The 268949-nt window shown below is 52.5% G+C and overlaps 8 protein-coding genes and 2 long non-coding RNA genes across 32 annotated transcripts in view; 7 read left to right on the forward strand and 3 right to left on the reverse strand.

The window, feature by feature from the left end:
• Positions 1 to 781: 781 nt before the first annotated feature.
• Positions 782 to 47600, forward strand: PCNX3 (pecanex 3). Of its 3 annotated transcripts, XM_053278247.1 has the most exons (36): positions 3636 to 3768; positions 4356 to 4702; positions 9836 to 10029; positions 11006 to 11108; positions 12302 to 12341; positions 12582 to 12677; positions 13349 to 14611; positions 16034 to 16163; positions 16257 to 16426; positions 18717 to 18813; positions 18971 to 19106; positions 20660 to 20820; positions 21818 to 21971; positions 23658 to 23690; positions 24201 to 24372; positions 24505 to 24615; positions 25297 to 25388; positions 25870 to 25979; positions 26109 to 26214; positions 26713 to 26805; positions 27234 to 27384; positions 28421 to 28562; positions 31042 to 31219; positions 32230 to 32338; positions 32853 to 32982; positions 33111 to 33169; positions 33502 to 33717; positions 34615 to 34868; positions 36583 to 36813; positions 38344 to 38447; positions 38560 to 38707; positions 39869 to 40099; positions 41346 to 41620; positions 42283 to 42479; positions 43063 to 43475; positions 46923 to 47600. In XM_053278247.1, the coding sequence occupies exons 2-36, from the start codon at positions 4550 to 4552 to the stop codon at positions 47112 to 47114; spliced, it is 6444 nt and encodes a 2147-aa protein (XP_053134222.1). In that variant the 5' UTR covers positions 3636 to 3768; positions 4356 to 4549; the 3' UTR covers positions 47115 to 47600. The 3 variants fall into 3 exon arrangements, with proteins under 3 accessions (XP_053134223.1, XP_053134221.1, XP_053134222.1); XM_053278248.1 differs by lacking the exons at positions 3636 to 3768; positions 4356 to 4702 and adding an exon at positions 782 to 885; XM_053278246.1 differs by having other exon boundaries at positions 3626 to 4702.
• Positions 47601 to 48961: 1361 nt separating this feature from the next.
• SIPA1 (signal-induced proliferation-associated 1) lies at positions 48962 to 95970 on the forward strand. 8 transcript variants are annotated; one of them, XM_053278258.1, is made up of 18 exons: positions 48962 to 49107; positions 53656 to 53743; positions 61348 to 62635; positions 63323 to 63447; positions 63640 to 63828; positions 71425 to 71599; positions 72539 to 72642; positions 73782 to 73939; positions 76433 to 77033; positions 79451 to 79725; positions 81043 to 81270; positions 83020 to 83107; positions 84139 to 84310; positions 85493 to 85591; positions 86425 to 86503; positions 87087 to 87168; positions 88605 to 88709; positions 95609 to 95970. In XM_053278258.1, the coding sequence occupies exons 3-18, from the start codon at positions 61726 to 61728 to the stop codon at positions 95615 to 95617; spliced, it is 3399 nt and encodes a 1132-aa protein (XP_053134233.1). In that variant the 5' UTR covers positions 48962 to 49107; positions 53656 to 53743; positions 61348 to 61725; the 3' UTR covers positions 95618 to 95970. The 8 variants fall into 8 exon arrangements, with proteins under 8 accessions (XP_053134233.1, XP_053134230.1, XP_053134227.1 ...); XM_053278255.1 differs by lacking the exon at positions 95609 to 95970 and adding an exon at positions 59799 to 59946 and having other exon boundaries at positions 88605 to 90237; XM_053278252.1 differs by lacking the exon at positions 95609 to 95970 and having other exon boundaries at positions 88605 to 90237.
• LOC128337234 (insulinoma-associated protein 1a-like) lies at positions 93805 to 94835 on the reverse strand. The gene has a single exon (XM_053277996.1). The coding sequence runs from the start codon at positions 94833 to 94835 to the stop codon at positions 94020 to 94022; it is 816 nt and encodes a 271-aa protein (XP_053133971.1). The 3' UTR covers positions 93805 to 94019.
• Positions 95609 to 145371, forward strand: LTBP3 (latent transforming growth factor beta binding protein 3). 3 transcript variants are annotated; one of them, XM_053278251.1, is made up of 29 exons: positions 95609 to 95707; positions 97693 to 97809; positions 117202 to 117498; positions 118225 to 118439; positions 120236 to 120341; positions 123401 to 123493; positions 124082 to 124204; positions 124631 to 124795; positions 125939 to 126142; positions 127095 to 127111; positions 127905 to 127980; positions 128086 to 128181; positions 129183 to 129308; positions 130058 to 130189; positions 130289 to 130417; positions 131386 to 131505; positions 132502 to 132621; positions 133343 to 133465; positions 134396 to 134515; positions 134791 to 134919; positions 135732 to 135893; positions 137081 to 137164; positions 137933 to 138061; positions 139115 to 139252; positions 139776 to 139916; positions 140744 to 140905; positions 141843 to 141920; positions 142656 to 142787; positions 143796 to 145371. In XM_053278251.1, the coding sequence occupies exons 3-29, from the start codon at positions 117222 to 117224 to the stop codon at positions 143945 to 143947; spliced, it is 3549 nt and encodes a 1182-aa protein (XP_053134226.1). In that variant the 5' UTR covers positions 95609 to 95707; positions 97693 to 97809; positions 117202 to 117221; the 3' UTR covers positions 143948 to 145371. The 3 variants fall into 3 exon arrangements, with proteins under 3 accessions (XP_053134226.1, XP_053134224.1, XP_053134225.1); XM_053278249.1 differs by lacking the exons at positions 95609 to 95707; positions 97693 to 97809 and adding an exon at positions 103164 to 103809; XM_053278250.1 differs by lacking the exons at positions 95609 to 95707; positions 97693 to 97809 and adding an exon at positions 103165 to 103809 and having other exon boundaries at positions 124637 to 124795.
• LOC128337355 (uncharacterized) lies at positions 95946 to 105534 on the reverse strand. The gene is made up of 2 exons (XR_008312242.1): positions 105464 to 105534; positions 95946 to 96528 (listed from the first exon to the last, which is right to left on the reverse strand). It is a non-coding gene; the product is annotated as an uncharacterized LOC128337355 (long non-coding RNA).
• Positions 145372 to 145499: 128 nt separating the features above from the next.
• Positions 145500 to 161817, forward strand: MEN1 (menin 1). 3 transcript variants are annotated; one of them, XM_053278267.1, is made up of 10 exons: positions 145500 to 146793; positions 147682 to 148131; positions 148749 to 148957; positions 154077 to 154205; positions 154641 to 154681; positions 155523 to 155610; positions 156134 to 156270; positions 158743 to 158881; positions 160271 to 160441; positions 160851 to 161817. In XM_053278267.1, the coding sequence occupies exons 2-10, from the start codon at positions 147696 to 147698 to the stop codon at positions 161280 to 161282; spliced, it is 1782 nt and encodes a 593-aa protein (XP_053134242.1). In that variant the 5' UTR covers positions 145500 to 146793; positions 147682 to 147695; the 3' UTR covers positions 161283 to 161817. The 3 variants fall into 3 exon arrangements, with proteins under 3 accessions (XP_053134242.1, XP_053134241.1, XP_053134240.1); XM_053278266.1 differs by lacking the exon at positions 145500 to 146793 and adding an exon at positions 146839 to 147074 and having other exon boundaries at positions 148749 to 148888; XM_053278265.1 differs by lacking the exon at positions 145500 to 146793 and adding an exon at positions 146841 to 147074.
• Positions 161818 to 165615: 3798 nt separating this feature from the next.
• LOC128337696 (uncharacterized) lies at positions 165616 to 169736 on the reverse strand. The gene is made up of 3 exons (XR_008312401.1): positions 169680 to 169736; positions 166850 to 167120; positions 165616 to 166146 (listed from the first exon to the last, which is right to left on the reverse strand). It is a non-coding gene; the product is annotated as an uncharacterized LOC128337696 (long non-coding RNA).
• Positions 169737 to 178774: 9038 nt separating this feature from the next.
• On the forward strand, positions 178775 to 214533 carry MAP4K2 (mitogen-activated protein kinase kinase kinase kinase 2). 4 transcript variants are annotated; one of them, XM_053278494.1, is made up of 32 exons: positions 178777 to 178978; positions 187532 to 187589; positions 187871 to 187961; positions 188760 to 188824; positions 190345 to 190400; positions 194302 to 194349; positions 194629 to 194671; positions 195254 to 195326; positions 195657 to 195788; positions 196840 to 196902; positions 198328 to 198409; positions 198978 to 199085; positions 199272 to 199350; positions 201472 to 201530; positions 202098 to 202141; positions 202505 to 202543; positions 203814 to 203850; positions 203936 to 204107; positions 205289 to 205401; positions 206075 to 206116; positions 206268 to 206352; positions 206469 to 206548; positions 207023 to 207083; positions 207817 to 207940; positions 208533 to 208591; positions 209549 to 209652; positions 209773 to 209944; positions 210183 to 210251; positions 210688 to 210774; positions 211088 to 211158; positions 211794 to 211849; positions 212885 to 214533. In XM_053278494.1, the coding sequence occupies exons 1-32, from the start codon at positions 178883 to 178885 to the stop codon at positions 212970 to 212972; spliced, it is 2556 nt and encodes an 851-aa protein (XP_053134469.1). In that variant the 5' UTR covers positions 178777 to 178882; the 3' UTR covers positions 212973 to 214533. The 4 variants fall into 4 exon arrangements, 3 of the variants coding, with proteins under 3 accessions (XP_053134469.1, XP_053134470.1, XP_053134471.1); XM_053278495.1 differs by lacking the exon at positions 178777 to 178978 and adding an exon at positions 179163 to 179464; XR_008312284.1 differs by lacking the exons at positions 211794 to 211849; positions 212885 to 214533 and having other exon boundaries at positions 178775 to 178978; positions 207817 to 207950; positions 211088 to 211140.
• Positions 214534 to 216843: 2310 nt separating this feature from the next.
• Positions 216844 to 235506, forward strand: SF1 (splicing factor 1). Of its 7 annotated transcripts, none has more exons than XM_053278030.1 (13): positions 216844 to 217396; positions 221625 to 221753; positions 225160 to 225235; positions 227812 to 227964; positions 228400 to 228489; positions 229418 to 229601; positions 231631 to 231746; positions 231833 to 231940; positions 232345 to 232525; positions 232899 to 233148; positions 233308 to 233364; positions 233479 to 233640; positions 234226 to 235506. In XM_053278030.1, the coding sequence occupies exons 1-13, from the start codon at positions 216946 to 216948 to the stop codon at positions 234564 to 234566; spliced, it is 2298 nt and encodes a 765-aa protein (XP_053134005.1). In that variant the 5' UTR covers positions 216844 to 216945; the 3' UTR covers positions 234567 to 235506. The 7 variants fall into 7 exon arrangements, with proteins under 7 accessions (XP_053134005.1, XP_053134009.1, XP_053134006.1 ...); XM_053278031.1 differs by having other exon boundaries at positions 216845 to 217396; positions 233479 to 233644; XM_053278032.1 differs by having other exon boundaries at positions 216845 to 217396; positions 233313 to 233364.
• Positions 235507 to 249839: 14333 nt separating this feature from the next.
• The window catches only part of PYGM (glycogen phosphorylase, muscle associated), a 24842-nt gene continuing 5732 nt past the window's right edge, over positions 249840 to 268949 (forward strand). Inside the window, exons 1-16 of the mRNA XM_053278186.1 lie at positions 249840 to 250205; positions 254299 to 254400; positions 254752 to 254830; positions 256755 to 256990; positions 258318 to 258429; positions 260048 to 260130; positions 260699 to 260842; positions 261381 to 261473; positions 261644 to 261790; positions 262160 to 262323; positions 264231 to 264345; positions 265255 to 265356; positions 266197 to 266344; positions 267073 to 267131; positions 267246 to 267387; positions 267685 to 267892. Coding sequence (XP_053134161.1) covers positions 249963 to 250205; positions 254299 to 254400; positions 254752 to 254830; positions 256755 to 256990; positions 258318 to 258429; positions 260048 to 260130; positions 260699 to 260842; positions 261381 to 261473; positions 261644 to 261790; positions 262160 to 262323; positions 264231 to 264345; positions 265255 to 265356; positions 266197 to 266344; positions 267073 to 267131; positions 267246 to 267387; positions 267685 to 267892 — 2177 coding nt within the window. The 5' untranslated portion in view covers positions 249840 to 249962. The remainder of the gene's footprint in view (positions 250206 to 254298; positions 254401 to 254751; positions 254831 to 256754; positions 256991 to 258317; positions 258430 to 260047; positions 260131 to 260698; positions 260843 to 261380; positions 261474 to 261643; positions 261791 to 262159; positions 262324 to 264230; positions 264346 to 265254; positions 265357 to 266196; positions 266345 to 267072; positions 267132 to 267245; positions 267388 to 267684; positions 267893 to 268949) is intronic.

Here is a 268949-nt window from a genome sequence, read left to right on the forward strand (position 1 = left end):
TCAGGTTTTTTGCTTTTAAAATAACCTTTAATTTGAACCTAATAATGTAATCATGGTTGTGGTTTTTAATCTGACAACATTTTTGTTTAATTTAGTTAATTTTATTAAATTTATTATATCTTGTATCTATCTTATTGTTGTGAACCACCCCGAGCAATAGTGCACTGGAGGGACGGGGTATAAATATGTTAAATAAATAAATAATACAAAACAGCAGCAATAGCAGCAGAACAGCAGAAACCCCTGCTAACTGAGAACCTTTTGAAGTGGTGATTCCCTTATATTTAGCAGGGGGAGAGCAACTGGCCCTGTCCAACCCCAGCACAGCATCCCTTCAGTGGCTGTTGCTGGTGTCAACCTTATGTTCCTTTTTAGATTGTGACCTCTTTGGGGACAGGGGGCCATCTTATTGCTGTCTTGTTTATTTTTCTATGTAAACCGCTTTGAGAACTTTGGTTGAAGATTATATTTTGGTATATTAAAAGCCATAGTAATAGTAATGGGGACAATCATATCAAAGCCCGAGTAAAAAGCCAAGATTTCACACGCTTTCTAAAAACTGTGATTTACATTTACAGAGCAGATGGCCACCGGGAGAGCATTCCAGAGTCTGGGGCCACAACTGAGAAGGCCCTGTCCTGCATGCATGATAGCTGAGCCCCGCTCATTGTCAGCACTCAGAGCATAGCCCCCCATCCCCCGGTTCCTCATCGGGCTTGGTTCCCCATCTTGGCCACCCTCCTCTGAACCAGTTAATCATTATGTCCTTCTGAAAATGCAGTGCCTGGAACCGGATACACTGAAGAAGGAGCGGGGCTGCTGCTCTTGAGGGCAGGACAAGAAGAACCCAGGGATTGAAATGACTGTACCAGGAAGCAAATATAGGTGAGACATTAAGCAGAATGTCCTAACTGTAAGATCTGTCTGTCAGAAAGAACTGAACACAGGATTCCAAGTGAGGTCTGGGCAGAGTCTGGAGGAGAACGGATCTTGTATTAGCAAGCAAGACTTGTCCCCTTAGCTAAGCAGGGTCCACCCTAGTTTGCATTTGGGAGACTACAAGGCGTTTCACACTAAATGTGCGAGGCACCAGGAGGATTTGTGCTTAGCCCGCTCTCTTAGGTTAGCCTGTTCTCCTTGCACACAAGCAGCCTCGAAGCCCTGGGTGGCCAGATCAGCCGCCCACATAACTGCTGGCTCCGTCACGAAGCCGGTGGGTGGGGGCCGCCCAGCCCCCAGAAGTTCCAGGATGTCCCACGTGAGTGTGCAGTGCATTCTGGAGAGACCCCCGAGGCCAGGAGGCTGGCTGCAGCCTCTTGGTTGGGAGTCTACTTGTGTGTTGCCGTGCATCGCTGTGGCACACGATAAAAAAACCGAGGTTAACGAAGCACTCATCGTTTAAAGGTGGGGGGAATTAGGTGGGCTAGCCGCTTTGGAACCACCGGGCTTGTAGTTCCCACGATCAGTAGAAAGCAGGCTAGGCTCCCTTAGCCCACTTTCTACTGGTTGTGGGAATAGCTCCTACAGGTGAGCACGGTAAGACATTCCCTTGAGGGGATGGGGCCACTCTGGGAAGAGGATCTGCCTGCTTGCACGCAGAAGGTTCCAAGTTCCCTCCCTGTCAGCATCTCCAAGATAGGGCTGAGAGAGCCTCCTGTCTGTAACCCTAGAGAAGCTACTGCCAGTCTGTGTAGACAGTACTGAGCTGGATGGACCAAGGATCTGTCTCAATATACGGCAGCTTCCTATGTTCCAGAGTAGGGTGGAATTATCTCTTCTCATGATCTGGACGCTAGGCTTCTGTTCATGTGTAGTCTGAGACTGCATTAGAAATCTGGTTAATATATAATAAATAAATAAATAATAAGCTATTTTAGCAGATACATCACACTGCTTTCCCTCTCTACCTCTCCATCAAATCTTCTAGCAAAGATGGATTGCTCTCCTTAGGAACATCAGAAGCTGCCATATACTGAGTCAGACCCTTGGTCTATCTAGCTCAGTATTGTCTTCACAGACTGGCAACAGCTTCTCCAAGCCTCACTGGAGGCTTTAAAACATGGGCTGGATGGATCCCTATCAGGGATGCTGTAACCATTTCCTGCAGGGAGCAGGGGTTTGGATTAGAAGACCTCCAGTTTGACCACTCCATGATTCTATAGACCTCAAATTAATGCCGCCTAAGAGTGTGTTTGCCTTTTTAGCTGCTGCATCACACAGTGCTGGCTCATGTTCAACTTGTGGTCCATTGAGACTCTTAGGACCCTTGTGGTCCATTCAGACCCTCAGTCCCTCTCCCATGTAGCTTCACGTGTACTGACTTCAGAGTAAGAGGCTAGGATTTCACTGACATTTGGGTTGTCTCATAGTTCTATAAAGGGCCATTCTGTTTGCCCCCTGGCTCCCCTTCCATGAGCCAAGTGGGACACATGATCAGGAATCTCCTCTCTCGGACTCCGCCCCACAGAAGAGCAAGGTACTCTCTAGGCCTAACTTATAGTGTGCAAAGTGCTCGTTTGATCTGGTTTCTCTGTTTGAAATAGGGCTGGAAACCCAGTAATGGATATTCTCTGGCCATTGTCAAACTGAATGTGTATGTTTCTTGGGGGTGGAGAGAGGACCTTATCCCCCCCCCCCAAGTGGGTGCAGTGTTGTGTAGCAGCCAAGAGCCCGAGGAGAGCTGAGATCTTAATTCATTAATGAATTAACTTTTTCGGTATTAATATTATTATTATTATTATTTTACACAGTCAGACAGGTGTTATTGACTGGTTTGTTTTATCCATACATCGAGTCCTTCCCAAGGACCTGGGATGCCAGAATTTTATTGTCAGTGTTGTTGCTGTTATAGATATTGTCGCAGAATATAGGCTGTTCCCAGTAAAGCTGCTTTTTGTAATTGGCTGATGGTGATTTCTGTGGCCCCGATGGTGTTGACTGCTCTTCAAGGTCTTTTGGAACTGCACCCAGGGCGCCAGTTACCACTGGGATTACTTTGGTCTTTTTCTGCCACAGCCTTTCAATTTCAATCCCCTGGTATTGCTATGTCGATTATTTTGACTTGTTTTTCTTTCTTCTCGACTACAGTTGTTGTTATTATTATTATTTAGAATAAGTAGTACTCCGCACTCGCTGCTCCTTTGATGTATTTTCAAAATGTTCAAAGGAGGAAGGATTAAGGAACTTGGAGCGGGCTTTATCATTAGAAAAATGAAAATACGAGTGACGTAGTCACAGAGGTTCCCTCTACCTTTTTCAGTGGGAAAAGGGGCTGCTTCTCAACGTGAGTCTACCAATAGAAATGAGGTCTGGCACTTAAGAGACGCCTTAAAAAAAAGAGAACCACCAGGAAGTGAGCGCATGCGTATTGATCCTCTAGTTCTCACGATCCGCCCTTCCTTTGCCCACCGTTTCAGAAACGCATGCGTTTTGGCGAGTTTCGGGAGGAGGGGGCAGTAACTAACCACAGGCGCGTGCGCAAAGCGTGCGCTTCATTTTGCTGGGACGGGGAGCGTGCGCATGCGTGGAATTCCCGCCCGCGGCAAGGCGACGGTCGCGCTAGGCGCATGCGCGCAGAACTCTGGCCCGCCAACAGCGAGCGTCGCACTCTTTGACCCTTCTTGCTTCTGCTTCCTGTCTGGAAGGGAGAGGGTTGGCGCATGCGCGTTGCCTAGGCTGTCCCTGCTGCTTCTCGGGCTCCTCTTCCGGCCTCCCCGAGTCCCTGGTTAGGCGGGGGCGCCTGGAGTCCCTTCGCTGCTCTCAGGCCAAGTAGGGTTGACCTTTGACCTCGGAAGTGAACAGGGCTTGGGCTCTCTCCACCTTGGGGGGGAACTGGGGGGCGGCCTTGCCCTGGGTCAACTCGGGTCCCCACTTCCCCAGGGGATCCCAAGGAGCTTAGGGCTGCCTCTCCTGCCCACCCCCTGCCTGGACCTGTGCCCCCACTTAACCCCCCAGGGTCACATCTGTGCAGGTCTCCCACTGGCATGTCCCTGAGTGCCAGCCCACTAGCTGTAGGGGGGAGGGGGCCCTTCTGACACCCTGCCCTGCTGCACCTTGTGTGCCCCCACCCTTTTGCCCTTTGGACCTCCCTTGCTGGCAGGCCTGCTCCAGACACCCAAGCCCCCAGTTCCTTAGGCTGGTGGTGGGACCCATCTCTTTAAGTCGAGATGGCGTGAGGTGTGAGTGTGTGTGGAGGGGGTGTTGTTGGGGAGAGGGAACCACAAGAAGAAAGAGGAGGTTGGGGGGAGGGGGTGGCTGTTTCTGAGGGGAGGGTGAATAGGGCCGATACTACGGATGACTGCTGCCAGGTAGTGCGGTCCTGTGGTGAGTCACCCCCTCCCCCCCACACTTGCTAGGGCGTGGTTTGTAGGGGTGGCACAGCTGGGCCCAAAAAGGAGAGAAGAGGGTTCTGGATTCCCCCCAGCCCTGTGGATCATGGGCCTCCAGCTGCCTTGATGAAGGACATTGTGAGCGCCAGCTGGGAAGTGGTGTTCCTTGAGGAGGAGGAGGAGGAGGACGAAGAAGAGGAAGAGGCGGCCCCACCGTGGACATGGGGTCGCAGGTCCTGCAGATCCTACGCCAGGGCGTCTGGGCCTCTCTGACCGGTGGCTGGTTCTTTGACCCACACCAGAGCACCTTCTCCAACTGTTTCCACCTCTACACCTGGATATTCCTGCTCACCTTTCCCTTCCTGCTCTATATGGTAAGTCTGGGAGAAGTAGGCAATGTCTCTGGGGGACCTTTGGGTCGGAGAAAAGGTGTGTGTGTACAGGTGGGATTAACTTTTATAGCAGTCCTCAGTGTCGAAAGGGCTTATGTTCCTTATGGCTTTTTACTCCTAGAATGGCTGTCCTGTTTCAAGACAGGCTAATATTTTTTCTAGGAATCCTTATCCGTTGTCTATTTCTGCTAGGTCTCAGCTGCCTGAAGCCTTAACTTTCCCTCCGCTTCACCTAACAGACTAAAAGGAGATTCAGATAGTAACTGGAGAGTTGGGAGGGTGTGGGGTTAGAGTGGTGGAATAGGGTGGGGGTGGGTAATCTGAGTTCAAATCCCCGCTTAGTAATGAAACTCCCTGAATGATCTTGGGCTAGTAACTTTCTCTCAGCCTAACCCACTTTGCAGGGTTGTTGTGAAAGGAAACTTGCACACTCCTCTGAACTCCTTGGAGAAACAATGGGATAACAGTCTAATGTACCATAATACTATTATATACTCCAGAGATGTAGATGCAGGGTCAGTTATTTAAAAAGACTCTTGTGAACACTTATTGAATGGTGAATAGACATCATCATCATAAATAAGATGCTATTATTACATGGTATACATGCTAACACCTTGCTGTTGATTCTTAGACTACTAAATAACTGAATGATCTCACCCCTCTTTCACTTTCTCAGCTGCCTCAAAATCTTTGCCCCTTCCCTCGAAATCTGGGCTCCGTTCAAATTCCAGCTACCTTGTTGGTTTACACAGGGATGCTAGCTTTTAAAATGGGTTATATAGGAACATAGGAAGCTGCCATATACCGAGTCAGACCATTGGTCCATCTAGCTCAATACTATCTACCCAGAATGGCAGCGGCGTCTCCATAATAGATAGGTTGCAGCCCTATCTTGGAGATGCCAGAGAGGGAACTTGGAAGCTAGATGCTCTAACCCTAAGGGGAATATCTTACAGTGCTCACACATGTCGTCTCCCATTCAAATGCAACCAGTGCAGACCCTGCTTAGCTAAGGGGACAAGTCATGCTTGCTACCACAAGACCAGCTCTCCTGTCTTTTGGATGCACACCGAAAAGTGCATCATGGCTAAAGTTAATAGTGTATGAAACCCCCAGCACATTAAGGAATCAAGGAGGACAGTGGGAGTTCTTGAAAATTCAGAAGAACTGAGTTCTTCCTCAGTTCCAGTGGCTGTCCATCTTTTGCCATGTAATTCGCAAAACGCTTGTGATAGTTGCAGAGCTGGGGTGCAAAAACGACAGCTTGAGTTTCAGGGCCAGAGAAGCGGCTTAGAAGAACTGGCATGTCGGTTCCAGGCTGGGAGAGTGAAATGCCTGGCTGAACATTTGTGACTTGCTGAAGACATTGCTTGGAAGATCCCCTTTCTCCAGCTCTCTCTTTCTCTCTCTTTGGACTGTAAACTCTGGTTCTCCTGACTTCTGAGTGATGCCTTCCCAGCGCTTGCCTGAAGAATGCTGAGAGCACTCGTCTCAGTTACCAGAGAAAGGGTTGGGCTGTTGGCTTTGCTATCTGATGTGACAAAGGAGAAGCAAGACCTTGCAGCTAGTAGCTAGGAGGGAAGTGAGCGGATATTCTGAGGAGAAGAAGGCAAGGCTGCAAAAGGAGGCATTTCCTGTGCTATGTCTCCATGAAAGTAATGGCCTGAAAAAAGAAAATGCATCAGGGTTTAGTTACCATGGCACATGGAGCCTTCCTTCACTTTATGTGACTACTTGTTATCCGGGGCTTGAGAAGAAACGGGTTCTGTAACTGCAGGAGAACTGGAAGCTAGAGAAGTTGTCTGGGCATCTCTAAATGTGAATTTGTGTCATGCCCAGATATTCTGAATACCCTCCCCGCCCTTGCCCCCCACATAAGAATGTAAGAGCAGCACTGCTGGATCAGGCCCACGGCCTGCTTAGCAGTGTTTCCTGTAACAGGGATTCCCAGATGTTGTTGACTACAACTCCCATCATTCGCAGCTGCAGTGGCCTTTGGCCACTAATAGCAGGGGACACTGCTATCTAGTCCAACATGCCTCTGGGAAGTCCCCAAGCAGAAGATGAAGGTATGCACCCTCTCTTCTGCTGTTGCTCCCCTGCAACTGGTATCCTGCGGCATCCTGCCTCTAAGCCTGGAAGTGGCCTCTGGCCATCCAGACCAGTAGCCACTGATAGTCCTGTCCTCCAAGAATTAGTCCAAGCCTCCTCTTAAAAGCCATCCAAGCTGGTAGCCATCACAGAGGATTCCACAAATTGGAATTGAAACCCACGGCCGAGAATTCCACAAGTTGATTTGCACGCTGTGTGAAGAAGTACTTCATTTGGTCCGTGCTAAATTTCCTGACTGTCGATTTTATGGGATGACCCCTGGTTCTAGTGCTGGGAGAGAGGCAGAAGAACTTCTCTCTCTCCACTTTATCCACACCTGTGGGACGCTCAGTGCTGAAAACCTGACTCTGATGCTCAGGAATTTTAAAAAAATATTGTTTCTCAAGCTGTGTTTAGAGAGAGTTGATGCACCATTTTCTTTTTTCTTAAAAAAAAAAAAATCTGCTTCCCTGACAGTCTTGAAACAAGGGACCACCCACACCTTGGTCTATTAATGATCATAGTTTGGTTGTGTTTAGAAGGGGCTGCAGACTGAACAAACTGGACGAAGAGGTTTCTGCCTGTGGCTTCCCCACAACCTCTGAGTTTGTAGGACTCTTGCCTTCTCTTGGCCCTTCCCATCGTCACTTTGCTAGGGAAGTAGCAGTGATACCTCCAGAGACTCGGGCCTCTGCTGGAAGCTGCCTTATTCTGAGTCAGGCCTCTGGGCCATCTAGCTCAGTACTGTCTACTCAGACTGGCAGCAGCTCTCTCCGGCAGGCATCTCTCCCAGCTTTACCTGGAGATGCTGCCAGTCTGGGATCTTCTGCCGTGGCCCCTCTCCCAGAGGGACAACGCCATCAGCCAGTCCCCCATTCGTCTGTTACGGAGCAACATACTGAGAACACCCCCGTGGGCCAGGCATAGGCCCATAAGAAGCTGTCTTATAGTGAGTCGAGCCAAACCCTTGGTGCATCCAGCTTAGCTTGGTCTGCACTGACTGGCAGCAGCTCTCCATGGTTTCAGGCAGGAGTCTTTCCCAGATGTTGCCAGTGGTTGAACCTGGGACCTCTTGCATGCAGAGCAGCTGCACTTCCCTTGAGCTACAGCCCCATCCCCTGTCCACACTGCTCCTGTGCCTGGCAATGGAGGTACGTCTTCAGGTCTAGGGGACACGGCAGGAAGAATGCTGAGTAACCGCCTGTTTTCTCTGAGTCACTTTGGAAGTGGTGCTTGGGGGTGGGGTGAGGAGCCCACCCGCCAGCGCAGGAGGCGACGATGTATTTTCTGCTCACTCTTTGCAGCTCAGGGACTAAAATAAGCTCGTTAGCAAAGTGTCGCTACCGAAAGCACATGGCTCACCGGGGTCCTGTCTGGGTTCCAGCAGCACAAGTCTGACGGCTTGCAAGGCAACATATCCTCAGGAGGGAGAGAATTTAAGAAAACAGCAACAAATATTTGTATACCGCTTTTCAATCAAAGTTTCCAAAGCACTTTACGTGGAGAAATAATAAATAAAGAAGATGGATCCCCCGTCCCCAAAGGGCTCACATTCGAAAAAGAATCCTAAGATAGACACCAGCAACAGTCACTGGAGAGATGCTGTGCTCGGGGTGGAGAGGGCCAGTTACTCTCCCCCCCTGTGAAATAAAAGAGAATTGCCACATTTAAAAGGTGCCTCTTTGCCCAGTTAGCAGGGGAGAAAAAACATCTTTGTGCTGATGTTGAGGTTTAGGAATGACAAATGGTACCAGATACCAAATCTTAAAGAGAGGTCTGGTCAGGGGCTGCCTCTGGCTTCTGTAGGACCCTAGGTGGGAGTAGTTTGTTGTGGGGGCTATAATGCATGAACGATGTTCTGTCCCTGCCTGAACTAAAAGAGCTCCTGCTTCTGGGTTACAGCGTGGGGCCCCATAAGTGCTGGGCCCTGGGTGATCCCCCACCCTCACTTCAAACAGCCCTAGATTGACTGCAAACAGATAATAGGGAGAGGAGAGGTACTCCATAATCCAGGGGGTTCTCAGACCCGGGCCCCTAGATGTTGTTGCACTACAGCTCCCATCATCCCCAGCCACAATGGCCAGAGAATGATGGAAGTTGTAGTCCAATCACATCTGGGGACCCAAGTTTGAAAACCCCTGCCCAAGCCGATTAGATATCTAAGATTTGGCATTTGGTGGAGAATTCAGCATCTTGAAGCTCCCGGCTTTCCTAAAAACAAACATTCCCCACCCCTCCCACCAAACAAAATCCAGTAGGTTTGTTTCCCTGTCCCATAAGATGGCTTCAAAGCATGCTGAGTGAGAGTCTTTGAGTTATATGCTTGTTGCTCTTTGGTCAGATGTAGGAGTCCAAAGCAAGAACTAAAAAATTGCCTCATGATGTCAGCATGAGCTCAAAGATGTAAAAAATGTCTTCTAAGGTTTCCCCAGTTTCTCCTTTGAACATCTGTAGCTGAAGAAGAGTCCTGTGGAACTTGAAAGTTTGCTTCCAGCATTTCGAATTCGAGCTTGGAGGAAAGCTGGTCTGGTAGTAGCGAGCATGAATTGCCCACTTTGCTAAGCAGGGCTTGCCCTGGTTTGCATTTGAATGGGAGACTACATATGAGTGCTGTAAGATATTCCCCTTAGGGGATGGGGCCGTCGCTCAGTGGTAAAGCATCTGCTTGCATGCAGAAGGTCCCAGGTTCAATCCCTGGCAGCATCTCCAGGTCGGGCTGGGAGAGACTCCTGCTCGAAACCGTGGGGAGCCGCTGCCGGTCAGTGTAGACAACCCTGAGTGAGATGGACCAGTGGTCTGACTCAGTATAAGGCAGCTCCCTAGGTTCCTCTTCCACTCAAGCAGTGCTGCTTCTCCTCCTCCTGTATTAGTCTGGGAGTTTACAAAGGTGCAGGTGTGCCTCTTGTCCTGTTCCTCCGATGCAGAGAGAACAGGTGCCCCTTGCAGGGTGGGGCTTCCGAACCCCCATCTGCAACCCCGTCCCCGTCCCCCCTTTCAGTATGCGGTCTTCTTCTGTGGCAGGTGATGCCTCCCAGCATTGTGGTGGCGGGCGTGTACTGCGCGGTCGTGGCCGTGTTCTTCACCACCATCAAGACCATCAACTACCGCCTGCACACCATGTTTGACCAGGGCGAGATTGTGGAGAAGAACTCCGCGCTGGCGGAGGGAGCCAAGTCCGAAGAGGGGGCTGCGGCCGATGAGGGGAACCTGACCAGGTGAGCAGAGTTGGCGCTTCCCTTGTTGCGTTTGGAATGTCAGGACAGGAATCTTCGTCTGTTTGGGGAGGGAGGAGTGCAAGCGTGACGGGTCCCCTTTGCTAAGCAGGGCCCACTTTGGCTTGCATTTGGATGGGAGACTGCCGGTGAGGGCTGTCTTATGGGATGGGGCTCTAACTCAAGGGTGGAGCATCTGCTTTGCATTCAGAAAGTCCCCGGTTCGATCCCCGGCAGCACGTTCAGGGAACGGTGCAAGGTCCCATTTCCTCGGCTGGTGGAAAATACTGACCTGTAGGAGAAATGGAGTCTTATATCTCTTTCTGAAAGAGCTGGAAGGGTTATGATCCATATGGACGCATAACTGGAGCACCTGTGAACAAGAGGGAGATACCCGCAGACTCAGGGTAACCCAGAGATAACATCAGTTTCACAAACATTGGAAGAAGAAGAAACCTAAGAAGGTCCACCCCCACCCGAGTGCCCCAATGTAACTCGATGGAGTGGAATGTTTGTGGACTTGATGGGGGGTGCAGTTAACAGGCAACCAGGTGCGCGGAGCTAATGGAATTCAGTGGTGAGGAGTTGTGAGGACTTCTTGGCTTAAAAAATGCTCCCTCAAGACAGTCACGACCCCTTCTGCTTCTGAGGGCCTAAAACCTTGACCATGCTCGGACACAGGTTCAGGCAACACGTGCAGACCAGGGATACACGGCAGCATTTTGTTGTGGCTCCAAACTTGTGTTCTCTGAATGGCAGAATCACATTTGGGCAGAGCATGGTGCAGTTAGTGTGTGTGTGTGTGTGTGTGTGTGTACACAAACACATACATTTCTCTTTGCCTACCTATCTGCATGTGTACTTCCAAACAGGACAATGCAGCCTAATGGTGTGGTGAACCCCAACATAGTTTTAAAACACATTTTAAAAACAACAACCACCCAGCCCTGGCTTCATTCCTCTCCGTCTTTCCCTGCAGGGATCCTGGCGGGGTGGAGATGACGGTGTTCCGGAAGGTCAGCTCCACGCCTCCCGTCAGGTGCAGCTCCCAGCATTCCGTGTTCGGCTTCAACCAGGTCATGGTAAGGAGGAGGAAGCGGTTCTGGGGTGGGAGACGGGGGGCTCAGGGCTTCAGTCCTCCCTTTTCCAGGGACTCCGCCAAAGAGCGGGGACACCGGAGCAGTGCTTAATTTAGGACAGCAACCAAAGGAGGCGTTGAGAGCCGTGTTCCCTGTAACGGGAATGCCCGGCTGATATTGACTACAACTCCCACAATGCCCAGCCAAAGGCTGGAGGATGCTGGGAGTTGCAGTCAGCACTTTCTGGGACTCCTCACTGCAGGGGACACTGGTGTTGAGAGGACTCAGGGGAGGCCCTTCTGTGGGGCAAGGTGGGGGAGGGTTGCTTCAGGCACCAGATTATTGAGGTCCCAGCGAGATGGCAAGATGCCCGTCTGCCCCCCACTTTAAAAATGCGGGAGCGAGAAGGGTGCACCCAAGTGGGGAGGAAACCCTCCCTGCAGAGGCTTTGGGCAGATGGCTGCTGCAGATGCTTCTGGCATAATAGCAATAGCAATAGCACTTACATTTATATACCGCTCTATAGCTGGAAGCTCTCTAAGCGGTTTACAATGATTTAGCATATTGCCCCCAACTTTCTGGGTACTCATTTTACCGACCTCGGAAGGATGGAAGGCTGAGTCAACCTTGAGCCCCAGGTCAGGATTGAACTTGCAACCTTCTGGTTACAGGGCGGCAGTTTTACCACTGCGCCACCAGGGACTCATAAGTGAGCTATTTAATTTTAATTTAATTTAATAGATTTAATAGATTTTTATACCACCTCACCCAGATGGCTCTAGGTGGTTCACAAATATTAGCTCCCTTCTTGTTCGAAGGCTTTTTATAATTTAACTTAAAGTTGTTGTTTTTTTAAAGAGAGAGATTCTGGGGTTCACGCCTGCCTTGGGCATTGCTTACTTACAAGGATGTACCGTATTTACTCTAACAAGGCGACTCTGAATGTAAGACAATGCCTTAAAAGACAGAGGCCAAATACAGGTTATGCCTGTACTTACCCAAAAGAAAGACGACTCTGTATTAGACCCCACCCCCAATCTCTGCTCAAGATAGGGCCGAAAGCGGTTCCTGCCTGGAGAAGCTGCTGCCAGTCTGGGTAGACAATGCTAACCTAGGTAGACCAAGGGCCTGACTCTGTATATGGCAGCTCCCTCTGTCCCTAATTAAAATGTCTCCTCCTCTGTGTACTTTTCTAGGATCTGCTGCCCCACTTGGAGGACGGAGGGCCTGTGAGAGGTGAGCAGTGCCCTGTGGCTCAGGGTGTGGCGGAGGGTTGGAGGCAGGGTTGCCTGGAATAGAGACCCCCACATTTGGTATACCGCAATCTCCAGCATCCCCAACTCCAGTGGCTTCTGGCTGGGGATGATGGGAGCTGTAATCGACCCCTGGGAATCCCTGTGGCAGGCAACGCTGGACGGGTGGCGGGTGGTTTGTGTGGGGCTAAGGCAGACCCGCGGCTGTCGCTTCTCCCCACAGACATCAGGGAGCTTGTTCGGGAGCAGGGCAGCAACAACGTCATCGTGACGGCAGCCGACCGGGACATGCTTCAGCGCTGCTCCCCGGAGAACGGCGGTAGGTCCCCCCTCCTTGGCTCCTTTTCTGTGAGGGGAGTGGCACTGAGCAGAGAAGGCAGGAAGCCAGGGACTGTCAGGAGCTGACCGGCGTCTTGGGCGTAGAGAGGCTGCATCCCCACGTGCCGGATAAGAACCTAGGAAGCTGCCTCCTACTGAGTCAGACCCTTGGTCCCTCTGGCTCAGCATTGCTCACCCTGACTGGCAGTGGCTTCTCCAAGGTTGCAGGCAGGGGCCTTTCCCAGCCCTACTTAGAGATGCTGCCAGGGAACTTCTACATGGCATCGTAGGAGGCTGCCTTCTACTGAGTCAGACCCTTGGTCCGTCTAGCTCAGTACGGTCCGCACTGACTGGCAACAGCTCTGCAAAGTTTCAGGCAGGAGTCTCTCTCAGCCCTGCCTGGAGGTGCTGCCAGGGATTGAACCCAGGACCTTCTGCATGCAAAGCAGACGCTCTTCCACTGAGCTACGGCCTGATCCCCTTTTGTTGCCAGGCTACACTAGTCGCAGCCTTTAGTACAGGAATTCACCGTGAAATTGGTCTGCACGTAAGCCTATATCTGTAGATTTGAGGCTTTTTCAGATGCAAAATACCTGCTTCAAATGCCCAAAGTGCCTTTTCATGGCCTTGCGGTGGGGTTTTGACCACACTCCCCTCTTGCCTCCTCTGCAGCGGGCGAAGTCGTAATGGTGCCCTCCGAGCCGCCAGGCGCGGCTAGCAGCCTGCTGCCCGTCCCCAAGCCAGAGCCCCCGCCCGGCGGGAGGAAGCAGCCCCCTCCTCTCCCCGTCCAGACGTCCCTGCAGAGCACGGACTCCTCGGAGCAGTCGCCCCCAGCCGGGCCGGGCTTGCGGGCGCCCCGCTGGGCGGCCAGCGAGTCGGAGAGCGTGGGCGACACACCGCTGAGCCCCCTCCTCAAGAGCAGCCTGAGCGAGGAGCTGAGCCAGAGCTTCCTGAGCCTGGCGCTGCCCGAGGCCGGGGGCCCCGGCCGGCGAGAGAAGCGCCCCTCGGGGGCCGACTACCAGCCGCTGGAGCCCCGGCCGGAGCGGCCCCTCCAGGCCGGCTCCTCGGACAGCTGCTTCAGCGGCACCGACAAGGAGACACCCAGCACCCTGAGCAGCTACCGCAGCGAGAAGACCAACTCCACCCACCTGGACAGCCCCTCGCTGGGGCCGGGCCCCGGGGAGGGGCCGCTGGGCGGGGGGGCGGGGCCTGGCGCCTCCCCGCCCCCGGAGGGGGGCAGCGACACGGACGCCCTGTCGGACAGCGAGCTGCTGCGCTCCCCGGAGCTGGGCCTGCTGGGGGAGCTCAGCTTCGACACCCAGCACACCCTCCACTCCCTGGAGACGGTCAAGGGGGAGGCCGAGCTGTGGGGCGGCCCCGAACCGGAGCAGGTGGTGCGGCCCAAGGAGCTGGGCCTCAAGGGCCGCCGGCGCCTCTCCCGCAAGCCCGGCGGCAGCAGCTACCTGCCCATGCGCACCCTCCTGGACAGCAAGGCCTACGCCGAGGGCTTCTTCGCCGACGAGGACTCCAGCGACTGCAGTGACCTGAGCCGGGCCTCCAGCCTCCACTCCCAGCACAACTACAGCACCGACACCTCCTCCAGCACCTCCTGCTACTCCCCCGAGCGCCGCCCCCCCGGGGGCCCCGAGGCCCCGCCCCCCGAAGGCCTGGCCCTCCCACCCCAGCTGGCCCACTACACCCAGCGCAGCGGCAGCACAGCCAGCGCCAAGACCCACGCCCGGGTGCTCAGCATGGATGGCAGTGGAGGGGCGGAGGGGAAGCCCCCCGGCGCCCTCACGGTCTCCAAGTCGGACCTGGAGTCTCACGCCGGGAAGCTGGCGGCGGAGCAGGAGCTGGGGGGCACCGTGCGCAGCCAGTCGGCCAACCAGCCCGGCTGGAGGGGGGAGCTGCAGGCCGAGGGGGCCATTGGAGGAGGTGAGTACGTGGCTGCCCAGGTGTGCCCTGCTAACTGAGCCAAGGGGGGATTCTCACAATCTAAAAAGAGATTGTTTTCTGTTTAGCGAGGGAGAGCGCCTGTCCCTATCCAGCCCCAGCCCAGCATTCCTCCAGTGGCTGTGGCTGTGGCTGGTTCCTACCTTGTGGTTGTTGTTTTTTAGGTGGTTAGATTTTGAGCCCTTTGGCGACAGGGAGTTGCCTTTTTATTTATTATTTTTCTATGTAAGCCGCTTCGAGAACTTTGGCTGAAAAACAGTATATAAATATTTGTTGTAGTAGTAGGAAGCTGGACTTTCCCCAGCCCCCGAAAGGAGCTTGTGTCTCCAAGGCTGTGCATGATGTGGGGAGGGCCTGGGGGTTGCTGTCGTTCTCTCTCCCTCCTTTTTAAGGATTTGGCCAGTGGTGCGGGCGGGGGGTGATGTACTCCCTGTGCCAGTAGTTCGGCAGGAGAACCAACTTCTGAAGGAGATTGCAAGATCTCTTCCTTTGGAGTTTTTGGAAGAGGCCAGGGGGTCACCAGGCGGTCCCTGTCGCTGGGTCCTGGAACATAAGAAAGAGGACCAGAACATTGTCTATAGAACCCTCTCTTCACTTCATACACATGTGCCTCGTGCATGGCCCTTGAGTTCAAACCCCTGCTAGCTGAGCAAAGAGGCACCTTTAAAGAGGTGATTCTCTTGTATTTAGCAGGGGGAGAGCAACCGGCCCTGCCCATCCCCAGCACAGCCTCCCTCTGGTAGCTGTTGCTAGAGTCTCTCTTATGTTTCTTTTTTAGATGGTGAGCCCCTTGTGGTACAGGGAGCCTTTTTATTTACATCTGTGTAAACCGCTTTGGGGACTTCTGTTGAAAAGTGGTATATAAATATTCGTCGTCTTTGTATTCGTAGAATCCACATGCAAACTAAAGCAGTCCAATCTCCTTCCACCCAAGTTGTTGTTGTTAAGAATATCCAATCAAATTGAACTTATTTCTATTGACCATAAATGAGTACTTAAATTGAACATCATCAAACCCAGGAATTTTAAAAAAAAAATGAAAAATCACCAATCCAATTGGGATTTCAGAGAAGACATACAATTCCAGAAAAGACATGCAATAGAAAATTGAATTAAAATTTATCTATCTATCTATTTATTTATTTATTTAACTCTTGTATCCTGCTCTTCCTCCGAGGAGCTCAGAGCGGTGTACATGGTTATTTTTATCCTCACAACCACCCTGTGAGGTAGGTTACGCTGAGAGGATACAAGGCTGGGCCAGAGTCACTCAGTGGGTTTCATGGCTGAATGGGGACTTGAACTCGGGTCTTCCCGCTCCTACGACTTGAACTTGGGTCTCCCTGGTCCTAGTCCAGCGCTCTGACCCTGCCGCCCTGCTGGCGCTCTGATGCCTCTTTCCAGCTCCCACGGGGGAAGAAGGGCCCAAGTCGGACCGCTCGAGCAGCGTCAAGCGCATGGCGGCCATGCGGCGGCGCCACAACGCCGGCAGCAACCCCACCCCGCCCTCCTCGGTGATGGGCTCCCCGCCCAGGTAAGGCCTCCCCCCCCCCGCTCCGTCCTGGTCTTTCCTCCCCCTCTGCCTCGGCCTTGCCAGGCTCCCGCTCACCCCTCGCCCTTGGTGCAGTTTGCAGGACCTGCAGCGGGGCCGGGCCTCCTCGCACTCGCGCGCCCTGACCCTGCCCTCGGCCCTGCAGTTCGCCAGCTCCCTCTTGCTGCCCCGCGGGGCCATCCACGAGGCCTGCAACTTCGACGACACCTCCGAAGGGGCCGTCCACTACTTCTTCGACGAGAGCGGTGAGTAGAGCGGCGGGGAGAAATCCGTGGAGGACGGGTCTGTCGGTGGCGACGGGTCTGAGGGGGCGGCAGGCCACCTCCAGGCAAGATGCCCCTAAAGATAAGTTGCATGGGGTCCGCAGGAGAGAGGGCATGCCTTCATCGCTCGCCTGGGGGCTGCCCAGAGGCATCTGGTGGGCCACTGGGTGGAACAGGAGGCTGGACTGGCTGGACTTCCTTGGGCCTGATCCAGCAGGGCTGTTCTGACGTTTCCGTCAGCCTTAGCAGAGGAGAGCTGGCCTTGCAGTAGCGGGTGCAAATTGTCCTTTGCTAGGCAGGGTATGCCTTGGTTTGCATTTGGATGGGAGACTACGTGTGAATACTGTCTGCTGGAAGATACTCTTCGGGCAGGGCTGAGCAACGTGGACTCTCTAGCTGTTCCTGAACTACAACTCCCATCATTCCCAACCACAATACATGGCAACCGCAGAAGAGCCAGGAACTGTTCCCTCTAACAGGGATTCCCAGATGGTGTTCACTACAACTCCCAGCATCCCCAGCTGCATTGGCCTTTGGCTGGGAATTGTGGGAGTTATAGTCAACAACATCTGGGGATCCCCTATTGGAGGGAACAGTGGAGCCAAGGTTGCCTGCCCCTGCCTCAGGGGATGGGGTTGTAGCTCAGTGGAAGGTCACCTGCTTTGCATGCGGAAGGTCGCAGGTTCAATCCCTGGCGGCATCTCCAGCTAGGGCCGGGAAAGACCCTTGACTGAAATCTTGGAGAGCCACTGCCAGTCAGTGCAGACAATGCTGAGCTGGATGGAACAAGGGTCAGACTCAGTATAAGGCAGTTCCCTACATTCCGAAGTTCTTCGGGGGACATATTATAAGCATTTGGTTTCTTCTTGGGATTTGACCATGTAGTAAATATTGTGTGGAATCTGTGGGCTGCGTGCCTTTGTGCCATTATCAAGGTATGTATAAGCAACTCGATTGCTCCCTTTAATCTCCTGGTAGATCAGCTGAGTTATGTCTCAGCTGCCTGTCAGCAGACAAGTCTTTGGAAATTTCTTCTGCAGTTGCCAGATTTTATTATTAGTATAGTTGTCAAAACCAGTGCCAGCTGACCATTTCAGGGCTGGGGTGGGTGAGGTTTTTTGTTATTCCACATTTCAGCTTTGTTTGACAGCTTTAGCTTGTGTGTCCTTTATAAACGTGTGTAAATATTTATACTGCATATTTTTGGACTTCCTTTGTATTGACTTCTGGCTTCATTCAACAGTTGGCCACCATAAGTCTTGGCTTCTAGGTCACACCTTTGGCCCTCCAGCGGTGGTTGGACTGCTACTCACCTCGCCCCTGACTCTTGGCCCCTGTTGCTGGGGCTGATGGGAGTTGTAGTCCAACCACTCCTGGAGGGCCGAAGCTGTGCAGCCCTTTTGGATGCAAACGAAGGGAAATGGTGCAAGGCGAGCCTGCCGGTGCCTTTCAGGAGTTCACATATGCTTTGAAGACAGGGCTAGGTGATGCTGCCAAGGATTTGAACCCGGGACCTTCTGCCTGCAAAGCTGGTGCCCTTCCTCTCAAGGCCCCATCCCTGCTCCTCTCTGGAGTTTTTTGTTCGGGGGGCAGGGGCACGTCCTTGCACGCTCCGGAGGGTTTTAGCCTGAAAGTGTGTTTCTCAGAAAAGCTGTAATTGTGGCACTGGAGATCATTCACGCTGAATAGCCCAGAGATTAGTAATCAGAATAAGAGGTGGTATCTGGGGAGGTCATCTGGAGGGGTCCGTCTCCAGTTACCACCGGTATGCCTGGTGGCAACTCGGAGCCGGGCCTTCTCTGTTGCTGCTCCTGGCCTGTGGAACGCCCTCCCGGCAGGTATCTGCAATTTAGGCTCGTCGTTGACTCCTAAGAGAGCCCTAAAGACTTACTTGTTTGGCTTGGCCTTCCAAGGATTTTAAATGGTTTTAAAGTATTTTGATTGGCTTTGAATTGTTTACAGATGGTTTTTATGTTGTTTTAAGCAGTGTGTTTTTAATGGCGTTTGTTTTTATGTCTCTTTAAATTTGTTGTGCACTTGCACCACCCAGAGCCTTTGGAGGGGTGGTCTAGAAATGTAATAAATATCTCTGCGAGTCGCAAGTTTAAACAGAGTGGGGCGGAGGTCGTTGGACCTCTGCGTTGCCCTTCAGATGTACCTTCCATGTCTCCTGTGGAAGCACGCAGGGCCGTTGTGTCTGGGATCGGGCCCTGGCAGAAGAGCCCCAGCACCAGTGTGGCTCACAGGATCCTCCTCTCCCTTCTCCCCCCAGGTGTCCGGCGCTCCTACACGTTCGGGCTGGCAGGGGGTGGCTATGAGAACCCCGTGGGACAGCAGGTCAGCGTGGACCACGCCAGCAACAGCGGCTGGTGAGACCTCCGTCCCGAGCAGCCGGTTCTGGCCCTCGCCCGCCTCTCTCCGCAGAATGGTCACCGGCTGGACCTTTTGTGTTTCATGTGCGGGGGGTGGCTGGGTGTGTGTCCCCTCTCCGCCCCAGCCTCTAAATTGCTTTCTCTGCCTTGGCAGGGACCGGCATTCACATTCCTCCAGCTTCAACTCGGCAGAGGTGCCCGAAGGGACTCCGGCCCTCACGCTGCTGCAGTCGCGGCCGGTCGTCCTTCAGGGCATGCAAGTCCGGAGGGTCCCGCTGGAGATCCCCGAGGTGAGGCCCCCGCGTGGCTACTCAGAGGATTTAGAGACCCCCTTTTCCAGTGAGGGAGGTCCCAAAGCAGTTTACGTGGCAGCAGGAATCGAGGTGGGGGGGGAGGTTCCCTGCCCTCAAAGGCCTCACAATCTAAAAAGAAGCACCAGGGAGGGATGCTATGCTGGGGTGACTTGAGATGCGGCCAGAGCTCAGGGGTAGCGCATCTGCTCTGCTTGCAGAAGGCCCCGGGTTTCCTCCCCGGCAGCATCTCCGGGTGGAGCCGGGAAAGGCCCCTGCCTGGAACCTTGGAGAAGCCGCTGCCAGTCAGAGCAGACAGTCCTGAGCTAGAAGGACCAATGGTCTGGCTCAATATAAAACAGCTTCCTGCTGCATGCAAGAGCCCCTGGTGGTGCAGTGGTAAAACTGCCGCCCTGTAACCAGAAGGTTACAAGTTCGATCCTGACCAGGGGCTCAAGGTTGACTCAGCCTTCCATCCTTCCGAGGTCGGTAAAATGAGGACCCAGAATGTTGGGGGCAATATGCTAAATCATTGTAAACCGCTTAGAGAGCTCCGGCTATAAAGCGGTATATAAATGTAAGTGCTATTGCTATTGCTATGTTCCTATGGTAGTTGCTTCCCCCCTCCTGAATGCAAGAGAGCCGTCATTTCCCAAGGTACCTCTTACCTCCCCTGCCGCATTTCCCCCTCCGGTGCTGCTTTGAAAAATGCTGGCGCAGGGCAGCTGTAAAACTGCGAGTGGTGTGTGTGTATGCGCCTGCCACACACGTACACACCCCTAGCTGAAGTTGGGCAGCTGTGATCTAAAGTAGGGATTCTCAACGTTGGGTCCCCCCAGATGTTATTAGACTTCAGCTCCCATAATACCCAATCAAAGGCTACTGGGGCTAGGGATTATGGGAGCTGAAGTCCAATACCATCTGGGGACTCAAAGTTGAGAATCCTTGATCTGAAGGATCCTGAGCATCCATTAATAGGTAGGTGTGTGTGTGTGGAGGGTGGAGGGGAGAGAGAATGAGAATATGTAGATAATTCTACATGTAGATAAAAATGCTTGTTCTGCTCCCCAACTCTTACTAATTGGATTTGTGAAAAATTGAGGTTTGCCAGAATTGGATCTCCCTTGTCACCTTAAGTGGCGCAGCAGGGCAATGTTTGACTAACAAGCAGAAGGTTGCTGGTTCAGATCCCTGCTGCTGCTGTATCGGGCAGCAGAGATATAGGAAGATGCTAAAAGGCATCATCTCATACTGCGTGGGAGGAGGCAATGGTCAACCCCTCCTGCATTCTACCAAAGACAACCACAGGGCTCTGTGGGTGCCAGGAGTTGATATTGACTTGACGGCACACTTTGCCACTTTACCCCTTTTAGACAAAAACTGGAATGGACAGAGACACACTGACCATGATGACTACTCCGAGTCTTTTCTTTAAACTTCTAGATTTCCAGTCACAGGGACTAGAGGATTGCACTATCTCTCCCCCCCCACCCCTTCAAATTAAATGGTGCGCGAATGAGCCCGTGACCCCGGCCGTTTTCCTGTCTCCCCAGTTTGACCTTCTGGACCAGGAGTCGCTGCACGAGTCCCAGGAGAACACGCTGATGATCGAGGACAAGCGCCACCCGCGCCAGTACTACAAGTTCTGGGTGCTGCCTGGGCACTGGATGCGGGTGCGATACGACCGCCTGGCCCTGCTGGCTTTGCTGGACCGGTGAGTATCGGACTCGAGCGCTGCTCCGGCTGAGGCACAGGTCGACTCCTTGCAAGCCCACTCCGCCCCGTTCGCCAGAGGGCCTCTCTGGGCATGTCGTCTCTCAAGGCGGAGAAGGGTCTGGAAGCCAATCCTTGTGGGGAATGGAAGTCGGCTGTGGGGTGACTTAGTGGTGAAGGAAAGGAACTCTGTATATGCGCATGAGCATTCCAGCGAGGGGCAGCTAAAGCAGCTGGGTATGTTTAGCCAGGAGAAGAGAGGACTTCAAATATCCGAAGGGTGCCCGCCTAGGAGCCAGCGTGGTGTAGTGGTTAGAGTGCTGGACTAGGACCGGGGAGACCCGAGTTCAAATCCCCATTCAGCCATGAGACTTGCTGGGTGACTCTGGGCCAGTCACTTCTCTCTCAGCCTAACCTACTTCACAGGGTTGTTGTGAGGAGAAACTCAAGTATGTAGTCCACTGCTCTGGGCTCCTTGGAGGAAGAGCGGGGTATAAAATGTGAAATAATAATAATTATTATTAATAATGGGAGGAGGGGCGGACTTGGTGGCTCCTGAGGGCAGAACTAGAACCAATGGGCTGAAATGACTAGGAAGCAGACGCAGGCTAGACATCGGGGAGAATTTCCTAGCTGCAGGAGACAGTGGAACAGCCTGCCTCTTGTAGTGGTGGGCTTTCCGAATAGAGACTGGACGCCTGCCTGCCAGGGATGCTGTAGGAGCTTCCTGCACTGAGCAGGGGTTTGGGCTAGTAGACCTCCCAGGTCCCTTGCCTCTCTGACCTTCTGCCATGCAGTGAGCAAGGGAAAGGCGCTCTGCACGTGCTCCGGGGCACCTGCATTGCTGCTTAGCCCTTCCATCCCAACGCTGCTTTTTACCTGCTGTCTCGAAGACCAAGCCAGGTCGTCAGGCTCTGGCTGTGGCAGCAACGACAACCCTCCGTGCCGTCCAGCTCAAGGCGTTCTCTCCCTGCTTCCTTCTCCTCCGCTCCCTCCAGGAACTGGCGGGTGGCCGAAAATGTCTTTGTGGTGTCGCTAGTGAGCCTGGTGGCCTTCCTGGGCTATCTCCTCCTCCTCCAGGGCTTCTTCCGGGACATCTGGGTGTTCCAGTTCTGCGTGGTCATTGCCAGCTGCCAATACTCGCTGCTGAAGGTATGGCCGCCTTTCTGCCCTGGCCCTCTTGGGGGGCTCAGCAAGACTCCACTATCAACCCCCCCCGCCATTTCTGTGTGTGGTTCAGGAGGGCGGGACTTCCTCTCTTCCCCCCCACTGCTTCATGTACGGGGTACACGCCTCACCCTTCTCCTCTGGTTTTCACGTTGCACTCTTCTCTGCTTCTGAGAGAGAGAGAGAGGAGGGTAGAGCAGGTCTGCGCCAGGCCCAGCCTGTGGGTGCCTTTTGTTGCTTGCCCGTAGGAAGGAGTATCCTGTAGCAATAGCAGGAGCCGTGAAGAGCTCTTGGCTTGGCTGACTGATGAGCCGCCAAGCCTCCGTGCCGTTGGCGGCTTGAGACCAGGTGTCTCCCACCCCTGGCCCAGAGCGTTCCCCACACTCCCCCCCCCCCCGCCAACTCCAGCCATTTGGCCCCTCACTTCCATTAATATCAGGAACATAGGATGAACCGAGTCCAGCCCTTGGTCCATCTGGCTCAGGATTGTCTACCCAGACTGGCAGCAGCTTCTCTAAGATTTCTCTCAGCCCTAGCTTGGAGATGCCAAAGTGGGACCTTCTGCCTGCAAGCCTGGCGGTGCTCTTCCCAGAGTGGCTCCATCCCCTGAAGGGAATACGTTACAGCAGGGTTTTTTAACCTTGGGCCCCCAGATGTTGTTGGACTACAACTCCCGTCACCCCCAGACATGGCCTTTGTGGCTGAGGATGATGGGAGTTGTAGTCCAACAACATCTGGGGGCCCAAGGCTAAGAAACTCTGCCTTACAGTGCTCACACATGCCTCCCATCCACATGCAAAGCAGGGTGGACCCTGCTTAGCAAAGGGAACAAATGTCATGCTTTCTCCCACAAGACCAGCTCTCCTCCCTTTTTCATAATCAATTTTAATGCCATGTGCTCAAAGTTGACCCCCCCCACACACACACACCAAACCATGGTTGGTTCTGGCCTACCAGACACTCGGGCACCCCTGAAGCAGAGCAAGGCATGCTGGGAAGGCTTAGAGCAGGCCTTATTCATGGGCGCACCGCTCTGGCCTTGCTTCTCCCTTGTTCGGTCCCAGTTCTTCCCTCACAATGGTGATACGGATCTTTTTGAGGGCACGCCGGACTCACCGTGGTGTTTGCACGACTCGCCCCTGCCCAGGGCCCTCCCGTTGCCTTGGGCCCTGCTCTCGCCCCTGCTGCTGGCGTAGTTCTGGTCGGTGGAAGCCAGGGACGGGGTCTCCCCCATCGTGCCCCATCACCTTTAGAAGACGCTCCCGGGGTGCTGCTTCATCAGTCTCCCTCTTCTAAAAGAATTTGAAAATGGGAGGCACTACAGCAGTAACCGTTTTTCAAAAGCACATTGCCCAAGTCATAACAGCCCCCTCCGGCAGCAGAGATTTCTGCCACAAACGACTGCAAATATTCCTGGGTATGTTGGCCGGCAATGCGGAGAAAAACAGGCCTGAGGCGGAAAAGCAGCTGGTGGGAGATTCCGTTTTTTGCTTATGGGTGACATGGAGAAGGCCAGAGATCCCCATTGACTGCTGAAGACGCCGTCCCATCCATAAGTGTGCACGCAATACTGTGTGTATGTGTATGTGTATGTTTGTAGATTTTTGTGTGAAGGGCAGGAGGTCTGACGTATACCCACCCCCTTTCCCGACTTATTTCCCCCCACCGCAGAGCGTTCAACCCGATGCTGCTTCTCCAATGCATGTGAGTACCACTGGTTGTGGGGCGGGAGTGCAGGTGGTGTGGGCAATTGTGGGGCGGTCACAGCTTCCTCCCTGTGCATTTTGGGCCCCTCCACCCCCCCGCCCCCCAGAGCTGTCCTGTGGGAGGGACGGGCAGGGAATCGCGCCCACCAGGGCGTATTCCTCAGAGAGGGTAGTGGGAATAGCTGCCACTGGGGGGCGCCAGAGAGACGACCTCAGAAGGCAGGCATGGGGTCATCTTGTTCAAGGCAGCACAGCTTCAGCCTTCCTGTGGATGTTGGACTACAAGTCTGGGGGTTGATGGGAGTTGTAGTCCACAATCAGCTGCTGGGGCGTGGGACAGTTGTGCAGCCCTGGTCTTGGCTCAGGAGGGGGCGGGCCTTGCGCTCCGGATGGCCCCGCCCCAGCCAAAAGCCGACGGGGGGGGGGGCCTGTCGCTCCGGAAGGGGCTTTTTCTTTCTTCAAGTGGCCTTCTAAAAAAAAAATCCACAGGCTCCCTCTCTGTTTGCAGGGGCACAACTGGATCATTGCCTACAGCCGCCCGGTGTACTTCTGCGTGGCGTGCCTGCTGATCTGGGCGCTGGACCTCTGCGCCCACGCCACGCCCTTCCCGCCCGTGGCCTTCTACGGCCTCACGCTCTTCTCCGCCAACTTCTTCTGCTGCGCCCGCGACGTGGCTGCTGGTGAGCGGCTGTGGGAGGGGTGGGAGCAGGAGCTTTTTGTGCCGCGGGGAGCGTGTCTTCGGGACTCTCCTGGGCAGCTCGGAGGGGTTTCCCCTCCAAGGTTTTAACCCCGTTCTTCTCCCCTCTGCCCAGTCTTCACCCTCTGCTTCCCAGCCATCTTCCTCTTCGGACTCCTCCCTCAAGTCAACACGTTCTTCATGTACATTTTGGAGCAGGTGGACATGCACATCTTTGGTGGAACAGGTGCAGAAGGAGGGGCCGAGAGGCGGGGTGGGGGGAGAGGGCTGGAGGATTTGGGGTGTCTGAGGTGCTGCTTGAGGCACCACGGAGAAGGATTCCCTTCCTGTTTCCCCCCATGAGTAAAAAGCATATGGCTCTGGCTGTTTGAACTGGAATGGGAAGGGAACCTCAAAGGCCATTTAGTCCAGCCCCGCACCAAAGGTGGGGCCATCACTTCGCACGATTCAAGAAACAGGGTAAAAAAATAGAGGAGAGATGGTCTTGCGGCAGCGAGCATGAATCACCCCCTTTGCTAAGCAGGGCCTGCCCTGGTTTGCATTTGAATGGGAGGCGATGTGTGAGAGCACTGTTAAGATATTTCCCCTAAGGGGATGGGGCCGTAGTTCAGGGGAAAAGCACCTGCCTGCTTTCACACAGAAGGTCCCAGGTTCCCTCCCTGCTAGCAGCATCCCCAAGAGAGGGCTGAGAGAGACTCCTGCCTGAAGCCTTGGAGAAGCCGCTGCCAGTCCGTGTAGACAATCCTGAGCTTAACAGATCTGACTCAGTAGAAGGTCGTTTCTTATGTCCCTAATTGCTGGTGCACAGCAGCAAGTGGTCGTCCCCCACCCCCACCCCAGTCTTGTGTCTACAGAAGTGATCTGGAGAGGAGGGGTGTTGATGGAGTCCCCGTCTTTCTTTCCTCAGCTGCCACCAGCCCCTTCACCGCCCTCTTCGGCCTCCTCCGCAGCATCCTCGTGGCTGCCCTTCTGTACGGGTTCTGCCTTGGAGCCATCAAGGTACTGGGCCTTTGTGGGGAGGGTTGTGGAGGAGGGGGAGGATCTGGCCAGACCGGCCTTTGGCGGGGTTGAGATGGGTGTGAAGGTGCAGGTGTGTCAGGGGTGTAGGTGCAGGGAATCTTTTGCTTTCCTTGGATATATGAATGGACCCACTTCCTGATCCTTCTCTTTCTTGCCTTCTTCCCACACCTGCCAATAGCTCTTTTCCTTTCTGGTTTCCTCTCTTGTCTTCTACACCTTTCCTCCCCCCACCCCACCCCGTCTGCTTCACCGAGGAAGCCTTCTCCGTTCATTACACAGGACTCTTAACGTAGGAGTTGTTGACCTTGAGTCCCCAGATGTTGCTGGACTACAACTCCCATCATCCCCAGCCACAATGGCCAATTCATGTGCCGAGTGAGACTTTGAGGAGAGGTGGGATCTGAGCCCGACTGACGTCCTTTGCGCTCTCTCTCTCTCTCTCTGTCTGCCCCGCCCCCAGGCTCCCTGGGATGATCAGCACGTGCCTGTCCTCTTCTCGGTCTTCTGTGGACTCCTCATGGCTCTCTCCTATCACCTGAGCCGGCAGAGCAGCGATCCCACTGTCCTCTGGTCTGTATCCCACCTTGAACTCGTCTCTGAGCCAGCTGCTAGTGGCCGGTTCCATCTGGGGGGACGAATGCAAGGCGGAGGGAGGAGAAACGGAACGGCCAGAGGGTCACCGCGTGTGTCCTTTCCTAGGTCCCTGATCCGGACCAAGCTCTTCCCGGAGTTCGAGAACGGCAGCGTGGAGACCCCTCCCGTCGGGATTAAGGACCCCCTGCCCGAGAAACTGCGCAGTTCGCTGGTGAGAAGGTGGGGGAGCCGTGGCGGGTTGCTGGGAAGGAGAGGCGTCTGTCTGCAGGCACAGGGACGTTGGAGGCTGCCGTAGGCTGAGCTAGACCCTTGGTCTGTCTGCTCAGTCTTGTCTACCCTGGCTGGCAGCAGCTCTCCAAGGTTTCAGGCAGGAGTCGATTTCTCTGCCCTGTCAGGAGTTCGCTGCCAGGGATTGGCACCCTGAGACCTTCTGCATGCAAAGCAGATGCTCTTCCGCTGAGCTGTGTGGCCACGTTCTGTTTAGGCCATGCCCTAAACAGAAGGATTTTGCTCCCCATAGTGTGTGGGCTTAGTGGTGGGGTGATCCTCAGCGAGGGCCAAGAGGGCTTTGAGGAGCGGTTGCTGTCGAACGGGAGGGACCGGGAGGGCCAAGATACAAAGGGGCTGGTTGTCTGGGGCAGAGGGAACGTGCTCCCCCAAAGTTCCAACCTCTCTCTCCTCCTCTTCCTCCTTCCTCGCCCCAACCCAGCGGGAGATCCTTCATTCCGACCTGGTCATGTGTCTGGTCATCGCAGTCCTGACCTTTGCCATCAGCGCCAGCACGGTCTTCATCGCCCTTAAGGTAGGAAGGTTGTGGGGAGGGAGTGGCCCCAAGGGCTGCAGGCTACTGCTGCTTCCAAAGGAGCTTGGGTGTTGACTCTGCATGTCTGAACGGGCCCCGGGTGGAGCGGCCTCGTGAGATCCAGGGGCGTCCTGCGCGAGATGCAGGACGCTGCCTTGGCCCTGGGGCGGGGGGTTCAGCCCACTTCTAAAACCGAAAGAGGTCGGATCTATCCCACAGAGCTGCTCCCGCAGTGATGGTGGCGGGAGTCACACTGCTGGTGTCTGTCCCTTGAGGCCGCTGCCTCACCTGGCCCCATGGAAGGGCCGCCCCTGTCAGAGGCCTGTGTCTCTAGGTTGGGAGAACCGAACCCGTTTGTGACTGAGCCTGTGGTCGCATGAGTTGTGTCTCTGTGCAATGTCTCCCATCTCTCCTTCCACCCTGTTCAGTCTGCACTCGAATACGTGCTCTATGCCCTGGCGGGCCTGGTCGGCTTCCTCGCTCATTACCTGCTGCCCCAGCTCCGGAAGCAGCAGCCCTGGTTCTGCCTCTCGCAGCCGATGCTCAAGCCGCGGGAGTACAGCCAGTTTGAAGTGCGCAGTAAGTGTGCGGGCCGGTGCACCAAGGAGGGGGTGGCACTCCCTGGCTTCCCGGGGGCAGAGCCAAGCCGTGTTTCAAGGGTCATAACCGTGGTTCCCAACCAGGGTCCCTCCAGCTGTTGCTGAACTACAACTCCCATCACCCCCCGCTACAATAGCGGGAGGTGATGGGGGTTGTAGTTCAGCAACATCTGGAGGAACCCTGGTTGGGAGCCCCTGGATCCTAAGAACAGCCCTGCCGGGTCAGGCCCAAGGCCCGTCTTGTCCAGCATCCCATATCACACAGTGACCCATCAGATACCTCGGAAAAGCCCACAGGCAAGAGGTTTGGGTGTGCCCTCTCTCCTGCTGTGGCTCCCCTGCAACTGGTCTTGAGAGGCATCCTGCCTCTGAGGCTGGTGGTGGCCTATAGCCGCCAGACTAGTAGCCCTTGATAGACCTGTCTATTATGACTTTGTCTAAGCTCCTTTTAAAGCCACCCAGGCTGGTGGCCATCGCCGCATCCTGTGGCAGAGAATTCCACAGATTAATTACATGCTGTGTGTGGGGGGGGTCTCTTTCTCCCAGCTCAGCCCTGGGATGTGGGGAGAAGAGCAGGCCTCTGAGGAAATGCACCCTGCCTGTGTGCACCATGGCTTCCGCGTTGCAGGCCAGGAGCTTGAAAACCAGCACGATGTCCTTAGTGCAAGGTTGGCCAAGTGAGGCCTCCAGCTCTTGTTGAACTTCAGTTCCCATCAGCTGTAGCTATCGGCCTGTAGCTCCGTAAGTGGGCGCAAGCTTCTTGTGCCGAAAGCCCCAGGTTCAGCTCCCGGCATCTCCAGCTTAAAGGCTCTTGGAAGCGACCTTTGCTTCAGGCGTCTAGCCTGGCGCTGCTGACTCTGACCGGCAGCAGTTTTCTAACTGCTGCCGGTCAGAGTCAGCAGCGCCAGGCTAGACGGACCTCTGGTCTTACTTGGCGCGAGACAGCTGCGCCTGTCCCTCGATCCTTTGACGCGGCAGCAGGGGCCCCTCTTTCCCTTCCCACCCTGTTTCCCCAGGTGCTGCCCAGATGATGTGGTTCGAGAAACTCTACGCCTGGCTCCAGTGCGTGGAGAAGTATTTCATCTACCCGGCCGTGGTGCTCTACGCCCTCACCACGGATGCCCACTCTGCCAGCGCTACCCAGCAGGACTGCATCTAGTAGGTGCCTCTGTGTTTGGGGCGCAATCCCCATTCTGTGGCAGTGGGCCGCCATGGGCTGGTCGCTCTCTTCAAGTGGCCCCTCTGCATTGCTGTCTAAGGCTGCCTGTGGGGCGCAGTGTCCTCCCTCGCTCAGTATTGTGGTTTCGGGAAAAGCCAGGCTCTGGTAATCAGTGTTCCTGTAACAGGCGTTGTTGGCTGCAGCTCCCATAATCCCCAGTGGAAGGCCATTGCAGGGAGGGATGCTGGGAGTTGTAGTCAGTAGCATCTGGGAATCCCTGTTCCAGCAAACGCTGATTCTGAGTGGGCTGTGTCATTCCCCCACCACCACCCCACGTTCATTAGTCATGAGGAAAGAGGAACAGGGTGCCGAAGTCCTAGACGATGACTGTTGGAAATCCTCCTTGGCCCCCTTACTGACCTCTAGCCTCCACTTCAGCTCCGGAGATTCACCAAGCAGTGCCCACACACACTGAAACCCATTTTTGCCCCCATGAGGGCTAGGAACTTGCTTTGCTTAAGAAGCGGCATTGTGTGCCCAATACCAAATCCTCTGCGTGTCTGCTGCACTCCACCCTGGCTATACATGTGTGGGGCGCTGGGATCAAGCCTGATCCTGGCGTTGCCCCGCCAGGTTGCCTGGGTTTTTGCCCTGGGCTACTAGTGAGGTAGAAAGTCACGAGAGCAGCCTTCAACCTTGGATCCCGGTTGTGTGTCTGGGCAGTACCTGATGACCCTCAGAGGAGGGGCTGAGTAGGGCTTTGGGACCCTGCAATTTATCTCTGTGACTTGCCCGGGGAAAAAACTTTGCAAAACTTTTGACTGATTTATCTGAATCCAGAAATCCAATCAGAAATCCAATCCACACCCATCGTGGTGGTGTGGTTAGAGCAGGGCTGCCTAACTTTTTTTTTTTTTAAACCACATTTTATATCCCGCTCTTCCTCCAAGGAGCCCAGAGCAGTGTACTACATACTTAGGTTTCTCCTCACAACAACCCTGTGAAGTAGGTTAGGCTGAGAGGGAAGGGACTGGCCCAGAGTCACCCAGCAAGTCTCATGGCTGAATGGGGATTTGAACTCGGGTCTCCTCGGTCCTAGTCCAGCACTACTACCACTACACCACAACCCATAATTCCTGGTTATTTGCCACTGTGGCTGGGGACGATGACAGCTGTAGTCCAAAAACAACGGCACAGCCCAACTGTCGCAGCCCTGGGTTGGAGTTTAGGACCCCGCAGGACCCAAATTCAAATCCCCCTTCAGCCATGAAAACTTACTAGGTGACACTGGGCACCAGAGTTTTTGTGAGGATAAACCTAACTGTGTACTATTACTACTACTATTATTACTACTACTACTACTACTACTACTACTACGGATATTTGTATACCGCTTTTCAACCCAAATTATCAAAGTGGTTCATGTAGAAAAATAAATATTGCATAAATAAGATATGGATAAATGAGATATCCTTTGGGGGGCCCCTGTCCCCAAAGGGTTCACGACCGAAAAAGAAACATAAGGCAGATATCAGCAACAGCCACTGGAGGGAGGCTGTGCTGGGGGTGGATAGGGCCAGTTGCTCTCCCCCTGCTAAATATAAGAGAATTGTCACTTCTAAAAGGGGTCTCTTTGCTCACTCATCAGTGTACAGTGCTCTGGGCTCCCTGGAAATGTAAAAGTGTGTGTGTGTGTGTTTGTTCGATTTCTATACTGCCCTACCAAAAATGGCTCAGGGCAAGTTACACAGAGAAATAACATACAAATAAGATGGCTCCCTTTCCCCAAAGGGCTCACAACAAAGGGTATCGCTTTCTTTGTGGCTTTGTGGCTTCCTTGCTGTGGTGACTTGTGCCCTTCTTAGCACCCCACATCCTGCATTCATCATCATCATCATCATCATCATCAACATCAACATCATCATCAATTTGATTTACAAAAACGGCTCAGGGCGGTTTACACAGGGAAATAACAAACAAATAAGATGGCTCTCTGTCCCCAAAGGGCTCACAATCTAAAAAAGAAAGATAAGATAGACATCAGCAAAAGCCACTGGAGGGATGCTGTGCTGGGGATGGAGAGGGCCAGTTGCTCTCTCCCTGCTCAATACAAGAGAATCACCATGTTAAAAGGTGCCTCTTGGCCAAGTTAGCAGGGGTCGTGACATCACGGGATGTGACACTCCATACTCCTATTGCGCATGCGCGACACCCCAGCAGTGAAGAGGAGGAAATAGCAGTGGTGAGGGGGAAATAGCGACGACACACACGCACACTGGTGGCCAGGCAGCAGCGGTGGGGCATCGGCTGGACGGGGGCACCCCCAGGAGGCCCCCGCCCCACATATGTGAAAAGTAATGCCTCCGATGTTGCCTGCAAGAAACATCCAGGGGTTTGGAAGGCCTCTTTCTCCCCCCGCCCCCCCCACTTCAGTCTGAATGCATCACTGACACAGTCTTCTCCCCCCCCGCCCCCCAGCTGCCGTGCCCTCTTTGTCACCATCGCAGGCCTGAAGCTTCTGCGCTGCTCCTTTTGCTGTTCCTCCCAGCAGTACGTCACGCTGGGCTTCACTGTTCTCTTCTTCCGGTTCGACTACAAGCACTTCTCCAAGGGCTTCCTCGCGGACTACTTCGTCATGTCCGTCCTCTTCAGCAAGGTGCGTGCCAGCCTGGACCTCGCCCCGATGCCCACGGAAGCGGCCCTCAGGGGCTGGAGATCCAGGGCAGGGCCCCAGATCTTGTGGGGCTGCAGCTCCCACCGGCCCCGCGACAGTGGCTTGGGTTCCTCCTGGGCACTGTTCCCTCTAAAAGGGATTCCCAGAGGTTGTTGACTATAACTCCCAGCATCCCCAGCTGCAGTGGCTGCTGGCTGGGGATTATGGGAGTTGTAGTCAGCAATGTCTGGGAATCCCTGAGGGAGCACGGCTGGATTGGGGACGGTGGGTGTTGCATTCCCACCAACTTTTTATTTATTTCTCTTTTTATTGGTATTAAAAATATATAAATTGCTTTTTACTTAAAACATTTATGGCACAAATGTATGCCACACCCCTCTAATACACGGCAGTTGGGGGGGGGCTCACAAAACCAGTAAAACAGATATTCCGTTTCTGGGTGTGAACACAGTATAACGCTAATAAAATGGATAAAAATCAATTGTAAACGACTCTGTTGAAATCACATTTAAAATGACAAGTTAAAAGGTAAGACCAGCAGATATAAAACGCAGATACAACGTTTAAAGCACCTCTCTAAAGGGATGGGTCTTGAGCTGCTCTGTAAGGACCCTGAGGGAGGAAGCCTGGTGGAGCTCTTTCGGCAGGCTGTTCCAGAGCTGAGGGGCCACAACCGAAAAGGCCCCATTCCTAGTCCCCGACTCAGTGTTGGAGGAACCTCTGCGCTGGGCCGTCTTCCCTCCCTCTGTGCTTTCTGGAAGAGGTTCTCTGAGCCCTGTTCCTTGAGACCAGGAAGGCAAGAAGTAGCAGTCTTCATTCCAGAAGCAACTCCAGAGGCTGTGGACAGAAACAGTCTGGGTCACGATTGGCCAATGGAGCCTCCATGTTCAAGAGCATGTTATCTCTGTTCTCCAATGCTATGGACAACAGCTCTGACCTGTGGGGCCGCATGTGTATACCTTTCTTCTTTCTCCTCCTGCTCTCCACTCCAGCTGTGGGATCTCTTGTACAAGCTGCGGTTCGTGCTCACCTACATCGCCCCCTGGCAGATCACGTGGGGCTCGGCTTTCCACGCCTTCGCTCAGCCTTTCGCCGTGCCTCGTATCCTTTTGCCGCTGCCAGGACTTTTCGGGGCGGAGAGGCTTCTCAGCCGCTGCGTGGTGTGAAGACAACGTTCCCTCTTTCCCCTCTGTACTCGCAAGACCCCCCCAGGGTCATCGGGTGCTCAGGGGTTCCCAGCCGGTGGTTCTCCAGAGGTTGCTGAACTACCACTCCCATCACCCCCAGCCACAGTACATTGTTGCTGTGGGTGATGGGAGTTGTGATCCACCGGCCCCTGAAGCACCACCGCTGGGGATCCGTCGGCACAGCTCCCGCAGGGCGTAGAGCCCAGCTTTCCTGGCTGTGGAGCCTGGAGGTGGATCCGGAACGAGATTCCAGGCCCAGAGCCGACCCAGCCCCCTCTGGCTCATCAGCCTCCCTGGAACCAGACAGTAGAGGCCTGTCTGGCAGTGTTGGGACCCTGGATCTCTGGGCAGTGGCAGTGCCCCCTCTCCCACCCCCCAGTCCCAGCTGGAGTGTTTTGCCGGTGCCCCCTTAACCCCCGCCTGCCCAGACTCGGCCATCCTCTTCGTCCAGGCCGTCCTCTCCGCTCTCTTCTCCACCCCTCTCAACCCGCTGCTGGGCAGTGCCGTCTTCATCATGTCCTACGCCCGCCCGGTCAAGTTCTGGGAACGGGACTACAAGTGAGTGGAGAGCCAAGGAGGGGCTTCCGAGGTGGGGAGGGAGTCCCCGGGGCGGGCGCTCTCTGGCCCCCAGAGCGCTTGGGGGGTGTATGAGGGCTAAGATCTGGTGTCTCTTTGCCGCTCTTCAGCACCAAGAGGGTCGACCACTCCAACACCCGGCTGGCCACGCAACTCGATCGCAACCCAGGTAGGTTTCCAGAAGGTGCGGCGGTGCCTGCGATGGTAGAGATGCCGTAAAGTCCCTGCTCACTGGCCAAGGAGGCACCTTCTCAAAGTGTTGATTGTCTCTCCTGAGCAGGGGGGGAGCAACTGGCCCTATCCGTCCCCAGCACAGCATTCCTCCAGTGGCTGTTGCCGGGGATCTGTCTGACATTTTGTGTTGAAAAACAGCATCTAGCTATTCTTAATGGTAGAAGTAGTCTACCAGGGAAGGACGTGCTGCATGCAAGGGACCCTGGAGGGCTTCTGGTCCCCGCTCAGTGCAAGGGTCTGCTCAATGCACATGCACCTTATGTGCAGGAGCTGACGACAACAACTTGAACTCCATCTTCTACGAACACCTGACGCGCTCCCTGCAGCACACGCTCTGCGGGGACCTGCTGCTGGGCCGGTGGGGCAACTACGCCACGGGCGACTGCTTCATCCTGGCCTCGGACTACTTGAACGCCCTGGTGCACCTCATCGAGATCGGGAACGGCCTGGTCACCTTCCAGCTGCGAGGCCTCGAGTTCCGCGGTGAGTTTCCGCTGGTGGCGGCGAAGGGGAGGCCCACGCGAGGGGAGGGAGGGCGGGCAGCGGAAGCGTCCCGGGATTCCTCGCTCGTGTCGGAGGAAGTTTCCTTGTACCGCGTCGGACCCTCGATCCGTCTTGCTCAGTATTGTCTATGCTGACTGGCAGTGACTTAATAAACTGGCCGCAGCTTCTCCAAGGCTTCAGGCAGGGAAAACCGCCTTATACTGAGTTGGGCCGTTGGTCCTCCAGCATAGCCCACGCTGACTGTCGGTGGCTTTCCGAGGTTTCGGGCTGGAGAGTCCTCCAGCTCTCGCTGAAGAAGCTAGAAACGGAACCTGGGGGCCTTCTGCCTTTCCGAGCCAAAGTCCTGCCACTGATCTACGGCCCCAGCGGACTGTTCTCCCAGGTCAAGGCTCCTCCAAATGCAAGCCAGGGCACACCCTGCTTAGCAGAGGGGAGAGTCTGTGCTTGCTGCCTCAAGCCCAGCTCTCCTCCCTGGCCTGGATGGAGAAGCTCAGAAGCACAGCCCTGCCGGATCAGGCCCCAAAAGGCCCATCTAGTCCACTCTCCTGTTTCACACAGCGGCCCACCAGATGCCCCTGAGAAGCCCACAGGCAAGAGGTTTGGGTGTGCCCTCCCTCCTGCTGTGGCTCCCCTGCAACTGGGATTGAGAGGCATCCTGCCTCCGAGGCTGGAGGCCACTAGCCACCCGGCTAGTAGCCCTTGACAGGCCTGTCCTCCGTGGATTTCTCGAAGCCCCCTTTCAAGCCATGCCAGCTTTTCTCGGGGCCATCGCCACATCCCATGGCAGGCTCGTTCACAGGTGAACTTGCATTTGGGGGTCCACTAGCCCCTGCCTGCCTCTCAGTCTGTGGACTGCCCTCTCCCTGCCCCCCCCAGGGACCTACTGCCAGCAGCGCGAGGTGGAGGCCATCACGGAGGGCGTGGAGGAAGACGAGGGCTGCTGCTGCTGCGAGCCGGGCCACCTGCCCCGCATGCTGAGCTTCAACGCGGCCTTCGGGCAGCGCTGGCTGGCCTGGGAGGTGGCGGCCACCAAGTACGTCCTGGAGGGCTACAGCATCAGCGACAACAACGCGGCCTCCATGCTCCAGGTCTTTGACCTGCGGAAGATCCTCATCACGTACTACGTTAAGGTGAGGCCCGGAGGGTATTGGCCCATCGGAACCCTTGGATGGTCTTGGTTGTTGCAAGGGCCCCAGGTGTGTGTGTGGGGGGGGTCAGGGGTGGGCCCCCATCCACCTGTCGCCTGTGGCCAAGGCCGAGTACTCTGCACAGGCCCCCTGGCACCAATCGGAGATGACCCACTGCCCGGTGGTGCATTTTGCCCAGCTCCAGGGGGCTCCTTGAAGGGAGGCGGAGCCCTTTTGAGCCACCTCGCAAGGTGGGCGCAGAGTACTGGGAAGTGTAGCCCTCCCCAGGGCTTTTCTGCTCGAGGAGGGGAGGGCTCTGGCTCTCTGACAGCCCTGAGAGTTGCACAGGACAGGTCAGCGCACGGCAGGCTTTTCGCCAAAATCTTTTCACGCCCGCTTGGAAGATCGTTGCCTCGTCATGTCCTTCCACTCAGACCGGGGTCCCCCACCTGTGGTGCTCCCGATGTTGCTGAACTACAACTCCCATCATCCCCAGCTACAGTTTATTGCGGCGGGATCATGGGAATTGAGCAGCATCGGGAGGTGGCACAGGTTGGGAACCCCTGCTCCGAGGAGCTTGTGGTGGCGATGGAGGTGTGTGTTTCTTGTGTTTCTTGCTTGATCCACACAACCTGTGAAGTAGGCAGCTTAGGCTGGGAGGGAAGGGCTGGCCCAGGGTGGGTGGGTGGCTACCTCCGGGCTCTGGGTCTCTGATGTGGACGGTCCCAATCGGCAACGACTCCACCCACGGCGTTGAACTGACGGATTGAAATCCATGCTCTGCAGAAAGATACAAAGGGAATAAAATGACCTTGAAATGATCCAGCTTATACTGGTCTGGAAATCCAGCTAGCTTGTGTGCAGGCTACCTCTCCCCCCCCCCCCTTTTTAAAGCTTTATGTCCTAGACCAGGGGTTCTCAAGCTCGGATCCCCAGATGCTGTGAGACTACAACTCCCATCATCCCCAGCTGCAATGGCTGAAAGGATTGCAGCTGGGGATAATGGGACGTAGTCCCAATGTGTCTGGGGATGGCGGGAGTTGTCCAGCAACATTTGAGGACCCACGTTTGAGAACTTATTATTTATTTGTTTATTTATTAGATTTTTATACCGCCCTTCCCAAAATGGCCCAGGGTGGTTCACAGCATGATAAAAACAATTAAAACAAGTTAACAATTAAAACTGAACTATTAAAACTCAATAAAACCAATTAAACTGGAAATCAGGGCAACAATTTAAAACAATTAGTCAATCATTTAAAACCCTGGAAGGCCAGGTCAAACAGATAGGTTTTAAGGGCTCTCCTGAAGGACAGCAGTGATCTCAAATTACAAATTTCTGCCTTGGCCCCACTTTCCCCTCGAATCCTCAGCCTCCAAATCTCTTTCCTTCCAGCTGCCTTGCGCTCCCCTGTCCCTGTGCCAAAGCCCTTCTCCCCGCATCCCCAACCTTTTCCTTCCCTCACAGAAAATGTGCTGTTTGTCAGCATTCCATGGCTGACCTTTTTGTCTCAAAAGGTTAAAATTGTTTGAACTCTAGAGCAGTGGAGCAGAGGTTTGTGCACTTGGAGTCTAGAAAACAGCGAAATGTTGTGTGATGCCAAGTCTAACCTTCTCTTCTCTTCTCTTCTCTTCTCTTCTCTTCTCTTCTCTTCTCTTCTCTTCTCTTCTCTTCTCTTCTCTTCTCTTCCCACCACCACCACCACCACACGGACAGAGCATCATTTACTACGTGACTTGCTCCCCCAAGCTGGAGGAGTGGTTGGGCAGCGAGGGCATCCAGGAGGCCCTGAGACCGTGCACCTCTCTCAACTACGCCGACAGCGACCCCACCTTCAACCTCAACATCGATGAGGACTACGACCACCGCATGGCGGGGATCACCCTGGCTTCCTTCTGCAACATCTACCTCGACTGGATCCAGTACTGTGCTGGGCGGAGGGAAAAGGTGGGCCCCGGGCAGGAGGGGGCGACAGGACTGGAGAAGAGAGCAGGGTTAGTTAGGGTCTCTCAGACACACAAGGCGGTGCCTGACGCCAGCCCAGAGATGTGGATTTTCTGGGGAAGTTTAAATAGGGGGGAAAAATTCCTGGAAAACCCCCATGAGGTTTTCCCTTGTCGTTTTATCCTGCAGTATTTTATTTTATTTATCCTCAGTTCTTAGCTTTTTAAATAACTCTTAATATGAAACTTGCTTCTGATGGTGGTTTTAGTCTGGGCTTTTCACTTGTTTACTTAATTCGGTTAATTCTATTAGTTCTGTTTTACATTGTATCTATTTTATTGTTGTGAGCAGCCCCGCGCAGTAGTGTACTGGAGGGGTGGGGTATAAATATTTTAAATGTATTGATTTTATTATATTTCTTTACTGCCCTATCCATCCAAAGGCTCCGGGCGGTGTACAAAAAACAATAACAAACAACCATTTAAAGCTGCCAGCCTAAAACAATATAAAAACAAATTTAAAACCCGTTTGAAAACGTTTAAGAACAATTCGACAACCTTGGAAGGCCAGGCCAAACAAGTTCTTAAGGCTCTTTTGAAGCCCAACAGTAAGCCCAAACTACACATTTATGCCAAGAGTGCATGCCACAGCCCTGAAGCAGCTGCAGAGAAGTCCCAGTTCTGAGTGGCCACCAGATGTGCCAGTGGTCTTGCTGGCAGCGTCTCTCCGAGGTTTCAGCCAGGGGTCTCTCCCAGCCCTACCTGGAGATGCTGCCGGAGATTGAACCTGAGACCTTCTGCATGCAAAGCAGATGCTCTGCCCCTGAGCAACGGCCTTAACCCCTCTATTTAGGAATCTAGGAAGCGGCCATATACTGAGTCAGACCCTTGGTCCATCTAGCTCAGTATTGTCTGCACAGACTGGCAGCGGCTTCTCCGAAGTTACAGGCAGGAGCCTCGGCCTTACCTGGAGATGCTGCCAGGGACTGCACCTGGGTCAAGGAGATGCTCTGCTCCTGAGCTGCAGCCACATCCTCTTTATCTGAGCCCTGGCTTAGATAAAGCCTGAGGACTAGCTACATGGCTTTCCTCTGAAGTTGTCCTCTTGGTTCTGAGCTCTTTGCCTTTCCTCGGAGATGGGTGCAAGCAGCTCCACACAAGGGAGGTAGAGACTGAGGTGGTGGTTGGGTCTCCGGGGAAGACCTCTCAGCTGCCCATGGCGCTTTTGGAATAGCCTCCCTCGGAGGCTCTAGAGAAGGCCAGGTGCGCATCTGTTTATTGATCTCCTGCCCTTCCTCCCAGGAGCTCAGGGGACACACGTGCTGCTTCTGCCCTCCTCGCACCCTCACAACAGCCCCGTGAGGTAGGCTAGGCTGAGAGGGTGGCTGGCCGCCGCTCACCCCAGTGAGCTGAGGTGGGGATTCGGACCCAAGTCTCCCCAGTCCTAAGTCCCGCACCTGAGCAGAGGGGCGTGCAGGCTTGCTCCCACTCCTTTCCCTTCACGCGTCCCGTCTCTCTTTTCCCCTCCCTGCAGCCATTGGACCGGGACTGGAACTCCCCTCTGGTCACCCTGTGCTTCGGCCTCTGCATCTTGGGGCGCCGGGCGCTGGGCACCGCCTCCCACAGCATGTCGGCCAGGTGAGATCCCCCCGCCCATCTGCCAAGCTCCCGGCTCCCACCCCTGCATGAAGAGCAGGCCACCTGCTAACCCCGGCCTCCTCCCGCACGACCCGCCTGTCTCTCTCTACAGCCTGGAGCCCTTCCTGTACGGCTTGCATGCGCTCTTCAAGGGCGACTTCCGGATCACCTCGCCTCGTGACGAGTGGGTCTTCGCCGACATGGATCTGCTGCACCATGTGGTGGCGCCCGGGGTGCGCATGTCCCTCAAGCTACACCAGGTAGGGGTGTGTGTGTGTGTCTCCCCCCCACCCCCGCGATAGCGGAAGTACGGTCGGAAGATTGGGGTGCGGCACCAGCAAAAACGGATACAAACTTCCCTGTGAAAGTAGGTTAGGCAGGAGGGGTGTTTCTCTCCTAGAAGCACGGAAGAAGTCGTGGCTGCCAACGGAGTCTGATCCTTGGTCCATCCAGCTCAGTCTTGCCTGCTTGGACTGGTAGCAGCTCTGCAGGGCGACCGGCAAAGGTCTTTCCCAGCCCTGCCTGGGGATTCAGGGGTTGGACTTTCACGTGGGGCAAATGTGGGAGCAGCTTCCTTTTGAGCATCGGGGGCTCTTTACTTTGGAAAAGAGGCGACTGCGGGGAGACATGGTCAAGGGGTCTGCAGTTATGCATGGAGTGGAGAGAGTGGGCAGGGAGAGCTTGTTCCTCCCTCTCTCACAACACCAGAACCAGGGGTCATCCCATCGAACGGAAGGTCGGGAAATTTAGGACCGACAAGAGGAAGTACTTTTTCACACAGCGCAGAATTAATCTATGGAATTCTCTGCCACAAGATGTGGTGATGACCACTAGCTTGGATAGCTTTAAAAGGGGCTTAGATTCATGGCGGAGAGGCCTATCAATGGCTACTAGTCTGATGGCTACAGGCCACCTCTAGCCTCAGAGGCAGGCTGCCTCTCATTCCCAGTTGCAGGGGAGCCACAGCAGGAGAGAGGGCATGCCCCTTCACCTCTTGCCTGTGGGCTTCTCAGGGGCATCTGGTGGGCCACTGTGTGAAACAGGATGCTGGACTAGATGGGCCTTCTTGGGCCTGATCCAGCAGGGCTGCTCTCATGTTCTTATATAAATGCTGTACCACTGAGCCTCCTAAGACTGACCCATAGGATGCTGCCTTTTACTGAGTCAGACCTTTGGTCCGTCTAGTTCAGACTTGTCCACACTGACCAGCAGCAGCTCTTCAGGCTGGAGCCTCTCTCAGCCCTACCCAGAGAGGCTGCCAGGAACTGAACTCAGGACCTTCTGCTCTCAAAGCCGCAGGAGTTCTGCCCCTGAGCTGCAGCCCCTGAGCTCTTGCTGACGCCTTCCCCAGGAGTGCAGGATGGGCTCTCCTTCCCGTCCCACTTTGCATCCACCGTGACGCTTTCACTTCTCCTCTCCAGGACCACTTCACCTCCCCGGACGAATACGACGACCCGGCGGTGCTGTACGACGCCATCACCTCCAACGAGGAGAAGATGGTGATCTCGCACGAAGGGGACCCGGCCTGGCGCAGCGCCATCCTCACCAACACCCCCGCCCTGCTGGCTCTGCGCCACGTGATGGACGATGCCAGCGACGAGTACAAAATCATCATGCTCAACAAGCGCTACCTCGGATTCCGGGTCATCAAGGTGGGCAAAGCCTCCGGGTCTTTGAAGGCCGTGGCGGCTTCCTTCTTGTAGGAACCTAGGAGACTGCCTTGCGCCAAACCAGACCCTTGGTGCCTCTCGCTCGGTATTTCCGACACTGACTGGCAGCAGCATTCTCCAGGGCTTCCGGCAGGAGTCTCTCTCCCAGCCCTACCTGGAGATGCTGCCAGGGACTGAACCTGGGACCTTCCCCATGCAAAGCAGGGGCTCTACCGCTAAGTTGCGGCTGCATCTCCAAGGAAGCTGCCTTATACCGCGTCAGAGCATTGGTCCCTCTAGCTCAGTATTGTCTGCACTGACTGGCAGCAGTTCTCTGAGGTTGCAGGAAGGCGTCTCTCCCAGCCCTACCTGGAGATGCTGCCCCGGGGAGTGAATCTGGGACCTTCCCCATGCAAAGCCTTGGGGAAGTCCTTTTGGTGTGTATGTGTGTCTCTCTCTCTCTCTCTCTCACATCAATGAATTTTTGCAGGCGCCCATGTGTTCCTTTTATGCACAGCAGCACCCAGAACGTGCCGCATTGGCGCAGGTGTCACATGCCCTTGGCTATCGGTGTGTTCTCTTCCAAGGTCCAATTGGAGGAGAGCTGCCCTTGTGGTAGCGAGCATGAATGGGCCCCTTTTGCTAAGCAGGGCCCATCTGGGTTTTTGCACTTGGCCAGGTGCCTGCATGTATTATTATTACATTTATATCCCGCTCTTCCTCCAAGGAGCCCAGAGTGGTGGGCTACATACTTAAGTTTCTCTTTCACAACAACCCTGTGAAATAGGTTAGGCTGAGAGAGAAGTGACTGGCCCAGAGTCACCCAGCAAGTCTCATGGCTGAATGGGGATTTGAACTCGGGTCTCCCTGGTCCTAGTCCGGCACTCTAGCGCTGTAAGTTCTTCGTCGTGTCTTCTGTGCCTTACACCTATGGGCTTACACTTCCCATCAACAGCTGGAGCCCCAAGGTGGCCTACCTGTGTCTTAAGGGATAAGCCCCGTAGCTCAGTGGAAGAGCATCTGCACGCTTGATGTTCAATCCCTGGCATCCTCTCGGTGGGAGAAACTGCTGCCTGCGGCCGTGGAGAGCTGCTGCCAGTCAGTGTAGAACAGCACTGAGCCAGGTGGACCAAGGGTCTGACTCAGTAAGAGGCGTCCGCAGCAACGTAACCAGGCGCTCGTGTTTTGAGCTTTTGGGCAGATGCCCCTCTGCCTGCCTCAGAGCCTGTGCCGCTGTCTCCCACCCCAGGTGAACCGGGAGTGCGTGCGGGGCCTGTGGGCCGGGCAGCAGCAGGAGCTGGTCTTCCTCCGGAACCGGAACCCCGAGCGGGGCAGCATCCAGAACGCCAAGCAGGCCCTGCGCAACATGATCAACTCCTCCTGCGACCAGCCCATCGGCTACCCCATCTACGTCTCGCCCCTCACCACCTCCTACGCCAGCAGCCACCCCCAGCTGCACTCGCTCTGGGGGGGCCCCGTCAGCCTGCACAACATCTCGGCTTGGTTCATCCGGAGCTGGGAGAGGTGAGCTGCTCGGGGCGTGGAGCAGGCAGGAGGGGAGATCGCCAGCCTCCCGGGCACCCAGACCGTGTTGGATCGCCACTCCCCGTCCCCTGCATCACTGGGCAAAGAGGCACCTTTTTAATGTGGTGATGCTCTTGTATTTCGCAGGGGGAGAGCAACTGGCCCTATCCACCCCCAGCACAGGACCTCCAGTGGCTGTTGCTGGTGTCTATCTGATTTTTCTTTTTAGATTGTGAGCCCTTTGGGGACAGGGAGCCATCTTATTTATTTGTTTGTTTCTCTATGTAAACTGCCCTGAGCCATTTTTGGAAGGGCAGTATAGAAATCGAATAAATGATAATAATAATAACCCTCCCTGCTTTCCAGGGGATGGTGGGAGTTGTAGTCCCACCAGATCTGGGACCCACGGTGGCTCAGAATACTGGAGCGCCAGGGACAGGACCTGGAGGGCGATCCCCAGAAACTGCTGAAGGCCATTTTGGCGGCGGGGGGTGATGGGAGTGGTCGTCCAACCTCTGGGACTCAAGCCTGGGAGCCCCAAGGCCGGGGATGGGAGTGGGGGGGAGGAGTTTCTTGGCAACCAGCCCAAGAAATCGGCAAGTTGTGGGGCAGGAGGTGCGTCCCCGCCCCACTCAGAATCTGCCCGCTCCTGTGCCCTCCAGGTTGCAGAAAGGCTGCGGGGCTGGCTGCAACAGCGGAGGGAACATCGAGGATTCGGACTGCGGCGGCGGCTCTTCCTCCCTCAGCAATAATCCCGCTGGGCACGGCTCTCAGGTTCCAGGCAGCACCGCCCACACAGCTTTGCCAGCGGTTGCAAACCCCGCGGAGCCTGGAGTCACGACCGCCCAGCCTCAGGCAGGTATGGAGGCCGGCTGCGCTCGGGGGCGGTTTCGGGGAGTGGCTGTGAGGCCGTTGCCAGGGTCCGAGGGAGGGAGGGAGGCGTCCTGGGAAGCAGGTGAGGACTCCCTCGGGACAGTCCCGTTCTTAAACCAGGGTGGAGAAAACCTGATGGGTCTGATTCTCTCAGTCGTGGTGGCGGCGTGGCAAGTGGGGCTCCCCACCTAGCCAAACCACGGAGAGGCAGGGCTTCACTCCTCAACTGGGAGCCAGTCCGGACAGGTCTCCTTCTGACCCTTAGAAGCCTTTTATTTCCCTTTATTATCCTCACTGTGTCAGCTACAGGGGGGAGGCACTCTGCGCATGCTCGATGTGACTTGGGGCTGGCCCCATCGGCACTACTCAGTGGTGGCACCCCGTCTGTGGAGTAGCCTCCCCAGGAATTTTTCTTTTCTTTTCAAGTTCCTGGAATTTTGCGTTGTCATTTGTTTACTGTGTTTTCTGTCTTTTTGATATTGTGTTGTGAAGTGCCCAGAGAACCACTTGTCATGGGACAGCTCACAAAGTTTCCTCCGACACATGGTGGTGCTTTGCTCTCTCCTCAGGTCTCGAGTCGGGCCTCCCTCCTCCGAGCCAGAGCTGGCTGGTCCAGCCCCAACCGGCCCCCTTGCTGAGCCAGGGTGACGGACGGCCCCTGCCCACCCCGGCTGCCTCCTGGCCTCCGGGCCCGCATTTCCTGGGCGGCCAGCTCTCCTGCGCCAGTTCCTTGGCGTCTGTGGCCGAGGGGACGGGACGTGCCCCTCTGCCTCTGCGCCCGGGCCTGGGCAACCCCTCGGCCTTCGCCTACGAGGGCCTCTGCGGCAAGTGGAGCCTGCCCAGCCGCAAGGGACTGAACGGGCTGGGAGCGGGCGACGGCGAGGCCCCTCCTGGAACGCCCCCCGCCGCCGGCACAAAAGAGAACTCTTCCTTATCATCTCCGCTGGGGACGACGGGCGTGGCGGGGAGCCCGAAGCCTCAGGTGCGTCCCTCTCCTTGGCCCTTTCTCTTTCAGTTTGTCAGCCGGCTCCAAAGTGTAGGCGCCCAACAACAAGCTCTCGACACAGGGTTTAAAAAACAAACAAACCAGACTTCGTGGCGGAAGCTGTGTGGGGTGTGGTGGGGTTTATAAGCGAGCTTCTCTTTATCCTCTTTGGAAGGAGCCTACTTTGAAAAGAAAGAGGGTTGCGTGGGGAAAGTTACTAGATAAGCTGGCCTCTGACTATCCTAGGCTAGGTGCCATGGTTACATTTCTAGGCGCCATGGCTCCCTGGCGCCTGGGATTGGTCAAGCCCTGATATAGCTTGCTTTCTCCTTCCAGCCCCACAGATCCACTGCACTGTCCTGCCCTCCCTCCGGCTCAGAACAGTCCCCTTCTTCCGCCTCCCCACACTCTGCCCCATTGTTCCTGCCCTCTTTGTCCTATTTTGTCTCCTTCCTACCTCAAAAGCACAGGTGGGGAATCATTCTTCTGCTCCTACACTCTTCCGGGTTTCTAAACAAGCCACCTTCTTCCCATGTATGCATCTCATAATTACAAAGTGTGCCATCGGGTCGGTATTGACTCCTGGCAACCACAAACTTATGTGGTTGTCTTTGGTAGAATACAGGAGGGGTTGACCATTGCCATATCTCGCCCAGTATGAGATGATGCCTTTCAGCATCTTCCTATATCCCTGCTGCCTGATAGAAGTGTTCCCCATAGTCTGGGAAACATACCAGTGGGGATTCAAACCGGAACTTCTGGCTTGCTAGTCAAGTCATTTCCCTGCTTTGCCTTTAGGTGGCATGTTTTCATAATTGTATCCCCTCTTTATTTATTGATCCAGTAATGTCAACCACCTTTTAATACTGTAATTCGCTTTGGGGCTACCACAAAAAGTGGCTTATATGTTTTAAAAGCAATACATACCCCAGCTTAAATGTTAAAAAGGGTTTTCAAGGCCAGAGGTTCTCACACTGGCCCCTCCAGAGGTTGGACTACCATGCCCATCATCCCCCTTGGCCATTGTACTGGGGAATGATGGGAGTTGTAGCCCTCCAACAGCCATGGGCCTGAGTGTGAGAGCCCCTGTTCCAGGTGATGCACACAAATGAAGATGAAGAATATTATATAGCACAGCCCCAATAAGACTGAGAGTTTTAAAAGTGCTGTGAATAAAGACAGCCTCAAACAATTTTTTTTTTAACTGAATGTGGTCAAAGCCTAACGTCCTGTGTCACCCTAAAGGCTGGCACATTTGTAGCAGAAGCCTTGTGTCCAAATCACAGGAAGTAATTGTTCCATCCTATTCCACACTGGCCAGACCCCTCTTGGGGTCCTGTGTTCTTGGCCCTGAGTTCTAAAAAGGATGCCGATAAACTGGAACGGTTGAAGGAGCCAAATAGGTTTAGCCTGGAGAAGAGGCGACACGGCAGCCGTCTTCAAATATCTGAATGGTTGTCACGGTGGTGGTGGTCAGCGGGGGTGGTGGATTAGTCGTCCATTGCTCCTGAGGGCAGGACTAGAACCCAGGGGTTGAAATTGCATGGAGGCAGACTTGGCGTAGCCATTGGGGGGTGGGAATCCCTAACTGTACGAGCTGTTAGACAGTGGAACTCTCTGCCACATGCAGTGGCAGGCTCTCCTTTACTGGAGATTATTTATTTATTTATTTATTTTATTTTATTTCTATGCCGCCCTTCCAAAAATGGCTCAAGGCAGTTTACACAGAGAAAATAATAATAATAATAATAATAATAATAATAATAATAATAATAATAATAGATTCCCAAACAGTGGTTGGACAGGTGTCGGTCAGAAATGCTGTAGCACTGCAGCGTCTTGGACTAACCGATCTCCAAGCTCCCTTCCAGCACTGAAATTGTGTCATTCTTAAGCTTTCATGGACTAGAGCCCACTTCATCAGATGCACAGTCTTGGCAACTACATGACTGTGCATGAGATTGTGTATTTTCTTACATGCGCGCGCGCGCGCACACACACACACACACACACACACACTCCCCTTTTCTAGCTTTGCTTGCTTAATTCCCACCTGTGGTGGAAAAGGGAACTTGCCGTGATAAATTAGTCCTGACGAAGATAACTGGGTCATTACTAGGTCTTTGTGGCCTGACCCCCAGCACAGGTTGCCCCGCCCCTCGCCAGGTGGTTCTCCCAGCATGGCTGTCCTCTTTAGCTCACTGATCCAATTAGTGCTGAACGGGGAGCCATTAAGCCGTCTCCTCCCTCCACCCCCCCCACTTGTAACAGCAGGGAAGGGGGAGTTGGGAGGGGGCTGTGCTGGTTATTAGTGCTGTGTTACTTTTCAAGAGGTGTGTGGGGGGGAGATTCCTGCTCTCTGCCCCCCCCCCCCCAATGATTCCCTTTCCAGGCTCCTTTTTGAGATCTAGGTTTATGGGCCTCTCCTTATGCCTCAGCCCCAGCTTTCTTTTGTGTTGTGTGTGTCCCCCCCACCCCCCAAATAGAAACATGATGCTGCACTATATATTCTGCTGGGTGGGGCGATGGAGTCCTCGCACCGTGGGGGCGCCCCCTGCCTTGCATGTAGAAAGGTCTCAGATTCAATCCCATGCAGCCTTTCCAGTAAAGGCTGGGGAAGACTCCTGCTGGAAAACTGGGGAGTGCTGCTACCGGTCTGTGCAGACAATCCTGAGCCAGATGGACCAAGGGTCTGACTCAGCAGAAAGCAGCTGCCTGTGTTCATCAGCAGCACCTGCGGCTTAGTGGTAGAGCATTTGCCTGGCATGCAAAAGGTCCCAGATCCAAGCCCTGCAGCTCCTGCCTTAAACCTTAGAGGGCTGCTGCCAATCAGTGCTGACAACATGGGAGCTGTGTGGACTGACTTGGTATAAGGCAGCTTCCTACTTGACCTAGAAGGAAGGCCCAACTCCCTTCTCACCCTAAAATGGCATGATACGGTCTGAATTTCTGCACCCCCATAATTTATAGATCAATCAATCGCTCCAGCAGCTAGAACCTGGATTTTTTTTACAAGGGCCAAGGTCAGTGCTAGAGGCCGCCGTCCCCACCTCTGGCCGTAATAACATTTGTGCAGGCAGACCTTGGATGCAAGCAGGTGAACATACATAGGGACATAGGAAGCTGCCATATACTGAGTCAGACCATTGGTCTATCTAGCTCAGTATTGTCTTCACAGACTGGCAGCGGCTTCTCCGAGGTTGCAGGCAGGCGTCTCTCTCAGCCAGGGAGGGAACTTGGGACCTTCTGCTCTTCCCAGAGCGGCTCCATCCCTAAGGGGAAGATCTTCCAGTGCTCACACATCAAGTCTCCAGGGCGGACTCTGCTTAGCTAAGGGGACAAGGCGTGCTTGCTACCCCCAGACCAGTTCTCCCACCTCTCCATAACCCAGCCTCTCCCTCCCCTTGCGAGAGACTAACGCGGAGATCTTTTTCTCCCTGGCAGCAGCAGCAGCCGCCGCCACCCACCCCGGAAGGCGCCAGCGACTCGACCCCGTTGCCTGCAGAGACGCCAGCGCTGCCCCGAGGCGCCTGCCCCCTTCCTGAGCCGGCTCCCGTGGTGGCCGAGTGGGGGCGCCAGCGGGAGGAAGAGGAGAGCCCCGTGGCTGTGCAGCCACTCCTGGACCATCAATACTGAGCGGGTGGGGAGCACTTCATGGCCTACCAAATCACGGGCTGGTCCCGTCCTGACTCTTCCTTCCACCTTCCCTTGGCCCCCTTTCAGAAGCAAAAAGACACTTTCCAGCCCCTCTCTCCCTCCTTCAGGACCATGGACAGCAATAAGGGGAGTGGGGGCTCCTCCTCCGTGCCCGCTGCAGCCTTCTGGGTTTCTGGGGACCTTGCAGGGGGGAGGAGAACCCCATGCACTGCCCCCTCTCCCCACCCCTGCTTCCCCAGACCCAGCTTGGACACCACTCAAGGAGATTTCTTTTTCTGCCGCCGCCGCCGCCGTCCCGGGCGGGGGCTTAAGGACCTCTTTTTATTTTATTTTAATTTTTTTTCCCCTTGCCCTTCCCATTCTCCTGGTTCCTGGATTTCAGTTGGTATAAAAAATAAAAATGCAGGGAACAAAAAAAAAACAACAAAAAAAACCAACCACAAAGAACCCAAAAGGTGTCCACAACTCGCTCTGTGCTGTGTTTTGAAAATGGGAGGGAAGGTGGTTGGGGCTCACACAAGTGTCGATGGGAGAGACGGGTGGTTTGGGTGCTCCCCTCACCCCTTCTGTTCGGAGCAAAGTTGCTCGGCTTCCTTGGCCGAGCCAAATAATCTGTGGTCACATAAGCCAGGCGTGGATTTCTTCTAGGGCCAGCCAACCAGAGGCTGGCCTGTGGTTCTTCGACAACAACTCCACTCATTCCCCATCCCCAACTGATTGCAGCATGAGGTGAAGGGAGTTGGGAGTCTAGCAAGAGCTGGCGAGGACCCTTTTCCCAAGAGGGCTAATTTGGGGGGAAAGGGCCCACGTTCTCTTCCTGCCGGGTGTGGCGCTTAGAGAGGGGAGAGGTTGAGGTAAAACTCTGTGGGAGCTGCGCCTTGGAATCCTGCTCGCCAGGAGCACCGGAAGGCTTCGGGGCCCGAGGCCTGGAATGTGTAACTGCTGCTTGGGTGGGAGAAAGAGCCAGAGAGCTGCCCCCCGGAAGGCCTTTGGTGGAATGGTTGCTGAGGAGTGGGGTAGAAGGGTAGTGAATGCTTCAGCTCCCGTCTCTGTGGGTTTGGGGAGGGGAGAGGGGCCTGGCTTCCCTCCCTGCTGCTTATCCTCTCTTGCTCTTAGTGGTTGGTGCTCTCTATGAAGGGCTGGAGGGAGGGTGTCCTAGGCCCTGCCTTGCTGTGTAGTGGCTAGAGTGCTGGACTAGGACCAGGGAGACCCGAGTTCAAATCCCCATTCAGCCATGAAACTAGCTGGCTGGCTCTGGGCTGCCAGTCACTTCTCTCTCAGCCCAACCTACTTCACAGGGTTGTTGTGAGGAGAAACTCAAGTATGTAGTACACTGCTCTGGGCTCCTTGGAGGAAGAGTGGGATATAAATATTATTATTAATAATAATAATAGGCTGGAATGGGAGGAAAGAAAGGTGCAGGGGTGGGCAAACTGGGACCTCCAGTTGCTGTTGAACTACAACTCCCAGCATCCCCAGCCTCTGTGCTGGGAGTCGTGATTCAACAAGAGTTGGAGGGCCCACTTTGCCCATCCCTGGATTAGAGGCTGTGAGGGTTGCCTCTTGGGGGCCTGAAGAATGCAATAATGCGGGTGTGTCTTTAATCGCGGAAGGGCTGGGGGTAAGCGCTTGGACACCGTCCCCTCACGCAGAGGGGAGGGGAGGGTCCTTTGACTTGCGGCACTCTGCACGTGCTAAGAGGCGCACTCGCCGCCTGCCGGGGAATTGAGGCGGCTCACGAGGTCCGCGGAAGGGCCGCTTCCCTTCCTCCCGCTTTGTGCGTCCTCCTCTCCGGCCGTGTGACGCCTCCGAGCGACCCCTCCCTCTTCCCACCCCCCCAATCTGGGTCTCTCTCCGCCCTCCATCGCGAGGAGGGTGGAGCCAGGGCGGTAGGGAGCGGGCGGGCGCCCGGCCCGGGAGGGGACACGCGGGGTGCGCGGCGGCGTCCGAGCGGCCGGCCGGCCTTGCAGAGGTAGGAATTGGGGCGGGCTGGCGAGCCGAGCGCCGTCATGCGCTGCGCGGCACGTGGATCGGGGCTCCAGGCGGGATGTGTGGGGGGCGGTCATCGGTCTGGTGGTGGGGAGGGTGCTGAGACACCTCTCGCCGCCGCCGTTTCTAGGCTGGGGGGGGGGGCTGCAGCGGGCAGAGAGGGGGTGCCGGGATGGGGAGAGGCGCTGGAGCCTCTCCAAAGCTGGGGCTGGAAAACCTGAGGAGGAGGAGGAGGGAGGGCTGGGCAGGGATTGCCGGGCTGGAAAGAAGAGGTCCTCGCCGGGAGAAGCCTTTGCAGGACATCCTTCCTCCCCCGCGGGGTGGGCGCGCGCGCGCGCGCACAACCCCCACCCCAAACGCGTGCGCGCCAAAGCGCGCAGCGGAGAGGGGCTCTCTGGAGGCGCGGCGGCGGTGCGCGCTGCAAGGTGACAGCCGCCTCGCCCTCCCGCTTCGAGCGACCCGCTTAATCAGTGCCTGGCCACGCGCGCTCCCTCCGCGCACAACCTGCCGCAAGAACAGCGCGCGGGCACGCGCGGCGCAGGGGCTGGCGCTCGCGCGCGAAGGTGCCCACGGCCCCCCACGGCTATTGTGTGACAAAAGGGCCTCTGCCCGGGCTGAGGTGAGACACCCAGGCGGGGCCCGAGCCCCAGAACCTATCAGTGGTGGTGGCTGTGGCTGCCGGGCGCATGGGAGGACGTGAGGAGGGAAGGGTTTCTGAGCATGTGCAGAGTGCCTTTCTTTGAGGGAGTGGTTCTCGGGCAGTTTGGCGCGGGCACCCCAGCACCGCTCTAGATAGGCACCATTCACGCGCGCACGCCCACACAAGCTCTGCTTTAAATTACTTCTGAGAGAAAACATAATATAATATAATAGCCTCTCCTGTAATACTGTCTTTCAAAGCTACTTATCATAAACCTAAAAATGTGGATCAGTGAAGCTCGGTGTCTAGTATTGGGGGAAAGCGGGGGGAGGGGGGGCTGAAGAGAGAGCCCGCCAGAACAGGGGTTCCCACCTCTCCAAGGCCCCTAGCTGTTGTACTACAACTCCCATCATCCCTAGCTGCAGTGGCTGAAGGTGGGCAATGGTGGGAGTTGTAGCCCAACATCTGGGGACCCAAGGTTGTGATCTAACCCCTGGTGTGGATGACTTGTTTTTAGGGGTGGGGGTCTTATCTTGAATATGAGGGTAGCAGGTACAACTCTGCATTCTCCTCAAGCCCTGATTTCTATTCTGTGCTTCCATTCACAAGATTGCCTGACACAGACTGTGTGCCCTGCTTTTTTTTTATTTTTTAAGTAATTGTTTCATTGGATGAAAAGGAGGGAAAAGAAATGTTATCTTATACCGAAACCTTGTTCTGTTGGTAGCCATGTATTCTATATGTTTTTTGATTAGCTGTCCTTAACCCTATGGGAGGAGAGCTGGTCTTGTGGTAGCAAGCATGAATTGTTCCCTTTGCTAAGCAGGGCCCACCCTGGTTTGCATTTGGATGGGAGACTCCATGTGTGAGCTCTGTAAGATCTTCCCCCTCAAGGGATGGGGCCGCTCTGGGCACCTGCATGCAGAAGGTTCCAAGTTCCCTCCCTGGCATCTCCAAAACAGGGCCCGAAAGAGCCTCCTGCCTGCAACCTTGGAGAAGCCGCTGCCAGTCTGTGTAGACAATACTGAGCTCGATCCACCAGTGACTCGGTAGAAGACAGCTTCGTAGGTTCCTAACCCTCTTCCGTTTCTGGGAAAGTTTTATTATTTGCTTATTTATTTATTTTAAAAATTTATACCCCGCCCATCCAGTGCACTACTGCTCGGGGCAGTTCACAACAATAAGATAGGCACAAGATACATTAATTAACTAAATTAAACAAACAAAGTTGTCAGGTTAAGAACCACAATCGTTATTAGGTTCAAATTAAAACTGAGAATTATAAAAAGCTAAAGTATCTGCCAGATAAACAACAACAACAAAAAATCCCGCCCGGTTCCCTATATCCAAGAGCCGATTGTCAAATACCAAAGGTGCCCAGAAGAGTGTTCTCTCCAACCGCTTCTCACTCTTTCCCCCTTTCCGAAGGTTCGCCAAAGTCCTAGCCTGAGCACTAGTGTGGAAAGGGCGTATAGCTGTTCTTTGTGGGCTGGGCTAGGGTTATGCTAAGAAGAGGGATGAAGTTAAAAGCTCTTATACGATGCAGGGATGGCAATGATTTAATTATTGATTTAATAACTGTTGGTCGGCCTCAGCAGAGTTCTGGGGAAGGGTGAGATACTCTGAACGTCGTGGCTGAAGTCCCGGCTAAATTGACTCAAGGAAGGCCAATTGAAATTTTAACAAACAGTCAGAAAGACAGGGAGCTGCCATATACTGAGTCAGACCATTGGTCCATCTAGTTCAGTCTTGTCTATGGACTGGCAGCAGCTCTCCAAGGTTTCAGGCAGGGGTCTTTCCCAGCCCTACTTGGAGATGCTGCCAGGGATCGAACTCAGGACCTTCTGCATGCCAAGCAGGGGGTCTGCCACTGAGCTACGGCCCCATCTTCATCAAGCATGCCTAACCTGCCCTTTTAATTTCCGTGGGACTTCTTGGAGTAAACTTAGTCAGGGCATCAGCCAGAGTTCTCACTCTCCCAGGGCAGGACCCACCAGAAAGTTCTCCTGCATGTGCTCTGTTGGGATCCGTTCTGATGCGCAGAAGCAGAAATCGCCTTGGTGGGTGATGCCCGCCATGACTTTGGCAAAAGCACATGTGTTGTGTGTGCTGCTTTTCCAAAGGTCATTTAAAGAGCGGAGTGCTGGTTTTAATCCGTGTTGGTGAACGGCCTTGGAGTCACCCTGGTATGAATGAATCCCGGCTGGAGTGAGCAGGCGGGTTTGCGGCGATGAAACTGAATCATCCCGGAAAAGGGTAGCAGGGCAGCCACCTTCTCGACAGATGTTGAGAAAGCACCCTGAGCAAAAAAAAAAGATCTTTAGAGTTGCAAAGGGCTGCTGAGCATTCTTGTGAACAGAGAGGCTGAAGCCAGGGGTTCTCAACGTTTGGTGCCCAGATATTGTTGGACTACAACTCCCATCATCCCTGCCACAGTGGGGGGGATGATGGGAGTTGTAGTCCAACAATTTCTGGGCATTCAGCATTGAGAAGCTGTGCTGTCAGTGACTCCACTGATAGTCAGAGGATGTTTTATTTATTTTTTAAATTCAAAATTAATTAGTCTGGTGTAGGAGGATGTGGTCTGAATGAAATGCTTCCTCATTCCTCCCTACAGATGGAGGAAGCCTCTGAGGATTTATGGAGTGGATCCACCCACTGCTTCCAGCTCATGCCTTCCTGGCAGGCACATTCCTCTCCTTCCAGATATCGGCAGATGTTGGCTGGCTAGCTTCCTTGTTACCAGGAGGAAAGAAAATGTCCTCTGCACAGGCTCAGAGTCGCTCTCGTCCTTAGTATTCCTTCAGACATTCAAGGGCTGACCCCTTGATGTTCAGAGTGTGCTCCACGGCTAGCTGTTCCCAGCATTAAAAGTATTAGCGTTAACAATCCTAGTACTACTACTAATATTATTAACATTTGGTATTGGTGTTCAGCACACTTCCCAGATATTAGCATAAGAACAACCCTGTAAGGTAGATCACTTTGCAGAGAGGAAGCCAAGCCTGAGGCAGAGGGACAGCTTGCCACTAGGTTAAGTAAAGTTGGACTTCCCAATTCAGTCTTCCACATCACAATCCTGTGCATGCTTATTGAGTAATTCCTGCCATGTCTGTCGGGATTTACTTCCTAGTCGGCATCTCTAGGACTGCAGCCTGTGTCGCTACGTTACACACATTAGAGGTGAATTACAAGTCTCCAGTAATTCAGAGACCTGTCTTTGTTTTAACAGCTTGATGGTCCTCTGTAGATGCGTCTGTTCTTCAAACCCAGACTTCCTGTGGCAGTCAGTTCCAGGGGACAACTGCATGTTGATGTTTTTTATTTTGGTGGACACAGCTTCTTCAGGCTGGTTATAAACTTTGCGGCTTCTGCGGTCTCCATTGTGTACTGAGCAATACAGTTTTGTGAAGGCACCGGAGATAACCAAGGGACAGCTCATGAGAGGATGGTGCTTATAACCCAGGCGGATGACGTAAAAGCCCCTCAGGTGGTGACTTGCATGTGCAAATGACCAGAGAGCGTTGGAATTCCTCCAGACAAAACACTTCCTAGTAGAGGCCAGTCACACGTTCAGCTGCAAGGCAGGGGCTGCCGTTGGTTGGTGTGAAGCCGGTGTGAGAATCAAATCGGGCAGGGCAGGGCAAGACCCGAGTCTCCGCTGAATTTCTAAAATGGGTAGCCAACCTGAGCTGCTGTTGGACTACAATGCCCATCACCCATAGCTGTGATTTGTCGCAGCAGAGGGTGATGGGAGTTGTAGTCCGTCAACAGCCGGGGAGCCTCAGATTCACCACCCCGATCGGAAAAGTGGATAGAAAAAGTGGCATGCTTGAGTGTGATCTGGAGGGATGCTTGACCCTTCACCTGCTTGCTTCTCCCTTGCAATAGGGCCGTTTCTTCTCCATGGAACTGGTGTCAGACGACGTGCCCTGCTTGAGGCTCACACAGCACTCTTCATCAGACCGCACGGAAAAAGGTATGGAGCAGAATCTATACGGAGAGGGTGCAAGAGAGACTGACAGCAGGTGCCTGTGGAGCGTGTGGGGCTTGGCTTAATCCGGAGTAGAGGTGGGGATTATGGATTAGGACGGCCTCCTTCTGGGAGTCCTGGGAACTCCCCCCCCCCCCGGGCTGCACACAGGCCTCATGAAGGACAGTGTTGCCAGCTCTTTCTGAATGCCTCCCTGTCCACCCCACGCGGCCGCTGGGGGCTGACGCAGCCCGAATGGCACTCCGTGGCCTTTCCCTCCCCGCCACTCCACTGCTGCCTCAGCCAAAAGAGAAAGCCCTTCATTCATTCATCGCTTCTGGAAATGCAGCTGCCAAGGGATCTGTGTGTGCACGAGGGCTGCACTGGGTGTAGGACAGGGACCCCGGAGCAATCTTTTTCTACCCTCCAGCTCTCATTTGCTGTGACGGGTAGTGCCCCCCCCCCTGTACAGCACGCAAGAAAGGAAGCTAGCTGTGAATTGGGCGGGGGAGTGCCGAATCGTTAGATTGGAGGAAGCAGAACTGGACTCGTGTCGCTGGTTGACGTCGGCGAAGTCCGGCTGAACAAGAACCCGGTGAGCGGGGTGTGTGTGTGTGTGTGCGTGCGTTGGGGGGGCGGTGAGGTTGTCGTCAAGGCCCAGCTCTTTCCTGAGGATGTCGCATGCCATGGCGGTGGGGAGAGGAAGAGAAGAGGAAGCAACACACAAATGCAGCTGTAGACAAGTGTGTTTGTGTGTGTGTGTGTAGGGGGTTAGCCTCGCTTGCGTCACTTCCTGCGTTACAGGAAGCGAGACACTGCTTCGGCGCTCTATGGCTCTTCCAGACCTCTGCCTTCCCCCAAAGATACCGATTCTCGGACGGTTTCGGGTTAGTGGACTTGAACCCGGAGTTTTGGGTTTGTGCGTGTGTGTGTATGTATCTCAGGGGGGGGCTTGTTTTAGACTGGGTGGGGCGGAGACGCTGCTTTGTGGGTGAAACCGCCAAGGCCTGAGAGCTGCCCATCTTTCAGGAGCATCCGAATCGGGGACACTGCCCGGCAGGCCCTTTCCTTGCACCGGCTCCGCTGTGTCCCTTCATACATACTTCCGCACCCTGCCTCAGTCTCCATTTTCTGTCAGCATCTTTGTCCTCTCTTCTGCCGGCACCTCTGCCCCCACAGCCGTCGCCACTGAATGGATTTTATGCGCCTCTGGCTGAGGGCCGCTTCCTTCCTCGGAGGACAAGCCTTCCGTTCTCTGGGCACGGACAGAAGACCTAACTTCCCTTCGCTTGTGGGGCAGCCAGGAAGGGCCCTAGGCTAGTCAGAGGTCAAGCTGCCTAGCCTGTTTTGGAGCCACGCACTGCCCCCTTGAGTGTTTCCTTGGGGGGGGGATTTGTTGGAGGTTAAGGGGCACCTTGCACTGTCCGTGGTTTGACTAGCTGGCTTTATTTTTTTAGATTAATTGATGTTTATCTACTTCCCTTCATCCCAAGACCCCAGGGCTTTAAGCCCAGGATCTCAAACTGTGACCTTTCCTCAGGTGCTGGCTTATAATTCTGGCTGCTGGTATATTTCTGGGCAAAACACAAAGTGGGCTATACTCTAATGCACAACAAAAAAACCCAAATTGTGTGTGAAGTTCTCCCCGATAGCTCACAGGGACTTCAGAGTAAATCTGGCCGATATGTGAATGTACACCCTCCATTCCGGAGGAGATGCAAGCTAAAAACCCTGTGTGAAACATGCCCAGAACGGTGCCACCAATTCGTCTGGTGGCAGCTTGGGATCAGGCCTTCTCCATCATCCCAAAGTTGTGGAAGGCGTTTCCTCGTGAGTAGAAGAGGTTTATCAACCCTGGAGGCCTTCAAGAGAGCCATAAAGGCCCACCTTTTCAGCTTGGCTTTTAATCATATTGAACAGTTTGGATGGCTTCAAATGAGTTCTACGTCAATATTTGAAATGGTTTTGTTTTATGTTCATACTTTAAGTGGCTTTTTTAAAAAAAAGTCAACTTCCCTGAGCTGTTTTTGGATGGGCCTTATATAAATGAAATGAATGAATATGAATATGATGAATATTTATATACCGCTTTTCAACAAAAAGTTCCCAAAGCACTTTACATAGCAATAAATAAATAGGCTCCCTGTCCTCAAAGGTTTCACAATCTAAAACAACAACAACATAAGATAGCTACCCGCAACAGTCACTGGAGGGATGCTGTGCTGGGGTCGGATAGGGCCAGTTGCTCTCCCCTGCTCAATAAAGAGAATCACCATTTTAAAAAGGTGCCTCTTTGCTCAGCAGGGGCTGTGAATGAATGAAATGGATAGATAAATTCCCATTATCTCTGACTCCTGGCCATGGTGCTGGGCATGATGGGAGTTGTAGTCTGATAACGGGTAAAGGGTTGCCGTTGGAGACTCTTGCTTGAATGCCTCTGGAGTGATTTGGCCCGTTTCCTGCAAGGGTACCGTGGGGCTCTGCTTCAGTTCCGGGATGCCTGGTTGGATTTTGGAGACAGGGTAAGTAGGACATTGTTCTTGATTGTAGGGGCCGGGGGGCAGCCCCCATCAACCCTAAGGGAGCTGCCCCCCCTGCGAAAAGATGGCTTATTGGACTGGTGCAAAGCGTCACCGTCTGGTCTGCGGCAGCATGCAGAGGTGACCATTCTCCCTGTGGGGTACTTTGCTTTCCCCAGCACCAGGGGAGTGGGTCTCTGTTAAGAGGAATGGTGCTCGCTTGAGCCTCTCCACCCTCGGGGTGTGTGTGTGTGTGCCAACGCTTTCCCCATAGAGCTCGTAAGAGAGGGCCCCATCATTCTTACAGAGCTTTCCCGACACTGAGAAACGTGCAGTCCTGTGCGGAGGGCAGCACCACGAGAAATGGCTCTCGCGCTGAAGGCTTCTTTGCCAAAGTGGCCTCCACTTGAAATATAGTGAAGATCCCTGGTGTAGAGAAGGTCCTGCTTTGGGCAAGGGGCTGAGCTTCCTCTGGGTCTGTAGACTGTGTGTGTTTGTGTGTCCACAGTTACTTTGTGGTGTGGCCTGTCTTGCTTGTCACTTGGGAGCCAGTGTTTTGTAGAGGTTAGTGTGTCGGACTTGGAGCGGGGAGACCCAGGTTTGAACCCCTGCTCAGCTATGAAGCTTGCAAGAGGACTGTGGGCCAGCTGCTCGCTCTCGCTCTCTCAGCACTTCCTTGCCGAGTGGTTGTGAGGAGCAAGGAAAAGGATGGGACCTTTCATGGGACTCGGGAGAGCAGAACTGGTCTTGTGGGAACAAGCATGAATTGTCCCCTTTGCTAAGCAGGGCCTGCTCTGGTTTGCATTTGGATGGGTGACTACAAGTGAGCGCTGCGAGCTCTTCCCCTGAGGGGATGGGGCTGCTCTGGGAAGAGCACCTGCCTGCTTGTATGCAGAATGTTTCAAGTTCCTTCCCTGGCAGCATCTCCAAGACAGGGCTAGGAGAGATTCCTGCCTGCAACCTTGGAGAAGCCGCTGCCAGTCTGGGTAGACAATACTGAGCTAGATGGACCCATAGTCTCACTCGATATAAGGCAGCTTCCTATGTTCCTGTGACCTCGGATGCTATCCTGAGCTCCTTGGAGGATAGAAATGGTAGGCCTTGACTAATTTTCTTTGGATCTGGAAGCCAGCCCCAAAATCTAGGAGCCAGGCAATAGAGACTGGATAGAATTACCAGATTTTGTGACGAATGTTATGTGGAGAGGGCAAATAAGCTTCTCTTTATCCCCTCTTCAAGTAATATACTTAGTTCAGGGCTGCCCAGATCCAAGATTTGATTAAATAATTCTGCCTCTGAATATCTAAATTTCTGGTTAAGTGGTTAAATTTCTGGGCGCCATGGCTCCCTGGCACCTGGGTTTTTTCAAGCTCTGTGTTAATGTGAAATAAGAAGCGGGGCGGTGGGGGGGGGCGGGGAGAAGCACCATGCAGGTACAGACCGCTGGCTTAGGAAGCTACCTTCTACTGGGCCAGACCCTTGGTCCGTCCAGAGGGAGACTCTTCCCAGCCCTACCTGGAGATCCTGCCAGGGACCGAAGTTCTTGGACTTCCCGCAAGCTGAGCAGGGGCTCTACCACTAAGATCCCACCCCATCCCCCAGACATGTGCCTCTTTGAGCCAGAGTCACTTTTTCGCTCTGCTCTCAGGGGTGAGAAACTCTCCGGAAGGACCGGGGCGCTTGTGAGAACACCTTGTGATGCTTTCTCTTCGCACCCACGCTGAAGCATGATGCCAGGTCGGCATCTCTCTCTCCCTCTTGCTCCTCACTCGCTCGTTTTTGCTGTGTGCAGATTTTCGGTGTGACGTTTCCATCGTGCATCAGAGCTTCCTTTGCGCTTTCTCCCCACCACTACCTTTTGCGGGTTTGAAATGACCAGAAGAAGTACAGCAGACATCTCCCTTCCTCCCCAAGAAGACTCTGTGTGTGTTGTGTGGCTAAAGACATTGTGACCTCAGAGAGCAAAATACCATTTTGCATCAGCGACATAGGAAACGAAAGTTCCGCTTTCTTGAAACTGGCAATAATAGGTTGCAACCTATTTGTCACTGTGTCGTGGGAAATGCCCCTCTCTTTAAAGCAGGGGTTCTCCATCTTGGGGCCCCAGATATCCCCCTGCCGTAGTGGCAGGGCATGGTGGGAGTTGTAGTCTGCCATCTGGGGGGACCCAAGGTCTAGCACCCTTGCTTGAAAACAAACTCCTTCCCTTCCTCCTAAGCAAGTGCCCCTGTCTTTTCCTCTGTCGGCAAATGCAGTTTGCTCAGACTGTGGGCCGCTCTTGAGTTCCTCTTCAGTTCTGCCTTGATGACAGGAATTTGCGCCGACTCTTTTGATGATTTGCAGAAGTCTGGTCTTGAACTTCCCCCTCTTGTTCCAAGGTACGGCACTCGGAGATCTCTTAGCATCGCCACAAAGTGCTTTCCTGCTGTCTGTCAAGGTCATAAGAGGATGATTCCTCCGCTTCCCGTGGATGCATAGTTCTTGGGAGGGTGGATAGGGGATTCTCAACTGCACTGGACAAACCAGACCCACGTCAGAGCTCTATGCAAGATTTGGCATTCCAAGGAGCCACACCAGGTTCTGTCCGTTGCTGAGTCAGTATTCAAATTCCAGCGAGCAAGTGCCGGATTTTTAAAAAGGGGTGGTGGTAATTCCAGGTTTGTGAAACAGAATATTTCTTTAAGGTATCTGAAAATTGCTTTTCTGTTTTGGAAAGAACAAACATTTGCAGAGTAACATACAATAAGAACAATGACAGTAATAAAAACTAGTGGGTCAAAACAGTCATTGACCGGGCAATCATTTTGTGTAGATTGCGCTTATAGGAAACTCCAAGTAATTAAATATATGTAATAGAATATTTGATAAATATACTTGCAAGAGAGGAGTAAAAGAACAGTTTGAGATTTGCAGGATTTCAACTTCAAACATGATTCATTTCATTGGGTAATTACCATACGGTAAATTTGAATCGTAGTAAATTTGAATTGGAGAAATATCTGCTTCTCTTGGGTATGGTGTCATTTTTGAATTACAGAGCTGATTCTTTAGTGTTAGAATTCTGCTGAGAACAGCAGTTAAAATGTGATTATTATATTGAGAATGTCTTCTTTTAAAAGTATTAAAAAATTATTTAAACTTTCCCACCAGCATATTCTGGTGCAAAAAGTAGTGCTTTCAGCTCATTTCAGTGGCAGGATTGTGTATGCCCAATTTGGTATCTGTAGATAATTGGGGAAGTATGACTTTATTTTGCATCATACAAACAAACTCTTCAGAATATATACTGTAATAGAAAGTTGATCACAAATGCAGAGTTATAACTAAAGTAGCAGTTAAAACAGCTCTAAAGTCACTGTTTTCTGCAAGATGTGGGAACATAATAAGGTCTTTATCTGGATCCCAGACTAGGTTTTCCCCCAAGTTCTTTCGTGTTAGAAATCAGGAGGGTCATCTTAAATTCAGAGTCCTTTTCTGTTTGAGTAAATAAGGTATAACTTGTCTTTAACCCTCGATTTTTAAGGGGCCCGTCTTAAATTCAGGGTTGTAGGTGCCAGTGGAGATAATTCCTCAGCCTGGGGGCCACCACCGAGAAGGCCCTTCTCCCCACTCGTCACCCACCTCATCTCTGAAGGAACACCACCTCTGAAGGTACTCTTGGAGGATGGGGAGGAGCAAGTTTTCCTTCAGGTATGAAGGTGTGATCAGTTCGGTCTCTTCCCTGGCACAGCAGTCTCATTCCATCCACAGGCTTGCAGAGAGCTCTGCTACCTTCCAGATTCACCCCCCCACAAATCCTGCCCCCATCTCAAGATGTGCCATCTGTACAGCATGGGGGGGGAACTGTGTTCCAATTCCTTTGGACAGTGATCAGCAATGACAGGCTGGGGGAGGAGAGAACATGTGGGATAATGCCCTGTTGGACAACTAGGGTAATTAGCTCTCAGCATCAGCAGGGATATTTTTTTATTTTGTTGTTGGTATGGGCTGCACCAGATCCTGTTTTCCACGGCTGGGGCTATGCTAGCCTGTGGCCACAGGAAAGGCAAGAATGCTTCTGAGCACGTGCAGAGCGAAGGGAGGCAGGGCTCTCGAAGTGAACTCTCATCGGAGGCAGGGCTCTCAAAGTGAACTCTGAGTGGAACCCATTTTCTTCCAGGTGGTGTACAAAGCACCTCGTCCAGGCTGAATTTTGGGGTGGGTGGGTGGGGATGGGGAAGAGAGCCTGCACAGAAGACACTTCTTGTGTCCCCCCTCCGGCAAATTCCAGATGTTTTAGTTGATAGGTTTGATGTAATCCATGATAACGGAAATGCACTCTGTGCATGCTCGAGGACACTCCCTCCTACCCTCTATTGTTCTGTGGTTTGACTGTAGGTGTTCAAAAATAGCTCATCAGGACCTTGAAATAAGTAGAAACTGAGTAACCCCCAATTTAGTTGATCTCCAGTTCTTTCCTATCCACTTCGCAGTCCTCCACAAACTAGCACAGGAAGGAAAGTATAATTCACACCTGAATTTAAACGTTCTCCCTTCCCCAGATGAAGAACAACTTTCAGCAGGGTTCTTAACCTTGGGTCCTCAGACGTCCCAACATCTCCACCACAATTTCCTTTCAGAAACCCTGACCTACAGCGTTCAAACAGGAGCACTTCTGTAAATTGACTCTGGTTTAGTTCAGTTCGAAAATAAAATAAAACAAACTGAGCCTTGATGTAATAATTCACATTGTGAAATGCGCACCTTCTAAGTGAATTCCTCTGTACTAGGTCTGGGGTTTGTTTGTTTATTTATTTATTTTTACACTTATATCCTGCTCTTCCTCTAAGGAGCCCAGAGTGGGGGACTTGAGTTTCTCCTCACAACAACCCTGTGAGGTAGGGTTCCATTTCCCCTTTCTCAGCTGTAGGAAATGAGGGTGCACACGCTACCTGGCAAAGGTAAACGTTACCTGGCAGAGGTAAGCGAAGGCTATGGATTTCAGGCAGGGTCAAGCTCTGGCCCCTCTCTCCTTCATACATCCCCCCCCCCAGTTTATTTCAAGTTGAGTCCTTTTGATTCACACCTCCCACTTGTCTTTTTCCTTGGCAGGAAACTTCCTTTCTGATGACTACATGCTTTTCCCCGTCCTGGGACTTGCCCGTGTTTCCAGATGCCTGGTTGCTGTGTGCTAGCACCCACCTCTGCGCGGAGTCATCCTGCCCTGGTGCTGGAGGCCACCTAGACACCCACCTGGAGTATCTGCTTTTAAAGAAATTCGGAAGCTCCTCCCTATGGGTGGGGCACTGACCTCTCCCGCCCGCAAAACCGCAAGCCTCAGGTGCTGACGACTGGGTTGGTGGGAAGCACAGAAGGCGGAGCTTATTTTCCCTGCAAGCAGCCAACCGGAGACCTGGGTGGGATCCGGACTCCCGTGTGGTCCTTTGGGTTGCCAGGGCAGCCTCGGAGAGGGATCCGTGCCTGGGGGCGATGCAGTCGGACGACCTTTTTGTCCGCAAGATCCGACGGCACTCGAACCGCCCGCCTCTCACCTCGCTCTCTTTCGAAGCCTTCCGGGCTACCAAGGCCCCGGCGGGTGAAGGCCCCCTTGTGGGGCACTGTGCCCCTCCATTGAGGTCCCCGCGGTGCAGCTATCTCATGCATCGGAGCAACAGCGACGTGACGCTGAGCGAAGGGGAGCTGGATGCGGCCACCCCCGGCTCCCCTATGCCGCCGGCTCCGGGAACTACTGCGGGGCCTCACCGTAATGTCAGTGGGCCAAGTTCATCCGTGAAGGGCGTGGTGCCTCCCCGGGCCCGGGCCCACAGCCACGAAGAGCCACGGGCTGGCAGCCCCACGGCACGCCGCTTCCGTGACCCCCTGCTCCTTCTCGGACTGGCGGACAAAGAAGTGTGGGAGTCTGAGGCAGACGGCAGCCTTGCCACGGATGGGGGCAGCCCCCGGCCTGGGGCCGCTGAAGCACCCACGCCAGTGTGGGGCCGCCATTTGGCCCACTACGACGTACAGAGCATCCTCTTTGAGCCCGGGGAGGTAGCCAGAGACTCTGAGAAGCAGGGCAACGTCAGCACAGGAGCCTCCGCTGCCTCACAGCCCCGCCTGGCGGGCACGGGACCCCCCTTCGAGGGCGAGGCGGGCGAGGACAAGGACGGGCCCCTGGTGCTCAGCTGCCCCTACTTTCGGGTGGAAGCCGGAGGCGAGGCGGAGTGGGGGCTGGGCCAGCACCGGAGGTCCCTGGGGGGCTTCCACTGCCCCAACATGGCTGTTTCCGTGCTGGAGGAACCCCGCGAGAGCTACGGGCAGAGGATGAGCCGGGCGGGCCACGCCATCGAATACGCCGACCTGGGAGCCTGCTACTATCGGAAGCATTTCTACGGCAAGGGTGAGTGGTGGGTGGGGCAGGAGACAAGCCCCATCTGGACCAGGCTGGAGGGGAGCTGGTCTGACGGTGGCGGGCGTGATGGGCCGCCTTGGCTCAGCAGGGCTTGCCTTGGTTTTCGTTTGGACGGGGGACTACATGTCAGCCCTGTTGAGAGATTCCAGACAGACAGCAGGAAGCTGCCACTGGATGTGGTGACGGCCACCAATTGGAACGGGTTTAAAAATGGGATTAGACACGTTCGGGGAGGATAGGACTATCAATAGCTACCGGCTGGGAGAGCTCTCTGTTTCCATTCAGGTGGCAAGCCCCTGAACACCAGGTTCTAGCGAGCAGCAGCAGGAGGGGGCGCTTGCCCGCTTCGCCCCCCATTTATGAGCTTCCCAGATGCATCTGGTTGGCCGCTGCATAAAGCAGGAGGCTGGACAAGATGGGCTGCTTGGGCTCGATCCAGCAGGGCTTTTCCTTCTATCCTCCTTACCATATTTACTCAAAATCCAAGGTGGGGTCCCATCCCCCAAGTCCTTTCCTGTTAAATAAATTTGGAGCCTTCAATTTGGGGTCCTCTTTCTTTGGGGTCAATTCGGGTGTAGCCTGTCTTTTACGGTGCCTCTGCCTTTTAACGGTGCCGTTGGGGTCAGGGGCTCGAGGTGTGGTCCTTCAGGCGTCCCCTCCCTTCTCTCCCCACAGAGCACCAGAATTTCTTCGGGGTGGACGACCAGCTGGGCGCCGTGGCGGTGTCCCTGCGGCGTGAGGAGAAGGAGGGCAGCACTGGGCCCCAGTACAACTACCGCCTGATCATACGCACAAGCCAGGTGGGTGGAACGGCTGCCGCGGGCCCCGGACGTCCCTCCGCACCCGGCGGCCTAAGGCGTTGCTCTTCTTGGCTAGGCCCGGGGGCCACCGGCAGCCCTCATCCAGCTCCAAGAGTGGCTCACTGTTTGCTGAGACCCCCTTGGGCAATGCTGCCCTGGCCCCTCAGTGGCTGTTACGTCTTTCGCCCCCAGCTCCGGACTCTGCGGGGATCCATCCTGGAGGAGGTGCTTCCCCTGGCCACCCGCCACTCCGCCCCCCGGGGAGTGCCTCCCAAGAAGCTGCTGGAGCACGTGATGCCGGAGCTGAGCCTGCAGTGTCTCCGCTTGGCCTCCAATTCCCCAAAGGTGCCGGAGACCCTCCTCAAGTTGGATGAACAGGGCGTAAGTGTCGGTGTGGGTGCGTATTCGAAACCTTGGCACCCCGCCTTTCTGTCTTTGGGAGATAAACACAATATCGATATCGGGCTGCAACAAAATGTTTGTGAACATCCCTAGTGTGCATGTGTTGCCAGTGAGTGGGCACGGTAAAAGTTCAGGCACCTTTCCTCCTCCTCCTCCTCAGAAGCGGTGCGTGATTGTCCTAAGGTAGTATTCTTCAAGCTAAGAAATGACCCCATCATTTTGTTGTAGCACTCCTTGCCCCCCTCCCTACCAATGGGTTCTATTAGCTCCACCCACCTGGCTGTCTGTTAACTGCCCTCTGTGTCTGCGAACATTCCGCTCAATGGAATGTTACATTGGAGGAAGCTGGGTTTGTGTTTTGTTTTTGTTTTTTGCCTACTAGGGGTCCCCCCCCCTGCTTCAGGTGATTCTGAAACTGACCTATCTGTAGGGTACCCAGAGTCTGCTGGCAACTCCTTCTCGGCTGGTGTAGGAGGTCACCCAACGTGGGATTACATCCCTCCACATGCTCCAGAAGGCAGGAAGTAGAAAAAAACCTGAAGACTCAACCCAGTGCATGTGGGCGTATACCTCCAGTTCTACTTCCTGCCTTCGCTCCAGGAGGTTCTATCACTCAGCTCGCTTCGTGTATTTTCCTATTATCCACTGTTTTCTGCTATTCTTTGTCTACTGTTCTGATCTAGATATTTTTCTTATATTCTCTATTGCCTAATTCTACCTATTTTTTAAAAAAAACAAAAACACCTTTTATTCTCTCTCTTGCTGCATCTTTATCTCCTTTCGGCTGCTTATTACTCTGTCTCCCTCGTTCTCATCACCTTCCGACGGCCTCCGTCCGATGGCCGCGAAGGGAGGCCTTGGAATCCTGGCTTTAAGGGAGCAAAAGGCCCGCAAACGGTCTTTCCCGCCAAAGGCCCGAACAGCCGAAAGGGACGTTTTCAACATGTCGGCCACTAGGGGGAGCCTTGCTGGCGCCAGCAGGCCACAGCGGCTTTCCCCTCAGTATGAAGGCCAGGGTGTGGATGCCAGGTCTAACACCAGGCACGATCGCCTCCGCTCGGCGTCCCCGCCACAAAAAAGGCAGAAGAGGAAGAAGAAGAGTCACGCCGAGCGGGAAACTTTGCCAAGAGCGCAACCTCGCCTACGCGGCTGCCCGGGCGCATTTTGGAGGAGGCGTGCTTACTCTCCCCGCCCCCCTTGTCTCCAGCGGCCGGCCGCCCAGCGAGGGAGTCGGCGGGCGGTTCCGCGGAGGACCGGCAGTCCGCTCAGCGGCAGCCCCCCAGCCCTGAACGATCGGAGCACGGGGGAGAGTCGGAGCAGCCCGACAGGCAGCAGGATGATGGCGGCAGCCCTACCCAGCAGTTACCGGTGAGACCGGGGCCTTCGCGGGGGAGCGGGGAGGCGGACCTGCAATCTGTAGGCAGGGGCTCCCCTGGCATTGAACCACCGGATGGTGACAACCTAGCAGGTAGCCCCGGGAGATCCATGGATCCTGCAGCCCTAAGGAGCTGGATCGAGGAGGCGGTTCAGCGCTCGCTGGCAGCAGCGCTGAAGGGGCGGTCCAGGGACAGAGCACCTAGGCGGCGGGCAGAGGCATTGTCACCTTCGGATTCCCAGGATGAGTCCCCAGTCAGGAAGCGACTTAGGCGCACCAGGAGGGTGACCTCTTTCGCTCGTTCCCAGGAGCTCCGCTCTTCAGAGGATTCAGGGGAGGAGTCTCCCGACATTATGCAGCACAAAGGGGAGATGGCTGGAGTAGAGAGCGGGGACCAGGTTCCCGATACGTCCTCTGAGGAGGATGGCGAGACTCCCGAGGAACAGGGACCGGGGGCGCAAAGCCAAAGACTCTCCCTGAAAGAGGATGCCCAGGCTATCATTAACCGATCCCTGCTTGCCTTGGGTCTGAAGCCAGTGGCACCTGAGGAGGAGACCCCTGTATCCAAGGGCTCCCTTGTTCTCCCCAATTCGAAGCCATTCCAGTCTAAGGCAGTGATGCCTGAAGGGTTCACTACCACTATTAAAGAGGAGTGGTCCGCCATCGCCTCTGCTAAGCGTGCGCCAGCGTCTGCTTCTAAGTTATATGACTTTGATGACGAGACCTTAAAGCTGTTAAAAGTACCTCTTACGGATGCCCCTTTTGGAGCCCTACTTAGCGGGGTGGTGGTCCCCAAGGATGGGGATTCCACTTTTAAGGATCCTGCAGACAAAAAAGCGGAAGCAGCCCTACGTAGGGTCCATGATTTATCGGCTATGGCTATCAGGGCCGACACTACAGCCTCATTGGTGTCGAGAGCTTCAGTGTTATGGATCGATGAGCTGCTTAATGACCCGCCGGCAGGCGAATCTCAGATGCGCCGCAAACTAATACGTCTTCAAAAAGCGGCTGCCCTGGCAGCAGATGCTACTTTCGATAGTGTGCGCTTCTCGGCTCGAGCGTTGGGCGCAGGTGTGCTAGCCAGGCGCAATATTTGGCTCAAATATTGGAAAGTTGACAACACCTCTAAGTCGAACCTGGCAGCTGTTCCTTATGCAGGAGGCAAGCTCTTTGGGGATGAAGCACTCAAGGAGGTGCTCATTGAGACCCAGGACAAGCGTAAGGCATTGCCATCGGTCACGCGCAAGGAAGATAAGGTTTTTCCTCGCAGGAATACTCAAACCTATAGATCCTTCAGACCACAATTCAGGCAGAGGGACTCCTTCCGCCCTTTTTGGCCCCAGTGGAATAGATCTAGGGGTCAGGGCAGGCAATCGTTTCATACCCAGAACCGTCAATCCTTCAGCCCCCAGTCCCGGGGCCCCAAGCAGCATTCCTGACTCTCTGGCCGGCAGGGTGGGGGCTCGACTATTGGACTTCTGGCACATCTGGAAAGAGTCGGTTTCAGACAATTGGGTTCTTTCTATTGTAAAGCACGGTTACAGGGTGGAACTCTCCAGTCGCCCTGGCAACAAAGATCAAAGAACATCGCAAAGCACAAGGGCCTCCTGCTAGCCATACAACATCTGATGGAAATAGGAGCCATAGAGGAGGTGCCATTGGACCAGAGGGGCCGGGGCATGTACTCTGTAATCTTCACTGTGCCAAAGAAGGACGGGTCAGCAAGGGCGGTACTGAACTTGCGCCCCGTCAACAAATTCGTGATAAAGAAGCACTTCTCAGAGGCTCTGCAGGCAGGCGACTTCTTGGTATCCATAGACCTTCAGGATGCCTATCTCCATATACCTATTCACCCCCTCAGTCGACCTCTGCTGCGTTTCTGTTACAAGGGAAGGCATTTTCAGTACCGAGCACTGCCATTCGGACTTTCATCGGCCCCCAGGGTCTTCACAAAGATCCTGAGCCCCCTAGTAGCCATCCTTCGCATGGAGGGCATTCATCTTTATTTTTATTTAGACGACTTGTTGATTCGAGCAAGCTCAGCCGAGGCCGTGAGCTCTGCCTTGTCCAGGACACTCTCTCTACTGAGACAGCACGGCTTCCTGGTGAACCTGGCCAAAAGCCACCTGACACCGTTCCGGCGCCTTCGTCATCTGGGAGTCATCATGGACACTGCGGTCTGCAGACTGTTCCTTCCAGAGGACAGGTTGGAGGTCCTGTCATCCCTGGCCAGCAGAGTGTTGAGGAAAGACCAAGCCAGCCTCCTCAAGTTAACAAGACTTCTCGGTCTCATGGTAGCTGCCATGGACTCGGTTCCCTGGGCAAGGCTCCACCTTCGCAGATTGCAGTGGGCTCTTCTTCCCCATCAAAGCAGAATTGCGCTGCGGCGAGACAAGAAGATTCTCCTACCCAGGGATTTGAGGGAGGCGATCAAGTGGTGGACAGTTCGAAAAAACCTCGTCCAGGGGAGACCGTTTCTGGAACCAGAAAGGATTCTAGTCACAACAGACGCCAGCCTGTGGGGCTGGGGGGCGCACTGCCGGAACGAATCTGCTCAGGGCCAGTGGTCCAGAGAGGAATCCCGTCACAGCATCAATTGGCTCGAGCTGCGGGCAGTGTTCCTGGCCCTAAGGTCCTTCCGGCCGCTGGTGCAGGGTCGGAACGTTTTGGTGCGCACGGACAACACCGCGACCAAGGCACACACCAACAGGCAAGGGGGGACGAGGTCGAGGTCCCTCCATCTACAGGCAGTGACCCTGCTGGATTGGGCAGAGCGGAACTTGTTATCTATCCTGGCACATCATGTGAGCGGGGCCTCCAATGTACGGGCGGATTGGCTCAGTCGACAGCCGATTCAGACGGCGGAGTGGGGCCTCCACCCCTCGGTATTCCAGTGGGTGACGGAGAGGCTAGGCAACCCGTGCGTAGACCTTTTTGCGTCCAGGGAGAACACCAAGCTGCGGAGGTTCTATACACGCTTCCCGTCGGAGGGGGTGGAAGCAGTGGACGCTCTGTCGACACCGTGGCCTCGTTCGCTGCTGTACGCCTTTCCTCCAGTTCCTTTACTATCTCGGTGCCTGAGGAAGCTTCGAGGGTCCCAGTCCTCCATGATTTTGATCGCGCCCTACTGGCCCAGGAGACCCTGGTTCTCCGAAATCGTGGCGCTGGCCGTGGAAAGGCCCCTCAGACTTCCTTGTCGTCCAGACCTGCTACAGCAAGGCCCAATTCTCCACCCAGAACCAGAATGGTTGCAACTGACCGCGTGGAAGCTGAGCGGGCTATCCTAGGCCGGGAAAGATTGTCGGAGCAGGTTATTGAGACCATCCTCGCCTCCAGGAAGGATTCTACCAATAGGATCTATCAGTCAACTTGGAGAAGTTTTCTTCGTTGGGCGGCTCGGCGTGGTCTGCAGCCTGACAATTGTAAGTTGCGGGAGCTACTGGATTTCCTCCAGGATGGTCTCTCCATGGGCCTAAAACCTAACACCCTCAAGCGGCAAGCGGCGTGTTTGGTCCAGATGCTGTTCCCACGACAGCGTGCCTCCCAAGCTAAACACCCTCTTTTACAGAAATTCTTGAGAGGGGCAGCACACTTATCGCCGCCAGTCTGTCACCGTTTCCCATCCTGGGACTTGCATGTGGTGCTGCGAGGGCTTCAATTTCACCCGTTCGAGCCGCTGCGTTCCACCTCTCTTCAGCTACTTTCATGGAAGGTGGCCTTTCTAGTGGCTATAACATCGGCCAGAAGGGTCTCGGAGCTGCAGGCCTTATCCGTTAAGAGTGGCCTGTGTGTCTTCTCTAAGGATGCAGTTCGACTCATTCCCGATCCGTCCTTCGCTCCCAAGGTGAACTCAATCTTCCATAGGGCTGCAGACATCTTTCTTCCCTCATTCTGCCCAGAACCTAGACACCCTGCTGAGAAGGAATGGCACCGTTTGGATGTCCGTCGGGCGCTAAAGGTCTACCTACATAGGACGGAATCATTTAGGAAATCTGACGCCCTGTTTGTAGCATTCAAGTCGGCCAAGTTGGGTCTGAAGGTTTCAGCAGCAATCATCGCCAGATGGGTGAAGTCCTGTATCGTGGAGTCGTATAGGTTGCAGGACCTGCCAGTTCCTGATCAGGTTACGGCCCACTCGACAAGATCAGCGGCCACGTCGGCGGCACTGTCCTCCGCGGCATCGCTGGAGGAGATCTGCAAGGCAGCTACGTGGTCGTCTCCATTCACGTTTTCAAGACATTATAAGTTGGACGAGCACGCCTCGGCAAGGGCGGCCTTTGGTCGGAGGGTCCTTCAGAGGGTCCTTCCGGCTCAGTAGATCCAGTGTTTGGGGACTCTGTTTCCCTCCCGTGGTTGGTGCTGTGGTATCTCCCACGTTGGGTGACCTCCTACACCAGCCGAGAAAGGTACATTGGTACTCACCGTGAAGGTGTCTTCTGGCTGGTGTAGAAGAGGTCACCCAAGGCCCACCCGGGGTTTGTTTCTTTTCCTTGGCTAGATCTCTGACCCGGGAGGGAGGGCTACTCTGTTCTGCTCTTCCTCTTCTTGTCCTGGGTTATGTTATGCTATTTTCCTGTTCATGTTGTGGTTATGTTATTTCTTCTGGAGCTTGAGCTGTTTTAGGTACTGAAGGTATACGCCCACATGCACTGGGTTGAGTCTTCAGGTTTTTTTCTACTTCCTGCCTTCTGGAGCATGTGGAGGGATGTAATCCCACGTTGGGTGACCTCTTCTACACCAGCCAGAAGACACCTTCACGGTGAGTACCAATGTACCTTTCTCACCTGCAGATGCTCTGGTTATAAGGATGCTAACATTTCCAACTCTTTTGGAAATAGATATGAGATATTTAAGAACAAAATATAATAGCAGCAACTGGGCTAGCCTCAGATTAATTTGGGGATTATGCGAAGTCTCCTGAAAGAATTCAGCAGGTTCCGGATCCTTTCTAAGCCTATCAAAGGCCTGAGATGGGGCTGTAGCTCAGTGGAAGAGCATCTGCTTTGCATGCAGAAGGTCCCCGGTTCAATCCCAGGCAGCATCTCCGGGTAGGGCTGGGAAAGATTCCCTCCCGATACCCTGGAGAGTTGCTGCCAATCAGAGTAGACAATATTGAACTAGCTGTACCAGTGGTCTGACTCAGTATAAGGCAGCTCCCTATGTGCCTGAAAAAAGTTTCCATCTTCACCAGTTCAGTATAACGGGGTGCACTTGCTCCATTACCTTGAATAGAGACAATTCAATGGGGCAGAGCTGGTCTCGTAGTAAAGGTAAAGTGTGCCGTCAAGTGGATGTCGACTCCTGGCACCCACAGAATCCTGTTGTTGTCTTTGGTAGGATACAGGAGGGGTTTCCCATTGCCTCCTCCTGCGCAGTATGAGATGATGCCTTTCAGCATCTTCCCATATTGTAGTAGTCAGCATGAATTGTCTCCTTTGCTAAGCAGGGTCTGCCTTGGTTTTCATTTGGATGGGGGAATTGCATGTGAGTTATTCCCCTTATGGGATTGGGCCACAGTTCAGTGCCAGAGCATCTGCTTTGCAGGCAGAAGGTCCTAGGTTCAATCCCTGGCAGCCTTTCCAGGTAGGGCTGGGAGGGACTCCTGCCGGAAACCTTGGAGAGCTGCTGCCAGTCAGAGTCTAACATACTGAGCTAGATGGACCAAGGTTCTGACTCAGTATATGGCAGTTTCCTCTGTTCCTAACCCAGATGCTAGAGGGAAAAACCAAGTTGGTCAGGGGAGGCTCTTGCCCTATTATTATTATTATTATTATTATTATTATTATTATTATTATTTATTAATTCGATTTCTATACCGCCCTCCAAAAATGGCTTAGGGCGGTTTACACAGAGAAATAACAAATAAATAAGATGGATCCCTGTCCCCAAAGGGCTCACAGTCTAAAAGAAACATAAGACAGACACCAGCAACAGTCACTGGATGTGGGTGGATAGGGCCAGTTACTCTCCCCCTGCTAAATAAAGAGAATCGCCCCTTTAAAAGGTGCCTCTTTGCCCAGTTAGCAGGGGTAATTAACACAATAGAGCAAATGAGCTGCGCTGGTCTAAAAATCTAGAGCCTGGTTCGTAAGGCCAAGGTCCGTGGCGAGTCGGTGCCCGGCTCCCGCATCTTGGCTTTGACGCTGCAGCTCTGGTCGTCTTCTCCCCCTACCCCAACCCACACCGCTTCTGCCCCACAGCTCAGCTTCCAGCGGAAAGTCGGGGTGCTGTACTGCCTGGCTGGGCAGGGTTCGGAAGAGGAGATGTACAACAACGAGGCCGCCGGGCCTGCCTTCCAAGAGTTCCTGCAGCTGCTGGGGGACTGCGTTCGCCTGCGGGGCTTCGACAAGTACCGTGCCCAGCTGGACACCAAGAGTGAGTGGTGCCGGGGAGCTCTTAGACGCAGCCCCTTTCGTAACAGACGGCAATCTTTTTCAGCTGTAAGGTGGATCCTGTGCCCCGCTGGAGGCGTGAGAGATCCAGCGGAGCGGACCGTCCAGTTCCTACCTCTCCATCCTTTTCATTTTATGACTTTTGAAAAGCATTCCTCAAGAAAGCAGCCACAGAGTCTGCCTTTGGAATTAGAGTTGCCATGCCCCACCCTGGAATTTCGGCTTTCACCTGGATTTTAAGCATCTCACCCAGATTGCTTAGCCCACCCAGATTTGCCTGGATTTCAGCTTTCATTAATAATAATTAAAAAAGCTAAGCTCCAGCCCTTGTAGAAGCGGAGTTAGGGAGCAAAACGTGCAGTGCAGTCGGTATTCTGCTCAGAAATTATTTTCAAGCCAATTTACATAATATGCAAATTAGGCACCCAGATTTGGAAAGCTGGAATATGGCAACCCTATGTGGGATGGATGGGAGCAGTGTTCCCTCTAACAGGGATTCCCAGATGTTGCTGACTACACCTCCCAGAATCCCCAAGCAGAAGCCATGGCAGCTAGGGATTCTGGGAGTTGTAGTCCACAACTGTTGGGAATCCCTGTTGGAAGGAACACTGGAGGGGAGGAATAGTCCTGGAGAAAGCGGCTGAGACCCTGGCTAAATCCCCTACAGCAGAGGTTCCCAACTCTTGGTCTCCAAACGTTGCTGGACTACAACTCCCATCATCCACAGCGGTCTCCAGCCTTTGTGGCAGGAGGTGATGAGAGTTGTTGCCCAGGAACGCCTGGAGGCCCAGGTTTGAGAAGCCCTGTGCTAGAGGAGGACCTACCGAAATTTAATCATCCTTTGGAGTCGCTCCTGAGCAGTACTGTTGGGAAGCTTCGTCGGGATGTCAGAGGGTGATTTCTCTGACTCTTACCTTTCCAGCTGATTCCACGGGGACCCACTCTCTCTACACCACATATCAGGACTATGAGATCATGTTCCATGTCTCCACCATGCTGCCGTACACCCCCAACAATCGCCAGCAGGTGAGTGGTCTTTCCACTTAGATCACACTTTCCCAGCAGGGGGTTCTAGGCCCCAAAGGGTACTTGGAGGACTCCCAGGCTGAACTCGGACCCCTCCTGCCTCCCCTCGCTGCTGCTCTGCTATTTGTTCCCCATCTGAGGATCACCAGTTTGAAGCCTCAGAAATATCCTCAGCAATATGTCTGCTGCAGAAGGAGAAAGAGCAAAGTATAGATCCTCCTCCTCTGCTCCTGATTGTCTGGCTATGAGCTGAAGCTCAGCAGATCCATCCCCTCAGCCTGACGGCCAGGCTTCAGAAAATTAGCAACAAGGACTCCCATTGAAATTAATGGGACAAGTAAACTTGTCCCATTCATTTCAGTAAGACTGCTTCTGAGTAGTGTAGTGTGGATGCGAGCCCGTGACTGGAGTAGCCTGTTTCTCTAACTGTAACACATGTGTTTCTGTGTATGTGTGTACACACACGCACACACACAAATTCCAGTGTTACAGTTCTGAGACGGGCTACTCCAGTCATTGGTTTACATCCAGATTAAGTCACGCAGAAGCAGTCTTATTGAAATGAATGGGCCAAGTTTACTTGTCCCATTCATTTCAATGGGAATACTCATGAGTCACTTAGTCTGGATGTAAGCTGGTGGACTGGAGTAGCTCGTCTCATAACTGTAACATGTAAATCTGTGTGTACATTCTCTCTCTCAAAAAAAATCTATGGAGTTCCTGAGCTGAAAGTTTTTGATAGTTTTCGGTACACTTGTTAAAAAGGTTGGGAACCACTGGTTCTTTAGATAACAGCTGACCGGGGTGAGGTGGAGGTGGGGGTGAGTGACACCCACATGTGCTTGTGTGCCCACACACAAGGGAGAGCAGGAAAATGCTATTCACCACCAGTGTTCCCTCTAACAGGGATTCCCAGATGTTGACTACAACTCCCAGCATCCCCAGCTGCAGTGGCCTTTGGCTGGGGATTATGAGAGTTGTAGTCAACAACACCTGGGAATTCCTGTTAGAGGGAACACGGTTCACTGCTCTCTGAAACGGCGCCATTTTTGCCAAAAGCAGAGATTTGAACTCGGCTCCCCAGCTTGCAGTCTGCCAGCCCGCCCACAGCTTCTGCAGTCACCCTTTCCTTATTGCAGCTGCTGCGGAAACGCCACATCGGGAACGACATCGTGACCATCGTCTTCCAGGAGCTGGGGGCCCTCCCTTTCACCCCCCGGGTGATCCGCTCACACTTCCAGCACGTCTTCATTGTGGTGCGGGCTCAGGAGCCTTGCACAGAGCATACCACCTACAGGTGAGGGGGAGGGGGAAAGTTGGTTGCAAAATGCGACGGCAGGGGGGGCTGGGGCCTAGGTGAGAAACTAGTGGAATGGCCCTCACCCTTCTTAGGAACATAAGAACAGCCCGGCTGGATCAGGCCCGTCTAGTCACACAGCATCCTGTTTCACAAAGCCTGATTGCACCCATCGTGATTTGAATCTGTTCTTAGGAACCCGTCCCGCAGGGAAGGCTCTTAAGAATTCTTACTCTGGCGGGGTTTCAGCTCTTTTCAGCCACCTGCAGGTTGGCCACCATATCTCAAAAGGAACACTACAGAACTGGGAAAGGGGCAGTCTGGCCTGCTTTACTTTCAAATTGTGCAGTGTTCAGAGCTCACTGCCTCGAGCTGGCCTTGGGGTAGTGAGCACGACTTGTCCCCTTAGCTAAGCAGGGTCTACCCTGGTTGCATATGAATGGGAGACCAAAAGTGTGAGCACTGCAAGATCTTCCCCTCAGGGGATGGAGCCGCTCGAGCATCTAGGCTCCAAGCTCCCTCCCTGGCAGCATCTCCAAGATCGGGCTGAGAGAGACTCCTGCCTGCAACCTCGGAGAAGCCGCTGCCAGTCAGTGAAGACAATACTGAGCTAGATAGACCATTAGCCTGGCTTGGTATATGGCAGCTTCCTATGTTCCCTAAAGCACCAAGGAATGGGGACATGCCAACGTGAAGGCACCGAAAGAGAAGCAGCAGCAATCTCCTAAAACCACATTAGATCTAGAGCCACTCTCTGCCAGAAGGGGGCGCCCCAGGACTGCTCTCTGCTGCGCTTGGCTGGCACCAAGACAGCTTCCGGACTAAGTGCTGCTTCCCTCTATGTTTTGGCCTTCCTCTCTCAGCCCCAGCAACTGTATAATCTCTGTGGAGAAGTACAAACTGCTGTCAGATCAAACGCCTTACCCTGGAGTTCATTGCACTTTGGCTTGGACAGGCTGCTTTCTGCTACCCTAGCAGTCCTACCTGCTTTGCATGTCGACCTTTATGCACTTCCATCCCGGCCTGCCACTATGGTTGGTACCACCTTCCTTCTTGCTGGGCTCGGCCTTGACGGTGCCTCTGGCCACAGACACCCCACCCTGATGCTGTGGCATGCCACGTTTGAAATAGAAAATTTAGCATTGCACAAAGTTGCTCTTGCTCTCTCTCTCTTTCCCAGTGGTTTTAGAATCAAGGCTTTCTGAGACATAGTGATCTCTGTACAGTGTTGCCCAGTGGTTAGAGCGTTGGGTGTTTGTTGCAGAGACCTAGGTTTGAATCCAAAGACTTGGTTTATGAAAGGGAAGGGAGGATTTTTTCCATTTCTGGGCCCGGCACTTTAAAGATGACATTGATGAGCTAGCATGGGTTCAGAAGAGGCCAGCCAAGATGGGGAAAGGTCTGGAAACCAAGTTCTATGAGCTGGGTATTCAATAGCCAGGGGTGAAGAAATGTAGGCTCAGTTTATCAGCCAGACGAAATACTTTACTCATCAAGCTATGTTGGTACATTGCTCATCAGGTCTTTTTTTCACTCGACGGGTATCATTTTTCACTTGTCATAGACTAGTGGATTTCTGCAGCCCTAACAATAGCCATCTTCAAATATCTGAAGGGCTGTTGTACAGAGACGCAAGTTTTGGGTGGTATAGAAATATTTTAAATTAAATAAATAAATACAGGAGGAGGAGGAGCAGGTTTATTCACTGCTGCTCCTGAAGGCAGGACTAGAACCCCGGGGTTGAAACTGCAAAGCAGCAGGTTTAGGCTGAACACCAGGAAGAACATCATAGGATCATAGGAAGCTGCCTCATACTGAGTCTGACCATTGGTCCATCTAGCTCAGTATTGTCTTCACAGACTGGCAGCGGCTTCTCCAAGGTTGTGGGCAGGAGTCTCTCTCAGCCCTATCTTGAAGATGCTGCCAGGGAGGGAACTTGGAACCTTCTGCTCTTCCTAGAGCGGCTCCATTCCCTTAGGGGAATATCTTATAGTACTCACACTTATTTTGTTTTTGTTTGTTTATTGAATGCCTGACTTCCTTAGACTTGAGGTGGTTTATATAAATTAAAACAACGAAGACAAGAGAAGAAGAGTGGAAGAGGGGGAGAAAGAAAAGGGGTGGACACACAACACACACACACGTTAAAAACTAAAAAGCTGGCAAAATAGATAGGTTTTCTGGCTGTTTTTGGCTGTTTCTGGCTGTTTTTTAAGCGACTTCCGGACGCACGCCTGTTCTATCAGGCTTTTCGTTTATAATGTGTTAAAGCTGTCTTGGTGAATGTTTTAATTTCTCTTGTTTAATTTTAGGTTTTAATGGTTGTTGGGTTTTAATTGCAAACCGCCCAGGGATTTTTATATGGGGCGGTGTAGAGATAGGATAAAATGGAATGGGAGGAATACTCACCTGCCATGCCATGACGCTTTCCAAAGTGGGTGACCTCAGTGACCCCCCTTCCTTTCTCTCTGTGCCCCCTGTGGCTCCCTCCAGCGTGGCCGTCAGCTGCACCAAAGACATCCCGCCTTTCGGGCCCTTCATCCCGGCCGAGAACTCCTTTGCCAAGGGCCCGACCTTCCGAGACTTCCTCCTCGCCAAAGCCATCAACGCCGAAAACGCCGCCGAGCGCTCGGGCAAGTTCCACGCCATGGCCACCCGCACGCGGCAGGAATACCTGCGGGACCTGGCCCTCCACTACTCCTCCACCAGCACCCTGGAGGCCTCTTCCTCCCGCCTGGCCCTCATCGCCCTGGCCGCCAAGAAGCGCGAGAAGGTCAAGGCCGCCAAGGGGGCCGAGGCGCACAGCGCCGGGGCGTTGGTGTGGGGTGTGTGGGCGCGGGATGGCAGCAAAGGGTCCGAGAGCAAGGGCACTGGTGAGCTCCGGTGCCTGCTGGGCATCTCGGCGGAGTTTCTAGTCCTCATTGAGGCCCGGGAGAAGAGGGTGGTCTTCAGCTGCTCCTGCCGGGACATCCTGGCTTGGACTTTCTCGGAGAGCTGCACTCTGGACCTCTACTACGAGACGGGGGACTACATTTGCATGCGCGTGGACGAGGGGCAGGCCTCGGACATCCGGGATATCGTCCACCGGCTGCAGGTAGGCATTGGTTCTGCTTGCTAAAGGGGCCCTGTGCTATCTGGATGGGAGGTGTTGCAGTGCCTGGCTAGGTGCCTGGAGTTGCACTCTTCACATGCTCAGAGGCGCTCCCCCATGTTGGCTGTTACTCTCTATGCCTTGGATCCTAGAAAGACTCTGGAGCTTAGCCACTAGTTGGATGAGTCCCCGGTTTAGGGATTTTTAATTTAATTTTAATTTTTATGAATCGGTTCTACATATCTTTTTAAAGAAAAGCAGGGCGGGGGGTGGGGGGAACCACCAACAAAGCAGTTTTACAAACAAAAAGTAGCAATAATGCAACAAGATATCAACATTACAGGGAATACCTATCAGATACAAGACAATTCGGAAAAGACAAATAGAGTAAAAGGGACTGTTCTTATTTTGGAGAAGGAGAGAGAGAACGAACACATCCTTCCAAAATGTAAATTGTCTTCTAGAACCATAAAAGAGATCTGGATGTTTGTTTGTCTGTCTGTGATATAAGGGGATACCAGCAGTTAATAAAACCATCGGAGGTGGAAGTGAGTTAATTCATGCCTAACTTCCAGGGGGCATGAATTCATTCCTGACCAACATGGTGCTGTTGTGCTGGTTGATTCTGTGCAATGTGAACAGAGGAAGCCAGGTGCCCCTACATAGGAACACAAGAAGCTGCTTCTTGCTGAGTCAGACCCTTGATCTGTCTAGCTCAAGGTTGTCGGCACTGACTGGCAGCAGCTCCCCAAGATTTCAGGCAGGCGTCTCTCCCAGCCCTAGCAGGGCACTTTCCAGATTAGACCCTGCGATGGGGTCATGACAGATCTCTGAAGTGTGCTTCCACACTTCCTGTGTTGTGACTCCACAGTCCCTATGCTGACAGCAGGGTGCTGTTCAGATTTCCAATGCTTTGTTTCGAATTCAATCACTGCGATAGAGTGCTAGGATGTTGTGTATCCAGCGTAAAAAATTTGCTGTTTTCCCCGAGTTGTTCGTTTCCACGAGACTGCTCCCCCTGCTGGGCGCTTGGCTACTTACGTTTTGAATGCGGTTTGCCTGAACAGAAGCATTTTGCCGCTGTTGAGCGGCTAATCTGGAAAGCGCCCAGGTTGGCGACCCCTGGCCTACACGGACTGGCAGTGGCTCTCCAAGGTTTCAGGCTTGGGGTTTCCCCCCCCAGCCCTACCTGGAGATGCTGCCAGGGATTGAACCTGGGACCTTCTGCCTGCAAAGCAGATGCTCTTCCACTGAGCTTCAGGCCCATCGCCTAAGACAGGCAACGTGCAGCTCTCCAGATGTTGACAAACAACAATTTATTGCAGCTGGGGATGATGGGAATGGTCATCCAGCAACATCCAGAGAGCTGCGCGTTGCCTACCTCTGCCCTAAGGGGAATCTCTTACAGGGCTCACCTGGAGTCACCCATCCAGATGCAAACCAGGGCAGACTCTGCTTAGCAAAGGAGACATGTCATGCTTGCTACTGCAGGGCCAGCTCTGCTCCCCAGTGCAGCTCAAGCCAACAGAAAGATCCCGGATGGCTCTCCTGATCAAATATCCAATAAATGCCTGATCAAGCGCCCTGAGCCATTTTTGGAAGGGTAGTATATAAATCCAATAAATAAATAAATACTAGCTGAACTGGGCACAAACCATCTGTGCCTCTAGTTTGCTGCCGCCATCCCCCACCATCCTGTCCCCTGCTGCTGCTGTCACAGTCTTTTTCAGTTTCCACTCCCCCCGCCAGCCCACACCACCTTTTCCCCCTCGGTGCTTCCCCTGCCTGCTGGCCGGCTGCTACTTCCCCCACCCACCTGTCCACTGCCGCCGCCATTTTCTTCCCAGCCACCCAACCTCTTCCCTGCCGGCTGGTCGGCCTCTGCCACTGTTTTGTTTCCCAGCTGGTCGCCACCACCGTTTTCTTCCCTCCCACCCGTCCCCGTCTCTATCCGGCAGTTGCTCGAATTCTCGCGGGAGCTGCCACACATTGGATTAGCGACAAGTATGCCTAAGGGAATTATATATATATACTGTATAAAGAAGATGGCCTGTACAGCACTTCATACATCGTTCATTTAGAAGCGATTGTGTTTTCATTCCATAGAACGGGTGGGCAGACCCAGCCCTACAGTTGTTGGACTACAGTTCCCATCGCCCCCAGCCACAATGTATTGGCTGGGGAACATGGGAGTTGTAGTTCAACAGCGGCTGGAGGGCCAGGTTTTTAAAAATTTTTATTTAACATGTTTTTATTCCTCCCAGAACTTAACTTACATTAAGTTGTGCCCAGCCCTGCCGTAGTAGGTAGTAATTCAAAATTCAGGTTGGGTGGACATGGGCAGCTTGACCGTCTGGGATCCTGTCGGCCTGTAATGCCTCCTTAGCTGTGTGTCTTTTCCTTCTCTCCCTCCCCGGCAGTTGGTGACTCGGGGGTGCGAGACACGGGAGCTGACGCTCTTGCGGAACGGCGTGGGGCAGCTGGGCTTCCAGATGGACCCCGAGGGCTTCGTGACGGAGGTGGAGCGCTTTACCTTCGCCGAGAAGGCCGGCCTTCAGCCGGGGGCCCGCCTGGTGCGTGTCTGCGAGAGGCCCCTGCCCAGCCTCACCCACGCCCAGACCACAGAATTGCTGCGCACGGCCAAGAAAGTCACCATCACGGTCGTCCCCCCGGATGAGAACGGGAAGCCCAGGAGGTAAGTCTGCTGTGTCCTGTGGTGGGGGAAGAGAGAGGTCCACATCTGGATGTTTGTTTCTGTGCCGTTTCCTTTGGGCTTGCTCCTTCTTGGTAGTGATCTCCTTTGCGTAAGGCACTGGAGCGTGTGTGTGTGTGTTGATTTGAGAACTAGCAGGGGGATCCAGAGCAACAGTTTGCCAAAGGAGGGACTTCCGGACGGTGCTCTACAGCGCCACCACTCCACATGGCCAGGAGAGGGTTCTGCAGCTTCCAGACAACAAAGGGGACCAATAGGACTCGATCTGCTCCAGTAAAGCTGCAGTCCGAGCAACTCCTTGCATAGCGACAGACTGAGCTTTCAGGGTGTCTGTCAGAATGATATTAAAGGAAGGTCAGGATTCTCAGGATGCCAAATCTTTCATCTGGTATCGGCTTCTTCATGTGTGCAGGAAACCTCACCGGTTTCCACAATACAGCAGAAAGGGGATAGGTTTTGGCTCCTTCGTCCCCCACGTGAGATGCAAGTCCGGGGAGGGTTGAAGCATAAGCAGGTCCCTTCCCAGTGCCAGATTTGACCACTGAAAAGAGACTGCAGGGCTGGAGAAAGAAGAGAGCTCTCCTGAGCATGTGCAGAGCTCTGTCTGCCTTTTTAATTGTTTATCATGTGTTTTAAAATTTTGGATAATTTGTTGTTTTGTTACATGTTTTGATGTGAGCTGCCTTGGCTGCCCTGTGGAAAGGCAGAATAGAATATGGGTGTGCACGAAACAGATTTTGCGCTTTGCTTCGAGCTCGAAATGGAACGCAGAACAGCCGAAACGTTTCGTCGAAACAGCAGCTTTCAACAAAACAAACTTGAAACATTTTGGGAGTTTCGGCCATAGGGAACAATGGGGAAACTTGAAACACCCCAGTGTTGCCCATGGAGAGCTCCTAGGGACCACAAAGTGGGTTGGGTGGTGGGACATGATGGGTGCTATCTGCCACCCAACCCACAAAAGAAATGGGCAAGCTGGCGATTTTAACCTTTAAAATGTTTAACTTTCCCCCAAAACCACCATAGGATCCAGGGGGAAATTTGGAGAGCATCTGCCAATTAGTGTAGCCAGTACGAAGCTAGATGGAGCAAGGGTCTGACTTGGTATATGCTCGTTTCCTATCCTCCTTAGCCCCAGCACCTCTTTAGAAACTAACGTGTGAGTTGGAAACCCTGCTGGACGGGACTCCAACCACCCGGAGTCATTTTTAAAACCACCCTGAGCCATTTTTGGAAGGGCGGTAGATCCTTCAAATGAATCCATAACTCGTATCGGGCCCGTGTCTTTCCCCTCGGCAGGAGTTTCTCGGAGCTGTACCAGAAGTCTTTGCAAGAGAAGCGGAGGAGTGAGCCACCAGCCGGAGACTCGGAGCTGACCAGGACGGGGAGCGAAATTGTGCTGAAACCGGCCACGCTCCAGCTGCTGCACTCACTGTCCCTGCCGGAGGGGCCCCCTCACAGCCTGGCAGAGGAGAGGACGGAGTTTCTGCGGAGTCACGACGACAGAGAGCCCACAGCGCCAACCTCGTGAGTACCCCCAGAATCCTCGGTCCTTCCCCTGCATCTCCCACAGTTCTCCTCCTCTCCATTAAGCAGATCTTGCCTTGCAGGCTCAGTGCAGGGGCATCCCATTTTCCTTCCTCTAAGCCTGCAGGCCAGCTCAACTTGGGCCCCCAGCTATTTTTGGACTACAATTCCCATAATACCCAGGCACAGTGGCCAGTAGCCAAGAGTTATGGGAGTTGTAGGCCAACATCTGTAGGAGGGCCCAAGTTGGGCAGCCCTGCAGGCAAGGATTGTTAAGTTTTTTACACCTATGGGCCTGTAACAGGGATTCCCAGATGTTGTTGACTCCAGTGCCCATCATCTCCAGCCATAGCCCACTGCAGCAGGGGGCGATAGAAGCTAGTGATTTATTGATTTTTTTTTTTCTTGGAGAACTTTGTTGAAAAGAGGCATATATATATTCTTTGTCATGCTGGTCGTCATTGCCAGCATCTGGGAATTCCTGTTACTGGGAACACTGCTATCTCTCTCTCTCTCTCTCTCTCTCTCTCTCTCTCTCTCTCTCTCTCTCTCTCTCTCTCTCTCACACACACACACACACACACACACACACACACACACACACACACACACACACACACTCACTCCCCAAATCCTCAGGTATTTCTCATGGAGCCTCACCTCATTTAGATAATATCTTTTCTTAAAAGTTCCCAGACAAAAAAATAGAGGGGGAGAGGCGGGGAATACGTACTCAGGGCAGCTATTTTCAGGAACTTTATCCTAGAGATCAGTTTGTTACGGGGCGGCTAAAACATAAAGTTTATTCTTATTAGCTCACCAGGAAGCCAATTAAATTCAGTGCAGAGAAAGATTTCCCACCGACCTCCTGGACACGTCCCCTGGACCCCGAGTTAAGAACCCCGGCTCTAAGGGTCAAGCTAGACATGTCTTGAAGTTGTCTTATCAAGAGGGGTGCTTGGGAGTGGAGACACCTCTTTATGGACTGAAAGCAGCCGTAGGTTTCAGGAGCAAATTCAAACGGGGCCTACAGTGCAGGGGTGCAGCAAAGTTAGCTCTTTCCTCATCATGCTGTTTTCCTGCTGGAAATCCTGCAACTAACCGATTCGGGGGCAAACCACAGTATCGGGCGGGGGTGATTTTCCTCCTCTTCCCCACATTCCATGGTAAGGTTGCAACTCTGAATCCATTCAGAGGCACAACAGCTTGGCAACCCGCTTAGCAGCGTGTCCTAAAGAGCTCTGGGATCCCAGGCTCCAGCTCCAGGTGATAGGTTGGTTGGTTTGATAAAATCCCTAACCCACTCCAAGGGTGGATAGGTTTGGAAACTGCCAGACAGCCGTGAGCCAGGTTTTGCCCTGGGGTTGTCAGGTGCTGACCTTCATCTGACCTTCCTGTGGCTCCATCTTTCGGGTCTAGGGAGGGGAGCTGGCCTTGTGGTAGCAAGCATGAATTGTCCCCTTTGCTAAGCAGGGTGTGCCCTGGTTTGCATTTGAATGGGAGGTGTGTGTGTGAGCACTGTTAAGATATTCCACCTTAGGGGATGGGGCAGTTCTGGGAAGAGCACCTGCATGTTTGCATGAAGAAGGTTCCAAGCTCCCTCCCTGGCATCTCCAGATAGGGCTTAGAGAGATTCTTGCCTGTAACCTTGGAGAAGCTGCTGCCAGTCTGTGTTACTGAGCTTGATGGACCAGTGGTCTGACTCAGTATATGGCAGCTTCCTATGTTCCGATGTCTTGTTCTCCACAGGGTCCCATCTCAGGACATCCCTGCCCTGCCTAATCCTCCTGATCTCATCTTGGCTGCCACGCCCAAGGTCCCTCCTGACCACGGTCCGGTGAGTGTCCTCATCTCCTCCTCCTGCATTTACACAACAGAGCAGGGGTTGTGGGGGTCGACTTTGAGATCTGTCGGTGGCGAGGGTTTATTCTTTTGTGTTGTTGCTTGTTATAGTGGTTTCAGGAAAGCATCCGTCGTCTTGCGGAAAGGCAGAGAATAAATGTCTCAAGGATGATAGGAAGTTGCCTTCTGCTGAGTCAGACACTTGGTCCATCTAACTCAGTGCTGTCTACACTGACTGGCAGCAGCTCTCCAAGGTTCCAGGCAGGCGTCTCTCCCAGCCCTACCTGGAGATGCAGCCCGGACCTTCTGCATGCAAAGCAGATGCTCGACCACTAAACTACGGACAATAATTCCATCAAGACCCATCAATAACACGTTTTCAAGATTATTTCTCTTTGTCACATTCTTAAAAGCCCCAAATTGCATCCCATCAAGAGATCAGGGCAGGAATGTTCTTGATGTCTTTAAGGAAAGATCCGTCTTGGCTTTCCAGTCCCAAGTCATCAGTTTACAATCCGGATTAAGACCCAGAAGGTATATCCTACCTGGAGATGCTGCCCAGGATAAAGCAGATGTTCCCCTGCAGTCTACCATAATGCACTTCTTACTTTTCGCCATCTAAATCAGGCCTGCTCAACTCCGGCCCTCCTGCAGATGTTGGCCTGCAACTCCCATCATCCATGGCTATTGGCCACTGTGTCTGGGGATTGTGGGAGTTGTAGTCCGGAACACCTGGGGGGCCAGAGTTGAGCAGGCCTGGTCTAAATGGATGGACTTGAGGATGCTGTCTTCCCAGCATCTGAGACTTCTACTGAAAAGGACCCTGCCTTGGACCCCTTTCCCCTGAGTCCTTGTAGTATGTGGGGACCTCTCTCCCCTGCACACCCATTACAAAGCCAGATAACAGAATTAAAAGCCACGGTTCTCTGGCGGCCGGGAATGCTGCTCTCGGGACTAAATTCTGCACTTGCTCAAGACGGCAGGATACACAGAGTCACGCTCTGATGGCTGTGTGTCTTCTTCCAGGACTACGTTGGAGATCCTGTGGGGATCAAGAAGGGTCCCATTGTGGGCCAAGAGGTCAAGGGGCCTTCCCTTCAGCCTTCTGGGGAGAGGACCCCTCTGCCCCCCGCAGAGTCCAGTGAAAGTGAGAAGTTCCTGCCCCGGACCCTTTCTCTACGCAACTCCATCACCAAAAGTAAGGCTTTCTTCTTCTCCCCCTCCTCTGAAGAAAACCAGAAAAGGGAAAATGCTTGCCAGCTGCTACAATGGTTTTATTGTTTGTTTCAGTGGACTCCTGCATTGGAAGCTGTTTGGATATCTCAGAAACCCTGCCAGAATCTTGGAGCTATATTCTCTAGAACAGGCCTGTTCAGCTTATGCTGTTTGGGGACTACGATTCCCATAGTCCCCAGCCACTGTGGCCAATAGCCAGGGATTATGGGAGTTGTAGGCCAACATCTGCAGGAGGGCCGAAGTTGAGCAGCCCTGATCTAGAATATTGTTTGGCTTTAAAAAAAGAAGAAGAAGAATACAAAGGACTGTTGGATATTGCGGCGGGGGTGGGTGGGGGGTTACGTTCCATGAAATAACTGTGAAAATGAAAATCGTGCTATAACAGAACTTAAACCCAACCTGAAAAATAGCCTCTTGGGAGCTCCCAAGAAAGCAGCATAGGCTCCTAATTTGCCAGGCTGGGGATTGAACATTTAAAGGGCTTTAAGTTACTTTTAAATCCAACCCCACTTTAGATTAAGTTGTAAATTCTCAAACTTTTCTCAAGCTTGAGAAGTGTCACTGGCTGCCTATTCGTGGTGCACAAATTTAGTTACCGGGTAGCTTTGGTCGTTTGTGGGGTTGGGGATTTAAATGTTAAAAGGCAGCTCCTTTTTACTTTTGAATCCCAGCCATAAAACCCCAGAGAAGAGCAAAACTAGTCCCGTGATCACGAAATGTGTGTACCAGAATGTTGCCTGCGAAAGGTGAAAACCACAGAGGCTAAGCCCGTGAAGGGTCTCTTGCAGTGTTCCCTGTAACAGGAATTCCCAGATATTGTAGACTTCCTCTCTGCTCATCCCCAGCCAAAAGCCCTTGCAGCTGGGGATGATGGGAGTTGTAGTCAACGACTTCTGTGAATCCCTGTTACAGGGAATGCTAGTATAGCTATAAGATTCCCGCAAAGTGTCTGAGACACCCAGCCAAATGAAAGAGCCTTCCAAAACGCGTTGGGCATAACAACGAAAGCATGCTGGCCGTTGAAGAAAGCATTTCTCCCCTTTGGTTCTCTCCCCCAAGTCCAGCGTCCCCGAAATAGCTACCGCCAGCTGTGCTCAGCGTTTGCTTGAGGGCTGAGGATTTGCCCCCCTCTTCTTTTCCGCAGTCCTCTCTGAAGCCAGCGAGTCCCTGGAGGACGAGTGGGAGTCCATTGCCAACTTGGCTTCTGCTTGCAACAGCATCCTGGAAGCCCTCTCCAGGGAAGGTGCGTGCAAGGAAGCAACCCAGGAAGGTGCAATCCACCATCCGGGAGCTGGGGGTCGGGGCAAAGGGCTTCCAGGATCAGGGCCTGGGGCTGGTGGGCAGGGGGTCATTTCGGCGTCGGTTCTAAGGAGCAAGTGAGGGCGTGTGGAGGGAGATTCTGCCTCTTCAGGATCCAGGGAAGGTGCTGATTTGGCCCTGGAGGGCCCTATATGGCAAGGGTTCTCAGATCTGGGCCCCCAGATGTTGCTGGACTACAACTCCCATCACTCTCAACCACAATGGCCAAATTTATTTATTTGAAATATTTATACCCCGCCCCTCCAGTGCACTGTGGCTCGGGGCGGCTCACAACAATAAAGCAGATACAATATACAATCAAAGCAATATAATTAACCAAGTTCAGTGAACAAGTGAAAAGTCCGGTTAAAAAACCACAGTCAGTATTAAATTGCAGATTCAAAATTTTAAAAGCTAAAAATTGAGAACTATAAAAACGCAGAACTAAAGAAACTACCAGACACAACCACAGAAGGGGCATTAAAAAGCCTCTTTTAAAAGATGTGTTTTTAGTTGTTTTATAGAAACACTGAGGGAGGGAGCATGGCGAAGCTCTTCAGCGAGGGTGTTCCAAAGCTGAGGGACCACAACCGAAAAGGCCCTGTCTCTAATCCCCACCAATCAGATCTCTGTTAGTGGCGGGGCCATGAGCAGACCAAAGGGATGATGGGAGTTGTAATCCAATAACACAGAGAGAGAGAGAGAGCACGTATGCTCAGAAGCACTCTTCTTGTTCCATCTAGGTCTCTGACCTTCTGCCTCTTTTCCTCTCCCCAGGTCAGCATGTGGTGGAGAGCAGAGAATCCTTGTGCGCTGCCGCCCAGAGGGGCCCGAGTCCACCGCAGCCCACTGAGGAGTAAGCAGCCACTCTGTGTGTGTGTGTGTGTGTGTGTGTGTGTGTGTGTGTGTGTGCGCGCGCGCGCACGCGCATGCATCCGTCCGTCTGTGCCTGTCGGGGAGGAGGGGAGAGGTCTCATCCACCCCTCTGCCCCCATACGTTCCCCGGAAGAAAACAAACTTGGAAGAAAAACCCAAAATGTGAAAAGAGAGAGAAAGTGTTCCTAGAGCACGTACAAGATTTACTGAATTCTGCTCCCGTGTTCTCTGCTGCTCTGCGGGGAAGAGCTAGAACCCACGGCTTGAAATTCCAAAGAAGCCGGTTCAGGATAGACATTAGGAAGCATTTCCTAACTTGTTAGACAGCGGAACAGCCTGCCTCATGGAGTGGCAGACTCTCCTTTGCCGGAGGTTTTCAAGCAGAGGCCAGACAAGCCTCTGTCAGGGATGCTGTGGTAGTTCTCCAAACTAAGAAGGGGTTGGACTAGAAGCCCTCCCAGGTTCCTTTGCAGCTTTAAAAATCTAGGAGTGTGTCTGTCTCCCCACAATAATTTAACAATGCCTTTTTGCCTGCTCCCCACCAACCCTTTTGCCTCGCTCAGGTCCCAGCGTGCGCTCAGCCTCGCAGACAAGGTCTTGCATTTGGAATCCACACTCAAGCAGCTACAGGAAGACCTTCAAAGGGTGAGGCCGCCAACGGAGGCAAGGGACTGGGCAGAAGAGGAGACCACTCAGGACGATCCGATCAACACTTTCTTGCTCAGAGGATGCACGGGGGCTGCCCAGAGGAGCAGGATCCGTGCATGCCTTAGGGCAGTGCTCGTGTTGGAAGGAGGAAATTCTCCAAAGGAGATTTTGGAGGAGCTGTGTCCCCTGCAGCAAACGTTGTGCTGCCTTTGAGGCAAACGTCATGCATAGAAATGTGAAGACCTGGCGGGGCGGGGAATGGAAAATCACAGTGGGGGGCGGGGGTGTCATTTTTTTTCTGGGACAAAATGGGTTTCCTCCCCATTTTTCCAGGCCTTCTATCTCTAGCCCTGCGTGCTAGCCTTATGTTTTAGCCAGTTAATGCAGGAGCTGGCTGGTCCATACTGTCTGTCTGTCTGTTTGTTTATTTTATTTGATTTCTATACTGCCCTTCCAAAAATGGCTCAGGGCGGTTCACACAGAGAAATAACAAATAAATAAGATGGCTCCTTGTCCCCGAAGGGCTCACAATCTAAAAAGAAACCTAAGAGAGACACCAGCAACAGCCACGGGAGGGATGCTGTGCTGGGGGTGGAGAGGGCCAGTTACTCTCCCCCTGCTAAATAAAGAGAATCACCACATTAAAAGGTGCCTCTTTGCCAAGTTAGCAGGGGCATGAATGCTACGTGTGATGTTGGTCTCCATCCCTAGGGATGGAAAAGAGGTGACAAATTCAGTGTGTTATCGTGCTTTTCTTGTCCCTGAGCGTTGGGTCTGCAGCAGTGGCCAAATCTACGGTGGCATTTCAAAAGCCATTTTTGTGTGTTTTTAAAAAAACACAAAAACGACGACAAAGTTTTAGTTTTGTCGGTGCTCTCAGAGAGATGGAAATGAAAATAGGCTGGCAGGTCCTCCAGAGACGACTCGGGGGAGCAGGGCTGCTCAACTTTGGCCCTCCTGCAGATGTTGGCCTACAACTCACATAATCCTTGGCCACTGTGGCTGGGGATTATGGGTGTTGTAGTCCAAAAGCAGCTAGGAGGGGAGCAAAGTTGAGCAGGCCTGCTGTGGAAAGAGCATTTGGTCATCCTGATCCTGCAAACCCTTCCCTGCAGTTTGATCTTAATGGTTTGGGACCAGGGATAAAGAGGTTGCAAGGATGCAGCTGTAAATGTAAGACTGCTGTTAACTCTTTTCCATCTCTAGCAGGGGGGCAGATGCTGCCCAAAATCACGGTGAGCCTTCATCCCCTGAGAGGGTCCTGGTGGCCAAAATTTGTGGGCCCGCCTCATGGCCCGAGTTTCCAATATTGGGCCTTGCTCTCAGGGTGCCGGGCAAGTTAGAATTCTGAGAAGGGGGTCTAGGGGTTTGTCGGGGGCTTCTCGGCACCCTCCATAAGCGAGGCCTCTGACCTAGTTTTCCTCCCGCTCCAGGAAAAGGCCGAGAAGGCGGCTTTGCAGGCAGAAGTCCAGAGTCTTCAGCAGAACACACTGCGCCTGAAAGAGGCCTCGGAGACCGCCGCGGCCCAACTCAACCAGGTCACGCAGATGCTGGGGGGGCCCCCGACACCCCCCCACTGCTCCTGAGGCCTGAAGACCCGCCCGCCCCTTTTCTCCCGAGGAGGGGGTGCCTGGCTCTCTCTCTCCCCGAATTTAGTTGGGGCCCAACAGAGACTTGGAGAGACTGTACAGCTCCTAACACCTGACCTCTTTGTTGTTGCCATTCCCCACCGTCCGTCCCCCCCAGTGCTCAGGACAGCCCCCCCACATTGGCCTGGTCAGCTCTTGCTGGGGCATCTGATCAGCTCTTGCCAGTGTTTGTGGGGTGGGTCTGTCTCTCCACAAGCTTCGGGTCCAGAAGGGTTAGGGGCAACCTGGCCTTCCTTGGGGAAGACGAGCTCTTTCTCCCCGTCTCGGCCAACAGGCTCCGACCACTTAGCAAGACTGTCCGCCCACCCCCTTCTTTTAGGGGACTCCTCCCACCCCCCACAACCTGTTTGTGCACCAGACTTGTAACGTTAGTTTGCAGCCGTACAATCCGCCAGCCCATCGGGGTTGGCTCAGGGTTGCTTTCTAATTTTGTAATTTTTTTATTTTAATTTTTTTTTTAATGGAATTATGATGTGGGACTTCTCATGGCGATTGCCGCCAGGTCCACGGGGCCCTCGTGGCCAGTCAGAGAACAATTAATTCACCAGGCAATAACTGCAGATCATCTCTGAAGTCAAGGGGGGTGGAACGTGAGGTTGAGGAGGAGGTCTTTTCTCGTGGTGGCATTTGGGGGGGTGGGAGGGGTTAGGGTTGAATAAGCACTGATCTAGGCTGCAACGGTGCCTCTCGCCTGACGGGGGCGCACCAGCCAGCACAATGGTTAACTGTGAACTTTCTGAAAGCTGTGACACAACCCCAACCCAGACCTCGTCCTGCCCCCCCAGAACCCTGCCTGGTCCTCTCTTCCAACTCTCTCGTTCTCTTTGGCCTCTTCCTGGGTGACTCGCTCCCAGCGGTGCTATCCATCTCTCATTTTCTGTTCCCACTGCCCTCCTTCCAGACCTTGAGCTAAGCCTGCTCCGTATCCGGAAGCTGGAAAGGGCTGTGGAGTGGGGTGGGGTCCTTCTCTCCTGCTGTCTCTAGATATCCCTTATTCGGACATTCCGTTGTTCGCACCTGTCTGTGCACAGGTGCGTGTTTTTGTGTGAACGGCTGTGTGGGCGTCCGTTCTCAAGAGCAAACCCAGGCCCAGCTCTTCACTAGTGCAACTTATGATTTGGAAATGCTTCCGATCCGGACAGAGTGTCTGGATCGTACATGCAAACGGAGCACAGATGGTGTGCACATTGACCATAATGTATGAATAGGGGTGTCGGTCCTGTAAATATTTTCCAGAACCTGCCTCCTTTTTCCTCCTCCTTCTGGGACCAATGTTAAGGGAGGGGAAAGGGGGCATCAGTTGTCCACCCGTCTGTCTGTCCGTCCATCCCCCGAGCCTCCTGCCCGTATCGGAACTGAATGTACAGACAAGCGCGAAGTTTCCCCTTGTGCAATAAAACCTTGATCTGCAGCCACAGCCGTGGGTTTTCCTGTCGTCTTTGCAGACCCCGTCTAGAAACTGAGGCCTGGAAAGAAAACCGGTGGTTAGGAGCCAGGGCAGCAGGGGACAGCTGTGTGTGGGGAGGAGGCTGAGGGAGGAAGTTGAAACTCTGTGGGAGTCCCTGCGTTTCTCTCGGGAAGAGCCTCCCCTCCCTCCCCAGCAGATCTCGCAGAGTTCACGGCCTGCATAATTCCGGGCGGTTTGCCTCCTGGGGCGGAAGCTGTTTCCATGCTTGTCCGGACTCGTTCATATGAGACTTGTATTTAGCGGTTTGCTGCTTCCGACCAGGCTGTGTAATTATCCAGTGGGCTGAATCCTAGATCTTGCGGAGGGCATTTTGTCATCAGTATAATGGACCCTGGGGCGAGGCTTTTCCTCCCCCACAATCCCCCCCCGCCTGACTTTCCTGTTCACTTTTTCCTTGCCGCCTCCGCCCATTCGCTCTTGAATTTCCTGCCGCCCAGCCCTCTGCCTGCCCCCCTACCTTGCCTCGCTGTCTCCGTGTCTTTTCACTTGTGTGTTTTCTGGGCTTTTTCTACTCGGGTTTCTCATTGTCAGACCCCCCGTCTGCCAACACTATGCAACCTCCCTGCTCTCCTTGGACTCTGTCTGTATCTGTATTTCCCCTTGCAAAATTAGATTTGCACTGATGCGACGCTGTTTGTCAATGTTTCTGTTGCTGACAACTTCCTTTGAGCATTTAGTTGGTGAACATCTCATGTCGTCCCAGCCACACAGCTAAGGTATGGGTAGGAAGCAGACCTATAGTCAAGAGCAGGGAGGTTAGGGGCAGCTTGCCCCCCTAAAATTGTCTCTGCCCCCCTAAATTTGTTGTTGTTATTTTTAATAACGGAATGTTGCTTGTACTTAAGGCTGATGGGGGCAAGATAAACTCCCTCCACCCACCGCACTTGTTTTTGGTGGTCCTTCCTGGACATTTAGACTGGCTACCGGCCTGGCAGGCAGGCAGAAGGATAGCAGATGCTAGGCAATTTTTTTGACTTCTGGATTGCTTCTGTATATATAAAAAAATAAAGTGCACAGATGCTGCTACTTTGAGCCTAGATGGCCCGCAGAGCCTTCTAAAATTCTGTCGGTAGAAAGGCATGCAGGCTTCTGGGCCACACAGGGCTTTTGTTTGCCTGCTGAAGACGTCTGTGACCATCAAACGTGGTTTGCATATCCTTTTGCCCAGGCAGCTGTGAACTGGCCAACAAAAAATTTAGCCTGGCATGTATTGCCTCTGATAGTAACCAGGCCGTTAGTGGAAGATTTAGCACAGCTCAAAGAAGAGGCAACCTGCTTCTAAGGTCTGGGATTCACGTCAGTCCCTTCAGCGTCTGATGTGGTCAGCTTCTCAAAATGTTGGGAATGTGTTTTGACCAAAATTCCATCCCTGCCCATAACAGGCTGTTCCAGAATGTGGCACACCTTGATGGCTGGTACTTGCTCTTTTAGGGGTATGCATTTTAGAGCAGGGGATGGACTACAACTGCCATCAACCCCAGCTAGGATATTGAAATACAGGAGCTCCTAACTTTTTATGTGTGTGAAAATAACAAGCACCTCTGAGCGTACATGGAGTGTCTTGCCCATTTCCCTTCCCCATGGCCACACCACCTGAGTCTGGAGACAGACCTTTTGAGGCAAAGGTGGCAGATGTGATTTTCAGGAATGCTAGAGCTCTCCGGCCCCTCTCCCAGTAGGAATCACCCCCACTGGTAGGATCTATCAGCCAAGCAGCTTCAAGAATATTTAAATGATGAGATAAATTGGCAAGTAATATATTTTTGTGTGCTTTTCACGGCACAACCCAGCTTTCTGGAAAACAGGAGATAGGATTTTGTGGCAAGGCAGCAGAATTCCAGTGAAGAGGATTCAGTTGGAGGAAGAGCAATTCCACACCTGTCTATGTATACATACTAGTAGTCCACTTAACAGTGTTAATTACCCCTTCAAGCCATTATTGGACACTGACTGAAAGGTTGGCTAAAGAGAGAAAAGGCTGGACTCTAGACACTGACAGCAAGTAAAAAGTTACTCAAATGCAGAGATCGGACCATTCACTATTTTTCAGTTCAGGTTCATCAATTTTATTTTATTTTTAACTCTCTGGCTCAGCTCCATAACCAGCTCAGTCCTTTTGAATTGGTTCCGCTTCATGCAGAACAATATCAAAGTTATTAGCTTGCAATGATACTTTAACATGCAGAACAATGTATTTCTCATGGTTTATTTTTTAATTTTTAAAGTATTATTTACAGATAAAATATACACAGCAGGATAAAAAGCAGAAAAATGGAACTTCAGTTTTATTTTGCAGAGGCTATCACTCTTTTTTGTTGAACTGTGCCAGTTTAGGTTGGAGGCAACCAAGAGATTTTAGAAGAGGACCTGGGATTGCAATCTTGCGTCCCCAGACATTGGACTACAACTCCCATTGTCCACAGCCACAATGCTACAACTCCCATCATCCACAGCCACAATGTCCTTCAGCCATTTTGTTTCAGTTCACTGAAGCAGGGCGGGGGAACAACTCTGAACCAACTTTTTGATTTGGCTACAAGTTTTGATTAGACTCCCTGCAATGTGGGGAAATGGAATGGACTTTTAAATAATATTTCTTGGGCCTGGTTTACATACATAGCAGGATTATGTGGTAGAGTCCTGCAATGGGAGGATGGGCTGGACCATTTCAGAGTGCAGGGTGGTGGTGGAAATCACATCTCCATGGTTTTTTTGTTTTGCTTTGTTTTAAAAATCTTAACTCCCTGCAAATCGGGCAAAGAACAGCAGGGCTTATGCGTTGGTTTTGTAATTTTTGCTCTCTCGTTCTTCTTTCTTATGGGGCATGCATTAAAAAATGGCATCTCCTACCTGCAGCCTTAAAGTGGTGCAGTCTCTTCTAAGGATACCAGGCCTGAGATAATGGCCCTGAAGTTACAAATAGGAATTTTCATCCATGTCCAGAAATTGTGGATTTGAAATCAACACGTCAAATTAAATTATTCCAAAGGAATTTGGGGAGATATATATAAATTTTGTGGAGCATGTCTGCCTCCCTCCCTCTCAAAGATGTCCAGTGATACAAACTCTCTTCTGCACAAATGGTTAGAAAAGACACAAGATTGACTCTGCCCCTCCAAAACACTTCCATTCATTACCATCACACAACTGCAGTTACCAATCCCACCTGTCAACATCCTCAAGCCCCCACTTTGCACCCCCACCTGGAAAATGAAACCTGAAAAGTTTGCTTCTCAGATGGCTGCAAAAGCCTCTTGCATCGCAGCCTGTGGATCTCTTGTCTCCAGGTGGCTTGGGAGAGGATGAGCACGTCTGAAACTCCCATTCTGACCCTAGCAACGCACCCCAGTGTTTCAGGCAGAAGCGACGGATGATGACAAGGCCAAGGCTTTCTTTGTTGCCTGAGCACAGATTCACGCTAGGTCCTGGCAACGTTCAAGATTTGTGTAAAGCTCCGTTGGTCCGTTAGATGGGGAAGGGATTTCCCCCACCCACCCACCCACCCTCAGCCCCACTGGAAAAGAGGATCTACTTGGGCTCTGCTTTGGTCAGCTGTGCCTGCTTCTGAGTCACACAGAAGTCATTTTCAGTTGTGCATACTGAGCCATGGAGGAAGGCCAGTGGGGGTTTGCGGCTGGCCCCATAGTGGGGGCATCGGGAAAGAGCCTGGCTGGGAGTAGCAGTTGTCTTCTCGGCACTGACTGGAAACCACCTGTCCAAGCGGCTGGACTCTAAAAGGGCTTCTTGGGCCAGGAAGCACAAGGTGGGAGGAGGTTGCCATGGAGACGCTGGCTTTCGGAGAGGACCGGGCCCGTGGCGGAGTGGAGGGCCAAGTGCTTGCAGAGATAGGCCCGGCGCCGGAACCGCTTGGGGCAGTGAGAGCAGCAGTAGCTGCCCTCCGTGGGGCCGGGGTGCGGCGCGCTGGGCCCATTGGCCGGCTCGGGGCTCTCGTTCTCCTTGGTGCCGCCCACGTGCCCTCCGCCCCGAGGCTTGTGCCAGCGGCGGTGGGAAGCCAGGTTGGCCGGGCAGCTGAAGGCCTTGCTGCATTCGTGGCAGCGGTACTCGACGCGGGCGATGCGGGAGCAGCAGTGCTGAGCCAGGGCCAGCGGGCCCGGATAGGACTCCTGGCACAGCTGGCAGACGAAGGCGCCCAACAGGACCATGGCCGCTGGGGCGCCCTCCCTGGGGGCCCCCGAGCTGGCTTTCCTAGTCAAGGGGTTCGCTGGCTTCGTGGCGATACAGGCGGAACTGGAACCAGGGACCTGTGAGGCGCAGGCGGGGGCGGATTCGCCGGGGGCCGGGGAGCCCGAGTTGAGGCCCCGCTCGAGGCAGCCGGCCAGCGGAACGGTGCTCCCCAGGCGCAGGGGGCCCGGGACTGGGGCCCAGGGCTCCGGCAGCGCCCCCACTCTGGCCAGTCTTCTCTGGGTGGAAGGCAGGGCCGCCCCACCAGGGAGCGATGCAGGGAGCGTGTCGTCCCGGGGCGGTCTGATCCTGTAAGAAACAGGGCCCTCTCGGCACGTCCGCTTCACCAGGAACCCCCGGGGCATCTTGGAGGGGCCACAAAGGCGGGCACGCTTCGGCCGGGCTAGACCTTGGCCCAGACTCCGGGTGCCCTTTGGGGGTCTTGGTGCTTGGCTGGCTCTTCTGACCGGCCTAGGGTTGGCCGCGCCGATGTGGAGGCTCTCTTTGCGCAGCCCGCTGCTTCTCTGTGCTGCCTTCCGGGCGGCTGCTGCTGCTGCTGCTGGTGGCTGGAGCGTCTTCCCGCCAGGCCTGGAGCTGCTTTCCGCGAGAGACGGGTCTGGCCTGGCTTCCTCCAGCCTTCACAGCTCGTGGGTCCGCTCAGCGCTTTTTGCAGCCAGGGCTGGTGGGCCTTCCGTTCCCTGCCTGTGCCTTCCGCGTGCCGTAGCCAGCTGGCTTCTGAGCCAGCCTGCCCCCCTCTATAAAGGCCTGGGCTCCTATTGTGTGGGCTGGAGGCTACAGATGGCAGGTGTGGGTCAGCCAATGGGCGTTGGGCTGGCTGCGTGGCTGAGGGTCCCGTGGGGGGCAGGCAGCAGATGGGAGCTCTGGGCCTGGCACGTGGGCCCTGCCATTATGCAGATTGGGGGCAAAGGGTGGCACACGCCCGCCAGCCACAAAAGAGGGGTGTGCTGCTGAGCGGATACCCCAGGGAGGCTGACAGCATCTCCTAGGCCAGGCAGGTGGGGAGGGGAGGGGAGGGGGGCCCGCTGGTGGGAGGTTAACCCTTTGCTGAGCCCTTTGGCAAGAAGAGGGTGGAGGTGGACAGCTTCCAATAATATAGCCTGCCATTCCTGCTTTTCAGGGTGCATAAAGCCAGTCTGGCAAAGGATGCCTGCTTTAATCTTGTATTAACTGTCCGAGTCGGAAGTCTAGCCTATCTCCTCTCTGTGGCTTACACCAGGTAACAACGATTGTTCTAAAATGGCTGTCCAGCCATGATTCTGTCTCTGAGTTCAAACAAACAAACAAAAAACCCTTTCCTGTTTCCCCTGAACCACTGAAAGCCATTTAGTCAGGTTTGCACCTTAAGAACGTGTTCGAACTTTCCTTTTACTTATTTAGCTGCTGGTTTGTTTAGACCCCCATCTTTTGGCCCTACCGAGGGCCTTGGAGGCAACAAATGAGAAACAAACAAGGTGCAGATTTAAATTTTAAATGAAGCTTCAGTGATAACAAATTCACAATTAACGGACCAGAAATTAGCATGGGTGTATACATTACAGGAGGAGGAAAATATTTTGCCCGTCCACTTGATTTTGTCCCCTTTCTTTCCCTGTCAATAACAAAAACAATAACTTTTGTTAGTATGAGTCTCTCAAATGAGTGACACCGTCTGTCCCGCTTCTATTTCTTGTGAGGGCTACTTTGGAGTTCTTTGTGATGGAGGCAAAAGTACTCTGTCCATGCTCAAAAAACGAGCCTTTCTTGGCTGAGATGTCTGAGGGCAACCTCTTGTTACTGAAGACAGATTCTTGGGGGAAATATCTTGGTGATGAGTCCCAACAGCTTTGGGGTGGAGTAGGGTGGAGGAGCTACCATTTATAACACCAGATCTGTGAGGCAAGAGGGTAGAGCCAGTATTGGTGGGATATATGAACAGCCTCTCTTGCCAGAGCCCTGATGCTTGGAGAAGATGTGTGAGTGACGTTTACGGTTTGGTTTCCATGCTCAGGAGAGTGACTCTTCCTCTTGAATTCACCTCGCTTCCCAACTTTTGGCATCCTGGAAGGAGAAACCACATCAGCCATCGCGTGGACGCTGAATGCATAGGAAGCTGCTGTCTGCTGAGTCAAACCCATTAGTCCCTCTAACTTACTCTTGCCTGCTCTGACTGGCAGTGGCTCTCCCCAGGCAGTCAATTTTCTCAGCTATGCCTGAAGATGTCAGGGATTGGACCGGAGAGCTTCTACATGCTTGGCAGATGCTACGGTCCCATTTCCTAGATGCAAAAACACCACCCCATTGCCACCTCCATGATCAAGTGACCCAATTGGGAACTATTCATGCCAGTTGTAGGTTGGTGCTCCTGGTCTTCTAGAGGAGAGGTTCTCAAGCTTGGGCACCCAAATGTTGTGGGACTACAACTTCCATCATCCCCATGTTGTAGGCCATCTACATCTGGGGATGCTAGCTGGGGAACCCTGGTCTTAGACCCTGCAGGAGGTTGGATTCACACACATATGGCCTTCATCAATTGGATTCACACTGATATTGACTCCATTTTCTTGCTCAATACATGGCGGTGGGTCTGACCACATGGAGAGCTGGTTATGGGAAGCTAGCTTCTGCCCGTGACCACACTGTCATGGCAGGTCGGGAACCCATAGAAGCAGGACGTCTCCACTGTGCTGTGGATTTTGGAGAGGCCACCCCAGTGAAAGTGTGTGTGTCAATCCACTGGATGCATCCGTCGGTCCCATCATAGATAGCTGCACCCGCTTTGAGCCTCATTATTCCAGACCCAGCAAGCCTACTTTGGGCCAGAACTCCATCACGCCTTAAACCTAGCACCCAACTTTAGTGTCTAATCACAACTTGACCAAGGACAAGAGTGCCTCTGAGCATTCATAGAGTGTCTTTTCTCACGTCAGAATGACCACCTAGCCTGGGAGGGGTTCCAGGTCATAGAGCTGGGCTGCTAGATAGTCTCCAGCCCCAGTAGCTCCTCTTTTAGACATGTAGAAATGTGGTGTTTGTTCTTCTCGGTACAATTCGAAACGACAATCCATTCTCTGTCGGGAGGTATGTCTAAGTTGGCCATGTTATTTAGCTGTGTTGCAAATGCGGGCAATACGTAGCTTTCTAAACGGATGAGGAAAGTTTTTGCTTATCTGCTTACTGTTTGTCATTTCTACTCACCCCCACCCCTCTTCATTTTTCATGCAGGGGGTGTTCTCAAAAATGCATGGATAGATTATGTAAAACAGTCAAGCTGTTGCTTTGAGTGGTCAAGCATCTGATTTGCATCCAGAAGGTCCTGGATTCAGTCGGCAGCATCTCCAGGTAGGGCTTAGAGCAGGAGTGCACAACTCAAATGCCACAAGGGGCCAGAAACAACCATGACATGCTGATTGGGGTGGGTGGGTAGGTCAATTTCCAGTGCGTCGATTATTCCAGTAAAATTACTAAGTATTAATTAAAGCAATTACTAGTTACTTGTGGGTGGGTGTCCCCCCCCCGCCGCTGGGGCCCACAATTTTAACCAAGAATAAGCAGGCAGAAAATAAGCCCTGTCCCGGGGGCTCAGTCAGTGGGGCACCTGACTATTCCAGCCCCACACAAATGCCAAGCTTTGTGGGCCAGCAAAAATGTCCCTGTTGGGCCAAATCCGGTCTCCCCCGGGCCATAGGTTGTGCAGGGCTGGCTTAGAGAGACCTCTGCCTGAAACCCTGGAGAGCTGCTGCCAGTCAGTGTAGCCGACAGTGCTGAGCTCGATGGACCAGGGGCCTGACTCGGTACCAGGCTGCTTCTGTAGGTTGGCACCCATGGCCACAAACATCTCTACATGAAGATGGTGATGGTGATCATTCATAAAGAGGCTGCCCTCTTAAAGAGACGGTTTTCCCCCCTGCAGATTAAGTGGGCTACTCTGTTTGGAATGCCGGCGTTTTTTCCAAGCGGGTTTTTCCGAAGGCAGTTTTGAAATGGCCCCCAGGTACTCCCGTTGCCAAAGGTGGAAAGAAACACCAGGGCAGAAATGGGCAGCCGCCAGGCCGGGGAGGCCTTTTCCAATTGTCCTCCCCAGCTTTTCAGCTGCGCCTTGCTCATTGTATGCGAGAGGCGCAGTTGGCCTCAGATCTCCGAGCACACACACACAGGGGGGATAAACACCCCCCCCCAGCCTCCACCCCCTGCACCCTTGCCCCCTGCTCCCTGGAGAGGGAGGCAGGCCCAGCCAGCAGCTTCTTGCCCCATTGAAATGGGCTGCGCCCCCCTCCCCCCAGGAAAGCCAAGGAGTGTGTCTGAAAAGCACAGACACGCGCCTGCCCTGACCCTCTGACCCCCATCTCCATAAAGCTGCGAGGCCCCCTTGCAGATGCCAGACAATAGACCCCTCCCCGTCATCACCATTCCCCCCCCTTTTCTGGGCTGCCTGCGGTTAACCCCTTAGGCCCAGGCCTGAAATAGCCAGGCTGGGAGAACAAGGGGGAAGACCCAGGGACTCATGGCATTATAGATCCACAGAGCGGGAGGAAAGCTTGCAGGCCATCCTCCAACCCCCTGCTCTGACTAAAGACCTCCAGCGAGGGGGAGCCCACCTACTCTCGGGAAATGGGTTCAGCTGTTGAAATGCTCTTAATCCTTGAGGAATTCCTCCTAATGTTCAACCAGATTCTACCCTCCTGTAACTTAAGCAGGCACTGGAACAAATCTTGCCTTTTTGACTGGATAAGTCGTCATAGTCGTAGGGTTTTAAAGTTGGGAGGGCCTGGGAGGTCTTCTAGTCCACCCCCCTGCTTGGTGTAGGAATCTGTCACAGCATCTCTGGTAGATGGCTGTCCCGTCTCAGTTTGAAAACTTCCAGCAAAGGAGAGCCCACCACTTCATGAGGCTGGCTGACTGTTCCACTGCCTCCTCCTACAGTCAATAAATTGCTCTGCATCCCTAGCCTAAATGCCTAGCCACCCACTTCATGAGGCCGACTGTTCCACTGTCTCCTACAGTCAAGAAATTGCTCCGAATGCCTAGCCTAAATCTGCTTCCTTTCCATTTCAAGCTTCCATTTCAAGTTCTAATCCTGCCCTCGGGAGCAACAGAAAATAAGCCCACTCCACCCTCTACATGACATCTTTTCGGATATTTGGAGACCATTCTGGTATCTCCACTTCCACTTCTCTCTTGCAAGTTAAACATCCCCAGCTCCTTCAACTGGTGTGAGTGGAGAGCTGGTCTGGTGGTAGCAAGCAGAACTGGTCCCTTAGCTAAGCAGGGTCTGCCCTGGTTGCATATGAATGGGAGACTGGATGTGTGAGCACTGGAAGAGATTCCCCTTCTTAGGGAATAGGGCTGCTCTGGGAAGAGCAGAAAGTTTCAAGTTCCCTCCCTGGCAGCATCTCCAAGCTAGGGCTGAGAGAGACTCCTGCCTGCAACCTCGGAAAAACCGCTGCCAGTCTGTGTAGACAATACTGAACTAGATAGACCAATGCTCTGACTCAGTATATGGCAGCTTTCTATGTTCCTATGTTTCTCACAGGTCTTTGTTTCCAGACCCCATACCATCCTGGTTGCCCTTTTCTGAACCCCTTTCAGTCTATCAACATCCCTCTTAAAAGGTGGGGCCCAGCACACTGGACACAGTGCTTCAGATGAGGTCAGGCAAATGCAGTATGAAGTGGAACTCCTGCTTCTCCTGACCTGGAAACCATGGTTTGATTAGAGTACACAGAACCACATGCTTATAGAAATAAATGAAGGGGTTCATTTATTTTATGAGAGGATTGCTGGTCTTGTGGTAGCGAGCATGAATTGTCCCCTTTGCTATACAGGATCCACCTTGGTTTACATTTGGATGGGAGACTACATGTGAGCGCTGTAAGATAATTCCTTTAGGGGATGGGGCCGCTCTGGGAAGAACACCTGCCTGCTTGCGTGCAAAAGGTTCCATGTTCCCTCCCTGGCTGCATCTCCAGATAAGGCCGAGAGAGAATCCTGCCTGCAACCTTGGAGAAGCCGCTGCCAATCTGTGTAGACAATACTGAGTTAGATGGACCAAGGGTTGGACTCGGTACGGTGGAAGGCAGCTCCCTATGAATACAATGGCACTGCTTCTCTGGAGCACCCTATATGGTAGTGTGGGAGGCAGACAAAGACTCAAAGCCAGTTTCTGACCCATAACCAGACGTCGTCCCACATGGCTGCCATTCAGTGAGGCTTGTGCAGGAGATCTTCCTTCTGGCTTCTGCCCTGGGTTAATTAGAGGAAGTGAGATGCTCTTTGACAGTTCTGGCTCCAACAGCAAAATGGCTTTAGTTGGCCTTGGTTGCCATACTGAAAGAAATTCTCCCCATAACCCACTAAACCATGATTGATTTCTCAACTCTGTTTTTGGTCCTGCTCTCCTTCAGGGCTGGTTGACTTCGCTGTGTGTGTCATTGACCACTTAGTCATTCCACAGCCATGATTTTAGTCGCTTTTATTTTAAAACCCACGTAGACTGCCTCGCCTGACAAAGGCAGCCCAAAGCAGCTTCAAATTGAAATAAAGTCCAAAAGCGTATAGTTGCAGCCACTGTGGTCTTTACCGCAACCATACTATAAATCAAAACAAAATAAACATTTTAAAAACCAGTTTTTAAAAAAGAAATGTTTCTAAAACCACTGTATTTTTTTTTAAACAGACATTAAAATAACACACATTTTAAAAAACATTGTTGAGGCAGTTCCTTTTTTTGTTTTTTTTCTTCATTTGGTGCAGAAAAAACAGGATCTCGCCCTGGATAGCAAGGGTGTCATTGCCCCCATTTGGACATGGTTCAAATTAGGTACATTGTACAGAGGGATTGAAGCACATTTGGGGAACATAGGAAGGTGCCATATACTGAGTCAGACCATTGGTCCATCTAGCTCAGTATTGTCTTCACAGACTGGCAGCAGCTTCTCCAAGGTTGCAGGCAGCAATCTCTCTCAGCCAGGGAGGGAACATTGAACCTTCTGCTCTTCCCAGAGCGGCTCCATCCCATAAGGGGGTATATCTTACAGTGTTCACACTTCTAGTCTCCCTTTCATATACAACCAGGGCAGACCCTGCTTAGCTAAGGGGACAGGTCATGCTTGCTACCACAAGACCAGGGGAGAAGAGCTGGTCTTGTGATCATGAGCATGAATTGTCCCCTGTGCTAAGCAAGATCCACCTTGGTTTGAATTTGGATGGGTGACTGTGAGCGCTGTAAGATATTCCCCTTAGGGAATGGAGCCCTAGCTCAGTGGAAGAGCATCTGCTTGTGAAAGGTCCTGGCAGCATCTCCAGCCTCAGGTAGGACTGGGGGAGACTCCTGCCTGAAACCCTGGAGAGCCACTGCCAGTCAGTGTAGACAGTGCTCAGCTAGATTGTCCAAGGATGGGGCCGGGGCCATAACTCAGTGGCGGAGGAGCCCCTGCTTTGCATGCAGAAGGTCCCAGGTTCACTCCACGGCAGCATCTCCAGGTAGAGCTAGGAAAGACTCCTGCCTGAAGCCTAGGAGAAGCTGAGCTAGGAGTAGAATACTAAGAGAAGGCAGCTTCCCAAGTTCCTTTGTTACACTCGGCTTGTTTATAAAGCAGGCCTGCTCAACTTCGGCCCTCCTGCAGAAGTTGGCCTACAACTCCCACAATCCCTGGCTATTGGCCACTGTGGCTGGGGATTATGGGAGTTGTAGTCCAAAAACAGCTGGCGGGGGGGGCAAAGTTGAGCAGGCCTGTTGTAAAGACATAGTAGCAGAGGCAGCTGCATTGTACTAAGACAGATGATGAGCCTCCGTCCATCTAGCTCAGTATTGTTGACACCGACTGGCAGCGGCTTCTCCAAGGCTTTGTGGTCTTACCCAGCCAGGGATTGAACCTGGGACCTTTTGCGTGCAAAGCCGGTGCTCGGCCACTGATCTACGGACCCATCCCCAAGGTGAGATAGAAACATGTCAGATAAAATGCTACACTCTACCCAGAAGACTTATGAGACAGACTGATTCATGCCACTGGTGCAGCTCAAGCTGCAGTCTTAAGAACAGATCCCCGCGTCTATCAGCGGCCCAGAGCCAGGAGAGTTTAATGGAAGGAACTTCCATGTCAAGCAGTAGTCTACCTCTGAATACCAGCCCACAGGGGAGGACAGGTCTCCTTTATGCCCTCTCACTGTGGTGCAACATTTTCCGGCCACAGATAGGACGCTGCTGCAGGAGGTGGCCCCAACCAGGCCCGATCCAGACACCTTCTGCGAGTAGATGACTGCAGCCAGACGGGCCAACTAGCTCAGAGCAACGGTCACGTGAAGGGCCATCGCTCAGAGTTAGAGCACCTGCTTGGCTTTTAGAAGGTCCCCCATCAGGTTTAGTCCCTGGCAGCAGCACCTCCAGGTAGGGCTGCTGGGATGGGAAAGGCCCCTCCTTGTCTGAAACCCTGGAGTGGTGGGGCCGCTGCCAGTCCGTGCAGACAGTACTGCCCTGGGTGGACTGGTGGCCATCCTCGGTAGAAGACCCATCATGTAGGGGAAGGAGGCGCGAAGTGGTAGTGGTGGTGGCCGCCGGAGCCACCCAGCCGTCGAGGGCGCAGCTCCCTCGTTGCCCCCCCGCCCGGGTGTTGATCTTCTTTCTCCTCTTCGCTCCCCCCACTTCGCTCGCTCTTCCCTCTCCGCCGCGCCCCCTGGCGGCCCGCCCCGTCCATCCGCGGCTCCCCTCGGCGGCCGGGAGCCGCCTCTCCTCCCCTGGCTGGCTGCTCCTGCCGCCGGCGCGGCGTCTCTTGGCCGCGCGCCCAGATTCCTGCCCCCGGCTGGAGATTGGCTGCGCGGCGAGCGAGCCAGCGGCCCCGGCGGAGCGAGCGAGAGCTCTCCAGCCTGGCAGAGGAGGCGCCTGCTGCTGCCCCGTCCCCCCTCCTCCGCCGCCTCCTCCTCCCAGTCCCCGCGCCTGCCCCTCTCCCTCCCCGGCGGCGGCGGCGGCCCCGTCCTTGCCTTGCGCGCAAACTTTTCCTCGGGGCGCCCCGGCGAGGCGCGCCGCTCGCCTGCGCTCCTTGGCGCCCGGGCCGGCCCTCGGCGATGCTAAGATGCCCTCGCGGGGGCTGGCCGTGCTGTGGGTGCTGGCGCTGGGCTGGACGGGCGCCGCTGCCGCCGCCGCTGCCGCCTCCTCCTCCGCCGGCCCCTCGGAGCGGACGGCGCTGGCGCGGGAGCGCTTCAAGGTGGTCTTCTCGCCACTCATCTGCAGGCGGACGTGCCTGAAGGGCCAGTGCCGGGACAGCTGCAAGCCGGGCAGCAACATGACCCTCATCGGCGAGAACGGGCACTCCATGGACACCCTCACCGGCTCGGGCTTCCGCGTGGGTGAGCAGCGGCCGCCGCCGCCGTCGGGCGGGACGGGCAAGCGGTTCTCCGGGTTGGGGACGGGGAAGGAGCCAACTTACTTCGGGCTCGTAGAGGAGTTATTTCGGGGCATCTGGCTTACTTTTCTATTTCTATTCTGCTGGTCCTCCAAGAAGGCTGGAGTAGTGCCAATAGTCATGCTTCTCCTCACAACAACCCTGCGAGGCAGGTTAGGCTGGGAGAGAAGTGGCTAGCCAGGGTCACCCACTGAGTGTCATGGCCGCACTGAACTCGGGTCTCTCTGGTCCTGCGCAAAGAGGCACCTTTTTAAAGGAGTGATTATCTTCCTTGAGCAGGGGGAGAGCAACTGGCCCTATCCGTCCCCAGCACAGCATCCCTCCGGTGGCTGTTGCCGGTTTCTTTTTGAGAGTGTAAGCCCTTTGCAGACAGGGAGCCCTTTTATTAATTTATTTATATCTCTGTAAACAGCTCTGGGCACTTTTGTTGAAAAGCAGTATATAAATAAATATCCGCTGTTGTATTCGTCCTAGGCTAGCCCAACACACTCTAACCACTACATCACACTGTCTGTCTGTCTCTCTCTCTCTCTCTCTCTCTCATATGAAGATGTGAAGCATAGCTGGTTTGTCAGGAGATCTGCTTCCGTCTGAACTTCCTTACCCTCAGGAAACTGTGGGCAACCCTTATTTATTTTTACATGTGAAGCCCACTCTTCCTCCAAGAAGCCCAGAGCGGTGTTGATAATTATGGTTTTTCCTCACAACAACCCTGTGAGGCAGGTTAGACTGAGCGAGCAGTGGCTAGCCCAGAGTCCTCCAGTGAGTTTCATGGCTGAAGGGAGATTTAGATTCAGGTCTCCCAGGTCCTGGTCCAATACTCTGGCCACTACACCTCTCTCTGGCTAGGTCGTTGCCTCACCTCTGCCCTTGTCACCGACAGAGGCGTGTGGTGTTGCTGCTTTTTAAATCAGTATTTTTTGGGGGGATTGAGGGGGCCCACAGCGGAGACAAAGTGCATTTATGGGGGGTCGAGTTGTGCCCCCACATATTAGATTTCTGAAACAGAAGTGGGGGGGGTGGAAAGCCGTTGTCTAGAGGGGGGCCTTGCCCACACTGCCACCTCTGCCTCCCCTCTGGCGTCTCCCTTGCAAACCCTGAGGCGAATTTAACCCGAGGCGAACTCCTGCTTGTCTCGGAGGTGCTTTCCGTTCAGACCGAGCTGTGTGTTTACTCTGGCGATGACGTCACTCCCAGCACATGGGGAGCCCATTCTGGCATGTGGGCATGCCAGCCCCACAACTCCAGGGGGTTATTCAGAGGTCGTTACTTTGGGTCGAATGTTCACCAAGGGTTGCACTATTTACTCCAGGGGTGGGCAAACTGGGCCCTCCAGCTGTCGCCGAACTACAACTCCCATCATCCCCCGGCGGGGGATGATGGGAGTTGTAGTTCGACGACAGCTGGAGGACCCAGTTTGCCCACCCCGATTTGCACTCCCTGTTTTGGAGGCTGATGCTGTGGGCCTCCCTCACTCCAGAGCACTTAACTTGACACACTGTTTTCAGATAACACGCACGCTGCCAGCGCCCCTCCCTCCCGCCCCCACCGCCCGTCTTTCCCTCTCTCAACTGCTCTTGGCTGGCGGAAAACCTTACCTCATGTCCCGGCCCGTCTCCTGGGGCCTCAGAGCTGCGGCTGCTCCACTCAGAACCGTTAGCCAACCAAGCATACGCACCGATCCACGCTGAGACGGGAGCCAAAGAGACTTAGATGGGACTTAATTCCACCAGAGCTTGCCAACAGCTTACCCGCCCAGAAACCTGTTGTTTTCCGTGCCAAGAGGTCTGCTTTCAGTGTGAGCTACAGTCCCCGCTTTCGAATGTAAGTTGGAGTTCCTGGGATCCCTTTTGGCTGTGCAGGTGGGACAACCGGCTTCCGAGCTTCACAGAACGCTGCCACTGCAGGCGAGAATGAGAAGGTAGAAGACCAGTTACTCAGTCTACTCTACAGGATGGCTAAATTTCAGTAGGACCGTCTTCTAGTAAACTTAGCCAGGTTGTCGACCACTGGGTATAGATGCAAGAAAGGAGGCTGACGGGGTACCATAACGGATACGTCACACAGAATTATTTTTGGGGTCTTTAGTCAATTGTAGTCCAAGACTGATTATTTTTTATGGGGAGGTCACACAAAATTTTCATCCATCAGTGGTCGACCAGTTCTTTCCCACACTTAATTCCCGCACCATTTGTGGTGGAGGATGATGGAAGTTGTAGTCCAATAACATCTGGGGAGGAACCCTTGTCCTAAGGCATGGGAATAAAGTATGATGATGAGGAAGAGGAAGAAATTATTATAATATGCCTCTTTTCGTCAAAGTTCTCAAAGCAGTGTACTTAGCAAAGATCAAAAAATGGTTCCCTGTCCCCATGGGGCTTACAGGCTAAAAAGAAACTCAAGGTAGACACCAGCAACTCAACCACTGGAGGAATTCTTCATTGGGGTTGGAAAGGGCCAGTTGCTCACCCCCTGCTAAATACAGTTTAAGAGAACTACTACTTCCAAAGGTGCTTCTTGTCCTGGTTAGCAAGGATGTACCCCTGAGGATGTGCAGAGTACGCCATAATGGATTAAAAGGTGTCCAAATCTGCAGTTGACACTAAACTACTGAGGGTGGTGAAATCGAAAATGGGTTGCCAGGAGCTCCAAAACGATCTGTCCCAACTGGGAGAGCGGGCGACCGAATGGCAAATGTGGTTCAATGTTAGCAAGTGTACATACTGGGGCAAAAAACCCCAATTTCACATATACACTGATGGGGTCTGAAAAGGTGCAGAAGAGGGCAACCCAGATGATCAGGGGCCTGGAGCACCTTCCTTATGAGGCAAGGCTGCAACACCTGGGGCTATTTAGTTTAGAAAAAAGACGATCGTGGGGAGACATGATAGAGGTCTATAAAATCATGCATGGTGTGGAGAAAGTGGATAGAGAAACATTTCTCTCTTTCTCATACAACACCAGAATCAGGGGCTGTCTCAGGAAACTGAAGGCCGGGAGATTTAGGACGGATAAAAGGCAGTACTATTTCACACAGTGTATAAATTAGTCTTTGGAATTCTCTGCCACAGGATGTGGTGATGTCCACTAGTGTGGGTGGCTTGAAAAGGGGCTTAGACAAATGCATGGAGGACAGGCCTATCAGTGGCTACTAGTCTGGTGGCTATAGGCCACCTCCAGCCTCAGAGGCATGATTCCTCTAAATGCCAATTGCAGGGGAGCAGCACCAGGAGAGAGGGCATGGCCTCAACTCCTGCCTGTGGGCTTCTCAGGGGCATCTGGTGGGCCACTGTGTGAAACAGAATGCTGGACTAGATGGGCTTCCTTGGGCCTGATGCAGCAGGGCTGCTCTGATGTTCTTAAGGACATTCAGATTTAACAAACTAGTAATGGCCCAGAACATATCGCGGACGCTGTACATGCCGCAGCCGCGTCAAATTGGGTAGGGTAGGCATATTGCTTTGCTGTGCGGCCAGATGCCAGTACTGCACACAGAAAGGAAAAAGGTTGTGTTAATGTGCAGTAGCAAGCGTTGGATTTGCCATATCCAGATGGCTGTTTCTTCAACATTTTTATTCTTTTTGATAAGAATTTTTATTGAGAAATAGACCAAAGAGGACAAAGACAAATCACCGTAAAAACAATTAAAAACCAATCATTTTTCATGATGAAAAACCATTTTTCTAATTAATTATATCAGTAGAGAAAAAGTATCTCAAACAAGATAAAGCAAAAGAAATTCAGACTCTTAGAATTGTAAAATCTAATCTGATCAGCTTCTTGTAAATTACATATCAAAAACACTATCTTCAACATTTTTAAATGTTCAAAAATCCCCTCCCTCAAAGGGGAAAAATCCCTCCAAAAATCCCCTTCCTCAAAGGGTCCAGTGTTAACTTTGGCAAATTAAAACGATGGCAAATGCCGCAGTCCAGAACTCTAGAATTGTGGTGCAGTGGTTAGAATATTGGACTAGCACCTGGGAGACCCAAGTTCAAATCCTCATTCAACTATGAAACTCACTGAATGACTCTGGACCAGTTCTCTTTTGGTCTAATCTACCTCACACTGCTCTGGGCTCCATTATAAATATATAAATGTAGTAAGTGAATAAGCAAGCAAATGAATAAATAAATAAGCCACAACTGGATTGCTGTGTGATGGAAGATGAGTTGACCTGGGGACGGAGGGAGGGAGAGAGAGAGAGATATAGGAAGCAGCTGCTGCCTACTGAGTCAGACTCTTGGTCCAGCTATCCCAGTATTGTCTACACACTGACTGGCAGTCTCTCTCCAAAGTTTCGGGGAGGAGTGTTTTCCAGCCATACTTGGAGATGCCAGGGGTTGAGCTTGGGACCTTCTGTGTGCAAAGCAGATGCTCTACTGCTTTAGAGATGGTAGAGATGCTCTACCACTGAGCTACAGCCCGATTCCCTGAGAACTTGCATAAAGTAGCAGCTAGGCCCCATGAAACCAGAAAACCATGCCACGCACCAGAAAACCCCTGGTTCAAGTGTCACTTTGGACATGGACTTGCCTACCTTGCAGGGTTGTTGTGAAGGTTGATGAAATAGCCTAGGCCACAGGCACGCTTTGAACATTTTGAGCTGGAATCCTAACCTCATTTACTGGAGAGTAAGTCCTACTACTCGGTTACTACTGAGTAAATATGCTGCCAAATGTTAATTAACTCCTACTTAGTTATGTGCTAAGGTAGTCGTCGTCATCTGTGGGATAAAAAATTAAGAACTAGACTCATGGTGCTGGTTGGGGTTAAAAGCCTGCAAAAAGAGAAGGTTTGTGGTAAAGAAAATGTGGTTTCAGGTTTAGAAAGAGGCCCTGAAGGGCTGACTTGGGGGAACTCTGAAATGCTTCGTTTGGGTCGATCGAACCGTGCACCCGCTGCCGTGTGTCTGGAGTGCACCAGTGTTGGTGCAGAGACCCACACCCGTGGGTCGATGGGCCTCCTCCTCCCTCCCCCCCCCCGCCAGCAGCCTCCTCCTCTGCACGCTGCTGCTCCTCTGCTGCCTAGATGTCTTTACCAGCTGGACTGGAATGCAGCTGCCAGATGGATTCTCATTTTGAAACAGACTGGTGGTGGCTCGGGGCGAATCGGAGGGCCTGGGATGGAGAGGTTTTCCTGGCTGGCGCGGCTCGTGTTTGTGAGGGGAAGGGGGGGCATGTGTGGGAGTGAATGTCCCTTCGGTTAATGGAATCCAGAGGCGGATCTCTGGCCTGGAAGGCCATTTTGCTAGCCAGGAGCTGGAGAGGTGGGGCCTCTGGGAACGTGCAGAGAGCCAAGACTCCGGATCAGTCCAGTCTGGCCCTGGCTCCGGGCCAGGAAGACACACACCCCCTCCCCGACTCCCACATATTCTATGCCCCGCTCTCTCCTGAATCCAGGGTTTCGTTTTGCCCCCCTCTGTGGTTCCGCATTCGCTTTCTTCACGCCAACGTGTTCGGGATGCTGAGGGGGCCAGGAGAATCGCAGAGTTTGTTTTGCAGCTTGGGAGAGAGGTGGGCGGCGGAAGTGATGGAGGCCAGAGAGTGATTCCCCCCACCCCACCTCTCAGGCCTGGCCCATATTTCCCTGATATCCAGTTACCTTGGTGGAATCGCCTTCTCGAGGGAAAGGAAGAAAAATGCATTTGATTGTACACATATTTACGATCCACCATCTAGCCTTCGTGACGATCTGTACGTTGTGTGTGTCGTGCTTGAGGACTCTCATGGCTGTATGTGTCAACTGTTCCCCTCGAATTAGGTCGTGTGAAGTTGAGACTGGGTTCTGAGGAAGCCCTGCCCGTGGTAGGAATTCCCAACCTTGGGTCCCCAGGTGCTGGACTACAACTCCCATCACCCCCTGCCACATGGTGGCAGGGGGTGATGGGAGTTGTAGTCCAACACCCGGGTGACCCAACGCTGGGAAGCCCCTGGTCTATGGCATTCGAACTGGGACAGCTTGCTCATTCACATGTGCAGGTCCTTGTCCTTTTTGATGGCATTGAGGGAGAAACTAGGTCTGAGTGTAGTCATCTCCCCACCTAATGACTGCTACAACAGCCCAACGCCAGGGCCGCAGATGCGACCGCTGCTGTGCCTGGTTTAGCTCTGCCTGAACTCACTTTATCGGGGCTTATTTTCTGGCCCGTGCTGTGAATACCTGTATACCAAAAGGGCTTGTAAAGGCAATACAGTCTGGATCGGAAACACGTCTGGAATGCTGGGGGTGTGTGTGTGTTTGTGGCGGGGTAGTGATGGAGCAGCCGCTGATCCTTCTGTGACAAGACTGAACAGCTCCAGCCCTCCCGCTGTGTTTGGACTACAACTCCCATCATCCCCAGCCACAGTGGCCAGAAGCTGGGTGGCAGCAGCTCATGGGAGTTGTAGTCCAGCATCTGAAGCTGGGCAGCCCTGTTCTGTGGCATCCTCTTTCTTTGTGGTTAGGGTTGTCTTTTAGTGTGAGCTCCAGATGCCAATAAATAGGCTGCTATAGCCCTCCCTTTCTGCCTGTTCCCAGGAAAGGCTTGCCGTATCGCCCTTCCTGCTCATTTGGAAGCCAACGCGAAACCCTGCCCTTTGCTGGAACATTGCGGGCAGAGACCGGCCAGAGGCCCTTTTCTCTGTGGCCAGCGGGCGTCTGCCTCGCTTGGCTTCCCACTCGTCGTCCTCACCCCATTTTGGACCATCCTTTGTGCCACCCAGTTCCCACTTCCGCTCTGCGGCTGCCATTTCTCTTTGGGTGCCTTCACGTTGGCATCTCTCCATTCCTTGGTGCTTTAGGGAACATAGGAAGCTGCCTTCTACTGAGTCAGACCCTTGGTCCATCTCGCTCAGTACTGTCTGCCCAGACTGGCAGCGGCTTCTCCAAGGCTGCAGGCAGGAATCTCTCTCAGGCCTCTCTTGGAGATGCTGCCAGGGAAGGAATCTGGGACCTTCTGCATGCAAACACACAGGTGCTCTTCCCAGAGTGGCCCCAGCCCCTAAGGCAGGCCTGCTCAACTTAGCCCCCCCCCAGCTGCGTTTGAACTACAACTTCCATAATCCCCAGCCACAGTGGCCGATAGCTGGGGTTTATGGGACTTGTAGGCCAACAGCTGCAGGAGGGCCGAAGTTCAGCAGCCCTGCAGGGGAATATCTTCAGTGCTCACACATGTAGTCTCCCATTCAAATGGAAACCAGGGTGGAGCCTGCTTAGCAAAGGGAACAGTTCATGCTTGCTGCCACAAGGCCAGCTTTCCTGATTCCCTCTGCTCAATCCTTGACCCTCTAGTTCATTTTAGTTGCTTGACTGCATTTCTATATTCTCTCTAGGAACCTAGGCAGCTGCCTTATACCGAGTCAGACCCTTGATCCGCCTAGCTCAGTATTGTCTGCTCTGACTGGCAGCGGCCCCCCACGGCTACAGGCAGGGGTTTTTCTCAGCCCTACCTGGAGAGGCTGCCAGGGATTGAACCTGGGACCTTCTGCCTTCTGAGGAGATGCTCTCCCACTGAATTACAGCCCCGTCCTCATCTCTGGCCACTCTGAGGATGTTTAACCCTTGGTGTGCCTAGTTTTGAGCCACCAACTTGCGTAGGGAGCAAGAGGTTGCTGGTTCGAATGCCCGCTGGTATGTTCCCCAGACTATGGGAAACACCTATATAATGGCAGTGATATAGGAAGATGCTGAAAGGCATCATCTCATACTGCGTGGGAGATGGCAGTGGTCAACCCCGCCTGTATTCTGCCGAAGACAACCACAGGGCTCTGTGGTCGCCAGGAGTCAACACCGACTCGACAGCACCACTGTATGCCTGGTTTAGGATATGTAGCCAAGTCTTCCTCGCTCCACTCCCTGACAAGAGATCTGTTTTATAACATCTTAGCGGTTTCTGAAAAATTTCCTCAAGTTTGTCTTTTGCATCCACCGTTTAACAGGCAGTCCAACTTCTGAGTCAGGCACCTGTCCCACAAGCGTCTGCACCCTTTTGTAGGTCTTCTTCCTTTCGGTGGGGCTTGCTGCTGGATTGAGCTTCACAAGATTTATCGCGGGGTGGGGTGTGCAGGAGGAAGGGGCTTGGGATGATTCTGCCTCAGACACCGACCTGGCTTGGGACCATCTTGCTGGGATCAAGGTGATAAATTCAGAAGTCACAATCTGAAAGTTCCTTTATTCCAGGCCTGCTCAATTTTAGCCCCCCAGCTGTTTTTGGACTAAGGTAAAGTTATGCCGTCAAGCTGGTGTCAACTCCTGGCGACCACAGAGCCCTGTGGTTTTCTTTGGTAGAATACAGGAGGGGCTTACCAGTATGAGATGATGCCTTTCAGCATCTTCCTATATTGCTGCTTCCCAGTTTAGGCGTTACCCATAGTCTGGGAAACATACCAACTGGGATTCAAACCGGCAACCTCTTGCTCCCTAGGCAAGTTACTTCCAGGGGATGGAGCTGCTCTGGGAAGAGCATCTAGGTTCCAAGTTCCCTCCCTGGCAGCATCTCCAAGATAGGGCTGAGAGAGACTCCTGCCTGCCACCTTGGAAAAGCTGCTGCCAGTCTGGGTCGACAATGCTGAGCTAGCTGGACCAAGGGTCTGACTCAGTATATGGCAGCTTCCTATGTTCCTAACTGGGGGGCAGCCCTTTGTGGGAGTGAAGTGAGGAGTGTCCCGTCCCAAATTGCAGTTAATAAGAGTCCTGCACTCATGGGCGTCTGGATAGGGGAGCAAGAGGGGGCTGTCCCCCCCGCCCCCAAGATTGAGCCAGTCCCATTTAGTGCTCAGGGTGGTGGGCACCATCTCAGGGGGACAAATACTCATTGGGATTCCTGACCAGGTCTGCACCCCTAGAGATGCAAAAAGCCTGTCCTCATGCTTTCGTTGTCCTGACCATCGGGCCTGCCACGGCCCAACTTGCGAAGGTGTTTAGAAGTCTTTAAAAAACAAAACCGACAATCACGTTTTATCAGTGTTGTCGGAGGAATGGAAATGGGCAGGAATATTCTCCATAGTCAGAGGACAACCCTTTGTTCATTGTGACCCTAACCAGGGCTGCTCCACTTCGGCCCTCCTGCAGATGTTGGCCTACAACTCCCATAATCCCTGGCTATTGGGCCACTGTGGCTGGGGATTGTGGGAGTTGTAGTCCAAAAACAGCTGGGGCCCCCAAAGTTGAGCAGGGCTTGCCCTAAGCTTTTCCTCTGTGCAACCCTAATGGTTTGGGGATCGGGGTGAAGAAGGGGGATACCACACAGAAAACTGGAAGTGCAACAGTGCAATCACCTGCTTTCCCTCTCTAGGGAGGCAGACGTTGCCAGAGATCACGCTGAGCCTTCATTCCTCCTCCCTTTCAGCCTTCAAAACCTTATTGGAGAAATTTCTTTTCCGTCAGGCGTTTGCCCTTTAATTTTTGTGGTTTTTGTTGTTGTTGTTGTTTTAAAGCTCAGATGCTGTTCTTGTTTGTATGCTGCCCTGCGTCATGTGGATTGGGTGGTATATTGAATCTCTAAATTAATTAATTGATTGATTGATTGATTGATTGATTGATTGATTCCCTAAGATAGTACTGACACAGCCAACATTTTGCGGGCCCGGCGCATTCAATGGGGCTTACTCCCAGCTCAGGGGTTATAGCAGGGCAGCTCAACTTTGGCCCTCCTGCAGATGTTGGCCTACAACTCCCATAATCCCTGGCTATGGGGCACTGTGGCTGGGGATTATGGGAATTGTAGTCCAAAAACAGCTGGGGGGGGCCTGGGTTATAGGATGGCAGCCAATGGGGAAGGTCCTGCAGACACCCACGGATACAGCTGAGTGTATTGGATACGTTCGTAAGATCGAATGTAAGAGTCTTATCTTACCTGCCGACTTTGGAGCTGTGCCACTGGGGCAGGTGTTTTTCTCCTAACTTCCACTCCCTTTGTTGGGCTTTGCTATCTAGCCTAAAGGAGAGTTCCGGATATGTGTCTTTTCGCTTGGTCCCAATAATACAGCTGTCACCAGACTGAGGATTGGGGATTTCCTCCCTGTTCCACCGGCCAATGGATCAACGTGGCTACCGTTTTATTTATTGATTGCGTTTTTAAACCACCCGGAGTTGGAAAACAAAACAGGACGGTGTACAATAAAACAAGAAACAGGAAAATCTCACGGAGCGGTGTGTTAAAAACTGTAACCAGGATGGAGCTGCAGAACGGGATTCTAGAACTCCTGGCTGAACCAAACAGGCTGTAGCTGTTTCCGTGCTAGATTGTGAAGAATGTTGATGAGATCAGTGTAACCTAACGAAGGGGTTGTCAATCTTTGCCTCTGCCCATAACATGCTTGCCTGACAGCCCGCCTTGGGTGTGCAGACTGGGGAGCCAAGGAATTTCCGCCCGCCCTCCAGGGAGAAAAATCCCCTGCCTCGCTGGGCTGGGTGCCCTCTTCTTGTTTGCATTTTGTGAATGGAGGCGTTTGGGCAGGACTCACCTGCCGCAGTGGATGATGCCCAGGGAAGAGCCTGGGTGTTGGAGGGGGTGGAATTGCCGGCTTCCTGGCTGCTGACTCAGTGTCGGGAATCTTTGAACAGGCCCGTGTTGTTGTAAGTGGGGCCTCTTTCCCTCCAAAGTGGCCAGCCAGGGCTCTGAGTAAGCGCTCTCCAAAGCCTCGGTCCCCTCTCCGCCTGGGGCTTGTTTATCCAACGGGCTGGCTCTTTGGAGAGGGGACGCTGCAGGGTCACCTAAAAGTCCGCTTCTGCCAGACGCTTGTCCAGCTTCTTAGGAACGTCAGGAGCTGCCTTATGGACCATGTCAGAAGACCCTTGGTCCATCCAGCTCAGTCTTGTCTGCACTGGCTGGCAGCATCTCTCCGAGGTTTCAGGCAGGAATCTTCCCAAGCCCGACCCGGAGATGCTGCCAGGGAGTAAACCTGGAACCCACCTTGTGCATGCAGGCAAAGCAGGTGCTCTACTCAGCTACGGTTCTGTGGATGCTCCTAATGAGCATATGACGCCGCCACCTGTTGAGTCAGACCCTCTGGCTCAGTCTTGTCTATACTGACTGGCAGCGGCTCTCCAAGGTTCCAGCCAGGGGCCTCTCCCAGCCCTTGCTGGAAATACCAGGGAGTGGATCTGGGGCCTTCTGCAAGCTCTTCCACTGAGCTACGACCCTGCCCCCTAAGAGGAATATCTTCCCAGCGCTCCCATGTAGTCGCCCATCCAAATGCAAATCAAGGTGAACCCTGCTTAGCCAAGGGAAGCGACGGATTTATGCTCACTGCCACAAGACCAGCTCTCCTCCCCGAGACCCTTCTTGAAGCTCCTCCAGAAGTTTCACAGCGTCTCTGGGCCGCACGCTGACCACAGCGTTTGGTTGGCAGGTGGTGCTCAGGTCCATACTGGATTAGCCCTTCGATAAAACAAACTCCCCCCCCCCCCCGTTTCATTGGTTGGTGGTTTTTAATTGTTGCTGGGTTGTTTTTTTTAAAAAAAATGTGCAGTGAACCCTTTTGGGATTATGAAAGGAGGTATATACATTTAAATGAATAAATATGCCACAGGGAAAAGGACGAGGAAGTCGTTGCCTACATGCCTCCCTGAAACCATCACCCCATTGATGTAGGTGAGGGAGGGGTGCCCCTATGCCAGTCCTTGTGCCTATACCTGAGGCCACTTCTCCCCCCGCCTAATGGCAGGGTCGCCCCAGCTGGCTTTTGTAATCCACAATTTCAGAAACGCACACCCACAGCATAAAAGTAATTGCCGGTCAAATAACAAGACAGTGGCTGCCACCCAGATTAACGAAACATTGGTGCTCTGGGAGACACGTTGGTGCTTATTTTTATGCTGTGGGTGTTTTTTTGTGCCTTGTTTTGAGTAACTCAGCTCAACGGCTTGTGTATGTCTGTGTAACTGTGTGTCTGTCTGTCTGTAAGATGAATTTCGACAAACTCCCCTTCTCCACCCCCCCCACCAAAAAAAAAGCTTGGCGCCACATGAAAATATGTCTCCTGGGTCACACAGCCCAGCCCCGGGGGACGTATTTTTGAGTGGCACCGAGTGATTTTCGAGAAAGAGTTGCAACTGGTCCCTCGCCCTCCAGGATCAGCTCTTGCACAGCCGAGAATTCTTTGGGATGCCGGCCAAAAAACAGTTACCCAGCCGAAAGAAAGGCCAGCCAGAGAGAGTTAAAACTGCTGTAAGAAGCGTTTCTCAGACAGCACCGCGGTAGGGGAGAACACTTGCCAGAAGCGTTTATGTTTTAAGCAGACACTGGAAAGTCATCGGGGAGGGAACAACCCGGATTTCCCCGGGAGAGGAAGTTCCACAGAGAGGGAGACACCATAGAGGTTTGGTTTGGTTTGATGTGATCTTGATAATGCGCTCCTCCCACAAAACAAGTTGGTGCTTGGCCCAAAACCGTATCAAATAGGAATGTGCAGAGTAAAAGGAAGGATCAGCGTTGTGCGGTCACAATTCACAGCCTGCCATTCACAATTTGGGGGGTTGAAATGGGTTGGGAAGACCGGGTCATTCAACCGGCCTGCAGCGCTGAATTGAGACCCAGGGCTCAGCTCTGGGCACCTGCGATGAGCTGTGAACCGCTGAGCATGTACAAAGTCCTTTTCCATCACTAGTCTCAGTGCTTGATTTCTCAGCGTCCAGGTGTCCAGGTCTGTACCCTCTGACCTCGAAGCCCTTTCCTCCAAATTCCAGATGGGCAGGGCTGGTTCCAGAACTCTGGAAGTGCTCAGGAGCCCTTTGGTCTTGGTGGTAGGTCCCAAGCCCTGTGGGCCACTCAGCAGGACAAAACCAAGAAGGTCGGGGATTTGAATATCGCCTTTGACAGCAGCAGCCTCCAAACCCAGCTGGGTTGCATAGGAAGCTTTCTGTCTGCCTTGCACAGTGGAGGGCCGCCCTTCACTGAAGGTTTCCAATCAGGTCCTGGATGGCTTCCTGCCAGCGATACACAAGCTCAGTGGTTTCCAGCCGGGGGGGTTGGGTCTAGATCTTGCTGGACTACAACTCCCATCATCCCCAGCCACAATAAATTGTAGCTGGGGCTGATGGGAGTTGTAGTTCAGCACCATCGGGAGGCCCCCAGGTTGGGAATCACTCCTGTCACAGATTCCTGCACTGAGAGGGGGTTGGTCTAGTGCAGGGATTCTCAACATTGGGTCCCTAGATGTTATCGGACTTCAACTCCCATAATCCCCAACTCCCATAATCCCCAACCAAAGGTCACTGGGGCTAAGGATTATGGGAGTTGAAGTCCAATAACATCTGGAGACCCAATGTTGAGAATCCCTGGTCTAGAAGAGGACTGCCCGGTCCCCCTTTCAGCTCTGAAATGGATCCTCTCTCTCCGTTTCCCCCCCTGCAGTGGTCTGCCCCCTGCCCTGCATGAACGGAGGCCAGTGTACATCCGGGAACCATTGCCGGTGCCCGCCGGAGTTCACAGGGCGCTTCTGCGAGATCCCGGCAGGGCGGCAGAGCCAGCAGGCCCGGGTCCTCAGTGAGGGGCTCCCCACGGAGACCGGCTCCAGCAAGCACGCCATCTACGCAGTCCAGCTCATCTCAGACAGCCACGGCGACTCGCCCTCCGGGCCCGGCTCCAAAGGCACCGTCAGCCACTCCACATTCATGGTTCCTCTGGGTCCTGGGCAGCACTCTTCAGAAGGTACCGAAGTAGGGAAATTGGTGTGTGTGCGGGGGGTGGCAGCCCATGTGGCTTGAGACAGGGCCATCAACCTGCCTGTAGGGCTTAATCGGGACCCAGGGCTCTGCTCTGGGAACCCTGTGATGAGATTTGGACCTCTGAGCATGGACAAAGTGCTTTTCCATGACATGGGCAGGGCCGGTTGTAGCTAGTGACAAGGGAGAAGCACTCTGAACGTGCTCAGAGGCCCTTTGGTCTTGGTAGTAGGTTTCAATATTGAGCGCTGTGGAAGCGGCACCACCTGGAAGCAATCAATTGAAATATAAATGGATAAGAAAGGAGACAGGACCTCTACCCAATCCCCATAGCTCTGGAGAGTTGGAAGAACGGTCCGCCAGCTCAGCTGGCAGAGTACCCTGGAAGGCCCAAATGCCAAATCCCCCCTTGTAGGAAATAGCCACAGATCCAGGGAAATTGCTGGGGCCACCACATCCATATGATTTTGCCCAGGGGTTGCCCAAACGGATGTGCCTATAGCTGCAAATTAACCATTAATGGATTTGAGGCAAGGTTCAGCCCTAGGACCCAGCCATGAGAAGCAAAGAAGAGCGCCTCTGGGTGTGTGCAGAGTGCACTTGGGTCCTTGCTTAGCAACTGCAGGCCCGCCTTTCAAGACACTTGGGGTTAGGGGGCGCTACATGCAAGGGGGCTGGAGGGGCCGGGGTCAGCTCACCTCTTGCTCTCCAGTTCAGGTCTACCAGCCGCTGGTCAACGTCCGTGTGCACCACCCTCCGGACGCCTCCGTGCAGGTCCACCGGATCGACAGCCTCAGCTCGGAGGGGAGTGGCCCGGGGAGCCAGCAGCACCTGATCCATCACCCCGCCCCCAAGCCCGCCTATACCAGGCCCACCACCCAGAAGCCCCTGGGGCGCTGCTTCCAGGAGACGATGCCCAAGCAGTCGGTGAGTGGAGATCGTGGTGGAGCGCAAGAAAGTGCAGGGAAAGAGAGGGCTGCTAAGCCTATCACAGAGTCGGGGTGTCTTCCCTGCGGAAGAAGGCTTAGATTTGGGGTGGCCATCCTGAGGCTCTCTGGTTGCTGCCAGACTACAAATCCCATCACCCCAATGCAGCAGGGAGTGATGAGAGTTGTAGTCCAACAGCAGCTAGAGACGGTCAGGATGGCCATCCTGGCTTAAAGGATAGGAACCTTTTTTGGCTCAGAAAAATGGAACACGCAGTTTACGAATGCAACGAATATTTATATACCGCTTTTCAAAAAAAGAAAAAAAGGTCCACAAAGCGGTATGGATGGATAGATAGACGGATAAAGCTAAAGTGTGCTGTCAAGTTGGTGGCATATAGATTAGATAGATAGATAGATAGATAGATAGATAGGCTAATTATAATTATCTATCTATCTATCTAAGTACGTAGCTAGTGCCATAGGATGTGGTGGTGTCCGTTGGCCTACACAGCTTAAAGGAAGGGGATCATTAGGTAGGGGATTTAAAATAAAACTGCTAATATTATAATAGCACTTACACTTACAATGCCCTTATACAAAATGATGGTGCAGCCACACCTGGAGTACTGCGTACAATTCTGGTCACCACATCTAAAGAAGGACATTGTTGAATGGAAAAGGTGCAGAAGAGGGCAACCGAGATGATCGGGGGCCTGGAGCACCTTCCTTATGAGGCAAGGCTACAACACCTGGGGCTTTTTAGTTTAGAAAAAAGACTGCAGGGAGACATGATAAAGGACTACAAAATCATGCATGGTGTGGAGGAAGTGGATAGAGAGAAATTCTTCTCCCTCTCACATAACACTAGAAGCAGGGGTCCATCCCATGAAACTGATATCCAGGGAATTTAGGACCAACCAATGGAAGTACTTTTTCGCAAAACACATAATCAACTTGTGGAATTCTCTGCCACAAGATGTGGTGACCGCCAACAACCTGGAAGGCTTTAAGAAGGGTTTGGATAACTTCATGGAGGAGAGGTCTATCAACGGCTACTAGTCAGAGGGCTATAGGCCACCTCCAACCTCAAAGGCAGGATGCCTCTGAGTACCAGTTGTAGGGGAGTCACAGCAGGAGAGAGGGCATGCCCTCAACTCCTGCCTGTAGACTCCCAGAGGCATCTGGTGAGCCACTGTGTGAAACAGGATGCTGGACTAGATGGGCCTTGGACCTGATGCAGCAGAGCTGTTCTTATGAAGAGTTAGCTCTCTATATCTGTATCTCAATGGCTATTGGCCATAATCGCCGTTAAATGGAACCTCCATGGTCAGAAATTGGATGCCTGAGAACCTGATGCTTGCAATAAGTGACAGAAGGTGACGATCTCCATCAAGCTGGTGAGCTTCATGGCTGGGGTACCTAACTGCCCACTGCCAGAGACATACCGGTAGCACAAGGCTAGATGAACCTTTTGTCCACTCCAGCATGGCAATTTTTATGTTGCAGAAGAAACAGCGGTGTGTTCTGGGGAGGAGGGGGAGGTAGCAGAAATATGACTATCATTGCTCCCCTTGTTGAAATTGCCAGCACGCATGTTAAAATGCTGACCATTTTGACCTTTCATCAATGAGGACTAGATGCTTGAAAATGCAAACATTAAACCAGTGCCTTGAGTGCCTGTTGGGTGTTCTGGTGTGGAGGCTGGTTAAAGTGGGCCTGGGGGTGCTTAAGGGCTGTGGGATTTGTGCAGTCTCTCCCTGATCTCTGTCATTGTCCTTCCTTTCGGGGACTCAGTGCGGGAGCAACCCCCTTCCAGGCCTCACCAAGCAAGAAGACTGTTGTGGAAGCATTGGCACCTCCTGGGGGCAGAATAAATGCCACAAATGCCCCCATCTGCAATGTAAGTTCCATCTCCTACCTCTGTACATCCTCCCCCCCTACATTTTTGCACCCCGTCCTTCTCACCTTGTGCGGGGAAGAATGTATACCTGGCTAGCTCCTTGCATTTTCCCACTTCTTCCTGTCAGCTCCCTACACATATGTATGTTGACACAACCACGGTGCATTTCTGCCCCTTCATCCCTTGAAGCACGGCTTTGCATGAAGTTGAACTTCCACTGAGAAAACCTTATTTCAGATGAAAGCCTGGACTCCCTGACCATGGTTCTTGTGTTTTTGTTTAAACATATGAAGCTGCTGTATACAGAGTCAGACCTTCGGTCTGTCCACCTCAGTATTGTCAACCACAATTGGCAGCAGCTCTGCGTGGTTTCAGCACGGGGGGGGGGAGGCCTTGCCTGCCTGGGGACACCAGAGACTGAACCTGGGGCCTTCTGCAGCCACGTGAATGGTGGCTGGGGATGATGGGAGTTGTAGTTTGACCACAGCTGGAGAGCCAACGTTTCCCCGTCCTACCCTTGCACTCTAGAACTGCCCACGCTCCCCGGCAATTTTTAACAATTAACGACGGCTGTAAACAGAAGAATGCCGGTTTCCCGTGTCCCTGTGCCAAGAAGCTGCTCCGCCTGTTGGATTTCTGCCTGTTGCACACCTGTTAAAGGAAGCTGAGCCAAGGAAGGAGTGCCACCTCTAGTTTAGGGGGTGAAGCTTAGGCCTTGGTGCTTCCCGTTTGGCACAGAAAGCATGGGGGCAGGATGGGGGGAGAGAAGAAGGGGGCTGCCTTTGCCCCGAACGTTGTGTTTGCCAGCAGAGGAGTCGTGGTGAGACCAATGTTGGCAGTGCAGAGCCGTGTCTTGCCCCCCCCCCAACCTGGGCCGGGCGTAATGGATTTTCCAGTTCAGGCGATGGCCTCGCAAGGGGCCGGGTGTGTTTGTGTTGGACGTGGTCTGGAATGCGCACAGCCTCTCTGCGCTTCCTCCCAGCCCGAGGCGGCAGCAGCAGGCTGGCCTCCACCTCACTTTTCCTGGCTGGCTCCTTTGCAAGTGCCCCTTGGCAGCCCCCCAGCTCTGGCGCCCCTCCCCACAAAGAATTCCGGGACACCGAGGGGATGTCGGGAACAGGAGAGGTGACGGAGACATGTCACATCTTGCCGGAGCTGTGGGGTCGCTCGCCACCTGGGTGGTGCCCCTGGGTAGATCACCCTTCTGAGTCTGGGCTGCTGCTTATGTTGTCAGATGGAGCTGGATGTCTGTAGATTCCAGGGTGGGGTGTTTGTTTTTTTGGTGGGGGGTAAACTTGAAGTTGTGCACCCCTTGCTCTAGGCGGCCCCTAACATTTGTCAGCATCTAGGTGTACAGAGAGCCTGTTCTGGAACAGGAAATGTGCAACTTCCTCCACCAACAACCCTTTGTAAGGGTCAGGAGTTGAATGAGGGGCTGCAGGTTGCTAGTCCCTGTTGTGTACCACTTCTCTGGACGATCCTGAGCTGGATGGGCCTTGATCTCCCCCTGAGGTTCAACAGGAGAGCTCTGGCTTTGCATGCAGGAGGTCCCATGTTCAGTTCCTGGCAGTGTCTTTATTTATTTATTCATTCATTCATTCATTCAATTTCTATACCGCTCTTCAAAAAATGGCTCTGGGCGGTTTACACAGAGAAATAATAAATAAATAAGATGGATCCTTGTCCCCAAAGGGCTCGCAATCTAAAAAGAAATGCAAGATAGACACCAGCAACAGTCACTGGAGGTCCTGTGCTGGGGGTGGAGAGGGCCAGTTACTCTCCCCCTGCTCAATAAAGAGAATCACCACGTTAAAAAGGTGCCTCTTTGCCAAGTTTTTTTTAGGTAAAAGCCCTGCTCAGAGAGCAGCTTCCGGTCTGGGTTGGCAGCAGTGAGCTATATGGACCAGTTGTCTGACTCAGTAAAAGGCAGCTTCCTATGTTTCTGTATTCAGACGAGTTGCCGAAAAAGTAATAGGGCAAGCAAGAATGTGGGTCTGTTCTCTCTCTCTTTGACCTTTTTCGTTTTTAAGCAGTACGCCTTTGGGCTGCTTTTGTCCTGGACTCTGTCTCTGGACACCCTCCCAAGCGGCATGACTTTGTCCTGGCCCCATCCTCAGACCCACTGGGGGCTCCCACCCTCAGGTTCTGCACAGACCTCGAAACATTTGGTTTAAAGAGCTTGTGGGCAGTCCAAGGGCTCCCCACTGGCTTTTGCTCGCCAGCCAGGTTTTTGGCCGTTGGGGAAGTAGATGAAAACCCAGCCGAATCTCTGGTCAGTCCAATGTTGGGGGCAGGGAATACCTCCCCAGGACCCCAAATGGCAGTCTGTCCGAAATGGGGGCATAAGCAATATTTATCTACTTCACTCTGACCCTCCTTGCCAGGGGAATGCGAAGGTCTCTGTTTTGTGCAGCTGGCTCACGAGTACTGACTTGGGCAAAGGTGGCCTAATTCTGTTCTTGGATGGGCACAGGACCTTTCTTCACTGAGCAGGGACGGCTGGGGGCTACTGAGCTTGGGTAAACCCCAAGGGTGCCCTGGCAGGGCAGAGATGGCTTGCAGCAGGCTTCAGTCCTCTGGGGACTCCGAAGGGGATTCTGTTGGCTTCTGGAGACCTGAGGCCCCTGTCGACTACCCCTCTCAGGTGTGTGTGCGCTACCGTGGTTATGGAGGCTCTTGATGTGAACATATGAAATTGCTTCCTACTGAGTCTGACCCTTGGTCCATCTAACTCCGTATTGCCATCACTGACTGGCAGCAGCTCTCCTGGGCCTTGGCCTTCCCACCTGCTACCTGACCTTCTATGCTCAGCGCACATCTTTATAGATGCACTTCCCGTGCTTGCCCCTTACAAGGAGACAGAACTGTAGTAGAAGCAGAACTCGAACTTGGGTCCCCAGATGTCCGACTACTACAGCTCCCATTGGCGCCCGAGGACCCAAGTTTGAGAACCCCTGCCGTAGTGGGTACTTCTGGCGTCTCCTACCACCCGGGGAAGTGGGGAGCCTGTACGTCTGTGTAATACCTGCTAAGCGTGTGTCTTTTTCTCCCTCTCTCAGATGTGGGGGTGCAGAAGACGGGGCCGATCCGGGGGGAGCTGGGCAGCGACTGTCCGCAGGGATACAAGCGACTGAACAGCAGCCACTGCCAGGGTGAGAGAGCCGGTGCATGTCTGAGGATGGCTGAGAGAAGCTGCCTGCTCTCCTGGGGGTGCTTTGCTTCCAGCTGGAGAACTGTGAGCCGCTTGGCTTCGTGCCGCGGAAAGACCTGGGTTCGAATGCTGTGCCGAGCCATGGATGCTTGGGTTCCGTCATCTGTGCAAGGGTCGTCGTTCTGGGCTGCCGGCTGTTTGGGGACTACAACTCCCATCGACCCCAGCCCCAGTGGCCGATCATCAGGGATGATGGGCATTGTAGTCCGACATCGGGAGGAGAGCCCAGGCTGTGCGTAGTGGCCCGGCTTCTGGCCGCAGGTAGCCAGAGGGCACCCTGGTTGGCTGAGCAAGGGAAAGCATTCACCTCTCCCCCTGCCAGCGCTCCAGGTCCGCTCAGGATTGGACCCCCGGGCCTGTTCTTTTGTGACATAAAAGGTGCTTCTGGGTAGGGTCCTGTAAAGTGCATCCCCACAGATTCCTGGACACGTTTCCCTGTCCCCCAGAAGGAACGGACAGCCGCCGGGCACCCGGAGGTGGGTGGGGCTTGGCGCCCGCTGCAACCGAGACCCCTCTCTTCCCCCTGCAGACATCAACGAGTGCGCGATGCAGGGCGTCTGCCAGGGAGGCGAGTGCCTGAACACCCAAGGGAGCTTCCGCTGCGCTTGCAAGCCAGGTCACGTCTTGGGGCCTTCGCGTACCCACTGTGTGCGTATGTATCTCGACTGGGGCGGGAAATCCCGTCGCCCACCCTTGGTACTCTTCCATCAGACTCTAACCCAGGCATTCTCAAACTTGGCTGCCCAGGTGGTTAGACTACAACTCCCATCATCCCCGGCTGCTGTGTCAGGGGACGATGGGAGTTGTAGTCTGGCACGATCGGTGGGGGGGGGGGCAGTTTGCTTTTTATTACATTTTTGTACCACCCCATCCAAAGGCTGTGGGCGGTGAGAATCTCTGCCCTACTCACTCCCCTCTTCCGTCCCTTTGGCATGGACTGTAAGCTCTCTGGGGCAGGGGCCACGTCATTCCTTTATTCTGCGCCGTGCCTTGCTGTTCAAGGTTCCTATCCTCGGGTCGCATGACATGATCTGGGGACCTGAGGCTCTGACCGCCCTCTTGTTTTTCTCTGGGGGAGGGACAGCGGAGAAGGCCGGGGAGAAGAGTCTGTGTTTCCGGCTGGTGAGCTCCGAGCACCACTGCCAGCACCCACTGCCTACCAAACTCACCCGCCAGACCTGCTGCTGCAGCGTGGGGAAGGCGTGGGGGGCCCGCTGTGAGCGCTGCCCGGCCGACGGAACCGGTAAGGGGGTGGGGAGCAGCAGACACCCAGCCTGCGTCCTGTCCCGTCCTGGCTCTTTTTGTCAACTTTGCCCCCCACTTCACCATTGCCACCTGCTCAAGACCTGTTTGGGCTGCAAAGCCTCTCCTAAACCTCACCTACTCCTCTGGGCTGCATCCTCCAACTATAGCTCTGCTTAGAGAGCCGGTGTGGTGTAGTGGTTAGAGTGCTGGACTAGGACCGGGGAGACCCGAGTTCAAATCCCCATTCAGCCATGTGACACGCTGGGTGACTCTGGGCCAGTCACGTCCCTCTCAGCCTAGCCTACTTCACAGGGTTGTTGTGAAAGAGAAACTTAAGTATGTAGTACACCGCTCTGGGCTCCTTGGAGGAAGAGCGGGGTATAAATGTAATAATAATAATAATAATAATAAATAATAGAGTTGCCATGTCCCCCAAAAGTCTTGGTTTCACCCGGATTTTAAGCATCTCACCAAGATTGCTAAGCCCACCCGGATTTCAGATTTCTCTCTCTCTCTCTCTTTCTCTCAGCTAAGCTCTAGCCCTCGTAGAAGCAGAATCATGGAGTAAAACGTGCAGTCACTATTCTGCTCAGAAATTATTTTCAAGCCTATTTACATAATATGCAAACTAGGCACCTAGATTTGGAAGCCAGAAGATGGCAACCCCTAGGCCTGCTGCTAATTTTGTAGCCCAAATTCTAAAGGGAAGGAAGCTTGTGCATTCATGGTGCCTGTGCGTGTGTCTGTGCGTCCGCCTCTCATCCCATGTGCATTTACAGTCCAAGGCACACCCAATTCACAGCACATGGGAGGGCTTCTTTTTGGGCCAGTCTGCCATCTTGTTTCAAGATGGCCACCCCAAGAATTGGCAACATCCTTTGCAACCCACGTGCTGAAAGATAACTAAATTTACAGCACACAGGGTGGTGGGGTAGGGGTGGTCTGGACTGTTAGGAGACCCAATGGGGTGTGTGTGTCTGTGTGGTTTTTTGGCAGTCGAACTTAATGGCTAATTTAAGCCCCGTTTACTTCAATGGGACTTAGTTGTGACTAATTTAGCCTGGCTCCGGCCTGCTGCATCCCAGGCGGGCACTAGCGCCCTGCTTGCAGTGCGGGCTCATGCTTCCCTCTTCTTTGGCAGCTGCTTTTCGGGAGATCTGCCCTGCTGGGAAAGGCTACCACATCCTCACCTCGCACCAGACCCTCACCATCCAGGGCGAGAGCGAATTCACACTCCAGATCCACCCCGACGGCACCACCGACTTCCAGCAGCAGCAGCAGCTTCAGCAGCGTGTGGAGCTGCCCACCCATCGGCCCGGCGGGAGTGACTCTCAGGAGCAGGAAGGTCAGTCCCTGCTGAGTGTGGAGGGAAGGCACAGACAGCCCTTTGTGTATGTACAGTTATTCACAATGGCGTTAAGTGCACATAGGAAGCTGCCTTATACTGAGTCTGACCCTTGGTCCATCTAGCTCAGCATTGTCAGCACTGACTGGCAGCAGCTCTCCGAGGTTTGAGGCCTGGGTCTTTCCCAGCCTGACCTGGGGATGCTGCCGGGGATTGAACCTGGGGCCCTCTGCATGCAAAGCAGATGCTCTATCACTGAGCTCTGTCCGCCTCCCCAAATTGGCACTGCTGGGTCTCCCATCCAAGCCCTGGCCCACACCCAGACCTGCTTAGCTTCAGCAAGACGGCTGTATTGTGTGCCCTTAGACCAGGGCTGCTCAACTTGGGCCCTCCTGCAGATGTTGGCCTACAACTGCCATAATCCCTGGCGATTGGCCACTGTGTCTGGGGATTATGGGAGTTGTAGTCCAGAAACAGTGGGTGGGGGGGCTAAGTTGAGCAGACCTGTGTTGGACCATGCTCTGGGACCTAACCCACCTCGCAGGGTTGTTGTGAAGATAATGGCGTGGGGCAAGGACTTTCTATCCGGCCTCGAGCTCCTTGGAGGAAGGGCAGAATAGAAATGTAGCTAGCTCATAGCGGGCAAGACTAGGCCTCCGTGGAGTCTGCAGTAAACCCCACACTGGGGTTCTCAGCCTTGATCCCCTTGAGCAGGGTTTCTTAACCTTGGGCCCCCAGATGTTGTTGGACTACAACTCCCAGAACCCCAGCCATAAAGGCCATGTCTGGGGATTCTGGGAGTTGTAGTCCAGCAACATCTGGGGACCAGGGTTCAGAGCTGCTCCTACGCGATCCTGCACCCTGTCCAGCTGCAGGGAGTGTCTCTCTCCATGTCCCGGATTTCTAATTCTCTCCCCCCTCCCCCTTTTCCTTCTCGGTTTGTGTCTTGCAGCTGTGACTCCAGCCCTGGTAAGTGCCTGGCGTGCAGCAGCAGCAGCGGAGAAGAGGAGATCTGTAGTAGGGATGAGACGGGGAAGAGGTCCATGGCCACTGAGAGCGTAACGTCCCACCCACTGGCTGCTGCTTCTGGGGGAGTCCTTCCAGGGGCCGAGGCCCATTCAGAGCTGGTTTCGGCAGCTGCTGCCCAGAGAGAGTGGGGATTGTCTTAACGCTGGTGCCTGCTGTGGTTGATCAGCAGCCACATCATGCCAGGGATGTTGCCGGAGCTTCCCACACTGTGCACGGGGTTTGGACTAGAAGACCTCCAGGGTCCCATTCCACTCCGGCTGGGGTTGGACTAGAGGACCTCTGGGGTCCCTTTCCCCTCTAGCATTCCAGGATTCTGTGGACGGGGTGGGGGGCCCCACAGTGAAGTGTGTCCACCTCCCAGCTGCAGGTTTTGGATGCTGTTAAGGAAGGGGAAATGAGAAGCAGGCACATAAGCCGCCCTGATGGCCATCCGCACAGCCCCCACTGGAGTGAAGCGAGGCTAGGGATGAGCCCTCTTCGGCCTTCCAGTGGGGCTTGCCACCATCGCCCCCCTGGAGAAATTCCTGGGAATTGTGGCCTGTGTTTAATTCAGATTTCCAGGACCCCAGGGCCCAGAATGACGCAGGCTTTTCTCAACTAGCACCTCCAGCTGTCCCCCCCCCCCGCCCCACTTTAGCCGGGCTAGGACTAGAGTGGAGATCTCCCCAAGCGAGCAATTTAGAACTCCCGCTTTGCCCCATAATTCTGAGCCCCTGCCCCACTCCGTCCCCAGTTGCCGGCCTACGTGACTGCCTCGGAGGAGCAGCCTGTCTTCGTCAACACGCCTGCCTTCGGGCCCCGCTACCCTGGTGAGCGAGCAAGGCTTTCTGTGGGGCTGGGGCGTGGGAGGGAGACATCCCCCCTTACACCCAGTTCCCAGACGGTAACTGTGTGTCCCTCGTATTGGCTCCTAGCCATCGCCCCCATGCCCACGACGGCAGCAGTGGTGAAGATCCATGAAGAGGAGAAGAACGTGAGCGCCTTTGACATGCCACCCACACAGGTGACAGGTGAGGCCCCCGGCTGGGTCCCCACCCACGGTCCCTTTCAGAAGTCAGTAGCCATCTCCCCATGTCTGCATCTCTGCAGCCTCTTTTCAGAGCACAGTAGTGCAGGCCGCTGCCTGTCTGGTACAGTTCTGGACACTCCGCTTGAAATGGGGTGGGGTGGTGCTGGGTTAGACACAGCGTCTGTGAGTTTCCCTGCTAACCGAGCAAAGAGGCACCTTTTCCAAGTGGCAATTCTCTTTATTGAGCAGAGGGAGAGCAACTGGCCCTATCCATCCCTGGCACAGCATCCCTCCAGTGGCCGTTGCTGGTGTCTCGCTTATGTTTCTTTTTAGAGTGATCCCTTTGGGGACAGGGAGCCATCATTTAATTTTTTAATTATTTCTCTATGTAAACGGCTTTGGAAACTTTTGTTGAAAAACAATATATAAATATTTGTAGTAGTAGTAGTAGTGGCCAGAGCTGAAGCAGAATCCTTCATCGGGTTTCAAATTCCACTGATTTTTTTTTTTAACATTTGACTCCAAACTATGGAGTGTTTTAGATTTTCCTCTCGATAGGTGTCTGTGCTCCCAAATATTTCCATGCCTCCAAGGCCTCTTTTCAACTTCAGCTTGTTTGAAAATTAAACGTTTGCCGATATCTCTCTCTCTCTCACACACACACACACACACACACACACACGATAAGCAATCAGCAATATTATTATCCCAGTCTAAGAAAACACCTACAAGACAAGATAACATACAATTTTTCCAAGAGAAAATACGATTCCAGCTTCCAAGTAGTAAAAATAGATAACTTATTTAAAAAATGATCTCTGATTCTGTAGGGATTAGAGGCTCCGAGGCCCCTTCCAGCTGGAAAACTTTGATTCTTTTAGTTTAAATTTTGGGTTTTAGACACGTTTCAGGCCTTCGAGGCTGCGATTGACTATTTAAGGTGCATTCTGGACTCTCGGCACACATGCATCCGTTTCTCTGTCTCGCTGCCTCTTTCTGCAGAGATGGACATCTGCAAAGTGAACCGTGACTTCTGCGGCCATGGTGAATGCATCCCGGGAAGCTTCGGGTTCACGTGCCACTGCCATCAGGGCTACCGCCGGCATCCTCAGCACAGGCACTGCGTAGGTAAGGGGCACCTTCCTTCAGACTGCTTCTCCCTTCACAACAGGTTTCCACTTTGCACGTCCCTCTTCCAGGGGTTGGACTCGAAGACCACCAGGGTTCCCTTCCAGCTCTAAAAAAGAAATCGATGATTCTAAGTCTCCGTAATGTCTCTCTTGTCCAAGGATTAATTTTGAGCCCCTGAACCTGTTCACCTGGAAATCAGACTGGATTTCCAAATTATGGTTTGTTTTTTCAAATTCATCGACCGCCCCAAACTTGCATCACTGGGCAGCTTACAGCAACATCAAACAGATTAAAAATTGAAGACCTTAAAACCATTTAAAACCATAACCCAGTTAAAAAGCTTGGGTGAAAGAAATACGTCTTTAGAGAATTTTAAGAAGTTGTCAGAGATGGAGAGCCTCTTATTTTTTGATTGCTAAATTAACGGCAGCAACCAAAGGGTTAGTAGACTGGGGAACTCTTTCCCACTTTATCCTCGAACCTAGTCATTGGCTGGCCATCCACACAGGCTGGCCATTTGACCTTGTGAATGAACAGCCTGCACAGTGAAAGCTGGGGGCCCCACACTTCCCGATTGGCGGTGAGAGGAGGGGAAGGGCATCAAAATCCAACTTTGCCTAATTGTTAGGGAAATGGGGCGGGTGTGTGTGTGTCCATCAACTGGTCAATCTGGCCCTGAAGCTCACGGTTTTGTGCTGAGCCACATACCCACTTGGATGTCCTCTTCTGCCCTCCCCACCGGCCAGATGTGAACGAGTGCGAGACGGATCCGTGCGGCAGCGGGAAGGGGGTGTGCATGAACACCGGTGGATCCTACAACTGCCATTGCAACCGGGGCTATCAGCTGAAGGTCCTGAAGGGCGTGCGGTCCTGCGTGGGTGAGACGTCCGTGGGGGCTGAGGGTTGGGAGTACTGTGGGGGACGGTGACTTCTTCCTACTGCTCCGTTCACTGCTTTCTTCCCCCCACCAAACCCAGATATCGACGAGTGCGCCAAGCCCAACGTCTGCGGGGACGGAGGCTCCTGCATCAATTTCCCGGGGTCCTACGAGTGTGATTGCCACCCGGGCTACCGGCTGAAGCCCAACCGCCAGCCCCTCTGCGAAGGTACAAGATTTGGGGGTTGTGGGACTAGAAGGCATCATCGTGCTGAACCATGCTGCAGTCCCGATACTTTTTCAGGGTCTCAGCAGGGACACAAAGCTTTCTACTGTGCTGCTCTTGCTTTGCCACCCATTTATTACCATGCTTCCCGTCTTGGGAACAGAGGAAGCTGCCTTCTACTGAGTCAGACCCTTGGTCCATCTAGCTCAGTCTTGTCTCCACTGACTGGCAGCAGCTTCTCCAAGGTTTCAGCAGTAGCCTTTTCCAGAGCTACCGGGAGATTCTGCCAGGGATTGAACCTGGGACCATCAGCACGCGAGTTCTATGGTGCAGAGATGCTCAGCACTGGGTCCCCAGATGTTATTGGACTCCAGTTCCCATAATCCCCTACCCCAGTGGCCTTTGGTTGGGGATGATGGGAGTTGAAGTCCAGTAACATCTGGGGACCCACACGCTGAGAATCCCTGCTATGGTGGACTAGTGTCAGGACATCCTAAAACGGATGGCAAGGAATGCCCACTGAAATGCACTGGTTCCTTCCAAAGGGCCATGGAGTGCATAGAATTTTCGAATGGCCGTTGTTTCCGAAAGAGTTTCTGAAATGCAAATCCTGTGCATTCTATGCATTCCTATGGCCATCTGGGAAGAACCAGAGCATTTCAGTGAGCATTCCCTGTTGTTCATTCTTGTAACAAAACCCCCCAAATTATGGCATCTATCAAATGGTTACAAGACGTCCTCTGTGACTGCCATTTTTCAGTGTTCTGAGACACTTCATGGACTGTGAAAGCGTCCTGTGTTGCTTGGAAGCTTGCATCCTGCATTTTACAAACTAGATGGTCCAAGAACAGTTGCTGGTGGAGCCAGGGCAACCACCGAAACCTAGTTTTACTGCCTTTTTAATCACCTCTTAACATTGCTAGTTTCCCTTGGGGTGGTTTTTGGCATTGTTCTTTAAATTCCCATTCTAGATATTGACGAATGTCTTGACCCCGGGACGTGCCCTGACGGAAGGTGTGAGAACAAACCGGGTAGCTACAAATGCAGTCCCTGCCAGCCAGGCTTCCGCGGCCAAAACGGCGTGTGTGATGGTAAGTTGTGGGGCACAGATTCTGCCCTGGGGCTCCCTCTGAGCCAGGTGTTCTTCCGGCCTATGTTCTCTGCTGGGAGGTTGCCCTGAAAAAGTGATTTTGAAAATGGGTCGAGTTCTTTTTCCAAACCTGATGCAAGGCCTTCCAGAACAGAAATACGCAACAGATATCTCTTATTTTTGGAACTTAATTACTGCTCTAACCATTATACACACTGTCCCCCCTCCCCCCCCCCCCGAGCAGAACTTAAGATCCTGGCTGGCTGTCAGATCTTCTGCGTGTTTGCCACACAATTGCAAAGTCCCTCTGTCACGGCAATCAGCATTTTGAGAAAACCAGTTTTCGTTTAGAAAAATGATGCCACAAGATTCTAGTCCTCAAGGCCGGGGGAGAGAGAACCCTCTTTGTTCCCCTTGCTCTCCATGTCACCCATTCTTTGCAACAAAAACGCTGAATGGCTTGAAAACCTGCATAACAGAAGCTTGGTTGGATTCTGCAGAAATGAACAAAATGTGTTTGAGATGCATATTTTTATTTTGCCAGTGTGGAAAGGACTCTTTCTGTGTCTCATAATAATCTTGGCAGTTGTATTGCATTTTTGAGTGTCTAAAGTGATCCAAGAGTATTCCTGTAATGTTCACAACAGCCCTATAAAGTAGTCTAAAACTACATTAATTGTCTTATGCCAGGAGAATTTGGGTTTCCTTGTAGCAGAATATTGTCATCTGGCCTCTTGTTGGGGAACCTCCTCTCTGCTTGGGGCACTTGGTGGTCCAGGTTGCCCAGCAGGTGCAACCTGGGGGTGCTGGTTGCTCTTTTGGGGCAGGGGCTGGACTAGATGACCTTGTGGGTCACCTCTGACGCTATGATTTGGTGAACTGTATTTTTCCCCCAGGGCTACCAAGGATTCACAGCTCTGCCTGGCTGTAACCCTCTTCTCCTGTTGATGTGTTGGGACAGAGGAGAGGGGAGCTAACTGGCTTCTTCTCCCCACAGATGTGAATGAGTGCGAGGAAGCTGTCTGCAAGCATGGGTGGTGCGAGAACGTGGTCGGATCCTTCCGCTGCACCTGTGGAGACGGGTTTGTGCCTGCCTCTGACTCCCGCAGCTGCCTGGGTAACTGCCTCTCCTTCACCTGTAGAAGCTCTGCCTGGTGGGAGGAGTCCTGTGCAGCCCTGGTGTCTGTGACATCACAGCAGCACAGCGAATGGCAAGAAGGCTGTTAATTCAGGGATCTCTTGAATTTACCCAGGGAGAAGCAACTGTTCCTATCCAACCCCAGCAGAGCATCCTTCTAGCGGGTGTTGCTTGTGTTTACTTTATGTATTTGTTTTGTTGTGAGCCCTCCTCCTCCTCCTAAGTAAATTAAACCACTTTTGCCACAGTTTAAAAGCGGTTTATTCAGTGACAACTTCAGTGAATAATCTCAACCAGTCCTCACACAACGAGACACCTTTGCTTTCTTACTTTCTCATTTTAGCTTTCTCACTTTCTCCCTCTCTCTCTCCCTTTCTTCCTTACTTTCTCTCATTCTCTCGCTTACTCGCTTTCTCTCTCTTTCTTTTTCTTTTTCTCTCCCTCCCTTTCTTTCTCCTTCTCTTTCTCCCCCTTTCTTTCTCTCGCGTTCCCTCCCTCCGCTCCCCTCTCTCAGAAGACGGATGCCCTTGACTGCCCCTTCCTAGGACGGCTCTCCTCTTGTCAAGCAGCCGGGTGCTCGGTGCTGTGCAAACCCCAGAGCCAGGCCCTGCCGGGCAAGAGGGCTCCTTCCAGCCGGCTCCCAAAGAGGCCCGGCCCAGACGGAGGCTGAGCTGTGTTTCTCTCCCCCTCCCCTCCGCAGATGTCAACGAGTGTGAGAACGGGTCCCTCTGTGCCAACGGGGTGTGTGTGAACACGCTGGGCTCCTTCAAGTGCCAGTGCCCAGTGGGCTTCCAGGCCGTGAAGGAAGGGCCCCTCTGTGAAGGTGAGAGCGGTGTGGGGCTGCGGAGAGGCCGGAGGGGGCTGCCCGTGTGGGTCTGGTGTCTGGGAAGGGGCCAGACGGAGGCTCTGCTTGATCTGAGGGAGCCTTAGAAAGCAGTTTTGCATTCCTATGGTCAGTCATGGAGAAGGAAGAGAAGGTGTCCTGCCTGGGTGCTCCTGAGCATGTGCAGAGGGCAAAGTACCTATGTGTCCTGAGCAACCAAAGCCATGAATGCCATGTCAGAGGTGTGGGCCCCAACACCCCTTTTATAAAAAGGAACTGGAACATCTGGATATTGGAGAAGTGACTTTTCACCGGTGCTTTCCATGAATCCTAGAACTAGAGTTGGAGGGGGTCTATGAAGGTTATCTAGTCTGACCCCCCTGCTCGATGCAGCAACTCCAGAGCTGGAGCATCTCCAGCAGGTGGTCACCCAGCCTCTGCTTGAAGACCTCCTCCTACCCACCCCACTAGGTCGCTGGTTTTCATTGTCCAGCTATGCTTCTTGTTAAGAAGTTTCTCCTAATGTTCAACCAAAATCTACCCTCCTGTAACCCAACCCCATTAGATCTAGTCCTCTGGGGCAGCAGAGGACAAGTCTTTGCCCTTTGCATGACTGCTCTTCGGATCGAGAATGAGACTAGGGTGGGCGAGATCCTGTTTGTGCGCCTTACGCCCTCCCGGACAGGGTTTAGGCGAGCTCGGCCCCAGAAAGTGTGTGGGCAGCTGCGCAACCCAGCCCAAGAACTGGAGCATGAAGATGACCGTGCCATCAAGCACGCACAGAGTGTCTTTTTCCTTCCATCGCCGACTAGCCACACGAAAGCCTCCTTCCGGCATCTGAGATTCCCCAGGCCAGAAGCGGGGTCATCGCGAACACCTTTCACTTGAGAAACGGCCCAGTTCATCCCCTCCTCTTTTCCTTTGCCACAGATGTGAACGAGTGCGAATTCCCAGCAGCCTGCGTGGGGGGCGAGTGTCTGAACACTGTGGGCTCCTACCAGTGCCTGTGCCGGCCGGGCTACCAGCTGGAGAGCGGCCGGAAGTGCAAAGGTCTGCAATCCCGGCGGTAGCCGGCCGGAGGTTTGATGGGGGTGGTGTTGGGGGAACTGGCGGCACCCCCTGACCCCAAGAAGCCCCCTTTCGAAGCCCTGGGAGACCCCGCCCTTGGAAGGAGGGCACCGTGCCCACAGAAGTCCCCCCTGTCCTGAGCAGGCCTGCGAAATGACATGAGAGGGCCGCTTTTCTGCCCAAGAGGCCAGATCTGGGCGTAGCCCTTTGCTCCCCGCTCAGACCCGTTTTTCCAGCATGCCTTTGTTTCCCTCCAGATATCAACGAGTGTGCGAGAGACCCCGAGCTCTGCCAGCCGCACGGGGCGTGCGAGAACACGGAGGGCTCCTTCGTGTGCGTCTGCGACGAGGGCTACGCGCCTTCCGAGGACGGGCAGAGCTGCGAAGGTGATGGGCGCTGGGGGCAGAGAACCGAGGGGCCCCAGTCGGGCTGGGTGGGTTGCTGGCAGGCCTGGCAGGGGAACTCTTGGTCAGAGGGACCCTTGGAAGCAGTCTTGGTCCAGCCAGCTCAGGCCTGGCAGCAGCTCTCCAAGGTTTCCGGCAGGAGTCTTTGCCAGGGATTGAACCCGGGACCTTCTGCATGCCCACCCCCTAAGGGGAATATCTTACAGCAGAGGGCACTCACGCGGAGTCACCTGTGCAAATGCAAGACGAACTTTGAACACTTATTGTATTTGATGGTTATTAAAACAAAAATAACACATATAAAATTATACTTTGAACACTGTTGAAAAGGCAGCATATAAATATCCCATAGTAGTAGTGTACAGGGGTCTCATGGCAAACTGTTTGATATGATCCTGCGAGTATCTGCAGAAGAGAATGAATAGGGCCAACCATGATAATGGATATATAAGGATGCTGCCCCCTGAGTCAGGCCATTGTTCCATCTAAGCCAGTCTTGTCTGCTCTGACTGGCAGCAGCTTTCCAGAGTTTCAGGCAGGGGTCTTCCCCAGTCCTCCCTGGAGACGCTGCCAGGGATTGAACCCGGGACCTTCTGAATGCAAAGCAGATTCTCTGCCACTGAGCTGTGGCCCCTGTCCCCTATATTTAGGAAAACAGGAAGCTGCCTTGTACTGAGTCAGTCGCCTTGGTCCGCTAGCTAAGTATTGCCTGCACTGACTGGCAGCAGAACTTGGGACCTTCTGCCTGCAAAGCAGTTGTTCTCCCCCTGAGCTACGGCTTCTTCTGTCCCCAGAGCTGCCCCACAACAAGAAGGAGTGCTACCTGAACTTCGACGACACAGTCTTCTGCGACAGCGTCCTCGCCACCAACATCACCCGCCAGGAGTGCTGTTGCTCCCTTGGGGCTGGCTGGGGGGACCACTGCGAAATCTACCCTTGTCCTGTCCTCAACTCGGGTAGGTTCGAGGGGACAGCTGTGGGTGGGGAGATAATAGGCAGAAGAGGACACCTCCTCATGGTGAAAGTGGCAATTCTGCCGGTCGTCAAAACCTCCTGGGCCTTCCCTACCCCGGCTGGTGATGGTGGGTGACGGGGCCTTCTTTGTGGTGGCCCCTGAAGTGTGGAACTCCCTGCCCTGGGAGATCCGTTGTGGTCCCCACTTTCCGACACTTATTAAGGTCCCAGCGTTTCCTGTGGGCGTTTGACTAGTCATTCTGGCTTTTTATTTGCCAGCCATCTTGCTTGGGTTTGTTGTGCTGTGCTGTAAGTTTATTGTAGCATTGTCTGTATTATATGAACGTGCCGTAAAGTAGTTTTAAATCATGCTTGATTGGGGGGGGGGGTTGGCATCCTGTTTGAAAGTCACCTTGAGCTTTCCGATGGTTGGAAAGGCAGAATGTAAGTTCTCCAAATCAAAGAAAGAAGCAAGGGATCTGTGTGTGCCCCAAGAATCTTGGACTCCCTAGCAGTGGACAGGGAACCATCTTGTTTATCTTATTGATTCATTTGTTTTTCTAAGAAAACCACTTTGAACATTTGGTTGAAAAGTGGCATATAAATATCCATAGTAGTAGCATGGTGTAATGGTTAGAGTGCTGGACTAGAACCAGGGAGACCCGAGTTCAACTCCCCATTCAGCCATGAGACTTGCTGGGTGACTCTGGGCCAGTCACTTCTCTCTCAGCCCTAGCCTACTCCACAGGGTTGTTGTGAGGAGAAACTTAACTATGTACACTGCTCTGGGCTCCTTGGAGGAAGAGCAGGATATAAAATGTAAGTAAGTAAATAAATAAGTGGCAGACTGTTCCATGTCAAAAAGGGCTTCCTGAAGAAGGGGTTTCTGCATAAGAGAATGAAAAGGGCCAACGGTGATGATAGATCTGTAGGATGCTGCCGACTGAGTCAGACCATTGTTCCATCAAGCTCTGCCTTGTCTGTTCTGACTGGCAGCAGCTCTCCCAGGTTTTGGTTAAGGAACTTTCCCAGTCCTCCCTGGAGATGTTGCCAGGGGTTAAAACTGGGACCTTCTGCATGCAAAGCAAGATACTCTGTCACAGAGTTATGGGCCTGTCCCCATGAGGCAGGTGATGGCCCTGGAGTCTCTGGCTTCTTGACCTTCTCCCTCCCTCCCTCTCTCTTCTAGCTGAGTTCCACACTCTCTGCCCAGATGGCAAAGGCTTCATTTTAGATGACACCATCCTCAACTACGGCATCCCAGCACACCGCGGTGAGTCTCAGAGACGTGGTGGCCAGCTGGCTCATCTGCTAGTCCCCAGTGGCTCATGGAAGGAAGGCACCCACAAACCTACCTCCAGAGGCTGCAGGACTTCTTTCTGCATTGCCCCCCGATGGGGATGCATGGTTGCCAGGGCAAAGGCAGGAGTTCCCCTGAGAAAGTGCAGAATGCCTTCCCTCCATCCCTGCGTGGCCACAACAAACTGCCACACACCTGGGCTTAGGGGAAGCTCTTCCACGGCAGATGGGTGTGGCTTGTCCTGGGAGCTCTGACGAGCCCCCAGACCAGCCGGCACGATTAGCTCAGGGCTCCTTTCACTCACTGGGTGCTCTTTCAAAGGGGGACGTTGTGGGGGCTTCTGGGGAGTGAAAAAGCCCCAGGCATAGTGACGGCAGCTGTCTCCTGTTGTTTGTCATCAGCATCTGGCCCTCAGAGGTAGACTCCTCCTGAACACAGAGGCTCTATTTAGCTATTGTGGCTAAGTATAGTTCTGTCCTCCTTGAATTTTTTTTTAAGTCTTCCAAGACCAAGATTCATGTTTACTTCAATATACCCCCTTTCAGCTGCTATTTCTTGAGGAAAGAGTAAGCACCCCGAACAAATTCTGTGGTTCAGCCAGTGGCATCTTTGCATCCTGTGGCAGTGAGTTCCACAGGTGAATGGTGCATGGCAAGCATTGTGCCCTGGTCTCGCTGCTGCTACTGTGTGTGTGTGTGTAATCTCTGGCTTAACAGCCCTTCCTCCCGCGGTTTGTTGCAGACATAGACGAGTGCGCCCTGTTCGGGGAGGAGATCTGCAAGGAAGGCAAATGCGTCAATACCCAGCCCGGCTACGAGTGTTACTGCAAGCAAGGCTTCTACTACGACAGCAACCTCTTGGAGTGTGTCGGTAGGAGGGGCGAGGGCCCCCCAGCGTATCTTTCAGAATTGGGAGCCATACCCCCGAGCAAGAGGCTGTAGTATTTTGTAGTCTCTTTTCCCCCCATCCCACCCCCAAGACAGGGGTTCTCAACCTTGGGTCCCTAGATGCTAGCAGACTACAACTCCCATCATCCCCAGCAACAGGGGATGGTGGGAGTTGTAGTCCAATGGCATCTGGGGATCCCGTGGTTGAGAAACTCTGTCCTAAGGGCCCTTCCTGACATCTCCTTGGTGCTTGGGAAGGATTTTGGAATTTCCCTACCCAGGGGCTCCCAGATTGTTGTGGACTACAACTCCCAGAATCCCCAGCACCAATGGTTGTTGCTTGGGGATTCTGGGAGTTGTAGTCCACAACAGCTGGGAACCCCTGCTCAGCCCTCTTCCTGACTGCTTTGTAGGTAGTTAATCAAAACATGTTTCTTCTACAGGACTTCTTGATTTCTGTTGTTTTTAACCAGTTGGAGTAGGGATATTGTGTGTGTGTGTGTGGATTGATTGACTGATTGATTGATTGACTGATTGATTAAGTGCCGTCAAGTCGGTGTTGAGTCTTGGCGACCAGAGACCACATAGCTAGATTCTCTCCAGGAAGATCTGCCTTCAACTTGGCCTTGAAGATCTCTCAGTGGTGTGTGAAATGCCGTTATACATTTTGTGGGTTGCATTTGCTGAGTGCAACGGTTGCCTATCTTCTTGTCCTTTTATGCTTTCTTTTTGATTGGCCTGTGCTGCCTCGGGTGACTTCAGAAAGGCAGACCCCGGATCCTGAGATAGGGAGGCGTAGATAGGTCATCCGTTCAGAGCAGCAGGACGGGGTGCAGGCCAGAACTGGAAGGGCCTGGAAGAGGAGCCGTACTGGCCCCTCTTGCGGCTGCTTCAGAGGCTTCTGGGAAAGTGGGGCGGCCTCGTTTGGAGGGGCTTGGCTCTGACTGGCAGAACTGCCCCCTCCTTGCCACGTGTGTGCGTGCGCAAAGGGCAAAAGGCCCAGGATTCGAATTCGGACCCCGCCTTTCTTTTCCAGATGTGGATGAGTGCCTGGACGAGTCAAACTGTGTGAACGGGCGCTGTGAGAACACCCGGGGGAGCTTCCGCTGCGCCTGCCCAGCCTCCACCACCTACGACCCTGTCCAGAAGAAGTGTGTGGCGCCCAGAGAACGTGGTGAGGCCTGCTGCTGGGGATGATGGGAGTTGTAGACCAGCCAGAGAACTGGTCTTGAACAGGAGAGCTGGCCTTGGGGCAGCAAGCATGAATTTGTCCCCTTTGCTAAGCAGGGCCTGCCTTGGTTTGCATTTGGATGGGAGACTACATGTGTGAGCCATGGTTCTTGTGGAATTTCTGAGATAAATCATCTCAGTTGTTCAAGAATTCCTCTCCTCGCCGTCCCTAGGAACCTCGGAAGCTGCTGCCTACTGAGTCAGACCCTTGCTCCATCCGGTTCAGTACTGCCTACCCTGACTGGCAGCAGCTCTCCAAGCTTTCAGGCAGGAGTCCCTCCCTGCCCTACCTGGAGATGCTGCCAGGGATTGGGCGGGGGACCTTCTGCATGCTAAGCCACGGGCTTTCCCACTCTGGCTTGGTTTTAAGCACAAGTCCCTGAAAAATCAGAGCAAGCGTGTGTCATGCCCCTAACCAGAGGGGCAGAGCTTTGCCCACCTGAGCAGCCTGCTCTCCTCTCCTCCAGATGTGGACGAGTGCCAGGAGTCCGGGGTGTGCAAACTGGGCCGTTGTGCCAACACCGTGGGCTCGTTTACCTGTGAGTGCCACCCTCCCTTGACCTTGGATCCCAGTGGCAAGGAGTGCCAACTCCCTGAGACGCAGGCAGGTGAGCCTCGGGGCTGGGCATGGGGGAGCCCAGCTCTCCTCCCTGGAATTGGGCTGAAATGACAAGGAAACCGATTCAGGCCAGGCATCGGGGAGAACGGCCTAACAGTGAGAGCTGTCGGGCTGAGACGGGTCCCATTTCCGAGGTTTCCAGACAGGGGCCGGCCACGTCAAGGATGCTGTAGGGCAGGGGTGGGCAACCTTGGCTCTCTAGGGCTTGTGGAACTACAACTCCCATCATCCCTGGTCACAGTCTATTTTGACTGGGGGTGCTGGGAGTTGTAGTTCCCAGCACCTGTTGAGATCATCTGGAGAGATTCATCTTCATTTGCCGCTAACTCGCTTGGTGGCTACTCGGGGACGGGGCCTTCTCCGTTGCAGCCCCTGGACATTGGAATGCGCTCCCTGTCGAAAGAAGAGCCTCCCCATCTCTGGCGACTTTTTAAAAGGCACTGAAGAAGACACCTTTGTTCACCCAGGCTGTGAATTAGATGTATAGTTTTAATCAATTTAACACTGGGTTATAAAAGTTTTCAATGACTTTAATTGTTCATTGGCTTGATGTTTTCAATGATTTTCATTGTAAACCGCCCAGGGATGCAGGTTTTGGGCTGTATAGAGATCTTTTAAATTTAAAAATAAAATAAAGTAAAATAAATAAGTTCAGCTTCAGCCAGAGGGCTGGACCTGGGAGACCCCCCCGGGGCCCCTTCCGGGTCTGACATGCTGTGATTTGATGCAAGGGGGGGGGTCTCTCCCCTGAGCCCCACCGAGCTGCCAGCTGGCCTTTCCTCCTCTCCCCTCTCGCTCTCCCTCCCGGTCCTCCAGACAGGGTGACCGACCGCCGGGACATCTGCTGGCAGCTGCGGGGTGAGGACGGGATGTGCTCCTCCCCGTTCAACGGCCCCCAGCTGAGCTACGAGGATTGCTGCTGCCGTTACGGCAAAGGATGGGGCTACCAGTGCCACCCCTGCCCCCCACGTGGCCCAGGTAACCGGCAGTGCTGAGGAAGCCGCGGGAAGGAAGGAGGCCTTGGAGGTGGAGGGCAGGAGGGGGGAAGAGCGCCACCAAGCATGTGCAGAGTGTCCTTTTCTCACCCCACAAAGCACATGCAGAATGCCCTTTTCTCACCCCGCATGCTTGGAATTATAAGGAGGGAAAGAGTGCCAGCACGCATGTGCAGAGTGCCATTTTTTTGCCCCGCATGCCTGGAATTATGAGGAGGGAAAGAGTGCCACCAAGCACGTGCAGAGTGCCATTTTCTTGCCCCGCATGCCTGGAATTATGGGGAGGGACTTTCAAGGACAATTGTCTGAGGCAGTCATGAACCCCAGATCCTACCGTTGATTAAAGTATTATGCTTTTTTCCCTTGCCCCACATTTCATTGCCCTTATACCGTCTTATTTAAAGTATTATGTATTATTATTATTATTTTCCACTTTTTGAACAAAAACCTACTCAAAGTGATTTCCGTTAGCCAGGGCAGAGAAGTGGAATCCACCTTTAGTACCCAGGCCCATAGAACATAGTGGAGGAATAAATACTTCTTCTGAGCATGGGCAAAGTGAAGGCCTATATTTAGAGCTGGGATGCAGCTCTTTTTAGTCCTGGGAAACCCCAGGACTAGCTGTAGCCGACTCCTCTTCTGAGTAGAGGGTTGTACCAGTAGACTTCCAAGGCCCCGTCCAGTTTCATGTGGAGTGGTGATGAAGAGGAGGGTGCTCCTGAGCATGCGGAGAGTGCCTTTTCCTTCCCCACCGAGTAGCTCCTCCCACCTCTGGGGTTAGGGAGAGCTGGCCGGTGGCACTCTGGCGCTTCTCCCTCCAGAGGCGAACCCCTGGGGTCGTCCTCTTTGGCCCCCGCTCTGGGCTGGCCCGAGAAGACCCTGAGGCCAGAGGGCTGAGGCTTCTTGGGTGTCTTTTCCAGGCCTGAACTGCCAGTCGGCCCCAAGCGAGAGCAATTCCTTCTGGGACTTCAGCGCCTTGTTCGGCAAGGTGAACCGAGGTGAGAGCTGGGGGCAGGCGGGGTGGCAGGCAGCGGCCAGCTGGCAAGGGGCCGCGGGGCCTGGACTGAAGGCCTGCAACGACGCCCCCGTGCTGAAGCTAAGCAGGCTTCGGTCTGGTCAGTGCTTGGATGGGAGCCCACTGGCGTGGCTGCCCCATTTATCAATGGAGGCCGGGCCCAGCCTGAAGCCTGTTGGGGTGGAATCTCTGTCCCTGAATGCGAGAGCCAGAGAGGCTGGATTCTCGGCTCTCCGGAGCTAGTTCTGATTTTTAGGGTCTAGCCGGGGAAATGAAAGGGCTGAAAGTGGTTGCGGGTGGAAGAGGAGAACTGCCTCTGCGGGGTAGGACTGATGAGATGTGGCAAGGGGTTCAGTGCCTTCTCCCTCCCACCCCGGACCCATAGCCAGAGGGGGTGAGGGCAGGTTCGCCCCTTTGTATTTCTCTTTCCACCCCCCCAAGTTTTTACAGACACACGTTTTTTTAAACTGCTTTGCTGTAATGTGATGGAGAACAACTAAGGTGGCAAAACCTGCCCCTGCTACATTTTTGGCACCCTGCCCCAAAACCTTTACAGCCCCGTCTCCTTCCCGGTGGGAGCCTTATGAGGCTGGGGACCCCGTTTCCGCCTTCTGTGTAGTGCTGTCTCCTTCGGGTGGGACTTTCCGTTCTGCGTGTCTTTGCATGCTGTGTCTGGGGCGCCGAGACGTGACGCCCTCCTCCCCTCTTCTCCTGCCAGACACCGACAGCTCGGAAGAGGATTCGGATGAATGCCGCTGCACTAACGGCCACTGTGTCCACACCCAGCAGGGCTTGGTCTGCGAGTGCCCCCTGGGCTTCAAGTTGGATGCCACCCACACCCGCTGCCTGGGTAAGGGGCCCTGACTTTCCCAGCATGCACGGAGACGGCACTTTTGCTCAGGACAGACTCCGAGTGTGCCTTGCAGGCTCTCCGGTGTTTGGGGCATTCCCCCCCCCCTTTTTTTTTTTTTGCATGCACACACACTCTATTGTCCCCAGGAGATATGCACGGGTTTGGGGGTTTTTTTAATGGCAGAGAGATCTACCAGCAGCTATTAAGGATGATAAATAAGTAATAGATAGTAATGGCTGTCGGCTGAATGGCTCTTCTGGATGGGAAAGGATTGTGCCACTGAATGCCGCAGAGCAGTTGTGGAGGAGGGAAGGGAAAGGCCCATGGCCTTCACACACACCCCTTGTGGAAGATCCTGGAAGCATCTTATTGGCCACTGTTGGAAGTCGGATACTTCACTCGCAGGACCCAGGAAACAGCACCAGCCACTGTGGTCTAGCCCCTCGCCCCCCGCCCTTCGCACGCATGGCTCGCCAGGAGTTCTATTTGACCCCCTCACATTTGTGATTTGGAGGGCTGTGGCTCCCCTGATCTCCACAGTGAAGCTGCCTACCCCACTCCAACCTCTGGCCTGAATTGGCTGGCTGGGGGTCAGTGAAGGCTACTGACATGATTGGCTGGAGGGACGTCAGGATATAGCCAGGATGCTGAGGTGTGCACCAGGCATTTCCCTGTTTCTTTGCACTTGCTCCTTTCTAGAGTCAAGTTTCTAGCCCTCAGTATTGCAGACAGGAGCGGAGAGATCTCTGCCCACTCCCATTCCTTCTGCTTTGATTCGTGCAGCAGTTTACTGATCTCGGCACAGATCTGCAGGCTTTGGTTATTCAGAAATAGTTCTGAATCCTTCCGGTCATGTGCTCTTGTACAGTTTTGTTTGTGTGGGGTGCTTCCTTCTGAGTTGTGCCCTGCTCAATTAAATTTGTGGGCAGGGCGCCATGTAGATTGCCCACCTTTGGCATAGCGGTGCCTTTGGGCCGGCCCTGATTGTTGGCTTCTCTCTTGCAGATATTGACGAATGCCGGGAAATGAACCAGCGGGGGCTCCTTTGCAAGACAGAACGCTGCGTGAACACCCCTGGATCCTACCGCTGCCTTTGCAAGGCAGGCTATGCGCGTTCCCGAACCCACGGAATCTGCGTCCCCCAGCGCCAGCGGTAGCCTGGGGCACCCATCATAGGATGGAGGCAGGGAGGGGAGAATGGAGCCGCAGATGGCAGCCTCCTCACCCTCCACTAATCAGCACGGGCCTCCTCTGGCTGGCCCCTGTTGGAAACTGAATCCTGGGTTGGATGGACTGTTTGGTCTTATCCTTACTTTCTTAAGGACTCTCTTTGTACCGGCTACGATGAAGGGGCATTGATGTTGCTGTAGATTCCCTGCCCACACCCCTTTCTCTGCTCCCCAGCCCTCCGGATATTTATCGTTCGGGTTCAACACCGCACTTGGTTTGCACTGGTTTCTGTAGGATCCAGAAAGGAAACTCCTTTTTGTACATAATAGATGTTGGCAAAAGCAAACTCAAAAGTTAACCAGTTAATTAAAAGGAAAAAAGGGGGCAGAAGATCCCATTAAAGTGTGTGCGTCTGATTCTGTGGTCACCAAGGAAAGGTGCCTAGTGCAGCTTAGAGTCTGCAGGAAATCAGTGGGAACTCTTTTTTGGGACGGGGCGGGGGGTGATGGGAGAGAAATATCAGACACCCCTACAAAGCGATTTAAGTGCTGCGTAATCTTCCTGCGTTACTGACTGACACTGTCTGTTCCCTTGAGTTCCTTAGCAGACAGACGAGATATAAATATTAGTGTGATCCAATATGATGGCTTCTCTCCTTTTAAGATAAACTTGTATTTATTATTTTGTATACTTTTTCTATTATTTTTGACGATATTAATATATGTATTTGGGGATTCTGGGCTAGAGAGAAGCAAGTATTTGGGGGCAGAATCCCAACGGCCTCCCAGATTTGTTTTTTTGTGGTATTTGACCCTTACAACTCACCCCTTTGAAATCTGGTGAAAACCTGTTGAGGGACAAGGATTTTCCAAAATGTGTGGGGTGGTGGTGGGAACAGGATTTGCTCAACTTTTCCCATTCCTACATGTGGATGAGATAAATGCGGAAGCTGAATGTTCTGTAGGATAGAATGGTTAGAATATTGATGTCCTAAATATAATATCCTTACTAACCATCCATGTACATGGCCTACTGCAAAGAATAAGGAGCTCAGTGGTTGAGTATTTGCTTTGCATGCAGAAAGGCCCAGGTTCAATCCCTGGCAGCATCTCCAAGTTGAGCCGGGAGAGGCCCCTGCGCGAAACCCTGCAGAGCTGCTGCCAGTCAGTGTAGACTTTTTGCTGACTGTCACTCGCTCTCCAGTACTGAGCCAGATGGACCAAGGATCTATTATTATTGATATTATCTATACACAAGTTTGATCGTGCAGAGTTTTTTCAAAATATGATTTAACCCGTCTAGTTTGGAAGTGGGTAAGATTTTCTTCCATGCTAAGGCATGGCAGCTGTAAACCAATAGTACTCATTTCCACAAAGCTGACCATTCAATAAAGGCCGTTCATTTTTACTGACTTTGTAGTTTTCAGCTCCCCTGTGCTGTGTCACCATCTAGTGGAACTCCTGGGTAAGAACCATTTTGTTTTTCAAGCTGGGCAGCAGCGATACTGGAAGATGCCGAAAGGCATCAGCTCAGACTGTGCGGGAGGAGGCAATGGTCAACCCCTCCTGTATCCTACCAAAGACAACCACAGGGCTCTGTGGGTGCCAGGAGTCGAAACCGACTTGACGGCACGCTTTACCTTAAACAGAAAAAGCCCCAGGACTCCTTGAGTGGTGCTGAGGCCTTGTTTTCTGTGGCTCGCTGCAAGTGAAGTTCAAATGGAGGTTCCCACCAGATGTCTGTGGGGAGCCCACAGGCAAGAGATGGGCATGCCACCTTTCCTGCTGTTACTCCCCTGCAACTCAGAGGCATCCTGCCTTTGAGGCTGGAGGTGGCCTATAGCTTCTCAGACTAGTAGCCGTTGATAGGCCTCTCCTCCATGACGTTATCCAAACCCCTCTTCAAGCCATCCAGGTTGTTGGCTGCCACCACATCCTGTGGCGGAGAATTCCACAAGGTCATTTTCAATAACTGTATTCTGCGTCTCCAGCAAGCAAATTTAAATTCAAAACAGCAGAGATTTTGCGTAGATCCGTGTGCCTCACCCTGCCGCAGCTCTATTGACCAACCTCAGGTTAAGAACCCCTGACTTAGAGGAACTTTGGGGTTTAATCCTCATTAAATTGCAAAGAGCACAAAGGTGGGAGGGATAACAAAGGCCTCAGAACACCACATGAAACGACTTTGGTAAAATTGAAAACTGAACTGAGACAAAATTAAATTCAACAGAGACAAATGCAAAGTTCTGCACTAGGCAATTTTTTAAAAAAAAAAACAACCAAATGCACAGGTGTGGGAGGGGGATACTTGGCTTGGCAGTACTACATGATTTTGGGACTTTGGAAGGATAGTGCATTTTGACTAAAGGAAATATGGATAATTCAGGGGGTTCTCAAACTTGGGAGCCCAGGTGTTGGACTACAGCTCCCACCAATGGCCTTTGGCCATTGCGACTGGGGCTGATGGGAGTTGTAGTCCAGCAACATCTGGGGACCTAAGTTTAATAACCCCTGTGATGACTGCTGAGACAGTAATCCCCCACTCCATTTACAGAGCAAAATTCCCCTGCAACGCCAGAACGCCTCGTAAAGCGTATCGAGGGACAAAGGACTACACCTCCCAGAATGCACAGCGAGACGAAGCCTGAGCGCCGCGGCCGCCAAGACTAGACTCCCAGGGTGCACTGGGGTTGTCTGGCAAAAACAAGAGCCAAGGGAAGGGACCTTCCCGGCATGCTGTTTGCCCGCGCAGGACTCTGACTCCCAGGATCCTTTGCGCGCGCTTCATGGCTGCGAGGGCTGCCGCAGCGCATTCAAATCTGAGAGTTGGCGAGGTGAGGCGCAGGGGGTGTGTCGGGGGGTGGCTGGGAATGCGCTCTTACCGGTAACCCCCTCCCTCCCTCAATGGTTCCTTCCTCTCCCCGCCATAGACGTTTGCAGGTGGAAGGGAAGGTGGAAGGGAAGGCTCATTTGCAAATACGGGGGGGGGGGTTGGAGGCGACAGAAAGGGGTGTGCGCGCGTCTCGCTTCCTTCCTGCCCTGGGCTTAGAGGGATCCAAGGGAGCAAAACGCAGCGCCTGCGCGGAGATCCTGATCCCCGCGTCTTTCTTGCCTGGTGTGAGCCTTCTTGTTTCTGGATTTAAATTATGGCGCCTTGAGATAACTCTTCTGGTGGCTTTTCTCTGTGCTGCAGGCACTTTGCATTTGGGACCCTTCTATTGCCCCTAACCTCCCTCCCTCCCACGATAAAGTTCGGATTATGAAATAAGCTGCCATTTGCTGAGTGAGACTACTGGTCCATCTAGTTCAGGATTGTCTGCACTGACCGGCAGCAGCTCCTTAGGGCTCCAGGCAGCGGTTTTCCCCAAGCCTACCTGGGAATTGGGGCTGGGGGCGGGGAGGCCTCCTGTGTACCAAGCAGCTGCTCTGAGCTGCAGTGCCATCCCCAAAATACAGATTTTGCACATGAGCGTATGCATGCTCACAGAGGAGGAGATGAATCTTTCCTCCTGTTCATGTTTAGCCGGTAAAGAGATTCCCATCTGTGAGTCCCCAGATGCTGCGAGACTCCAACTCCCACCATGGCTGGGGATGATAGGAATTGTAGTCTAGCTGCATCTGGGGACCCAGGGTGGGAACCTCTGGGCCAATGTAGCTTTGAGTGTGCTCTCATCCCTACTGTGTGTGTGTGACCCCTTTCCTCTCCTTTGCACACCCCCCAGAGCCTCCGTTGGCCATGGGGCTGAAGGGCGCCCAGAAGGCCCTCTTCCCCCTACGCTCCGTGCCGGATGTCGTGCGCCTCTTTGAACTGGAGCTTCGCCGGGAGCAGCCGGACCTGGTGCTGCTCTCGCTCGTCCTGGGCTTCGTGGAACATTTCCTGGCCGTCAACCGCGTCCTGCCCACCAACGTCCCTGGCATCAGCTTCGAGCCGGCTCAGGGTCCTGATAGCCTGACCTATTTCCCAGTAGCCGACCTCAGCATCATTGGGGCCCTGCACGCCCGGTTCACTGCCCAGATCCGCGGGGCCGTCGACCTCTCGCTCTACCCCCGGCCTGATGGTTACTCCTCCCGGGAGCTGGTCAAGAAAGTATCGGACGTCATCTGGAACAGCCTCAGCCGCTCCTACTTCAAGGACCGGGCACACATCCAGTCGCTCTTCAGTTTCATCACAGGTGGGGTCTTAAGGAGATGGTGCTGTCCACCTTGGGGGCTGAGCCTCTGTTTCACTGCCTTGTGCAGTGCGGTGGCAGTGTTGAAAAGCCAAGTGTGGGTTTCTAAAAGAGCTGGAAATGTCATGATCCTTGTGGATGCATGATTGGGGCACCTGTGGGAGAGAAGTTGGGACTGGCAGACTCTGGGTAACCCACAGATATGTTGACTTCACATCAGTCTGAAGGGGGGGGGACTTTAGGGAGCAAAATAACCTCAAAATGCCGACATTGCTCCAGTGCAACTCAGTGGAAGGAATGTTCGCTGATCCAGAGGGCAGTTAACAGACAAGGAGATGGGCAGAGCTAATGGGACTTGTTGAGGGGGGAGGGCTTGAACAAAAAGCGTGGGAACTTGCTCAGCTTGAAGGAGACGATCATCACCTTTTTTTTTTTTTGCTTCTGAGGGGGGAAAGTGCCTAATGCTTTCGCCACGGGCTCAGATAACCCATGCACACCAGGGATATTCCGCAACATTTTGTTGCAGGTTCGTGCTTCTCCTGGGCATCTTGGAAAAAAGAAGGCCTGGAGTCTGGTAGCCCTGCCACCTCTGAGAACGACTCGTTCTTCCCCTCTTTCAGGCACGAAGCTAGACAGCTCTGGCGTGGCCTTTGCCGTGGTTGGGGCCTGTCAGGCACTGGGCCTGCTGGACGTGCACCTGGCCCTCTCCGAGGACCACGCCTGGGTGGTCTTTGGCAAGGACGGCGAGCAGACGGCGGAGGTGACGTGGCACGGCAAGGGCAATGAGGACCGGCGGGGCCAGACGGTCAACTCTGGCGTGGCGGAGCGGGTAACGAGACTCGGGCCGGGGCTGCCGTTCCGCGGTTCGGTTTCGAGGCGGCCCAAGGCTTGATTGAGGGGGATGGGACAGAACGGCTGCGGAGGGACGTTTCTGATGAATGAGGGCTCTGCGGTCCTCCTTTCTGCTCCCAAACTGGCAAACTGCCGCTGGAGTCAATGGATAAATTTCTAGCATGGCTAGGCTTTTCAGAGTGTATATGCATGCTCTGTGTTCTAGGCTCATTTGGGCATCAGTATCTTGGGGTGTGAGCAACTATGGGGACCATAGCTCAGTGGTTAGCATTGTAGGCTGCTCAACTTGCTGCCATTTCCTTCATCCCTGACTCTTGGCTGGGCATTCTGGGGGCTGTAGTCCAAAAACAGCTGGAGAGCTAAAGCTGAGTAGCCCTAGCTGAGAGCATAAACTTTGCCTGCTGAAGTTCCCAGGTTCAATCCTGGGCAGTATCTCCAGATGCCAGGCAAGTGTACAGCTGCCGCCGGTCAGTGTCATTCATACAGCAAATGAACACCTTGCTGCAATGCAAAAAGTGGCCACAGGAGGGCACCCTTTTGCACTGCATTGAGGTGAGGCTGGTCTTGTGGTAGCAAGCATGATTTGTCCCATTAGCTAAGCAGGGTCTGCCCTGGTTACATATGAATGGGAGACTACATGTGTGAGCACTGGTTCCAAGTTCCCTCACTGGCAGCATCTCCAAGATAAGGCTGAGAGAGATTCCTGCCTGCAACCTTGGAGAAGCCGCTGCCAGTCTGTGTAGACAATACTGAGCTAGATAGTCCAATGGTCTGACTCAGTATATGGCAGCTTCCTATGTTCCTGTGAGGCTAGGCAATATGAATGACAAAGGGCAAAATATTGTCCAGGTGTGTCAAGGGCGCCCTCCTGTGGCCACTTTGGCACTGCAGCAAGCTGAGACTAGGCTATATGAATGACAAAAGGCCATGTATTGTCCAGGTGTGTCAAGGGCGCCCTCGTGTGGCCACTTTGGCACTGCAGCGAGGTGAGGCCAGGCTATATGAATGATAAAAGGCAATGTATTGTCCAGGTGTGTCAAGGGCGCCCTCCTGTGGCCACTTTGGCACTGCAGCAAGCTGAGACTAGGTGATATGAATGACAAAAGGCAATGTATTGTCCAGGTGTGTCAAGGGCGCCCTCCTGTGGCCACTTTGGCACTGCAGCAAGCTGAGAATAGGCGATATGAATGATAAAAGGCAATGTATTGTCCAGGTGTGTCAAGGGCGCCCTCGTGTGGCCACTTTGGCACTGCAGCGAGCTGAGACTAGGCTATATGAATGACAAAAGGCCATGTATTGTCCAGGTGTGTCAAGGGCGCCCTCCTGTGGCCACTTTGGCACTGCAGCGAGGTGAGGCCAGGCTATATGAATTATAAAAGGCAATGTATTGTCCAGGTGTGTCAAGGGCGCCCTCGTGTGGCCACTTTGGCACTGCAGCGAGCTGAGACTAGGCTATATGAATGACAAAAGGCCATGTATTGTCCAGGTGTGTCAAGGGCGCCCTCGTGTGGCCACTTTGGCACTGCAGCGAGCTGAGACTAGGCTGTATGAATGACAGAAGGCAATGTATTGTCCAGGTGTGTCAAGGGCGCCCTCCTGTGGCCACTTTGGCACTGCAGCGAGGTGAGGCCAGGCTATATGAATTATAAAAGGCAATGTATTGTCCAGGTGTGTCAAGGGCGCCCTCCTGTGGCCACTTTGGCACTGCAGCAAGCTGAGACTAGGCTATATGAATGACAAAAGGCCATGTATTGTCCAGGTGTGTCAAGGGCGCCCTCCTGTGGCCACTTTGGTACTGCAGCGAGCTGAGACTAGGCAATATGAATGACAAAAAGCAATGTATTGTCCAGGTGTGTCAAGGGCGCCCTCCTGTGGCCACTTTGGCACTGCAGCGAGCTGAGATTAGGCTATATGAATGACAAAAGGCAATGTATTGTCCAGGTGTGTCAAGGGCGCCCTCCTGTGGCCACTTTGGCACTGCAGCGAGGTGAGGCCAGGCTATATGAATGATAAAAGGCCATGCATTTTCCTGGTGTGTCAAGGGCGCCCTCCTGTGGCCACTTTGGCACTGCAGCAAGCTGAGACTAGGCGATATGAATGACAAAAGGCCATGTATTGTCCAGGTGTGTCAAGGGCGCCCTCCTGTGGCCACTTTGGCACTGCAGCGAGGTGAGGCTAGGCTATATGAATGACAAAAGGCAATGTATTGTCCAGGTGTGTCAAGGGCGCCCTCCTGTGGCCAGTCCTTGTACTGCAGCAAGCTGAGATTAGGCTATATGAATGACAAAAGGCAATGTATTGTCCAGGTGTGTCAAGGGCGCCCTCCTGTGACCACGTTTGCACTGCAGCTCCCCCCCCGCCCAGCTGCTCTCTCGCTCGCTCTCCCCCCCCGCCCGGCTGCTCCCGCCCGGCGGCTCTCGCCCTCCCCCCTGCCCGGCTGGTCTCTCGCCCGCCCTCCCCCCCCGCCTGGCTGCTCCCCCCCGCCCGGCGGCTCTCTCGCCCGCCCTCCCCCCTGCCCGGCTGCTCCCCCCCGCCCGGTGGCTCTCGCCCACCCCCCGCCCGGCTGCTCTCTCGCCCGCCCTCCCCCCCGCCCGGCGGCTCTCTCACCCTCCCCCCCACCCAGCGGCTCTCGTGCTCCCCCCCCGCCCGGCTGCTCTCTCGCCCGCCCTCTCGCCCTCCCCCCCGCCCGGCGGCTCTCTCGCCCGCCCTCCCCCCCTGCCCAGCTGCTCCCCCCCGCCCGGCGGCTCTCGCCCTCCCCCCCCATCCGGCGGCTCTCGCCCCCCTCCCCGCCCGGCAGCTCTCGCCCTCCTCCCCGCCCGGCAGCTCTCTCGCCTGCCCTCCCCCCCGCCTGGCTGCTCCCCCCCGCCCGGTGGCTGTAGCCCTCCCCCCCGCCCGGCGGCTCACCCCCCCCCCGCCCGGCAGCTCTCGCCCGCCCTCCCCCCCCGCCCGGCTGCTCTCTCGCCCGCCCTCCCCCCGCCCAGCGGCTCTCTCGCCCGCCCTCCCCCCCTGCCTGGCTGCTCCCCCCCGCCCGGTGTCTCTCACCCTCCCCCCCGCCCGGCAGCTCTCGCCCTCCCCCCCGCCCGGCGGCTCTCTCGCCCGCCCTCCCCCCCGCCCGGCTGCTCTCTCGCCCTCCCCCCCCCACCCAGCGGCTCTCGTGCTCCCCCTCGCCCGGCTGCTCTCTCACCTGCCCTCTCGCCCTCCCCCCACACCCAGCGGCTCTCGCCCTCCCCCCCGCCCGGCGGCTCTCTCGCCCGCCCTCCCCCCCCCGCCCAGCTGCTCCCCCCCGCCCGGCGGCTCTCGCCCTCCCCCCCCGCCCGGCGGCTCTCTCGCCCGCCCTCCCCCCCGCCCGGCGGCTCTCTCGCCCGCCCTCCCCCCCGCCCGGCTGCTCTCGCACCCGACCTCCCCCCCTGCCCGGCGGCTCTCTCGCCCTCCCCCACCCAACGGCTCTCGTGCTCCCCCCCGCCCGGCGGCTCTCTCGCCCGCCCTCCCCCCCCGCCCGGCGGCTCTCTCACCCGCCCTCCCCCCCCGCCCGGCGGCTCTCTCGCCCGCCCTCCCCCCCCCCCGCCCGGCGGCTCTCTCGCCCGCCCTCCCCCCCCCGCCCGGCGGCTCTCTCGCCCGCCCTCCCCCCCCCGCCCGGCGGCTCTCTCGCCCGCCCTCCCCCCCGCCCGGCGGCTCTCTCGCCCGCCCTCCCCCCCCGCCCGGCTGCTCTCTCGCCCGCCCTCTCGCCCTCCCCCTCCACCCAGCGGCTCTCGTGCTCCTCCCCGCCCGGCTGCTCTCTCGCCCGCCCTCTCGCCCCCCCCCCACCCAGCGGCTCTCGCCCTCCCCCCCCCGCCCGGCGGCTCTCGCCCTCCCCCCGCCCGGCGGCTCTCTCGCCCGCCCTCACCCCCGCCCGGCTGCTCTCTCGCCCTCCCCCCCACCCAGCGGCTCTCGTGCTCCCCCCGCCCGGCTGCTCTCTCGCCCGCCCTCTCGCCCTCCCCCCTGCCCGGTGGCTCTCTCGCCCGCCCTCCCCCCCCGCCCGGCGTCTCTCGCCCTCCCCCCCCCGCCCGGCTGCTCTCTCGCCCGCCCTCCCCCCCTGCCCGGCTGCTCCCCCCCGCCCGGTGGCTCTCACCCTCCCCCCCGCCCGGCGGCTCTTTCGCCCGCCCTCCCCCCCCGCCCGGCTGCTCCCCCCCGCCCGCCCGGCGGCTCTCGCCCTCCTCCCCGCCCGGCTGCTCTCACGCCCGCCCCCCCCCCCGCCCAGCTGCTCTCACACCCCCCGCCCGGCGGCTCTCGCCCTCCCCCCCCGCCCGGCGGCTCTCTCGCCTGCCCTTCCCCCCCCGCCTGGCTGCTCCCCCCCGCCCGGTGGCTCTCACCCTCCCCCCCGCCCAGCGGCTCACCCCCCCCAGCGGCTCACCCCCCCCCGCCCAGCAGCTCTCGCCCTCCCCCCCCGCCCGGCTGCTCTCTCGCCCACCCTCCCCCCCGCCCGGCTGCTCTCGCCCTCCCCCCCGCCCGGCGGCTCTCTCGCCCGCCCTCCCCCCCGCCTGGCTGCTCCCCCCCGCCCGGTGGCTCTCGCCCCCCCCGGCCCGGCGGCTCTCGCCCCCCCCCCGGCCCGGCAGCTCTCGCCCTCCCCCCCGCCCAGCTGCTCTGTCGCCCGCCCTCCCCCCCCCCCGCCCGGCTGCTCTCTCGCCCGCCCAGCTGCTCTCGTCCTCCCCCCAGCTCTCATTTTTGCACTGCAACCAGGTGAGGCTAGGCTAGGTGAATGACAAATGATGGTACATTTTCCTGGAGTGGCGAAAGGGTGCCCTCCCGTGGCCAGTTCTTTTACTGCAGCAAGCTGAGAATTAGTTTTATGAATGACAAAAAGCAATACATTTTCCTGGTGTGTCAAGGGTGCCCCCCTGTGGCCACCTTTTGCACAGCAGCGTCATGAAGATTTGCTGGATGAATGACAAAGGGCAGTTCATTTTCATCGTGTATTATTTTGTGATATTTATATCTGACCTTTCAAAACTAGCCAAGCAGTTTATTGGGATCGCCTTCCCCCTTCTATTAATGAAACTGAAGTGCAGCACCTGTTGAATTTCCTCTTTCATTTCCCTCCCCCCCACCACCCTTAACAGAGCTGGCTGTACTTGAAGGGCTCCTACCTGTGCTGCACCCGGCAGATGGAGGTGGCCTTCATGGTGTGTGCCATCAATCCCTCCATCGACCTTCACTCCGACAGCTTGGAACTCCTGCAGCTGCAACAGGTGAGCCCGTGCACCGACTGCAGCTCCCCAGTCCTCCTAGTGGGGGCTGCCTCTCCCTTGGCATGGCCCCCATCTGCCGCATGTCCACCTGGCTATAGCTCAGTGATACAGCATCTGCTTTGCATGCAAAAGTTCCCAGGTTCAATCCCTGGCAGCGTTTCCAGTTAGAGCTGGGAAAGACTCCCACCCAAAACCTTGGAGAGTTGTTGCCAGCCTGGGCAGGCAACACTCAGCAAGGTGGTCCAAGGGAAGCAGGAGTTCCTCAGCAGGAAGCAGCTTCCTGAGTTCCTATCATGCCTATTCTTGGCGAAAGCTTTTGGCCCAGCCACTCCCCACATATTCTTGCCTCAGCCTGCCTGCCCCTCTCCTCCAAGCCTTCCGTCTTTGGGTCATTGTGGCCTCTTTCTTACTCACCTTTGTGTCCATCCTTTATAGAAGCTGCTCTGGGTTCTCTATGACTTGGGCCACCTGGAGAGGTGAGTATTTGGGAGAAAGCACAGTCCCACCTCCCGCTCTGTCCTTTCTGTCAATTTCTTTCCTAATCCTTTTTTCTATTTGTGTTCTCTTTGAGGGCCAATTTGTAGGGTTTTTTTTGGGGGGGGGGTAAGACATAAGATATTTGCAAATCTAGGTAGACCACCTTATTGGTTGTGGCCCCTCGCCTTTGCTAGGGCGGGGAGGGGCGGGGACAAGCAGATAAGGAGCACCTTACTAGCTCCTTAAGGGAACCACTCCCCGCCCTGTGCACATCTCTGTCTTCTTAGAGAGGCCTTTTAATGTTTCTCTGCATCTGGTGGGCTTAAAATTCCTTTGAAGTTTGATTTTAATTGGGTCCTATTTTTTGCTAACCTTGTAAACTTTTTCAGTCTGCTTTATTGTTTTACCCTTCTTGGGAGGCGCCCTGGCACTATTGTATGGAGGAGCAAGATATAAACATTTAGATCACGTAGACCTCGTCAAAAATCACAATGAGCATCCCCCCCCACCCCCAATAATATCGATCATTCCAGGGGCTCTTAACTCCTAAACTATTTTCTCTGCCCACTGAAAAAGGTGGATCTTTCTTCTGGAAACCAGAGCAGCAGGAATCTGAGTTAACTTTCTCTTTTCCTGCTGCCCCAACTTGGGCGTGATGATTCATGGATAATTCTGTCCTCGGCATGCGCGTGGAAGTCTGGTCTTTGTCCAGCAATCAGTCAGTTTATTACGGTCAAATAGATCAGTGGCAGAACCATCTTACACGATCGTATGTCTGATCCTAACCGGAGCCCCCGGTCCTCTCGGCTTGTCCTTTCAACCCCTTGGCTCCCTTCACAGGTACCCGATGGCTTTGGGGAACCTGGCTGACCTAGAGGAACTTGAGCCCACCCCTGGCCGGCCTGACCCCCTCTTCATCTACCATCAGGTATTCTGTTCCTCAAGGTACAGGGGGCTTCTTCTGAGGGCGTGCCCTGGGCTGGGACCACAATCTAGGCAGGATATTGTGATCAGTCTGTCCTGAGTGGGGCAGTCGTCTCTGGGCCCTTCTCCCAGCCAATAATATTGGCATTTACAGGGGGCGGGGGAGAAAGGTGACAGAACTGAGAGAAGCAGGAGGGCGAGGGGGGGAGCAGGGCAACGGCCGCTGGAGGGATGCTGCGCCAGGGTTGGATATGGGCAGTAGCTCTCCTCCTGCTGAATAGAAGAGGCCACGTTTTTAAAGATGCCCGTAGGACAGGGGTGATTCCCAAACTCAAAGGGACCTATCTGAAAAGAAACCCAAGGTAGGCACTAGCAACAGCCACTGGAGGGATGCTGTGCTGGGGATGGAGAGGGCCAGTTGCTCTCCCCCTGCTAAAGAGCCCCTAGGCCTGAATGTCCAGCTCTGACCCGGTCTCATTCTAAACCCTCTCTTCTTTCTCTCTCCTCCGCCCTCCGGTTTCCTCTAGGGGATCAGTTCCACCAAGCAGTACTACCACAACGAGCATATCTACCCGTACATGTACGTGGCCGGCTACCACTGCCGTAACAAAAACGTCAAGGAAGCCCTGGAGGCCTGGGCTGACTCGGCCACGGTTATCCAAGAGTGAGTGCCTTCCTGTCACCCCCCACACACACCCCGCCTTCTTTATTTTCACAGCTGGAAACACAGCTCCCCCTGGGCAGAGAGTAAACCCTTACCTGCCTGAATCGTCGGCCCAATGGATAAAGGAGAGGACCTGGCTAGGGGCGTGTCTCTTTCAAACTTGCGGTTCTCCTGCCTGTAATAGCCTTATATATATATAGCCCTACTTATAATGGAATCAGGGATTTCGTTTCCGGTTTTGTTTCTTATAGAAGAGATGGATCTGAGGCTGAAAGAAAGGTGCTTGTGGTGGAGGTGGGTTATGTGAACGGGAGTACGAGTGTCAAGGATGTTTTGCCTGTAGACAAGCCTTATTGTTGCAGCCTTTCAGATTCTGAATGCGGAGACACATTTTGCTTCTTTTGATTCATCCATTCAATGTATATACTGCTTTTCATTAAAATATAATCTCAAAGCGGTTTACGATATAATTAGAACAATGCATAATTAAAATACAGAGGTACAGATCTCAAAAATTAAAATACATAGTACAAAAGTACAGAAAACATGATTATAAAAATCTATAAAAATTTAATAAACATAATAATAATACATGACTACAAAGATTGCAAGTTATGGGGCAGCACTATGCAGCAATTTGGCTGCTGATCGGATTCTTAAAAACAAAAACATTGTTCCAGTTGTAGCCATTTAAGTGGCAAGAAGTCAAACCTCCAAAATGTTACAGTGAGCATGAATCAAAATCCCGGCACCTATCTGCCTGCAATTTGGGTGATATAATGGCCTCTGTGCACCATGCAGTATTATTTATTTATTTATTTATTTATTTACACAGTCAGACAGGTATTATTGACTGGTTTGTTTTATCCAGACATCGATTCCTTCCCAAGGACCTGGGATGGTTGAATTTTATTGTCATTATTATTATTGTGGATTATCTCTCTTGTTTACACAGTCAGACAGGTGTTGTTATTATCATCATCATCATCATCATCATCATTATTACATTTTATATCCTGCTCTTCCTCCAAGGAGCCCAGAGCAGTGTACTACATACTTGAGTTTCTCTTTCACAACAACCCTGTGAGGTAGGCTAGGCTGAGAGAGAAGTGACTGGCCCAGAGTCACCCAGCAAGTCTCATGGCTGAATGGGGATTTGAACTCGGGTCTCCCCGGTCCTAGTCCAGCACCCTCATATGTAATAATAACAGCAGTATTGATCTTACATCGCGTCTTCTCTGACTACCACTCATTGAAAGAATACAAGAGCAGCAGTTTCAGCTGAGAGCTTTAAGAAAGAGACAGCCTCCCCAGTACAGTCTCTGCCTGTGAACTTAAAAGTACATCTTTTTTTTTTAAATGTTCAGTTTGGGCTTACTTCCAAAGAAATGTCCATAGGATTGCAGCTAAGTCATTAAAGGGGAAGGTTCCCTGGAAGGAAGCTATTTCAGGAAGTGATTAATTAAGGATTGGCCACAGTATTCGGAAAGCTAGACACTTAAAACGACGTCAGACTTAAAAAAAAATTTTAATTGCATTTCTTCCTTTCCAAGTTCTGCACAACTCTCAGTATAGGTTGGGATGTGCGTGTGAGAAGAATGCTGCGGGAACCGGATAATCTGGAAGTTATTTAAAAGGCTTTTACATCCTTTATTTATTTATTTTAAATTATTTTGAGATCTAAAATCTTAAAATCTGCCGAGCAGTGTAGACAGTCCAGAGCTAGACGGACCAGTGGTCTGACTCAGTATGAGGCAGCTTGCTGTGTTTCTTTGTTAGGAACAGAGGAAGCTGCTTTCTACCGAGTCAGACCCATTGGTCTATCGAGCTCAGTATTGTCTACACAGACTGGCAGCGGCTTCTCCGCGGTTGCAGGCAGGGGTCTCTCTCAGCCCTATCTTGGAGATGCTGCCAGGGAGGGAACTTGGAACCTTCTGCACACAAGCGGGGGGGGGTGCTCTTCCCAGAGCAGGCCCATCCCCAGAGGGGAATATCTCCCCCTCCTCACACATGTAGTCTCCCATCCAAATGCAAACCAGGGTGGACCCTGCTTAGCAAAGCAGAGGATTCATGCTTGCTACCACAAGACCGGCTCTCCTTCCCTCAGCCTCTTGCATGTGAGTCTCCTTCACTGGATGACCAGCTGCTGTGGCAGTTTTCTGCATTAAGGAGAGGTTGGTCTAGAGGACCTCAAGGGAACCTTTCCCCCTCTTAACATTCTGCGATCCTATTATTCCGCCTTAGCCACTTCTCCCTCCTCGTGCCCTGTCACTGGCATCTCCATATAATTATTTCCTCAATACAATCTTCGCGCCAGCCATTACTGGTTTTTTCACAGGAGCTGCGAAAGGCATGGAGTTTCTGTCCATCAGAACAGTGGCTGCTTTTTCGGGAGGTGGGGGAAGCAGGGGAGGGGAGGAGCCGGCTTCAGCCTCCCGCAGTCTCACCTCCCTTTTCTCATCCCTCTTCCAGTTATAATTATTGCCGGGAAGACGAGGAGATCTACAAGGAGTTCTTTGACGTGGCCAACGACGTGATTCCCAACTTGCTGAAAGAGGTGGCCAGCCTCACTGACCTAGCGGAGGAAAAGGGAGCTGGCGAGAGAGGAGAGGTAAGAAGGGGTGTGACAGCCCACCCCCTGCCAGAACCCAGTGGGGGCTGCCTACTCCCACCCTGCTGCCACAACCCTTGAGTACCACCGAGATCCCGGATCGCCCGGATGAATCTCCTCCTTTGTGGCCAGTGGAGTTTTGACAGAGCTGTGGTGTTAGATGCTATGGAAGTAACAACGAAATATTGTTTGATTGATTGATATTTTTTTTTATACCACCTTTCATTTAAAAGGATGTTGCTTTTTAGATGGTGGGCCCTTTGAGGACAGGGATCCATTTTATTGATTTATTTATTTCTCTGTGTAAACCGCCCTGACCCATTTTTGGAAGGGCGGTCTGGAAATCGAATAAATAATAATAATAAATAATCTCAAGCCGATTTGTAAGGCGTTTAAAACAATATGAAACTATAAAAACTGTACAGTAAAAATGACACTGGAATATAAAAATACAAATCTGATTTAAAAGTTGTTTGAAAGCATGTTCAGTATAATAACCATAAGATACAAAGCAGCAGCAGCAACAGCAATCGTCATAAAGCCAAGATTTTACTTGCTTTCTAAAAACTGTGATGGAGACCAGGGAGTGGATGGGAGAGCATTCTAAAGTCGGGGGCAATGACTGAGAAGGCCCTGACCTGCGTCCACGATAGGCGAGCTGATCATTAACTTTATTTGATTTATTACTAATAGGTGGGGCCTGTCGTTAGCCAGGCAGTCATTTTGCACAGATTACGCTTCTAGGAGAGTTCAAGAAATTAAACAGATGTAGTAGATTATTATTTATTTATTTTTAGTGTGTTTCACTAAGGGAAGTAGAAAAACAGTTTGAAATGTATAGGATTTCAGCTTCAAATGTTGTTCATTTTATTGTATAATGGCCATGTATGGTAAACTTGAATCGTCCCATAGTTGCCCGAATCGGAGATGACTCTGAATTTAAGATGATCCCTTTAAAAAGTAGAAGTTAATGACAGGTTGTACCTGCGTTTACTTGAAAGGGGCTCTGAATTTAAGATGACCTCTCAATTCCTAACAGCAAAAAGCTTGGATTTTGAATCTGAGGAAGATCTGCTTTTCTTGGGCATTGTGTTCTGTGGCTGGGCATGATGGGAGTTGTAGTTCAACATCCGCTGGAGAGCCAGGCTTGCCTAAGCTGGGGGTTGGCTAGGAGACCCCCCACCCACCCACCCAAGGAAGAGGAAGAAGAGGCAGGGTTTGGGGGTGGCTTGCATGGGCGGGGAGCGTTGGAATGGACCTGGCACGTGGACAAGCCTCGGCTGGCCTACCCTGAGATGTCTCAGGTGGCCACCTGGCTTGAGAGGAACGAGTGAGAGGGTGCCCCAGTTTGCAGACTAAGCTGATCCCTCCGCCCTCTCTCTTGCCTAGGCCTCTCCGTTCCAGGCAGGCGGCTCTGCCCTGCAGGACCCGGAGTGCTTTGCCCACCTCCTGCGCTTCTACGACGGGATCTGCAAGTGGGAAGAAGGCAGCCCCACCCCTGTCCTCCACGTGGGCTGGGCCACCTTCCTGGTGCAGTCGCTGAGCCGCTTTGACGGGACGGTGAGGGACGGTCCTTCTTGTCGCCCAGGGCAAGTGGGGGGCGAAGGCCAAAGCGTGTGGGGGACCAGGCCGGGCTGTGTGGTTAAGGCTGGCATCAAGTCATGTTAAGGGTCAGGAGCATAGGAAGCTGCTGTATACTGAGTCGGACCACTGGTCTGTCTAGCTCAGTCTTGTCTTCACAGACTGGCAACGGCTCCTCCGAGGTTGCAGGCAGGAATCTCTCTCAGCCGTATCGTGGAGATGCTGCCAGGGAGGGAACTGGGAACCTTCTGCTCTCTTCCCAGAGTGGCTCCATCCCCTAAGAAGGGGAATCTCTTCCAGTGCTCACACTTCTAGTCTAGGGTTTGCTTAGCGCAGGGGGCCGGTCCTGCTTGCCGCCACCTGACCTGCTCTCCTTTCCCCCTCCCAGGTGCGGCAAAAGGTGACCCTAGTGAGCCGAGACGTGGACGGCGGCGACGACGACGACCAGGGCAGCGAAGACCCGCGGGAGGGGCGCCGCCGGGGTCCCCGCCGGGAGTCCAAGCCCGAGGAGCCCCCCTTGCCCAAGAAGGTGGCGGAGCGCCGGCGTCCCAGCTCGGGCCAGCGGCTGGACAAGCTCCCCCTGGAGAAGGAGGAGGGCCCCAGCAGCGGCCCCAGCCCGCCCCCCGAGGGGCCCCTCCTCACCTTCCAGAGCGAGAAGATGAAGGGCATGAAGGAGCTGCTGGTGGCCGCCAAGATCAACTCCAGCGCCATCAAGCTCCAGCTGACGGCTCAGTCGCAGGTGCAGCTGAAGAAGCAGAAGGTCTCGGCCCCCCGCGACTACACCCTCTCCTTCCTCAAGCGGCCCCGCAAGTCCCTCTGAGCCGCCACGCCCTCCCGCCCTCGTCCCCCAGACCCAGCTCGGTAACTGGGTCCAGCCTGCCTGTTGCTCCGCTCGATAGACTAGAGTTACTCTTGCTTGCCGTCCGGAGCCTTGTTGGGAACGGGTCCCGGGTTCGAATCTCCTTGGAGCCGAGTAGCACTGGTTGAAGTGCTCAGTTCTCTCTTTTCTTTTCTTTTTTTTTTTGCCGGGGGTTTGGGGGAGAGAAGACTGTGAAAGAGAAGCCATGCTAAGCAATGGGCTTAGCTGGGCGGGTCACTGTTCCCTGTAACAGGGATTTCCAGAGGTTTTTGACTACGACTCCCATCATCCCCAGCTGTGGTGGGCTTTTTACACCAGCGAACACTGTTGGGAGTGGGGGGGCGTCTTTGCTTTCGCTTCCTCTGCTGAAATGCCTGCAATTAGGGGAGGCAGGTTAACATTTGTACTGACATGGATTTCTTGTTCGTTGGTGGGTTTTTTTAAAAAAAACGAAAAATGAAAAAATAAACTGGAGATTTTTCTTTCTTTTCTTAAACGGTCTCTTCTTAGCTTGTGTTCTTTGGATGCTGGCATCTTTTCTCTCTTAGAGCAGGAGAGATGTTTGGAGCCGTGCAGAAGGTAGCCGAGATGAGCAGGAATATGGTTAAGAGAAGGGCAGATCCAGCTATTGGGAAAGCCGCGTGGAAGGGGACAGAACCCAGTTGCCACGATCCCTGCAATTTGGGACATGTCTGCACGATAGTCGGGCAGTCCACACGACCGTCCACTGGGTAGAGGAGGAGCCTTGCCCAGTTTGGGGAGGGGGCTGGGAGCGCTCCCGTTCTGTGATTGTGTGTGGGATAAAAACAAGGTCAGAAGAGACGGAGAGCTGGATCATCTAAGCCCCGGCTGGGGATGTCGATTCTTCTGCCTCCCTCCCGAGGCAGAGCCAGCCTCCAAGGCCAACTGTGGGGGACTGCTCCGGCTTCTGATCGGTGATGGAAATAAAGATTCCTTCAGCCACGGTCTTTCGGGGTGCTGGTTATTCCAGGAGCGAAACACTCGTGTGTCTGTTGACACCACTCTCCTTTTACACAAGGATGAGGGTCTGTAGAGACGCGTGTCTAAGCTGTTTTATTTATTGAGATCTTTGGGGACTTTTGTTGAAAGGTGGTACGTAAATATTCGTCGTCTTCATCCTGGTGGCTGTAGAGACACTCCAGAGGCAGACTGTGTAGGCAGCCCCTAGTATGCCAAGTCTGTGTCTAGCAGGATCCTGCGTGGTGGTCCTCAGTTTAAAAGGTGGGCTCTTATCCCCAACTTCCCAATGCCTAGACCTTATCGCACCCGACCTCCAGCTTAAGGCAAGTTGGCATTCCCTGAAAACCTCCAGGAACTCCTAAAGGGTTTAGCAGGGTTTCACTGAATGCGGAGCAACTCGGGCACATGTGAAAATGATTAGATCAGTTTTTCTGTCCTCCTGTAGGAAATGCAGCATCTCTCCGTTGAGTCTGGACCCAAAGGGCTCTCTAGGCTCTCTTTAGGCGCTTGGTTTTGTTTTTCTTTTGAGTAGCTCATTCTCTTTCTCCTCACTACAGCCTTCACGGATCACGTCCCAGACTGCTTTAACATTCATGTTGGTTTCATGTGCAGTTCCTCGTACAGCAGTGGGGGTTTTGCCAGTTGAGGAAGACCAGCCCAAATCCATGCTGACTTGCAAAATTAAAAGCTAGTCCAAAGAGTCTGGCTTTTACCTGTAATCTTAAGTGTCATGTTCACCTTGCATATATTTTATTTTATTTTATTTATACGATTTCTATACTACCCTTCCAAAAAATGGCTCAGGGCGATTTACACAGAGAAATAACAAATAAATAGGATGGATCTCTCTTCCCAAAGGGCTCACAATCTAAAAAGAAATATGAGATAGACACCAGCAACAGTCACTGGAGGGATGCTGTGCTGGGGGTGGAGAGGGCCAGTTACTCTCTCCCTGCTAAAAAAGGAGAATCGCCACATTCAAAGGTGCCGCTTTGCCAAGTTAGCAGGGATCTTATATTCAATCTTATGTGTGCTTATGTTTATCTACACATGCCCTTTGAAAAGTCTGGTGACTTCAAGGAATTTCAAGTAAGCAGATGCAGCCACCGCTCAATCCAGTTCTAATCAGTTCTTCATTCCAGGTTCTGGGCACCAGAAATAAGCAGAGTTGGCAGCTGTGGGAACAAACGTATCCTCTTTTAATTATGTCTTTCTGGGGGAGGTGTGCACGCGCCCTGCACTGCCATCAGCTGAGTGGAGAAGAAGTTAGCGGAGAAAACAATTTCTCTGAGGCGATGCAGAAAGGGTTGGCGTTCGCTTGGAACAAGACCGTGAAACTAGCCTACCTCTCAGGGCTGTTGTGAGGATGACATGGAGAAAGGATCAGTGGAGCTCCTTGGAAGGAAGGACTGGGTAGAAATGTGCGTATTATGTCCTTGGCCTATGATGTCGCTGTTCCATCCACTCTGGAGAAGGATGGGGAATCGGTGGAGAAGGAGAGCAAGCCGCAAGATGTTTCCATGCCACTGCCTGCCGTGACACACTCAGAAGCTCCTTGTCCACCGTTCGAGCTTGTGTCTGCAGAGAGAGAGGCTGTCTCTTGCACTCCAGCATTGCACATCGCGGCAAGAAGCTGAGTGCAGCCTTGATCTCTGCTGGCACGAGCTGTAATGGTGGACATTGTTTGTGGGCTTTGGAGTGTGTTTGTGGGGCTGCTGTACGTGTGTCCTGTCGTGGATCCTGGAAATGAAACCACCCTCTCTTTCCTGACTTGATTCAGCTCTGGCCTGGAAAATATATTTCCTTGCTTGATTCAGCTCTGGGCCAGTCACTTCTCTCTCAGCCTAACCTACTTCACAGGGTTGTTGTGAGGAGCAACTCAAGGATGTAGTACACTGCTCTGGGCTCCTTGGAGGAAGAGCAGGATATAAATGTTAAAAATAAAATAAAATGCTGGCCTATTTCCCTAGAACCTCTTCACTTGCAAGTTCATCTTTGTATTTCAGGAGGATGGCAGATGATGAGCAATTCATCCATGAAGCAAATCCGTCATGTTTGAAAAGGAAGCCAGTTGAAAGTTTTAAATTGTCTTTAAGCTGTTGTTTGAAAAGCTGTTTCATTTTTATTGTATTTATTTTTTTGAACCGCCTAGAGCCTTTGGAGTAAGGCGGTATATACATTAAATGAATAATAATAAAAATAATAATAATAAATAATAATCAGAAGCAAGTTAAGTCAGCATGGGACAGGGCCTTTTCTGCTTTTGCCCCCAAGCTCTGGAATGTTTCTGCCACACTTCTTGCACTTTCGTTCAGAAGCAAACACAGTGTTCCTTGAAATGGTGTTTCATGTAAAGCCCAGTGTAATCAATGTGCTGCTCTGCTGTCTAAATCTTTGTCTGTGTTAATTAATACCTATAGAGGTTGTACCAGATGCTGCAGCCGTAAACTATTTTCATAAAACCTTGTTCGTGGCAACTTCAGTTATGGTCTATACCAGGGATTCTTAGCGTTGGGTCCCCAGATGTTACTGGACTTCAACTCCCATAATCCCCAGCTCCAGTGGCCTTTGGTTGGGGATTATGGGAGTTGAAGTCCAATAGCATCTGGGGCCCCAACACTGAGAAACCCTGGTCTATACAATCCCCTTGAGAATACCCGCATGATGGTATACAGCGGAGCCTTGCACCTGACCATGTCCCCAGAGCTTACAGCCCATCTAAATATGGCGTGCAAGAGGTCATCTGACCAGAGGCCACCAGCAACAGTACAGCATCTCCAGTTTGTACTGCCTGAAGAGGGCTGGAGTGCGGCTGGATTCTGGGGCATCATGCCTGCTGGCTGTCCTCAGGGTTTCGTGTGTGTTGTGTCCCAACTGGGTACCCACTAGCCTGCCCAGGCACTCGTCCTAAGGGTTTCGTGCGTGCGTGTGTGTGTTGTGTTCCAACCGGGGCCTTCTTGCATTTCAAGGAGGCCTACCTTTTCTGTGCAAACTAGTATTTGCACTACACACACACACACACACACACCGCTTTTCAAGCGAGTTTCCAAAGCGGTTTATGTAGAAAAATGAAGTACCAACTGGTGAAATGGTTGCCTGCTGTCCCTAAAGGGCTCACTCTCTAAGAGGAGGCAGAAGGTAGACACCACACCAGTTCCTTCCAAGGCGGGATAGGTCCAGTTGCTCTTCTGCTCGATGTAAGAGACCCCCCCCAAAAAAAAACACCCCTTGGAAAGGTGCCTCTTTGCTCCAAGTGAAAATGCAATATTTACTGCTCTGCAGAAGCCAGTAATGTAACATTTCCACAGCCATATATGTGAAAGCATCTGGGATGTCTTGCTTTTTGGAGTAGCCCAACAGGTTTATGTTTCGGGCTCACCACAGGCTCCTAACAGTGTTCACTCTAATGTTTTTCATGCTGTATCAAGGCCGTGTGTGCCTACGTGCCTTCAGAGCGGAGGCTTCCTGATTCAAGCTGAGCAGGCTCTAAAATGAACTGAGCAGACATTAAAAAAAGCTTGTCAGAGCACAAACGTGTGCATGCCTTAGAGAGAACACTGGCTCCGGCGTCATAGGGCCCTCTTGCTTTGCACCCTGGCTGAGATTTGTTCAAAGGCATTGGTGGAAGAGAGAGAGTCTTTTACTAGAAACGACGTCCAACTTAAACATGTGAAGGAAACAGTCTCGCCCTACTGTTGTTAGAGCTGTTCAGTACACCGATTGCTTCCAGAGAGGTAAACCAGATTACAGAACCATAGAGGAAGGAATTTCAAATGCACTGCCTGGATTTCACTCTGGATCCGATCGCATGGGAGGGCCGAGAAGGAGGGGAAAGTATACAGCTCTGTCAAATAAATAAATAAAATGCAAATGAGTTGCCACATAATTTGCATAATATGCAAATTAGGCCACCCAGATTTGGGAAGCTTACAAATGGCAACCCTACTCATGGGAAACTGTCGTTTGCAAGGCTCTAATCCAAAATGTGCACCACTATGTAGGTATTTACAAGAGAAAGCCACAATCAGTGTTGGCTTCTATAGTGTCTAGTACAGATGAAAACCAAGACATCAAAACATAACATTGACTGCAAAGGGTTTTGCAACAACAACATGGTGCTTGCTTATAAACTAAAAGTGCAAAGAATTCCAGGACGTGGCAGAATTGAATTGCCACCCTCTCTGAACAGATAACTAATCAGACATTTTCCACTGTGGTATTGTTACTTTAACTCAGATTTATCAGTCGCCCCTCCCGTGCTAACTTCCTTCTCAAACTGGAGGAAGTAATTTGATTAGCTACGGTGGACTTCTTTCTCAAAGTCTGCAAACCTCCTGAAATAAAAAGATGAAGCTTCATGTGAAGAAGTTGTGGGTAAACAGGTCATCATTTTCCAGGCTAGAACAGAATCAAATATCCATGACGGGACCCAAGAGCACACGACAAGCCCCCTGTCCCCCCCGCCCACCGTCCACAATTACAGCCCGTGTGTGCAGAGATAAATGCTGCACTCAGATTCTTGTCGTGATGTAAGACATTGTACTTACATTGATAGCCAGTCCTTCCTCCGAGGAGCCTCGGCAGCCTCCGTGGACCCTTTCCCCATGTCATCCTCACAACAGCCCTGAGAGGTAGGCTAGTTTCAAGGTCTTCTTCCAAACCAACTCCAAACCCTTCTGCATCACCACGGGGCAAACTTTTTCTCCTTTAACTTCTCACTCGGCTGATGGCAGTACAGTGCACAAATCCCCCAGAAAGGCAGAACTCAAGGAGGATAGGTTTGATTCGACAGCAGCCAGCTCTGCTAATTTCTGGTACCTGAAACAGAGAACTGGGTTAACTGGTGGCTGTTTCTGCTTCCTCTAGATTGCTTATCTTTTTTTAAAATCACCAGCTCTCTATCTAATAAAGATATTTCGAGGGCAAGAACAGATAAATACACACACAAGATTGATTAAATGCAAGGTGAAGCAAGTTTGTCCTGCTAACTGAGCAAAAAGTGGTGATTCTCTTTATTTAGCAGGGGGAGAGCAACTGGCCCGATCCATCCCCAGCACAGCACCCCTCCAGTCACAGTGGCTGTTGCTGGTGTCTGTCTTATGTTTCTTTTTTAGATTGTGAGCCCTTTGGGGGACAGGGAGCCATCTTCATTTCTAGCTATGTAAACCGCTTTGGGGACTTTTGATTGCAAAGCTGTATATAAATATTCCTTGTAGTGTAGTGAAGATTGCACTTTTACAAGCAGAAGCCAGGATCTCAGGAAGAGCCAGATTCATTCTGCATCTCCCACAGGGATTTGGGCTGTGTCCCCCCAACCCCCAGTTTGTTTAATAAATTTATACACTGCCTGTAACAGAAACTCTCAAGGCAGTTTACAACCAATTAAGACACCCAGGTTTTTAAAAGAGACATTTAACACATATATAGAATCCAGTTTAAAAACAGAAAATCCAATAGCCAGGCTGAACAGGTATGTCTTCAATGGTTTCCTAAAAGCCATCAGTAGGCAAAGCTAGCATGTTGCATGGCAAATGGGCATGTGAAACTGACATGAATGTCAAAGCAGACTGTGGTGTGATATGAGGAGGAGGCAGGAGAGAGAGAGAATGAAGCTATTCACAGAACAGAACCAAGCATTTAAATAGCTCTTTGGAACATAGGAGTCCATCTAGCTCAGTATCGTCTTCACAGACTGGCAGTGGCTTCTCCAAGGTTGCAGGCAGGAGTCTCTCTCAGCCCTCTCTTGGAGATGCTGGCAGGGGAGGAACTTGGAACCTTCTGCTCTTCCCAGAGCGCTCCATCCCCGGAGGGGAATCTCTTCCAGTGCTCTCACACATCAAGTCTCCCATTCAGATGCAACCAGGGCAGACCCTGATTAGCTAAGGGGGGACAAGTCATGCTTGCTACCACAAGACCAGCTCTCCTCCCAGATGCAACTGAGTGAGGCAACGGAGTGATTACTGAAGTAATCAGCATTCATTGAGGGCTGAAGAGTTGATGTCACCCGACTTGCAAGTCCTAAAGTCACTTCACATTTTCATGGAACCCTCCTTAAGCTGTTTAGAACAGCAATATGTTGGCTGAGAAAACCAGTTTGCCTTAAGCTGGAGAGAAACAATGGCCTAGGGGAAACGGAGACAGACACAGGTGGGAAAGCGTAACTTTTAAACAACGAACAAGAGAAGGTTACGATTGTCTGGGGAAGATTTTACTTGGGAGGGGTTGAAAGTTTCTCTTTAAAATAGCATTTGAGGAAGAAGCGGGATCTGAATCAGGGCCATGGTACAAGGCAAGGGTTACTTAAGCCTGTCTTCTTTCCTTGCTACAAGTCCCCCCCTGAAGCTGCTATGGACCCCCAAAGAAGCCACACACAAGCTTATGTTAAGTGATGACCGGACTTGGCTGGAGAACAGCTGAACAACTCCATGCCTGGTCAATGTGACCCTGGAAAACCAGAAAAAAGTGGGGAGCAAAAGCACCCCCGGCAGAGTCAAAAGAGAAACCCCTCCGATCACAAGCAGCACAGAATGCTCTCAGCCCAAAACACTCTAAATAAACAACCTTTTCCAAGAGCACTCATACTGTTATACAGGAATCAAAACAAAGGTAGCAAAACAAATGTGTCTCAGCTATAAAGGACACCATAAAATACAACCTTGACAAGCAACAAGGAGAGGAGAGGCTAGTCTTGTGGTAGCAAGCATGACCTGTCCCTTTAGCTAAGCAGGGTCTGCCCTGGTTGCATATGAATGGGAGACTAGAAGTGTGAGAACTGGAAGATCTTCCCCCCCTTAGGGGATGGGGCCACTCTGGGAAGAGCATCTAGGTTCCAAGTTCCCTCCCTTGCAGCATCTCCACGATAGGGCTGAGAGAGATTCCTGCCTGCAACCTTGGAGAAGCCGCTGCTGCCAGTCTGTGAAGACAATACTGAGCTAGATAGACCAATGGTCTGACTCAGTATATGGCATGTTCCTAACAAATATTCCTAACCTCCCTGAGCCATTTCTGGAAGGGCGGTATAGAAATCAAATTAATTAAATTAAATATGACACACAGCATCATTTAATCTAAATGCTGTTCTGAATCCTTCCATATTTCTAAAACACTAGTTGAAGCAACCTTCCCTGACGATCTGCTCTACTTAATGTTAGTAATCAACCAAAGTGTGACCCCCCTGCAAAGTTTCTTTTAACTCCCTTATTTAAAAAATAAAATCAGAGCATCAGGACATCAACGACCAATACAAACCCATCAAAACCACTCAAATCTTGGTGAAAACTCTGTATGTAAAACTCTACAAATCAACAATTACATTTAATCAAAAAAAGAAATAAAACCAAGGTTTAACATATAACTCTTGAAACATAGTAGAAATACCTAACTCCACTTCTGATCCCCTTGCTGCTCTGGATCCATTCCCTGCTGCACCTGATCCTTTTACTAATTAAATCCTCATTTTAGAGCAGGGGGGAAACCCTTAAAGGATCCCCCTCCTCCCCTGGCACAAATCTAAGCACCACTTGCTGAAAGAACTATCATCCTTTCCTGAGCAGACTGTGAAGGTGTCCCTAAAGCCAGCTCTCCCCAATAAGGGAAGCAAGGGCCATGCAAATTCTCATTACATACAGGAGAGAAAGGGCACCCCTGGGAAAACCAAAAGAGGAAACCCTCAGAGAGAGGCCCCCTCTTTTATTCCTGATCAGAATAAAATGATCAGAACTGGGATAGAATCTCCCCAGTTGCCTGTTCAAAGGTGTGTGTGTGGGGGGGGATCCCAAAGTGGTTTCCAGAGCAAAAGGAAGGAGATGAGGATTCCAAATCTTAAATATATTTTAATAGAGAGAGAGACATAAATTGCGCGCGCGCACACACACACACACACACACACACAGAGCTCCAGGGACAGCCCCAGGCAGGGATGCTGTGCTAGGTTTGCACATACACACACACAACTGAAAATACTTTCGAAAGTGGGGCATTTTTCTTGACTCAGCAAGCAGCTTCCATAAGGGGCTTGCCTACGGTAATGGCAGATGATCTGTCTGAATCAGTATCGCCCTTTATTTTAAAAAGCTGCCTATGTTTAATTCCAAATGCATTATGTGTGGGTGCTCTCTGTAAGTTAATGACAGGGACAGAAGAAGAGACCAATAATGCCCAGAGAAGAGCGCTCCTGCTGTTGGGGGCTGTGCTTGTATTTACTGCCCAGCGTGGACCGTGATGGGCAGCCAGGTGCAATTAGCAGCCTCCCCAGGTCTGCTCACTTCTTTGCAGCTGGTCCTCAGAAGAGTTAACTGGGCAACTCAGCTGCCTTCTGAACCAACAGAACGTGCCAAGTTGTCAGGAAAGGAGACCCGAGGAAGCCAAGGAGAGCCTGGCAGGAAGGAAGGAGGAAGAGGTATAATTGTATAATTGCCTGGGGGGAGAGGGAGGGGGTTTCTATGGTGCACAGATTACTCTGACCTACAGTATTTCTTTCTGGTGCCTAAAGGCACTGAGAGTGAGTCAAGCCAGACGAAAACAGTGTCTCTCTTCCGCCCTCTTGTGGCCACACAAGAGATGCCCATCCAAGTTTTGTTTTTTTTTTTAAATCTGGATTAGTTGCTTTAGAAATTAATTTTCCCCCAACGGGTGTGGGGGGAAATGACAGGTTTGGGGTGGAGAGGGTGGGTATGGGAAGGGAAGGGGGGGATATGAAGGGTTTATAAGTTTATAAACTGCAGAATACCAATAAAAATTGTAAAAAAAAATTAAAAATCTGTTTTCTGTTGTTTACGTGTCCTAATTATTTCAAGACAAGATCCCAAGATGTTTCTCGCAAAAAGCCAAACCTCGCCCACGCCTGCCACAAGGAGTGACCCCAAACCACCTTCGAGACAACTCCACGCTCCTCTTGCTCCTTGGGAAACCCAATCTAGAGTACTGGGTGGTCTCTTCTATTCCACTTCGCTTCCAAATAGTAGTGCCTTTGTAGCTGGATCTTAAGTCCAGCATTTCTAAACTGGGTCTCCCTCTTGGCACCCATTCAGGGGGAGTGAAATGAAAGGTGGCAGGAAGAAGAGCAATGCCCAAGAGAGCGCCCTCCTTGAAACCATCTTAGCAACTGTTCGCGAAACTGCTGAAGGTCATCATCCTGTGGGCAGAGGAGAGACCAGGAAAGTCAGTGAAGTTTTATTCTAACAGTTCAGTGGTAGTCTGTCTTTCTGATGCAGCCTGCCACTGAATGATCTTGAGAATTGGTTCCTCTGCAGCAAGAGAACAGAATCTTATTTTCAGTACAGATGCTGTGCCTGCTCCATAACCTGTGAAATGCAGGATGTAGGACCTGCTGCAAAAACATTGTCTGGTCTGCAATTGTAGAGCAGACCTTGGTCTGCAACATCAGAGGAATTTCATGTATGTATGTAAAGAATTTGTATCCCAACTTTCCTGGATGGTTAAACAATATTGACGAAAAGCACAGCTGCAGTATCAGATACACAAAAAATTAAAAGCAGTAGCATAAAACCAATAACCACTCCAACGGATTAAAACGACAATAATGTGAAAGCCTTGTGAGACAACATTTTTCAGTAGTCCATAAGTGGCTCGGGGCGGTTTACACAGAGAAATAACAAATAAAATAAGATGGATCTCTGTCCCCAAAGGGCTCACCATCTAAAAAGAAACCTAAGATAGACACCAGCAACAGTCACTGGACGGATGCTGTACTGGGGGTGGATGAGGCCAGTGACTCTCCCCCTGCTCAATAAAGAGCATCACCACATTAAAAGGTGCCTCTTTGCCAAGTTAGCAGGGATCTAGGAGGCTGCCTTCTGCCGAATCAGACCCTTGGTCCATCTCGCTCAGGATTGTCTACACTGACTGGCAGCGGCTTCTCCAAGGCTTCAGGCAGGAGTCCTCCTCAGCCCTACCGGGAGATGCTGCCAGGGATTGAACCTGAGACATTCAGCTTGCAAAACCGATGCTTTACTATTGAACCAGGGCACCAGCCCCTAAGGCTGGGGGGCACACCACTCAACCCCCCCACCCACCCCCGCATGGGCCGGAAACAACCATGACTTGATGTGTGGGGCGCTGAGGTCAATTTTCAGTGCATTGATGACCGCAGCAAAATTAATTATACAGTATTAAAACAATCACTAGTTACTTGTGGCTCTTTCCCTCCCACAGGGGCCCATAATTTTAACCAAGGGTATTGGCCCGAAAATAAGCCTTATGCCTGCTTAGTCAGTGGGGCATGTGACTGTGCCAGCCCCCCCACCAGTGACAAGTTCTTGGTGGCTCCTGCTGTTGCTAGCTACCTGTGGGCCAGCAAAAACATCCCCGCAGGCCAGATTTGGCCCCTGAGCCTTATGTTGTGCAGGCCTGCCTTAAGGTTACATAGAAAGCTTCCTTATACTGAGCCAGATCATCCAACTCAATATTCTTTAAACGGACTGAAAGCTGGGCGGGGGTGGGGGGGAGATCTCCTGTAAACTGGAAAAAAAACAAGCCCTGCTTTTATCTCATTGATTTTGACTTAATTTTTTTAACCAGCATAGCAGTGCTTTCTTTTTCTAAGACAATACATGCCCAAGATCAAACCCTGTTGGATAATCTTCTCTGGAATCCACCCTTAGGCTTCACAGATCTGTCTGCTGATGGGAGCAGACAGGCTGAATTCTTTCCCCTTCTATAGCCGAGGACTTCACCACCACGCTCTGTTGCCTCAGATCAGCATCAGCGGCTGGCCAGAAAAACAGGTCAGTCTGGCCGGGCCTTGAGACTTGGAAAGGTCCCTCCGAAGAGATCTCCTTTCCAGAGTCCTCCCACAAACGGCGTATTATCATTCGAGAGTCTTCTTGAGCCATGCCGGTCTGAACATTTCCATTTTTTGTGCTACTTACATTAGCCATCTTTCAAGAGGACGGTTAAAAATAAACCATTCTGTTGTCTCCTAGAACAATGCCTCAGTGCCAAGCTTTACGCAGGAAATAGACATCTCTGCAAAATTTCAGCGGGCACATAAAACCTCATGCGACAGTGGCAGTTCGCCTTTGTGTGCATGGACCATGACACGCAGGAGCACACCGTTATCTCGCACGATCGCATGGTGGTGGCAAAGAGGTTCTTGGTACAGAAACCTTGTCGTGCTCTGGAGTTCTAAAGGAAACCTAATTCCATAGGGTTTGGGAGTGGAAAGTGTCTGCAGTTTGGGGGAAATTCAAAATCGTAGTGGGCTAGTCAACCTTTTGCACATGTTGGTGGAAATGGGTAAAATGCCATCTCTACGACGACCAATATTTATACACTGCATTTCAACAAAAGTTCCCAAAGCGGTTTACGTAGAAATAAATAGATAAGATATAAATCTTTATCCCTGTCCTGACAGTCACTGGAGGGATGGTGTGCTGGGGATGGATAGGGCCAGTTGCTCTCCCCCTGCTCAATAAAAGGAATCGCCACTTTAGAAAGGGGCCTCTTTGCTCAGTTAGCAGGGGACACTCTCTCTCTCTCTCTCTCTCTCTCTGTGTTTCCAACGTCGGAGAAGATTTTGTTTCTTCCTAAAGTTGTAAACATACACAATAATCACTTACACTTACTTTTAAGTGTTGGGGAGTTGTACTACTCCTGAAGAAATGGCGGGGTTTTCCTCACCGTGTCTTGTAGGCCTGGAGTCCTTGGATGACGTCGGACTACAAATCCCATCGTCCCCCTCGGCAATGGCTGAAGGCAGGGGGTGATGGGATCTGTAGTCCAAAGACATCTGAGCACTCAAGATTGGGAACCCTTAATTGGGGTGGGTGGGATCACAGGGTCACTTTAAGACCTATCCAACACAAACTTAGTGGCCGTCGAAGTTGTCTGGAAAAGAACATTTAGAGGATTCTTTCCCCCAGTGGTTTAGGAAGGCCTCTTCATTTTAGGGCGGCTTTTGCAGCAACGTTTTGAGTGCCACGTGTTTGCCTCGTCTGCCGCAAGCAGAAAGATCTTAAGCCCAAATCGTCCTGAACTTTAATAAGTTGCTATTTATACACAGCCTCCTCTCTTTTGGTTTCAGGGGTTTGGCTCTAGAGTTAAGAATATGGGAGTTCCGTGTCCCTCCCCACAGACCACAGGTCCTCCTTCACCAGATTTCACGTCCAAATGCAGCAGCGCCGTCTCCCACTCGCACCCATCTTGCTCCTGCCTCCTGGCCGCTTCCCCTGGCCTCCCCACCCACAAAGTCTGTAGCAGTACGGATGGTATTTCTGCCCTTTGTGCTGGCCAGGATTAGTAATGTTTAAACTTTTGCTCTGCTTCCCCATCATCCGTGCTCAACTGGAGCCAAGGTTCAACCACAAAAGCTGCAAGGAATCAAAGAGGAGAGAGAGAGAGAGAGAGAGAGAGAGAGAGAGAGAGAGAGAGAGAGAGAGAGAGAGAGAGAGAAAGTGAGCATAGGCAGATTGCCTTGGGAGGAGAGCTGATCTTGTGGTAGAGAGCATGAATTGTCCCCTTTGCTAAGGAGGGTCTGTCCTGGTTTGCATTTGAATGGAAGGCCACTTCCACACAGAGTAAGGTATTCCCCTTAGGGTGGGGCTGCTCAACTTTGGCCCTCCTGCAGATGTTGGCCAACAACTCCCATAACCCCTGAATATTGGCCACTGTAGCTGGGGATTATGGGAGTTGGGGTCCAAAAAAAGGATCCAGCAGTCAAGAAATACGCCGCAGACTAGCACTTGGTAGGGTTGCGATGAAGGCCTTGGAAAGGATATTTTGATGCTGTGACGTGTCTACACCTACAAAGATTAGAATCGTTTGGACAATGGTTTTCCCCACGACACTCTATGGATGAGAAAGCTGGACATTGAAGAAAGCAAGACAGAAAAAGCATTGGCGCTTTTGAACTTGGGTGCAGGAGAAGACTTTTGAGGAGACCATGGACAGCCAGGGAAACAAAGAAATGGATCACAGAACAAACCAATTCAGAATTTTCACTCGAGGCACAAATGACCAGGCTCAAACTATCATATTTTGGACACATTACGCGAAGACCCAGCTCCCTTGAGAAGTCTGTGATGCTGGGGAAAGTTGAAGGAAAGAGAAGAAGAGGATGACCAGCAGCAAGGTGGATGGACTCAATGATGACGGCAATGAATGCACCACGGAGAGACCTTCAACTTGGCCCAGGCGAAGACAGATCATCCTGGAGAGAATCTCTCCATGTGGTTGCTAAGAGTGACACTGACTTGATAGCACTTAATCAATCCATCCATCAGTCCAAAAACAGCTGGGGGCCCCTGAGCTGAGCAGGCCTGCCTTCAGGGGTGAGGCCACTCTGGGAAGAGCAGAAGGTTCCAAGTTCCCTCCCTGGCAGCATCTCCAAGACAGGGCTGAGAGAGATGCCTGCCTGCCACCTTGGAGAAGCCGCTGCCAGTCTGGGTAGACAATACTGAGCTAGATGGACCAAGGGTCTGACTCAGTATGGGGCAGCTTCCTGGGTTTCTATGCCTTTCCTTTAATTGGAGAGCAGTGCTCAATCCTGCGCAGGAGCGACCCTTCCATGCGGCAAGGCAAGGCAGTCGGCTCGGGGGACAGATTACTGGGGCCCCGCCAGCAAGGTGCAGTCTGCACTGGAGCGGTGCTTAGGGGCCCATCTCATCCTGGCAAGCTGGGCAAGGCACAGCACCGCTCCTCACTTTCATTGCCAAGCTGGCAAGAAGCCCGAGGAGGTGGCTGGCAATGTGCCCTGCTCCCTGGGCCGCTTCCAACGCTGGCAAGGGTCCGTTCTGAAAGGGGGCTGGCTCCCTCCGGGGGTGGGGGCAAGGCCGCATTGGGAGCCTCGCTTCAGGCACTGCAGTACCTCGGGGCCTCCCCCAGTCATGAGTTCTTCCGGGCATGTGCAGAGGGCTGCTTCGCCAGCTGCACACATTCCTCAGTTACCGCATCCTTGAGGGGTTCAAAGCGTTCCGCGCGCGTCAGCTCCGTCATCTTGGCAACACCCTGGAAGACCCGCCACGGTCCCCATCTCCTCATTGCAGACGCTGGACCCAAAGCTCTAAAACGGGTGGCTTCTCGATGCTCCTCTGCAGGGCTGCAAGGCCCAGAAGTGCCGTCATGTGTCTTTGCTCCACGCCCCAAGGCAGCTTCCGGTGCTGATCCACACGTAGGAGCCTGCCCTCGGCGCAGACAGATGTCATCTGCGAGAGGCCGTCTGTCAGCCACGCGCCGCCTTGAAATCGGCTCGGGGCCCAGCAACCTCCCCTCGCTGGAATCAAGCACCAGGAGGTGTCTGGTTGCTTGGTAAACGTGCTGCGAAGGAAAGCCAGCCTGGTGTGAGAGCAGGGCTATGTAACCTCGGCCTTCCAGCCGCAGTTGGACTACAACTCCCATCATCCCCAGCTGCCGTGGCCAGCAGTCAGGGGTGATGGGAGTTGTAGTCCAACAGCTGGAAAGCCAAAGGTATGTAGCCTTGGTTTAGACACAGGGTCATAACTGCAGGGTGTAATGAGCTGTAATTGACAACCCCCAAATTTGCCCCAGGCTGTGAATGGTTTAAAAAAATTTAAAAGACCATATACCCTGTCCCCTCCCCGACTTTTGCAATTCCCCCACAAGACTTTGAGGCTGGCTATGAGCCACCTAATGGCACAGCGGGGAAATGCTTGACTAACAAGCAGAAGGTTGCCGGTTCGAATCCCCGCTGGTACTAGATCGGGCAGCAGCGATATAGGAAGGTGCTGAAAGGCATCATCTCTTACTGCGCAGGAGGAGGCAATGGTCAACCCCTCCTGTGTTCTACCAAAGGAAACCACAGGGCTCTGTGGGCACCAAGAATCAACACCGACTTGATGGCACACTTTATCTTTACCAGCCTGGAGCATATAAAGATAAATTTCGCCCCCCTCCAGCTGTTTTGGACTACAACTCCCATAATCCCCAGCCACCATGGCCAATAGCCAGGGATGATGGGCCAATATCTGCAGGAGGGCTGAAGTTGAGAGCCCTGGTTTAGGGCATCAGACTAGGGCATGGGGTGATGGGACTCAGCACCTCACTGGGTCTGGGCCCACTTGTGCTCACTCTCAGGCTTAGCTACCTTACAGGGTTGTTGTGAAGATAAAATGGGGGTGGGACCCCTGAATTCTTTGGAAGAGAGGCAGGATCCTATCATAAAACTATTTATAGACTGCCTTTCAACAGAAAGTGCAGCCCCCTTATTCTCAAGGGTGGCATATTTTCTTGACAGCGTTCTTTGGATTGGAAACTGAAACTATCACATTTTGGTTGAGTTTCCCCGACTTAATTAACAGAATGGCTTTTCTGGAAGCAGTTTGGGTTGCAGTGCAATCTTTTCTCCTTCAGCTTTCCAAGGTTGGATTGCTTCTTTGGCACAATGCCCTGCCCCCATCAGAAATGACTATCTGGTCATCGGTTGTGGGTATGTGCGTGCATATTGTAGTGACCTTGTCTCTGACTGTAAAAACAAAAGCAAGAAACTATATTCACTGGGTCTGAATTGGGATGTGGGTGGGAGTGGGGGCGGGGGGGCGGAGAACCTTGCATTAATTAATTAATTATATCTGCACAACACCCCAAACTTCCATCTCCGGGCGGTTTTCTTTTCAGCAACATAAAACAGAAATAAAAACCTTAAAACAATGGAAAACCACAAGTCCATTTAAAAAGCTTGGTTGAATATAAGTGTGCCATTTATTCATCACGCTTGAGGACACACCACTTAATTTACTACAGCAGAATAAATGACAGTTTGAGCTAGGCTGCCAGACAGAAATGTTTTTAGGAGCAAGTGGGTGACAGACGGGTTGAATAGCTAAGGAGCAGATTTAGGCTAGACACCAGGAGGAATTTTCTACCTGCGAGAGCTGCGTGCAAGTGAATGAACCTTCCGCCGCCACCCTCCCTCCCAAGATTAAGTTAAAAAGGGGAGTAAAACTAGGGGCCTGGGACATATGCATCCCTCGAGGTCAGGCCCTCTGCTGCCCTGCAGGAAGTCTTTCCTCTCTCGTGAGTGGATTTACTTTGCACATGCTCAGAGAGAGCAACTCTTGACATTCCTTTCCAAGGTGCCAGTCCCGGCTCAGCGATACCAGGGGATAAGCTGCGCCGCCCTTTCTGGCCTGACTTGTTTCCCGCTTGGAAGAGCACGGGTTCCCACGTTCAGAGTCGTCCACCGCATCTTCTTTCGTTCGAAGCAAGTCCTCCACTAACCGCGAGGAAGTGGAATGATCACGAGGATGTAGCTTTTCTGGTCTTGAACGTGGACTCGCTGAGCCGGCTGGTGGTGACTCAGCAGCAAGGCATTCTGCCCATGCCCAGAGGCCCCCGTCTGCATAGATTCTGACGGAGGCCGATCGCTGGCCTTCTTCGTCCCTAGTCTCTCTGCCAGTCGCTCTTGCACGGAGGGAAGGAGGCGACCGGGCGGCGCTTACGCGTTCTCTCCTCCTTCCTTCCCGGCGGCCGCTTCTCTACTCCGCCCCGGAGGCGGCGCCGCATTCCCCGCCCCGGCTGCCGACGCCGCTGTTGCTGCCGACGCCGCTGGCCCGGGCTGGCTGCGCCGTCCTCCCTCCTCGGTCGGCGGCTGGGGAGGAGGGACCATGAGCGCCCTGCGGGACGTCTCCTTGCAGGACCCGCGGCTCCGCTACGAGCTGGTCCAACGCATCGGCTCGGGCACCTACGGCGACGTCTACAAGGTGCGCGTAGCGGATGGCGCGCCCAGGGCGCACAGCCGGAGTTGGAGGGGCGCCCGCCTGGCGCGCGCGGGTCGGGCCGGGGTGTGGGGAGCTGGGATCCCGGCCGGGGGGTCGTGCAGATCGGGGGGGCACCCCGTGATGGTAGTGCGTGGGGGCGGGCGGGTTTGGGGTTCCCGCACTCCTGGGTCCTTTCCCTGCGCTGAGCAGCTTGGAGAGCCCTGGAGGGAGAAACTTCTGGGGATGATGCGCCCGCGGTTGCTGCAGCCCAGGAAGCCCTCCAGGGAAATGGGGAAGGCGGAACCCTGCTGCGGGAGGAGTGGAGTGGATGAACCGCGAAGCAGACCACCGGAGCATTGGTAGGGATCTCCTCGGACTGGGGGCTAGAGAGAGGGGGAGTCAAGACGGGACAGCTGAGGTTCTTTGGGCCCAAGGATGCCCAGGAAAGATACCCGCCACAACCGGGGACCTTCGGAGGAACCAGGAGGGGTGAGTATGTGCCAGGAAGCAAGGATCAGGGGGGGTCTCTGGGCCAATCTCTTTGGAGCCGGTCCTTGGATGTGCCCCAAAGGGGGCACTTGATTCCCCCCTCCACTTTCCCCCAGTGGTGCTTCTGTACTTTGATTTCGGCCTTTTGCAGTCCTCTTGGCTTACTACGACGACGACGTCTCGAAATAGATGCCAGAACTTGGCACAGAACAGGCCGGCAGAAGCTGGTGCCGCGCCATGAAAACTCCAGATTGATCTTGGGCTGCCGTCGTGGAAGGAGCCTTGTGTTTTGGAGCAGTTGTATAAATATTGGATCAGGTGGCAAGAGGGGCCCTCCTGTCCTTGGGAGCAAGAGAGCAGGTTTGGCCGCTGGAAAGCCTGCTGTCCTTGGAGGGAAGGAGGTTCATGGTTAGATTGAGAAGATGGCAAAGGTGCTCAGGAATACGACAACAAATATTTATATACCGTTTTTCAACAAAAGTTTCCAAAGCGGTTTACATAGAGAAATAATAAATAAATAAGATGGATCCCTGTCCCCAAAGGGCTCACAATCTAAAAAGAAATGCTAGAGAGACACCAGCAACAGCCACTGGAGGGATGGTGTGCTGGGGGTGGAGAGGGCCAGTTGCTCTCCCCCTGCTCAATAAAGAGAATCACCACGTTAAAAAGGTGCCTCTCTGCCCAGTTAGCAGGGGCAATACTTTCCTGTTATGGCATCAGAACCGGGATGACGGGGTGTGTAGAAGCTTTTGGGCCTAGAGAGCGATGTTGGATAAGCTGGCATCTCCTCGGAACTGACAGACGTTGCGATTTACTGACATTTTATTTGCTTGCTATCTCACTCGTATTTGGGTGCCTCTGCTGTGTCTCCTGGATGCCTCGGACCGGCGTCCCCTCTTAACAGGGATCCCCAGATGTTGTTGACTACAACCACCAGAATCCTCAGTTGTAATTACTCCGGCTTGGGGATGATGGGAGTTGTAGTCAACAACATCTGGGGATCCCTGTTAGAGGGGACGCTGCCATATTTGCTTGCTGTCTCCTGGGTGCCTCAGCTCTGGCTTCCGGGTTCCCCTGCTTAGAGAGGTGCTCTACAGCTAGAGGGTCCTGAATGTGATAAACACAGGCCTTTTCTAGGGTCTGCGTCTGTCCAGAGCTGCACAGGTATTCTGCTGGTGTGGGGGGGCCCCAGTCGATATGCAGGGTCCTCTTCGGTCACATGTCAAAGGTTCTCAGAGCTGGGGCTGATGGGAGCTGTAGTCCCAACATCATCTGGGGACCCAGCTTTGAGATCTTCTCTGCATATTGATTGGCTGCACCGAGAAAGGGTCCCTTCGCTCTCATCTGCGCCTGCAGTTGCAAGTTCCAAGGCCTTTGTCAATCATCCCAGGGCCTTTGCTGTAATTGGCCAGAATAGAAGGAGGTGGGAGCAAGCTTGCTCCTGGCCAAACAGTTGGGTAGAATTCTGCCTACAGCTTTTGCCTTGTACTTCTGGAAGGACTAGAATCTTGCATTCATTCATTTTTTTTTTTTAAAAGGAAAGCTGGATATTCAGGGCAGGGAGGCTGGAACAGTTTTGAGGGTGGCAGCACACACACACACACACACACACACACACACCCCCTACTGGTGGGGCTTCCCCCAGCCATTTATGCAGTTGTCCTTATTCATGCTCTGTGTCCATACAGTGCATGGTGATGTGGGAGGTGGGGGACACCCAAATATAGCATAGAAAAATGTTTAAGATTTTGGGCCGGTGCCAGTGATGCAGCTGCCGTGTCGATGCCCCTTTAAATGGCTGCATATGGCAGCTATAATTGGGTGGGCGGTGTGTCCGTGCGCAACGATCCATGCACGTGCGAGTGAGTTCAGCAGTTCACCAGAGAAACTAGGTGGCATTCACCACTGCAAATCTGGGGAAAGGGAGGATGTTGACCATTACCCCATTTACTCACCATATGGTACCAGCCGCCCTGTAGAGCACTTTAAAGTGGTCTCCTAAGTCCACACAAGTGACTAGTCCTCAGGCCTCTTGGCGCGTCCGCCTCTCCGTATGTCCTTGCGGTTGTGCCCTATGCGGAGGAAAAGAACCAAGGCTTGTAAAGCGTATTTAGTTGATTCTGCACCATCCCATACAATCCAGGAAAATGGCTGACACTCTTGTTCTGTGTGGTTATTGTTGTGTGGAAACTGTGGAGGGGGTGGGTGTAGCTCAGTAGAGCATCTGCTTTGCCTGCAGAAGGTCCCAGGTTCGATCCCTGGCAGCATCTCCAGGTAGGGCTGGGGAAGACTCCTGCCTGAAACCTTGGAGAGTTGCTGTCAGTCAGTGTAGACAATCCTGAACTAGATGGATCAAGAGTCTGACTCAGTAGGAAGCAGCTTCCCAAGTTCCTTAGGTGTGGTGCTGATTGCTTCTAACTTGATCTGGGTACTCCACAAAATTCTGTCTTTAATATCTTGGAGGGGTGACTTTCCTATCACTGGGAACCCCAAAGGCCATCTTGCCTGACCCCCTTGCCTGAGAGTCAGGACTATCCTGTGCATCCAGTTTAGCCAGCCCAGATGGCAGCATGACCTAGGCCAGGCATCCCCAAACTGTGGCCCTCCAGATGTTGCTGAACTACAACTCCCAGTATACCCAGCCACAAAAAATTGTGGCTCGGGATGCTGGGAGTTGTAGTTCAGCAACATCTGGAGGGCTGCAGTTTGGGGATGCCTGACCTAGGCGGAGAGCAGCAAGGGGCATACAGGCCAGAGAGCTGCCGATGACTCAAGGGAGTGGGCAAAGCCGCGTGCTGCAGCAGATGGCAAGAAAGAATAATAATAATGCAAAACGATGAAAAATTCTCCGCCCCCTTTAGAATGAGCTAGATAATTTTGACTTGGGGAGAGGCATTCCTTCCTGACCCTACTTATGGTGCTCAGCTTTTAAACGTGCAAAGCTTGTTCTCTGGGGTCCCTGCAGGTCATCTCGCCTCTCTCTGGCTGGGCCCGTCTTCCTTGCCGACGCTTCCCCTGTAGCTGCATTCATACATGACCAGGGAATCTCTTGATCGTCTTCTCTGGGGCTCTGGAGAAAAGCGTCCCTCCCTCGGCCAAACCCAAGCAGCTGGCTTGATGGAGCCTCCTGCTTCTCGTCCCGGATGCTCCCCGCTGGAATGAGCATTGTTCGGACCGGTGGGGCATTTCCTGAGATTCTCGAGGTTCGAGCAGGTGGATTCGGAGCTAGGGCTCCTGGGTTCCTCGGGCAGCCTGGACCTCTCCTCCGGGGATTATCTTTAAGATAAAATCTCTCCAGAAATCAATGCTGTTTTATGATTAAAACAGGAATGATGATGAGAATAACATGATTGTTCGCATCGGCCTAGGCTGGGTGTCACTCAGGGTGCCGGTGTTGTGGGGGGTGGTCTGTGCCCAGGACCCCCAGATGGTGTTTTAGAGATGGGCTGGTAGGGCCTAGGGGGTTGGAACTGGGGAGTTTAACCAGTGTTGGGGTGCTCGGAAGGCGATGAGGTGGTAGCTCCGTCTGCTTTGCAGGCAGAAGGTCCAAGGTTCGATCCCTGGCAGCATCTCCAGGTAGGGCTGAGAAAGAGCCCTGTGTGAAACCTTAGAGAGCTGCTGCCAGTCAGTGTAGATAATCCTGAGCTAGATGGACCAAGGGTCTGATTCCGTTTAAGGCAGCGTTCTACGCTCTTAGGTTTTTGGGGCCCCTAATATGGAACTCCAGCTGTGAGGCAGTTTGCACGTGCACGGAGGTCATGGTTTCGTTAAGATGTGTCCCAGGGCGGATTTCTGGAGAGCCACAACTCTGAGGTCGACTCTAGAGTCAGATGAAAGGGGAAATCCAGGGCAGGGGTGGCAGCACAGACAAGCTGATGGTTTCCTGTCACGGCAGCAATCTCTGGAAGGCAGGGGTTCTGAATCTTGGGTCCCCAGATGGCACTGGACTACAACCCCCATCATCCACAGCGCTGTGGATGATGGGAGTTGTAGTCCGGCAACATCTGGGGACCCGAGGTGGAAAACGCCTGTTGTAATGGATGCCACTCTGAAGCAAAGTGTGAGAGATGCATCCGTGCCCCCTGGAAGCTCGTTGCGGCGTTGCGACCACGTGTGATCCGAGATTTGCAACATCCCCTGCAGCGTTTCAACAGATCCTGAGGCCCCCTTCTTTGTTCAGCTGCGGCAGCTACTGTGGACCATAGAACCGCTTGGGCTGGGACCTCTCTCAGTTCTGGCTGGCTTTTGAAACCTAAGCCAGGAAGCGAGTTGGGGGCCTCTAAAATGCCCCTTTTATTCCAAACGTGTTCAGAAGATGGGTTCAGGTTTGGCCCATGTGTGAGACATTTCTGGGAGGGAGGGAGGGCAGGCGGGCTGTGCCACCGGCGTGGCATGGTGTCTGCTTTGGCACAGAGTTATTCTCCCAGGGCCTTTGGGTGAGGGAGAGGGTGCCCTGTTTCTTTCCTCTTCTGTTGCTTCACCAGATGCTTTGGGGACAGACCCACACGCCACGCCCTTTCTGCAGAGCAGGCTCAGCAAGCAGGAGGAAAGGAAGTTGCTTCACCGTCAGACAGGATGGCAAGCGGGTGGGGGAGCAGGGCTGGTCTCCCCCCCCCCTCCCCGCCGCCTGCCTGCCTGCCTGTGTTTACAAGAGCTTCCTAACCTTTGCTGAGCTCAGCGGGACAGCTCAGCAGGACAGTCTCCCCCCCCCCCCCCCAGCGGAAGCTGCCAGATCTCTGAGCCGCTGTAACTCCTTAAACCCCAGGCTGGCTCTGATGACTCAGTGGCGAGGCGTGTGCACTCAGCCCATGCTCAGGAACACCTTGCTCATCTTGTCCATTCCAGAGTGTATCGGTGAGACGTGGAACAGGCGCTCGGCTAAGATCGGGCTCGTATTAAGCCTTCAGAGGACTGACATTTTTGCCTTTTGCTCCTTTAATTCCCACCCACACCTTTTAAAGGGTTTTTTTTGGGGGGGGGTCAGGTGCCACTTTTGATTAGCCGTGTTGATTTTAGGGCTAAGAAAACTCATTTTGAACTGTTTTGAGCGAAGGCTTGGCGATGTTTTCCTTTCTGAGTTTGTCTTCTTTTTCCAGACAAAAATGCATCCGTGTATGAAAAATAGGACAATGTGAGTTTCCAGCCAGTCCTCAGTCTGGCCACATGACTGCGAAGGGGACGACAGGTCCCTGGAACACAGGGTGGGGAATTTCCTGTAGGTTTTGCATAGGAAAACAGAGCAGATCAGGCAACGGGTGTGAGCAACACACTCATGCGTGGCTCATATCTGCAAACACAACACCCCCCCTCCGCCCACACACACACCCACACACCCATATGGCAATGAAGCTGGACTTGGAGTGCACAGAAAAGAGACCTTTGGAAGTGACCCCAGATGCTGGACCATGACTAAGAGGGTGGTACGCAAGCGAACACATTTTCTGCTACCCCAAATCTTTCTGTGTGGGCAGGAGGGAGACTTCTCTCCCTACTTCAAACTTTGAACAGATGAAGCTGCCGCCCACTGAGTCAGACCCTTGGTCCATCTAGCTCAGTATCGTCTACACTGACTGGCAGCAGCTCTCCCAGCATTACCGAGAATTCATGCTGGGAGTTTAACCTGGTACCTGTCTGCCTGCAAAGCAGGTGCTTTACCAGTAGGGTGGTTTAGTGTTTAGAGTGCTGGACTAGGCCCAGGGAGACTCGAGTTCAAATCCCCATTCAGCCATGAGACTTGCTGGGTGTCTCTGGGCCAGTCCCTTCTCTCTCAGCCTCACCTACTTCACAGGGTTGTTGTGAGGAGAAACTGAAGTATGTAGTACACCGCTCTGGACACCTTGGAGGAAGAGCGGGATATAAATGTCATAAAAAATAAAATAAAATAAATAGAGTTATGGACACTTCTATTAATGAACATAGGAAGTTACCCTCTTTTAAGAAGCTACCACCTAGCATCCACACGAGGACTTCTTAACCCTTTTGTACCTCATGGACACCCCCCTCCCCCGATGCTCAAATATTACCAATGGACCCCCACCCCATTTATAATTTTATAAATTATGTCATTAAAAATTCAAGAAAAATAAAGGATGATTATAAATTACACATACAGTGGGTATAGGAAAGAATCACCCCCTTTGATAGACCTTAAATTCTGGTTCCCTTACATCCTGAAATGAAAACACAAAGAAAATTCCCTTCACCAGCTGTACTTATCCAATGCAACCTATAACATCCAACTGAAAAACATCACAATTACAGTCCAGAAAAAGTGTCAGAAACAAAACAAAAAAATTACTGAGATTGAAAAAGGATCACCCCCCCAATGTCAATATTTTGTTGAACCACCTTTTGCTTTAATAACAGCCTTGAGTCTGTTGGGATACTTCTCTATCAACCTTGCACATCTAGACGGAGCAATATTTGCCCACTCCTCCATACAGAACTGTTCAAGTTCGGTCACATTGGATGGTAGGTGTTGGTGGACTGCTATCTTCAAATCTCTCCACAGATTTCCTATGGGATTTAGGTCTGGGCTCTGACTGGGCCACATGAGGACGTTCACTTTTTTCTCCTTCAGCCACTGTGTGGTCAATTTTGCTGTGTGCTTCGGATCGTTGTCATGTTGAAAGGTGAATCTTCTGCCCATCCTCAACTGTCTGGCAGAGGGTAGCAGGTTTTCTTCCAGAATCTGACGGTATTTGGCCCCATCCATTTTTCCTTCTACCCTAACGAGAGCCCCAGTCCCTGAGGCAGAGAAACACCCCCACAACAGGATGCTGCCACCTCCATGCTTCACTGTAGGTATGGTGTGTTGTGGATGGTGAGCTGCGTTGGATTTACGCCAGGTGTACTGTTTGGTGTTGAGGCCAAATAGTTCAATCTTGGTCTCATCTGACCATAAGACCTTTTTCCATTTGGCATCAGAATCTTCAAGGTGCCTTCTGGCAAAGCTCAAACGAGCTTTAATGTGGCCTTTCTTGAGAAGTGGCTTTCTCCTTGCGACCCTCCTGAACAAGCCACATCTGTGGAGCACTCGTGAAATTGTTGTCACATGCACAGAACAACCACTCTTTGCCATGAAGTCCTTTAACTCCTTCAGAGTGGCCATTGGCCTCTTGGTAACCTCTCTTACCAGTTTCCTCCTTGCTCTTCCATCCAGTTTGGAGGGCCGACCGGATCCAGGGAGGATAGCAGTCCACCAACACCTACCATCCAATGTGACCGAACTTGAACAGTTCTGTATGGAGGAGCGGGCAAATATTGCTCTGTCTAGATGTGCAAGGTTGATAGAGAAGTATCCCAACAGACTCAAGGTTGTTATTAAAGCAAAAGGTGATTCAACAAAATATTGACATTGGGGGGGTGATCCTTTTTCAATCTCAGTAATTCTTGTTTTTTGTTTCTGACACTTTTTCTGGACTGTAATTGTGATGTTTTTCAGTTGGATGTTATAGGTTGCATTGGATAAGTACAGCTGGTGAAGGGAATTTTCTTTGTGTTTTCATTTCAGGATGTAAGGGAACCAGAATTTAAGGTCTATCAAAGGGGGTGATTCTTTCCTATACCCACTGTACATGTAATTCATTTTACATATTGTATGCAATAACTAAAGGGATCTCTCCTTAATTCTATATCTAATTTTTCATAGACCTGCTTGACCTATCCCCGGGGTGGACTGGCTCTTTAGGGTTTCAGACAAGGGTCTTTTCTCAGGCCTACCTGGAGATCCTGCCATTTTTGTCTGGAAAGAGATCTTGTCTGGAGATCCTGCCAGGATTTGGAGCTAGGGCCTTCTGCAGAGAAGCAAATGCTCTTCCACTGAGCTCCGGATGCTTCTGTTGACAGACGTAGCAAGCTGCCGCCTTCTGCGAAGTCAGACGATTGCCTCGTCTCGCTCAGTATTGTCAGCACTGACTGGCAGCAGCTCTTCAGGGTTTTCCTCTTCAGGGTTTTCCTGCCTGCCTGGGGGCGCTGCCCTGGATTGAACCGGGAGTCTTCTGCATGGAAATAGGTGCTGAGCTATAGCTCTATCCCAACCTCTTACCTTCTTGCTTCCCTTTACAGGCCCGTGACACCGAGTCTGGAGAATCGGCAGCCATTAAGATAGTGAAGCTTGATCCAGGTAAGCGGGTCCCCAACCCTCTTGGGGCTCTGTGCGCATTCCGGCTTCATGGATTTTGGGCTATCGAAGTCTCACGTCCCCGCTTTCCAAACTGACCTTGACAACCTGGCAACGGGGTCAAAGGCCTTAGAAAAGACTGTGGCCTCTTGCAGCTTATATATAGTGTATATTTGCCTTGTGAACAAAGGACCAGAGACATGTTGGAGCTTGAAAGGAGAGCTCTCCCCCGGGGAAAGAGTGCCATTCGGGACCAAAACCGATTTCTCGTTCCATCTCCTCAGGGGACGACATTGGATCGATTCAGCAAGAAATCACGACCCTCAGGGATTGCCGTCACCCTAATGTCGTGGCCTATTTTGGCAGCTACCTCAGGTGAGGCGTAGGGTTGCCATATTCTGGCTTTCGAAATTCGGGTGCCTGGTTTGCATATTACGTCAAATGGCTGGGAAATCATTTTTGAGCCGAAGAGGGACTGCACGTTTTACTCCATAACTCCGCTTCTGCAAGGGCTAGAGCTTAGCTTTTCTTGTTTTAATGAAAGCTGAAATCCAGGCGAATCTGGGCGGGCGAAGCAATCTGGGTGAGATGCTTAAAATCCAGGTGAAACCCGAAATTCGGGGGGGCCTGGCAACTCTAGGTGGGGGGCCCCTCTCTGGACTTAACCATGATTTTACAAGCTGTGAAGAGAGGCAGTCCCAGACTAACCTGACGTGGCAAAAACCGTGAGCGGGGATTCATCTCGGGGACCAAAACAGGGAAACCGAGGATTCCCGTGTGCTTCGGTTTATACCCCATCCTCAGCTGAACTTGCCCGTTAATGTACACGCAAAAGAAATGAGGGTAACCGGAGTGAAGAAATGTTGGCTCAGTTTATCAGCCAGACAAAATATTTTACTCGTCAGGCTATGTTGGTACATTGTTCATCAGGACTTCTTTTACTCGTCGGGCATCATTTTTCACTCGTCACAGACTAGTAGACTCGTGGATTTCTGCAGCCCTGAGGATAACAATAAAGCTCTAAAAATTGTGCATTTGGCCAGTTGTCCAGTTTACGGCATCGGTGTGTTTCATAAATATCAGAATGATAAGGAATACATTCCTCCTTACCAGAGGAGTATTGAAGTTTTTATCTGACACTCTGATTATATCTCCTGTTTTCCTGTGACGTAGGAATGACCGTCTGTGGATCTGCATGGAATTTTGCGGAGGAGGTTCTCTGCAGGAAATCTACCATGGTAAGATCCAGGTCTGCCTGCTTACTTGGTGGGGCCTGGGGTTTGGGGGCTCTCTCCAGCTGACTTAGCTGAAGGGCACAGGATTCCTGGGTTTTGCTCCCAGCTTCAAAATGAGCTGAAGAAGGGAAGTGGCCCATCTGGAGATGGGTTTTGGTAATGAAGGTTGTCAATAACCATGAGGACTAGCTGCTTTCCTTCTTTCTTTTCTTCTTAGGTGCTACTCTCATTTTTCCTCCTCCCTTTTCCTTTCTCTTCTTTGAAAGAGAGTGAGAGTTTAGCATCTTCTGTTAGAGCGTCCTTTGCACAAGTACTCGAGCAATTGTGCTGGGAATGCTGGGAGTTGTAGTCCAACAACATCTGGAGAACCTCAGGTTTTACCCCTGTACTGGTGAAACCAGCCTAGAGGGTGATGAGGCTTCACTGCGGGATAGAGGAAGGAGCAGAGGGTGGGACTGAGTTTCCTGCAGAGCTCTCTGCCTGTATTAGAATGTGCACGACAATCCTCTATGCTGTCTGCAGTGCAGAACTCCGCAGCCTAAGGCAGGTTTGCAAGGGAAAAAAGAGTGTGCAGAAATATATGACTCAATATCTATAGGAGTGGGGAGAACATAGAGACCTGGGGAGGAGTATGTCCTCCTCCACAATGGTGCTGGTAGGAATATAGGATGGCCTCCATCAGTCACCATACCCTTTGACCAAAGAGGAAACTGTTCTGCTGACTGATTTGTCATAATAAGCCTCAGTGGCTTCACTTTTTTTCGGTGAAAGATTTTGCTTCCCCTTCTTGCTGGTTGGAGTGTGTGCGATCACAGGGGTGGAGGGAGTCTGGAAGAGGAAACTTGCTTTGTTTGAGGAAGGTTCCTGTGTTGGTTCAAGAGTAGAATGATGGGGAGAAGTTTCAGTAGGTGCCGCTTTTCCTAACATTGAAGCGCAGACACAGCGAAGACTAGCGCTGAATCCCATCTAGTTGACTCTGAGCTCCCTCTCTTGAGATAGGAAAATTTATTGTTTATTTACTTATTTATTGTTTGTTGATATTAATAATTTTTATTATTTATTATCTTTTCTCTTCTTCTTCTTTCTCTTCTTCTTTCTCTTCTTCTTTCTCCTCTTCTCCTCTTCTCCTTCCTCTTCTTCTTATCTTATTTATTAAAAGTTGCCACCTGCTTTCTCCCTCCTAAAGAGGTGGTCACAGCAGCTAATAGAACAGAATAAATAAAATAATGTCAATAATTTATTTATTTTTTAAAGCAATACAAAAGGAGGGGGGAAAATGTTGGGGGACCTCTCACGAAGCAGCATAAATGAAAAGATCAGAAAATTTGCCGGGGTGTGTGGGAGAAACTGTTTTTGAGCAGCCGCTGAGCCCAGAGCCTCTGGATAGGGCAGTATTAAAATGTAATGAACAAATAATAAATAAAAGGCAGCTTCTGTTCAGGGCAGTGTCTGCTGCAGGATTGGGGTAAGGGGAGCAGTGCCCCTGGTGTGGCTGAATCCTCACTTCTGTTTCTTACCTGCAGCTACTGGCCCCCTCTCCGAAAAACAGATTGCTTATGTCTGCCGGGAAACTCTCCAGGTGAGTGTGCGGGCGTGGTTGCCGATCTCAGGGTGTCCCCGCTCCTGTTCAGATCTCAGGATGCCGATCTCAGGGTGCCCCTACAAGGTTGCAGGCAGGAGTCTCTCTCAGCCCTATCTTGGAGATGCTGCCAGGGAGGGAACTTGGAACCTTCAGCTCTCCCCAGAGTGGCTCCATCCCCTAAGGGGGAATATCTTACAGTGCTCACACTTCTAGTCTCCCATCCATATGCAAACCAGGGCAGACCCTGCTTAGCTAAGGGGACAAGTCATGCTTGCTACCACAAGACCAGCTTTCCTCTCCCTTTGGAGTACTTTGGAGCATGTGCAGAGTGATTTGTCCCCCTTCACCACTCAGTGACCACAGCGAACTCCTAAAAAATCTAGGATAGGGAGGAGGGGTCGTAGGCAGTGTTCCTGCTAATTCTTTTCATGTGTGTGCAGAATGCGTTTTGTTCTGGGAGACCGTATCAAGGCAGTGTGCATTCAGAGTGGGGCCTTCCTGATTCAACCTGAGCGGGATCCTAAAATTAACTGAGCGGACATCAAAAAGCTTGTGAGCGTGCCTTAGAGAGAACACAGGTCCTAAGTCAGATTCTCGCAGAATCTGGTGCTTATCCCTTCCCTGTTTGAAGCCACAGATGCGTTTCCCTCACCATTCTGTGGCTTGATCTAGGCTCCCCACGCCTTGGAGAGGAAATCCGTTTTCCCGTTTCTCCCTCTGTTCTTTTCCTGTCTTCTTGCAGGAGAACAACACAATACAATGGTAGGAATGAGGTGTGGGACATTAGCAAGGGGGAGACAGGGACAGACAATCAGCACGCATCTCCACTTCCCTCCCGCGTTCAGCACAGGATAATTCATTCGTTCAGGAGTGATTTAGCTACTTTCAGGCAGTGGGGTCTTTCCCAGGCCTACCTGGAGATGCCAGGGTTTGAATTTGGGTGAGGAGAGCTACTATGAAAGCTATTAGTATTCTTTACATAGGAACATAGGAAGCTGCCATATACTGAGTCAGACCCTTGGTCTATCTAGCTCAGTATTGTCTACCCAGACTGGCAGCGGCTTCTCCAAGGTTGCAGGCAGGAATCTCTCTCAGCCCTATCTTGGAGATGCTGCCAGGGAGGGAACTTGGAACCTAGATTCTCTTCCCAGAGCGGCCCCATCCCCCAAAGAGAATATCTTCCAGTACTCACACTTCTAGTCTCCCATTCATATGCAACCAGGGTGGACCCTGCTTAGCTAAGGGGACATGCTTGCTACCACAAGACCAGCTCTCCTCTCACGTAGGATTTCCCCACATATTTTCACTCAATGCAACTCTCTGGGGCGGCCGGTGCTGGGAGAGTCATGACACTTGACAGGTTTTTGTGGCAGGGGATGATGGGAGTTGTTGTCCAGCAGCAACTGGAGAGCCTCCAGTGGGCCACCCCTGGTCTAGGGATTTAGGCTTATGAAAGCACTAATATGATCATAGGAGGACAGATATACAGACAGGAACGCTGGATGCTGCCTTATACTGAGTCAGACTATGGTTCCATCTAACTCGGGATTGTTTACACTGACTGGCAGCAGCTCTCCAAGGCTTCAGGAAGGAGCCTTTCCCAGCCCTACCTGGAGATGCTGCCAGGATTGGACCTGGGACCTCCTGCATGCAGAGCAGATGCACTTCCACTGAAGAGCCCCATCCCCTAAGCGGAATATTGAACATCGCTCATGTGTCGTCACCCATCCAAATGCAAGCCAAGGCAAACCCTGCTTAGCGGGCAGTTCGTGCTCTCTTCCGCGCGATTGGCTCTCTACCCTGACAGCAACTTCACATGTTAGGGGAACTATCAGTTTATTCAGAATTAATTGCAGAGAGCAATTGCAGAATTAATTGACAGCAACTTCACATGTTAGGGGAACTATCAGTTTATTCAGAATGAATTGCAGAGAGAGACGACGAGCCTTTCCCCCACATTTCTGATTATATCCTGGTTTGAAATACCGGAGTCAGGTTTTGGATTCTGACGACATAATGTGGACTCACAGGGAACAGTGTGTGTCCCGATTTGGAGGACAAGGATTTAGTAAATATACTCTCGGTTGGTTGAGCAAGGGACGTACCCCTCCCAGCCGTGCGGATCAAATCATCTTGAAAGTAAAACACAGGGTTATCCCAGAGAGAAACCTCCTTTCTTAATAGTCCTAATGAACAGGAACAGCTTCTGAGTGCAATGGGTTTTCCAGGCAACATCTGCCTTCCTCAACCAGTAATTTCACCACCCTGTAAAAAGGATACCACTGTTTTTGCACCCAAAAGAAGAAGAAGAAGAAGAGGAAGAAGAAGAAGAAGAAGAAGCAGCTAGATTGATCTCTCTCCAGCAGGCTGGTCTTGCAGGACCAAGAATGAATGTCCCCTTTGCTAAACAGGGCTTGCCTTGGTTTGCACATGGATGGGAGGCTACACATGAGCTCTGTCTGCTGCAAGATATTCCCCTTAGGTGATGGGGCCGTCACTCAGTGGACGAGCATCTGCTTGCAGGCCCCAGGTTCAATCCCTGGCAGCATCTCCAGCTAGGCCTGGGAGAGACTCCTGCCTGAAACCTTGGAGAGCTGCTGCCGGTCAGAGTAGACAGTCCTGAGCTAGATGGACCAAGGGTTGGTCTCAGTAAAAGGCAGCCTTTTAGGTGTGCATTTTTAAGAATAAGGCTGTTGCTCCATGACAGAGCATGTGTGTGCCGTGTAGAAGGTTCCAGGCAGTGTTCCCTCTAAGAGGGATTCCCAGATGTTGTGGACTACAACTCCCAGAATCCCCAAGCAAAAGGATTCTGGGAGTTGTAGTCAAGCACATCTGGGAATCCCTGTTCGAAGGATCACTGGGTCGAGGTCTAGTCCCTGGCAGCATCCCACAGAGGACAGGGGGATATCCTTTCTCTGTCTGAAACCCCGAAGAGCTGCTGCCAGTTGGAGCAGACAACATGGGCTAGATGACCTGGTACAAGGCGTCAGCATAGGTTCCTAGGTTCTTGTTGGGGGCCTTCCCCGTTGTGACTGGGGATGATGGGAGTTGTAGTCCTCCAGCATCTTGGAACCCAAGGCTCCAAAACCTGCTTAAATCCTGTTTAGCTGCTTCTGAATTTTCAGAAAGGCGAAAATAACAAATTTGACTAATGAATAGTTAAGGGGATGCATCCAAGAGCCAGGGTGGTGGTGAACAGAGAAAGCTGCTTTGGGACTCGGATTCTAATCCAGGTTCAGCCATTAAAGTTGATCGGATGGTTTTCTGTCTCATAAGAGCAGCCCTGTTGGGTCAGCCCCAAGAGGGCCCATCTAGTCCAGCATCCTGTTTCGTAGTGGCCCACCAGATGCCTCCGAGAAGCCCACAGGCAGGGGGTGAGGGCTTGTCCTCTCTCCTGCTTTTGCTCCCTTGCAACTGGCATTGAGAGCCAATGTGGTGTAGTGGTTAGAGTGCTGGACTAGGACCGGGGAGACCCGAGTTCAAATCCCGATTCAGCCATGAAGCTAGCTGGGTGACTCTGGGCCAGTCACTTCTCTCTCAGCCTAACCTACTTCACAGGGTTGTTGTGAAAGAGAAACTCAAGTATGTGGTACACCACTCTGGGCTCCTTGGAGGAAGAGCGGGATATAAATGTAAAAATAAATAAAATAAAAATAAATTTTGCCTCTGAGGTTGAAAATTGCCTGTATTAGCCCTCAGACTAGTAGCCATTGATAGGCCTGTCTATTACGACTTTGTCTTAGCCCCTTTTAAAGCCATCAAGCTAGTGGCCATCACTGCATCCTGTGGCAGAGAATTCCATAAGCTAATTATGCGCTGCGTCTCTCGACACCGGACGCTGCACTCCCTGGCTAAAAACCACCGTGGTCACGCCTCTCTTGTTGGTCTCCTTTTCCAGGGTCTTCACCATCTGCACACCCAAGGGAAAATGCACCGGGACATCAAGGTGAGACACCCCCTTGTACAACTTGCGTCAGCCCGATCTGTCTCTTTGAAATCGCCTGTGAGGCTAATTCTGTAAACCACAGAGGAAGGAGACAGGGTGAGCGGGAGGAACGGTTCTTCCCCCCCGCCACTGGCTTTTATAAAAAGATCTCGCTGCTCTTTCCCCTTTTTGCACCCTGTGCCTCTTTCCTGCAGAGTGATTCTGAGCCCTGAGCCATTTTTGGAAGGGCGGTATATACATCAAATCAATAAATAAAATCCTGCCTATTTTCTATTTCAGGGGGCCAACATCTTGCTTACCGCCAACGGCGACGTGAAACTCGGTCAGTTCCTTTTCTCTGCCTAATTAAATGTATGTATTTGCACGTTCCCCCTGGTCCTTCTGGACCACCCTGCGCACAGCCTCTGCTGGCTAATTTCGGAGCAGCTTCACTACCCAGATTTGGAAGATTAAGAGCGGAGAAGGGGCCCCCTACCAGGACTGTGACGGGGGCGTCTCCCTTCATTCCAGCAGTTCACCCCACCCCCCGTTTTGTTCTGTACGATTTCCCTTTTTAAAATGCCCACTCAAAACGCCTTCTGTCCCGCTCTTCTGGCTGCTACTAGAAAGCCGCACCTGTGTGTGTACAATTTTATATTCCCCCCAGTTCTCTCTGCTGCCACCAGCCCTGACTTGTGCATCGTAAGGGCAGGATTTGTTCGCTTATGAAACGTGTCGGCTGCTTTGGGGCTGAATTGCAGCCTGCCCTCTCCATTTCCAAAGAGGCCGGCCCCTGGGTTGGACTTCTAGAATGAACACCCAGACCATCTCACTCCCCCTGGAAACGTACCTGGGCATACAGACACTTGTAGGATACAGTGTGCCAACAGCCTCTTTCCGAAAAATTGCCCCCTTCTCTCCCCAGCCGACTTCGGGGTCTCTGCAGAACTGACGGCGTCGGTGGCGAAACGGAACTCCTTCATTGGAACCCCTTACTGGTAACATGCTCTTTCGCCTTTGGCTCCCTTCCCCACCCATTGTGGGTGGGATAATTGGCCTTCTCGGGTCTAGCAAGGCAGCGGCTGGATGCTGGCTGTGAGGGGTTAGGCAGGAGCCCAGAGCCCTGGGCCTTCCTGCAGCTCAGGCTGGCCTCAATCCAGAGCGGGTGCCTGAGCTGAAACAGATACGGAGAAAGCAGATTTCAGCAGAAAAGGAAGGCGAGGTGGCCTTTTGGGGAGGGCGAGGCCGAGCTGAGGATCTACCCGTCCTGCTTGGTTTTCCTTGCCCCCGCCCCCCGAGTTCATAGTCTCTTTCTCTCTCTCTCCCAGGATGGCTCCGGAGGTGGCCGCTGTGGAGAAGAAGGGGGGCTACAACCACCTGTGCGATATCTGGGCGCTGGGGATCACGGCCATAGAACTGGCTGAGCTGCAGCCGCCCCTGTTTGACCTGCATCCCATGAGGTGCGGAAGGTCCCGGATCGGTGCGGAAGGTCCCGGATCAGAAAGTTGAGGCTGCCGCCCACCCGCCACACCCCAGCCTGCCCCCACCTGGCCCTGTGGCTTGGAACCAGTTTGCGAGATCTGGCCTGACTTGTGGGCGGTCGGATTTCCCAGCCAGGCAGGATGGCGAGAGCTGTTTGACAGCAGGACCGCTGGCCTTCCGCCGTCGTGGGCTCTCCTTGGCTAGAGGAGGGGCAAGGACAGCCTCCTTTCAGAACCGACCCCCACAAGATGGGGGCAGTGGGAATAGGGAGATCGGAAGGTTGCCTGCAGCCTCCTCTTCCTCCCCCTCCCCAAGCTTTTTTTCCATACTTGGCAAGGAGAGATGCTCTTTGCTGAGTTTGCAAGTATCAAATCGCTCCCAAAGAGTGACTCCGATGTTGGGTACCCAGTTGGTCTCAGGCTGATCTACTCTTAACTAAGCCTCGGGATGTGCAACTGAAATAATTGCCTAGCCCAGGCTGCACAACTTTGGCCCTCCAGCAGATGTGGGACTACAACTCCCATCATCCATGGTTATTGGTTGCTGTGGATGATGGGGATTGTTGTCCAGTAACAGCTGGCGGGCTGCAGTTGTGCAGCCCTGGCCTAGCCTTTCCCTGCTTCTGTCTCTCTCCCCTCCTTTTGTTGTTCTGGCTTGTGCCGAATGACTGTAAGCACCCTGGGGCAGGGTCCTGCCCTCTTGTTATCTGCAAAGTACCATGCAACATGGATGGTGTGAAAATAAATTGGATGGAAGTCAAGTGGCTCAGCTCCCCAGTGGGGAAGCTCCGGACTCCTCTCTTGGCTCACGCAGTCCTGCGGCAATGCTAAACATTGGTGGTGCTTTTCCGTTTCAAATAAAATTGGGGGTTAAAATAACGTACAAAGTTTCGGCATTCCTCAGGTGACCCTTCCCCCTTTAGCAGCTGGAATGTTTGGGTGTTCTCTGCTGTGATCAACTCACAGATCTTGTAGGCAAGAGATGAGAAAGTGTTAACTTCTTTTTCTTTCTTTTTTCTTCTCCATTTAGGGCTTTGATGTTGATGTCCAAAAGCAGTTTCCAGCCCCCCAAGTTAAAAGAAAAGGCCTGCTGGTGGGTTTAGATCCCTGACTGCCTCCGCCTGACCTCTGGGGGTGGAGGTTTCTTTAAAGCAAATGTGTGCCTGTAGGTGCAGAAGTTAGAGAGTGGGCCACGAATCAGCTCTTGGTGGACCACCAAAGACCTGCCGTTTGCAGGGATCCTTGCAAATGATGCTGGATTTAGAACATAGGAAGCTGCCTTCTACCGAGTCAGGCTATTGGGCCATCTAGTTCAGTGTTGTTTACACAGACTGGCAGCAGCTCTCCAAGGTTCCAGGCAGGGGTCTCTCCCAGCCCTCCCTGGAGATGCTGCCAGGGACTGAACCTGGGAGCTTCTGCGTGCCAAGCAGATGCTCTGCCACTGAGCTATGTCCCTGTTCCCTAAGGGGAATATCTTATAGCAGACAGCGCTGGCATGTAGTCACCCATCCAAATGCAAACAAGGGCAGACCCTGCTTAGCAAAGGGGACAGCTCATGCTTGCCCCACAAGACTGACTCTCTTCTCTGAGAGAGACATTTGGTCTGATCCTGTCAGAGACAGTACTTCGGCTTTTAAGCAAGAGTGCCTGCTTGGGATTCTGGCATGCCGGGTAGCATTTCTTCATTAAATTTACCCTTCATTTTCCCATCAGTTCCGCGCAGAATTATGCCTCCACTACAAAGAAGTCTTGGGTGTGGCAAATTTAAAATGTCAATGGGTTCTAGAAAAGAAAAAATAGATTGTGCAAGATGGAAGTTTAATTTGGAGGAGAGCTGGTCTGGTGGTAGCAAGCATGACTTGTCCCCTTAGCTAAGCAGGGTCTGCCCTGGTTGCATAGGAATGGGAAACTAGATGAGTAAGCACTGTAAGATCTTCCCCTTAGGGGATGGGACCACTCTGGGAAGAGCATCTAAGTTCCAAGTTCCCTCCCTGGCACCATCTCCAAGAGAGGGCTGAGAGAGATTCCTGCCTGCAACCTTGGAGAAGCCGCTGCCAGTCTGTGAAGACAATACTGAGCTAGATGAACCAAGGGTCTGACTCCGAATATGGCAGCTTCCTATGTTCTATGTTGAAGTCTTCCCCCAGCCCTGTGCCGCCTTTCTGCTTTAGAGCAGGGATTCTCCACTTTGGGTCCCTGAATGTTGTTGGACTACAACTCCCATCATCCACAGCCATGACTGTGGAGAACGGGAGTTGTAATCCAACAACATCTGGGGACCAAGGTTGAGAACTGCTCCCAGGCATGTAGCTCCTCCAAGGCAGAAGTGGAGAGAATTCTGCTTATTCCAGTCCACAGGTGGACGCGTGTATATATGTGTGTGTGTGTGTGTGTGTGTGTGTGTGTGTGTGTGTGTGCGCGCACGTGCATGTGCATTTGATAAAAGCTGTAGGTACACAAAATGCAGAGCAGACAATAGGCTGAAATAACTGCTGGGTTATTTCTCCTTTTCTCCTAGGTCCACAGATTTTCACCATTTCCTCAAACTTGCCCTCACCAAGAACCCCAAGAAGCGTCCGGTAGCAGAAAAGCTCTTGCAGGTAACTCAAGGCTGGGTGGGACAGAGAGATGCCACCGGCTTGGCCCAAATTGGGGTGGTTGTAGTGGGACGCCTCTACCCTCAAAAATCTTAAGCATCCTGGAGAAGAATAGAATAGAATTCTATTGGTTAGTCGAACGACCATATCAAACATCTGCAGAATAACAGAGACCTTGAGAAACGTTTTCTGTCTGAAGAAAGGGAGGAAGGGCCAAGCTAGACCTTACCCAGGAGATCTTTGGATTGGAGTTGTGTTGTAGGGGAAGGGGGTTAAGACATTTCTCCCCCCACCATCCCTCCCCGTGGAATGTCCCTGATCCAAATAGCTCCCACACAACTGCTTAAAGCAAAAGATGCTGGAATTCACGGATCTCCTGGGTCTAAAAGTCTGGCCTTTGGATAAATGTAATGTCATTTACGGTGGTATGCATGTTTGGAGTGCATCGTCTTTTTGTGTGCGGTGGGCGGGCTGGAAGGGGACTATGAAATGGGTGGTGGTAGGAAGACTGACAGTTCAAATGGAGAAATATCAGGCGAGCCTTGACCCCTCCTGGTTGCTCTTCCTTCAGCACCCTTTCATCTGCCAGCCGCTCACCCGCCTCTTAGCGATTGAGCTCCTGGATAAAGCCACCAACCCTGACTTAGCAGCCGCTGCCCTGGATGATGGAGATTTTGAGGTACATTCCCAAAAAGTGAATTTGGGAGGTGGTGGTGTGGGTGGTGTGGGAGGCAAGAGTGAATTCCTGTAGCTTCGCAACCAGCACAGGAATACTAAATTCTCTGGACTTTGGTGTAATCCAGCAGGGGTGTGTGGGTGTTGGTGTGGGTGTGTGTGTTCTGAAAAGATTTTCCCCCCAATCCAGGCTTATGAAGTCTTTCCTGACAAAATCCATTCGCATAGGCAACACGGACAAGCGGAAGGTACCCTTGCAGAGATCCAGCGTGAGTTTCCCCACCAATTTGGATCATAGAATTTTGCAGCTGGAGGGTACCTTTATTTGTTCGTTTTTTAAAAAATGTGTAGACTGCCCCAAACTTCCGTGTCTGGGTGGTTTGCAGCAACATGAAACAGATTAATAACAAAAACCTTGATTTAAAACCACCGCCCAGTTTAAAAGCTTGGCTGAAAAGAAAAAAAAAAGTCGTTACAGACTTTTAAAAAAGTGGTTAGAGATGGAGCGGCCTTCTAGTTCCACCCCTGCACAGTGCAGGAATCTGCTTCAGCACCCCTGACAGCAGTCTGTCCCGCCTCTGCTCGCAGACCTTCAGCGAAAAAGAGCCAGCCGCTGCATGAGGCAGGCTGTTCCACTGTCTAACATGGGGCTGTACAACTCTGGCCCACCTGCTGGTGTTGTACAACAACTCCCATTGACCCTGAGTATTGGCCACTGTGATGAGGGAAAGGAGAGCTGGTCTTGTGGTAGCAAGCATGACTTGTCCCCTTAGCTAAGCAGGATCCACCCTGGTTACAAATGAATGGGAGACTAGAAGTGTGAGCACTGAAAGATATTCCCCCTTAGGAGATGGAGCCGCTCTGGGAAGAGCAGAAAAAGGTTCCACGTCCCCTCCCTGGCAGCATCTCCAAGACAGGGCTGAGAGAGACTCCTGCCTGCAACCTCGGAGAAGCCACTGCCAGTCTGTGACGACAATGCTGAGCTAGATAGACCAATGGTCTGACTCAGTATATGGCAGCTTCCTATGTTCCTATGAAGTTTTGGGGCCTTGGCCTAACAGTTAGGAAGTTCTTCCTAATGTCTATCCTGGATCTGCTTCCTTGTAATTCCAACCCACTGGTGCCCTCAGGAGCCACAGAGGACAAATCTGCCCTCCCTTCTATGTGACAGCCCTTCGGTTATTTGAAGGTTGCACTCATAGCTTCCCTCAGTCTTATCTTCTCCATGCTAAACATATGTACCCAGCATCTTCAACCGCTCCTCCTGGGACTTGGTTTCTAGACCCCTCGGTAGCCCTCCTCTGAGTCTGCACCCATTCCAGTATTACAGCATCCTCCTTTAAAATGTGGGGTCTATAATCTCACCCCCAGCCAATAACTGCCCCACCTCCCCGGCACAGTCTGTCTCCCAGGGCTTATTGATCTGTAGTGGATCAGAGCTCCCTCTTCAGTGCAAAGCCCAGATTCCTTTCCTCCTAAATATCAGGACCCTTGTGGTCCTCTTGAAGGGTGTGGATTCAGCAGGTACTCTCTTTGAATCTTAATTGTAGCATTGAGGGGGGGCTTGTAGTCCATCTAATCAAATTCCTTGATCAGTGCAGGGAATCTAGAACATAGAAAGCTGCTATATACTGAGTCAGACCGTTGGTCTATCTAGCTCAGTATTCTCTACACAGACTGGCAGCGGCTTCTCCAAGGTTGCAGGCAGGAATCTCTCTCAGCCCTATCCTGGAGATGCCAGAGAACTTGGAACCTAGATGCTCTTCTTATTTATTAGATAGATAGATAGATAGATAATAGTGGCTCCATCCCCTAAGGGGAATATCTTACAGTGCTCACACTTCTAGTTTCCCATTCAAATGCAAACAGGGCAGACCCTGCTTAGCTAAGGGGACCAGTCATGCTTGCTACCACAAGACCAGCTCTCCTCAAGAGCATAGACGTTTAGAGTTGGAAGGGACCTCTGAAGGTCTACTAGCCTGACCCTCTGTTCAGTGCTGCATCCTCCCATTTTCATGCAGGATTTTTTGGGGGGTGGGTGGGGTGCACACACCCTCCCCTGAAAGAGTCATGTGAATTGTCTTGAGGGATCCAAATTGCTCATCCACTAATCTCCTGGATGTGTAGTTTTGACCCTTGGATCCATTTAATATCAGGGATTTTTTTTATATTGGAGTAAAGACTGAGATCGGTCTCTTCCGAGTGTGTCTCCATTTCTTGCTCTTTCTGGGAAAGCCTGAGAGATGCATGTTTGGAGTGCGTCTCTCTTTTTAGGGGAGCTGGTGGGGGCTAGAAGGGGGATATTAAATGAATTACGTGGTGGAGGGACGGAGGCTGCAAGGTTAGTGCTGAAAACTGAGAAAGATGGCTAACTTCTTGCTCCTTTGCAGTGGATCAGGTGAAATTTGGTCCGCCGCTACGGAAAGAAACGGAACCGTGGTGCAATCTGGTAAGGATCAGTCTGTGTGTGTGTGTGTGTGTCTTGCTTGCTTTCCCTACCAGGGTGTGTTTCTCACGTGGCTTTTAGTTCACATCTCCTTCGGAATGGAGGGTGTGCATTCACATATCGTCCAGATTTACCCCAAAGTCCCTGAGAGCTATCAGGGAGCACACAATATGGGTTTTTTGTTGTGCGTTAAGAGTATAGCCCAATTACTATTATTGAGGGGGGGTCAACTTTTTGCATTGGTTTTTCTGGACAACTTTGAACTCTCAGTAAACTGTAGTAAAGCCTGCTGTCTGAAAACCCTCCAGGAGTTGTCTTATGGGGCAAGGCCAGGAGGAAAGGGGTCCCAGTGAAGGGTGTCCTGGGGAAGTGTGGGGCCCCTTGATTCCACAACTTCGGCCCTCTAGCTGCTGTTGGACTACAATTCCCATCATCCCCAGCCACCCTGACCAGTAGTTGGGGATTATGGGAGATGTCGTCCCAACAGCCGCTGTGGGGCCAGAGTTGTAGAGCTCTGCTTTATTCTCGCCTTTGGAGGAGTTGCTAACAGTGTGTTCTGTCTATTTGCAGAAGGAGGAGGAGGAGGAGAAGTGGATGCTCCTAGGAGATGGAGAGTAAGGAATTGGGTGTGGCTGGGAAGTTGGTGGGAACTTGCAGCCCCCGTTTTCCCCCTCCCCATCTCCGTGGGAGAAGGTTGCGCCCTCTTGCTTCCTGTGGGCCAGACAACCACAGAACAGCTCTTCTTCGCACTGAGGGGCAGAGAGCAAGAAAGCACCATCTGTTGAATAGCTGCCTGCCTCGCGACGCAGATGCAGGGACCCTGCCAGCGAAAAGTGGCAGCCTGTTAGGGAGGGGAGGGGTGGTGAAAGAGGGAGCCTGGCAGCTGGGGAGGAGGGGGAAACTTCAGAAAGGGAGCCAGGAGTCCCGGGCCGGCAAGTGGCTAGTCAGTCGTGTGCTTCTGTGTTTTCCCTCCCCAGGAGCCTCCTTCAGTCGGTGGAAGAAGCACTAGAAGAGCGGTAAGCAAAGGCCGGGGTGGTGGTGGTGAAGCTGCCTTTTACTGAGTCAGACCTTTGGTCCATCCAGTGTAGTACTATCTGCTCTGACTGGCAGGTGCTCTCCAGGGTTTTCAGGTAGCCTTCCCAGCCCTCCCTGGAGATGCTTCCGGGGAGGGAACTTGGCGTCGTCTGCGTGCAAATCAGGGGCCCTGCCCTGACCTGATTTACGACCCCATCCCCAACACCTAGATCTGGAGATGCCGGGGATTGAACCCTGGTCATGAGGGATTGGCAATCTGCACATGTTCAGGGACACCCTGTTCTTCACATTATTATTATTATTATTATTATTATTATTATTATTATTATTATTATTATTAATAATACAAAGGTCTACAAACTGAAATTGAAAGGCTGTGGCAGAAAAAGACCAAAAGAATCCCAGTGGTAATTGGCGCCCTGGGTGCAGTTCCAAAAGACCTTGAAGAGCACCTCAACACCATATGGGCCACAGAAATCACCATCAGCCAATTACAAAAAGCAGCTTTACTGGGAACAGCCTATATTCTGCGACGATATCTATAACAGCAACAACACTGACAATAAAATTCAGCCATCCCAGGCCCTTGGGAAGGACTCGATGTCTGGATAAAACAAACCAGTCAATTACACCTGTCTGACTGTGTAAATAAATAATAATAATTCAATTTCTATACTGCCCTTCCAAAAATGGTTCAGGACGGTTTACACAGAGAAATAATAAATAAACCCTGGGGACAAGGTTCCATCTTATTTGTTTGTTATTTCTCTGTGTAAACCGCCCTGAGCCAATTTTGGAAGGGCGATATAGAAATTGAATGAATGAATGAATGAATGAATAAGATCGATCCCTGTCCCCAAAGGGCTCACAATCTAAATTGTGAAAATTGTAAAAAGGAGCCAGTGTGGTGGTGTGGTTAGAGTGCTGGACTAGGACCGGGGAGACCCGAGTTCAAATCCCCATTCAGCCACGAAACTAGCTGGGTGACTCTGGGCCAGTCACTTCTCTCTCAGCCTAACCTACTTCACAGGGTTGTTGTGAAAGAGAAACTCAAGTATGTAGTACACCGCTCTGGGCTCCTCGGAAGAAGAGCGGGATATAAATGTAAAAATAATAAAAATAAAAATAATAAATGCATGTCTCTGGTTTGAGGGCAGAGATGGAAAACAGTTTCTTGGGCTCAGCCCTGAACGTTTAGTGACACTTTGCAGTCTTAAGACGCTTTCCCTCTGTGCTTGTTCACTTCTGCAGGAGCCTCACGATCCGGCCGGCCTGCCCCCCGCAGCAGGTAAGGTCCAGCTGTCCTGATTCTACCCACCCCTTTCAACCAGCACTGCCCCCCAACCCCCTAAATAGACGGTGTTCTTATGCAGGCCCATGAGGAGCAGCGGCCCAGCGGCCCCCAAGAGAGCGACACGGGCACCATCAAGAGGGGACCCTTCTGGGATTTCCTGAACCTGGAGCTGGCGTATAAGCCCCCCTGGGAGCACGAGGACGGCCTTGAAACCCCAGACACGGAGCGGCAGAGAAGCCAGACCTTGCCAGGTAGTGAAGAGCTGGAAGGAAAGGGGGCAACTGGAGATAGGGTACAACTCTTCTATTTGGCGGGGGTGGGGGGCGGTTGCCAGTGTCATGCCGGTTCATTTTTTTGTTTTTTGTTTTTGTTTTAAGGAAGATCTCTTTAGCAAGAGCTGAGAAGCGATTGGGTGGCGGAGAGGGGGGTTAGGGACATTGCCGTCACAAGCCAATCAGTGCTGTGCAAAGCCTGCTTCTGTTGCAAGCTTGCAAAACCTGTTTCGCTTGATGAGTTGAGCACCAAAGGGCCTTTTCAGCCTAGGGCACAATACTGCTTCCCTGTGAGTAAGCCTCATTGAAGCTAGTGGGGCTTGCTTTTGAGTAAACGTGCACTGGAGGGTCCTGAGGGGTGCCTACATTTCATTGCCAGAATGAGGGACGCAAGTTTCTGCGGGCGGGCTGGGAGGTGTATGTAGTGGTAATCAAGAGCCTGGGTATCATTGACATATATGTAATTGAATTATATGCTATTGAATAAATGAGGGACAAATGCTGTCCCTATAGGTACTAACATTTCATCCCTGAAATGAGGGACATCCTGCGTAATGAGAGACATTTGGCAACCCTAAGGGTCCTATACCTTACCCTAGGAAAAGGGTACATAGGAACATAGGAAGCTGCCATATACTGAGTCAGACCATTGGTCTATCTAACTCAGTTTTGTCTTCACAGACTGGCAGCAGCTTCTCCAAGGTTGCAGGCAGGAATCTCTCTCAGCCCTATCTTGGAGATGCTGCCAGGGAGAGAACTCCGGACCTTCTGCTCTTCCCAGAGCGGCTAATCCCTTTAAAGGGAATCTCTTGCAGTGCTCACACATCAAGTCTCCCATTCATATGCAACCAGGGCAGAGTCTGCTTAGCTAAGGGGACAGGTCATGCTTGCTACCACAAGACCAGGTCTCTCAATGGAGGAAGCAGTGTCCCCCATGACAGTGTTGTTGATGACAACTCCCAGCATGCCCACCTGCAAAGTCCTTTGGCTGGGGATTGTGGGAGTTGTAGGCACCAACATCTGGGCATCCCTGCCACAGGGATCATGGCTGGATTGTGTGAGGGGCTCAGAGAGACTCCAGCAGGCAGAGTCCCGAGACTGCGCCCCAGATTCTGACTACTGCTTTTGCGGATGGGGGTGGTATTCTTCTTCATCTACAGGCAGCACAGAGTTGAGCAAGACCCCAGATACCTCAGGGAATGACTCCCCCAAACCTGCGGACTCACTTCTCTCCCTAGAGTGGGCCACGATGAAGAGGAAAGAAGAGGCCACTGTAAGTATTGCCAGGACTGCTCCACTTTGGCCCTCCTGCAGATGTTGGCTTACAACTCCCATAATCCCTGGCTATTGGCCACTGTGGCTGGGGATTGTGGGAGTTGTAGTTCAAAAACAGCTGTGGGGGGGTGCTAAGTTGAGCAGGCCTGGTATAGACCTTCTCCCTTGGGGAAAGAAAGGACGGGGGGGGGCACTAAATAAGGTATCCAATCAGAGCAAATTCTGCTGTCCGGGTTCAAACCACAGAAAAGGGCCTGTTTCCAGCATTGGTGCATGGAGCAGGGAGGGGCCCCCTGGGAGCTTTTGGGTGTCCGGAGTACAGAGGAAGCTGCCATATACTGAGTCAGACCGTTGGTCCATCTAGCTCAGTATTATCGTCACAGACTGGCAGCGGCTTCTCCAAGGTTGCAGGCAGGAGTCTCTCTGAGACCTCTCTTGGAGATGCTGCCAGGGAGGGAACCTGGAACCTTGGTGCTCTTCCCAGAGCGGTTCCATCCCCTGAGGGGAATCTCTTACAATGCTCACTCTTCTAGTCTCCCATTCATATGCAACCAGGGCGGAGCCTGCTTAGCTAAAGGGACAAGTCATGCTTGCTACCACCAGACCAGCTCTCCTCTCTTCTCCGGTATATTTGTTGTCCTGATGACTTTCTCTCTTTTTGCTCCCCGTAGAGGCTTATCTGCCATGGGCTGCCTCCCACCCCGAAAGTCCATGTAAGTTCCACTTACGTTTCTGTGGGTCACATTTGCTTGTGGGGCAGGGAAGGGTCCCCTCAGCAAATTGTGGGGTGCGGGAAGGAAGGTCTGGCAGCAGAAGAGTTCCAGAAATGGAAAATCCTCTCCAAAGAACCCTTCCTTTCTCTAGATGGGTGCCTGTTTCTCCAAAGTGTTCAACGGCTGCCCACTGAAGATCAATTCGGCGACGACGTGGATCCACCCAGAGACACGAGGTAGGGCCCAACCCACCACCCCCTGCTCTGACACACCCCACCCTCCCCAGCCCAGCACCCTTGGAGTCAGTGCTTGGGCATTCTGTGACCTGACCTCCCCGTCCCCCACCCCACAGATCTCTACCTGGTGGTGGGAGCCGAGGAAGGCATTTACACCCTCAACCTCCACGAACTGCACGAGGACATGATGGAAAAGGTACGCTTGGAGGGGTCCCAGGACCCCAAAGAGGAGAGAGGGATGAGGCAGGGGTAAGACTGAACCGGTAAATAGGGCTGTTGCCTAGAAGAAACCTAGTTTTATGCTGGTCTCTGACCGTCATAAAGCTTGGTTGATTGATTGAAACCTACAGCATGGGGGGGAAAGCGGGTAATGGAGGCTTGTTTGAGGCACCTTCTGTGATGGGAGGGCAGCAAAGGGAGGCTCTCCGGCTGTTGGACTACAACTCCCATCATCCCCCCACTGCAGTGGGGTTTGCATGCAGAAGGTCCCAGGTTCAATTCCTGGCAGCATCACCAGGTAGGGCTGGGAAAGACTCCCGCCTGCAACCTTGGAGAAGCTGCTGCCAGTCAGTGTAGACAATACTGAGCCAGAAGGACCAAAGGTCTGACTCAGTAGAAGGCAGCTTCCGATGTTCCCTTTCTCTCTCTCTCTCTCTCTCTCCCCCCTCAGCTCCTTCCGCACAGATGCTCTTGGCTTTACTGTATGAATAATGTACTACTGACTTTAGCTGGTAAGTGTCCCATTCATTGCAGGATTGTACCAGCAAAATATCTTTCTTGCCTCACTTTTTATATATAAAACCTTTAGCTGAGTTTTTTTAATATAATATGTTATGAAATTTAATTTATAAATAATAAGTTATACAATCTAACCGGCCATATGGAGAACGTGGGAGGAGAGCTGGTCTTGTGATAGCAAGCATGAATTGCTAAGCAGGGTCTGCCCTGGTTTGCACTTGGATGGGAGATGACATGTGGCCGCGCTAAGATATTCCTCTTAGGGGATGGGGTCATAGCTCAGCGTTAAAGCATCTGCATGCATGCATGGAGAAGACCCCAGGTTCACTCCCTGGCAGCATCTCCAGGCAGGGCTGGAAAAGACTCCTGCCTGAAACTTTGGAGAGCTGCTTCCAGTCAGTGTAAACAACCCTGAGCTAGATGGACCCATGGTCTGACTCAGTATAAGGCAGCTTCCCACATTCCTATCCCATCCTTTGAACAGGAGGAAGCAGTGGGGCTCCTCAGGGAACAACGGAGGGCTCATGGCTTAGGGGTCGGTAATGTCCTGTGCATGTGGAAGACTCCCAAGTTCAGCCTCTGGCAGCTCGGGCTGGGCTAGGGAAGTCCCCCGCCTGAGAGACAGAGCGTGCCGCTGCCAGTCAGAGCGCGCGGTGAGAGGGTGCTTGCAGGGGGGTTGGTCGGTGCATGGAAATCACCGTGGCCCTTTCCCCTCCGGCCTTGCAGGGAAGTCCTCCCAGCTCTCCTCCCACAACCTGCTGGGTCTCTTCGAGCAGCGGCGTCAGCTGCAGAAGCGCCAGGTCCCTCTTTCGATCGCCACCAACCGGTTGACGGAACGGATCATCCCCAGGTGGGGAGAGGTGAGGGGGAGGGATCCAGGGTTCTTGCGGGGCACGTGTGTGTGTGTGTGTGTGGATGGGATCCCTGTAGAGCTCAACTTGGGCCCTCCTGCCGGTGTTGGCCTGCAACTCCCATAATCCCGGGCTGTTGGCCGCTGTGCCTGGGGATTATGGGAGTTGTAGTCCAAAAACTACAACGGGGGGGGGGTGCCCTAAGTGGAGCAGTCCTGCTGTAGAGAAAGCAGGACAGTAATGACTTCTGGGACCCCCAAATCTGATCTTGGTGTGCTCCTGGGATGCTCCCAGATGTGGGGCTCTTAGCACTGTCTGGTCACAGAACTTTAGAGCGGGAAGGGGGCCTCGGAGGTCTTCTATTCCAGCCCAGTGTAGGAAGCGGCCACAGCATCCCTGACAGGCGGGCTTGTCCAGCCTCTGTTTGGAAGCCTTCAGCGAAGGAGAGCCCACCATTGCATGAGGCAGGCTGTTCCACTGTCCAACTTGACAGTCAGGAAATTGATTGATTGATTGATTGTTAAATTTATATACTGTCTTTCATTAAAGCAAGTTCTCCTCCCGGCTAAAACGTCCCTTTTTTCTCCGCAGGAAGTTTGCACTTTCGTCCAAGATAGCAGATACCAAGGGCTGCTTGAAGTGTCGTGTGGGTGAGTTCCCGCCTGTCCAACCCGACCTTATCTCATGGCAATCCCGGAGCCCCATAGAAAAGGGCATGCTGCAGTCTTGACCATGTTACATAGGAAGCTGCCATATACTGAGTCAGACCCTTGGTCCATTTAGCTCAATATTGTCTGCACAGACTGGCAGCAGCTTCTCCAAGGTTGCAGGCAGGAGTCTCTCTCAGCCCTGTCTTGGAGATGCTGCCAGGGAGGGAACGTAGAACCCAGATGCTCTTCCAGGAGCGTCTCCATCCCCTAAGCAGGGAATATCTTACAGTGCTCACACATCAGGTCTCCCATTCATATGCAACCAGGGTGGGCCCTGCTTAGCTAAGGGGACAAGTCTTACGGGGGCTACCGCAAGACCAACTCTCCTCCCTATGTTCTCTGTAGTAGGGATTCCCCAAAGTTGTTGACCACCTCCTAGCATCCTTGGCTGCAGTGGCCTTTGGCTGGGGATGATGGGAGTTGTAGTCAACAACCTCTGGGAATTCCTGCTGCAGGGAACATTGATCTTGGCCTTGAATCTCAGTGGCCTGCACCGGCATGGATCTGAGGGGAGAGAAAACCCTTGTTCTCTTGTGTTAGGGTTACCAACACTTCCCCCTTGCCTCCGCTCCCCTGTCTTTAAGGACAGCCCGCTCTGCAGAGATTAGTAGGAGACAGTAAGGATCTCCTTGATGCGTAGAGAGTCAGCTGCTGATTTCTATGTAGCAAGCAGCGGATGGAGCCATAGCTCAGTGCTAGAGTATCCTCTTTGCATGGCGAAGGGCCCAGGTTCAATCCCTGGCAGCATCTCCAGGTAAGGCTGGGAAAGATTCCTGCCGGAAACCTTGGCGAGCTGCTGCCAGTCAGAGCAGACAAGACTGAACTGGAGGGACCGATGTCGGGCTCCGCGGGCAGCAGCTTGCTGTCTCCCTTTTGACCCCACCGTTTGTATTCCAGTGCGGAACCCTTACTCTGGGAGCACGTTCCTGTGTGCTGCACTTCCCTCCAGCCTGGCTCTCCTGCAGTGGTACGAGCCCTTGCAGAAGTTCATGCTGCTGAAGGTAGGAGGCCCGGCCACGAAGGGGCGCAGGATGGATGGGGACCCTCCTTCTCCTCTGCGCTCCTGCCCAGAGCAGCCGCGAGGGAAGCCCTGACCTGACCTCTCCTCCTTCCCCCCCCAGCACGTCTCAGTGATCCTGCCAGACCCCTTGATGCTGTTCGAACTCCTGGTGGTGGAGACGGAGGAATACCCGCAGGCCTGCTTCGCCGTCACCGGCAGCGACCGGCCAGAGGCCGAGCTGCATTTCAGCACCCTCTCCCTCAGCACCGGCCTCAGCACCTCAAGCCCTTCTGGTGAGAGAGCAGCCTGGTGGGGACCTGGGGCATGGGCTGGCGGAGAGGGATGGGGGATGCATCTCCCCACCCGCCTCGCTTTAAGGACATTTAAGTGTGGCTGGGGATGCCGGGAGTTGGAGCCCGGCGGCAACCGCTGGAGGGCCGAGGTTGGCTCCCCTCTGGTTTAGCAGGCTTCGTGGAAGGCAAACCGCCCCCCACCCCCACCCCCAATTAACTTCTCTTGGTCTCCTTTCAGGCCGGCCCCTGGTCATGGCCAGTCACGTCACTCAGATGGACCGAGACACTGTCCTGGTGTGCTTTGAGCGTAAGTCGTTCCCCACTTGGCTTTCCTCCCTGCATCGGTGTTCCTCGTAACAGGGATCCCCTGTCGACTACAAATCCCACCATCCCCCCGTCAACTACAAATCCCACCATCCCCCCCGTCGACTGCATATCCCACCATCCCCCCCGTCGACTGCATATCCCACTATCCCCCCCGTCGACTGCAAATCCCACCATCCCCCCCGTCGACTGCAAATCCCACCATCCCCCCGTCGACTGCAAATCCCATCACCCCCCTGTCGACTGCAACTCCTAGCATCCCCGGCTGCAGTGGCCTTTGGCTGGAGATTGTGGGAGTGGCAGTCAACAGCCTCTGGGAACCGTCCGTACAGGGAACACTTCCCCCTGCCCTGTCCTGGGATGGCCTCTTGCCGACTGCTCAGCGCCTTTCCTCCTCCTCCTCCTCCTCCTTTCCGCAGGCTGCGTGAGGGCGGTAGATCTGTGCGGCGCGCCCCAGGGAGCCGTTGTTTCTGAGCTCACCTTCAGCTTCCCCATCGAGACCATAGGTGCGTGGAGTTGCTGGCGAGATTGGGGTGGGGAGGGGGCTCCAGAGTCCCCCGCGTCTTTGCCCCAGGGCCGTGCATTGTCAGGAGGACTCTGGGGAACGGGGAGGGGGCTGGGAACCAAGGCCCAGTGGAAGGAGCTGGTGTTGCTGGACTACATCCCCAGCCACAAGTGATGATGGGAGTTGTAGTCCAACAGCGTCCAGGGGTACCCACGTTAGATGCCTCTTGGGGATGAGAGCTGGAGTCGGTTAAGACCTCGCCTGGACTGTGGATCAGCTTCCGTTTGCTTCTCCCTCCCCTTGCTCCATTGCAGTGTGCCTTCAAGACAGCGTCCTGGCCTTCTGGAAACATGGCATGCAAGGCCGGAGCCTGGAGTCCAGTGAGGTGAGCCCCACTGGCCTGCGAGAGAGGAGGCTCCAATTTGGGGGAGGAGTCTAATTTTTTCCTTGCAGTCCTTGGAGGAGGAAGCATTAGCCAAGCTGTGTGTGTGTGTGTTTAGGGTACTCCACCCCACATTCAGTGCAGGGGCAGAACCATCATTGCACGAGGGGGTTCAAAGAACCCGGGCCGCCACGCCTCAGGGGCCATACCTCACACCCCTGTGACCGACATCAGACGCAGGGGGCATGGCCATGTAGATACTGGTAGAAGACCTCCAAGGACCCTTCCAGCCCTCAAATTCTAGGATGCTGCGATGTTGAGTGGGCCCTCTTCTGGTCACTTTAGTATGAACAGACTGGGTGGGGGCTGGGGGTCAGTGGTGCTCCGTTTTGAAGAGACACTTGGATTCGCTCCGAATATTTATATCCTGCTTTTCAACACAAGTTCCCAAAGCGGTTTACAGTCGCTATAAGTCAATGAAATGGCTCCTCTTCGTGCAGCGCAAAGAAGACTAGCGTGTCTGTGGGTGGGTGGGTGGGTGGGTTGCCAGCCTGTTAAATGGGCCTCGCTGCTGCCCCTGTGAAGAGAGCCGCCGTTCTGGGAGTCCCCTGCTCACTTGTCTCTTCGTCCCACGACAGGTGACGCAGGAGGTCACAGACCAGTCCAGGGTGTTCCGGGTCCTGGGAGCCCACAGGTGAGTCACCTGCCTCCACAGAAGGTGGAAAAGCGCCACGTGGAAGCCAAGCTGGGTTTCCACGACTCGCCCCTGCCCCTGCCCCACGGAAGGAGGCATGACTCCGCTGTCTCACTCAGAAGGCAGCATTGGAAGGGACAGATTTTAGTCAGCGTTCGACTTGTCATTCCCAGCCTTCGGGAGGAGAGCTGGTCTCCTGCTAGCAAGCGTGAACTGCCCCCTGCTAAGCAGGGCCTGCCTTGGTTTGATTTTGGGGGGGAGACTACATGTGAGCGCTGTAAGATATTCGCCTTAGGGGACGATGGGGCTATAGCTCAGTGGGAGAGCATCTTCATGCTTGCCTGCAGGAGGTCCCGGGTTCACACCCTCCGGGGAGGGCTGGGAGAGACTCTTGCCTGCTGCCAGTCAATGTAGACAGGACTGAGCTGGATGTACCAATAGCCTGACTCAGTATAAGGCAGCTTCCTGTGTTCGTTTGTGGCTGGGCATGATGGGAGTTGTAGTCCCAATGACCGCTGGGGACTCAAGTTCGGGAACACGCAGATGGACCAATAGATTGACTCAATATGAGGCACCTTCCTATATTTCGGGGGGGGGTGTAAGCAACTTGGATAGATTATTGCCATAAGGGGACCCATGTGCAGAAGGTCCCCAGTTCAGCCCCCAGGGGTCCCCCCCAAAAAAACCCTGGAAAGCTGCTGCCAGTCAGTGCTGACGATCCTGAGCTAGATTGACCAGGGGTCTGACTCGGCAGAAGGCAGCTTCTTAACTTCCCCATGGGGCTGGGTGTGCATTCTCAGCCGTGCACACAAGCTGGCCTGGGTGTGGGGGTCCCCGCCTGTACACAGCCTTGGTGTGGGGGAAGATGTTCCTGCCTCTTCCAGATTGCTTCCTAAGCCCCTGGCTGCTGCAGCAGAGGGTGCAAGTGGGCAGCAGACACCCCCTTAGGATGCCACCTTGCACACACACACACGCACCCAGTTGTTCCTCTTCTGTTTCTCACTGTCCTTTCCCGCTCTTCCTCCTCCCTGCCAGAGACATCATCCTGGAGAGCACGCCTACGGACAATCCCGCGGCACAGAGCAACCTCTACATCCTGACGGGTCACGAGAGCAGCTACTGAGCAGCTTTTCCAAAGACCTCTCCTCCCTTGGAATGGCCTGGTCCTGCGGTGGACTGTCGGAGGGGAGGCCGTCTAGCCGGCTGGCTGTGAGCTGTGCTTGCCGAGAGCCGAGGAAGCCCGCTGAAATGGTGGGTGTGTCTTGGGGCGGAGAAGATTCCGCCCCCCTTCACCGTCTGTTGCTGCCAGATGCACCCGTTTGGCGCCAGAGACGCTCTTTGCCGTTCTTGTCTTCCTGAGATTCTGCTGTGTGCCAGGATGAGGGGGGGAGAACCCTCTGCCCTGATCTGGTCTAGGAACTCCTGAGATACTTTGCAATAATTTGACCACTCGCCAGCCGAAAGCATCTGCAACCTTTCCTGGCCACACCCTTGTGCCTGCTTGAACGCTTTCTAGTTCCCTCCCCACCCCGCTCGAACCCTTAGCCATAGAGAGACTGGGTGAGACCTGATGGCCTCACCCGGCCACCGGCGTGAAGACAATCGTTCACCTGGGGTCCGCAAAGGGCCCCCCTCCCTCCCTTCGCACTTGAGCTTTAATTTAAAGGTCTTTCAGGGCACTTTGAGATGTCGACCTGCCTCCTTGAGTGGGACCAGGGGCAAAGATTTTCAGGTGGAATGACTGAGCTCGTGAATCAGTCAAGCCTGATTTGGGCCGAACTGGATAACTGTTGCTGGGAATTTCTGGGGTGGCTGGCGTGCGTGTCTGTGTGTCTGTCTGAGAGAGAGAGTGAGAGTGCGCAGAATGTTTGTTGAAAATTGGGCCTCAAGAATACAGATAGATTTGGGGGCAGATAGTGGCTGAGACAGTGAATATTGCCTCCCAAGGCAACTCTCTTCAAGAAACTGGGCGTACGTGTACGCTTGAGACCAGTTTCCAAGCTAGCGGGGCTGAGGATTCCTAATTTGCTGATAAGCTCTTTGGAAAACTACAGTTCCCAGGGCTGGTGCATTTTAATGAGATGATCCGGCCCTTGCAAAACTACAGTTCCCAGGGTCCCTCGAGAGGGAATGTGACAGCTGAACTGGGTTCAAGACAACCTAGATTTTTTTGGCAGCAAGGTGTTTTCCCTTGTGCAGGCCTGCGGGACCTGTGGCCTATCTAGCCCTACTGATCCTGCCAGCCGTATCGGGCTTTGCTTTTGCAAGCTCAGGCAGGCAGAAAGTCAAAACTGGGAAGAATGGGGCTGCATGGCTGGTGGGCTTCCTTGCACTTGTCCACACTTTGAAGGCCTGCCTAGAGGTTACATGTTGGTTGAATGACTACTGATTGGTCTGTGGGGGTGCTGCGTTTGGGTCGGTCGCTGTGGTAGAGAGCTGAGCTGTCTGGCTACCTTGGGGAGCACGAGAGAAACTCAACGGTGCACAGCTAGGCCGACCGCAATCCGCACCTTTAGGTGCCAACGAGGCTTCCCTTCCCGGGCTGCTAATTTCTCTGTATTGTTTTTGTTTGTTTGTTTAATTGCTAGAGAGCTGGAATGTTATTGTCTGAGAAAACCAAATTTGAAAAGAAGCTATTTAAAATAGAGATTGATATTAAAACAGTGGTATTTCACTCCCAGGAAGGCTCTGGATTTGTGTGTGGGTTTGTTTGTGGAGTTCACTTGTTGCTTAACAAATCAGGGACTCTCTTGCGAAATCCTAGCAACGCCCCCCCCCACTGCTGTATCTCTTTTTATTTTTTTACATTTCTGTTCTGCGCTGTGTGGTCGCTAAGAGTTGACACTGACTTGACTGCAATCAATCAATCCTGCTCTTTTTCCAAGGAGCCCTGGGTGGTGTCTGTGGATATGTGTATCTCCACAACAACCCTGTGAGGCCAGTTAGGCTGAGAGATAAGTGAATGGCCCAGGGTAACCCAGTGAGTTTCACAGCTGAGTGGGAATTTGAACTTGGGTCTTCCCAGTCCTAGTCCAGCACTCTAACCACTATACCGCATTACCTGTGAAGAAGATGCTTCTTTTTGATTGCTGTGAAGCCAGCCAGGGGGACAAGTTAGAAGGAGCATGTTTGTTTTGTTTATGGAGCCCATACCTGACAAGGGACTCTCTTTGCTCATTTGTCATCTTCTGCCCCACTAATCCGATGTCCAGGGATAAGATAAACCCCTACATCGGGGCTGCTACCAGTGTCCTCTCTAAAAAAAAATTTCATCTGTGTGCAGAATGAGTTTTGTTCTGGGTGGCAGTATCAAGGCAGTGTGTGCACATGTGCATTTAGAATGGGGCCTTCCAGGTTCAACCTGAGCGGGATACGAATACAATGAGTGTTTATATACCGCTTTTCAACCCAAGTTCCCAAAGCGGTTTACATACAGAAATTGATTAATTAATTGGCTGCCTGTCCTCAAAGGGCTCACAGTCTAAAAAAGAAACATAAGAAAGACACCAACAACAGCCACTGGAGGGATGCTGTGCTGGGGCTGGATGGGGCCAATTGCTCTCCCCCTGCTAAATAAAGAGAATCACCGCTTTTAAAAGCCACTTTGCTTTTAAAAGGTGACTCTTTGTTAATTTTATCTAAAATTAACTGAGCGGACATCAGAAAATGTGTGAACGTGTGCACGCTTTAGAGGGAACGGTCTCTGCTACCCCTTGCTGAAGCCTTCTCCCTTTCAAAAAAAGGGGACATCATCTGGACTTATAGCATCTTCCCAGCCTAATTCAGGAGAGATCATGAGCCTGCCCCCCTTTACAGCTCACACTCCTTGTGGGAAACAAGGGTAATTAAAATTAGGTAATTTAGCTTTTGTCCGAAGCTTCGAATGCTGACTGTAAGTTTTTGTTAGAAAACAGGATATACACATTTCAACTTTCAGAGTCCTATAGAATTTGCTGAACAGTTGGCAGAGAGCAGAGACGCTGCCCTGGTCCCTCATCTTCAGGTTTCTCTATCAAGATCCCAAGTCAAGCCTCGTTATACGTTGCAGCTTAGATACACTTTTTGGAGTCTGATATTTTATATTATGCTGTGTAATTTCCGGGATGGCTTACAGGGTCGTCTTATTTGGTTCATTACATTGACACGCTGCGTGTCTTGCTACAATTAAAGTACAGAAGCTGCGTGCAATGTTAGTCACTGGAGCCCTAGGCGGCTGTTGCGTGCTATGGTGGACTGGATTTGGGCTGGGGATAGCTCGGCTGGAGGTGCAATGTGACTAAATGACCTTGACTCAATGTGAAGGAGGAAGGAAAGAAAGAAGAAAAGGCGAGAGAGGTCATTTCCACTGATCTGTTTGAAAGCACTGCTGAAGCAGTCCTAGAGGCTGACGTTGCCGCCCCGAGGAAAGTACAAAACGGCATCAAAACGAAACAGGAAAACTTTTCTACAGTCAACTGAATTGTCAGTCTAGTTATAGTGCATAGTTGTAGTCTATGCTTCTGAAATGGCGGCGGGGAGACAACCACTGCGGTGGGAGGCCGGGCGCGGAGGTCTGCCAATCAAAACTCCCCGCGGCTACCCTGCCCAATAGGAGTAAGAGGTGCATCGACGTCACATCCCACCCTCGAATGCTCATCTCTAGCAGATGCCTACTAAGCTCCCCCCCCAGGGCTCTCAGCGGGGCCACTCAGCTCAGCCAATCAGAGCTCGGCTTTCCACCTCGGGAACCCGCCCTCCGCCCTCACTCCCTTTCTATACGTTGGTTCCCACCAATCTTCCCGCCCACCGTGCTCCGTCCCAATCCGTGCAGCGTGCGACGCACTCTCCTTTGGAGCGACAGCGGATGCGCCCAACGAGGCCCCGCCCCGCCCATTGGTGCCTCCGCGCCAATCCCTTCCCGGCTCCGCGGAACCTCCCAATTGCTGCGCGCTGCGGAGCGGACGGTGTGACGTCAGTCCAACCGCGTCTTGCGCGGGCGGTTGAGCGACGTCGCCCTCGGCCAGTAGGCGGCCGCCGCCTTTGTGAGGCGAGGCTTTGGCGTGGAAGGTTCGCGAAACTGCCGCCGCCATTAGGCGCTCCGAAGCGCTGATCTGCCTATGGCGACCGGAGCGAACGCGACGCCGCTGGGGAAGCTCCACCCGCCTCCGCCTCCTCCGCCGGGCAAGGCCGGCTATCCGCTCCCTCCGCCGGGCCTGGTGATGCAGGGCCCGCCGCCCCCGCCGCCTCCGGGCCCCGCGCAGGCCCAGCCGCAGCCAGCCATCCCCAGCCTCATGGCGGCCGCCGCCTTCCCCTTCGCCGCGCTGCCGCCGCCCCCGCCGCCCCCTCCTCCGCCGCCGCCCCCGCCGCCGCAGCAGCCTCAGCCGCCCCCGCAGCAGCCCCCGCCGCCGCCGCCCCCGCAGGCCCAGCCGCAGCCCCAGCAGGGCCCCCAGTACGGCCAGTACCGCTTCCCCTCGCCGCCCCCGCCGCAGATGGGCCACGAGCAGCCGCCCCAGCACCTCCATCTCCACTCGCAGGACGACGGCGGCCAGGCCGGGGCCGGCAACCAAGGCAAGTCCGGGGTGGGGGTGGAGACGCGTGTCGAGGATCCACACGTGGCGCGTGGGCATTGGGGGCGGGGGTGGGCTTCTCTTGGTCTTCGGTGGCTTTTAGGGTTTTAAAAGTGGTTTCCGTGGGGTTCTATAATTATTGCATTATTTATTATTATTTTATTATTATTATTTATTGAGCTATTTTGGAAGGGCGATATAAAAATCAAATAAATAAATATCACATTTTAAAATTTTCGATTTCTATACCGCCTTTCCAAAAATGGCTCAGGGCAGTTTACACAGAGAAATAAATAAGATGGATCCCTGTCCACAATCCTGTTCACAATCTAAAAAGAAACACAAGATAGGCACCAGCAACAGTCACTGGAGGTTCTGTGCTGGGGGTGGAGAGGGCCAGTTACTCTCCCCCTGTTAAATAAAGAGAATCACCACATTAAAAGGTGCCTCTTTGTCAAGTTAGCAGGTATTGTGTGTGGACTTTTGTCAACTGCCTTGGGATGCCTTAGGAAAGAAAAGCAGTATGAAAAAATATATATAAATAAATAAATCTTCTCCCCACCACTACCCCGGGTCCATCAGATTGACTCTGGAGCTGGGCTGCAGAACTTTGGGCCTCACGCAGATGTTGAACTAAAGGTGCCGCAATCCCTGATGACTGGCTGCTGTGGCTGGGGATGATGGGAGTTGTAGTCCAAAAATGGCTGCAGGGCCGAACTTGTGGTGTCCCACTCTAAAGTGACTAGTTTGGGAGAGTGGTGGAGTGGGTATTAGGGGAGTGAGGATTTTCCTATACCAATTAGCTCAACAATTTGTTAAATAAATAAATGCTGGTAGAAGTAAGGTAATTGATGATATTCTGACCTAGCTTGTTGCTGGGATACACAAATTAATGAATGAGCCACCTTTAAGAACAGAACTTTTAAAATAATTAACTCAGGTTATAGAACTGTTAAATACAATGACTTAACTTCCTCATCCTTTGCAGGAAAGATTCTGTGGGGGAGAGAACCCACTGCCTCCTTGCTAAACTTTCGAGTTATCCTTGCTCATTGAGAGCACGTGATTGGGCTATGTGGGTGTTTCAGTCTCACAACCTGATTGTGTACATGTTTACTTGGGGCTAAGGCCCAGTGGGGCGCTGTCCTCCCTGTGATGCAATACTAAATATGCAAGTTTTGCAAGTTAGGATTGCAGTCTTAAGTTGTAGTAAATAACTTTATATTGTATTGTATTTTCCCCCCACTTCTTGGACAAATACTGTCTCCCAAAGAGGCTCGTGCTGCAGGATGTACTCTCGGCCTTTTTATTGGCAAACTGATTTGAGCATACATGTGTAGTGGAAAGTGGTGTGTGTATGCTCATGCACACATAGGTGATGTTACATGTCACTGTTGTGGACTTCCCTGTGCAGTCTTGACATTGGTATACATCTGGTACGAGAGTCCACAGTTACTAGAGAAATCTGGCTTTTGTACATGCTCTTTCAAAGTAAAGTGTGCCATCAAGTCGATTTCGACTATTGGCACCCACAGAGCCAGGTTGTCTTTGGTAGAATACAGGAGGGGTTTACCCTTCCGAGATCGCTGCTGCCCGATATAGGAGTTTCCCATAGTCTAGGAAATATACCAGCGGGTATTCATCCAGCAACCTCTGGCTTGCTAATAAAGTCATTTCCTCGTTGTGCCATTAGGTGTCTTGCTCTTTCAAACAGAGGCCAAAAAATACCCTAATATGACTTAAACCAGGCCTGCACAACATAAGAACTGGCCCACGGGGTTTTTTTTGGCTGGCCTGCAGGTATATCTTGCAGCAACAGCACCCTCGAAAGGCAGACAGTCACTCTTTGAGTCAGTTACAGTGACTGAACAGGAAAACGGCCTATTTTTTGGCCAGTGTCTCTAGTCAAAATTGTAGGTCCCTTGACAAAGGGAAAAGATCCACCAGCAACTAATAACTGCTTTCATTAATATATGTAATAATTAATTGTGATGTATTAATGTGCTGAAAATTGACTTTGGCCCTCATATACCATGTCGTGGTTGGTTCCAGCCCGCCAGGGCATTTGGGTTGTGCAGCCCTGACTTAAACTAACATCCTGCTAGCTGAAATGTGGCATAGCCCAACACTCTTTCCTTGCTTTGACCTCTGAGGGCCAAAACCCAAGGCCTGAAGTTGCTCTTAATAGAGAACAGCACAGAGCAAGCAAAGCCCCTACTCATTGCTGTGGGTTGTCCTGTGAGACTCTCGAGCAGCATTGGGGAATGTTTCAAGAGGAGCTAGCAAAAGTTTTTATGTTTGCAGAATAAAGGCATCATTTATTACTTTTTGCGTAGCTTTATACAAGGAGAGCACATATAAATTACACACATATATACGTACCATGAATATACTACATTAAGGGAGTTTAGCATAGTGCTTATATGTAGATATATACATTCATAATCAAAATGCATGATCTTAATAAACCAGAGTGTTTTGCTTTATATATCACAACACAATGTATTTCTACATCTCTTCTCTTTTCCATACCCCCCCCCCCCAAAAAAAAAAAAGAGAAAGAAAACAGGTCTGGGAGGTCACGTTGATGTTTGAACTTGGCTTCTAGAACTATGCTGTAAACACAAACTAATTTCATTCTACTCGGTCAATATTCATGGGAGATACTGTGCGATAGCAAAGTGTATGAGCAAAGCTCACTTGGTTTGGCTGGTTTATTTTAGATCATGCACACCCTTTTCCGACCACATTTAACATCTGCAGTCAGTCCTTATGTGTCTGATAAAGAATAATTTTGCCTGTAAGAAATTCTGCAGTGCTAAGAAATGTAATGTGGCAAGTGCTGTGGGTCTCTCTCTCTCTTTGCTACAGAATGCTGATATGGCTACTGTGGGGAACGTGTGAATGAACCACACTTATTTATGAACAATATTTGTGCGACTCACACTGAGTCGTCTGGGTGGGGAAGGTTCCAGAAGCATGCCGACCCCACCAAAAAAGAGTGCAAGGCGCATGCAGAGCTCTCTTTTGTCTATAATAGGGAAGAGGGTGTTAGGGCAGCAGGAGCCTTGTAGTTGAGCAGTCACTAAGAGGAATAGAAGAGGCATGGGACTGAAGCATTGTGTTGAGAGGCATAGTTAAGTCATGGGCAGATTTGGAAGGAATTGTGTAACTTGGAACGCTGGTGCCACTGGAAGTGTTGAAGCTAGTTTCCTCTGGCCATGGAAGAAAAAGGAAGCCTGCTTGCAGAAGGCCTGCTACAGAAGACTGCAGATTGCTTTTGCAGAAAGACTGCTTTTCTCCCTAGTTTGACTTTAAGGGCATTTAATTCTTTGTGGATTTCAACATTTTCCAGAAGAACCCGCTTTGTAAATCTTGAAATAGAACAAGGTGCCTTAAGGAACCTGTGGTTCTACTAAGAGTGTGTTGCTCTTGGTGGTCATCTGGTGTCAACCCTCTAAAAAGTTAAACACATACCTTAAAATACCTGGCCGTGCATTCAGAGAAATTGAAATGCAGACATGTTAGCAAAAGAAGACAGCAAGCATGCTGCTGACGACACGTGCTTCAGACACTATAGTGGAAGTGAATGAGGAGAAGTCACTGATCTAGAGCCAAAAAACGCTTGTAGGAGGTTCCTGTAGCCCTATTGAAACATTCTGTCACAATAAATTGATTCTATATTTCTTCTGTGTTATGTTAGAGTTGATGTGCATGTTTTCTGTACTTAATTAGCCGTGCTGTTTAGTGGCTTGGTTGGCTCAGAGTTGACTAAGCCTTGTTAGAGAGGGGCTAATTGAATAGAGAGTCTCTCTGGGCATAGGTTTTTCACATTTGAACTGTGAGATAAGTAGACATTCAGAAAGGGGTGTGTATGGTTCCAGATGTCCCCATGATACCTTTATTAGGGTTAACATACAATGTTTAAATCGGCAGATAACATACACAGAGAAAGAAATGACTTGCCCTGAGCATGCAGCATACATAAAGTGGGATGAGATTAAAATCCAGAGGAACCAAGAGTTGATTCCCTGGTTGTGAGAACTCAAACAGTCCATCCATGTGTTCAGTGAAGCCATCCTGTGGGAGTTTGATTTGGGAAAGGACTGGGATCGCCTTGTTGGTTTGGAGATGCAAGAAGTGCTTGGGCAGTGCTAGTTGTGGCTCAGGAGAAGCTGAACCTTGGCGTGTAATAACTGTTCCTATAAAAGAAATCTATGTATCTGTAGATTTCCCAAATAAGAAGAGGAAGAGGAGCAGATGGAATCAGGATGCCATGGACCAGAAGACTGTTATTCCTGGCATGCCCACAGTCATCCCTCCTGGGCTTACCCGTGAACAAGAGAGAGCTTATATAGGTAAATATTTGTGTTTTTCCTTTCATTTGTTCATGTCAGTGTTGATCCAGAGAGTGTTCTTGTCTGTTTTGTGTTGGAGGCATTTAAAATGTCTGCTTTCAAAAGCTTGGGTTATTGTGACCTTGTTTTCAGTACTTAAAATAGATAATATTCACATCTCTGCCTAGAGTGAACTGTGGCTCCATCCCAGCTCCCTGTCCTGTGAGACTGAAACAGTGTCCTCCACAGGCACAGTAGAAGTGCTAAGGAAGCGACGGGGAATGAAAACTTGCTGAAAGTCACTGAATTGGCCAGTAAACTCTATAATCAGCCAGGTCTCTTGTTAGCTTCGCAGACCCCTTGCTTGCGGAGAACATGAGAGTCTCCTTTCAAGCTGTATTGTTTGGAAGCAAGTACCACTTTCACAGCAAAACATTGCAAACCAGCCTGACCACGGTTCGCCTCTGACTTTCTCTTACATTACTATTCTAATTCTTGGAAGCCCAAATGGTCTCCCAGGTGGTGAAGATTTTTGATGCCACTCAAAAGAAGGAGAAAGTGTCCTCTCACTTCAGATTCTTGGCATCTTCAAGCGCTTTGAGGGTGTTGGGTTAGCTTGGGCCTCTGTGCTCCGTGTACACCATTGCTGGGAAAGGGATGTTGCTTGGTTCTATAGGAATTGTGGTGTTGGAACTGTTAACTGTGAAACTGTGGGAGAGGCAAATGTCAATGTACTTATGTGGGGGGGCGAAGACATCTTTTCAACTTGTACTAGGAAATGTGGTGTGAATGTTAACTTTGCTTGTGAATAGTGATCAATACTCTGGCAGAAATCATCCAAGTGTGCTCAGATATTGCTCTCTCTCCCCCTTGCCTTCTTAATAAAGCAAGGTTTGGGGTGACTGCCTTAATGTTTCATCCCAGTTCATTTTAGGATTGCAAATTTAAGTTTTTAACGCCTTTCTTGTGCACAAATCACTTAGGATTTTGATATCACAGTCAACTATCAAGAGCTGCTTGGCTGCTGCTGAGCCTGTTACTAGACTATTTTCAGGTCATTAAAGTAGTTTCTATACAGCACAGATTAATGTTCTGTCCGAGTCAGGCTAATTTCCTATTCTGGAAAGGTGTGCCACTTCCTGGAGGTTGGTGATGCTGGTTTCTTCTGCACGACTTCCTTACATGATAGAAAGTGCCCCTTTCTTGACATTTCTGGAGTTGCCTTTTAGCTTACCTCAGTATAGACCTAGCATTATCTCAGTATAACCAAGAGACAGATTGCATTGTCTTGAGCTTAACCTCTGCCTGAAAATAACACAATCTGTGCTGAATGGGTAGCAGAACTGCTGGGCAATGAGGGAGAATGGTTGATTGGGAAAGCTGACTGTAAGAAAGCAGTCTCTGATGTTAAGCCACTGGATTTAGAAGTGCATTTCTAAAAAATCTGAAAGGCAATTCCTTGAGCAGCTCTATCAGGCTCCAGCTGAAACAGCCCCATCAGTGAAGGGATAGAAAAGGCCAGAATTCTCATGCTATGTGAAGATTTGAGAAATGAGTGCTCCACTAACTTAATGAACTGGTGTAGTGAAGTTGGGACCGTTTCTCCAGAATTCAGCTGGGAGGGGGGACGAGGAGGGGTTATTCAAACTGAGCCAAAATACCACCAAGCAAAGATATACCCACACTGTTTAATCTGAACAATGTGAAAAGATTAACTTGTGTATGGAGTGCATACAAAATTCATCCCCTTATTTAATATTGATCTCCTTGTTGAAAAGACTGGATGGACAAATGGACAGCTAGGTTGATGAGAACGTAGCCTGTCTCTCGTGGACCTCCTGAACAAGACTCCACCCTTATCTGGAATTCCAGATGCACCATTCTACTCACTGCCTGACACTTACTCAGTGGTACTCCTCAAGAGTTTCTCTGCAGGATTACTAAATCTCAATAGAACTTTATCCAGCTAAATTAACTAGGATGCCAGTCACTGAATTCTGTATTAGCAGAAGTACTCATGGGATCCTGGGAGGATAATCTTTTTTAGTTTTCTATATGCCAGTGAGCAAAGGGTGTGCTCTATTTTAACAGTTGTACTCATCCCTATGGAACGTCTTGATCTTAAGGGATTATAATGCTCTTAAAGTGTCCCCTGTGTTCTCAGTATTGGTTAAACACTGGTCTCAGGAGTCCACAATGGCTCAGTAGCAAGCCGTTTTGTGTACATTGCTGACACACACACCCCACCAGTGCCAGAGTACTTCGATGCAGGGAGAGGTCATCCCACACTAGGCTTCTACCTGCACCAAAACTTGGTGTGGAAGAAGAAACCTTCCCTGAGTTCTCTGTAATACTTGGAGGAAGAGGATTTGTGTATGGGATGTTCTCTCTCGCCAGTGAGGGAATTTATTGAAGCCAGGATTGTCAACTAGTGATATTAATAGTACCACATGGCAACATGCCTAATTACATAGCATGTTCTATTATCTCTGTGTCTTTTCATTAGTACAGATGTGGGTATATCTTTGCTTTGTGGTATTTTGATCTGCAGTCCACAGCCACATACTCCAGAGAGATGTCAGTGGGCCTTGAAAACAAGGGGCTTGGGGGCTGCGTCCCAAAACCAGCTCTGCCTTTGATAGTCTCCACTACCTGGGCACCTCCTAATAATGACCTTGCACTCGGTTGGATGAACAAAGAATTGAAATGTGATGTTCTGAGTCTAAAAGCCAATTGCTGAATGTTTGACATTTGCTGTTAGTACTGCCTACTTGATTGTCTGTGTGCGGCAGGGGATAATCGGCATATTAAAGCATGTTAAGCTTTCTCTTACTGGTGCATTTCAATGTTTGGTGTGTGTTAGTTAGCCAGGGTAACCAATACACATAGAAGCGTGTCCTATAAGCCGCAATCTCAAGAAAAAGAGAAGACTTTGCTAAACTGGTATGAACTGTGTGAATCTTTTGTTTGAAATCTCATCTCAAATTGGCCCCATCAAAACAGGACTGTTCAGACATTTAAAATGAGTATGATAACTATGAAATTGGTGATATCCCTCGTTCCCCTGGAAGTCTTTGACCGCTGCCAGTTAATAGCAAGTCAGGTTGGTTTTCTTCAGAGGCTGGAAATCAGACGCGCAGACTAGAGAACTCCTTTGCTGATTTTCAAATGTGCTTTGCTTCCTGATGAATCCTTTTTGAAGATGCACTAGAAATAAGTGTAAGAGCAAGGAAGGTCTTTTCTGGATTTCTGATGAGCGTATTTGACTGGCATAACATGGTGGGGTCTCTTGGTTTTTATATTGACGTATCAGTCGTCCCTTGCAAATTCTCCAGTTCTTCATGCTTTGATGTTGCGAGTTGAGATGTTTTTTGGTAACATTGTCTTTTTTCCATCCTTTTTTCTTTCCTAACCTGGTTTCTTCCAGTGCAACTGCAGATAGAAGACCTGACTCGTAAACTGCGCACAGGAGACCTGGGCATCCCCCCTAACCCTGAGGACAGGTTGGGAAAACAGTTTTAACCAGCTGACAGTAACACTTTTTACCTTTTTCAATAAAATTTTGGTGGCATCGTAATGTCAGTTCAATGAAATTTCTTCCTAATGAAATGCCTTCAGTAATCTGTCTGACAGACGTGGTAGCTGAGAGCTTACTATTAGGGGGAAGGTGAAACCAGAAAGGGATACAGCTTCCATCCTTGGTGTGAGATTCCTAAGCCTGTAGATTGTCATTACTATTAACCTGATTTAAGAATATATATATATTTATGGTGGCCAACCTACTAAACAATGTGCAGTGCTGGTATGGGTCCAGGTGTTCAGAGGTCTTTCTCACAGGTTCACACTGAGGAATCCTCAGCACAGCCCTGAGCCTGACAGCAGCCTGGGGACTTTTTCTGACCGCTGATTTTACAGTGCTTTCCATGTGGCGGCTGAGCATGGTCTTTACACCAGATGGGTACTAACCAAGTTTCTTTGGTAGCAGCTACTACACAGCATTGGCCAGTATCTTGGGAATTGGGGCCCAGGCAGTACTGTACCTGCAGTGTGCGAAATTCGACACCTGTGGTTTCCTTGGGCTTCAAGTGTCATCCAACAAAACAACAAGTTGTGTGTGTGGTTTTTTTTTAATTGGCTTGTCAGCATTAATTTACTTATCAGAAGGTAAAAACTGGGGTTTGTGTGTTGGCATGTTACACAACTTGTAAACTAGATCTTGAGAGTGGAGTACATTAAAAACCCATTTTTTCCTTAAATCCAGCCCATCTGAAGTTGCCATTTGGGGCAGTAAATGTCATGAGGCTGCCAGTAGTTTTGGAGGCCTTGAAAGAAACGGGGATCTCAACTCTAGTTCTTGGGGTACCATGTTGCGTATCCTCACATAGGCAAAGAACAGCTAAGGAATGCTTTTTGGGGCTCTTTCTTTTAACCATGATAATGGGGCTTTAGGTTAAACTTGACAGGTGAACTCATTCTTGCTGGGAATAGATTTACATGCTTTCCTTTTGTGCTTGAGAAGAATGAATCAGGGCAGCTGGCCAAAGAGGTTTCTCTCATGTGAATGTTAATGCTGAACTGGGGGTGGAGGATGCCATTGCTTCTTTGTGGTCTTCATATGTAGAATGTTTGAACAGTCCTTTCTCGGAATGAGACCATCCTGGTTAAAAAGATCCGATACCATTAACATAACAGTGAAAAGAATGAATTGTCTCACTTGCAAAAGGGCTTTTACTGTTGAAAGCATGACCCTGTTAAATACTTTCAGCTTGAAACTCTTTTCTAAAGGTTTAATCTTGGGATCAAGCAATTTATTAATTATACATGTCTTTGTGTTTAAAATGACTTACTAGCTAGTAAATGTGGATTGGGGGTTGGAATTGATTCACATGCCTTTTGGGACTGCTAAGCTTTCTCAGGTCCTAGAAATGGAGGTGTAACTTAGACATGATTACTCCTGACCAAACCTGACCTTTTTATTTCATATTCTTGTGTTGATGATTCACTTCAGGCTGAGAAGACATTGGGATCAACTGACTCTAATCAATCCTTTAACCAGCTAGGAAGAAAGCTTGTCTAACTAAAAACCCAAGCTTTAGGTCTTTCATTACTTCAAGGATGTATTTTTTTATAACATGATCAATATCTCTTCCCTTCTTGCAGCTAACTCTAAATTTTTATTTCAATACGTTTGGGGAAAGGTCCATAAACTTAAACAGAGTTCTAGGCGTGTGGCTTTTTTTTACCGCAAGTGCAGCTGTGGTAAAATCAAACTGACTCTTTTTAATTTTAGTGATAACCCTTTTGTTTGGTAGAACCCCTGGGCTCCTAAGCCGCACGGAGACAGCAGATCTGCCTCTAGCAGTTTACAGGCCCAGACTGTGCCATGAAGTGGGGGCAGGGGGGGCTCATTCAGCCTGCACCCACCCCTGTTCTCTGACCCTCAGACACAGTAAACAGGTTGAGTCGGCTTTGATGCAGCCAGCAAAGTGGAGGGAAAGCCAGGAGAGCAGCCAGGACCCGTCCAACGTGGTGCCAGTGAATTAGTCTTAATTTGGATTGCCAGAAAGAGTCTGCTAGAAACTTAACCTGTTCATGTTACTGTTCTGATGTTTTTTTTAAAAAAGTCCAGAGTTAACCTGAATAATTCTTTATTGATTTACCTCCTGCACCAGGGTTCTTTCTAAATGTTTGGCTCCATGGAATTAATGAAGTTGGAAAGTTTGTTCTCTGTGTGAATCAACTTTCTCCATCTTCCCTGCCCCCCCTCCCCTTTTTAACGACAGGCACACTCATGGCAAAGGTCCTGTCATGGCTGTGTGTGACCCCACTCCCTCTTCTACACCCCTCCTCCCCCCAAATAAAACACCCCAGTTTTCCCCCCCTCCTGGTAGCAGGCCATGGTTTGCTACAGCCGCCTTGTCCCTGTGACATTAATGGGCATGAGTGAGTTTACACCTTCCTTTCCTGTGGTCTCTTTTAATTTTTTTCTAAATTGCGCTAGAGTTGAGGGGAACCTGTGCTTAATAAGTGGCCTTGAGCATTCAGCTGCCTGGGGAGTCACTGAGTTGTTCCCCCCCAGGTCTCCTTCTCCGGAGCCGATCTACAACAGCGAGGGGAAGCGCCTGAACACCCGCGAGTTCCGGACCCGCAAGAAGCTGGAGGAAGAGAGGCACAACCTGATAACGGAGATGGTGGCGCTCAATCCGGACTTCAAGCCACCAGCTGATTACAAGTAAGTCAGGGAGAGGAGCCCAGGTTGGCCTGTCCGCTGCCTGGCCCTCATGCTCTGTACTGAGGCTGGTGCCACAGACCTGCCTCTTAATGCAGGGTTTGACAAATCCCAGGCGCCAGGGAGCCATGGCACCTAGAAAATTAACTGTAGCGCCTAAACTAGGATATTCAGAGGTAGAGTTGCTTGCTAAAAGCTTTACTTGTCCCACGCAGGCCCGTTATATTACTTGTAAAGGGGATAAAGAGAAGCCCGTTTACCCCCAACATTGATCGCCACATCTGGTACTTTTGCCAAGTGTCCATTGTTCCTAAATTCTTGGGCTGGCTCCTATATCCAAAGAAAATTCCTGTCTTAACCAGTGCCACATGAGCTTGGCTATTGGGTTCACTGTGGTTCGCAACCAGGTCTTCATACTTGGCATCTAATCCTTCTCAGACCTCCAGCAACCCGAGTGAGTGACAAAGTGATGATCCCGCAGGACGAATATCCTGAGATTAATTTCGTTGGACTTCTGATCGGACCCAGGTAAGAATGTACATTTCTTCTGTGGAGGCTGGTTGACGGCAAGGTGTTTGCAGGGGTCAAGAATCGAAAGCTAGGGCAGCTGTGGGTGGTTGTGGGAAATGTTGCACCACAGCTCCTGCCAGAACATGGGGAGAGTTCACTGGGGCGACTCCTTGAATGCAAGGGATTCAAAGGTGTCTGTCACCATCCACTTTATTTTAATGTGGGGCAAACAACTCTTTCCATATAAGATTCCTGGGGGTGGGGGGAGTGGCAAAACCCTCCCTATAAGAGCTGAGCAAGCCTAGGCCTCTAAAGGCCAGCTTGCTTTCTCAGGGCACTCCTGGGCCAGAAAAACTCAAGAAGAGGCTTTCTCCTCTTCTGTAGGTGGCTGTGAGTGTAGTGGCCACCCAGTCCTCTGGATTAGTCCTTCTGTTTTGTTTCTCCAGGGCTTTCGCCCTTATTAGGAGAGGCCCACCCTCCCAGCAGTTGCTCTGAATGAGGCCTAGTCCTCCTTCAAAGCCTTCCCTTGTGACATGTGGTGGCGGCGTTAAGTGGTGTAACATTTGAAGTGCAAGCCCTACTTCTACTTAGCGTGCTTTTCTCTCTAACCAGAAAAATGCCCAGTTGAATGGTTTGCTGTTACTACTTAGTGAATTCACCAGTAAATGGGTGTGGAGCATCTTGGGAATATTTTGTATTTCCACTTTTCCACAGTATTTTGGGTTTTAATAGTTTTGAGATTTTAATTCTAGTTCAGACCAGGGCTCCTGCCTAGAGCCTGTTCTGTGCCACACTCTTTGCCTCAATACAGATGAATTCAGGGCCATGGAATTGAGCTCCCAGGCTTGTCTGGAGCCGTGGTGGTGCGCTCTCTCTCTCTCTCCCCCTTTGAAGGCAGACCCTGCCCCGCCCCCACTAACTCACTTTGGGGTATTTTTCTCTCCAGAGGGAACACACTGAAGAACATTGAGAAAGAGTGCACCGCCAAGATCATGATCAGAGGCAAAGGCTCTGTGAAAGAAGGGAAGGTGGGGCGGAAAGATGGCCAGATGCTGCCTGGCGAGGACGAGCCGCTGCACGCGCTGGTCACTGCGAACTCCATGGAGAACGTGAAGAAGGCTGTGGAACAGGTAAAGGGCCCACCTCTGGGCCAGTGCAGGGGCCAGAGAGTTGCCTGGCCCAGCCTCCAGGAGTCACATGCAGTCCAGGCCACAATAAGTCACAACAAGCAAAGAAGAAATTAGACAGAAAAGGTACATTCTGAGCAGATGGTTCCAGGGAGCTCTTGTAAGTGAGCCAAGCTGCACGTTGCAGGGATAGAAGCAGGAAGAGAGGAAAAGCGCCCCCCCAAAAAAGTGGTAGTTATTAGGCAGCCTGGGAAAGGAGACTCCCTCCTGATCCTAAATATGGCAGTTGGCTACACCCAGAGCAGCAGAGTCATGAGAGAGCCTTTGGGGTACTCTTTCTCATGCTTCTGTCCTACGTTTCTTCCACTCTGTCACTCAAGGTGGTGTGCATAACGTCCCAGGCACGTTGACCATGACCAGACCGGCTTAATTTTAGCAATATTCTAGGGTCATCTGCTTTTAGATAATGCCCTGGGACACCATCCTGTTAGCCCAGCTGTCTCATTTAAATACCAACCTCAGGATTGCTGTAAGAGCTGGTTAGCACAGTCTCATTTCAGTGATAATTCCAGATGATGCTTAAACATATACAAATAAGTCCAGTGACAACAGGAAGAGGTGCCCCAGGAATTCTGTTGTCTGCCAGTTTGCTTCCTTCCAAAGGGACTTCTCAGATGTTTAGTAATAGAAGATCACTGAAACTTTCAGATGTCTCTGCCTCTCGCCATTAGCACAGTTTGGAGGCCCACATCCTTGGGTTGGTTCAAATCTGCAAGTGTTGCTAAGCTCCATCTCTCCTCCCTGATGGGGCACGGAAGACTAGTAGAGTACCTAGGGGGAAATCTGCCTTCCAGAAGCGTTGGTGTAAAAAATGCTTGGGATGGGGAATTCCTTCTTAGCATTTCCTACCATCATCAGTAACCGAATCTAGCCAGTTCGGCAGCATACCAGGGCTGCAGAACGAGAGTGGAAGAGTTCAGACAGACATCGAATTTGTTCTTTGATACCTTTGACTCTTTCCGTATTGATTCTCTAAGTGTTCTAGAGTTAGCTTGCAGCTCAAAGGCCTCTCGCGTGCCTCAATGCACTGCGTGCTTTAATGATCTGTGAGCAGGTATAGAAGTGGGCGATTGAACTCTCTCATGCTAACTTGGCAAACCCTGCTAATTTGGCAGAGAGGCACCTTTAATAATGTGTCATTTCTCTTTATTGACCAGGGGGAGAGTAACTGGCCCTATCCACCCCCAGCATAGTACCTCCAGTGACTGCTGCTGGTGTCTATCTTGTGTTTCTTTTTAGATTGTGAGCCCTTTGTGGACAGGGATCCATCTGATATATTATTTCTCTGTGTAAACCGCCCTGAGCCATTTTTGGAAGGGCGGTATAGAAATCAAACTGATGATGATGATGATGATGATATTATAACTGTAGTCGAGAAGAAAGAAAAACAAGTTAAAATAATTGACATAGCAATACCAGGGGATAGCAGAACAGAAGAAGAAAAATAGAAAAAATAACAAAATACAAAGATCTACAAATTGAAATTGAAAGGCTGTGGCAGAAGAAGACCAAAATAATCCCAGTGGTAATTGGCGCCCTAGGTGCAATTCCAAAACAACTTGAAGAGCACTTCAACGCTATAGGGGCCACAGAAATCGCCATCAGTCAGTTACAAAAAGCAACATTACTGGGAACAGCCTATATTCTGCGACGATATCTATAATAACAGCGACAACATTAATAATAAAATTTAGCCGTCCCAGGTCCTTGGGAAGGACTCGATGTCTGGATAAAACAAACCAGTCAATAACACCTGTCTGACTGTGTAAACAAATAATAATAATAATAATAATAATAATAATAATAATAATAATAATGTAAACAGATTAACGACAGCAAGGAAAACATATCCACTAGAAACTGTTCCGTATTTTGGCAGCCCCTGGTGTCCCTGGGAAGGCAGATGAATGTTTGTTTCTTGGTTCTGTGGAGTGATGCGGCTGTTTGTGTCTCTCTTGTCTCTCTTTCCTAGATCCGGAACATCCTGAAGCAAGGCATTGAAACGCCAGAGGACCAGAACGACCTGCGCAAGATGCAGCTGCGGGAGCTGGCCCGCCTGAACGGGACTCTGCGTGAGGATGACAACAGGTGCGTATGGGTGCTGTTCTGGTTTTGCCTGGTGGGAAGAGTCTCCTCTTGGTTGTCCTTCTGGTCTGACTGCCGTCCCTCTTCAGGATTCTGCGCCCCTGGCAGAACACGGAGACACGTAGCATCACCAACACCACGGTGTGCACCAAGTGTGGAGGAGCTGGCCACATTGCCTCGGACTGCAAGTTTGCCCGGTAAGTGTCTCATGTGGTGGCCTGAGACGGTGTTGCTGGGGCTGAGTGGCAGGCACACCTTGCCCCCATGTCCTAGCTTGTAAGCATCTGGCTGTTGAAGTATGGTGGCGTCGCTGGTGAGTTGTCTGTGTGTGAGCATATGGCCCACCCATCATTGGGGAGTGCACTCACCAGGGGTTGGCGACCTGGGCTCTCCAGCTGTTGCGGAATTGATTGGGGCTGAGGCCGGTGAGGGTCAAGGCTGCCTGGGCCTACTCGAACCACAGCCCTGACCACTGTTTCTCCTGTGCGGTATTTAAACTCGTGTGATGGCTGCCCTCTATGGGCCTTGGGAGTTCTAGCAGTCTGCTTTTCATAGGGTGGTGGCCTCAGTTCACCACCGACAGAGCTCTTCCTCTTTACAGGCCCGGAGATCCCCAGTCAGCGCAGGATAAAGCACGGATGGACAAGGAGTACTTGTCTCTGATGGCTGAGCTGGGAGAGGCCCCCGTCCCGTCCTCGGTGGGGTCGTCTTCGGGACCTTCCAACCCACCCCTGCAAAGTGGCCCGAGACCGTCGGGGCCAGGAAACAACCAGCCGCCCCCTGTGAGTGACTGGACACCTCCCTCCAAGGGAAGGCCTTCCTCTCGGGCAAGCGGGTGTTTGGGGGAGTTGACTTTCCTGTGTGTTTGGAAAGGGAGTCGCCTGGCTAGCAGGACGGTGTTGTGCCCCTGCCAGGACGCCAGCAGAACTGTTGGGGAAGGTCTCGGCTGTTGTTGTGTTCCAGGCCAGTGTGGACTTGGTCGGGGCTGCAAAAGAACACGCCTCTTTGAGGTGGCTCTTGAACTGTATAATGCTTGCTGAAGATTCAGGAGCCAGAGGGCAGGAGAGTGCGGGTGGGTCTGCGGGATTCAGCTTCGATGGGTGGTGCTCTCTTACGTGCTTGGAATAGCCCCTCATCCTCCCTCCCTCTTCTTAGAACCGCCCACCATGGATGAACTCTGGTCCCTCGGAAAACCGGCCCTTCCACAGTATGCACGGTGGCGGAGGAGGGCCGGCAGGGCCTGGCGGCCCCCACAACTTTCCTCACCCCATGTCAAATATGGGAGGACATGGGGGTCACCCCATGCAGCACAACCCCAACGGCCCCCCGCCTTGGATACAGCCTCACAATCCGCCAATGAACCAGGGACCACACCCTCACGGCCCCCCAGGGCCCCACCACATGGGTGAGTACAATCCAGAATATCACGGGGTGGGGCAAGTTGAGGGGGGTCAGACGAAGTGTGGGCGTGGCTTGCCCTTGGGGCTTGTCCTCCCTTCCTGGGCAGGGTGTGGCCTGGTGCCTCCCAACGGTCACTAAGGCTACGGTCTCTCCTTCCCTTAAGATCAGTACCTGGGCAATGCGCCAGTGGGCTCTGGGGTCTATCGCCTCCAAGGAAAAGGTGAGTGCTTTCTCTCCCCGCGGCAGCGTTGTTCCAAGGGTTGTCTTCTTCACTGGTGGGGCAGGTGCAGAGGCTCTTCCCAGCTTCTGCTGAACGGCCTTTCTGGCCTTCCAGGTATGATGCCGCCTCCGATGGGTATGATGCCCCCGCCGCCCCCTCCGCCCAGTGGCCAGCCTCCCCCGCCTCCCTCTGGTCCTCTCCCCCCATGGCAGCAGCAGCAGCAGCAGCCTCCACCCCCGCCTCCCAGCAGCAGTACTCCCTTGCCATGGCAGCAAAGTGAGTAAGAGCACTTCTTTTATTTTTGCACCTCCGTGACCGTCGGTTGAGGGACTTGGGTAGGCCCCGGCGGGGGGGGGGTTATCTGCCCCGATGCGTGAAGGGCACCGAAGTGGCCTTCCGGGATCAGCAGCAGGCCCCACTCCCAGCATCAGCTCTGGCTCTGGCTGGCCAGCCCCTTCCTCTCCCCTCTGCCTGCATCTTGGTGTGGGGCTTGTGAGAAGTAGTGGGCCTCCAAGCTGCCTCTCCTTCCGTGGCCTTCAGTCCCTGCCCACCACTCTCCCTTTGCCCTTGGTTTGCAGCTACAAGCCTCTTGTGAGGTCTGGACTACCCAGAGTTGCTGCTCTGCCCCCAGGCCTGAAGGGTTGACACCTCCCCTCTGGTCCTTGGCTTGCAGGCCTAATGCCTCGGAGATGCTCCGCGGGCCTGCTCTTTGCATGGGGCAGGAAGCGCCTCGGGGTGGGGCTGGCCCTTTGCCTTGACCTGGCGGGAGAGAAGGGGGTCGGCCGTTGCTCCACTTGGTGGAGTTCGGGACCCCGCTGGCCACGGCCTCCTGGGCTGACCCTGGGCTGTGTTTGCTCCTAGATACGACGACCACCACCACCACGAGCGCTGGCACCGGGGCCCTCCCTCCATGGCAGCAGCAGCAGGGAACAGCGGCGGCAACTTCTACGGGGGCCCCGCAGATGCAAGGCAGCCCCTCCATGGTGCCTTTGCCTCCAGGGGTCCAGCCTCCGCTGCCCCCCGGGGCCCCGCCCCCTCCTCCGCCCCCGCCCCCTGGCTCCGCGGGCATGATGTACGCCCCTCCCCCTCCCCCTCCCCCCATGGACCCTACTAACTTCGTCACCATGATGGGGGTGGGGGTGCCAGCCTTGCCACCGTTTGGCATGCCCCCTGCCCCCCCACCACCCCCGCCACAGAACTGAAGGAGGGGTTTTTCTTACACAGTTGTCTTTCTTACCAATGTGGAGCCAGGAGAACCGGAGACCGGGAGCGAAGCCCGGCCAGGAGCCTACGAGGGATGGGTCCCCCCTCTCCGCTCCTCCCTCGGTGTTTTAGAGAGGTGTGTGACTCTTGTCAAATGCCTGGTTTGAGTGGCTGTCTGGTATCCTTGGCTAGCAGAACCCACCTCCCCCCTCAGGACACTAGTGCCGACGAGTCTTCCCCTCGGCAGTGAGGGCAGCCCACTCTCCCATCATGAGAGTGCGGAGCTTCTGGGGCGCACTCGCAGGGGGCCTTCCACGTCCTGCCATGGCGGCGGCAGTTCTGCAGAGCTGGGATGGTGGCTCTTGTCCTAAGATCTTCTGGCCAGGAGTAGTACTTTTTTGACCCCCTCCTTAGGAGACACCCTGTCGTGCACACCCATCAACACGTGTTCCAGTAGAGTTGAAGAAGCAAGTGGCTTTCTGTAGCGTGTCAGGGGCTGAGGTTGAGGGTGCCTGCGTGCGCCACAGCTGCTTGGAGGGGATTGGTTTTCTCCTCTGGGTCCCCATAGTGGGGGAAAGGTAGATCTCCCAGGATGGGTCTCCGTTGTAAAGATGGGGGGCTTTAAGCCCCGCCCCACTCTCCTGTAGTGTAGTTAAGGTGAAACGGCATCAAGAGAGCAGGTCCATCTATTCTGAAGTCCGTTGGCCTCTTGTCAGCTGCCTAGGAACTCCTTCCTTTCCTTTTCTTTTTTTTTTAAACGCATCTGAATGTTTTGTGGTTTGGGGTGGCCCCACCCCCAGATTGAGTGACTTCTGTTGACAATGACGTGTCCGTGCAACGCTCCATTCCGTCGCCTGTAACCATTTTCTTAATTGCTTTTTGTGTAAGAGGAAAACTGCAGCCGAGGGGAGGTTCTGATTAAATGCAGTTTTTAAAATAGCCCTTGTCCATCCCGTTCATTCATTCAAGGTGAGCCGAGGGAGTCGGTGGCGGGTCTCTGCCAGTAGGGGGGGGCCAAGTGCCACAGCTGGCTTGGGGAGGGGGGGTTGTGAGGCCTGAGGCTGAAGGCCCTGTTGAGGGGGGTCTGTCCATTCCTCGGCACTGCCGCCTCCTCCACTCTGGAAGTGCAGAGCTCTTGAACTCGCTCGCACGCCTTGCACGCCATTCAAGGCCCGTCGACCGCCCAGCCCGTTCCACTGTGGAACTGAAATTCCAAAACCGTTACTTGACTAGTCCTTGTGTGCGTGTTTGAAAGTGGTGCAGCTGCAGAACCGACTTCCCCTTTAAGGCAGGGCTTGCCATCTGGGCCGGCCGGCCCCTCGTCCTGCTCGACGGGAGTGCCTGTCCTGGTGTCCGCTCTGTGGGACTCGCAGGTGGTTCCTCCCCAGGCCGGAAAGGGATGTGGGGACGGGTTGCATTGTGTAGCAGTGATCTGGCTTCCAACTGCGCTCGCTCTCTTTCTCACCCGCCCGGTGGCCCCAGGGCCTGCGAGTCCTGTCCTCTTCACCATGCCATGTGAATTGTTCTTGAGCACCCAGTCTTCCTGGGCCTCGGCTCAGGCAGCTTTCTTCTTGTTGCTCCTGCTGTCCACCCCCTGAATACAAAAGCGCTCTCTCTCTCTCTCTCTCTCTCTCTCTCTCTCTCTCTCTCTCTCTCTCTCTCGGGAGCGGGAACATTCTGTTCTGAGGGTTAGAATGAGTTTGGTTGCTGTCCCTGCCTCGGGCACCCCACCAGCACAGTGTTGAAACGTGGGGGCGAGTCAGGGGGAGGCCAGTGTCTTCAAGGTGCTGCACTCGGAATCAAACCGCCAAGTGAGAGTTACGGACCCTTAAAATGATGCAGCTGTCTGCACTGGAGTGGGGCGGGGGGCATTTGCCCATTTGAAAACAGGAAACAGCTCCCAGCATGTATTCTTTCATCAGCACGTATGCCCCGGGCGGGGAAGCCCATGCAGATGACCAAGGTCACTGAGAAGAGTCTTTCCCAGGCTAGCCTGACCAGTTGGTCATTTAGATGCTTGCCAGTGAGGATTTTACTGTCTCTCCGGTGCAGATGGGTATTGTCCCAGCCACTGACTGGGTGGTGTGAAGGACTTGAATCCAGCCCCTGCACTCTTCTAATGGCTTCTCAGAACACCACCTCCTGCCCAGTACTAGATTGAGCTGCATGTCAAGAGGGCCTACAGTTGGCTTGGCGAGCATCGTGCCACTTAACTTGTGGTGGATCTGCCTGCTGTCCTAATGGGCCCCTTACCTGTCCCAGTGCTGTCCATGGGGCTACAGCAAAGGGCTTAACATATAAATGTTGGGGGTGTTTTTCTCCCCAGAGAAGGCAAGAGCTCACCCTGCAAGCCAGGGAGTTGGAGGCAGGGCAGGGCTGTGCTGTAAGGCACCTTCTGGAGTTGTGCAGCCGCCTCAGCTGATCAGGTTTCACCTCCAGCTGAGTCACCCCAGGCCTCTCTTCAGCTTTATGTCTGACCTTTTGACGGTGTGTCGTGGGATGAGACATAGTTGGAGAACACTGAAGTTGGTTCTTTTTCTCCTCCCCACTCACCATTTCTGATAGTCCTCCTCAAACACACACTGGTGTCTGAGGTTCCTGCAGCCTTCTTTTTAATACAAATTTCCTTTTTAACGTTTCTTGTGAGAGTCGAGGTTCTCAGGAGACCAAGTTCCTGTATTTGTACCACCTTCCCAGTGGGGACACAGGCCTGTGTGTGTGAGTAATTAGCAGCAGTGTTGAATTCAGTGGCTGACATCCAGACTCATGAGTAGCCACATCAAGTTAGATCTTGCTACAACTGACATGTTCATGTTAATTTAGTGGGATTACTGCTGAGTGTTCGTTGCTGTGTATAAATGACGCAAACTTGCACAATGATGTTCTACATAGTTTTATTCTAGAAAGAGAGAGAAATGAAAGCAGCTTTCAATGCAATGATCTCAGCTTTGTCTGATAAGATCTTAATATATTTATATATTTATTAAGGTATTAAGCAGAATTGGGAATGGAAGCAATTGGGTTTCCCTGGGCTGCTATGGTGCTCTCCTGAAGCCAATGACCTCTGCAGAAACCTGGTCAGTGTGTGATAAAGGGGGTGTCCCACTGATGGGCCTGTTAGCACTCCTGATGAGCCAGAGCTTCACAGTCCTGGAGTGGGAAAGTGGGCTTCCGAACATGGCGTTGTCATTATCAGGAGCAATGTTCTCTCTAACTTTTTTCATGTGTGTGGAATGAGTTTTTTTCTGGGCGGCAGTATCAAGGCAGTATGCGCTCATGTGCATTCAGAGTGCGGCCTTCCTGATTCAGCCTGAGCGGGATCGAAAATTAATTGAGCATTAAAAAACTGTGAGCATGTGCACGCCTTAGAGGGAACGCTAGTCAAGAGAATTGGTCACTTGCTTCATTGAGAAATCAAACACCCGCGTCTGCGGTGTCTTGGCCCTCCCTAAACCCAAAAGGCTGTGTTTCACCCCGGAGGCCTTGTGGGGCTCCCCAGCATGGCTTTCTCGTGATAGGTCCAGGCCCTCCTGGTCACATTTTCATCCAATCAACTCCCACCTGAGCTGATGCTCCTTCTGGCTTTGGTGCCCAGAACAGGAGTTGCCATTGGGGCATCAGCACAAGGGGAAAGGGCTTGTATTGACATCGGAGTTATTTCATATGAACAAAGGTCTTTGTCGAGGTCATCACTGCCCCAGGCAAGGCATTGCACCTCGGAAGGGTTAGTGTGGTTCACGCTGACCGGAGAGCAAGACCCACAGAGGAGAGATGCTTTGCTACAACTCTTGTTCCACCTTCTTTGTGTGCAGTGGTACCCAGCCAGGGAAGCTTGCTTTGTGGGAAAGAAACATTACAGCGTGGCCATTCCACTCCCCCTCTGTCTGCTTGCCCCGGACCCAGAGACGTGGCACCGCATGGAGGTGCGTTTCCCAGCTGGGAACCTCCATGTTTCAACTTGCGCTTATGCCCCAATTGCACATTTCCTGTTCTGGGCATCGAAGCCAGAAGGAGAAAGAAACATCTGAACGAGCTTGCTGGTCAATGACTGAATAAACTTTTCTATCTAGCATCTGAACAAGGGTGCCGAAACAGCCAATGAGTAAGCGGCATTTAAGAAGTCACGAGGGTGGGAGGCGGCCTGGGCCGTGGGGATGCCGAGTTCCCTTCGCCAAGACGCCCCCCCCTTCCTAAATAGTGCTTCCTTCAGCTTGTGGAAGATCCAGGGAGGCGCAGCCATCTTTCTGCAGGCCAGCCGGTGGCAGGAAATCACCTGGTGCTCTTCGCAGGTAAGCTGGATGGCCTTGTCCCATGGGCACACCTGGCAGGTGTGTCTGGGAACCACCAGAAAGTTTCACTTGGGTTCCAGTGCAACAGTGCTCAAAAGATCTCTTGAGGTCAGGGTGGCTTTCTAGAGCTGCTGGTAGCTGCAAGAGGCCATACTGGGTCAGAGTGCTATAAGACTTGAGGCTGAGAGAGACAGTCCTGGGTTTGTCCTCTGGAGGGAGGCTCCACCATTACCTTGCCTGCTTCCCAGAGCAGCCCCATCCCCTGAGGGGAATATCTCCACAGTCCGCACACGTCTCCCATTCCAATGCAAACCAGGGCATACCCTGCTTAGCAAAGGGAACAGTTCATAATTGCTACCCCAAGACCAGCTCTCCTCCCTTAAGACAGACACCCTGTGATTTTAAGTGCCAAACTTGAATTTTCTTTGCTACCAAAGCAAACTTTGCAACCTGCTTCTGGGCTAATTAAGAGCTGCCACCGCTTTTACTGCGGTGCTTTTTCAGCAGCTGTGTCACAATGCTGGCCCTTGTGGTCCGCTAAGACACCAAAATCTTTTTCACATACATGGTTGCCTAGCCTGGCCTCCCCCATTCTATCCATTTTCTTACCTAAATGCAGAAGACAAAAAAGGCCTTTTTGCAATGCTTCTCAACATACAGCATCCTACAGTTCTGGACTTAGCCTTAAGAACATAAGAACGGCCCTGCTGGATCAGGCCGGAGGCCCATCCAGTCCAGCCTTTCACACAGTGGCCCACCAGATGCCCCCGAGAAGCCCACAGGCAAGAGGTCTGTGCATGCCCCTCTCTCCTGCAGTTGCTCCCCTGCAACTGGGATTCAGAGACATCTTGCCTCTGAGGCTGGAGGTGGCCTATAGCCCTCCAACTAGTAGCCATTGATAGACCTGTTCCCCATGAAGTTATCCAAGCCACTTTTTAAGCCATCCACACTAGTGGCCATTGCCACAAGCCGTGGCAGAGAATTACATAGATTAATAATTCTGCACGGCGTGAAGAAGGACTTCCTTTTGTCAGTCCTAACATTCCCAGCCTTCTGTTTCATGGGATGATCCTTGGTTCTGGTGTGAGAGAGGGAGGAAAATTTGTTTGTCTACTCTCAAGTTAAAGTGTGCCATCCTGGCAACCACAGAGCCCTGTGGTTTTCTTTTCGTAGAATACATGAGGGGTTTACCATTTCCATCTCCTGCGCAGTATGAGATGATGCCTTTCAGCATCTTCCATATCGCTGCTGCCCAATATAGTACCAGCAGGGATTCAAACCGGCCACCTCATGCTTGCTAGGCAAGCCATCTACACCATGCAGAATTTTATACCCCTCTATCATGCCCCCCTGTAGTCGCCTCTTTTCCAAACTAAACAGCCCCCGATGCTGCAGCCTTGCCTCCTAAAGAAGGTGCTCCAGGCCCCTGGTCATCGGGGTTGCCCTCTTCTGCACCTTTCCCAGTTCGTCTAAGCCTTAGAAAGCTTAGCGAGTCTGTCTGTGTGGCTGTGCCAACCAGCCAAGCTGAGCACAGATTTAAACGCAGGCTTCTTCTCGCATCTTGATCCACTGCGCCATCTTTATCCCTGACGAGAGAAGCTAGCTGTTCTACCCACCCCCAGGCGCTCTGTGCACCACAGATGCCCTGCTAGCACCAGCAAAGACCTGGGGGGGATTGACTGGCCTCCGAGAGAACTGAGCTCCAGGAAGATCCAATAAGGAGAAGTCAAGAGGAGGCCAAATCCCCCTCCCTTCTGCAGGCTGCCAGGTGTCGCAATCCTGTTACTTCAAGCTCAGCCGCGGCTAAATTTGGACTGCCTCGCCCAGCAGGGAAGAAGCACAGCGCACCTGCCGAAAGGTGATGACCAGGTGCACAGGAGGACAGCCGGACTTCTCCGCCCCGCTGAGGTGTGTAGAGAGGAGGAGGCTGGCAGGAGAGCAGCTTCATGGGCAAAGCTGAGAAGCTGCCTCATCTCTGCACAACGGACCGGCTGTCCGCCCAGCTCCTAGCCCTGAGCAGCTCCAGGTGATATAGGCAGAGAATTGTCCCCCTCACCAGCTTGGCCCTCGCCTCCTCGGCTGTGGCCTTTCTAAAAGCGTGCCAATGTCGCCATCCCACAGGTATGCCATGCTTGTGGGCTGTCGCGGTGTAGAGGCAGGGAATGAAAGGCACACCGGTGAGCTGGCTGTAAAATCAACTCTGTGTAAAAATCAACTCTAGAGTCATTGTGCTACTGAGTCGAACCAATCCTGTTGCTTTCTGTTGGTCTCTTGTACCCTTGTTGCTACCAAGAGTGTAATTCAGCCGAGACAAATGTAAAGTCCTGCATTTAGGCAAGACAAATCAAACATCCAAATACAAGATGGGGGAGATCTAGCCTGGCAGCAATACACGTTGCAGTAACCAGTTGCAGGGGAGTAACAGCAGGAGAGAGGGAGGGCATGCCCTCAACTCCTGCCTGTAGGTTTCCAGCAGCATCCGGTGGGCCACTGGGTGAGACAGGATGCTGGACTAGATGGGCTTCCTTGGGCCTGATCCAGCAGGGCTGCTGTTATGTGAAAAGGCTCTAGGTGTCCTCGTTGAATATGAGCCAGCAGTGTGACGCAGCTGCTAACAAGGCAAATGCAGTCTTGGACTGCATGAACGGAGGGACAGTGTCCAGATCATGAGAAGTAATCGTTCCACTCTGTTCTGTGCCGGTCAGGGCTCACTTGGAATCCTGCATTCAGTTCTGGGTACAGCATTTTAAGGATATTAATCGGAGTAGGTTCAGAGATAGGCAGCCAGGCTGGGGCAGGGCCTGGAAAACAAGTCCTACAAGGATTAAAAGTTGCTGGGGTATGTTAAGCTTGGAGAGGAGAAGACTTAGGGGGAGATCTGATAGCTGTCCTCAAATATCTGAAGGGCGGTCTCATAAGAGGAGGAATGGGCTTGTTCTCTGTGGCTTCTGAAGGCAGGATAAAGCTGAAGGGTTTAAATTCCAAGAAAGCAATGTCAGGCCACACATTGGGACGCACATCCCAACCGTAAGGGTGGCTAGACAGTGGAACAGTCTGCCTCATGCAGTGCTGGGCAGTCATCCACCAAGGATGCTGTAGCAGTTTCCTGCATTGAGCTGAGGGTTTAAGATCTCCAAGGTCCCTTCCTACTGTAGTATTCAACTTCTGATGAAGCTGCAACGTCAACTCCAGCTCATTGTGGTGACACACCTCACACACATGCGCACACACACACACCCCGCCCAAAGCCAGGGGGTCCAGAAGAGGCAGTGTAGAACAGGGTCAGTAAAGGAGATGGCAATTCTGGGCACAGGGACAGAGGACATAAGAACAGCCCTGCTGGATCAGGCCCAAGAAGGCCCATCTAGTCCAGCATCTTGTTTCACACAGTGGCCCACCAGATGCCGCTGGAAGCCCACAGGCAGGAGTTGAGGGCATGACCTCTCTCCTGCTGTTGCTCCCCTGCAACTGGTACTCAGAGGCATCCTGCCTTTGAGTCTAGAGGTGACCTATAGCCCTCAGACTAGTAGCCGTTGATAGACCTCTCCTCCATGAAGTTATCCAAACCCCAATTAAAGCCATCCAGGTTGTTGGCTGTCACCATGTCTTGTGGCAGAGAATTCCACAAGTTGATTATGTGTTGTGTGAAAAGGTACCTCCGTTTGCTTGGTCCTAAATTCCCTGGCAATCTGTTTCATGGGATGACCCCCTAGTTCTAGTGTTATGTGAGAGGGAGAATTCCTCTCTATTCACTTTCCTGTGTGATTTTATAGACCTCTCATGTCTCCCCGCAGTTATCTTTGTTCTAAACTAAAAAGCCCCAGGTGTTGTAGCCTTGCCTCATAAGGAAGGTGCTCTAGGCCCCTGGTCATCTGGGTTGCCCTCTTCTGCACCTTTTCCAGTTTTACAATGCCCTTCTTGAGATAGAGACCATAAGAGGGGTGACGGTGTGACCTGACCAAAGCCTAGAAACCACAGGCGAAGTGGTCTAAAAATCCCCAGCATCTTCAGGGGGCTGGGAAGGATCTCTACCTGAAACCTTGGAGAGCTGCTGCCAGCCAGTGTAGAGACAATACTAAGCTAGATGGACCAAGGGTCTGACTCAGTAGGAGGCAGCTTCCTATGTTCCTAAGCCAAGGAGAGTAGTGGAAGTGACAGGACTACATCTCCCAGCATGCCTTAGAGAAAACACAGCACCGTGCAAATCCAATGAGTGAAAGGGTGTAAAGATGGGGCAGGCCAAGTCCTGGCTAGGTACCATAACCTTTCTCCTGAAGGTCACTGTATTTATAGGGATGCTGATGGCCTTGACGGGCAGGCACAGCGGAGAGACGTTCTCGTCTTGGCAGCCGATTTGGGGGCTGGAACGCTGTCTGTTCTCGGCTGAGCGAGAGAGCCAAGTCCCAGCCTCTGGCTAGTAGCTGTCTGCTTTCAATACTTCCCCATCTGTGAAATGGGCATACAGCACCTGGCACAGCAGGAGATCACATTAAACATGATTGTTCCTAAAATGTAAGTGCTCTAAGACTGAGGAACGTGTCTTTACTTACAAAGATTAGAATCGTTTGGACAATGGGTTCCCCCCCGTGACACACCCTGGATGAGAAAGCTAGACTTTGAAGAAGCAAGACAGAAAAAGCATTGACGCTTTTGAACTTGGGTGCTGGAGAAGACTTTTGAGGGGCAGCCAGGAAATCAAGCCAATGGATCATGGAACAAATCAATCCAGAATGTTCACTCGAGGCACAAATTAACAGGCTCAAACTATCCTGCTTTGGACACATTATGCGAAGACCCGGCTCCCTTGAGAAGTCCATCATGCTGGGGAAAGTTGGAGGAAAGGGAAGAAGAGGACGACCAGCAGCAAGGCGGATGGACTCGATGACGACAGCAATGAAGGCACCACTGAGAGACCATAAAGGCCAAGTGGAAGACAGATCATCCTGCAGAGAATCTATCTATGTGGTCGCTAAGAGTTGACACCAACTTGACGGCACTTAATCAATCAATGAAAAGACTTGAGATCCTGGCAGGGGGTGGAAAAGCGGGGTTGCACTGCAAGGAGCCAGCAGATACTTTCCCACTGGATGCCAGGGGTTGAACCCAGGACCTTCTGCATGCAAAGCAGGCGCTCTACTACTGAGCCACAGATGCTTCTGTTGAACATGGGCAGCTGCTGTCTGCTGAGTCAAACCCTTCGTCCATCTCGCTCAGGATTGTCTACACTGACTGGCAGCAGCTCTCCAAGGTTTCAGGCAAGGGTCTTCCCCAGCCCTTCTGGGAGATGCTGCCAGGGTTTGAACAGGCCATGTGGCTTGCACATTTGCCCTCACGGTGCAAGCACATTCAACCCGCCAGCCCTTGGTAACTTCTGAATATAAACGGGATTGATGGGGGCTCGGCCCTGGATGGCTTGTAGCAGTGTGAGGGACTGGAACATTGACTGGAGAGATTAGACCAGTAACAAGATTAGAGAGGGAAATTGAATGAAATTAGGTAGACTGGTGATAAGGATCAGGGGAGAGCATTAGGGAGAAGAGCTTTAGGAGCCTGGATAAAGGAGGATTAGAGGGAAAGCAATAGGAAACTGAACAGCAAGAGAGGTGGAAAACCAGTTCCAGAGCAGTGGGTTTGCTGGGTGCATCTGGGGCTTTCCTTAAGCCATAAAGTGTTGCTTTCCGTCACAACCGTGCGTGTAACTAAGCCAAGCTAACCCAAACCAGGGCTGTTAATCTGTGACAGCAACTTCCCTGCCATTGGTTGAACTGCTGTGATGTCACGGAGCACTCTAGCTGCTTGGGGAATGTTGCCAGCAACGGAGGGTTGACAAGCAGTGCAGCTCCTGTGGGGGCAGAGAAACACCTGGGTAATCTTGGAGCCTGGAAATAAAGGCCTTTGGAGCCCCACTCCTGCAAGTTAAGCATATCCCACACCCATGACACATGCAAGATTTTTGACATGTGGCTTCTTGAGGGCACAAACACCCACTGAACTCACAAGAGTGTAAGAATATAAAACAGGTACATTTAAAACAGGTACATTTATGTAAATTATCTTTCTTATTTCTATACTGCCTGATACGTACATCTCTAGGTGGTGTACAGAATTTAAAATATTTAAAAATTACAAATTAAAATGCATGACAATAAAAACAATAGAATAGCTATTAAAATAAGGTTTTAAGATGATTTAAATTTTTTCTAATTAAAAGCCTGCGAAAACAGGAGAGTCTTGAGGGGTCTTCCTGAAAACAAAGAGAAGGATTATGCTCTTATTTCAGTAGGGAGCAGATTCCCAATGTGCATTGGCGGAAACATTTCAACGTGTAAACTTAACTTATTCCCCTCCCACATATTTCTTTCCCCACTCCCTCCTCTGTCTCAGTCACACTTGGCCACCTGGCTCAGTGCGGGCCAGCGGGCTACCACACCACCCAGGGCAGACTGAAGAGAATTGGGGGGGCCCCCCGGGGGTGTGGAGGCCCTGGACTTTGGCCCTGAAGTCCAGGGGTAAGAGAGCCACCGTGCGAGGGACATGGAAGGCCAGGTGGAGTGGGAGGAAACTGGGGGCAGGGTAATGGGGGGGGGTCCCAAAGGAGGTGGGCAGCAAAAGCACTTCCGTAGGATGGGGGAATGGAGGCAGGAAGCCAAGGCCAGAGGATGGAGAGGGGGAATGGATGTTGTGGTTTGAGTTGAACCAACCTCCTGTTTGGTGGTCATGGGCACCGAGCTCAGCTAGAAAGGTGCCACGATATGTCCGGTTACAGGACAGCCATGGGGCCTGCCTAGGAGCCCAGCACTCTTTGCCACCTCTAGGACCTGGAGTGCTGCTGCTGCTGCTGGGGATGCACATATGCAGAAGCCGAGTTGGTGTTGCCGGTTTGAGCTTGGCTAGTGTGGGGTGCAGGGGTGAGTCATGGCTACCTTTCACCTTCCAGGGGCCCCAGGTGGCTGCCGTAGCAGCTCCGGAGACGGCTGGCCCCAATGAGCCAGAGGCTAATTGCATGGCACCTTACAGAATTGCAAAGCCATGAGATGGGGAGGATTACCGGCATGCTTGCAGGGCTATTAGGGCCGAGACGTGAGCTGGGCAGACCAATCCAGGTGCTTAGTGTGAATGCAATGGCAGCACCAGACAGAGTCTGGTTGTGGGGCAGATCCTAGTCCTTATTTCTTGACCATACGGGCTTGTCCTCAGTGATGGAGACCCTGCCTTGCACGCAGGGGGTTTCTGTTCCAATCCCGACTGGCATCTCCAGGCAGGCACTGGGGAAGAACACCCCACCGCCCGGAACCTGGAGAGCTGCTGCCAGTCAGTGCAGACAGTACTGAGCTAGATGGGACAATGGTCTGTCTCAGTATGCAGCAGCTTCCTGTGTTCACTGGTGGACCTGATGAACAGCACTTGTTTTGCCTGCAGAAGGCCCTGGGTTCAATCCCTGGTGGCATTTCCAGGTAGGCCTGGGAAAGACCCTGTCTAAAATGCTGGAGAGGCACTGCCAGTCAGAGTAGGTAATCTTGGCCGCAGTGGACCAAGGGTCTGACTCAGTGGAAGCGGGCTCCAGTCCTCATATAAAAGAGGAGATGCTAAAAAGGCCTTGATAGAAGGGAATCATGGTGACTGAAGCAACGCCTTCTGGATCTCCTCTGTGCTATAGAATCTAAGCTGTTTTAGACTGTCACATTTTGATCAGGCTGCTCTTTTATTTGATTCATAGATGCTGGGAATCCAGACTTCTGAAAATGTCCTAAAAGGAGGTCATAGTTGCACCAAAATGTGCTTTAACTCAACATGAGGTGTTGCTTTCCACTGGGAGAGGAAAAGGAAAGATAAGTGGGTTTCCTTTGAGCAAGTATGTGTGTAGGGGTGGGGGTCCAAATTCCAGTCGCTGGTTTCTGCGCCCGAGATTAGTCTGTATGGTTGCAGTGAAGCTGAGCCTCATGCCTCTGAACTTGTGCAGAGTGTTTGCTGGGGTTATCTATCAGCACATCTGGGCGGGGGACGCATGTCGCTCCGGTGGCCCGGTCTCCCTCTAAAAAGGAAATGGGGAATTAAACCCCGATAATGTTTGTTGTTGGGACTCATGGATGCCCCAAGCCCTGGTAGGCCCAAAATAGAACAGAATGCAACCTGGCAACATTCCCACCCCGATCCCTTTTGGAGGAGTGCGAGAGACAGCTGCTTGTCATTAACTCAGCCAGCAGGGAAGGGGAGATCTGGAGCCTTTGGCTATTCAATATAGAGAAGACTGGCAATTTCCTTGTCCCCCCTTTAAGAATAGAATAATTCTCTCTGTCAGGGTGGGGTCTCCCTTGTCCTGCTTTTGTTTCCAGTAGTGCCTCTGGAAAGCTCACAAATGGGCCATGAACATGAGGGCCTCTCTTGCACTCTCCCTTGAGGAGACAGACTAACAGGATTTGAGTTGGAAGGGACCTTGAGGGTCTTCTAGCTTAACCCCCTACTCAGTACAAATAAAATGGGCTGCAATGGGAGACAGGATCCCATGGTAATGCCATTGCAGGCTTCTTGTAGGTATGAGGCACAAAGAAAGTGTGTGTGGTGTTTGTGTGTGTGTGGGAAGCATCTGCTTTGCCTGCAGAAGATCTCAGGTTCAGTCCCTGGCAGCATCTCCAGGTAGAGCTGGGAGAGACGCCTGCCTGCAACCTTGAAGAGCTGCTGCCAGTCAGTGTAGACAGAAATAGATGGACCAAGGGTCTGACTGATTCAGCAGCAGGCGAGTGTGTGAGAGTGGGGAGGGAGGGGCAGGGGAGAGAATGATCCCCAAAGGCTGCATGTGATCTACTTAGTGGTTGTTGTTGTTGTTGTTATTATTTTTATTATTTTATTATTTTATTTTACATTTATATCCCACTCTTCCTCCAAGGAGCCCAGAGTACTACATACTTAAGTTTTCTCCTAACAACCACCCTGTGAAGTAGGTTAGGCTGAGAGAGAAGCGACTGGCCCAGAGTCACCCAGCTAGTTTCATGGCTGAATGGGGATTTGAACTTGGTCGTGTCCTTTGCCATGGAACTTGGGGTGGCATAGATGGCCTTTTTGTCCCCACTTCCTCCTCGTAACAACCCTGCAGGGTAAGTTAGATGAAGAGTGAGTTACTCATCCAAGGCCACCAAGTCTGGCTGAGTGGGGATGTGAACCCAGGTCTGGGCTTGATTTCAGGGACTTTTCTTCAGGACCATCATATGGGAGGAGAGCTGGTCTTGTGGTAGCAAGCATGACTTGTCCCCATAGCTAAGCATGGTCTGCTCTGGTTGCATCTGAATGGGAGATTTGATGTGTGAACTCTGCAAGATACTCTCCTCAGGGGGATGGAGCCACTCTGGGAAGAGCAGATGGTTTCAAGTTCCCTCCCTGGCTTCTCCAAGATAGGACAAGATTTTTTTTATAGGACAAGATTTTTTTATTGAACCAACAAACTACCAAAGCATACAGTATGTTGTTCCTGCCTGCAACCTTGGCGAAGCCGCTGCCAGTCTGTGAAGACAACACTGAGCTAGATAGACCAATGGTCTGACTCAGTATATGGCAGCTTCCTATGTTCCTATCTTCTAGCCTGAGAGGTTGGGGAGCCAGAGCGGGTGTGCCTGGGCTGGGCAGGCATCAGGTTTAGATCCCGTTAGCGTCAGGACTGCAGGGAGGATAAAATAAGGTCACTCCAGGGCCAGCTCAGCCTGAAGCACAGGGCAGCCAGAGAGAGGGGTTCACAGGGTAGCCATGGCACTCTGGGGCCTGAAACAGCACCCAAGTGTAACCCCTGCTCTCCCGCTGGATGGCCTGTGGAGGAAGGAGAAACGGTCTCATGCTACAGTTCCTTCCCGCTTCCAAAATGAAAAGTAAGGGAGGGACTGGGTGTGTGATTTTAATAGAAAAACAGAAACCAGAGGAAAGTGTTGTGAGTTGCCCAGAAAACAAATTGTTATGGGGTGGCCGTATAAATGAAGTCGTTATTAATGGGGGCAGGGGTGAGTGCTATTTGGTGCTTTTTCAGGCACCGCTAATCCTGCTGTCAGCTCTGCAGAGGAGATACTAAGTAAACATGACCAACAGAAGGACTGGAGCATGTATAGAGCACCATTCCCTTCCCATAGCAAGAGTGGAAAGGAAAGGATTTCCAAGTAGACTCTCAAGCTTCACTATTCTTGTCTAGCTGTGCTAGGAACGTCGGAAGCTGCCATATACTGAGTCAGACCACTGGTCTATCTAGTTCAGTCTTGTCTTCACAGACTGGCAGCGGCTTCTCCAAGGTTGCAGGCAGGAATCTCTCCCAGCCCTATTTTGGAGATGCTGCCAGGAAGAGAACTTGAAACCTTCTGCTCTTCCCAGAGCGGCTCCATCCCCTAAGATGGGAATATCTTGCAGTGCTCACACTTCTAGTCTCCCATTCATATGCAACCAGGGTGGACCCTGCTTAGCTAAGGGGACAAGTCATGCTTGCTACCACAGGACCAGCTCTCCTCTCTACTGCTCAGTAGTAGAGAGTAGTAGTAGTACTTTCTCAGTAGGAGAAAAAAGCACTCTGTCTGTACCCTAGGGACCTTCTGTACGTGAAGCATGTAACACAGCCATTGGACCTTCTACTCTTCCTGCCAATGGCAGCAGTTCTCCTGCATTACAGGCAGGGCTTTGTTTCCCTGCAGCCTGCCTGGCTGGAGATGCCAAGGATTGAATTGGGCTCCTCCTTTGCTTGAAGGAGGTGCTCTACCACTCGACACATGCTCACAGGCTTGTCCGGCTGAGCCGTCTCATAGAATCCAAATTCTGATTTAAATCAACCGCTGGGGCGGGAAATTGCGTGTGCGTGTGCGCAGAGGGGGAAATGGAAGAAATTTCCTGAGAGCGAGGAATTGCCTGGACCCGTGGGGCGGAGCCGAAGAAGCCAGGGGGAGGAGCCGAAGTGGAGGTGAGCCCCCCGCTCATGAATAATGCACAGGGCCGGGGGGTTTAATAATGCATGAGGGGAGGGGCTTGGGGCGCATTTGCTGGTGCCCAGGCGAAGATCGCGGCGCCCCCGGCTCCCTCCAGGCGCACAAGCCAGCCCGTCCGCCCCGTCTAGCCGCCCGGCTCTCCGCCAGCCCTCCCGCCAGGATGTCTCGGCCGCTCACGGACCAGGATAAGAGGAAGCAGATCAGCGTGCGCGGCTTGGCCGGCGTGGAGAACGTGACCGACCTCAAGAAGAACTTCAACCGGCACCTCCACTTCACGCTGGTCAAGGACCGCAACGTGGCCACCCCGCGCGACTACTACTTCGCCCTGGCGCACACCGTGCGCGACCACCTCGTCGGCCGATGGATCCGCACCCAGCAGTACTACTACGAGAAGGACCCCAAGGTGAGCCAGCCCGGAGGAGCGGCGGGGCCGGGGCCAGGGCCAGCCAGGGGGCTTCCCGACGGCGCGCACCGCCCGGCGCTGCCTTCCCCCTCCCCCGGGGAGCGACCGGGCTGCTGTCGGGATCCCGGGTCAGCCGCCTGGCCCGTCCGCTCCCTGCTCCCTCTCCCGGTGCCCGCCTGTCCAGCAGGAGGACTCACTGGAATCCCAGGGCTGGAGTCGGAGACACGTGACGGCCTGGGGATGGGTGGCAGGCCCCGGGCTCCCATTGGGTGCTGGAGTCGTGGGGGGGGGGGAGGAGATCCAACGCAGGGGGCGGGGCTTTCACGCCAACACCCCGCCCCCGCTCCGTCGTCTGCGCTTTGCTCTCCTAATGCGGGATGGATGCCTCTTCCTTGGCCGTCAGGTCGTCTTCTTGCTTAGCTGTCAACACGTCTCTCTCCTTCGTTGTGGCTAAACGTGTGCCAGGCTAGGCTGACCAAGGCGCGTGTGTCTTGATCCCCCTTGTCTGTCTTGACACCCGTTGCACGTCCGGATGAGTCCCAGCAACAAACTCGTGTTTCTTCCTCCTTCTGTCTTTGCGTGCGAATGACTTGAGGGCCGGGGGCGAGTCTCCAGAGGAACCAGTCCGAGATCTTTGCCCCGCGGCGGGCCGGACTCCAAGATGCTCGCTCGCCCTCTTCGGGGCAAGAAGGCAGCGGGGCGGAGGGAGAGATCAGAGCCAGCGGACATTAATAGCCGCTTGAGATGTCAGGCAGCTTGCTGAGAAATGGCGGAGGCCTGCTCCCAGCTGCAGATCGGGGTGCAAGAAGTGGGGGCAGTTTCCTGGTGTCACAATCATGCAGAAGCCAACTATAAATTTAAGGGAAGGCGTTAAGCAACTGTCTTTTTTCCTTCTGGGGGCCCCTCTTTTATTATTTATTTATTTTTAAAAGGGGGAAAGCAGTGGGGGGGATACTTGGTGTGAAATAGCTTGGGTTTTTTGCAGCACACCCGTAGAAAAGCCATCCTTCTATCAAACGTCTTCTGCTCTAATCCCAAATGCACAAGGCTGCTGCCAGTCATTGCTGGAGATAAGACCCTCTGCATGTGCTCAGAGGTGCTCCTGCTTTGTGGGGTTCTTCTGAGGGCCCAGGATGATGGCTAGATACACACTGCTGCATCCACATTACAAGCTCTCTGTGCACGCTCTTGCCATGCAACATTCCCACAACCTGACTAGTAATATTGCCACACTGATTTCAATTCCGGTTCTCCAGCTCATGTTCTTGGGTTTTTTTTGGTGTGTGTGTGTTTTTTTTAAAATAACTAAGTTAGACCAGCTTGGCTGATTCAGAATGAGGACTGAGAAATGGGAGAGATCTGTGTAACCTGCCTTTGGGCAGGGGGCCAGCATGAGGAGAGGGGATGGGGCCAAAGCTCAGTGGCGAAGCATCTGCTTGGCATGCAGAAGGTCCTGAGTTTGATCCCTGGCAGCATCTCCAGGTAGGGCTGGGAGAGATGCCTGCCTGAGCTGCTGCCAGTCCGTGCACACAAGACCGAGCTAGATGGACCAAGGGCCTGACTGACTCAGTATGGTGCAGCTGCCCACGTACCCAAGCAGATTCCCTTCTTCCAGGCTAACACTACTCTAATGCCAGGGACCCCGGCTCCTAATTCTCCCAAAGGTCTCCCTTTTTGTCCCAAGTCAGCAGGCACAGGGTTGCACCCCAGAGGTACAGGTTTTCTTCCCTTCTCTGTCCCCTGCTAACTGAGCAAAGAAGCGCCTTTTAAAAGTGGTGATTCTCTTTACTAGGCAAGGGGAGAGCAACTGGCCCTATCCGTCCCCAGCACACCACCCCTCCAGTGACTGTTGCTGGTGTCTGCCTTATGTTTCTTTTTTAGATTGTCAGCCCTTTGGGGAGAGGAAGCCCTTTTATTTACTGACTGATATCCATATAAACCGCTTTGGGAACTTTTGTTGAAAAGCGTGATATAAATATTGGCCGTATTCATCGCATTTTGCAGGAGCAACCAGGGCAGTGGCAGGAGGGGGTGGCGGGGGCAGCAACCAGCTCTTCCCTCTCTCTTTAAATTTAGCCACACGGCTTGACATTTGCAGTGAACTTCTGCCATTTGATTTCCAAAAAGGCCTGTATCAGCAGGACAGAGGCCCCCGGGAAGGATACCAGATACGGGTGTCGAGAGCACACCCGAGACAGGCTGGGATCGCTCTGGGAAAGGTCAGTCGGCCGAGGGAAAGACAGTGAGCGAAGCTCTCCATTTCTGGGGGCCGTGGCTGCAGGATCGCTGTGCCACACAACCCCTCACCTCTCCGACCTCATTGCTCTGACCCCGTGTTGCCAGTGGGCTGCTGGGGGATCTCCGACCGGGGTTAATTGAGGCCAGTAGTTTCCTCATAATTTTTCTTTGATGCAAAATAATCAGGAAAAAGAGTGTCTCTGAGCACCAGCAGTGTTTTTCTCTCCCCACCAAGTTACCACCGCCAGAGCAAAGGGCACCAGTTAATTTCTGGAAAGAGAGGTGCCCAGGCTCAGCCCCACCTGCAGGTCATGATCTGACCTGGAAGCCATCCCAGCGGTCTGATGGCAGGCTGAGGCTGCCAAGTGGTGGGAAGGTGTGTGGAGAGACAGCCTTGAATCTTACATTAGGGACATTGGAAGCTGCCATATACTGAGACAGACCCTTGGTCCATCTAGCTCAGTACTGTGGTCACGGACTGGCAGCAGCTTCTCCAAGGTTGCAGGCTGGAATCTCTCTCAGCCCTATCTTGGAGATGCTGCCAGGGAGGGAATTGGGAACCTTCTGATGCTCCATCCCCTGAAGGGAATCTCTTCCAGTGCTCACACTTCTAGTCTCCCATTCAAATGCAACCAGGGCAGACCCTGCTTAGCTAAGGGGACAAGTCCTGCTTGCTGCCACCAGACCAGCTCTCCTCTCTTCATTCATACCTACATTCATGTGCTCCAGGATTGAAAACACTATTCTGCAAAGATGTGGGCACACGGGCAGCTGCTTCATACAGAGTCAAACCCTTGGTCCATCTAGCTCAGTACCGTCTACCCAGACTGGCAGCGGCTTCTCCGAGGTTGCAGGCAGGAGTCTCTTTCAGCCCTACCTTGGAGATGCTGCTAGGGTGGGAACTGGAAACCTTCTGATGCTCTTCCCAGAGCATCTCCATCCCTTATGGGGAATAGCTTACAATGATCACACTTCTAGTCTCCCATTCAAATGCAACCAGCGTGGCTTAGCTAAGGGGACAAGTCATACTTTCTACCACAAGGCCAGCTCTCCTCCTTCAATCATCCTTCCATAGTAAGATAGGAAGGCTTACTATGAGTTCCTGAGTTAGACCATCAGCTCTCTGACTGGCAGCAGCTTTCCAAGGTTTCTGGCAGGAGTCTCTCCCAGCCCTACCTGGAGATGCAGCCAAAAACTGAACCTGGGACCTTCTGCACAGCAACATAGGAAGCTGCCTCCTACGGAGTCAGACCTTTGGTCCATCCAGCTCAGTATTGTCTGCACTGACTGGCAGTGGTTCTCCAAGGTCCCAGACAGCTCTTTCCCAGCCCTTCCTGGAGATGCTGCCAGGAAGGATTGAACCTGCGACTTCCTGCATGCAGAGCAGATGCTCTGCCCCTGCGCTATGTCCGCATTCCTGGCTCCTGTTCTTGTTTCCCTTTTCTCTTTTGAGGGGCAGTGGCCCTGGAGAGCATGAGACTCAATAAATTTATCCAAATGCAGGATTGTAATAAATTCTGCCTTGAAGGCTAGCATCACTTCTGAGGCTCCGTCCACCCACACCCCAGCAGTTCTGTTGTTGTTTTTGTTATTATTATTTTATTACATTTTATATCCTGCTCTTCCTCCAAGGAGCCCAGAGCAGTGGACTACATACTTAAGTTCCTCCTCCCAACAACCCTGTGAAGTAGGTTAGGCTGAGAGAGAAGGGACTGGCCCAGAGTCACTCAGCAAGTTTCATGGCTGAATGGGGATTTGAACTCGGGTCTCCCCGGTCCTAGCCCAGCACTCTAACCACTACACCACGCTGGCTCCACCACGTAGTCCGCACTAACCCCCTCCTCCTTTCTTCCAGCGAATCTACTACCTCTCTTTGGAGTTCTACATGGGTCGCACGCTACAGAATACCATGGTCAACTTGGCCCTACAGAATGCCTGCGATGAAGCGACTTATCAGGTCTGGGGCGGGGCTACCAAAGAGTGTACTAGTTGCAGATGGTGGGGAGGGGAGGATTAAAGCCGGCAGCTTGTGCAAGGCAGGAGGGTGGTCAGCATCCTTCCCTGAAACAGGAATTTCCAGGTGCTGACTACGACTCCCATGGTCCCCAGCTGCAACGGCCTTTGGCTTGAGGGGATGGGAGTTGTAGTCGAGAACATCTGGGAATCTCTGCTACAGGGAGAGCTGGTGGCGTGGGGGATGGCTGGACACAGTGAGACTTGGTTTTGTCGGCTGCTTCTCCTCTCCACTAACTCCCCCTCTCCAATCTTGTGGGCTCCTTTCTCTCCCCTCCTTCCTTTTGCTCAACAGCTGGGGCTGGATATGGAGGAGCTGCAAGAGATCGAGGAAGATGCTGGGCTGGGCAACGGAGGCCTCGGGCGCCTGGCAGGTGAGCGGAAACTCCCAGGATCCTCCTTTCTGAAGCAGGGAGGCAGGGGCGGAGCTTCTGTGTGGCGTGGCGTGGCGATCCCCTCAAGCCGCGGGTTGTTGAGTGGATTATATAAGATGCTTCACTTGCTTCTCTCGGCGGCTCGCATTTTGCTGAGCAGTAGAATATCCACCATTCGGCAAAAGGATGCTCCAGATCAGTTCTCTCTCTCTCTCTCTCTTTTTTTTCTTCTGGTGGCGCATTTGCCACTCTGTGACCTGCTGCATGCCCTCCTGCTCCTCCTTCTGGTGCTGCAGGCCTAGTTAAGAAAAGGGGGGCAGAGCGGGAGAGGAACTGTCCAAAGGCAATAGGGCACTGGAGGTGCTAGATAGCATCACCAGCGCTTGACTGGCCTTTCAGCATTTTATTTTCCAGTCTATCCCCCTTTTCTATATTGCCCTGAAGGAGGAGGAGGCAGCAGCAGCAGCAGCAGCAGCAGCAGCAGCAGCAGGGGTGTGTGCACACGGAAGCAGGCGGGCTTTGGGAGGGCTGCCTCGTAGAGAAAGGCGCGGACTTGTTCTCTGTTGCTTCTGAGGGCAGGACTAGAACCAACAGGTTGAAATGATGAGAAAGCAGACTCTGGCTAGGCATCAAGAAGCATTTCCTAACTGTAGGAGACAGTGGAACTGTTTGCCTCATGCAGTGGGCTCTCCTTTGCTGGACGTTTTCAAGCAGAGGCTGGACGAGCCTCTCTCAGGGATGCTGTAGCAGTTTCCTGCACTGAGCAGGGGATTGGAGTAGAAGACCTTCAAGGCCCCTTCCAGATGTAAAATTCTGTGATTGCTTAAGCTCTGCGTAAGCTGGAAAGTCAAGCTGTGCCTCTCAGCGGCCTTTTTTCTGCAGATGCTTTGTTCATGCTCCAAAAAATGTCACTACCCCAGAGGTTGACATCCAGAATTCTAGTCAGTCTGTCTAGTTGATCTATTTATCGATCGATCTATCTAATATTTTGAAGAATTTGTACAAAATGAAGTCATATTTCTCAATTACCTTCAGAGACCACATTTTTCATGAACAATCCTGCCACTTAAATGAGCGGAATGCACTGCTTTTTACACCTGTTACCTGGGCTAAGTGAGCAAAGAGGCACCTTTTTAAAGTGGCAATTCTCTTAATTTAGCAGGGGGAGAGCAACTGGCCCTGTCTATCCCCAGCACAGCCTCCCTCCAGTGGCTGTTGCTGCTGTCTATCTCATTTCTTATTTAGATTTGGGGACAGGGATCCATCTTTATTTATATCTATGTAAACCGTTTTGGGAACTTTGGTTGAAAAGCAGTATATAAATTCATCGTATTCGTATCCACAATTTTCAATTTTTGCGGCGGGGGCCAGTATTTTTACAATAAAATTGGAATATAATCATATTTAATTGTTATTGTTCTCAACAGCTTTTTAACACTCAGTGATCAGGTCAATCATTCCAAAATGACATCATTCCCCAAAGTAACAGAAGAGCTTTCTCTGATCCAAAATTTCTATGATTCCAACTTACCATATATGGTAATTATTCAATAAAATGAATCATGTTTGAAGTTGAAATCCAACACATTTCAAGCTGCTCTTTTACTTTCCTTTTGCAAGCACATTGACCAAAAAAAAAAAAAAAAAAGCTATTACATATATTTAATTTCTTGAACTTCCCTGTAAGTGTAATCTATACAAAATGACTTTGCCTGGTTAACGACGGGCCTCACTTACTCCTATACATACCGTGTTTGGGCATGTGTTGAATATATTTGTATCCTGCTTTTTGAAATAAAACCTTCTCAAGACAGCACTTGGGGTTGAAATGCGTCCCTAGAATCATAAACAGTGACGAAAACCAAGCACAGAGGCACAATCTGCACTCACCGTCCTCCTCTGGTGGTTTCTCTCTGCCGCCCAGCCTGCTTCCTGGACTCCATGGCGACTCTGGGCCTTGCCGCCTACGGGTACGGCATCCGCTATGAGTTTGGCATCTTCAACCAGAAGATCTGCGGGGGCTGGCAGGTGGAGGAGGCAGACGACTGGCTGCGTTATGGCAACCCCTGGGAGAAGGCGCGCCCCGAGTACATGATCCCCGTGCATTTCTATGGTCACGTTCAGCACAGCCAGGATGGGGCGAAATGGGCCGACACGCAGGTGAGTGAGCGACTGGGGGAGCAAGTTTGAGAGAGGGGAGATGAGCTGTGCCGATGCAGCCGTGTAGCAGGAGGTGAGAAACGCAAGCGGATGGGAGCGACTTACCTTCATCAGATATGGATGAAGATAAGGGGAGACCTAGGCCTGGAGGTGGACCCCTCTAATAATGAGGACTAGAACCTTGGAGGTGATGTAGGGAGCCAGTGCAAACCCTTAAGGGAAAGCTTAGGGAGAGGAAGTGAGTTTAGTGCAGTCCAGAGAGAAGAGATCCTTAGGAACGTAAGCTCTGCTAACTTGGCAAAGAGGCACCTTTTAACGTGGTGATTCTCTTGTATTTAGCAGGGGGAGAGTAACTGGCCCTATCCACCACCAGCACAGTACCTCCAGGGACTGTTGCTGGTGTCTATCTTAGGTTTCTTTTTAGATTGTGAGCCCTTTCAGGACAGGGATCCATCTTATTTATTTGTTATTTCTCTGTGTAAACCGCCCTGAGCCATTTTTGGAAGGGCGGTATAGAAATCGAATAAACAAACAAACAATAACATGGGAAACTGCCTTACATTGGGTTGGACGCTGAGCCCAGCTCAGGCATGGAGTCAGCTGAACAGTGGCTTTTGTCCAGCCCTGCCTGGCGGCCCTGAGCAAACACTCCCTCCCTCGTCCATTTTTCTCCCTCGCTGGAGGAAGGGAAAGGGAAATAAAGGCTGTCAGGCAGCAAATACTGCCTGAAATTGATGGTGGAGAACTTGCTCAGGGCTCTTCGGGGCATGGGTGAGGGAGAGCTCGCTCGGGGATATCTGGAGTCCAAGCCACGCACCCCCTGTGGGTTTCAGCGGCCTTTCTCATTGGCGGCCCAGGTTCTTTGAACCCGTTTGCACAATGGCCACTCCGCCCCTAGCCCATCTAGTTCAGCACTGACTGTCAACAGCTTCTCCAAGGTTGCAGGCAGGAGTCTCTCCCAGCCCTACCTGGAGATGCTGCCAGGGAGTGAACCTGGAACATTCTGCATGCAAACATGCAGATGCTCTTCCAGTAAGCTATAGGGAATATCTTACTGCGCGCTCACATATAGTCTCCCATCCAAATGCAGACCAGCTTCCCTCCCCTTCTGGAAAGAGGGCCAGCAAGGAGAAGGTTCTTCTAGTCACTCATTCCCTCCGTGGGAACTGAATTTATAACTTTGGCCCTGGCTGTAACTTGCAAGGAATCATGCCCTCTCTGGCTCCCCCTGCATCCCTGGCATCAAGGGTAGGTTTGCAGCCCATGGGTGGCACAGGGGCCCTCGTGCCCTACTGGTGCTGAGTCCCCCCCTCCTCTTGCCTTACAGGTGGTCCTGGCCCTGCCCTACGACACCCCCGTCCCCGGTTACCGCAACAACACCGTTAACACCATGCGGCTGTGGTCTGCCCGGGCCCCCAACGAGTTCAGCCTGAAGGACTGTGAGTGAGCTTGCTTTTGCTCTGCTGAGGTGTGGACAGAGGGATTATTGTGGGATGGGGGATTTGGCCTGTAAAGGAGGCATTGAAGTGGTCTTCCTCCAATGCAGGGGGCTAGGCAACACTTCCTAACCTGGGGAGACCTCTTTTCCTCTAGTCCAGTGATTCTCAAACTTCGGTCCTCAGGTGTTATTGGACTTCAACTCCCATAATCCCCAGCCTCAGTGGCCTTTGGTTGGGGATTATGGGAGTTGAAGTCCAATAACACCTGAGGACCCAAGTTTGAGAATCACTGCTCTAGTCCATGATCCCGGCTCACAGATTTTGTCTAGGGGTACCCTCTCAGGAGACAGATGCTCACAGTGATTTTTGGCCATGTCTGTCCCCCTCTCCTCGAGATGGAAAATAGGTGGCAGCATTGCTGCACTCACAGCTTTCCATGTGTTATACCACCCCTCTTTATTCCTGCCTCCCAAATGATTAAGGTAAAATTGAAGTCATTTTTGCACAGAGGAAAAGGTTATGGTCAGGGTAACGGTGACAAAATGGCTTGTACCCTCTCCCTGGAGTAATCTTTGGAGGATGCTCCTGCCAATTTTCATTCCCATTCCTCTGACAACATCGATGAAACTTTATAGTGGTTTTTGCGTGGTTAAAACTTTTAAACGTTTCTAAAACACCATTGAACATTTCGCCGCTGAAGGCTCAATGGTTGGGACACTGTGAAAGCATGAGAACACACTGAAAGTCATAAGAACAGCCCTGCTGGATCAGGACCAAGAAGGCCCATCTAGTCCAGCATCCTGTTTCACACAGTGGCCCACCAGATACCTCTGAGGAGCCCACATGCAAGAGCGGAGGGCATGCCCTCTCTCTTGCTAATGCTCCCCTGCAACTGGTATTGAGAGGCATCGTGTCTCTGAGGCTGGAGGTGGCCCACAGCCACCAGACTAGTTGCCATTGATAGACCTCTCCTCCGTGAATCTGTCTAAGCCACTTTTAAAACTGGTGGCCATCACCACATCCCATGGCAAATAATTCCATAGATTAGTTATGTGCTGAGTGAAAAAATACTTCCTCTTGTCAGTCCTAAACTTCAGTTTCATGGGGTGGTCAGGGGAATTCTTCAATTCCCCAGTTCAGACCCTGATTTGGAAAAGTGATTCTGTAACCAGTTTGGACACTGTAAGCTGGTTTAAATCTCTTTCATGCAAACACAACAATACGCATAATACAATAAAAACTGGGAAACACAGAACATTAATCTACCAATTACTTGCAGAGGGCCTGATCCTTAAACCACTTACTTTGAACAGATGACCACTTTTGGCAATCTGTTCAAATTTGGTCCTTGTTCAAGGCAACCAAGAAATGTTTTGGGTTCCGTTCGGATTCTTATTCTTATTATTTTAAGCTGATGTGGTTTTCGGGTTCAGATTCAGTTTGCCTCCCCGCTTTCCTCCTGGGGCTATTAAATGTGCAAATAAGTGTAGAATTTCCTCCCGCCTCTTGTGCACACTCTCAGCCTCACTTTCATACTCCAGAGATTGATTGCTTGAACTCTCTCTCTCTCTCTCTCTCTCTCTCTCTCTCTCTCTCTTCCTCCTTCCCCCTCTCCCAGTTAACATTGGTGGTTACATCCAGGCGGTCCTGGACAGGAATCTGGCAGAGAACATTTCCCGTGTGCTGTACCCCAACGATAACGTAGGTTTCCTCTCCCACCGCCCCAGCTTCTCTCTCCTCTGCAAAAAATGGGCCAGAGCAAGGAACCAGAATCCAGAATTGTCTGGGTTACCCAGTCCTTTGAAGCAGGGGTTCTCAAGCTGGGGACCCCAGATGCTGTTGGACTACAACTCCCATCATCCACGTTTAGATCGAGACTGTGGGAGGGGTGGGTTTAACACTCTATCCCTGCTGTAGTCCATTCTGGATGGGCAACTTTCCCACCCACCCCACGGCTGGGGCGGGAAAGAATGTCCCATTACCCAACTCCAGGAAACACAACTGCGGGGAGTTGTGATCCAGATCAGGACCATGGTGGGGAAAGCGGGTTAACCCCCTCCCGGTCCTGATCTGTGGGGGTCTGATCCGGCTGCTTTCCCCTGACTTGAACCCACAGTCTTTAAGGTGCCCCTAAACTCATACTGTGTATGTTGAGTGGCTGCGTCCCTGCAGGGTTGGGGGACGGCAGTTGGGGGGTCCCCTCGTTCCCTACCCCTTTCCAGCCATTTCGGCCACCCTGACTTACCTCCTTCCCTCTCTCCCTCCGCAGTTCTTTGAGGGTAAAGAGCTCCGGTTGAAGCAAGAGTACTTTGTGGTGGCCGCAACCCTCCAGGACATCATCCGCCGCTTCAAATCCTCCAAGTTCGGGAGCCGCGATCCTGTCCGCACCTCCTTCGATGCCTTCCCAGACAAGGTGCTGGCGAGGAGGAGATGGGAGGAAGGGCAGGATTCGCTCATTGGTGTCCCACCACTGACTTCTCTGCGGGGTGGGGTGGAGCTCCTAGCTTCTCCTTTCCGGGTGTCCTTTCTCCTTTCCTGGAACAGAAGGAGAACCCTTGGCTGTCAGCATAGTCCCGTGGAAAGGCCGTGCAGTGCAGTGCAGTGGGTGGAGATCTGGGAGCTGTCTAGTCAGATCGAACTGAGTACCGTCTACTCTGACTGGCAGCAGCACTCCAAGGATTCAGGCAGGAGTCTTTCCCAGCCCTACCTGGAGATGCTGCCAAGGAATGAACTGAATGAGCTTCTCTGAGCTACGGCCCCATCATGGCCTTTTGCCTAAATCTCTGCCGCGGACTTACCGCATGGTCTTGGGCAAGCACGCCTCTCTGCCTCAGCTTGTCCAGCTGTAAAATGGGTGCAATGGTGTCCTTTCTCCCCTGCGGAGGCTGGGCTTTTATTTCTCCAGTTCTGAGTCTTTCCCCCACCCCATTCATACTCCCCGTCTCCTTCAGGTTGCCATCCAGCTCAACGACACCCACCCTTCGCTGGCCATCCCGGAGCTTATGAGAGTCCTAGTGGACGTGGAGAAACTCGACTGGGACAAGGTGAGGCCGTGCGTCACGGGGATCGGGCCGGAGTCCAAACCGTCAGCTTCCCTAGACTTCCCATGCTACGCCCGATCGGCTGGGCCGCCACAGCAGTCAGGGAGGCTTCAAATCTCCATGCCGGGCAAGCTTGCCTGCACCCCTTTTGAGCCACATTCTTCCCCTACCAGGCCTGGGACGTCACCGTGAGGACCTGTGCCTACACCAACCACACTGTGCTGCCCGAAGCTCTGGAGCGCTGGCCCGTCCACCTCTTTGAGACGCTCCTGCCACGTCACCTGGAAATCATCTACGAAATCAACCGGCGATTCCTTGACGTGAGTGCAAAACCTAGTGGGGTGGGGAGGAAGTGGGAGGAACCGTCCAGTACCCACAACTATCAGTGGGGTGGCGTGGGGTGGGCTCTCTTTGGCTAGAGGTTCTCGAGCAAAAGTTGCGCAAAAGTTGCGCAAAAGTTGGCAACGGGCGCACTCTGGATTTCCTGCACCGCACGAGGGTTGGACTATACAGCTTCTCAGGTTCTCCCCAGCTCTAGCGTTCTCGGATGTTTTGGGTACCAGCTTCAGTTTGAGGGCTTAATCGTGGGGTACGGGGGGGGGGGGGTAGAAGGCGGCAGCCTCTGTTTCCCGTTCTTGGCGGGGTTGTGCTTCTTTGGGTCTGAGATGGCTCTCTCTCTCTTCCCGCAGAAAGTCTACGCCAAGTTTCCTGGGGATCTGGACCGGATGCGTCGCATGTCCCTGGTGGAAGAAGGCAGCGTCAAGCGCATCAACATGGCCCACCTCTGCATCGTGGGCTCCCACGCTGTCAACGGAGTAGCCCGTATCCACTCTGATATCCTGAAGGCCACCGTGTAGGTACTCCCCACTGCCCACTGCTGACCATCAGGCTTTGCTCTTTAGTGCCTCCTACAGCCCTCTTGCGGTACCTTGCCACCTTCCCGTCCGGGTTTGCATTTGGCGTTGCAGTTTCCCGCCATCCCAAGTTCTGGGGTTGGAACTTTCCTTTTGAGGAGAGTACTGGCGATTTGGTTGGTTTATTGTGGAGATTTATTATCCTGCCTTCCTTTTTATAAACATGATGTCCAGGAGAAGTCACAAAAAGGGAAGAGGTTTGGTCTAGGAAAGAGAGCTGGTTTTGTGGTAGCAAGCAGGACTTGTCCCCTTAGCTAAGCAGGGTCTGCCCTGATTACATGTGAAAGGGAGATGAGAAGTGTGAGCACTGGAAGATGTTCCCCTTAGGGGATAATGGGGCCGCTCTGGGAAGAGCATCTGAGGCTCCAAGTTCCCTCCCTGGCAGCATCTCCAAGAGAGGGCTGAGAGAGATTCCCGCCTGCAACCTTGGAGAGGCCGCTGCCAGTCAGTGTAGACAATGCTGAGCAAGATGGACCAGTGGTTTGACTCAGTATATGGCCGCTTCCTATGTTTCTATCAATAAAGTCAGAAATATGACGGGGGCTTCGGATGAGGCGTGGACTCCGGGAAGCCTCGTGCTGATGAACTTGGATTTTAGTGGGGGTCCACTAGACATCAGCAACCAATCATGACTGGCTTGTGCTTCCCCCCCACTCCTGTTCAGTTCCTTCTCAGAATGCAGGACACTTGGTTTTTGTGTTTTCTGTTCTGGAAGAAATGGAGCAGTAGCACTATCCCCTCGAATTAGATGGCTGCAGTGCTATCTGCTCACCCGCCTTTTGGAAGAGGCATGGATTTGACATCTGTAGTCGCATTTTAGGAAGTTCATCTCTGTCCTCATTTCTCTTCCATTCCCTGTCTCGGTGCACCTTCGCCAGGACATTTCTAGTTGCCTTTAAGCGCCTGTATGTGCTCTAATATGCCTGACTTTCTTCCCCACCCCCACCCCCCAAATTAATTCTCATTTGCATTACTTCACTATGCTGAAATGGCTTGTGGAATTCTCCACTTGTGGAATTCTCTGCTACAAGATGTGGTGACAGCCAACAACCTGGATGGCTTTAAGAAGGGTTTGGATAACTTCATGGCAGAGAGGGCTATCAATGGCTACTAGTCGGAGGGCTTTAGGTCACCTCCAGCCTCAAAGGCAGGATGCATCTGAGTACCAGTTGCAGGGGAGTAACAGCAGGAGAGAGGACATGCCCTCAACTCCTGCCTGTGGGCTCCCACCAGCATCTGGTGGGCCACTGTGTGAAACAGAATACTGGACTAGATAGGCTTTGGGCCTGATCCAGCAGGGCTGTTCTTAGGTTCTTATAGCACCAGTTCAAAGTAGTAGTAGTGGTGGTAGTAGTAATTAAAAATAAAAACCACATTTAAAAAAAAAAGGAATTAGCTAGCAGTAAAGGACGGGGGGGAGGAGGGAATGTGATTGCATAATCAGGCCAGTCTCCATGGCGTGGGAGGAGCTTGGCTCATTGATTTAAAGTGGTGCTTAAAGGCGTGAAAGCATGCGGGTCAGTTGGCAACCCTAAGCAAACACCTTATTTAGCAAGCAGTAAAAAAAATTTTAGTGGGAGGCACAATTTATCTCCATGTCCACCCTTCGGTTTCCTGCCCTGAGCAGAGGGATTAGACTTGAAGACCTTCAAGGTCCCTTGTAAACCGCTTTGGGGACTTTTGTTGAAAAGCGGTATGTTTAAGTATTTGTCGTGGTGTTCGTAACTCATTCTCCTGATTATAGGATCATATTTTCTTGCTGCTCCCTCTGCTGCCAGGTCTCCTACTTCTGTAACTTTTAAAGCTATTCTTCCTTTTTCTATCTCCCCCACCCCTCCCTCTCCAGGTTCAAAGACTTCTATGAGTTTGAGCCTCACAAATTCCAGAACAAAACCAATGGCATCACCCCACGCCGCTGGCTGGTGCTGTGCAACCCAGGGCTGGCGGAGATCATAGCGGAGGTGAGATGGTGTGGGGTGGGTTGGATGACAGCCGTTGGGGGGCAGAAAAGGTGGGGGGATATTTTGCCCAGTCGATTTTCTCAACTTTACAGTTGTCAGAAAAAAATAGGAATATTTATTCTTGTAATTTTAACATGACCTTGCGAATCGTACATGCTGTTGGATTGAAATGTTTTTAAAATAAAACAACAACAACAACAACAATTAAAACAAGGTGCTGATTTTAAAGAATACCAATTTTGGTTGTTTCCATCCAAAGAAGTAATATGATAAGATCCAATTGGTTTTTCAAGCACATTTTGAACGGGTGTGAAGTCTTATTTTTGGAAGTCTTGCAGGTTCATTATGAGCCACAAGCCGCATTCCTGGTTTCTGGCATGTGTGGGGAGGTGGGGCGGGCTATTCTGTGGCATGCTCAAGGCACTCTGTATGTGTTTGGTGGAACACTTTAATTTTTGACATGGCCCTTGCTGCACTAAGGCATTGAAAATAAGTCCTGTGTCTCCTCCCAAGCTTGAATTAAAACTCCGGACATTCCGAAATCAAGTGGGTCAGACAAGGGAAGTGGAGGAAATCAGCACAGCCCAAAGCACGGGGCAGAGCATTTGCTTAGTAAGCAGAAGGTCCCGGGTTCAATCCCTGGCAGCACCACCAGGTTAGGGTTGAGACAAATCCCTGCTTTGAAGCCCTGGAGAGTTGCTGCCAGTCAGAGTAGACGACGCTGAGCTGGATGGGTCAGTGGCCTGACTCCGCGGGCAGCAGCTTCTCCTGATTTTAAAGCAAATCCTGCAGAGTGATGCAGAACCGTCACACTTGATCACAGTGTGGGTGACCCGGCTGCAGCCCCTTTGGGGAGAGCGCACACCCACACTCTCGCTCTTCTTGACGTCCCTCTTCCCACCCCTCCAGCGCATTGGGGAGGAATACATCTCTGACCTGGATCAGCTGAGGAAGCTCCTGAACTTTGTGGAAGACGAAGGCTTCATCCGGGACGTGGCAAAGGTCAAGCAGGTGAGTGGAGGAAGTGGGCGGAGAGAAATCCCCGATTTTCACCCAGATCCAGAAGGCAGCTGGAGGCAGGACTTGAAGGAAGAGCTGTTTGACCCTAAATAGAGAGGTTTCATATGTCAGCCAGGAATCCCATCTTCCCTGGATCTCAGGCTGGGCCCAACCCAAAGCCTGCCTTCCCTTCCTCCAAAGTAGACCCATTGGGAAGGCAGCCCCGGACAGCCACGTGAGCATTCTGCCTCCGGAGCTCAGCCCTGGCCGGGCACCATCTTTGCTCCTGCGGTCCCTGGGACGATAGGAGGGGTTCTAGGGATGGGACAAGATCTCTGCTGTGGGGTTCCCCAAGGCTCTTCTAAGGGGACCAACTGAAGGAAAAGTGACAAACTCTGTGCAAGGTGTAAAGCATCTGGGGGGGAGGGGGGTTGTTGGGGCTGGGGTTTTTGGTTAGGGTGGGCTCCTCCCCCCCGCCACTGCACCCCGCCCCTCCAGGTTTTCCTCTAGGTTGATGGTTCCTGACATCCTCTTCTTGCTACTTGCCATATCGGCCCTTCTGTCTGTAGCAATCGACTTGTAATTGAACTTTGGGAGTGGATAGGGGGAATGCAGTGAGCTCGGGCGAAACATCAGTGGCAGATCCCTTGCTTTGCCTGCAGAAGGACTAGAGTTCAACCCCGGTATCTCTGGGTAGGGCTGAGACAAGAACCCTGCCTCAAGGGGCGGAGAGCCGCTGCCAGTCAATGCAAATATCCCTGAGCTGGATGGGCCAAGAATCTGACTCGGCAGGAGGCCGTTTCGTACCTTTTTATAGAAGCAGTTCATCTTTCCTCGTCTTCTCCATCCCAGGAGAACAAGCTGAAGTTTGCTGCCTACCTGGAGAAGGAATACAAGGTGAAGATCAATCCCAACTCCCTCTTCGACATCCAGGTGAAGAGGATCCACGAGTACAAGCGGCAGCTGCTTAACTGCCTCCACGTCATCACCCTCTACAACCGTGAGTGCTGCCCCCCGGCCATGAGACCCCCCCCCGACCAAGCCTGCTATCCCTGAAGGATCCCCCCCCCCAGCAAACATCCTGAAAGGGCTCTGAAGGAGGGTCAGGAGAGAGTGGGAGCCGGTGACTGCCCTGCCTCTCGGCCTTTTGCCCCAAAACTAAAAGGGGGCAGGGAAAGGAGTGTGACCCACAGCAGGTGCTTTCTTTCTCCCAGGCACTCCCTCTCTCTCTCTCTCTCTCCTGCTTCTAATTTCTGCCTTTCAAGGGGGCAAATCGCCCTTCCGCCCCGAATCCAAGTGGTTCACTCATGAATTTAAGTGCTGTGCAGGACATCTCCGGCGCACCCTTACTCCGAGTCAGACCCTTGGCCCACCTAGCTTAGCACTCTCTGCACTGACTGCCAGCAGCTCCCCAAGGTTTCAGGCAGGGGTCTTTCCCTGCCCTACCTGGAGATGCTGCCAGGGATGGAACCGGGGACCTTCCGTGTGGAAGTGCTGAGCTGACGGGCCCCATCATCCCCTAAAGCGAACTTTCTTGCAGCGCTCTTCTCTCGCCACCCATCTCAACTCAAACCAAGGCTAACCCTGCTTAGCAAAGGGGGGGCAATTCACACTTGCGACTGCAAGACCGGCTGTCCTCCTCCACGCATTTGGGGAGGCGATGCTAGACGCGCAATTCCAATCTGTCTTTCTTTTGCATGTTTGTACTTTGTTCCACCTCCTCTGCAGGGATCAAGAGAGAACCCAACAAGCATTTTGTTCCACGGACGGTCATGATCGGAGGCAAAGTGAGAACCGGAAGCCGCGGGGAGGCTCGGGCTACGAGGCAGAGGGGCGTCTTGCACAAGGGACGTCGCCCCCACAGCTGGAAAGCTTGACGCACCCTTTTTCTCGCCCTGTAGGCCGCCCCCGGCTATCACATGGCCAAGATGATCATCAAGCTGATCACGGCCATCGGAGACATTGTCAACAACGACCCCGTGATCGGTGACCGGCTCAAAATGATCTTCTTGGAGAACTACCGCGTCTCGTTGGCTGAAAAGGGTAGGCCTGAGCCTCTTGGGCTGCGGTCGGACTACAACTCCCATCACCCCCCTGCCGCAACACATCGACCCACCTTTTCCCTTTTTGAATGTGGAAAATGTGGAATGTGGCGTGGGGCTGGGCTGAACAGGGGTGGTAGCTCCCACCCCACGCCCCCCAGCTCAACAGAAGAGAGCCCCCGCTTCCCAGGGGGCCTCTTGGCCCAGTTCGCCACCGGATGTGCCCTGCTTCCCATGCTGGTCATGAAGACCGGAGGGACCCCCGCCCCTGAATTTGCCTTTTCTGCCTCTCCTGCAGTGGTGCCCGCAGCTGATCTCTCCGAGCAGATTTCCACAGCGGGCACGGAGGCCTCTGGCACCGGGAACATGAAGTTCATGCTCAACGGGGCGCTCACGATCGGCACCATGGACGGAGCCAACGTAGAGATGGCCGAGGAAGCTGGCATGGAGAACTTCTTCATTTTCGGCATGCGGGTGGAGGATGTGGAAGAGCTGGACAGGAAAGGGTAAGCACCCTCCCAGGAGGACCGGGCAGGATCGTAGTCCGCATTCTAGACTAGAAGGCCCCTTTCAGCCTCGTGTGGATGCTCTGCCCTCTGCCATTTCCACTAGGAAGCTGCTGCCTCCTGAGTCAGACCACTGGTCCACCTGATTCAGTATTGTCAGCTCTGACTGGCAGCAGCTCCCCAGAGCGTCAAGCAGGGATTTTTCTATGCTGCCAGGGATTGAAGCTGGGACCTTCTGCATGCAAAGCAGATGCTTTACCGCTCAGCTCTGGCCGCATCTCCTATTTTAGAGTGCTTGCTGGGTGCTGTTACACCATCCTGAAGTTGCAGATAGCAAGCAGAAGCCTCCAGTGCTCCTGGCAATTAGAGAATTAAATGCGTTCCGCCTTTTGGGGCTGTGTGCATTTCATGGGCGCATGGTTTATGAAATAATTTGCCTTATCAGGAAAATTATTATATTCTGAAATTATTCTGGGTCTAGTTTTCTTATGACTCATTATAGATAGCTGTAGGATTTCCTCTGCTGAAGGGGGAAAGTGAGGGGGTGAGTCTGAGAGGGTGTAATGCTCACTCCCTGGCTAACTGAGCAAAGAGGCACCTTTTTAAAAAGTGGTGATTCTCCTCATTGAGCAGGGGGAGAGCAACTGGCCCTATCCAGCCCCAGCACAGCATCCCTCCAGTGGCTGTTGCTGGGGTCTGTCTTATGCTTCTTTTTTTAGATGGTGAGCCCTTTGGGGACAGGGAGCCCCCTTTTTTTTAATTGATGTCTCTGAAAACCGCTTTGGGGGCTTTCATTCATTCAATTTCTATACCACCCTTCCGAAAATGGCTCAGAAAAATAATAAATAAGATGGATCCCTGTCCCCAAAGGGCTCACAATCTCAAAAAAAACAGAGACACCAGCCACAGTCACTGGAGGGATGCTGTGCTGGGGGTGGATGGGGCCAGTTGAAAAGTGGTATATAAATATTTGTTGTATTCATATTCTTTAATCTGGGGCCATGGGAGAGCTATTCCCGGATGCCAAGAAATGAGGGGCTTTGGAGTGGCAGGGGCA

The sequence above is a fragment of the Hemicordylus capensis genome, chromosome 14 (genome assembly GCF_027244095.1).
Source record: "Hemicordylus capensis ecotype Gifberg chromosome 14, rHemCap1.1.pri, whole genome shotgun sequence".
NCBI classification, from domain to species: Eukaryota; Metazoa; Chordata; class Lepidosauria; order Squamata; family Cordylidae; genus Hemicordylus; species Hemicordylus capensis.

What these genes read in the sequence shown, in the direction of transcription:
- PCNX3 (XM_053278246.1), top strand. Translation starts at nt 4,550, where the DNA reads ATGGGGTCGCAGGTCCTGCAGATCCTACGCCAGGGCGTCTGGGCCTCT. An exon ending in TCAGCCTTTCGCCGTGCCTC is followed by an intron (nt 32,339 to 32,852) that starts GTATCCTTTTGC and finishes CCGCCTGCCCAG; the next exon opens with ACTCGGCCATCCTCTTCGTC. An exon ending in TCGGATTCCGGGTCATCAAG is followed by an intron (nt 40,100 to 41,345) that starts GTGGGCAAAGCC and finishes CTCCCACCCCAG; the next exon opens with GTGAACCGGGAGTGCGTGCG.
- SIPA1 (XM_053278255.1), top strand. Translation starts at nt 61,726, where the DNA reads ATGCAGTCGGACGACCTTTTTGTCCGCAAGATCCGACGGCACTCGAAC. An exon ending in TGCCCAGCTGGACACCAAGA is followed by an intron (nt 71,600 to 72,538) that starts GTGAGTGGTGCC and finishes TTACCTTTCCAG; the next exon opens with CTGATTCCACGGGGACCCAC. An exon ending in ATATCGTCCACCGGCTGCAG is followed by an intron (nt 77,034 to 79,450) that starts GTAGGCATTGGT and finishes CCTCCCCGGCAG; the next exon opens with TTGGTGACTCGGGGGTGCGA.
- LOC128337234 (XM_053277996.1), bottom strand. Translation starts at nt 94,835, where the DNA reads ATGCCCCGGGGGTTCCTGGTGAAGCGGACGTGCCGAGAGGGCCCTGTT.
- LTBP3 (XM_053278249.1), top strand. Translation starts at nt 103,536, where the DNA reads ATGCCCTCGCGGGGGCTGGCCGTGCTGTGGGTGCTGGCGCTGGGCTGG. An exon ending in TGACTCCCGCAGCTGCCTGG is followed by an intron (nt 132,622 to 133,342) that starts GTAACTGCCTCT and finishes TCCCCTCCGCAG; the next exon opens with ATGTCAACGAGTGTGAGAAC. An exon ending in GTTCGGCAAGGTGAACCGAG is followed by an intron (nt 141,921 to 142,655) that starts GTGAGAGCTGGG and finishes TTCTCCTGCCAG; the next exon opens with ACACCGACAGCTCGGAAGAG.
- MEN1 (XM_053278265.1), top strand. Translation starts at nt 146,864, where the DNA reads ATGGTTCCTTCCTCTCCCCGCCATAGACGTTTGCAGGTGGAAGGGAAG. An exon ending in TCGGCCACGGTTATCCAAGA is followed by an intron (nt 156,271 to 158,742) that starts GTGAGTGCCTTC and finishes TCCCTCTTCCAG; the next exon opens with TTATAATTATTGCCGGGAAG. An exon ending in TGAGCCGCTTTGACGGGACG is followed by an intron (nt 160,442 to 160,850) that starts GTGAGGGACGGT and finishes TCCCCCTCCCAG; the next exon opens with GTGCGGCAAAAGGTGACCCT.
- MAP4K2 (XM_053278494.1), top strand. Translation starts at nt 178,883, where the DNA reads ATGAGCGCCCTGCGGGACGTCTCCTTGCAGGACCCGCGGCTCCGCTAC. An exon ending in AGAAGTTCATGCTGCTGAAG is followed by an intron (nt 209,653 to 209,772) that starts GTAGGAGGCCCG and finishes TTCCCCCCCCAG; the next exon opens with CACGTCTCAGTGATCCTGCC. An exon ending in CTTCCCCATCGAGACCATAG is followed by an intron (nt 210,775 to 211,087) that starts GTGCGTGGAGTT and finishes GCTCCATTGCAG; the next exon opens with TGTGCCTTCAAGACAGCGTC.
- SF1 (XM_053278030.1), top strand. Translation starts at nt 216,946, where the DNA reads ATGGCGACCGGAGCGAACGCGACGCCGCTGGGGAAGCTCCACCCGCCT. An exon ending in CCCCCTAACCCTGAGGACAG is followed by an intron (nt 225,236 to 227,811) that starts GTTGGGAAAACA and finishes GTTCCCCCCCAG; the next exon opens with GTCTCCTTCTCCGGAGCCGA. An exon ending in CTATCGCCTCCAAGGAAAAG is followed by an intron (nt 233,365 to 233,478) that starts GTGAGTGCTTTC and finishes CTGGCCTTCCAG; the next exon opens with GTATGATGCCGCCTCCGATG.